The 220108-nt window shown below is 36.8% G+C and overlaps 3 protein-coding genes and 17 non-coding genes across 21 annotated transcripts; 19 read left to right on the top strand and 1 right to left on the bottom strand.

Moving 5' to 3' along the window:
- Nucleotides 1–7083: 7083 nt before the first annotated feature.
- Nucleotides 7084–44159, bottom strand: LOC140156768 (vesicle-associated membrane protein 3-like). 2 transcript variants are annotated; one of them, XM_072179729.1, is made up of 6 exons: nucleotides 44052–44159; nucleotides 25753–25861; nucleotides 20304–20382; nucleotides 16350–16481; nucleotides 13972–13998; nucleotides 7084–9183 (listed from the first exon to the last, which is right to left on the bottom strand). In XM_072179729.1, coding segments are annotated over exons 1-5 (339 nt in total). In that variant the 5' UTR covers nucleotides 44054–44159; the 3' UTR covers nucleotides 7084–9183; nucleotides 13972–13981. The 2 variants fall into 2 exon arrangements, with proteins under 2 accessions (XP_072035830.1, XP_072035829.1); XM_072179728.1 differs by lacking the exon at nucleotides 13972–13998.
- A 3242-nt stretch (nucleotides 44160–47401) lies between these two features.
- Trnad-guc (transfer RNA aspartic acid (anticodon GUC)) lies at nucleotides 47402–47473 on the top strand. Its single transcript has one exon. It is a non-coding gene; the product is annotated as a tRNA-Asp (tRNA).
- Nucleotides 47474–50988: 3515 nt separating this feature from the next.
- On the top strand, nucleotides 50989–51060 carry Trnad-guc (transfer RNA aspartic acid (anticodon GUC)). The gene has a single exon. It is a non-coding gene; the product is annotated as a tRNA-Asp (tRNA).
- Nucleotides 51061–52356: 1296 nt separating this feature from the next.
- Trnad-guc (transfer RNA aspartic acid (anticodon GUC)) lies at nucleotides 52357–52428 on the top strand. Its single transcript has one exon. It is a non-coding gene; the product is annotated as a tRNA-Asp (tRNA).
- A 17048-nt stretch (nucleotides 52429–69476) lies between these two features.
- Nucleotides 69477–69548, top strand: Trnad-guc (transfer RNA aspartic acid (anticodon GUC)). The gene has a single exon. It is a non-coding gene; the product is annotated as a tRNA-Asp (tRNA).
- Nucleotides 69549–70810: 1262 nt separating this feature from the next.
- On the top strand, nucleotides 70811–70882 carry Trnad-guc (transfer RNA aspartic acid (anticodon GUC)). The gene has a single exon. It is a non-coding gene; the product is annotated as a tRNA-Asp (tRNA).
- A 1068-nt stretch (nucleotides 70883–71950) lies between these two features.
- Nucleotides 71951–72022, top strand: Trnad-guc (transfer RNA aspartic acid (anticodon GUC)). Its single transcript has one exon. It is a non-coding gene; the product is annotated as a tRNA-Asp (tRNA).
- Nucleotides 72023–73326: 1304 nt separating this feature from the next.
- Nucleotides 73327–73398, top strand: Trnad-guc (transfer RNA aspartic acid (anticodon GUC)). The gene has a single exon. It is a non-coding gene; the product is annotated as a tRNA-Asp (tRNA).
- A 2237-nt stretch (nucleotides 73399–75635) lies between these two features.
- Nucleotides 75636–75707, top strand: Trnad-guc (transfer RNA aspartic acid (anticodon GUC)). The gene has a single exon. It is a non-coding gene; the product is annotated as a tRNA-Asp (tRNA).
- A 1306-nt stretch (nucleotides 75708–77013) lies between these two features.
- On the top strand, nucleotides 77014–77085 carry Trnad-guc (transfer RNA aspartic acid (anticodon GUC)). Its single transcript has one exon. It is a non-coding gene; the product is annotated as a tRNA-Asp (tRNA).
- Nucleotides 77086–78194: 1109 nt separating this feature from the next.
- Trnad-guc (transfer RNA aspartic acid (anticodon GUC)) lies at nucleotides 78195–78266 on the top strand. The gene has a single exon. It is a non-coding gene; the product is annotated as a tRNA-Asp (tRNA).
- A 2440-nt stretch (nucleotides 78267–80706) lies between these two features.
- Trnad-guc (transfer RNA aspartic acid (anticodon GUC)) lies at nucleotides 80707–80778 on the top strand. Its single transcript has one exon. It is a non-coding gene; the product is annotated as a tRNA-Asp (tRNA).
- Nucleotides 80779–81869: 1091 nt separating this feature from the next.
- On the top strand, nucleotides 81870–81941 carry Trnad-guc (transfer RNA aspartic acid (anticodon GUC)). Its single transcript has one exon. It is a non-coding gene; the product is annotated as a tRNA-Asp (tRNA).
- A 1111-nt stretch (nucleotides 81942–83052) lies between these two features.
- On the top strand, nucleotides 83053–83124 carry Trnad-guc (transfer RNA aspartic acid (anticodon GUC)). Its single transcript has one exon. It is a non-coding gene; the product is annotated as a tRNA-Asp (tRNA).
- A 1068-nt stretch (nucleotides 83125–84192) lies between these two features.
- Nucleotides 84193–84264, top strand: Trnad-guc (transfer RNA aspartic acid (anticodon GUC)). The gene has a single exon. It is a non-coding gene; the product is annotated as a tRNA-Asp (tRNA).
- Nucleotides 84265–103703: 19439 nt separating this feature from the next.
- On the top strand, nucleotides 103704–103775 carry Trnad-guc (transfer RNA aspartic acid (anticodon GUC)). Its single transcript has one exon. It is a non-coding gene; the product is annotated as a tRNA-Asp (tRNA).
- A 3428-nt stretch (nucleotides 103776–107203) lies between these two features.
- On the top strand, nucleotides 107204–107285 carry Trnad-guc (transfer RNA aspartic acid (anticodon GUC)). The gene has a single exon. It is a non-coding gene; the product is annotated as a tRNA-Asp (tRNA).
- Nucleotides 107286–108268: 983 nt separating this feature from the next.
- Nucleotides 108269–108340, top strand: Trnad-guc (transfer RNA aspartic acid (anticodon GUC)). Its single transcript has one exon. It is a non-coding gene; the product is annotated as a tRNA-Asp (tRNA).
- Nucleotides 108341–115365: 7025 nt separating this feature from the next.
- Nucleotides 115366–171437, top strand: LOC140157658 (uncharacterized). Its single transcript, XM_072180899.1, has 27 exons — nucleotides 115366–115467; nucleotides 126258–126534; nucleotides 126996–127113; nucleotides 133549–133651; nucleotides 135186–135421; nucleotides 136761–137008; nucleotides 137801–137882; nucleotides 138830–139404; nucleotides 147480–147606; nucleotides 147867–148033; nucleotides 148854–149215; nucleotides 150041–150207; nucleotides 152564–152755; nucleotides 153093–153148; nucleotides 154011–154207; nucleotides 155555–155617; nucleotides 156981–157086; nucleotides 157762–158015; nucleotides 158548–158641; nucleotides 159206–159349; nucleotides 160261–160355; nucleotides 160611–160716; nucleotides 161326–161501; nucleotides 162153–162294; nucleotides 162778–162874; nucleotides 163531–163694; nucleotides 170602–171437. The coding sequence occupies exons 2-27, from the start codon at nucleotides 126283–126285 to the stop codon at nucleotides 170809–170811; spliced, it is 4533 nt and encodes a 1510-aa protein (XP_072037000.1). The 5' UTR covers nucleotides 115366–115467; nucleotides 126258–126282; the 3' UTR covers nucleotides 170812–171437.
- A 9605-nt stretch (nucleotides 171438–181042) lies between these two features.
- Nucleotides 181043–214119, top strand: LOC140156766 (solute carrier family 12 member 9-like). Its single transcript, XM_072179727.1, has 13 exons — nucleotides 181043–181509; nucleotides 197736–197870; nucleotides 200433–200567; nucleotides 202235–202528; nucleotides 203680–203790; nucleotides 205364–205475; nucleotides 206403–206560; nucleotides 207327–207412; nucleotides 209789–209913; nucleotides 210994–211186; nucleotides 211715–211909; nucleotides 212401–212530; nucleotides 213230–214119. Exons 1-13 carry the CDS (start codon nucleotides 181254–181256, stop codon nucleotides 214057–214059), a joined length of 2760 nt encoding a protein of 919 aa, XP_072035828.1. The 5' UTR covers nucleotides 181043–181253; the 3' UTR covers nucleotides 214060–214119.
- Nucleotides 214120–220108: the final 5989 nt, after the last annotated feature.

The following is a 220108-nucleotide window of genomic DNA, read 5'->3' as shown; positions in this document are numbered from 1 at the left end:
ATTTCAAATGGGATTACCTGAATGGGAGTCTCCATTTGAAATCTACACCCTCTGTGTAAGATGTTAAGGTCATGTCTTCCATAGTGGGTGGATGAATTTCAACTGGAATGGCCCACTAAAGACTACTTTTCCAAAACATGTTTGGTCCACCAGAATTATCTCAGTTAAGTTTGTATCACAATGTTATACACATTTATGTACTGAATTATTGAAAAACTTGCACTCTACATCTATATGCGAGGACCTTTTCGCACTGCTTGATTTGGCACAGCTTACGGCGTAAACATGAAGTCAGGTTCTGATTGGCTAATTGAATGTCGTCATCACATCAAGCACCTCATTCGCCAAACAATCAGCGCAGCATCGCGTAACGCAGGTGTGACCTAGTTTTTTTACCTGATCGGTCGGCCAGTGCGAAAGGTCTTTGCAATTTTACCTGATCGGTCGGCCAGTGCGAAAGGTCTTTGCAACATAGTATACATCGATTTTTTTAAATATCTTCACTGACTAGTCCTCTTCCTGATAACTTGCACTTGGAATGTGTTCCTCTTTGTTATAAAATTCCAAAAACCTGTTCCACTCTTGTATTTCCTTGCAAGTACTTAGCATTGAATGGGCTATTCCATTTAAAATCCATCCACCCCCTATGGAAGACATTACCTTGATCTCCCACACAAGGGGTGTATATTTCAAATGGAGCCACCCATTCAAGTAACCCCATTAGAAATCCGCACTCCCTGTGTGGACGATTAAGGTCATGTGATGTCTTCCATAAAGGGTATATGGACTTCAACTGGAATAGCCCATTCGGGCCTTGGCTTGGAATATGATCCCAAACTTAAGTCAAATTCGTAATTACATATAACATAATTATTGCAATTTTTGCATACTGATAAATACCACATTCCCTATTGAACCTGAAGTGATTGATGTACTCCACTAAGTGCAGGTAGTGACCCTCTCAAAAATGCCTTTGCACTGCCAAAAAAATCAGTACAATACAAAGGGACAGTTTATATTTATGTGGTTATTTGTCAGTATAAAAGATTACAATATCAAGGATAAAGAACTGAAACCGTAAGATGATGACACCACTTCAACCACTTCTTTTAGATACTATCTATATATAGATTAATTTGCTAGAGACAAATTCTCTAGATATAACATGAATATATACAGATTATCTGGAATGAAGAGAATAATACACTCCAGACACTGCACATCCAGTCTCCTTGCTGGTTTCCTGTTAGCTCTACTGCAGTATGATTGCAAGATCAACCACCAGGAATCATCAAATGATATATCAGTTCCCTGTGTTTTATACTCGCATTCATACAACAAGACCTCACAAGGAAGCCATCAAGATCACTAGACGTACCTTGCCTGCAGTTCCATAAACATATTAACCATTTATCACAGCTTGGCTTCAACTAGGAAAGAAAAAATAACACTTGAGTCAATTCTTTGCTCATTTTGTTCACCAAGAGAAGGGTAGGGTAATCCATTTAAACAGTTCTTCAGCTTATTTGTGATCACATTGCTATGTGTGTGATCATTTGAGAAGTGATGTAGCACCTTTTATTTTCACACAGGGTATGAACCTTGCATAGAAGATGACTCCAAACAGGATTAATGCGCATCAATGTTTACTCCTGTGCTCCGCATCAAGTATGGCAACTGTCTACACAGGCACTATGATCTGCATCTGGGATATGACTGCGTAGTGAGCGCATTACTGGTTAGCGTGTTACAGAGCGTTGGCCTGTAGGGTGGTCATGGTTTAATTTCATTTGCATGCACAAAAGTAGTCCACTTTGATCCACATCGCGGAAGATGCGGATTGATGCGTATCTCGCCGTCCATGTGGAGTCAGTCGCCCAGTAAAGTTTCCTTGTAAATATTTCTCATTTTAGTGTCACGGCTATTACCCTTCTCAAGATGACCAACATTTGAATCAAAGAATTTGGCCATGCACCTATCCTATAACCACATGCCAAAAAGGAATACAATTCTTCCAATCATCCTGGGTTTCCGATCTAGTAATTTCTAACTTTGGGAAGATACATGTACGGTACACAAACCACAGTACCCATCTCGTCAACTTTTTTCCTCATTATTTATAACAATTTTATTTGCTAGCCGCAAAAACAACAACTAAAAAAGCAATTAAACAGAATCTTTAAAATGTCCATAAGATGACTTTGTTTCAACATGCTGAGTAAAATAAAAGCCAGAAATAAATAAACTTGGTTCGCGTCTGATAATCCTGTCAAGCAAACTCCCCATGGCCCGCGATTGGTTAGCATCGTGTTAACTAGGGAAGTACTGCTTTAACATCACACTAGTTACCTGATACCAACCAATACCAGGCTGTGCTGGAGTTTGATTGACAGAATCGTCCGATATGAACTAGTTTTGTATTTCCAACTTTTATCATAGCATAATTATGAAGATTAATTATTTTGTCCAGATTTAAAAAGACTTGGGCCTCGAGTGCCAAACTTCATCCACAACATAAATGAATACCGATGTTTCAGCCAATATACTTCCTTAAAGCCAGCTATATGAATTAGCTATGTGAAAATCCTTTACTACATTAAAAAAATAACAGCTCTATCCACACAGCAGCTTGTCACACCTTTTAACGACTAATTCACAGACGGTTTGATTGATCATCAAAGTTTGTCTGCGGACATGAGTCAAATAAAAAGTTTGTTAAACAAGCGCCAGGTGAATAGTGCTTTTGTGTGGAAACCCTTGTAACCTTAAAAAATATTTTATCCCTGCATCATATGCATCTGAATGAATGATTCTTTTTTGAAGTAGCTCTGTCATACACCCAAATAGTCAAAACCATGAATTCTACAGAGTTGCACTTACAAAATTACATGATGGTAATGACGAGAACTCATGCCAAAGACGTGGTTTAGTTGTATGATTTGAAGACTTATAAGACAAGAACATCTCACAGGGTTTGCAAACATCACCAGAATCACTAGGAGGCAAATATACCTTGTATATGGTGTACCAACGGTTTAGTCTTTTACTTGATATTACACAACCTTAGCTGACATCAATTGGTGATTTACTTTACCAAACCAGGCTGCCTACAATACACATTGAGCTTCCTGGCAGTAAATCACACAATCATATGCAGCTCAAGATGGCAATATCATGTAGCAGATATTTCAAATATATTGAAATTATACAACCAATGATTTTTGTTTCTTTGATATTACAAACTGAGCGGGAATCAATTGGTGATTTACTTTACCAAACCAAGCTGCCTACGATATAGAATAAGCTTCTTGGCAGTAAATCACACAATCATATGCAGCTCAAGATGGCAATATCAAACAGCAGATATTTCAAATATATTGAAATAATACAACCAATGATTTTCGTTTATTTGATTTTGCAACCTTAGCTGACGTCAATTGGTGATTTACTTTACCAAACCAGGCTGCCTACAATAACATAGTTTCCTGGCAGTAAATCACACAATCATATGCAGCTTAAGATGGCAATATCGTGCAGCAGATGTTTCAAACATATTGAAATATTACAAGCAATAATTGTCATTTACTTGATTTTGCAACCTTAGCTGACATCAATTGGTGATTTACTTTACCAAACCAAGCTGCCTTCAATACGCAGTTAGCTTCCTGGCAGTAAATCACACAATCATAATGCAGCTTAAGATGGCGATATCATACAGTGCATATTTCAAATACTGTGACCTTGAAATATGAAAACCAATGATTGTTGTTTACTTGATATTACAACCTGGGCTAGCATCAATTGTTGACAATATCAAATAGCAGACTTTTTTTACTTTTCTGCAAGTGGTCATGGTGGTGGTTGCAGGCAACATATGCTGTACGCAACAGATTCAAACCACCTTACATGCACCAATACATGATATAATCACTACCACTTGTTGATTTATAGTCCACAACTGGACACGGTTAGTAGGGGAATTTGAGTCTGCCAAACTGATAATTGATAATGTCGAAACAAAGTCAGTCTATATGGGAAGATTAAAACTTTGATGAGACCAAGTTGGAGTAAATAATCTAACCATTCTATTGTTTACAGAGCTGCATCACAGAAAAAAGGACAAAAATTAAACAAGATTCTAGGAATGCAAGTTAAATGATTGATTAACTTTTCAAGTATCGATCAGTAAAGTCCAAATTTATTACAATGTACTCCAATATTTAGTATATGCATGCAAAATGAACTTGAAAATGATCAAAATCTCAGCCATGCTTTGAAACTTTCATAGTTAGTTCACTGTACAATGACCTTTGACCTTTGCAAATGAAACAAATATCAGACATCAACATGATCCATCCAACAGAAAATTTGCTCATACGCATCTTGGAGATTCCAGTTTCAAATATTGTGAACATGCATGAATATGTGTTGATGAGTGTGAATTAGTATACTGTACAATTGATTTTATAAAATAAATAACACTAATACTATCTTTAATTGATTTTGGCATTCACATGGGGGAAATGAATAAAACATTGTTAGGATAAAATTTGCCTCCCAACTTGGCCTTTACACATGTATATTAATACACCAATACAAATTATACAGTTTTACAGGTATGGTTTTTCTTTTAAGAAACTACAGTCATTGTGGTATTCCAGTTGAAATCCATACACCCCCTATGGAAGACATGACCTTAATCTTCCACACATGGATTGTGATGGGGTTACCTGAATGGATGACTCCATAATCTACACCCCCTGTGTGGAGATTATGGTCATGTCTTCCATTGGCGATGCATGGATTTCAACTGGAATAGTCCATTAATGTACAACCCAAGTTGCATGTGCTATTTTAGAAATAGATTACATATATTCATTTGTCGTCAGTCTCTGACATGCAACTGATTTTGTCCTTTTGGAATCACTGAATTTTCCATTGAGTTGACAGGAAGGATTTTGTCCTCAATTTCACATCACCAAATTGGCTATTCTATTGGCGTATGAGCCACTGTGTAATTCAATTTGTCATCAACACACAGAAATTATTGCTAAAATTCATACTTCAAAAACAATCAAATTATTAAAATACGAACCTTCGCTAATTCTTCATACTTGATGATAGCAGAGGACAGCAAAATTGACCAATGTTACATCAACAAGATGTTGGGCTTTTTCAAACAAAATTGATTACAACAACCTCTATGTAATGACACCAAGCAAATCCAAAATTTGGGCAAAGACAACCGTTGACATAGGTACCATGATGCATGCTGTTATATCACACAATTACTGATACCCATGGGTAGGAAGGAACAACTGAACACACATCTCAAATCAGCTAGAAAGAGTGCCAGTTATCCATGACTTGATCCCAAGAACCACAACCCCACCTGTCAAACTCATGATACAAATTGAGGCAGTTAGTACAGGAAAGTCCCATTTGTAATAGCTGCCTTTGGTTATTTAGATTCTTATCATGTGCTCAACATGGTAAATCGGCACCTGGCGGCTATTGCTGATTGACCCTTCTTATACTAACCCCTTAAATTGCATCATTCATCATACTACTTCATCTAGAAGTGTATTTGTGTCTGTGTGTTTAAAAAATGATTGTTTTGTAGCCGACTTGAGTTCTAGGGGTTATAAAGCAAGGCTTGCCTGCCTCACATTTCACAGATACATTCATGTACACATAATTACTACGTAACTAACTTGCAAAAGGTTTGGCTGACTTAATATATATAGATATAATATGAGCAAAAAAACAAGGCAGCATGCATATTTAGGCATAGAATATGAAAGTAGTTTAAGAATTCACTATGTATACGCTGTCATTATTGGAATCTCTAAGGAAATCTGGGAAGCATTTGTAGCATGAATGTTTGTTTGTGCATTAAAAGTTATCCCAATATTACCCCATTATGGGCAAATCTTAAACAAATCTTAAGCATGGCATAACTTAACTTCAAAATCATTTCCCATGGCAAAGTTGGAAAATATTTGGGTCTCCTCTCTTTGGTACAAATACACCATTTTTCTTCAACATGTTCTGAAAATCATAATTGGTCAGATGGTAATATTTATCAATTGACGATGTTAATATACGTTTTACACCATGCATCTACTTTTAAGCTACTGCTCTATGAAAATATGAATTTATTGTCCTACCTGGAAGGCGAATATTACATCATTTTGTTTTCAACAATATAAATGAGTACCTAAATGTGCATGCTGTCTTGCTTAATTTTCAAACAACAGGGCCAAATATAATAAAAGGGATTTAAGACTAAGAATGCATTCACTGAAGTTTTACTATACAAGTTTGTAACTTCTAGATTTAAGTCCTTATTATTATTTTTTTCTTACAAATAAATAATCAATTTGAATAACAACTTTATTTTCTTGTGACTATTATAATACAGTGGTAGGTTGGTACTGAGGAGATAAACCTCCTCATAAAATATTATATCTATATCCCCTAGTATAACACCATACTTGTTAAATTGATTGTTTTTTGGTCGATAATAGATCACTCTTGCAAGACATGTAAGACCATGGTTTACTTCACACTTCCGTCATGGAAATCTAATTGATAGCAGGGCCTAAAGCAGACAATGTGGTAACTCTATAGATGTGAATTCCATGTACTGGATGTATTTGTGGGCAATTTTCCTGAGGTTTTTATGTCCACACTTTCCACGAGTGAAAGGTTAAAGCATGCATGTAAAAACCTATCAAAAATCACTTTTGAGTAACGATTTGGATATTTTTACAACTATTAGAAACACATCTCAATACTTCTCAACACACCAATAGGCCATTCCAGTTGAAATTCATACACATCCTATGGAGGACATGACTTTAATTTTCCTCACAGGGAGAGTGGATTTTAAATTGGGTTACCTGAATGGATGACTCCAATTGATATCTACACCATCTGTGTGGGAGATCAAGGTCCTATCTTGGGGGTATATGGATTACAACTGGAATAGCCTAAAATATATAATGTCATTCTGAATAGACCATCGCTGACTTAGTCAACCGAATGCAAATTTCATCGCATTTTGAACCTAAACACATTACATGTCCAAACACAATGCAAGCACAGATACTCAACCGCACCCTTAATTTGTACAAAGTTTACAAGGAGTTAAGAGCTTGCGATGGGTTCCGGGCATCTGAATTGGTTGTAAGGTGTTTATGAAACCTGTCCCTGAATTCTTATGATACTCTGTGTAATAATTATATATTCAAAATAATGGCACATTGTCTTCTTGAGGCCTCAATCAGACACAACCTGTCTACCAGTCAGTTGTTTTTTTGTTGAATCAATTACAGGTGCACAAAACAATAACCATTTATGGAATGTCTATAAATCAAGCCCACATAGTACAATGTAATGAGATAAAGTTCAGTCACATGCATTCCAATATGCAGTTAAAAAAGAAGCACCTCATGCTCTGGGTATGAGTTCTAAACTTTTCTGAAATGTGTCCTCTAAAGACTGTGTGAGCTTGTGACATGGATGGATACAATGCATTTGTTCTACTCAAGGGGGAACTACAACATTTTCTTCAGTAAAGACCTGAGATCAATTTTCCTAACAAACAATCCATTCCTTAAAAAGCAGCAACAACTACTGTACATTGTACATAACTTACTCGCCTATGACTCCATGTACCGAACAAAGCCAATTTGGAATATTCCAGTTAAAATCCATACACCCCTTGTAGAATATATCCTTAATATTCCACACAGGGAGTGCAAGTTTCAAATGGGGTTACCTGAATGGGTGACTCCAAGTAAAATCTACACCACTTGCGTGGGAGATAAAGGTCATGTCTTCCATAGGGGGTGTATGGATTTAAACTAGAATAGCCCAAGTAAGCAAACAGGGAAGTATAAAACTGCTATACAGGTTGTGCCCAACTCATGCTATCATAGGGAAAATAAATCTACTAAGAAACATTACATTCTACACAGTCAATTATTGTTTCAGGTTCTAATAGTGTCCAGAAATCTTGTGGCCACCCACATAGCATAGCTGGCAAGCTGAGGATTGCACATTTTGTTACATAATAGAAAGCAAGGGATGAAAGCAACAACGAATACTGCTTTTCGATAAAAAAAGAGGGCTTTAAAATACAGCAAGTTGCACGTATTGATAACATTCTTCGTCATTTTAAACCCCCCTAGATTGTATTTCATTACTACTTAAGAAACATGCAAGCGGACATCTTTATTATTTCTTTTTAAGTACTGTTTACAGCTAAGAAATGTTTCTGCAAAGTTCTTGGACATATTTACATTTGAACAGCAGAAACAATAGAACAAATTTAAACCCATGCCTTATTCTGTAAGAACAACGGCAGTCCTCTGTTACAAACATGGTGGCATGGCCACATAGATTTCTGGACACGTACAACAATTGCTAAAATAAATATAAAATAGTTACAAGTATTCTGTGTATGCTGGGTCCCGTATGGCATCTTGCACACAAGAATACAGATTTCATTTAAAATGCATATCCCTATTTATATATATATTTATACTTATGTATGCTTGGGGATAACTTTTTAAATATAGTGATTTCCCATGAGACAGACAGCCATTGTCATAAATATACATGCAGAGAATGGTTGCACCGTTTGCTATGACGACGACGATGTTTACCATGGAGATCTCAGCTTGCTACCATGGCGAGTAGGTTTTATGAGTTGATTCACAACAGGGCTTGCGCGTATGTACATGAAGAAAAAAAATACCTTGATACAAACGCACATGCTGCTGGCATACCAAATGCTGGTAAATATTATTATTATTATCATTATTATTAAAAAATATCACCATCCTGTTTTGCAGAATTCAATTTCATACACAAAATGAAAATCATTATACTGATCTTTGCCCTGTCCTTTCCTGTCCATAAAAAAATAAAACAGTCAAGAATACAGTCACGTGCAAAACAAGATGGTTTCATTTTGAATCCATTACATATATAGTGTACATATGCCAGCGGTACACATGCATCAGGTACATGTCGGTGGTATGGTACACACACGTCATCCCGGCTAGGTGGCAGGCTGGCAGCAGAAAGCGCGTTGTTTCCAAAGTAGAATATCCCCAAATACTATGTCTTCCCCTATTTCTCCTTAATCTTTTGTCTTTTGAACTATTACAACTGTAAAGAAAAAGAAACAAATATATGATTAAGTTTAAAATGAGACTGCAAGTATGAACATTTAACACATGCAAGAATATTTAATATATACTTCAAAAGTTGTTCATAGACTGTCATTGCTCAAAGGATGTCACTTTTGCGAGTTGAAATACTTTCGTCTTGAGTGATGTCACATGAGCTGCATTGACCAATCATTGCCTACCAACTAGATCTAAATATTTTTATTTACTCTTCTCAATCATCAACTTGCGAAAATAAATCAATCAACATTAGTGAATGCCCTAAATAAGTACTTTGTAGTACTTTCAATATTTTAATGAAATATATCCAAATAATTATCGCATAATTTCCCCACGTGTCCGGCAAACTTTGTTTTAAAGTGCATTGTTGTTTGCTCTCTGCATGTAACAAGTTGTGCTAAAAATGTGTGCCAAGTGCTGAATGCGCAAACGTTCCTAACGCTCAAGCTATACGCTGGTAGTTCACTATTTGGCCTCCATGAGCGACAAACCAAAAAAGGTGGATTTACCATATAGCGTTACACGCGAGGCAATTTTGAGTCGGCACTCTTAGGGGTATAATCTATTTGGTGTCAATGCAGCAATAAAGAGGACTAGGAGATATTGGTCTTGGCAATGTCCATCAGAAGAACACAAGATACAACTGACAAATACAGTTACCTTGAGAAAAACACATTCTATCAATGGCATCACTAATATATCACAAATGAAGATACACAATGAGCTACATGTAAAACAATTTACTGTCATTGTACACTCCTATTAGACACAACATAATACATTATAGATACTGTGTAGACCTTACTAGGTTTCATATTTTGCCTGGACTTGTACAGTACAGAAACTGAATACAACTAGTTTCTTCTATGTTCTACATATACATACATATATACTTTGATAAGCATCAAACAGTTTGGATGGAGCCTTTGTTGCTACCAAGTACTATATAACCAACTTGTACACTACATAACTACAGGATATGTGGTACTGTAACCTGTCAGTCTGGAAACCTGTTACTCAGAGACCCACTATTCAGAAAACCAGCCTACTCAACATTCTGAATAAATAAATAAATAAATAAATGTAGATATTTATATAGCGTTTTATGCCGTAAACAGCCTCAAAGCGCTTTACATTTATTCCGCCGTCATTAGAATATGTCAGAACCACGTTTGCAGCCTACAAGTGGCGCAGGGTCTATCAGTACAACGACTGTGACTACCCCTAACAGCTTCCCATTGCACCTGGGTGGGGTGAGGCAAGCGAGGCAAAGCGCCTTGCCAAAGGGCTTAACACGGTGGTGGGACGGGAATCGAACCCACGCATGTCGAGCAAGCTCTCAGATTATGAGTCCAAGGCCGTAACCACTGAGCCACCGTGCCCAGCCTGGGCTGTTTGAATTCTTTTTAATGATCTGTTTCTCAGAAGGCTTGCTAGTCAAAAAATCTTGTCAGTTACAGTGAAAGAAGATTATATCCCAATCCCATAAGGAAAATCTGGCTTAATTACAGAATCAAATCTGACTCAAGTTAGGGTTAGTGTGAGGCTTTAGGTTAGAGGGTTAGGGGTGGTCTATATTCTGCAATTACACTGAAAATTCAGACTAGTAGTAGAAGGCCTATAGAATATAATAAAACAGTCCTGCATTTCAGAAAGCCTGCTACTCAGAAGGTCCGCTAAATTCCGAAAAGCTGGTCTTCTGATTAGCGACCTTTCCTAGTGGCAGGTCTTCTGACTAACATGTTTATGAATAGAAGGTCTTCTAATAAATAAAAAGAGTCTTCCGAGTAGCAATTTGCACCTGTGACAGATAAGGTACCACATTGGCAACATTGGTTTGATACTACATAGGGATCACCAGGGAGAACACAATGGATTTGTTACAGGAACACGCTTACAAAGAGTCTACTTGTGTATACGAAGGGATATGTATGTGTATACATTTCAATGGTTTACAAGATACATTTACATCAACATGGACCTTTATAAACAATTATGTTGAACATGTCTTCGGAAAAAGATCTTGAAAAATAGATGGGTTTAAAATATGTACCAGCAACATGTCATTTAAATGCACATCTTAAACAAATATTTCAAGCATGTTTGTACTTGCATGCAACATATACCGCGCCAATAAAGTATCCTTACACTTGGAAAAATAATCAAAACTTCCAAACTGTACAATATTGGGGTAAATTTATTTTTTTAATAGATGCACTATCTAATCCTGCACCTTATGACACCACATTGAATCCCATGTGACTTCAAGAAGCAAAGTTACAAGCATTTGATTAGACGAAGGTCCAGTTTTAAAAGTGACAAACTGGCCTATTCAAAACTCAACAGACTAGACATCTGGTTTGAGAGTGGTGAATGGCTAATTTATGCGTTTGGCTTTAATTTAAAACAAAAGGAACAAAAGAAAAGAAAAAGAACTGACAAATAAAGCGAAAGTTATGAAAAGTACAATGAAGTAAAAACTGAAATAAAAACAGCTTTAAATAACGCTTCATTGAAGAAACTGTGCTGTCTCTTTGATGCGCTTGTTGGAATCTTTTTACGTCTTGTATATAGGCCAGTTTGTCACTTTTAAAACCGGAACTTCGTCTATTCAATTGCTTGAAACTTTACTTCTTGATGTCACATTGGATTCAATGTGGTGTCATATTGTGCAGGATTAGATAGTGCATCTATTAAAAAACCAAATTCACCCCAATATTGTCCAGTTTGGAAGTTTTGATTATATTTCCAACTGTAAGGATACTTTATTGGTGCAATATATTGATCAGGCAAGTTCATTCCCTGTTCTCAATCATGAACAACATTTTCATCTCAAACAACGTTGGCAATACTAACTGCAAGTGGCACTACTAAAATTATTCGAAGTTAAACATGCGACAAACTGCACTTTAAAAAGAATCGAGTAAGATGAGAAATTTTTTTAATCATTATCGGTTGCAAGAAATTAAAAATATTTTTGCATGCCATGCTTTCTGCAAAGGCTTAATATTAATGCTATTGTTTATGCTAAAATTTAATACAGAAAATATTTCTTATGCCAGACTCAAAAGTTACATGTAAACTCCTCAACAAAAGTTTGGAAAGTTTTTTCAAGCATCTGTGTCTCAAATTATTTGTGACATATTCATATCGTGTTGCATATCAATGAACAGCTACAATACTCCCCTTTACAATGCCACCCCATTTGAAACAATAACATTTTTCATGGCTGAGTAGATGCCTTGTGAATGTAGTGTGGTCTCAATGTTGAAAATGACAGGCACAAGTTTGTCAAATCGTTGCTAAGACCCTGCCTGGAAGTGCTCATATTCAAGTATGCAGTACTATAATTAATTTGTTAAAACTTAATTTTAATAAACAATTATTGTACAGCTACATGTTCGATGTACACTTCATCTGAGCTGTTGAAAATCTGAACATTTGAAAATATTTGCAAAAAACAAGAACTTTCAAGAGATTTTCAAATAACCTACATTACTCGCAAGATTTCTACTGAGTTCATAAAACCATGTCATGTAATTTCAAAGACAATTATAAAGGGGAAAATAACTCATATAAACAAAGGAAAGGAACACCTCACTAAGGGAATCATTATTACAATACTACAAACATTTTGTACACTATTTACTTGAAAATAAAAAGAACACTATTACAAAAGATGCATGCAATTTGAGCAAAATGAGACAAAAACGAACATGAATTTGGAATTTTATACATTGTTAATATAGCAATTGATTTGAACAATTTAAATTTATGTTTGAATTTAATAACCATTTAAATTCAATTCTGAATTTAATAAGTTGTTAATAAAATCAACATATTTAATTAATAAATTCTTTGAAAAATATTTGTTACAGTGTGTATCGTCTCAAGTAGAGAGTAATGCCGTGCTGGATTTCGCAGTGACAGGTTTGGTGCGTTTATGCGGTTGTGTTACCAGCGTACCGTCGAATTGCCCTTCTTCACATGTGTATACACCCACAAGATAATGGATTAGGTTAGCGTTCAATTTGAAATATGCCACTGCGAAATCCAACATGACATTCCAACTTGAGACAAGACAGACTATAATAAATATGAAATTTTGCTGGAATTGCTATCAAAATCATATCATTTGTTTCTGGATCAAATATCAACGTTCATAGTGTTGAAGAACAACAGAAAACAAACGAAAAGCAAGTATACTGTAATTGGCCGCATGTCTGATCATCCAACTTATTGCAGTACTGTCAAATGTATAATGAACTATCGGACAGAATATGCACATGTGAACGCAACATGTGCGTCCCTGCATGCATATGATGCTGTGATACACATGCTCAATCTGTATCATTGACCAACCACATGATGCAATGTTGTATCCAGGTTGCAGTATGCTTGAGCTTCCATGAAGCATGCATGCAAGTTCAATGCAGCAGTCGTACAACTATGTCCAAGAATCATTTATTCAACAGTAGACTACATCACATACAGATTTACAACACTTACCATTTTTTCATTTGTAAAATTTAGAAGTATCACAGTACATGTACATGAAGTCAATAAATTGAACCATAGACAATTTAGAGGGTCTATGATTGAACCATAGACAATTTAGAGGGTCTATGATTTAACTATAGAAACAAATTCACACACAAAAAAAGTTGCACTTATCACAATCTTATAGCTCATGCACTTAGTTTGTCAATCATGCAATTTTGCAGACAATATCCAAGTGATATAAGCCTAAAGCACTGTCAATACAAACCTTTACTCTTTTACTGCGTGGCCCATACTGCAGAATTATGCGTGAGATGAAATGAAAGCAAGAAAACCCGTGTGAGAAAGACACCACAACCAATTATTTGTGCTCTATTAATATACATATGGTAAACAAATGGAAGGCACTTGTACATACCGTAAAGTATACTGTGGGAGGGAAAATGATGAAAAGTTGATTTTCACTTATTTCATTCACAGAAATGGATTAAAATAAATTGGCCCCTCCCCCCAAAATTAACAAAATGAAAATCTGTTTAAATGATCTTTTTTTCTTTTAAAGCCTACATACATCAAAGAGGGATTGAATTAAGCGGGCTTCTGAGGTCAAAAATACTTAACCCTAACACAGACCATGTTTTTTTGCTATCGGAAGTTAAAGAAGGAACACCAAAAGGAGAGATGATGAACATGGGAGTCACTTGTCTCTTCAACCTCTCATTTCCCTGGCCCAGCCATCAATTCTGTGCTTCTACAGGGCTTTGCATCATGTCATCACATGGGATGCATGCATGCACAGTGGTTTTCCTTGTACATGTAAGATTTTGTGAGATTTATGGGTGTTAGGGTTAATTAATATAGATAAGATCTTATTCCAAGATATTTGGAAGGATTACTATTACTACAAGGTGCCACCTAACCAGATCATAATTCAATTCCTTACCAAAATTGAATATGGTAGCATGTTGTATTTATTATTGAGGAAATAAACAACAACTTGTAGTAAATGGAATCGATGTAATAGATGTGCAGCCATGGGGATGATAAGTTTTCAAAAATTTCTATGATGGTAAGTAGAAGCATTTGTGAAGTGAAGCATAATGGTTGATAAACTAGTCACCAACTCTAGACTTTCAATTTTATTTTATTTTCAGTGTGCGGTGCAAGCTATTTCATGCAAATCTAACTTAAATGTATTATCTACTTTTTTTAACTGAAATGTATTACACACATCAAAATTAGTCATTTTAAACAGCGGTAAATTAACATGGCACAGTAAAAATATTATAAGTTGTAAATCTCAATCAAATTCTTACTCTTGAACACAGTGAAACTATATTTGCATATTCCCGATTCCTTATTTCTGATTATTCCCTTTAATTTGTCTCATTATCATTTATACAAGTGCAAAGATTGGTGAATAAATATGTTGAAATGCATGCTTGAACCATATTTTGTACTTTGTTCTCAAATTTGCACACAAAAAATGACTTAGGCTGACGACATTATTCATAAACATACTGCATTTTTACTCAATAGAAGCAGCACTAGTCAAAATCCCGGGATCAAACTATTGAAATACCCCAGCATCATAACGCCACTAGCACTCTACGATGTTTATGAAAACCCAAGTCAGACTATTGATCCGTAAGTGTCATCGTCTTCTTCCTCCTAATTGTGCTTTTCCAGCTGAAATCTATACACCCCCTATGGAAGACATGACCTTAATCTTCCAAACAGGGAGTGTGAATTTCAAATGGAGTCACCCGTTCAGTGTCGTCTGCTTCAAAATGGGCTACTCCAGTAGAAATCCATACACTTCCTATGGAAGACATGACCTTAATTTTCCACACAGGGAGTGTGAAATTCAAATGGAGTTACCTGTATGGGTCACTCCATTTACAATATATAACCCTGTGTGAGAGATAAAGGTTACTTCTTCCATAGGGGGTGTAAGGATATCAATCAGAATAGCCCATTGTTCCTAAGTCTGCTCAAAACCAGGTTAACATGACACAAGACCCATTCATCGATAATGTATGCTATTCAAATACCGATACTAAAACCAGAAACCTACAACATAATTTGTATTTGGAATTGGCTCTACTCTTTTGATAGCACTGTTTATGATCATGTACGGTAAAACACTGGTTCACTTTCAAGGCAGTCGTGTTTGGAACATCAACATGTTTTTACTCCTGACATCCATTACAGTATGTGTATCACTTCAGTATAAGTGGATGTTTTTGTGCAATTAATTTGTGCACATCGCCAATTTTCAACTGTTTCTCTCGTTTAATTTTTGACTTTAAACTTAACTTGCATAGATCTATTGCTACACATGTATTTGCGCCTTATTTTCGCAGTAGCTGCTTGCAATGCAAAAAGTGAAAATAAATGTCGCTAAAATGTCACTGATCATATTTGTTCGAAGACGCATCTTATATAGATATCAGGTCAAATACTTTGGCAAAACATTTTTTGAAAAGGAAGACCGAAACAGAGAAAACCGAAAAAATTAACACCAAAAATCCGAATTGTGTTGCTTAATTGGGCAAATCAAGGCATCGGGAAACACCTGAAAAAGAACCTTACTTTCTAGATCAACTTTTGATATAACAATATTACAGATCAATTGATGCTTACCGATAATGATGATAAGTATGACAGCTATGATTACTCCTAGAATAATCATCATCTTACAGTTCTTCCACCAGTACTTCCTCTTCAGTTTGCCGGCATTTGTCTCAAATTGTGATGCTCCTTGTTGGAGTGCATCTGGAAGGGAAAATGAAAAGAAAATGGATCGCAGCCCACAAATGTTATCACAAAATCAAAGAATTCTTCCAACTGATAGATGTTCTCATTAATACTTATACAAAAGATGAGTGATATGCAGTATATTGACCTTTAAGCCGATTTATGAGGACAATACTTGTGTATTTTTGATGACAGTCCGGTCGGCTATTTGTTTTGGTATCAGGGGTATGGAGTAAATAAAATACTGCCCTCAATTTTTTTAGCTTCCCCCCGCCCAATTTTGGGGCATAAATCTCGCTTTTTCTCGCATTTTGAAGTTGCCATCTCGCATTTTTGGTCAAAAAATTGTGTTTTTTCTCTAAGCCTAGATATAATTGAAAGGTAAGCAACTCCCCTTGCATGCTATGAAGGAATTTAACATGAATCTATGGTTCAAGAAAAGATTTTGATCCCCTGGGGACAATATTCACCCTCAAACAGTCCCCTTAATTCTTGCAATCTGGTTATGGCACTGCAAATCATGCTGAGATTAATCAAAATTGCAAATAGCAACATAAGCCAGATTTGATTTTGCTGTGTAGTGTTCTGTCACGTGTGTACATTTTACACTTAAACTGGCCAGAAGGTTGACTCACATTAGCAATGCAAAGTACACTCATTGAAGTAAAGCTAAAAATAGCATTGAACATATATTTATATGCATGTCAAACCAGGAACTTTATTTAATGTGACAATAATTTTTAAAGTTTAATAAGTACACTCACTGAAGTAAAGCTAAAAATAGCATTGAACATCTATTTATATGCATGTCAAACCAGGAACTTAGTTAATGTGATAATAATTTTTAGAGTTTAATAAATACATTTAACTCAATGTAAATACAATTTGAAAAATAAAGCATGTTCACCAAATGAATGCTACCCAAGTTGTACTAAAAATAGCATTTTAGCAGTCTACATGTATGTCAAACCAGGAACTTCAGTCAATTTAATAACAATTTTTAGAATCTACAAAAATACATTTCCTCTTACCGTGGTGATGTCAAATATTATAGTACCTGTGCAGTCCAGGTGACCTTCAAGGCATTCTGCCACATTCATATCATGTTAAAATATTGATTATTTTTAATGTATATTGGCCATTGGGGGTTGCATGCACAGAATAAATGCACAACGACACAAGTGAGGAGGTATGTACCCTCCTCAGGTTTCCACACACACTTTCTCTCTCCTTTCCACCTCTCTCTCTCTTCCTATCTTCTTTCATTCAGCACATGAGCCTTGAGTTTACAAGTAACTGTCAGATCCCAGTCGAAATTTTAATCGTCTGGAGCTGCTATAGCAAATTGTAAATGCAAATTTCCCAGTCTTTTGGCACCTGAGCTTGAAGCATCTTAAAGCAGCATTACTAAGTATCGATACTGGTGTATCATTCTCTCATGCTTCACTATTACAAAATACATTTTTTTTGCAAAAACGTTTTATTTTATGAATGTCAATTCTCTTGAACCAAGTCTCATTTTTACTGTGCCAAAATTCCAATATAGGCCTCAGACTGAGCACTACAGCCTACGAACTGTCAAAATTAATTTGGGAATGGTGACATCTCCAATGGTGGTAAGCAACCACCATGACCACAGTATAGCTGCAACAACAGGAAAGGAGGGAAAGATCTCCCATATAAAAACCTAAGCGCTCATATTGAAATTCCCTTACACAGGAAGGTGTGCGCCATCCTGCAGCTTTCCTGTGCTAGCCTTCTTTTGTTGAAATCCTGGGCAGGGTGTATCACTGATGCATATAATCCATCCGTTTTATGACCAAGCTTTCCTGCCTTCTTTCTGTGTGAAAGCGTGGTAGGGTATTTCAATATGAGCCCTAATGTCTAAAGTGGCCACTGGTTGTATCAAATCGCTAAAGGTGCTTGACCTGCAATAATACAACTTCTATATGGTCATTTTCACGGTAAAGGGTGTAACTTTGGATTTTTAACATTTTGATCCGTAGTTTTCTAATAAAGCCACAGAATTCCATGATTTTTGGCCACATAAGTCATCTAGTTAGCAGCTACCTTGGGTAGCATAATCATCTTCGGGAGTTACTGCGTTCAGTTTTAGCAGGCTTAAATGTACCTAATATTGCCATTTTGAAAAACTGTAAAAAACAGTAACATTTTTGTAAAACCCTGTGTTTTCTTCAGTTAGTTCATGGATAATTTTTCTTTTTTTGAAAGTGCGGTCATATGTTCAGTAAACACTGCCACATTAGATTTAATTGTGAACAGCCCTGTATTTTTGAGAACCGGACTTCGATATTTGTCGTTTCGGAGGCTTCATTTTCCGTTAACAATTGTTAACAAACTTTGTGGGTATAGCTTTGGTTCATAATTCTTGGTTATTTCTTCACTTCTTCTTGATTCATAACAGTTGATATCTTAACTTGAAATGGGTAACAAAAATTAGTTGATTTGCAAGCTTTTAAAATTTTTATAAAATCTTGACTTCAAAGAGCCGATTTTCCGTTAACTTTTTGAAGCCTCGAAACAAACTGTTCAGCAAGCTTGGGCAAATATAAATAAAAGAGCTCATCCAATCTATTTATCAAAATGTAGCAAAGTAGATCCTCAAGTCACTTGTTTTTAAATCATGGAGATATATATCACCGTTTGAAAATGGGACCCAATACAAACTTTCCGTTAACAATTGAAGCCTCCGAAACAAATGAAGCCTCTGAAACAACAGTAAGCTTAATTATCATCTATGCATATCTAAATTGGTATGTTCCATATTGATATCTGCATTGTAATTGTTGCATGATATGTGCAGAATGTCATAAATTTAAAAAAAAATTGATATTATGGTTAATGCTTGAAAAATATACTGATATCCAAGAAAGCCCGTTTCGGAAGCTTCACATGCAAATAACACCATACTTAACAAATGGGTGAAAAAATTATCATGTTATAAATCTGCAATATCTGCCGCATAGAATCATTGATTCAATACACACAAGAAAATAACAGCTTAGATGATCCCAACAGTGTTGTTTTCAAAAAAACTACTTCTGCCATGTTTAACCATTGTAAACATGAAGCCTCATAAACAAAAAAAAATGACTTGCTGTGATAATTTAATTTTTGTCACAACTGAAATTCAATACTTAGAAGCAAAGCATGAAAATTAGTAATTGTGATATTTTTACCTATTTTTTCATGTCAACTTGTAGTAGTTAGCCAAATATTTTACTTTTATGATCACCTGTGTTGTTAACTGAAGCCTCCGAAACACAAATCGCTTGAATTGCCAATTCTAAAAATAACTCCAATTTCTGTGAAACTTGGCTGGGAGGTTCCTTTCATCAAGTAGTATTTGTACATGAAGTTAGACATTTAAATTATTTTAGGAACCCAATTAAAACTTAAAAAATATGTTTAAGGTTGGGAAATTTCCATTGCAAATGACCCTTGATGTTAAAAATTTTCAAAATTGCAATTACAAACATAGCAAAACATGGTATAAAATTTAACTTATATCTGTTGACTTACTTTGGAATGGGATTTCACATGTATTCCAGCTTTCATGTCATAATTTTCTGAGCTTATGTAAAATACATTTTTCTTAGATTTTAACCAAAATGTTATGGAAATGTCAAATTTTTATCAGAAATCAAAAGGTTTAAGCCTTGAAACACTATTTTACTGGAATTTAAGTTGCTTCTATGCATGATTACAGTAAACAGAAACATATTTAAGTGGTTTGAAATTTTGACCCTAAAAATCAAAAGTTACACCCTTTACCGTGAAAATGACCATATCTCACTTTCTGAAGATATTCAGTCTTACCTGCACGGTCATCCAATTCTGACAATTTCTGATCTCTTTCCAATACCTTGTCTACATTTACTCGCATAATATCCACAACCTGCAAGGAGAAAGTCAAAATAAAGAGACATTTTATATGCTTGTACATTATATATTGTACAAGGCTGGTGCTACAAGGGGTATAGGGAGCCCATGAACCCCAATATGTTGAGAGACCCCATTGTTTCAAAAATATGATTGATGATAGAGGTCCACAAAAATATGCCCTTTTATATGATGCCTCTAGAGTTAAAATGAAACATGAAATCTACACTACATTATAAATGTACAAACATGTACATGCACACCAAACCCACCAAACTACAGACACTAACCTCAAAGGAAGGATACTCCCAGTTCCCCAAATTTGAAAACCAAGGGGGTTATTGGGAGGTCAGTGGATCCCTTGAATATTTTCTTAGTAGTGATACAATGTATATCCCTGTTATAATATAAACATACGTAGCTCAACTTTGGATGCATGTTTTTTGCTACAGAGGTAGCATAATTTGAACACTATAAAATTGTTTAGATCCTTGCCTGGGTCATCCATCAGAAACTGACCACTTGAGTCTCAACTCCTTCTGAACCACATAAGGTATACCGCTACACACAGAGTGGTAGCGCATCCTACATCTATGTTCATGTATGTCACTGTGCAGTAAATTGCATTGCACTTGATGACTTGCATGCTGGTCCCAATATTGATTAATTAGTAATGTCTAGCTGGCACAAATGTACATCTATATGAGTATTATAAAATGTTTGCTTTGAGGATTTTTAAGACATTCACATTCTGAACCAGTTGGCAAGAATGACAACCGTTTTAATTGAAATCTTAATTTCAACATAATACCCAGGTAAATGAGAACCTACACATTAAGATGCCATGCACTTTCTCTACAATAATTTATTTGAATTTGTATTCTCTCCACTACCATGCATCTAGTCCCTGGAGCTAGACAAGTGTACTCATGCATGAAAATATCAATTTATTTTTAAATGAGGAGTATACATGAGGTTAATTATTAATTTGTTTTGCTTTGTGATTGCTTTTATTCATTATCCTTTTACAGAAATACCAGAATTATTTTTTTAATTAAAAAAGGCGCATTCCCTGGTAACATACATAATAAGTACGCATAGAGGAACAGAGATGTTATACAGTACTTAAATACCGTTACATAATCGCGCGATGTCACATGATGCCGCTGTAACCAATCGGCATCCATGGCTAAACTGACAACACATCACATGCTCATGTTTACGTTTGTTCACCTATTCTTGTCTATTGCAATGATGCTACCAGTACCAGCCTCCCTTTCAAGTTCATCATATCGATAACATTTGGCTCATCCGTTTTTGAGTAGATTTTCTTTTGAAATGCCAGTGGTAGAACACAGTGCATTATGGGACACCAAGTTCACAATTCTTCCTCTGGTCTGAAACTGTGTGGAGTGACTGCTTCATTGGTTGTATGAATAATGCATGATGTAGTGCAATGATATCTGGTTGGTGCATTGGTGGTATGGTATTGACTCGCAGCATCAACATTTAGTCTGATTGCCAATGTGGAGGACACAAGTGGGGGATGGTTGCAAAGAAGCAGCATCCTATGCATCTGGACTCTTTGTATTTTTTACTAAACTGATTGCAGTTATTAAGGAACATACATATTTACTGCCACAGATAGACCCACACCTTTACCACCAAGGTTATTAATCCACTTTTCATGTTGAACTTGAAATCACAACACATCAAACTTGGACATGTTTCCTTTGTAGAAAAAACAAATAAACAGCTGACACGATTACGGTAGCTAAATTTGGAAAAATATTAAAATGCCAGCAGATGCTGATGACATGTCATATAGTATGTTATTTTTATACCATAAACACGGTCGCCTAATGGCGCTATGGGCTCCCATGATATAACTGGAATTTCACTCAAAGTAAAAGTGCCCTCCCATAAAAATCCCACCAGCAAATAAGGGCATGTACCCTTAATTCTTGTTGGAATTTTTAGAGGAGGCAGCTCTCTATTTGTACATGAAATTTACCCCAAGGCAAAGGAGCCCAGGTGCGCCATTAGGCGAACGTTTACGATATTTGAAGTTACGCTCAGTTAGTACAATAAATTGTGACAATTACAAAATACATTAAAACACCGAGATTTATAGAGAAAATATTTCAATATTCAAAATATTTTTTATATAAATAGTAAAAATATACACACATAAACTGGCAAGGTACATGTAGCTTGCACTTTGTTGGAAGCAAAATATTGGCATTGAAGAGAAAATAAATTCCTGTTCAAATGAAATATTAAACAAGATATTCTCTGCTTACTACATTAATCAAAATACTGCAACAGTAGCCAAAATATTTGTCTACGGTAACGGGAAATTTAATTTGTGAGGATCTCTTTAAAAATAATATCAAACAAGTTATTTGCTGAACAAAATCAAATTTTGCACAAATCAATATTGCTAACAAATGAGTCATGAATTTGCTTGATCAAGTGAAGGAACAATAGGACAGAGGGGCATGTGATAATTGGGTTTTACCAACAACCTGAGTCATGTATAATATTGTGGTTTGGCTGTGTCACTCCTTAGTATCAAGAAAATCTCGGAGACTTCAATTCAAGCAACATTGTCACACTGATATAGTCTTCTTTGTTATCTAATTTATGTGCATACTTTTAAACATTATTCGTAACAAATTATTGATTCAATTTTTTTTTAATATACCATACCTACAACTTACAAGTTTACTGATTTATTTATTTATTGAATCATTAGGCCTATTTACTCAGTTTTTGTGATAACTTTTATTTGCAGAGTCAAGATTATTTATTGATAATATAATCTGTATTTTGTACCCAGTCTACTAACATTTGATCAACAGTGGCAGTGCACCATGGCTCTAACACCACCACATACATTCACATACAGAGTGGATAATGCAAATAGAATTAAATAGCACTTGCTACACTTTAAACCGATGATGATTATACAGCTCTCATTTAAGTTCAACCAGATTAAACATCCCATGTGTGTACCACACAGATATCATCCAAATTCTATGCATGCGAGTGTGTGTGTACCTGTGGTGTGTACATGTACATGTCACGTAATACGGTAAATAATATCATACTGACACATTAATGATTGCACCATCTGTTAATCGCATGGTTTAATCAAAAGAACAAAAGGTCTGTTTAACCATAGACCCTAGAAAGGTAGGGTCTATGGTTAAACAGACCTTTTGTTCTTTTGATTATGCGATGCGATTAAAAGTCTATGGTTTAACAGTATATTCCAAAAGTTATATTTACATTATCAAATTTATATATGGCTATTGCAAATGAAATCCAGAATACACCATCTATTGAAAACATGACCTTAATCTCCCAAACAGGGGGTGCAAATTTCAAATGGAATCACCCATTCAGGTAACCCCATTTGCAATCCACACTCCCTGTGTGGAATATGATTAAAGTCTTCCATAATAGGTGTATGGATTTCAACGGGAATAGCCAAATCCACCGAGGCACAAAACCACAAGCCTTCATTTTAGGACCAGTACTAGATACTTAAAACCATCTGCTTTATTTATGTACACAATTAATATTCATGACTGTATTGCTCTGGGATTGAAAACAGAGATATGTACTTCTTGCATGCATTTGAATGGGAACACAAGTTAATTACTAGCTATGACATTGCATAATCATTATTCATACCAATAAATCAATATTGAGTCAGTCCGGTTCAAATATGCATGCATTTGATCATGTGGTCTTTTGGTTATGCCTCAAGCCCAAGGAGATGTAAGATGGTATCTTGTGTGGAACTAAAAAATTATATGTTTTCAAGCAACATTAAAATTAATGGTCTTTCCTCTTTCTGTTATTTGAAGCTAAAATAAATCGAACATTTTTCAGTAATTGGTGTAGAAAAATGTAGGAAGCCTAACACAGCATTTGGCAAGTGATCATGTCTGTAAATGAGAACCAGAATTACGCTACCCCACAACAAGGATGGAAGTATTATTATAAGAGAGACCATGTGCATAAAACATATCAATTCAACAGCAGTGTGAATGCAGGAAGAGATCTGATTTTCTTTTTTTTTGGGGGGGGGGGGGGTCTTCAAATGTCGTATACATGTAAATATTTTTCTTTATTAATTTGTGCAAATTTATGGTACCAATGTATTTGATAAAGCTGTAATGTTATATGTTCTAAATATTCTTGAAAATATTAGCATGCTCTGCTAGTCTATCATGTCTACCCTTTGAAGGAGAGCCTCATAATGTGAAAACACTACATGTACTTCCGCATAAATTGTGCTGTCAAAGCGTTTCTAAACGTCTTTGATTTCTGGCAATGAAAAGAAATCTGATCAATGAAACTACTGAAGGCATGAGTCAAGTCAATTTAGTTGCAGCACAGGATTAGCACAGCGTATTGGTAAATACCTTGCCTTTACTCATGTACATGTTCCTAGCTCGGGAGATTTGTGATCATAGGGTCCTACACACATACATGTACAATGTACATTTCTTGTACACATACACCCCCACACACATATATATTTGGTATACCAAACATGTGTATACAGCAACCTACATGTACTTCATCAACTTGTGACTTCAGTTTGCGGTAACCTCTTATTAGTTGACATTTTTGTTTGTTTGTTTGTTTGTTTGTCTACAGCAACCTACCTCATCTATTTGTCCTTCAGTTTACCGTAACCTCTTATTAGATTTTGTTTGTTTATTTGTTTGTTTATTTACAGCAACCTACCTCATCTACTTGTGCTTCAGTTTGCTGCAACCTCTTATTAAGTTGATTTTGTTTTTTTGTTTACAGAAACCTGTCTCATCTACTTGTGCTTCAGTTTGCAGTAATTGAAGTTTATTGATTTTGTTTGTTTACAGCAACCAACCTCATCTACTTGTGCTTCAGTTGCTGTAATCTCTTGTTAGTTGAGTGCATTTGTTTGTGTTTACTGCAACCTACCTCATCTACCTGTACTTGAATTCGCTGTAACCTCTTTATTAGTTGAACATTTTGTTTTGTTTTTGATGTTTGTTTACAGCAACCTGTCTCATCTACTTGTGCTTCAGTTTGCAGGAATTGGAGTTTAGTGATTTTGTTTCTTTACAGCAACCTTATCTACTTGTGCTTCAGTTGCTGTAATCTCTTGTTAGTTGAGTGCATTTGTTTGTGTTTACTGCAACCTACCTCATCTACCTGTACTTGAATTCGCTGTAACCTCTTTATTAGTTGAACATTTTGTTTTGTTTTTGATGTTTGCTTACAGCAACCTACTTCATCTACTTGTGCTTCAGTTTGCTGTAACCTCTTATAAGTTGAATGTTTTTATTTGTTTGACAATGTATGTTTGTCTACAGCGACCTACCTCATCTACTTGTGCTTGAGTTTGCTGTAACCTCTTATTAGTTGGTGCTGGTGTTGGTCCACTGGGAGCTCCTGGTGCTCCTGGGCCGCCTGCTGGTGGAGGTGCTGCCCTGTGGTTTGAAGAAAGGAGAGACAAAAACACAAGAGGGCCGTCAAATTATGAACTATCAGAATCTTTAGCACTGCACAAAAAATATTGAAAGCAGCCTCTTAAAGCCATATTGTAACATTTGCTGATGAGGATGCGGTCAATATTTTTCAAAATTGTTTTTTACACGATTGTAATATAAAAACTAACATACCCTGCAAAAATCAAGACTTCAGTTGCTGTAGTTTTGTCAAAATCCAAGATTTTGAATATATAGAGCAGGGAACGTCGTTAAATGTTTACAATGGAAATATTAGTCGAACGTGTACACAATGTCGTAGCACGGCTTACATATATTATACACACATCAAAGTAAAGAAAAAGAAAATTTTAGAAATACTAATCTACCTTTTACGGAAATGTTACAATATAGCCTTAATTTAAAACCGACTTGATACATAATACACTTCATTTAGTTTTGAATTAAAACACAAGACATAAAGACTTAAAAAAGGGCATTTCGTGATCCACAGCCTCATCCCCCACTTTTTTCAAAAAAAGATTTTTATATCACTGAAAACCTCTGGCTACATAATGTACATGTAGTATGTACCCAAAATTTCTTGCAGATTCATTCGTTTAGCAAAAATATAGTCAAGCAGTGAAATACACATAAATAATCACGCACAACTCGCAAACGAAAAAATCAGAATCAACTGAAATTTGGGGAATAAGCTTTTTTCATGGATATCTACTGAAAAAATGTCATAAAAAGAAGATGCTATAGGATCACGAAATCCTCCTTTAATTCATATACATTGCATAGTTCTTTGACAATTACTGTGAGCATATAATTCTACCAATTTCAACCTACTAAACAATTCCCAAGATGATGTACACTCTTGAGAAAGTTTAAAGGATGATTTTCCACATTGTACTACTTGTAGGTTTATTTTGATAGGAAGTATTACATCGTGCTGCTCATCTGCTCTGCTTTACAGGTCAAAAAGCAAGAAAAACAGGAAATTACTTCTAAATTACAATCCCCAATGCCAGTGCTGACATTTTAATTTTTAATACCCATGTATAGCGCATAATATCTACAAAATTATATAATGATCAAGATGCGCATGATGAAGGCTTTTAATTTGTTTTCCTGGGCCAATACAAAAATTGCAAGTAAGCAACACGTTGCTGGCTCTATTGAAGATGTTTACTTTGCCAGGGGAGTAATAAGCAGGCCTTGTCTTTTGAGGCGAGTGAAAGTGATCACTCGCCATAATAATAATACAAGTGATTAAAATCACTCGCCTCCAGCTCACCTCAAATTTTGAGGAGAGTGATTTGTCACTCGCCAGCAATTTTCAAAAGACAAGGCCTGAATAAGCATGAACATCTTGGTATCAGGACGTTTAGGACAGTGGTTGTACATGTATGTACAAGTATTTTAATATTAACCATTTAAATTAATCCACATTTGTCATTTTGTTAAATATTAATACAAATATATTTGTAAATATTGTACAATATGTTATTACATGTACTTGCTTACATTCACACAGCATCAAGTGCTATTGTATACAACTATGTATATTCCTTTTTTTTATATGTCATTGTCAGTAGACAATAAACAAGAATATTGATGCTAAGTCTGCTGCAATCATCATACATGTAGTTGGGACTAACATCAAAGCACCTACATTGTACATGCAGCACACATTTTCACATATGCATGTGCATGAGGGCTATTTATAATTAAATACAGAGATAAAAAGAATTTATCGAGTCCGATGCCACTGTCAATTACGATCCTTGATTGGTTAATACAGGTTAATAGAGCGTAAAATTACGTACTTTTACAAGGCAAAAAGCAGCTTTTCTAGGCATTGTTGACATGGTGCCTTCTTGAAAGAAAGTTTCCTACTATAAAGACCTAACTTTTGAGATGTTTGCATGTTTGAAGGTGCAATATTAACAATTAGGCGCCCGGTTATACCGCCGCGTTCAGCAAGTCATCATCACGACACTTGTACATACAAACTGTGCTCGAGTTTGATTGACAGATGAAGTCAGACGTGATAAATTCTTTTTATCTTTGTCTTTCATTATAGTACCCTCTAGTCTATAGTGTTGTGCATTTTCATTGATCAAACTATAGACTGGTAATGGTTGTAACATTATGAATGTATCACGGTATTCCATCTAGTTAGCTAGCAAGGTGTCATGTAACTTATAATAATTCCATCTGGCTACACCTAGTATCATGTATGTGTAACTCTAACTGGTCAATTATGACAATGAACTCATTACTTCATGAATATCTCTTGACTGCTCAGCTATCTTATAAATGCAAATGGTGATTTAAAATACTTCAAAATAATATCAAAATTCAATGTTTTATACGTGTAGGTGAAATTTATAAGGCTTTAACAATGATGACAAAGAACACTTAGGATTTTCAAAAGACAAAGTTTTGAGTTTGAATTTCATACAACAATGTTAAGAACAAAGAATTTAATACTATAATCAAATGGAACTATTACACGTAGAGTGGATTTTTTATTTTACATTATATGTACATTGTACTACTTACACAAAATTTGAGCTTGGTTAGTATAATTCCCCCCATGTTAGTACATTTGTACATTGTGATACCAAAATTATTAATCACTGTTTTAAGTACAAACAGGTTTTTGGTTAAAACTGGAAAGATAATTTACCTCTGGTCAGGATTGGCTCCTTGCTCATTTGACCTTCCATTTAGGAACAATTGAAATAATTACAAGTCAGTAAATGAAAATTAAAAATTGAAAATACTTTCAATGTCTCTAAATACTCATTAAAATTGAATATCAATTAAATGTTCATGACTAGGATGATTTGAAAAGTCATAATATGGTGGCACGTGGGCTAGGGCACTGGTTGGAGCTCATAAAATGTGCCCATGGATCAGGTAAGCTTATATGGGGGGGGTAGAGTTAAGATTTCACCAATAGGCCATATAATTCAACACTTATAATTCAGGCATTGTGGATATGTTCTTCTTTGTTTCTGTGTGTCTGTCTGGCTTCTTGTCCCTCTTGACTGTAAATTGCTGAAAGCCTAAGTCTTGGTGAACTTTAACATGGTAATCACAATGCTATCTTCAGTAGATAGCAGATGTCAGAGACACAATGATTCTGCTTGAAATTTTTTTTAAACCAGCTTTCTTGCTCAAATTATGCTAAAAATAAGTTAATTAGATTAAAATAGTCTGAAATTAAGGACAATCAGAAACATGTTGGATCATTCAGATTTCACACCACCAAATAGAATTATATGGTTGTGCGCCTTAATTTCACTTCTTAGAAAAACCCATGGATTCTCAATTTAAGCATTAAAATGAGCAGAAATTTGCATAATTTTAGCCAAATTTGGATTGGTCATGATTAGTAATACTATTTCCTGCAAGTGTACCACAGATGGGCGAGATCAAATAACTCTTAATGATTTTAAGCAGCCTTTTCTTTACAGAAACACTGGCATGGTTTTGCCTGTAAAATAGGCAATTCCCAGACATCGTAGACTTCGAGGGCCAGTCGTAAAAAATAATGACAGTCAACCTATATTTTTTCCCAGCCAGAGGGATCAGGCAAGGGCTGATTTCAACCATCATAGCTGTCGCTTAAAACTGAGTCGCTCCTGTGAAGAAAAAAAATGACGCGTTTTCTTAAGGCAAATTTAGCACATATCTCTATGGGACTCTGATTTGGTGGTGTGAGATCTTATGGGTTATCATTATGAATTTACATGTATAGTGCATCTTGTCTCAAGTTGAGAGCCATGTGTGTATTTCACAGTGGTACATATAGTTTCAAATTGCACGCGGACACACGCTTATACAAACATGTAGAAGGGTGGGTTGTCTCCCGGGGGTGGGTACTCAGTACAAATGACCATACGGGGACGTGCCGCAAATATGGGTAGCATTTTCAGCCCCTTGGTATATCAATGACCCCTTTTTCAAAGCCTATTTTGGTATATGAATGGGTCCTTTTTTCAAAATTTTCTCAATTTTTTCGGAAAATAGCCCAATTTTTCCTTAATCAAGCCAAAATTTTCCCAAAATTTTGGGAAAATTTGTAAAAACTAAGACAATTTGGGTTAAATTCGGCCGAAAATTTTGACTTTTGGTATATCAATGGGTCCAAAATTCTTAAAAAAATGGTATATTTATGGGTCCACTTTCAAATTCTCAGAGGCACGTCCCTACCAAAACCAAACTTGAGTACCCCCCCCCCCCGGGGGTTGTCTGCACGCCGGCGACGTAACCACATAGGGTTGTTGATGCACTGATGGCACTATCAACTTGAGAGGAGACAAACTTAAAACTGGTTTAACCCCATGAGAACTACCTGCCGATTGGCCAAAAAGAAGTACGGGTACTCATTATCAATTGGACCAATCAGCAACATTGTTAGAATAATTTCACCACGCAAAAAATTGGGGTGAATTATATGCAAAGCTCCATTCTGATTGGTGATTAAAGTGAAGAGATCATGTAATTGACCAATTAGAGGCAATGTTAGATCGGCAGGTAGTGCTCAGGGCCAGGGGTTAACAGAGATACAAATTTGCATCTAAATGTATGTGTCAAAACATGAGCACACATGATGAATCTTTAATTTTCAATGCAATGACAAGTGCCAGCCAACTTGGTCTGGTTAAAATTATTCACAATGACATGTGGGAAATAGTAAACCTTTTCACTCTACAGCTAATGCATGCAGCAGGAAAATCACTCACAGAGGTTCTAGTTTCCGATGTACGCTCTCATCTCTATTAGCATTTATAGCTCACTTGATATGTGTACAGGTCCTAATATGTAGAGCTTTTTAAGTAAGCTTATAGAATTGATTTCAGATCTTTGAGTCAGCTGCTCTAGATGTCCAGGCATTTGTGAGCATTCAAACAATTTATAATTTGTTTATTATGTCAATTATTACATTTCTGTGTGTTCAAATGTGATTAGCTGGTTGACTGTTTTGCATTGTTTTTATTCCAGATAGCACAACCCATTAAAGACACACAATTATTTATTTTTTAAGTGATGCAAAAATGTACCGATGGTTTATTATTTGGAGGCGACTTTTATCATGGGCTTTTCCCCTACCCTGTCAAAGGTTACAGCATTTTGTGGCCATCATGAGGGAAAGACTAGTATTACAATATGTCCCATGCATTAATTATTCTGTTGGGCGAGACACTGCTTTTTTGGTTCTTCAACATGATATTCAGTCCTGGGACATGATTTACAAATGATCTCTGCATTATTTTTTATACAAGCAGGAAATGTGCGCCGGGGTTTTTTTTGTTTGTTTTTTTGCCACATCAAAACATTCAGCAACATTAGCACAAGATATTGAACTACATACTGGACTTTTGGGCACATAACAAATACAGTTGCTTAAAGAAAATCAATGAATATAGACATGTTTTTTTTCATCCAATATATTCTTGCCTAATAAAGTGAAAACAGCACTGAATATAAAAATAGATTGATGCTGAAAATATGAGCATCAATGAATTCAAAGGGGGAATATAACTTGAATAACCTCTGATATTTAACCTGAGGTAACTCATCAACCAGTCTATCTTCAGAAGATAAGATACTGAACTTAATGGTATTTGGATCTACTGCTAATGCCAAGTCCAAGACTCTAAAAATAAAATATAAGATAATTTGATGCTTAAAAAAATATATTTTCTTCTGGTGCAAAGATATTAAGAAATGTTCACTTCGATTCTTTTGTTTTTTCCTTCTTTTTTCTAGACTTTGAGATTGAGCTGTTAATGTTCCTCTGTTGCTGTTTCATGTAAAAAAAGCGTTAAGAAAAATTTGACTAAATTTGTTCTCCATGGACTGTATAATATAGAAACTATTCATGAAGTGGAATCCAGCCTCTTTACATATTTGATAATCAGTACCGAGAATTCATATCTGACATGCCGATGATTAGACTAATATTTGTCTAATATTCCATCTGCATGTACATGGCAATTCTGATCATAGTGCAGCGCCAAGACAAGGTAATAAACTGTCTTCACTCAAAAAGAGCTGCAGGGGAAAATGGATTAGTAATAACAAAATGGCTACGAGTTTATCTTCATGAATACTACTTAGCAGTGATAATTTGACATACCACATGTACCGTATTTGTCCCATTAACCGCCCATACCCTTATAAGTGCACACCCAGTGACTTTACAACAAGCAAACTGATTAATTTATTTTGCAAATATGAATCATGGTCTAAAACATATGACAGTATGACACACTAATGATGGTCGATTCATGAATATTTTGGGCCTTTTTATGTCTTGTTGGCCTAAACAATGTAAATTATAAGCGCCCACCTAAAATGATTTTATTAAGCGCTCTGGGCAGTTAATGGAACGAATACGGTAAATCAAGTGCAAGATGATATCATGAGATGGTAATGCCATTCTGAGCAATGATTAAACATGACTAGATGTTCATTTCTTGGTCAAGTATGCCAATTCATCATTCTCATTCATATCAACATTATGCCCCAGGCATTTTACAAAATCATTGAGGGCACTTATTAGGCCAAATAAATAAACTGTTTGGTTGCCCTTCTCAGACAGAAATTTGGAGAGTCTGTAGGACGATTTTTTCCCCATGGCCTCTTCTATTTTGATAGAAAGTGAAACCACGTCTTACAGCGTTAAAGCTAATCAGCTGCTATTGGTTTAAATACTTCTTGTTTTTATTCAAATATGTACTTTATGCATAACAAATACAACATGTCCTTGATACTGACAAAATTTAATGTTTCTTTAAAAATCGTGATGGGGGAAAAAAAAACCTATACCTTGATCAGCTCGTAATCGCCGGAATTTAGGCTTTTACCACTATGCCGAAAAGGAGACCCACAAGAAGAGTGATGTAGATTACCTGTCTGGTCTATATTGTGTGTGTTAAATAAAGTAGACAAAGTATTGGACTTTAATTAATAATTTATGGTGCTTCTGGCGAGATGTCACAAGGCAATTTTCAACATAAAATATATTGATATTAATCCACGATGTTATAAGTCCCGCCGATTATGAGCTGATCAAACTATTACCCAAGATTTCTCATTTTTCAGTCGGTCGCGGAGGGCAACCAAACATTTTTTTTGCCTTTAAATGAGTCAAGAGACATTTTCCATGTAAAATAATGTTGTACGTAAAATAAAGTTGCACAATACATTCCCTCATATAATAATCTAGGAACCATTTATAATTTTAAGAGTGTTTCTAGTATGAACAATTATTTCACCGATTACAAAGTAGAAAGTACAAAAGGGGGTACTTTGTGTCTTCGTCTGGTGTAAGGTACAGACATCAGAGGGGCACTAATTAGGAAAGGGGGGGGGGTACTAACTACACTAGCTACCAGAGAATAACACCACTCTCTCGCCTATTTTATTTTTAAGCGTAGACAGCACAAACACTCTAAGTGGGGTCTGATTGGTTGATTCAATCAGATGACTTGTATCATTTTAAAATATATATGTATGCAAAGTTCTAAATAATATAATAATAATTTTAAATAATATACGGATGACCAAAAATTTTGGTGGATGACCAGATTTCATAACCTGGTCATCCGCTGTATTTATACCTAATTTTTTTTTCTTAATTTGCACACTGCCTTGCCTGAATCCAGCCTGATCATGAAAAAAAGACCCTTTTCATGTGAATCTTTGGTCGCGCACGATATCCCATGGTCAATGACCTGTGACCTCAAACATATAGACCCAGTCCACAAGAGTATATTTTCGTCATCATGTCGTAATCACCCGATTATGATACGATTATGATAAATGAATGATGAGAGCGTCCATACGGTCAGCACCTCGTCATCGTGTCATAATAAATTCTGGTTATACACATGCCATGGCAATTACGAAGTCCATTGAGTAAACATAAATACATCGACAAAATGCGTACACACAGGTAATTTTCGTCAGCAATTACAACACGATCACGCTACAAACTGGCCCAATGATGGAAAACTCTCAGGTCGCGATCATGTCAAGTGGGGTTCTGATTGGCTAATTGAATCATGTCATCATCACATCGGCATCTCATTCACCGATCAAGCCAGACGTTCACTGTTTGTATCTCTGTGCTGATTGTGAAGATAGGACATCCGGGCCCTCCTCTGCCAAAAACAGCGAATCATGCACATGCTCAGCATGTTAATATACGATGGCGATTTAGTACACTGATCATGCGTGCGATTCAGTTTTCTGCAAAGCGATTGATCTATGAGTACGGTATCTGTAGAAATGACTGACGATTGTATACTCAAGTGGGTTTTATTAGCAACCTGACAGTCACACATGTATAAATTTGTATTGGTTCGATCAAGCATTGAAGTGCTTTCAATTTTTGTACTGGATCATTCAAGCATGCTCTACCAGCTTTCCAAATGACAATGTAAAGACGTGCCTCTGGCCCTAGTACTACAAACATGTATAATGGTTAGGGTCATGACGGTACTAAAATATTATGGCCAGCATGGCCAGATATGCTATAATTTGGAACTCGCAGCTCCGACCGTGAGTTCCAAGGAGCTACGTTTATGTGTCGCCGCGATTTAGCATGCATTTATCTGGGTTTTTTTCATCACCATATTCACGTGTACATAGTCTTGGAGTGGACTTTTTGCTGCTCATAAAATCACTCAAATCATCTTTTAAATATGGACAAAAGCTGATCATAAAATAAGTTGCTCAGCAATCACAGATGACATACAGTGACACTTGCTCGAGAAGTCTAACCAAGAATTTGCTCACCGATAGCTTCATATTCTCTAGGCAGGGCTAGAGACCATTGCATTCAAAATCTAGTCGGATTCGCTGAAGCATGACACCATGTAAAGCAATGGAAGTTCAGAAGTACAAATGTAAACACAGCCGATCATGACAGGTGATCTCATCAAAAATGTTGCTAAAATTACATTTCAATGTCAGGCCCATTCCATGTCAACTCCAGGGATGTGCACCGCAGCACCTCTTCAATTTTTTTCTTCTTTTTCTGTGTGGTGGTAGATATTGATGAGAAAGTAAAATCCTGAAAATTTGAGCTTCATACTCCATTTTAGTTTCCCGTGGCATCAATTTGAAATTTAGGGGGTCAGCGTAAAAATAATGTACATAGCTAAGCGATGTTGGAGGTCCATAAATGTATAAAGGAACCCTTTAAAACTTTGAAAAGTATGTATCCTGGGGTACCTTTTGGTGTAGAATTCAAATCTGCTATCAGAAAACTTGTAACTCCTTTACTTTCAAAAATATAGGGCCCTCAAAATGCAACTTCGTACAACCAGGACCAACTTTGGGGGGCACAGAAATCCAAAAGTAAAAATAATTTTAAGCGTAATTGTTTTTTTTGCCAGTCAGAGCCCTTTGGTAGGACATTACTCTTATCAATATTGAGCATATTAGAATACATTTAGCTGAGATATTACCCATGGAAAACCATTTTTTTACATTTTGGCCCCCTGAAAACCAATGTCAGACAATTTGCCCCACCATCAAGTTGCTGAAGGTATGTTCTTGGAAGATATTATGTTCTTGGCTTAACATTTTGAGGGCTCCATAGATATTGTACACATTTTTGATTTTGCAAAGCTTAAAGGAGTTACAAGTTTGCCTACTCTGATAGCAGATTTGAATTTTACACCAAAATGTACCCCAGGATACATACTTTTCAAAGTTTTAAAGGGTTCCTTTATACATTTATGGACCTCCAAACATCGTCTTTCGCGTTGCGACACATTTTTTACGCTGACCCCCTAAATTTCAAATTGATGCCACGGGAAAACGAAATGGAGTATGAAGCTTAAATTTTCAGGATTTTACTTTCACATCAATATCTACCACCACACAGAAAAAGAAAAAAATTGAAGAGGTGCTGCGGTGCACATCCCTGGAGTTGACATGGAATGGGCCAGCACAATTTTAGAATTCCAAAATAGGCAAGTCTTGCTCAAAAGATACATGTACACAGTTGTCTCATCTCATCAAAATAACTTTCATCCAAAAAGAATAAATAACCTCCATTGCAAATAACTGCACCGCTGTCCGACCAAAAAACGATAGCAACGCACTCTAGCATCGAATGTGAACTACCGTGTGCAAATTCGTAGCTAGAGTTTTCCAGAAAAGTGACACAGATAACAGGTTTCTAAAGTTAGTATTTTGGCGATCATGACTTTTAGACCACCTTCGCTATATAGGCCTACATGTAGGGACTAAATTTTTACTTTTACATCAAGGTTTAAGTTTTAAATCATGGTTAAAAAGTTGCCAAACACTTTGGAGTCAAGATTTAATTTATTGGAAGGAGGGCAGGTCTTCGATAAATGAGGGAAGTTATGGGGTAAAAAACAATGTCAAAACAACTTTTTGAAAACAAGTGAAAATGACCATTTTTATAGGGAGGTTTTGTCTCGAAAAATACTTTTAAAATAATCGTAAAAGCCAGAAACGTACCTTTATAATTAAATTCACATCATCATCATTTCTGTCACATGAAAAAATGATCAGCTGAGTGAAAAGTTGCAGAAATTTTGAGAAATATGGGAATTTTCTCTCAAAAATACATCACGTTTTTCACCATTTTGAATAAATGCAGAATTGCGTCACACAGTAAAAAGATGTCAAACGCGCTTGAAAATGCATGATTCGCTGGTGTAAATTACCGTCAAAACGTGTGAACATCGTGCGCCTGTGCTATGCAAAAGCTTCGGAGCTGGTGCCACCGGTTTTGCATCAAGCTGAGTGTACCAGTCATAGCAGGGTGTAAAATATACAACAATGTCAATGTTTATTCTCAAATACATTACATAAGCATTTGAATAATTTAACAATAATTTGAACCTGAAAAAATTGAACATGAAACTTCATGAGTGATTTTTCAACATATTTGACTGTTGGATGTAGGCCTGTTATCAACTGTTGTATGTGTCGTATTATCATCGATATAACCCTAAATCCGACATGTCAAAATAAATTGTCCTTTTTCGACACTTTACGACACATATCAAAAAGAAAAGAAATTAAATTTCCATGCTATTTTGTCCGAATAAGCTTATCGTACGATCATGTTTTCATCGGAAAGACAAAAATTCCCCCCCCTGAAGTTGACCTGACCCCGGAAGTAGAACGAACCAGGAAGTATGATTACACCGGAAGTCTGCAATCATAACTCAAATCCGCATGATTTTAAGCTATCTATCGACTTTTTTCAGCATTTCTAAATCTCATTATGAGTTTCGACATGTGTCGATTGTCGTATTTTTTTCCCCGACGAAGTGTTGAATTAGAAATCATGTGGTGATAACAAGCCTAGTTGGATGTGTGGTGCAGCTTTGAAGCTAAGGCAACATGGCGCATTACTTTGAAGTTGGTAATGGGTAAATTACACTGTGCCTTGTTGAGAAAGTTTAATTATAAACTAATGATTTTAACCTTATATAGCTCGGGTGGTCTAAAAGTCAGGATCGCCGTATTTTACTAGATACATGTATTATTTTAATGCAAACTTGCCAAAATAAAACCTTGGAGGCACCATACATGTACAGCTCAACTGATCATACTTTTCCTACATTCGACCTTGCATGATTTTTGAGTTGACACAGTCATGAAAATAACTATAGATACTTGACAGACCATTAGTACTATAGTAGCCCAGTTCTGAACCTTTTCATTGATCATTCATAACAATAGGTATCTGATGGATCAGTGAAGATAAGAAGGGATTATAATATATCCGTAACCTTGATATTATAGTACATCTCGAGGAAAAAGTGCAATGGACATGTTTTCATTTTATGTTTCAAATATCCGCATGAAAATTGAGTATTTAACCCAAAATGGAAAATGGAACAATTTATTGGAAATCTGTTTTAACAGATTTTTTTGACATCTTTTTCTGCACTGTTTTATACCTAAATTAAGAAATTTGATAAATATTCAAAGAAAATTTATATAGGTCATCCAAAAAATGTTGATTTTTACACATTTTGGGGCAAAAAAGGAAAAATAAGCAAAAATATCAAAATCTGTTTTAACAGCTTCATTCATCAAGTCATAACAAACGGCCTACATGCTTAATTTCTAATAAAATATTGAAATTGTGAGGTATTTATTGATTTTCATGTTTTTTCTTGCAAATATGCTAATAATACATATAATGTATGCAAATTATGAAATTGCAAAATAAAGTTTCTACATAGCATACATCTTTCAAGTGTGATGTTCAAAATGACAGACATCAAAAAGAGATTCGATGAAATGTAAAGGTGTAGTAACAATTTTGGCATGGACTGTCTGGTTAGGAAAAGTATGGTAAGTTGAGCTGTACCATGCGTAGGCTACAGGTATGTCCAGCGAGGTCATGTCACACTTCCGGTGTCACTGTGACATGTCCAGAACGTCAATATATTTTCGGAAGAGACGGATAAATTGCATGACAGCCTGCCAATTTAAGCTTCCTATAATATCAATTGCACATAACATACGAAGTCACAAACTTACAAACTTCAACATGCACTTCAAATAAAGCAGACCAGCTGTTAATTATTACCAATCCTGCAGAATAACTTACATAATCGTCAATTTCATGGAATCCTGTTGCTCAGAATTGCAAATTTCACTTTTATCTGTCAAATGCGCTGTGGATGTGCTCAGAGATTTTATGATGTGCTTCATAAATCACAGGTGTGAAACTGACTTTATACCACTCGCTTGCTTTCGCAGAAGAGCCAGCCTCCGCAGGGGTTCAAATTCGCAATCAATTGCGGGAACCAGTTTAGGTTCTCGCAAATGGCTTTTGCGAGAACCTTTGGTTCTCATCAGAACCAGGCTTTCGATTCCCGCAAAATATTGAGAAAAAAACCCTGTAAAATCATAATACCCTACAAATAGGTGGGAATTTGTATTGCAACTTACTATAACATTGTTAATAACAAAACCAAGTTGATTATCTTTTTTTTTGTTGTTAAAAGCAGTTGTTTCAACTTTGAATGCTGAAAGTAATTTTAGTTTACCGAACGTAAAATACTGACTGCACTGTACACAGCAAGCTCAGTAACTTTCTTTAAGCTTATTAAACTTCGACTATCGCTGTGACTTACCTATCATGCATAATGAGACCTCAACATAACATTCATGTATTAAATATAGTGCAGTTTAAAAGGTTTTACACCCGTATGAGTTCTATTTTTGGAGAATTTGAGGCCGCGGATGACCCAATCTCCTACTGCTAGCTCTGCGATGAAGAGATGTCAAAACATGAAAATATACCATATACCGCAATACCCCTAATTTCACTTGATTTATTACAAATTCCTTAAATGTTCGCCGAAAATTGCTTAAAATAGCTTTTGCATGTACTGTTATATGATTCGCAATTTTAAACCATATCTTTTCAAATGAAATGCAAATTAAATTAATTTTTTTTTTTTTTTTTGCAATTTCGGGTACCCGGTTATTTGCCCGAAAAATGCGGCGGGTACCCGGGTACAAAATTACCCGAAAATGCCAGGCCTAATACAAACCAATGAAGGAGACTTTCATTACTAGTGAGGTCATGGCTATTATTATGGGTCATGGATTTCATGCTCACTGTGCTTTCTGTTCGTGATCGTACAATAAATTGACAGCTAAAATGATGAAATCTTTGCCTTTTCCCCCAAACATTTCAGAATTATATATTTGTTTATGCACTAATGATTTTATTAAGGTGAGCACATGCCCCGGGGCACATGCGTGTAATAATTTAATATAATAAGCTTTAAATTGACGATGCCATTTGACGATTAATTATTCATGTCATGATTAATTATTCATATGACCCGAATCTTTGGTAAGAAAGAGTTGCCGTGATTGGTGGAAATACGCGAGATGAAGACCAATGACAGACGCTTTTATTACTAGCGAGGTCATATCTATTATTATGGGATGGTGGGTTGTAAACACAGGCCAGGGCGAAACTTTCACGCTCTATGCGTGATCGTACAATATAAAGTAATCGACAGCTAAAATGATGAAAACTTTGCCTTTTTTCCCCAACATTTCAGAATTATATTCATGGATTAATGAGATTATTAAATCACATTTCCGTTGCAGTAAAAAAAGGTAAAAATAACACAAAATGTGATCTTAGACTTCCAAGCTTGTGCGCGAACCAATTTTGGTTCGCCCAGTTGCAACCCGGCGAGAACCTTCACGCGAGCCGGTTCGCGTCGGATTTGAAACCCTGCTCCGGCACCTCGTGACACTGGGGCATGACGTCATCATGGATGTGTGCAAAATTTCCGACGGGCGCCATATAACCCGTATTGTGATTGGTTGCAAAAACCATTCATTGCAGTCGTAAGCCAATCAATGAACGCGACGGCCTTTTATGGTATAAATTAATGTGACCCCCCATGTGACTCGCCAGTAAAGTACGTCTTACAAAACTATTTTGCTAAGCCAGTCAGCATGCTCAATGCTTAACAACCTCGAAGAGATTATTGAGAGGCGAATTCATGTGGTGATCCAGCGATTGAGTATAAATTCAGCTTGACAACTGCTCTCACAGGTGCAATAACAATACATGGACACAATCACTGACATTTACACAATGAAATATTGGATTATTTATGACATGCATGGGCTGGATTTTACGATCGAGGTAAGGTTTTCGGCCTGTCCCTGCGTGAATATCCTTAGTTTTCAGCATCAAAGATACTTGCGATGACCAGTTTTTTGCGGACACTTTGGTAACTTTTATAGGTCATAGGGTAGAAAAGATAGTTGTACAATTGTACGAAATATACATTTTGTTAGGCCTGGCAAAGTCGATTTTGAGTTTCCCGTCGCCCGCCCGCACTTCATTTTTGGGCCCGCACTTGAATTCATTATTGCGATTTTCGAAAAATAAAAATAAAATCTTATCATTTTTGCCAAAAAACACGATGAAATCCGTGCATTTTTAGTGGAAAAATCAAATTCAAAACATCGATTTCGCTACCGGCAGTAAACTCATTGCGGCCGGTTGATTGGCATCTGATAGTGATAGCCTAGATCCTGTAGGCCCGGTTCGCAACGCTTTGTAAATATGTTGACGTCGCTGTCCTTTTCCACGTGCGTATCATATAATGGACTGACAGATTAATGCTGTCATGCAGATCAATGATTCTACAGTGCTGTTCGCGAAATCGCACAATGAATAGTGATGTTTGTGAAAATTAAAAAAAAATATATTGATTCTGTTATTTTTGGATTTCTTTTCATAAATATCAATCATATATTTTAAAATAGTACTTAGTATCGTTTTACATTAATTTGATTGTACAAAATGGCAAAATTTATATATTTCAACTCTGCTCTATTGTGACACTGTTGCACGAAATATGCGGTCGAACAAAATATTTTTTTCAAGAATGGCTGCTCGGCTCTGGCGAACCGAACACATCAAATGCCAATTGTTAAATTAATTTAAGTACATTTTCGATCTAATATTACATCTCCAGTCGCTCCGATATACGGTTTCATTTCTGTGTCAGTTTTGGTCCAAAACATGGTCAGAAACAGGTGCAAAAACATGCATAAACTCGGCCAATTTCTAGCAAATTTTTGTACTTCCGGGTCCGCGCTAAAACACGTGGTGCCACAATAATACAAAAAAATTATCATTTCGATTTTGCCTTTAAAATTGCTTTTACACAACGTAACAATAATATTAATAAAGGAAACGTGGATTATTTATGATGAAATAAAGTTAAAACATTAAAACTGGATATTTTCAGGTTGTGATAAATAAGTAAATAAACATTAACCTCATGTTGTCAGGCCGTCACGCCCACGCCTGTAATACACAAAACAAAGTGTGATTTCATCAACCGGGTCGCCGGCTGGGACTGGCTGGGATTTCCCCATCAAACCATCGTTCACGGAAAGCATACACAAAGTGCAAGATTTCCTGACGTTGTATTTACAAATATTGCAGAATTTACTTCAATTCTTAGCAGGTTGGTCAAAATTTTGGGGCTTTTATTATTAAAAAATATTGATAAGAATTAAGAATGGAAATTTCTAATTTTCATCTTCAACTAATGATTAAATTTCAAAGTTTTGTCTGCGTCCACATACAACAAATGCATGGGATATGGACGCTGATCGATCTGCCTTCATGTTCAATTGGGAGCACAAATTGAGCTCCTCGGTTCTACCAGGAGTGTAATTTTAAGTGCTCAAAGTTGCGCTCCTGAACAATTCCAGGAGAGCAATTAATTGAGCTCCAATGATTTCTTTAAAACGAAGGACTGAATTGGTATCAATTTTGACCTCAGTGCAGCCTCTTTGCAAGTTTATATCTTTGGTAAAAACATCCTTTGAGTGAGTGAGCAGTAAATAACAACAGCTAACAACGTGTTTTACACTCGCATTTTGTCATATAATGAAAGTCACGAAAATAATGAATAATGAATAATGAAAAAGTTACCTCACATGTTTTCAAAAATTATGTGACGGGAAACTCAAAATCGATTGTTCGGGGCCTTATAGGCCTAAAATGTTTACAAAAATATATTGGTCCTCACGTTGTGCATGTATTCAGTTGTTCAACATTCAGAATAAATAACCTCCGGTGTAAAAAATTACATCGCTGTCCGACCGAAAAACCCTAGTAAAGTACGGTACTCTATAATTAAATTAAGTATTTCTTGGCCAAACTGGAACACTGTGAACGCTAGTGGTTCAGAAGAAAGTATACACGCGCCGTACAAAAAAGTCACTGTGTACACGCTTAGTACACGACATGGACGCAACGCGCATGTTCCAGTTTGGCCAAGATATACTTGATTTGATTATACATGTAGCATCGAATGCGTACATGTCATTGATTGTAACTATCGTGTGCAAATTCGAACATACGAAGCTAGAGTTCTCGAGTTAGCTAACAATAATCAAGCTGTGCGCTGCGTAGCAACGCGTGTCCTAGTTCTTTTGGCGCGATAATCAGGAAGAGCAGCTGGACACCACTGAAGGACCTTGCCGATTAGGTCTGCTGAGTGAATATTCTTGGTAAAGTTGCATTGGTCATGTTGGTTGAATGAATTGAAATTGAAGATGATTAAAATTAAATCGTTTTCTAGTAAAAGTAGTATTTTGTCGAGTATTTCATGCATTTGGGATTCTCTGTTGCATGCAGGCATAGATATGCGTCTACGACTACGTAAATATACGTATCATGCTCTACCAATACTTCGCAAATTTAGCTAACATTCTGAGAAATACATGGTTCTGGTTCTGGTTCTGGTTGAGTCGGCATTGCCAGACATGCTGTACTTCACTAGACTCGCTGAGTCTCATGGACGCCGTTCCTATGTCCATCAGACTCGTATTTCCCATTTTGGATGTCAATGGGAAATACACACTTAACGATTTGCGCCAGTTAGAAACTTGAAAAAAAATCTTAAAAATTGTATCAATGTATATAAAAGTGGTACCAACCTTATTGTGCTTGCTAATTTAAGACTCGTTTGAAACAAAATTAAGGATCGAATGCATTTTAGTGTCAAAAAGGCAAAATTATCGTCAAAGTTCTGCGAAATCGGCACCCTTGTAAGGGTTCAGAATTGAATCGGAGCGAAAATATCCGATCTTTGCGATCAAAACCACAAAATTACAACTTTAAACATACTATTGGCAAAAGACATTATTACCAAACAATATAGAATAGAAAATTTGACATCATTTTCTCAAAATATTGAAGAAATTTGCTCACTAGACATCGAAAAATACGCAATCAATTCCCGTTCAAGCGCGTGGGAAACTGAAAGTGCGATAATCGTGACTAGTACTTCACCAACTTCGCGGTCAAAGGTCTAAGCGCATTTAATGGCGTCGCGTCGCGAAAAGAGCTAATTAATGAATTTACTCTACTTGCACTTGACTGCACAGATCTTCATTCAATCATGTCAATGGAAATTGTGTACATGCATAGGTTGGGCAATTCACGTACACTTGCACCGAATAAAAAGCTTAATTTTACCAAACCCACAGGACGAAATGCAGTCAAATTCCCTCATAAAGTACCTACACGTGTTGACATTGAGTATGATTATTATGAATTAAATTGCAATACGGAAAAATCGGTACTTACATTTTCTCTGTTTGGGTTCTTGTAATTCCCGATGACTTTTTCACTGGATATCGGATGAGAAAACTAAGATGGCGAACCTGGCTAATGACGTCAGTGTCATCCGGGATATTGTCATGATCGACCTTTCCACAAAAATCGCAAGCGGTCGCACTTCCAATCAGACGGTCAGGAAGTCTAATGTTTAATATTCAATGCATTCAAATTTGAAATGAATTTTTGGGTGATTTCCATTTCAATGCATTGGAATTGGAATAAAAATGAATTGGCTTGGGCATGAAACGAATTGGATTGAAATTGAAATAATTCTGAGATGAGCAATCTAGAATAGAATTGGATTGGATTTGAAATAATTCAGCTTTGTGAGCAATGAAGAATTGAATTGGATTGGAATGAAATAATTTTGAGTATTAATTCAATGCATTTGAATTTGAATTGAAATGTTAGGTTTCATTTCATGCATTTCAATGGATTGGAATTTAAATTGGAATAAAAATTATTTGGCCTGGGTATGAATCGAATTAGATTGGAACTGAAATAATTGTGGAAAAAATTCATTTAAAAAATGAACTTTTGGGTGATTTCAATTTCAATGCATTGGAATTGAATTGGAATAAAAATGAATTGTCTTGGGCATGAAACGAATTGGATTGAAATTGAAATAATTTTGAGCAATCTAGAATTGGATTGGAATTGAAATAATTCAGCTTAGTGAGCAATGAAGAATTGAATTGGATTGGAATTGAAATAATTTTGAGTAGGCCCTACATGTAGGCCTACTACGGTATTAATTCAATGCATGGAATTTGAATTTGAATTGAAATGTTGGGTTTAATTTCATGCATTTTAATGGATTGGAATTTAAATTGAAATAAACATTATTTGGCCTGGGTATGAATCGAATTAGATTGGAACTGAAATAATTGTGGAATTGAAATCGATTTTCTGGAGTGACAAAAATAGTCTGGAGCAGGGGCGACGCTAGTAGGGGAAAGTGGGGTAATCCCGGGCACCTTTCATTAAGGCTACACAGGTACAAGATTAAATAAAGTTCATCAGTGAAAATCATATCAATGCAAAGTAGGAGTAATTAATGTTCCAAGTATTACCAGTTTCATAACTCAACATCTATAGTTAATAAGTTATAATTAAAAAACAAAATCCTTTAGCATTTTGCCCCTATGTGGACCAATTTCCCCCACTTCCCCCTACATTTAAAGCCATAGCCTATTATATAACATTTCCATATAAAAAATAGATTAGTATTTCTTTTCCATAAAATGTTACCGTAGCTTTTAGGGCCTACCGGTAGCCTGTCAGACACGTGTGCCTGTCAGACGGTCCCATGATCCGCCGCGCCGATGTTGTCCGTGCGTCACTCCATTCAGTTGTGGTATGACATGATCCTTTATTACATGATGTGTCATGTGTTAATAATAATAATAATGGACACTTTAATCGCACAAAACAAAGGGTCTCTAGGCGCTGCACAAAAGGAAAAATACCGTTAACTACAAACATCTTAAAAACTACAGAAGCATAAAAACCCATCAAAAATAATGCGATGTACATGTAGGCCTACGTACTGTGTTGTGAGCATACGCGTTTGACTAATATTTCCATTGAACGACAGTTCGTTTTGATTCAAAATCTGGGATGACTCAAGAGCACCTAGAGTCTTGATTTTTGCAGGTATATGTTAGTTTAATAAAGTAGGCCTACATTTTATATTAGGCCTATATTTATTATTGAAAAATATCGAGGGCGTCTTCCTCCGCAAATGTTATAATATGGCTTTATTTTTGGGCGAAAATTTTGGGTCGAAATTTCTTGCAAAATTGGTATATTGTTAGGTCTATTTTTAAATTCTCAGCGACACAGCCCTGTCCAAACCGAACTTGATTAGGCCCCGGGGGGCACTCCAACTTTGGAGGTGACGCGTATGTAGGGCTGTTAAGACCCCCCTTTTCAGCATCGCTGTCACCCAAAGACCCCATATTTTTGTACGAACACATGTTCTGTCACCCAAAGACCCCTTATTTTTTTCATTTGATCTGTCACCCAAAGACCCTTACTTGTTCAATTTTAACAGCAACTTTCATTTATCACTGATTTTGTCACTTATTTGGATAAAACAAAGAAATTTGAAGCCATTTAGAACTAGAAATTCGATTTTCGAGGTTTCTGTTGCGCTGTTTCGGCTCTCACCCAAAGATTTCATTTAAAAAAAGGTCATGTTCTCACCTAATGACCCCATATTTTTTACATTTTGCTCTCACCGAATGCCAAAAATCATGCTCTCACCCAATGACCCCATATTTTTTACATTTTGCTCTCACCGAATGCCCCTTAGTGCGAAAGTGCCAGCCCTACACCTATATCCATTTCAAATTGAAGTGCCCCCCCGGGGATTAGGCCCAGTAGGCTGGCCTACAGGATGTGGTAACTTTATGTATCAATAACTTCCAATTACATCCTTATCAAATCATCAAGTGCTACACTAAAGTAGGCCTATACTTTTTTTTAATTTTATTTGTATCATCATTCACTGAACAGGCCTACAATAGGCCTACCCTACAAACTACATACACTGGCCGTATAAAATTAATGTTTTGGTTCAGTCTCGTCCAGAGGATTTCAGTCATGAATGAGGGAGGGAGGTTTATCAGTCTTTTTTTTTCAATCCAATGAAAATGAGCATTGTCAGTAGTTTTCGGTCTTTTCCCAACAGTGCTCGAGGAAACGATGAAGCCTTTTTTTTTTTTCAAATGTGAGATTCTGAGGGCTAACCCCCCCCAGAGTGACAAAAAGACTTGAAGTGATCCTTGTTCTAATAAAATTATGTATGAACATTTCATAAATCATTCCAAAGTCTAAAAAACTTGAAAAATCTATTTAAAAAAATCTGAAAAATCCCAGAAATTGAGGAGGGAGGGGACGAGAACCCCGGGACGAGAACCAAAACACTTTTGTACGCCCACTTCCTTTTTAAAGGAATTTTTATTTTGTCCTGGTAATGTCAATTTACACAGTGCTTAGTGTACACAGCACACAGCAAGGCACTGATGAACAGCAGCAGCAGGCACCTGATAACGAATGACCGTCCGCTATTCACACACACAAGAAAGGCGTGAATGAGATGGCACTATACGGTTTTATTTTAATTTTTTTTAGGGTGCCAGCGTTATAAAAAAATTTCTTCCCATAATATAATAATTCTAGGCATTTTTTATTCAATAAAGACAAAGAATTAATCTCTCTTATTTATTTTTAGAGCTTTTACTATGTGAAAATTTGTATAGGCCTACATTAAAATTTCTATACGTTAAAATTTCGCCTGTGTATTCGACAATTCCTAGATAGTATAGTGGTGAGTATCCCCGCCTGTCACGCGGGAGACCGGGGTTCAATTCCCCGTCTGGGAGAGTCATTTTTATGTTGTTGTTGTTTAAAGTATTATCATATCTTTAAATTGGGAGACAAATGTTAGAGAATTTTTTTCTCCTTTTTTGGCCATTATTTTTTCCAAAATAAGTTAATGCAACTTAATTACAATACTGTTTTCTTTATTTTCAAACTAGTTGTCACAACCAAGCTTTGAGGTCTGTAAAGGGGGGCTGATGCAAAAAAAAATTTCATCGTGAAAATTTTTCGGGGCCCCCCCTTTACAGACCTCAAATTAGTTCAGGGGGGCCCCCGTTGCAATAAAAAAAATAGGTCAACCCCATAGAAAAGCATATAAACTCAATTTTTCCAGGAAAGTTTGAGGTCATTTTTTCAGGCCCCCCCTTAGGAGGGTCAAAAGTTTCAGCCCCCCCTTTTGCATCAGGCCCTCCCTAACAAGTGTTTGTGAACGGTCCCCAAATATCAACAATACATTTTGGCCCTGCGGGTTATTATAATAACTATGGTTGATTTTATCTGAGACTAGAATGGGATAAAACGTTTAGTGACGTTTTCACGTGTTTTTTTTTGTGGGAGCTGAGAGTACACCAGACCTATATCGAATTGCATTCTGAATAATTATAAAGAATGTCCTTCTGATATCAAATAATTTTGATTTTTAGAAATTCGCGATAATTTGATATTTTAAAAATTTTTGATATTTAAACTTTATAAATCTAATGACATGTACTGAAAGTGTATGGCTGGGATGAAAAGCCGACGATCAATTGAAAATTTTGACCTTTCATATTATTGATATCCCCCAAAAGACCTAATTTATTTTGGTGTTTTGGGGAAAAAATTCCATATCTTAAATACGAGAGGTCTAAATTCTCAATTGATCGTCGGCTTTTCTTCCCAGCTTTATACACTTTAAGTACATATCATAAGATTTATTAAGTTTACTTCGAGGACTGTTAAATATCAAAAATATAATTTTTTAATCATTTGCCATAAAATGCGTATTATATATCGCGAATTTAAAAAAAAATCAAAATTATTTGATATCAGAAGGACATTCTTCGTATTCAGAATGCAATTCGATATGCCTGATGTGCTCTCATGTCCGGCCACAAAAATACTGTCCAAACGTCCATACCCCACCCCACGGTATTCTTGTCTCAGATTGTATAATTGATACCGGTACATGTAGGCTAATGCTGATGCAGGGGTGTTACTTGTTTCATTCAGCATCACAGTTAAGATGATCAAAGTAAGAAGGTACCGGTAGCAAATTAATGTAATTAAAATGTCATTGAACAGAGAAAATGTCAAATAATTAAATATTTTGCAATTCTCAATTTTGGATGCGGGAGGGAAACAGTAAACTCAAAATCAATTGAGAAGGTTTAAACCCTACGGTTCCACATAAAATCTTGGAAGTGATCCATGTTCTCTAACTTATTTATATGTATACAGTTTTTTTTTTTTTTGGGGGGGTCAAAGCAGGGGCGGCAAAATCGAAGGGGCGGTGGTAAGAAGAAGGGGCGGCAAAAATAAGGGCGGCGGAAGAAGAAGGGCGGCAAAAAGAATTAGTAAAGAAAAAAGGGCGGAAAATGTGAAAAAATTGTACTATACATTAAAATGTGTTGCTTTTTGTGGTGGTAGCGCATATAAATCATTATAAAATAATTTTTTTTTTTTTTTGTTCTTCACTTTTTCAAACGACCGTAAAAAATTGGGGCAACCTTTTCGGGCTGTTGAGGAAGGGGCGGCAAAATTGGCTTTTCTTCAGCCCCCGGGAAGGACGGCCACGGTACGCCACTGGGGGGCAGGTTGTTGGTATGTCTATGGTCCCCCCAACTGGAGTCTGATTAGGAGCAAATTTTGACGTTTTGAACATTTTCCCCCGAATCCCCGAATGACCAACAAAAGCGGGGGGCCTGCCCCCCCCCCTTTGCGCACGCCACTGGGAAAAAATGTACATCATCAATTGATGATGTGACAAAGGTCAACATTTTCACAAGATGGAGGCCTATGCATAATTAAGTAATGAAGTTTAGGCCTAAAAAATTGTTTGATTGGCGTAACCCGAGCGACCTTAAAAATAGGCCCGACCCTAGACTTTTTTCTTATTTTTTTTTGCAAAAAATGGATAAAAAAATTAAAAAAGATTAAAATTTAAAAAAAGAAGAAAAACTTGAAAGCGATTTTCAACTTAAAGGAAGGTGACCTGATATATTTGGAAAATCAAATTCTTTAAAACTTACGTATAACATAAAATGTCATCCCTTTCAAGCACTCATGCAAAAAGAACATGTAAATGTTTTTTGTAAATGTGGTATAAAATATGGTATACTACTAATGGCCCTATTCTATTCGGCAGTTTTTTGATGATTTCTTCGGAAATATACCGCTTTGGAACGCCAAATTTCAATATGTTTATGAGAAAAATATGAGCATTCACAGTGGCGTACCGTGGCCGCTCCAACCCCGGGGCCTGAAGAAAATTCAATTTTTTTTTCTTTTGACATACGGTAGTATGTCAGGCAAAATGCCTTTATTCACATTAAATACACTATAAATATTATAACAACAAAAGTTATTGCACTGCACATAATCCATATATAATAAGAAAATTCAATTTTGGCGCCCCTTCCCCAACAGCCCGAAAAGGTTGACCCAATTTTTTTTCCGGTGGTTTGAAAAGTGAAGAGCAAACAAAAAAAACCGCCCTAAAAGCAACCATTTCTTCCAAAATTTTTATACTTTTCAAATTTTCAGCCCTTTTTTCTTTACTAATTCTTTTTGCCGCCCCATCATTTTTGCCGCCCCTATTTTGGCCGCCCCTTCGTCTTCCGCCGCCCTTCGTCTTCCGCCGCCCCTTCGTTTTGGCCGCCCCCTTTTAAAAATCCGACCGACCTACCCTACTTTTTTTCATGTTACGCCAATCAAACAATTTTTTAGGCCTTTCGAGGACTGTTAGGCCGAACATTTTTTTTTTTTTTGAAAAATGGTGGAAAACCCCCATTTGGTCAGCTTTTGCACAATGATAGGCCTACCTGAAAAATGTATTTATTTTATTTATTTTATTCATATTTATCCAGGGTAGCCCAATTCAGCTAATAGCTGGTCTAACATGGGGCCCTGCAATACATCATTATCAACATGCAATTTATATAAAACTATTAGATACAAAATTAAAATACAGAAATGTATACAATTTTCAAAGTAATATAAAAACACATCATTAACAAGTACATGCTCAAATTTTAAGACTTGAATCTTAGCTTGAAAGTCTGCACATTTGTTGAACTTCTTACATCATTACTCAGCTTATTCCAAAACGGAGCAGGCCTGTTTTATTTTGTTTCTCTGGTAGGTTGGGCCCTATACCATAATTAAATATAATAATTCTGGGCATTTTATTCAAAAAAAAAAAAAGACAAAGAATTAATCTCTCTTATTTATTTTCGGAGCTTTTACCATGTGGAAATTTGCATAGGTCTACATTAAAATTTCTATACGTTAAAATTTCGACTGTGCCTCCGACAAATCCTAGATAGTATAGTGGTGAGTATCCCCGCCTGTCACGCGGGAGACCGGGGTTCAATTCCCCGTCTGGGAGAGTCATTTTTTTGGTTGTTGTTTAAAATAATTATTATCATATTGTTTTTGCAAAAAATGGATAAAAAAAAAAATTTAAATTTAAAAAAAAAGGAGAAAAATTAGCGATTTTCAACTTAAAATGTGTGTAAAAAAATAAAAAATAAATCTTTTTTTTATTTTTTATGATGCGCTCAATCAAACAATTTTTTAGTCCTTACTTCGAGGACTGTTAGGCCGAATGAAATTCCCGATATTTGTACAGTGTGATATTGGTAGTCTACGGTGTTTTTATTAATGATAATCATCATGGTCATGTAATATACTGATTTCAAGTGAAAGACCCTATTTTTCTCATAAACATATTGAAATTAGAAGTTCCAACTCAGTGTATTTCCGAAGATATCATCAAAAAACTGCCTAATTAGTCTCAAATATGGTATACCATATTTGAGACTAATTCGGCAGTTTTTTGATGATTTCTTCGGAAATATACCCCTTTGGAACGCCAAATTTCAATATGTTTATAAGAAAAATATGAGCTTTCATCTGATACCAAAATCAGCATTTTGATGAGATAAGGTGGGAGATGAGATTGTCAAGCAGGTTACCCACCTTTAAAATGTGTGTAAAATTTTGTTTTTAAATCCGACCGACCTACCCTACTTTTTTTCATGTTACGCCAATCAAACAATTTTTAGGCCTTTCGAGGACTGTTAGGCCGAATATTTTTTAAATTTTTTTTTGAAAAATGGTGGAAAACCCCTATTTGGTCAGCTTTCGCATATACAACGATACCTGAAAAAATGTATTTATTTTATTTATTTTATTCATATTTATCCAGGGTAGCCTAATTCAGGTAATAGCTGGTCTAACATTGGGCCCTACAATACATATACATAACATTAAAAGGCAACAATTATGAACATGCAATTTATATAAAATATACAACTATTAGATACAAAATTAAAATACAGAAATGTATACAATTTTCAAAGTAATATAAAAACACATCTTTAACAAGTACATGCTCAAATTTTAAGACTTGAATCTTAGCTTGAAAGTTTGCACATTTGTTGAACTTCTTACATCATTACTCAGCTTATTCCAAAACGGAGCAGGCCTGTTTAATTTTGTTTTTCTGGTAGGTAGGGCCCTATACCATAATTAAATATAATAATTCTAGGCAATTTCATTTTAAAAAAAGACACAGAATTAATCTTTCTTATTTATTTTTGTAGCTTTTACCATGTGGACATTTGCATAGGTCTACATTGAAATTTCTATACGTTAAAATTTCGCCTTTGACTCCGACATATCCTAGATAGTATAGTGGTGAGTATCCCCGCCTGTCACGCGGGAGACCGGGGTTCAATTCCCCGTCTGGGAGAGTCATTTTTTGGTTGTTGTTTAAAATATTATCATATTGTTTTTGCAAAAAATGGATATTGGTAGTCTACGGTGTTTTTATAAATGATACTCATCATGATCATGTAATATACTGATTTCAAGTGAAAGGCCCTATTTTTCTCATAAACATATTGAAATTAGAAGTTCCAACTCAGTGTATTTCTGAAGATATCATCGAAAAACTGCCTAATTAGTCTCAAATATAGTATACCATATATTCGGCAGTTTTTTGATGATTTCTTCGGAAATATATCTCTTTGGAACGCCAAATTTCAATATGTTTATGAGAACAATATGAGCTTTCATCTGATACCAAAATCAGCATGAGATAAAGTGGGGGATGAGATTGTCAATCAGGTTACCCACCTTGAAAATGTGTGTAAAATTTTTTTTTTTAATCTGACCGACCTACCCTACTTTTTTTCATGTTACGCCAATCAAACAATTGTTTTAGGCCTTTCGAGGACTGTTAGGCCGAATATTTTGTTTTATTTTTTTTGAAAAATGGTGGAAAACCCTTATTTGGTCAGCTTTTGCATACACAACGATACCTGAAAAAATGTATTTATTTTAATTATTTTATTCATATTTATCCAGGGTAGCCCAATTCAGCTAATAGCTGGTCTAACATGGGGCCCTGCAATATATCATTATCAACATGCAATTTATATAAAATATACAACTATTAGATACAAAATTAAAATACAGAAATGTATACAATTTTCAAAGTAATATAAAAACACATCTTTAACAAGTACATGCTCAAATTTTAAGACTTGAATCTTAGCTTGAAAGTTTGCACATTTGTTGAACTTCTTATACATCATTACTCAGCTTATTCCAAAACGGAGCAGGCCTGTTTTATTTTGTTTTTCTGGTAGGTAGGGCCCTATACCATAATTAAATATAATAATTCTAGGCAATTTCATTTTAAAAAAAGACACAGAATTAATCTTTCTTATTTATTTTTGTAGCTTTTACCATGTGAAAATTTGCATAGGTCTACATTGAAATTTCTATACGTTAAAATTTCGCCTTTGACTCCGACAAATCCTAGATAGTATAGTGGTGAGTATCCCCGCCTGTCACGCGGGAGACCGAGTTCAATTCCCCGTCTGGGAGAGTTATTTTTGGTTGTTTAAAATATTATCATATTGTTTTGCAAAAAATGGATTAAAAAATATTTAAAAATATTAAATTTAAAAAAAAAGGAGAAAAATTAGCGATTTTCAACTTAAAATGTGTGTAAAAAAATGTTTAAAAAAATCCGACCGACCTACCCTAATTTTTTTTATGTTGCGCCAATCAAACTATTTTTTTAGTCCTTACTTCGAGGACTGTTAGGCCGAATGGAATTCCCGATATTTATACAGTGTGTGAGTGTGATATTGGTAGTCTACGGTGTTTTTATTAATGATAATCATCATGATCATGTAATATACTGATTTCAAGTGAAAGGCCCTATTTTTTCTCATAAACATATTGAAATTAGAAGTTCAAACTCAGTGTATTTCCGAAGATATCATCGAAAAACTGCCTAATTAGTCTCAAATATGGTATACCATATATTCGGCAGTTTTTTGATGATTTCTTCGGAAATATATCGCTTTGGAACGCCAAATTTCAAAATGTTTATGAGAAAAATATGAGCTTTCATCTGATACCAAAATCAGCATGAGATAAAGTGGGGGATGAGATTGTCAATCAGGTTACCCACCTTTAAAATGTGTGTAAAATTTTTTTTTTAAATCTGACCAACCTACCCTACTTTTTTTTATGTTACCTCAATCAAACAATTGTTTTAGGCCTTTCGAGGACTGTCAGGCCGAATATTTTGTTTTATTTTTTTGAAAAATGGTGGAAATCCCCTATTTGGTCAGCTTTTGCATACACAACAATACCTGAAAAAATGTATTTATTTTATTCATATTTATCCAGGGTAGCCCAATTCAGCTAATAGCTGGTCTAACACGGGGCCCTGCAATACATCATTATCAACATGCAATTTATATAAAATATACAACTATTAGATACAAAATTAAAATACAGAAATGTATGCAATTTTCAAAGTAATGTGACGGGATTCGAAATATTAAATATTATAAAGTAGTATCCTTTAATTTTGCTATCCAAATCACGTAGTGCGCCTTTTTAAAGGCGAATTTTCGTTTGCATTACGTCATTATCAATCAATCAATTAACTGGTAATAAGCCTCGCTGATTGGCTGCTTACCATGCAGTCTCGCTGGAGTGGAAATTTCCCCACTCCGGTGATGATCGTTCTAGGTAATTATATTTCTCTTGTTCTTTCGTTATTCTTTTATTATTTTTATTATTATAAATGATACTAGGAATTCAATCATTCCAACTCATCTTAGATTATTATGTATAGAACACGTAGAGGTGATTTGGGAGTCATGAAATTAATTTTAGGATGTGTTTTGGAGCGATTTTGTGTGAGCAATTCGAGTGATGCTTCGTTGTTTTATTTTCCGTGTGCGTGTATACGGAAAGCATAGCATCTCTGCACATTTCTTATCGGGTTTGGCCACAAATTCACCCCCAAAATCATGCTTTATCGTGTTCGTATTTCAAAATCATATGTTCTAAACAATATGGTATTCTTTGCTGCTCATGTTGGTATATAACAGAACTTTCTAGGTGAAGCGGAAAGAGAGAAATTGCTGATTTAGTTCGTCTATCTTAGATTATTTTATAATTAAATTTATTTGGGTTCCATTATTGCTAGATGGCGGACGTGCCAGATTGTGCATATCAATGAGGTCAAAGGTATACGTACCGCACAGCGCATTACTAAGTAGCGCATATACATGTACATGCGCTAATTGCGTTACTCAGGTTTTCCCGAATAATATTTTGGATCTTGGATTTAATTAATTATTTGAGATGGCGAGTTGTGCATAATATTAATAGGGATTATTATATTTTCGCGTTATATTATTTTCGTTTGGAAAATAATATTCTCTCTTCCACACTCTTCACAATTTATTATGTGTTTATTTATATTGTCTGATTTTTGGCATTATTCATGATTATTATTAGTATGCAAACATTGTAGCCTCAGCTAAAAGCAATTGTTTAATAACGGAATTATATTTTGTCAAATTATGGAGGCTTTAACATTTGGATCAGAGTATTTATGTGAAACTCGCGCAAGTCACGCCCAGATACTATTTTAAATTAATTAGGTCTTTATTACAAAACATGTCGTGTGCAGGGCCTATGATCTCATATAAAGTGTGTGAAGTGTATTTAAATATTCATGTATTTTTATTTTTATAATATGTGGATGTTAAGTGCTCACGGAAAGTTATTGGTAAGATGATATGGTATATTTTTATCATTGTCATGTGTGATTTCAACAGACATTGTGTTGTGGTTACGTGCACGTGTATGTTTGCTTTTCAGTGCGGGAGAGAGAGAGGAGCACGGAGCAAGGAGCACGGATCCATAAAGGAGGAGAAGGTCCAAGGGGCCCATGCAGTAGCGTGGCGCAGCCCAGGACACATCATCGGGTAATGGTAGCAGAGAGGAGGTCTGGGGGCCTAATTACTGCGGAGGGTAATATTTGGCGAGTTAATGGTAGCAGGGAGGAGGTCTGGGGGCCTAATACTGCGGAGAGTGATATTTGGAGAGTTAAGGGTAGTAGAGAGGAGGAACCCGTCGGGTAGGACTGGTGTCCTGGTTCTACGTGGACTGGTGTCCTGGTTCTACGTGGACTGGTGTCCTGGTTCTGCGTGGACTGGTGTCCTGGTTCTACGTGGACTGGTGTCCTGGTTCTACGTGGACTGGTGTCCTGGTGCGACGTGGGCTGGTGTCCTGGTGCAACGTGGGCTGGTGCCCTGGTACTGCGGGTATTTGGAGGAGAGTTTGACTAGTCCGAGTTGGGTGATGGAGGAGTTTGACTGGTCCGAGTTTGGGTGATGGAGGAGTTAGTCGGTCCGAGTTTTGAGTGATGGAGGGCTTGAGTTTTGAGTGGTGGAGGTAGTAGACCAATCCAAATCCTGAGTGATGGAGGTAGTGACAAGGCCTAATGGTATAGTAGGGCCTAATGGTTTGTATGGAGCTATTGTTTATAACACATAGTCTGTTGAAATCTGTATTGTTGTTTACCATGTCGTAATTCTAAGAATGATGATGCATAGAGATATATACGTCATGTATCGGAAAGATACATACGTATGTCATCTTTTATGTATTGTTGAAAATCTGGTCTGCACCTAGAGAGGGGCCTCTATGTGCAAATTTTCAATTGCGTTCAAAAACTTAGAGGTATTTTTCAAAATATTAATATGTGCCAATGCATATTATATGTCATTTGCATGTATTATACCTATTGGCATGCGCCGCGTGGGGCCATGCTGCCCAATTTTTCGTATGCCAATAGGTAGTTGTGTTTTATATCATATTTGTCAAACTTTGTGATGATACCTTGCCACTACATGCTTGCATGTCGTACGCAAGTGTCGTCGATATTAGCATGGCGCTTCGCGGGACCACTATGCCCAAATTTTCATTTTGTACTAAATAACTTAGATTTTTGTAGGCCTAACATGTTATATAATTATATTAACACATTTTTCTTATTTACTCCGGTGATGATCGTTCTAGATTCTGGTGTGGCGTGTTTTAGGGTTTACAAATCAGACTGTTGCCGTTGTGTAGCGTGTTATTGGTGGTACGGCAACTTGTGTTTACTGTTACCTGCTGCCCGGTTATTGTGACGCGCGAGACAGCCTGCTGGCCAGATTAAAAGCTAGTGTTGATCGATATGTGAGATGGTATTGCTTTGTGGAGATAAAGTATGTTCTGGAAGCCGTAGTATGTAATACAGATAAGACAAGTGCCACGAATAAATCAGTATACATTGTTGAAGTAAAACGAGATATCACTGCAGTTTTCTTTGAGGTCCATCACAGACTCCTCCAGTGCATAGTCGGATTCTAGCTCCGGCAAGCCCACCTATAAAACCACTTGCTAAGTACCTAGCCGCTCGGTCCCGTCACAAGTGGTGGCAGCGGTGGGATTTGTTTTGAGATTAGGAGGAGTTGTGAGTTAGATGGACCCAGAAACTGCGGTGGTGTGAACGGAGAGTAGCAAGTCGAGGAAGTTGAGCAAGTGGTTAACCCGAAGTCTTGGAAGACCGTGAATTCAAAGAGAGGTGGAAGCGCAAGTGAAGTAACAATAGAGGATCAGTGTGTGTATTGAGCAATGTCGGGAAGTGAAGTAGGAAAAGATGGAGGTAGTCCTGGATGGAAGGCGAAGTGGGAAGGGCCTCGGCCCGGTGACAGTAATGCATTGGAGTTAAAGTCAACGGAGGGCAAGGTTGAACCAGAGCAACGGGAGGAGGCAGGCAGTAATGAAAGTGATATTGAGAGTGAGTCCGGAAGTGGTTCAGGCGCTGTCAGTGACCCTGATATGTGGGATGAACCTGATGATAGAGGGCGAAAGGCTGCACGTTCTAAGAATATGGCTCGGAAACGAAGGGATAGTACTTCTGAGGAAGAGAAACAGAGTCAGAAGAAGAGAGAAGTAGAGCGGTTGCAAAGGAGAGTTAAAAGAAGGACTCGAAATGTGTCTGAGGAAGAAGCACCCGCTACTGATGTGGAGATTGAGGGTGATGGCGCTAAACAGGAGCGCAGATGGGGACGGTACAACCTTAGATCTAGGGGATCTGAGAAAATGGCGCCAAGGTTGGAGGCAAGTGAGGATGTTGACTCTCGAGAGCAAGATGCCCTGATGAGAGCAGCGAGGAACAGGCTTGATGTGAGTAGTAGAGATGCGGACCAAGAGTTGATGGAGGAACATCAACGCTACCAGTCGAAAATGGCAGAGCTGGATAGGGTCAGGCGCGAGTACGAGAAGGAACTTGCAGATAGGGAATGGGGGTTGAAGGTGGAAGAAAGGAGTATTGATGATGCAAGAAGGGCTTTTGAGGAAGCAGCTCGGGATGCCCAAAACCTGGAGATGGCACGCAGGGAACGGGAAAGAGAACAAATGGAGGAAAATGCACGGGCAGAGCGTAAGATGCAGAAATTTGAGGCTGAAGCCCAAGTTAAGAGACAGGAAAGGCAAAAGAGGAAACAGGAAATGCAAGAGGAGGAAGAGGAAGGAAGCAGGAGTTACAGATGATGGATCAAAAATACGGTTGATGGAACAGGAAGCACGGGAGAAGCAGGAGAGAATAAACCAGTTCCAAGATAGTCGTAGAGAGCAGGAAGAGTGTGAGAGGGTGGGACGAGAAATGGCGAGAAAACGCGAAGAAACTACAATAACACAGCATGAAGAATGGGAGAGGAAAGAATCCCAAGAATGGGGAAAGAACACTGAGAGTCAGGCACTTCAAATGGAAATTGAGAGTCTGGACCGAGAGAAAGAACTCCGAGTGGCAAAATTGCGAGCATTGCAAGACAGAGAGCGTGAGCAAAAGTATGGGCCTGTGGATATGGCATGGCCATCCAGAGAAGGAGTGGAGGTAGGCTGTCAGACCGATGATTCCAATTCAGGAGAAGAAGTGAGACGGCAGTCGAAGAAACAAGGTCGGTTGAATAGAAGGAAAGGACTGCGCCGAGGGCACAAAGATAGTGACACTGCAGAGCAAAGCCAGCCACCCCCCTTAAGGCGTGATAAGAGGCTGAAGGGGAAAAGCCAATTTGAGGCCAAGTTTGGATCCCTTTCGGGAAAGACAAAAGGAAAGGACACTCTGTATGGCCGAGAGGCTAAGTCAGGTCAAGCGGTAGAGAAACAGTCTAAGAAGCAGAAGAATAGGGTACAAATAGGTTCGAAGAAGTCACAATTGGCTAGCGAGACTGAAACTAGCAGTGAAAGTGAATCGGAGTCTGACTTTAGGCCTAAATCGTCTTCCAAGAGAGCATCGGTGTCAAAGAAGAAGAAGGCGATAGAAGTAGAGAGTGAAACTGAGAGTAGCGATAGCAGTGGGAGTGACTCTGACACATTGTCAGAGAGTGAAGGCAAGCGTAATAAAGTCAGCAAAAAGGCTAAGAAGAGCACGTCAGCGGTAAAGCTTCTGAGAGAGTCCAAGGGGTCTAGTGACGATGAGACTAAAGCTTCCTCAGGAGTAAAGTCAAATAAAAAGAAGCCTTCAAAGGGGAAGAAGTCACGGGGAAGGAAGAAAAATAAGCCTGCATTGACATCCACGGATGAGTCCACGAGTGCAGACGACACAGTTAAGAAACGAGGAAGTATGAAGCCCCCAAAGTTCAATGGGAAAGGCTCATTCAAGGACTTTGCCGCCCAGTTCGATGCGTGTAGAGACTACAATGGCTGGTCGGATAGGGAGGCAGCCTTCCAGATGTTTTCTTGTTGCCAAGACGAGGCACTGGCCACGCTGAATGTGAATGATATTAATCCACGTGAGGTTCGTTATGCCAAAGTAGTGAAGGTACTTAAACGAGAGTTCGGCCCACGTGAGTGTCCCGAGAATTACTTCCTGTCTCTTTCTCGGCGTGAGCAAAAGCAAGGAGAGAGCCTCCGTGAACTGGGGAAGCAGATCAAAAGGCTAGTGGAGTTGGCGCACCCAAAGTCTGAGAAAGCGGAGAAAGATTACATCGCCAGAGAGCATTTCAAGAGGGCGATAGCTGATACAGAGTTGCGCAAGGAACTCTTCCGATCGACCCCTAAAACTCTGGTGGATGCTATAGGGCTTGCTGAGAATGTAGAGTCATTCTGCAAGACAGAACAAACCAGGGGTCGTGGGAAGCAGGTTGGCTATAGTAGAATAGCGACTGAAGAGAGAGACTACTCACCCAGATATTCTGAAGTGAGTGAGTTGATTGCGCGTGTGAGCGAGATGGAGCGTGACTTGAGGTCAGTTAAGCAAGCCAGACCCGAAGTTGCCTCTGGTAGAGGAGAGAGAAGTGATAGTCTTGGATACCAAAGTCAAGATGAAATGGTGAGGGTCTTGCTAGAGAAGGTGGAAGGAATGGAGAAGACGATGAGTGGCGTGGGCCAAGGTCCAGTTAATAAGGGTCCTCGGCCATCCCCTGCAGCAAAGTCACAGCAACCACCGCCAAATGGTAGAGTGAGTCCGCGTCCTCCAGCTCGTCAAGACTCCCCACGGAGATGCTTCAAATGTGGAGAGCCAGGGCATATGCAGAGGTCCTGTCCCCAGCAAGCTGGTGAAAGGGTAGACCAGTGGAGTGAGTGTCGCAATTGTGGAGGCCGTGATCATGCTTGGTGGCAATGTGAACGCCCGTTGGCATGTTTTGAGTGTCATCAGGAAGGACACATGTACCGGAATTGTCCTGCAAGATGGCAGGGAAACGAAATGAGGCCAAACCAATGGTCCTGGGGGAGGCCACCTATGAGGAGGGACCAAGGCTGGAGACCGAACCAATTTGCGAGACAGGGGAACAATCAGAGTCAGACACCTGGGAGACCGAACTTCTCACGGACATAAGAGAATTCGCCTTGGGGATAGGGGAGAATGAGCCTGGGGAAATAAAGGATCTATGGGTTTCAACTGTCATACAGGGAGAGAGAGTAATGCTTTGTGTTGATTCAGGGGCCTCTAAAGTAACATTAACACCAGAGCAGTACCGTCAGATCCCGCAGGCGAGACGACCACCATTGAAAGAAGAGAAGGTATACTTGCGACAGGCTGATGGGTCCAGAGTACAGATAATGGGATCAGCCTATATGGAAGTGCAAGTTGGTAGTCATGTTGAGAGTGTGCCAGTCTACGTTGCACAAGTCAGCGATAACTTGCTGGGAACGAATTTTCTGAGGAAGTGCGGAGCTAAAATAGATTTTGATAGTCTGCAGCTGATAATCCGTGGCGAGAAAGTGGATTGTCGCACAAAAGATGACAAACCGTTGTATTCAAAGCTGGTTACGTCATCCGAGATTCGTATACCTGCAGAACATGAAATGGTGGTCCCTGCATGCTTGGCTGGTAACAGGAGAGGTAGCATGATGTGCTTGGTGGAACCCATAGATCAGGGGATAGAAGATGATGACTTGATGGTAGCCCGAGCCGTAGTAGACGCTAGCTTGGAGATCATACCCGTGAGAATTATGAATTTGGGCTCAGAAGAAAAGGTGCTTAAGGCGGGAAAGGTAGTTGCCCGTTTGCTCCAGATTGAGGAGGAAGATGTTGAAGTTGAATGCGAACAGTCGGTACGCAGATGTGAAGAAGTGGGAGCAGAAGTGGAACTTCCAGAGCATCTAAAAGAGTTGTATGAGCGATGTGCCATTGACTTAGAGCCTGAGGGGAAGAGACAGATCTTCGAGTTGCTTGTCAAGTATCAGGACATATTCTCGAAGGGCGAGTATGACATAGGGCGTACCAAGTTAGTCCAGCATAGCATTGACACACAGGGTGCCCAGCCTATTAGACAGCCATTGAGACGCTCTTCACCTGAGCAGAGGACAGAAGTTGAGAGACAGGTGGCTGAGTTATTGGACAAGGGTCTGATACAACCTTCTGACAGTCCATGGGCAAGTCCCAGTGGCGGATTTAGAGGGGGCGCACGCGGCGCGCGCCCCCTCTATTTTGTGCAGATCGGCGCCTGACTCTGTGTATTTTTGCAGAGTGGCGCCTGACTTTGTGTGGGCGCCGAGCCGCGGCGGCGGTGGCGGTGGCTCGGCGCCCCCTCTATTGAAAATTCCTGGATCCGCCCCTGAGTCCAGTGGTTCTTGTGAAGAAGAAGGATGGGTCAAAGAGGCTGTGTTTAGATTATAGGAAATTGAACGAAGCTTCCGTCAAAAGCGCTTATCCGCTTCCGCGGATTGACGACTCGCTCGATGCGCTAGGAGAGGCGAAGTTCTTTTCTACTTTGGACCTTGCGTCAGGCTACTGGCAAGTAGAGCTGGACGAAGATGCCCGTGACAAGTCTGCATTCAGGACAACAAGTGGCCTGTATTCCTGGAATGTACTCCCCTTTGGGCTGTGCAACGCACCTGCCACGTTTGAGAGGTTGATGGACAATGTGCTGGCAGGCCTGCGTTGGGAAGCGTTGCTGGTCTACCTAGATGACGTCATTGTATTTGGCCGTACAATTGAAGAGTCCCTGACAAGGTTGTCCTCAGTGTTTGACAGATTTGGGAGTGCCGGGCTGAAGGTCAAGCCAAGCAAATGTTCCCTACTACAGAAAGAGGTCCGGTATTTGGGGCATATTGTGTCCGAGAAGGGGATACACACAGACCCGGACAAGATAGAAGCCGTGAAGGACTGGCCGACACCAGTTACACAGACACAGGTCCGTAGCTTCCTGGGACTGGCGTCGTATTATCGGCGATTCATACGTGATTTTGCTGATACGGCTGCACCATTGCACAGGTTGACGGAGAAGAGTGCAAAGTTCCAGTGGAATGAAGATTGTGAGAAAGCCTTTGGTACATTGAAGGAAGCATTGATAACGGCACCAGTTCTTGCTTACCCTAAATCAGCAGGACAGTACATCCTGGACACAGATGCAAGTAATTTTGCAATCGGTTGTGTACTGTCACAAGAGCAAGACGGAGAAGAGAGAGTGATTGCATATGGTAGCAAGTCACTGAAGAGAGCTGAGAGGAACTATTGTGTGACGAGGCGAGAGCTGCTAGCGATTGTGGAGTTCTTGAAGAAGTACAGACATTACTTGGGCGGGGGCCAAGTGAAGGTGAGGACAGATCACAGCTCCTTAAGGTGGCTGTCGAACTTCAAGAATCCGGAAGGCCAACTCGCCAGGTGGTTGGAAGTTGTGCAAAGCTTCGATCTCTGCCTTGAGTATCGCCCTGGTAGGCGTCACCAGAATGCAGATGGCTTGTCTAGGCGCCCATGTAAACAGTGTGGTCGATGGGAAGGGCAGATGGCCAAAGAGGCAGAAGAAAGCCAAAGACAGGAGGCAGAAGTTGAGGAGGCTGAGTTAGTGGAGACAAATGAGGTTCCTATGGCCACGAGTGAAATTGGGACCCAGACAGAGCCAGAACTCGAGCTGGAAAGTCGTGAGGGGGCTGAAATTGCCCAAGTCAGCACTGAAAACGAGTATAGTAGCGGTGAAGAGCACACTCCGGTGGTTGAAGGAGTTGGTGTTATGCTGGACACACCAGTGACAGAAGCAGCAGAGAACAGTGACACTGAAGTATGGCTAAGGCATATCACTACCATGCCTGAAGTTTCGCTGACTTCTATCCGAGAAGCTCAAATGGCTGATGAGACCATGTCACCCATTATAGTGTTGAAGGAATCTGGGGGTGAACGACCCAAATGGGAAGACGTTGCACATCAGTCAGCTGCACTAAAGACCTACTGGGGCCAGTGGGACATGTTGACGGTGAAAGAGGGCGTCCTTCTGAAGCGATGGGAAAGTGACGATGGCAAAGAATTCAAATGGTTACTAGTGCTTCCGAAGTCACTAAGGAGGAAGGCACTTGATGCACTGCATGCATCGAAGACTGCAGGCCATTTGGGTAGAGAGAAAACCTTGCCAAGGCTGCGAGAACGGTACTACTGGGTTGGTATGAGTGCTGATGTCAGAGTTTATGTGCGGCAGTGCGTAGACTGTGCCCGTAAGAAGAACCCTCCGTGCAAACGCCGAGCCCCGTTGCAGCAAACCCGTGTTGGAGCCCCCCCTGGAGCGAGTGGCAATCGATGTCTTAGGGCCCCTTACGGAAACTTACCAAGGAAATGCATATGTCCTTGTGGTGGGAGATTACTGGACTAAATGGATGGAGGCATACGCCATACCTGATCAGCGTGCTGAGACAGTAGCAAACAAATTAGTGCATGAATTTGTGTGCCGGTTTGGAGTCCCCCTAGAACTGCACTCAGACCAAGGGAGGAACTTCGAGTCAGAAGTTTTCAGCGAGATGTGCAAGATACTGGGCATCACCAAGACAAGGACTACCCCGTATAACCCGAAGTCTGATGGGTTAGTGGAGAGGTACAATCGTACGATAACCAATGCAGTGTCGCTGATGTTGTTACCACTACAAGACCAGAAGGAGTGGGACAAGTGTCTACCCTATGTGGGCTTTGCATATAGATCAAGTGTCCAAGCATCTACCGGTGAAAGCCCTAATATGATGATGTTAGGACGTGAAGTATCTGCCCCAGTTGACCTAGTGTTTGGTGCAGTGCCTGGAGAAGGAGAATGTGCAACTGACTATGCAGAAGAATTGAGGGAGAGAATGAGAGGTGTACACGAAAGGGCTAGGCATGCTCTTGAAGCGAGTAGTAGACGTCAGAAGCGGAACTATGACCGCCGAACACGAGATCCTATTTATAAGGAGGGTCAGTTTGTGTGGCTGTTTGATGTCAAGAGGAGACCTGGCTTGTCAAAGAAACTAACACTGCCGTGGGAAGGTCCCTATCTAGTGGTGACAGCACTATCGGATGTCACCTTCCGCATACAGAAAACGGCCAGAAGTAAACCAAAGGTTGTGCATGCGGACCGCCTCAAACCCTATGAAGGACCAGAGCTAGAACCATGGGTCTTCGAAGCTCCAGTCCCGGCAGAGAAACAGTCTGAGTTGGAGACTGATGTGTTGCCAGAGGTGGAAGGATTAGTGGAAGCACCTAAACCGGATGACCCTGTAGCAAATGGGGACAAACCTACAGAGAGTCAAGGAACTGAAGAGAAGAACTCAAGTACGAAACCGGACACAGAGAGACCAAGTATCTTGAGGAAATGTCCAGTAAGATCGGGGAGAGAAGAAGAGAGTCCAGTTCAATCCAGAGGTAGCAGTGCAAAACATCCCAAGATGGGGAAAAGGCAATAAAGTTCCAGGAAGTGGGCGTATGGTAAATCGGGTTGGAGACATAGGAGAACGTAAAGAAGCAGCTAATGCTAATGACACATATGGACCCCAGCTGTGGGTGGGACGTCGGAATCCAAGCCGAGTCAGACAGAGACCCATTAGGTACCGTTAGCCTAAGAGTAAACCAGGAGAGATTGCTGAAAGTATTAATCCCTTGTATTTTCTTTTATTACAGAAATCGACATGGCTTCTAATAGAGCAAGAGTGGATGAAGAATGGGAGAAGGAAAAGGAACGATGGCGAGAAGATTTCCGCCAGGAGTACCAAGTATGGGAGAGAGAATTAAGAGAAAGGGAGAGGAGAATGAGTCAGGCGGAAGGGTACTATCAGCACTGGATGGAAATGAGGAGACATGAACGTTGGCAGTGGGAGATGGAGTTAATGGAAAGAGAACGGAGGGTCAGTGCGCAGGAAAACGAGTTGGGTATGCTGGAGCGGAAATTAGAAAGAGCAGAAAGGAGGTTAAAGAAACAGCAAGAGCGGGTAGAAAGGAAGGAACATGAGAAGCGACAATTGGACAGAAAGATCGAGGACGCAGAGGAAGAGATACAGAGACTAGAAGAGCTCGAGCGGCAAATCATGGACCAAGAAAGGAGAGAGAAGGAGGAAGGAGAGTATCGACAGAGTCTAGAAGAATGGTCGCAGCTAGGAGCTGAAGAAGACTAGGGATCTGCTGTCATCAGGAGACCGACTCCGTGTTGGACAAAGGATATTTTGGCCTCGGGCATGTCAGATGATCAAGCTGACTACCATTGCCAGGAACTTGTTGGCTTCAGGCATGCCAGATGATTAAGCTGACTACCATTGCCATGACTGAGTCGGAAGGAGCATAGGACGCTATATATTTAAAAAATGTTGTAGAGTAAATTGTGTATATATATAGGTGTAGAGTAAGACAATTTCGAACCCCGTTAGTGTTTCAAAGATCACATTTTGACGGAGCGTCAATAATGTTGGGAGGGGGCTGTGTGACGGGATTCGAAATATTAAATATTATAAAGTAGTATCCTTTAATTTTGCTATCCAAATCACGTAGTGCGCCTTTTTAAAGGCGAATTTTCGTTTGCATTACGTCATTATCAATCAATCAATTAACTGGTAATAAGCCTCGCTGATTGGCTGCTTACCATGCGGTCTCGCTTGAGTGGAAATTTCCCCACTCCGGTGATGATCGTTCTAGGTAATGATATTTCTCTTGTTCTTTCGTTATTCTTTTATTATTTTTATTATTATAAATGATACTAGGAATTCAATCATTCCAACTCATCTTAGATTATTATGTATAGAACACGTAGAGGTGATTTGGGAGTCATGAAATTAATTTTAGGATGTGTTTTGGAGCGATTTTGTGTGAGCAATTCGAGTGATGCTTCGTTGTTTTATTTTCCGTGTGCGTGTATACGGAAAGCATAGCATCTCTGCACATTTCTTATCGGGTTTGGCCACAAATTCACCCCCAAAATCATGCTTTATCGTGTTCGTATTTCAAAATCATATGTTCTAAACAATATGGTATTCTTTGCTGCTCATGTTGGTATATAACAGAACTTTCTAGGTGAAGCGGAAAGAGAGAAATTGCTGATTTAGTTCGTCTATCTTAGATTATTTTATAATTAAATTTATTTGGGTTCCATTATTGCTAGATGGCGGACGTGCCAGATTGTGCATATCAATGAGGTCAAAGGTATACGTACCGCACAGCGCATTACTAAGTAGCGCATATACATGTACATGCGCTAATTGCGTTACTCGGGTTTTCCCCGAATAATATTTTGGATCTTGGATTTAATTAATTATTTGAGATGGCGAGTTGTGCATAATATTAATAGGGATTATTATATTTTCGCGTTATATTATTTTCGTTTGGAAAATAATATTCTCTCTTCCACACTCTTCACAATTTATTATGTGTTTATTTATATTGTCTGATTTTTGGCATTATTCATGATTATTATTAGTATGCAAACATTGTAGCCTCAGCTAAAAGCAATTGTTTAATAACGGAATTATATTTTGTCAAATTATGGAGGCTTTAACATTTGGATCAGAGTATTTATGTGAAACTCGCGCAAGTCACGCCCAGATACTATTTTAAATTAATTAGGTCTTTATTACAAAACATGTCGTGTGCAGGGCCTATGATCTCATATAAAGTGTGTGAAGTGTATTTAAATATTCATGTATTTTTATTTTTATAATATGTGGATGTTAAGTGCTCACGGAAAGTTATTGGTAAGATGATATGGTATATTTTTATCATTGTCATGTGTGATTTCAACAGACATTGTGTTGTGGTTACGTGCACGTGTATGTTTGCTTTTCAGTGGGAGAGAGAGAGGAGCACGGAGCAAGGAGCACGGATCCATAAAGGAGGAGAAGGTCGAAGGGGCCAATGCAGTAGCGTGGCGCAGCCCAGGACACATCAACGGGTAATGGTAGCAGAGAGGAGGTCTGGGGCCTAATTACTGCGGAGGGTAATATTTGGCGAGTTAATGGTAGCAGGGAGGAGGTCTGGGGGCCTAATACTGCGGAGAGTGATATTTGGAGAGTTAAGGGTAGTAGAGAGGAGGAACACGTCGGGTAGGACTGGTGTCCTGGTTCTACGTGGACTGGTGTCCTGGTTCTACGTGGACTGGTGTCCTGGTTCTGCGTGGACTGGTGTCCTGGTTCTACGTGGACTGGTGTCCTGGTTCTACGTGGACTGGTGTCCTGGTGCGACGTGGGCTGGTGTCCTGGTGCAACGTGGGCTGGTGCCCTGGTACTGCGGGTATTTGGAGGAGAGTTTGACTAGTCCGAGTTGGGTGATGGAGGAGTTTGACTGGTCCGAGTTTGGGTGATGGAGGAGTTAGTCGGTCCGAGTTTTGAGTGATGGAGGGCTTGAGTTTTGAGTGGTGGAGGTAGTAGACCAATCCAAATCCTGAGTGATGGAGGTAGTGACAAGGCCTAATGGTATAGTAGGGCCTAATGGTTTGTATGGAGCTATTGTTTATAACACATAGTCTGTTGAAATCTGTATTGTTGTTTACCATGTCGTAATTCTAAGAATGATGATGCATAGAGATATATACGTCATGTATCGGAAAGATACATACGTATGTCATCTTTTATGTATTGTTGAAAATCTGGTCTGCACCTAGAGAGGGGCCTCTATGTGCAAATTTTCAATTGCGTTCAAAAACTTAGAGGTATTTTTCAAAATATTAATATGTGCCAATGCATATTATATGTCATTTGCATGTATTATACCTATTGGCATGCGCCGCGTGGGGCCATGCTGCCCAATTTTTCGTATGCCAATAGGTAGTTGTGTTTTATATCATATTTTGTCAAACTTTGTGATGATACCTTGCCACTACATGCTTGCATGTCGTACGCAAGTGTCGTCGATATTAGCATGGCGCTTCGCTTGGGACCACTATGCCCAAATTTTCATTTTGTACTAAATAACTTAGATTTTTGTAGGCCTAACATGTTATATAATTATATTAACACATTTTCTTATTTACTCCGGTGATGATCGTTCTAGATTCTGGTGTGGCGTGTTTTAGGGTTTACAAATCAGACTGTTGCCGTTGTGTAGCGTGTTATTGGTGGTACGGCAACTTGTGTTTACTGTTACCTGCTGCCCGGTTATTGTGACGCGCGAGACAGCCTGCTGGCCAGATTAAAAGCTAGTGTTGATCGATATGTGAGATGGTATTGCTTTGTGGAGATAAAGTATGTTCTGGAAGCCGTAGTATGTAATACAGATAAGACAAGTGCCACGAATAAATCAGTATACATTGTTGAAGTAAAACGAGATATCACTGCAGTTTTCTTTGAGGTCCATCACAGACTCCTCCAGTGCATAGTCGGATTCTAGCTCCGGCAAGCCCACCTATAAAACCACTTGCTAAGTACCTAGCCGCTCGGTCCCGTCACAGTAATATAAAAACACATCATTAACAAGTACATGCTGAAATTTTAAGACTTGAATCTTAGCTTGAAAGTTTGCACATTTGTTGAACTTCTTACATCATTACTCAGCTTATTCCAAAACGGAGCAGGCCTGTTTAATTTTGTTTTTCTGGTAGGTAGGGCCCTATACCATAATTAAATATAATAATTCTAGGCAATTTCAATAAAAAAAAAAACACAAAGAATTAATCTCTCTTATTTATTTTCGGAGCTTTTACCATGTGGAAATTTGCATAGGTCTACATTGAAATTTCTATACGTTAAAATTTCGCCTTTGACTCCGACAAATCCTAGATAGTATAGTGGTGAGTATCCCCGCCTGTCACGCGGGAGACCGGGGTTCAATTCCCCGTCTGGGAGAGTTATTTTTTGGTTGTTTAAAATATTATCATATTGTTTTGCAAAAAATGGATTAAAAAAATATTTAAAATATTAAATTTAAAAAAAAAGGAGAAAAATTAGCGATTTTCAACTTAAAATGTGTGTAAAAAAATGTAAAAAAAAATCCGACCGACCTACCCTAATTTTTTTTATGTTGCGCCAATCAAACTATTTTTTTAGTCCTTACTTCGAGGACTGTTAGGCCGAATGGAATTCCCGATATTTATACAGTGTGATATTGGTAGTCTACGGTGTTTTTATTAATGATAATCATCATGATCATGTAATATACTGATTTCAAGTGAAAGGCCCTATTTTTTCTCATAAACATATTGAAATTAGAAGTTCAAACTCAGTGTATTTCCGAAGATGTCATCGAAAAACTGCCTAATTAGTCTCAAATATGGTATACCATATATTCGGCAGTTTTTTTGATGATTTCTTTGGAAATATACCGCTTTGGAACGCCAAATTTGAAAATGTTTATGAGAAAAATATGATCTTTCATCTGATACCAAAATCAGCATGAGATAAAGTGGGGGATGAGATTGTCAATCAGGTTACCCACCTTTAAAATGTGTGTAAAATTTTTTTTTTCATCTGACCAACCTACCCTACTTTTTTTCATGTTACCTCAATCAAACAATTGTTTTAGGCCTTTCGAGGACTGTTAGGCCGAATATTTTGTTTTATTTTTTTTGAAAAATGGTGGAAATCCCCTATTTGGTCAGCTTTTGCATACACAACAATACCTGAAAAAATGTATTTATTTTATTCATATTTATCCAGGGTAGCCCAATTCAGCTAATAGCTGGTCTAACACGGGGCCCTGCAATACATCATTATCAACATGCAATTTATATAAAATATACAACTATTAGATACAAAATTAAAATACAGAAATGTATGCAATTTTCAAAGTAATATAAAAACACATCATTAACAAGTACATGCTCAAATTTTAAGACTTGAATCTTAGCTTGAAAGTTTGCACATTTGTTGAACTTCTTACATCATTACTCAGCTTATTCCAAAACGGAGCAGGCCTGTTTAATTTTGTTTTTCTGGTAGGTAGGGCCCTATACCATAATTAAATATGATAATTCTAGGCAATTTCATTTAAAAAAAACACAAAGAATTAATCTTTCTTATTTATTTTTGTAGTTTTTACCATGTGAAAATTTGCATAGGTCTACATTGAAATTTCTATACGTTAAAATTTCGCCTTCGACTCCGACAAATCCTAGATAGTATAGTGGTGAGTATCCCCGCCTGTCACGCGGGAGACCGGGGTTCAATTCCCCGTCTGGGAGAGTCATTTTTGGTTGTTGTTTAAAATATTATCATATTGTTTTTGCAAAAAATGGATATTGGTAGTCTACGGTGTTTTTATAAATGATAATCATCATGATCATGTAATATACTGATTTCAAGTGAAAGGCCCTATTTTTCTCATAAACATATTGAAATTAGAAGTTCCAACTCAGTGTATTTCTGAAGATATCATCGAAAAACTGCCTAATTAGTCTCAAATATAGTATACCATATATTCGGCAGTTTTTTGATGATTTCTTCGGAAATATATCTCTTTGGAACGCCAAATTTCAATATGTTTATGAGAAAAATATGAGCTTTCATCTGATACCAAAATCAGCATGAGATAAAGTGGGGGATGAGATTGTCAATCAGGTTACCCACCTTTAAAATGTGTGTAAATTTTTTTTTTTTAATCTGACCGACCTACCCTACTTTTTTTCATGTTACGCCAATCAAACAATTGTTTTAGGCCTTTCGAGGACTGTTAGGCCGAATATTTTGTTTTATTTTTTTAAAAAAATGGTGGAAAACCCTTATTTGGTCAGCTTTTGCATACACAACGATACCTGAAAAAATGTATTTATTTTAATTATTTTATTCATATTTATCCAGGGTAGCCCAATTCAGCTAATAGCTGGTCTAACATGGGGCCCTGCAATACATCATTATCAACATGCAATTTATATAAAATATACAACTATTAGACACAAAATTAAAATACAGAAATGTATACAATTTTCAAAGTAATATAAAAACACATCATTAACAAGTACATGCTCAAATTTTAAGACTTGAACCTTAGCTTGAAAGCCTGCACATTTGTTGAACTTCTTACATCATTACTCAGCTTATTCCAAAACGGAGCAGGCCTGTTTTATTTTGTTTTTCTGGTAGGTTGGGCCCTATACCATAATTAAATATAATAATTCTAGGCAATTTCATTTAAAAAAAAGGCAAAGAATTAATCTCTCTTATTTATTTTCGGAGCTTTTACCATGTGGAAATTTGCATAGGTCTACATTAAAATTTCTATACGTTAAAATTTCGACTGTGCCTCCGACAAATCCTAGATAGTATAGTGGTGAGTATCCCCGCCTGTCACGCGGGAGACCGGGGTTCAATTCCCCGTCTGGGAGAGTCATTTTTTTGGTTGTTGTTTAAAATAATTATTATCATATTGTTTTTGCAAAAATGGATTAAAAAAATATTAAAATTTAAAAAAAGGAGAAAAATTAGCGATTTTCAACTTAAAATGTGTGTAAAAAAATAAAAAAATAAAAAAAATCCGACCGACCTACCCTAATTTTTTTTTATGATGCGCCAATCAAACAATTGTTTTAGTCCTTACTTCGAGGACTGTTAGGCCGAATGAAATTCCCGATATTTGTACAGATTTGTGTGATATTGGTAGTCTACGGTGTTTTTATTAATGATAATCATCATGGTCATGTAATATACTGATTTCAAGTGAAAGACCCTATTTTTCTCATAAACATATTGAAATTAGAAGTTCCAACTCAGTGTATTTCCGAAGATATCATCGAAAAACTGCCTAATTAGTCTCAAATATGGTATACCATAATTTGACCGTTTTTTGATGATTTCTTCGGAAATATACCCCTTTGGAACGCCAAATTTCAATATGTTTATAAGAAAAATATGAGCTTTCATCTGATACCAAAATCAGCATTTTGATGAGATAAAGTGGGGGATGAGATTGTCAAGCAGGTTACCCACCTTTAAAATGTGTGTAAAATGTTGTTTTTAAATCCGACCGACCTACCCTACTTTTTTTCATGTTACGCCAATCAAACAATTTTTTAGGCCTTTCGAGGACTGTTAGGCCGAATATTTTTTTAAATTTTTTTTTGAAAAATGGTGGAAAACCCCTATTTGGTCAGCTTTCGCATATACAACGATACCTGAAAAAATTTATTTATTTTATTTATTTTATTCATATTTATCCAGGGTAGCCTAATTCAGGTAATAGCTGGTCTAACATTGGGCCCTACAATACATAATTATACATAACATTAAAAGGCAACAATTATGAACATGCAATTTATATAAAATATACAACTATTAGATACAAAATTAAAATACAGAAATGTATACAATTTTCAAAGTAATATAAAAACACATCTTTAACAAGTACATGCTCAAATTTTAAGACTTGAATCTTAGCTTGAAAGTTTGCACATTTGTTGAACTTCTTACATCATTACTCAGCTTATTCCAAAACGGAGCAGGCCTGTTTTATTTTGTTTTTCTGGTAGGTAGGGCCCTATACCATAATTAAATATAATAATTCTAGGCAATTTCATTTTAAAAAAAGACAAAGAATTAATCTCTCTTATTTATTTTTGTAGCTTTTACCATGTGAAAATTTGCATAGGTCTACATTGAAATTTCTATACGTTAAAATTTCGCCTCCGACAAATCCTAGATAGTATAGTGGTGAGTATCCCCGCCTGTCACGCGGGAGACCGGGGTTCAATTCCCCGTCTGGGAGAGTCATTTTTTGGTTGTTGTTTAAAATATTATCATATTGTTTTTGCAAAAAATGGATATTGGTAGTCTACGGTGTTTTTATAAATGATAATCATCATGATCATGTAATATACTGATTTCAAGTGAACGGCCCTATTTTTCTCATAAACATATTGAAATTAGAAGTTCCAACTCAGTGTATTTCTGAAGATATCATCGAAAAACTGCCTAATTAGTCTCAAATATGGTATACCATATATTCGGCAGTTTTTTGATGATTTCTTCGGAAATATACCCCTTTGGAACGCCAAATTTCAATATGTTTATAAGAAAAATATGAGCTTTCATCTGATACCAAAATCAGCATTTTGATGAGATAAAGTGGGGGATGAGATTGTCAAGCAGGTTACCCACCTTTAAAATGTGTGTAAAATTTTGTTTTTAAATCCGACCGACCTACCCTCCTTTTTTTCATGTTACGCCAATCAAACAATTTTTTAGGCCTTTCGAGGACTGTTAGGCCGAATATTTAAAAACATTTTTTTTGAAAAATGGTGGAAAACCCCTATTTGGTCAGCTTTCGCATATACAACGATACCTGAAAAATTTTATTTATTTTATTTATTTTATTCATATTTATCCAGGGTAGCCTAATTCGGGTAATAGCTGGTCTAACATTGGGCCCTACAATACATATACATAACATTAAAAGGCAACAATTATGAACATGCAATTTATATAAAATATACAACTATTAGATACAAAATTAAAATACAGAAATGTATACAATTTTCAAAGTAATATAAAACACATCTTTAACAAGTACATGCTCAAATTTTAAGACTTGAATCTTAGCTTGAAAGTTTGCACATTTGTTGAACTTCTTACATCATTACTCAGCTTATTCCAAAACGGAGCAGGCCTGTTTTATTTTGTTTTTCTGGTAGGTAGGGCCCTATACCATAATTAAATATAATAATTCTAGGCAATTTCATTTTAAAAAAGACAAAGAATTAATCTTTCTTATTTATTTTTGTAGCTTTTACCATGTGAAAATTTGCATAGGTCTACATTGAAATTTCTATACGTTAAAATTTCGCCTTTGACTCCGACAAATCCTAGATAGTATAGTGGTGAGTATCCCCGCTGTCACGCGGGAGACCGGGGTTCAATTCCCCGTCTGGGAGAGTCATTTTTGGTTGTTGTTTAAAATATTATCATAAAAAAAAAAAAAAAAATGGATATTGGTAGTCTACGGTGTTTTTATAAATGATAATCATCATGATCATATAATATACTGATTTCAAGTGAAAGGCCCTATTTTTCTCATAAACATATTGAAATTAGAAGTTCCAACTCAGTGTATTTCTGAAGATATCATCGAAAAACTGCCTAATTAGTCTCAAATATAGTATACCATATATTCGGCAGTTTTTTGATGATTTCTTCGGAAATATATCTCTTTGGAACGCCAAATTTCAATATGTTTATGAGAAAAATATGAGCTTTCATCTGATACCAAAATCAGCATGAGATAAAGTGGGGGATGAGATTGTCAATCAGGTTACCCACCTTTAAAATGTGTGTAAAATTTTTTTTTTTTTTAATCTGACCGACCTACCCTACTTTTTTTTCATGTTACGCCAATCAAACAATTGTAAAAGGCCTTTCGAGGACTGTTAGCCGAATATTTTGTTTTATTTTTTTTGAAAAATGGTGGAAAACCCTTATTTGGTCAGCTTTTGCATACACAACGATACCTGAAAAAATGTATTTATTTTAATTATTTTATTCATATTTATCCAGGGTAGCCCAATTCAGCTAATAGCTGGTCTAACATGGGGCCCTGCAATACATCATTATCAACATGCAATTTATATAAAATATACAACTATTAGACACAAAATTAAAATACAGAAATGTATACAATTTTCAAAGTAATATAAAAACACATCATTAACAAGTACATGCTCAAATTTTAAGACTTGAACCTTAGCTTGAAAGCCTGCACATTTGTTGAACTTCTTACATCATTACTCAGCTTATTCCAAAACGGAGCAGGCCTGTTTTATTTTGTTTTTCTGGTAGGTTGGGCCCTATACCATAATTAAATATAATAATTCTAGGCAATTTCATTAAAAAAAAAAGGCAAAGAATTAATCTCTCTTATTTATTTTCGGAGCTTTTACCATGTGGAAATTTGCATAGGTCTACATTAAAATTTCTATACGTTAAAATTTCGACTGTGCCTCCGACAAATCCTAGATAGTATAGTGGTGAGTATCCCCGCCTGTCACGCGGGAGACCGGGGTTCAATTCCCCGTCTGGGAGAGTCATTTTTTTGGTTGTTGTTTAAAATAATTATTATCATATTGTTTTTGCAAAAAATGGATTAAAAAAAATATTAAAATTAAAAAAAAAGGAGAAAAATTAGCGATTTTCAACTTAAAATGTGTGTAAAAAAATAAAAAAATCAAAAAAATCCGACCGACCTACCCTAATTTTTTTTTATGATGCGCCAATCAAACAATTGTTTTAGTCCTTACTTCGAGGACTGTTAGGCCGAATGAAATTCCCGATATTTGTACAGATTTGTGTGATATTGGTAGTCTACGGTGTTTTTATTAATGATAATCATCATGGTCATGTAATATACTGATTTCAAGTGAAAGGCCCTATTTTTCTCATAAACATATTGAAATTAGAAGTTCCAACTCAGTGTATTTCTGAAGATATCATCAAAAAACTGCTTAATTAGTCTCAAATATGGTATACCATATATTCGGCAGTTTTTGATGATTTCTTCGAAATATACCCTTTGGAACGCCAAATTTCAATATGTTTATAAGAAAAATATGAGCTTTCATCTGATACCAAAATCAGCATTTTGATGAGATAAAGTGGGGGATGAGATTGTCAAGCAGGTTACCCACCTTTAAAATGTGTGTAAAATGTTGTTTTTAAATCCGACCGACCTACCCTACTTTTTTTTTCATGTTACGCCAATCAAACAATTTTTAGGCCTTTCGAGGACTGTTAGGCCGAATATTTTTTTAAATTTTTTTTTTGAAAAATGGTGGAAAACCCCTATTTGGTCAGCTTTCGCATATACAACGATACCTGAAAAAATGTATTTATTTTATTTATTTTATTCATATTTATCCAGGGTAGCCTAATTCAGGTAATAGCTGGTCTAACATTGGGCCCTACAATACATAATTATACATAACATTAAAAGGCAACAATTATGAACATGCAATTTATATAAAATATACAACTATTAGATACAAAATTAAAATACAGAAATGTATACAATTTTCAAAGTAATATAAAACACATCTTTAACAAGTACATGCTCAAATTTTAAGACTTGAATCTTAGCTTGAAAGTTTGCACATTTGTTGAACTTCTTACATCATTACTCAGCTTATTCCAAAACGGAGCAGGCCTGTTTTATTTTGTTTTTCTGGTAGGTAGGGCCCTATACCATAATTAAATATAATAATTCTAGGCAATTTCATTTAAAAAAAAGACAAAGAATTAATCTCTCTTATTTATTTTTGTAGCTTTTACCATGTGAAAATTTGCATAGGTCTACATTGAAATTTCTATACGTTAAAATTTCGCCTCCGACAAATCCTAGATAGTATAGTGGTGAGTATCCCCGCCTGTCACGCGGGAGACCGGGGTTCAATTCCCCGTCTGGGAGAGTCATTTTTTGGTTGTTGTTTAAAATATTAAAAAATATTAAAATTTAAAAAAAAGGAGAAAAATTAGCGATTTTCAACTTAAAATGTGTGTAAAAAAATGTAAAAAAAAAATCCGACCGACCTACCCTAATTTTTTTTATGTTGCGCCAATCAAACAATTTTTTTAGTCCTTACTTCGAGGACTGTTAGGCCGAATGGAATTCCCGATATTTATACAGTGTGATATTGGTAGTCTACGGTGTTTTTATTAATGATAATCATCATGATCATGTAAAATACTGATTTCAAGTGAAAGGCCCTATTTTTTCTCATAAACATATTGAAATTAGAAGTTCAAACTCAGTGTATTTCCGAAGATGTCATCGAAAAACTGCCTAATTAGTCTCAAATATGGTATACCATATATTCGGCAGTTTTTTGATGATTTCTTTGAAATATACCGCTTTAGAACGCCAAATTTCAAAATGTTTATGAGAAAAATATGATTTTTCATGTTACCTCAATCAAACAATTGTTTTAGGCCTTTCGAGGACTGTTAGGCCGAATATTTTGTTTTATTTTTTTTGAAAAATGGCGGAAATCCCCTATTTGGTCAGCTTTTGCATACACAACAATACCTGAAAAAATGTATTTATTTTATTCATATTTATCCAGGGTAGCCCAATTCAGCTAATAGCTGGTCTAACACGGGGCCCTGCAATACATCATTATCAACATGCAATTTATATAAAATATACAACTATTAGATACAAAATTAAAATACAGAAATGTATGCAATTTTCAAAGTAATATAAAAACACATCATTAACAAGTACATGCTCAAATTTTAAGACTTGAATCTTAGCTTGAAAGTTTGCACATTTGTTGAACTTCTTACATCATTACTCAGCTTATTCCAAAACGGAGCAGGCCTGTTTAATTTTGTTTTTCTGGTAGGTAGGGCCCTATACCATAATTAAATATAATAATTCTAGGCAATTTCATTAAAAAAAAAACCACAAAGAATTAATCTTTCTTATTTATTTTTGTAGCTTTTACCATGTGAAAATTTGCATAGGTCTACATTGAAATTTCTATACGTTAAAATTTCGCCTTTGACTCCGACAAATCCTAGATAGTATAGTGGTGAGTATCCCCGCCTGTCACGCGGGAGACCGGGGTTCAATTCCCCGTCTGGGAGAGTCATTTTTTGGTTGTTGTTTAAAATATTATCATATTGTTTTTGCAAAAAATGGATATTGGTAGTCTACGGTGTTTTTATAAATGATAATCATCATGATCATATAATATACTGATTTCAAGTGAAAGGCCCTATTTTTCTCATAAACATATTGAAATTAGAAGTTCCAACTCAGTGTATTTCTGAAGATATCATCGAAAAACTGCCTAATTAGTCTCAAATATAGTATACCATATATTCGGCAGTTTTTGATGATTTCTTCGAAATATATCTCTTTGGAACGCCAAATTTCAATATGTTTATGAGAAAAATATGAGCTTTCATCTGATACCAAAATCAGCATGAGATAAAGTGGGGGATGAGATTGTCAATCAGGTTACCCACCTTTAAAATGTGTGTAAAATTTTTTTTTTTTAATCTGACCGACCTACCCTACTTTTTTTCATGTTACGCCAATCAAACAATTGTTTTAGGCCTTTCGAGGACTGTTAGGCCGAATATTTTGTTTTATTTTTTTTGAAAAATGGTGGAAAACCCTTATTTGGTCAGCTTTTGCATACACAACGATAAAAAAAAAATGTATTTATTTTAATTATTTTATTCATATTTATCCAGGGTAGCCCAATTCAGCTAATAGCTGGTCTAACATGGGGCCCTGCAATACATCATTATCAACATGCAATTTATATAAAATATACAACTATTAGACACAAAATTAAAATACAGAAATGTATACAATTTTCAAAGTAATATAAAACACATCATTAACAAGTACATGCTCAAATTTTAAGACTTGAACCTTAGCTTGAAAGCCTGCACATTTGTTGAACTTCTTACATCATTACTCAGCTTATTCCAAAACGGAGCAGGCCTGTTTTATTTTGTTTTTCTGGTAGGTTGGGCCCTATACCATAATTAAATATAATAATTCTAGGCAATTTCATTAAAAAAAAAAGGCAAAGAATTAATCTCTCTTATTTATTTTCGGAGCTTTTACCATGTGGAAATTTGCATAGGTCTACATTAAAATTTCTATACGTTAAAATTTCGACTGTGCCTCCGACAAATCCTAGATAGTATAGTGGTGAGTATCCCCGCCTGTCACGCGGGAGACCGGGGTTCAATCCCCGTCTGGGAGAGTCATTTTTTGGTTGTTGTTTAAAATAATTATTATCATATTGTTTTTGCAAAAATGGATTAAAAAAATATTAAAATTTAAAAAAAGGAGAAAAATTAGCGATTTTCAACTTAAAATGTGTGTAAAAAAATCAAAAAATCAAAAAAATCCGACCGACCTACCCTAATTTTTTTTTATGATGCGCCAATCAAACAATTGTTTTAGTCCTTACTTCGAGGACTGTTAGGCCGAATGAAATTCCCGATATTTGTACAGATTTGTGTGATATTGGTAGTCTACGGTGTTTTTATTAATGATAATCATCATGGTCATGTAATATACTGATTTCAAGTGAAAGACCCTATTTGTCTCATAAACATATTGAAATTAGAAGTTCCAACTCAGTGTATTTCCGAAGATATCATCGAAAAACTACCTAATTAGTCTCAAATATGGTATACCATAATTCGGCAGTTTTTTGATGATTTCTTCGGAAATATACCCCTTTGGAACGCCAAATTTCAATATGTTTATAAGAAAAATATGAGCTTTCATCTGATACCAAAATCAGCATTTTGATGAGATAAAGTGGGGGATGAGATTGTCAAGCAGGTTACCCACCTTTAAAATGTGTGTAAAATGTTGTTTTTAAATCCGACCGACCTACCCTACTTTTTTTCATGTTACGCCAATCAAACAATTTTTTAGGCCTTTCGAGGACTGTTAGGCCGAATATTTTTTTTTTTTTTTTTTGAAAAATGGTGGAAAACCCCTATTTGGTCAGCTTTCGCATATACAACGATACCTGAAAAAATGTATTTATTTTATTTATTTTATTCATATTTATCCAGGGTAGCCTAATTCAGGTAATAGCTGGTCTAACATTGGGCCCTACAATACATAATTATACATAACATTAAAAGGCAACAATTATGAACATGCAATTTATATAAAATATACAACTATTAGATACAAAATTAAAATACAGAAATGTATACAATTTTCAAAGTAATATAAAAACACATCTTTAACAAGTACATGCTCAAATTTTAAGACTTGAATCTTAGCTTGAAAGTTTGCACATTTGTTGAACTTCTTACATCATTACTCAGCTTATTCCAAAACGGAGCAGGCCTGTTTTATTTTGTTTTTCTGGTAGGTAGGGCCCTATACCATAATTAAATATAATAATTCTAGGCAATTTCATTTAAAAAAAAGACAAAGAATTAATCTCTCTTATTTATTTTTGTAGCTTTTACCATGTGAAAATTTGCATAGGTCTACATTGAAATTTCTATACGTTAAAATTTCGCCTCCGACAAATCCTAGATAGTATAGTGGTGAGTATCCCCGCCTGTCACGCGGGAGACCGGGGTTCAATTCCCCGTCTGGGAGAGTCATTTTTGGTTGTTTAAAATATTATCATATTGTTTTTGCAAAAAAATGGATATTGGTAGTCTACGGTGTTTTTATAAATGATAATCATCATGATCATGTAATATACTGATTTCAAGTGAAAGGCCCTATTTTTCTCATAAACATATTGAAATTAGAAGTTCCAACTCAGTGTATTTCTGAAGATATCATCGAAAAACTGCCTAATTAGTCTCAAATATGGTATACCATATATTCGGCAGTTTTTGATGATTTCTTCGAAATATACCCCTTTGGAACGCCAAATTTCAATATGTTTATAAAAAAATATGAGCTTTCATCTGATACCAAAATCAGCATTTTGATGAGATAAAGTGGGGGGATGAGATTGTCAAGCAGGTTACCCACCTTTTAAATGTGTGTAAAATGTTGTTTTTAAATCCGACCGACCTACCCTACTTTTTTTCATGTTACGCCAATCAAACAATTTTTTAGGCCTTTCGAGGACTGTTAGGCCGAATATTTTTTTAATTATTTTTTTTGAAAAATGGTGGAAAACCCCTATTTGGTCAGCTTTCGCATATACAACGATACCTGAAAAAATGTATTTATTTTATTTATTTTATTCATATTTATCCAGGGTAGCCTAATTCAGGTAATAGCTGGTCTAACATTGGGCCCTACAATACATAATTATACATAACATTAAAAGGCAACAATTATGAACATGCAATTTATATAAAATATACAACTATTAGATACAAAATTAAAATACAGAAATGTATACAATTTTCAAAGTAATATAAAAACACATCTTTAACAAGTACATGCTCAAATTTTAAGACTTGAATCTTAGCTTGAAAGTTTGCACATTTGTTGGACTTCTTACATCATTACTCAGCTTATTCCAAAACGGAGCAGGCCTGTTTTATTTTGTTTTTCTGGTAGGTAGGGCCCTATACCATAATTAAATATAATAATTCTAGGCAATTTCATTTAAAAAAAAGACAAAGAATTAATCTCTCTTATTTATTTTTGTAGCTTTTACCATGTGAAAATTTGCATAGGTCTACATTGAAATTTCTATACGTTAAAATTTCGCCTCCGACAAATCCTAGATAGTATAGTGGTGAGTATCCCCGCCTGTCACGCGGGAGACCGGGGTTCAATTCCCCGTCTGGGAGAGTCATTTTTTGGTTGTTGTTTAAAATATTAAAAAATATTAAAATTTAAAAAAAAGGAGAAAAATTAGCGATTTTCAACTTAAAATGTGTGTAAAAAAATGTAAAAAAAAAAATCCGACCGACCTACCCTAATTTTTTTTATGTTGCGCCAATCAAACAATTTTTTTAGTCCTTACTTCGAGGACTGTTAGGCCGAATGGAATTCCCGATATTTATACAGTGTGATATTGGTAGTCTACGGTGTTTTTATTAATGATAATCATCATGATCATGTAAAATACTGATTTCAAGTGAAAGGCCCTATTTTTTCTCATAAACATATTGAAATTAGAAGTTCAAACTCAGTGTATTTCCGAAGATGTCATCGAAAAACTGCCTAATTAGTCTCAAATATGGTATACCATATATTCGGCAGTTTTTTTGATGATTTCTTTGGAAATATACCGCTTTGGAACGCCAAATTTCAAAATGTTTATGAGAAAAATATGATTTTTCATGTTACCTCAATCAAACAATTGTTTTAGGCCTTTCGAGGACTGTTAGGCCGAATATTTTGTTTTATTTTTTTGAAAAATGGCGGAAATCCCCTATTTGGTCAGCTTTTGCATACACAACAATACCTGAAAAAATGTATTTATTTTATTCATATTTATCCAGGGTAGCCCAATTCAGCTAATAGCTGGTCTAACACGGGGCCCTGCAATACATCATTATCAACATGCAATTTATATAAAATATACAACTATTAGATACAAAATTAAAATACAGAAATGTATGCAATTTTCAAAGTAATATAAAAACACATCATTAACAAGTACATGCTCAAATTTTAAGACTTGAATCTTAGCTTGAAAGTTTGCACATTTGTTGAACTTCTTACATCATTACTCAGCTTATTCCAAAACGGAGCAGGCCTGTTTAATTTTGTTTTTCTGGTAGGTAGGGCCCTATACCATAATTAAATATAATAATTCTAGGCAATTTCATTAAAAAAAAAACCACAAAGAATTAATCTTTCTTATTTATTTTTGTAGCTTTTACCATGTGAAAATTTGCATAGGTCTACATTGAAATTTCTATACGTTAAAATTTCGCCTTTTACTCCGACAAATCCTAGATAGTATAGTGGTGAGTATCCCCGCCTGTCACGCGGGAGACCGGGGTTCAATTCCCCGTCTGGGAGAGTCATTTTTGGTTGTTGTTTAAAATATTATCATATTGTTTTTGCAAAAAATGGATATTGGTAGTCTACGGTGTTTTTATAAATGATAATCATCATGATCATGTAATATACTGATTTCAAGTGAAAGGCCCTATTTTTCTCATAAACATATTGAAATTAGAAGTTCCAACTCAGTGTATTTCTGAAGATATCATCGAAAAACTGCCTAATTAGTCTCAAATATAGTATACCATATATTCGGCAGTTTTTGATGATTTCTTCGAAATATATCTCTTTGGAACGCCAAATTTCAATATGTTTATGAGAAAAATATGAGCTTTCATCTGATACCAAAATCAGCATGAGATAAAGTGGGGGATGAGATTGTCAATCAGGTTACCCACCTTTAAAATGTGTGTGTAAAATTTTTTTTTTTAATCTGACCGACCTACCCTACTTTTTTTCATGTTACGCCAATCAAACAATTGTTTTAGGCCTTTCGAGGACTGTTAGACCGAATATTTTGTTTGATTTTTTTTGAAAAATGGTGGAATACCCTTATTTGGTCAGCTTTTGCATACACAACGATACCTGAAAAAATGTATTTATTTTAATTATTTTATTCATATTTATCCAGGGTAGCCCAATTCAGCTAATTGCTGGTCTAACATGGGGCCCTGCAATACATCATTATCAACATGCAATTTATATAAAATATACAACTATTAGATACAAAATTAAAATACAGAAATGTATACAATTTTCAAAGTAATATAAAAACACATCATTAACAAGTACATGCTCAAATTTTAAGACTTGAATCTTAGCTTGAAAGTCTGCACATTTGTTGAACTTCTTACATCATTACTCAGCTTATTCCAAAACGGAGCAGGCCTGTTTTATTTTGTTTTTCTGGTAGGTTGGGCCCTATACCATAATTAAATATAATAATTCTAGGCAATTTCTTTTAAAAAAAAGGCAAAGAATTAATCTCTCTTATTTATTTTCGGAGCTTTTACCATGTGGAAATTTGCATAGGTCTACATTAAAATTTCTATACGTTAAAATTTCGACTGTGCCTCCGACAAATCCTAGATAGTATAGTGGTGAGTATCCCCGCCTGTCACGCGGGAGACCGGGGTTCAATTCCCCGTCTGGGAGAGTCATTTTTTTGGTTGTTGTTTAAAATAATTATTATCATATTGTTTTTGCAAAAAATGGATTAAAAAAAATATTAAAATTAAAAAAAAGGAGAAAAATTAGCGATTTTCAACTTAAAATGTGTGTAAAAAAATAAAAAAATAAAAAAAATCCGACCGACCTACCCTAATTTTTTTTTTTTTATGATGCGCCAATCAAACAATTTTTTTAGTCCTTACTTCGAGGACTGTTAGGCCGAATGAAATTCCCGATATGTGTACAGTGTGATATTGGTAGTCTACGGTGTTTTTATTAATGATAATCATCATGGTCATGTAATATACTGATTTCAAGTGAAAGACCCTATTTTTCTCATAAACATATTGAAATTAGAAGTTCCAACTCAGTGTATTTCCGAAGATATCATCGAAAAACTGCCTAATTAGTCTCAAATATTTTTATTTTTTTATTTTTTATTTATTTATTTATTTATTTATTTATTTTTTTATTATTTTTTTTTTTCTCCGGCAAATCAAATTTTCATTCCTTAAACATATTACATATCTTACTCTACCGGGTTTTTAATACAACACAAAACAACAACAATACAAAACAAATAGACAGAACAATTTATCACAGCACAATTCTCAAATATAATAGTGTAGATAAAAATCATCGCATGCATTAATTAAATAGGCCCCTCCAAACCTGCCATTTACGTTGATATATTTGGTAATTTAAGTCTTTTAAATAAATAAATCTTTCCAGAATGTGATAATTTTCAATTTCTTTTTGAAGAGGTAAAAAGGAGAGTGACGAATTTTGACATCTTCTTCTATAAATATAAAATTTGGTTAAGATAATAATCAAATTTACAGCATGATTACTCATTTTTATGTCTGTTCCAAAAAGAATATGGTTTTGATTTAAGGTAACAGGAATACCAACTTTTGTAAAAACCAGGTTTGTAGCTGAACCCAAATTGGTTTCACCTTTTTACATTCTGTGAAGATATGCTTAATTGTTTCAGATTCCTCATTACAAAATGTGCACAAATTGTTATTTCTTTGGTTGATTTTATACATGAAGGTATTGGTGGTTAAGATTCTATTTAGAATTCTATACTGAAACCACCGCAATTTTACGTCTATTGTGCATTTAAAAGGTATCAAACAGTGCATCTTCCATTCATCATCTTGAAAAGGGAAGCCCAATTTTTCGCTCCAATTTTGTTTTGCTTTTGGAACCTTTATATTCATTAGTTGATTACAAAGTGATTTGCAACCTTTTTTATCCTGAAGGATCAGACTCAAATGAAAAGGAATAAAAGGTTTTGGGATCGGGTACATTTGAATATTTGCCTGGAATATATATGCTTAAAATTGCTTTTAATTGCACGAAGTACACCATTATATTCTAAAGGATTCATTTTCAAATCATATTTAGCTTCAATTTCATTCAAGAAAAGAAAACGACTACTATCGGCATGAACCAGATCCGAAATGAAACAAATCCCCGATGTGCGCCATTTCTTGTAATTAATTTCTTTTCCACCAATTTTGAAAAGCTCGTTGTCCCACAAACATGATTTTAAAACGTCATCAAGTTTTTGAGGAGTATGATTCTTTTTTATATGAGACCACGATAAAAGAACCTCTTTCCAGAAAATATTTTGTATCCTTTTCGCAACTGTTAAAGTATGATTTGCTCCTTTTTCCAGATCATCAATGTTCATGCCGGTAAGCTTATTAAAAAACATCAATCCTTTTTCATCAATATTACCATTTGCAATTCGTCTGATCCAAGTACTTTTAAGTGCTTCAAAAACAAATCTACTTTTACCAATCTTAAACCACCATCAGAGTAATCATTTGACAATTGATCTCTACTTATTTTATCTCTCTTTCCCCTCCAAATAAAATCATAAAATTGCTTTTGCAGGGCCTTGATAAATTCTTTAGATGGATTTGGAATAGAAAGAACAAGGTGGTTAAACTTTGGCATCAAAATAGATTTAACAACAGTTATTCTTCCCAATACAGTTATATTTCTTTTAGACCAGTGTTTTATTAAACCTGTCACCGACTCCATAATTTTTTCGTAGTTAAAGGAGGATTTCGTGATCCTAGCATCCTCTTTTTATGACATTTTTCAGTACATATCCACGAAAAAAGCTTATTCCCAAAATTTCAGTTGATTCCGATTTTGCGTTTGCGAGTTATGCATGATTATGTGTATTACACTGCTCCATAGACAATGCGTTGTAATTTCGTTCTGGTGCACCAGAACGAAATTCAAATTTCACGATATCTTTGCAAAACGAATTAATCTGCAAGAAATATTTTGTACATAAACATTATGTAGCCAGAGGTTTCCAGTGATATAAAAATCTCAACTTTTTTTTGAGAAAAGTGGGGGATGAGGCTGTGGATCACGAAATGCCCTTTAATCTCTGGCATGTCCATTAAATTTGTTGAAAAATCAACACCCAGAACAGAAAATTTACCATTTTTCACCCAATTCAATTTTTTTTGTTTGTTAGTTCGGGGTTTGGATTTTTACCTCGAAGTGAACCGATGTAAACAACATTGGTTTTGTCTTCATTTATTTTCAAACCGGATAATCTCTCAAACAAATCCAAAGTATTCAATGTTTGTACCAAACTCTCATCGCTTCCATTTAAAATAACTGTGGAATCATCAGCATATTGAGAAATTTTACAATGAACATTTTCGACTTCAATACCAGTAATATAATTATTTTTTCTAATAAGACCGCCCAAAATCTCCGCACAGATTAAAAAGATGTACGGGGATAAAGGGTCACCCTGTCTACAGCCTCGACCCAAATTAAATTGTTTTGAAGCGTTGCCATTTACCAGAACTGAAGATTGACTATTGTTGTAGAAGAGTTTAATCCATTTTTTAAAAGAAGTTCCAAAATTGAGAAAATCTAATGTTTTAAATATAAATTTGTGAGAAACAGAATCAAAAGCCTTTTCAAAATCTATTAAGAGTAACATACCTGGCTTGTCGTGTAACTCGGTATACAGAATTAAATCATACAGTAACCTTATATTTTCCCCAATATACCGCCCTTCATAAAGCCTTTTTGGTCATCATTTATTAAATTCGGTAGGATATGTTTCAATCTTTCAGCAATACATGAAGAAGCTAATTTATAAGTTATATTTAAGAGACTAATTGGCCGCCAATTTTTTAAAAACTGTTTTGGCTTATTTCCTTTTGGAAGGAGTGTAATAATTCCCAATCTCTGTGTCACTGACAGCTCCCCTGATTCATAAGCGTAATTAAGAGAACGTAATAGAAACTCACCTAAATAAATGAAAAAAGAACTTCCAAAATTCAGAAGTGAATCCATCGGAACCAGGACTTTTGTTATTTGGCATTTTTTAATAGCAAATAATAGCTCTTGATAAGTCAGACGCCCTCAAGTTTTTGGAGCTGATCATCAGTTAACAGCGGAAAATCTGATCTAGATAAATGTTGTTCAAATTCCTCCAAATTTAAATCATTATCTTTAGATGCATATAATGTTGAATAAAACTTCAGAATTTCTTCCATTATTTGTTCTTGATTATTTATATTATCACCGTTTGGGTTTTGTAAGTGGGCAATTGCCTTATTAACATGATTTCTTTTTTCTAAGTTCAGAAAATACTTTGACGGTTTTTCTCCGTGTTCTACCCATCTTGCTTTTGATCTCATCATAACTCCCTCCATTTTTTTTTTTTTTTTTTCTTCTAACTCCAACTTTTTGATATCAATATTTTCAAGAACAACAGGATCATTTGACCTAGCGAGCTCTTCTTCTAACTTATTTATATCATTTTCTAGTGACTTTTCCTTGCTTTTTTCCTTTTATTCCTTTCTGAAGCATATTTAATTGTTTCCCCCCTAATTTCCATAAGTAATACTTCCATAAATAATTGATCATTTATAGTCAGCTCAAGTTCACTTGGGGAATTTGACTTATACTATTTAAGTTATACGGTGAAGCAGCATATTGAATTTTAACTTCCTTAATTTTTTTTCTTTTACCCTAGCCGAAAACTCGAGATCTCTTAACAGTAAATTGTTAAATTTCCAAAATCCTTTTCCATATTTGATAGATGACATGTCAAGCGAAAGACTAGTAAGAGAGTGATCTGTTCGATATCCAGGTTCAATCTCTGAATTTAAATAATAAGTTGTAAGCTCTTCTGATATAAGAAAAAAGTCCAGTCTGTATTGTTTTAAAGGGGTTGGCTGACGCCAGGTGTATCTACGAATATTTTGATTGTGAAGTCTCCATGGATCTATCAGTCCAAAATGATCTTTCATATCCAAAACTACTTTTCTCGCTTTTGGGTTATTTATTCGAATATAATTTGAGGTATCCAGTTTTGGATCCTGAACCAAATTCAATCTCCACACAAAATGCAGTGTGCATTATTTATTTCTTCTACATGTCTTTTAATTTCATTATAAAAATCCGGTTTATCTTCATTTGGACCATAAATCGAAAAGAGTGTCACACGAATATCATTAATAGATATATCTACAGCTAACCAATTTCCTTCTTCGTCTGCACGAGTCGAGTGTTGTGGACTTTATAATCTAATTTATTGCTAAGAAAAATGGCTACTCCTCTTGCATTGGAGGTAAAAGAGCTAAAAAAAGCTTCACCACCCCATTCTGCTTTTACCATACATTCAATATTTTTATCAAAGTGAACGTCTTGCAAACAAACAATTGAAGCGGATTTACTACGTATATAATGTAAAACATCCCTCCTTTTTTGTTTACCATTTAAACCCCGACAATTCATTGATATAATCTTGACATCATTAACCGTACCCATACTTACTAATTATCAATGGTATTAATATTGTTTGCAGACTACGAATATAATGTAAAACATCCTACTTCTTTTGTTTACCATTTAAACCCCGACAGTTCATTGACAAAATCTTAACATCATTAACCGTATACCCATAATTACAAATTATCATATTCAAACTCGTATTTAATACTATTTGTACAGTCTTATCTCTAAGCATGCAAAGATATATCATGAAAAGTTGACACCTATCAAAACAGAATATGCAAAAATATACACTGTGATAAATAAAACAAAACACACATACACACAAAAACCTGCACTCAATGCACGAGTGCATGAAAGGAAATAAAATAATAATCTGAAATAATTTTTTCACCCACGACCAGCACAAAATAGTTAAAACCAACATGTTTAACCGAAAATGATATTTATCTCCAAAAACAGTTTTCCAGTTTCACTTTAGATAATTTTAAATTTCAATTTATTTTATAGTCTTCAACTTGAAGGTTGCATATATTCGTTTACTTTTTGAATCAATATAATTTGTGAACAGAAACATAATAAGCAAGTATATTTCTCAATATTTTCTAGACGGGGAAAAACTTTTTTCCATATCATTCAAAAACACTTCATCAGGGAAAATCAGTCTGTGAATTCTTGAAATGAAAGATATGTGTAGCACAGATACAGAAATATCAGTATTTTTTCCAAAAATGCATGTTACGTTTATAGGCCTACTCAGAAAGTGGCTTAAATCTGATACTGATCGATTTCCAATGTAGGCACACTGCTATCAAAAGTGAAGACAAACCAAAAAGCTACATGTCCACCCGGCACATCTAAATAACATTGATCAAAGATTGTTATCAATTTGTCGCTTTTGTTTGTTTGCCGTTACTTTTTGTTTACATAGAGCACTTAAATTACACTCCCCAAAAACCTTCAACTTTCACTTTTCACTTCCAATACCATAAATTTTAAACCTAACATGAAAAGTCTTTAAAAAGTCTGATTTCTCATTTTATATAACATAAAATATAAGGTCCTTTGGTTTAAATCAAAAGGCACTCTGGGTCCATTTGCCTGGTGCATCTCCCTTGTTTGTCGGTTTTGCTCGAAATTCCAAAACTATGCTTGTCCCAACACATCGGATTCTTGTTTGCCTCTGTCCACCTTTTCTTATGTCTTTAGCCGCCTGCGCCGCTTTCCCCCTCTGCCTTTTCAGATGTTGCGGTAGATCTGTGTATACCATTACTGGCTTTTTCTCCTTGTTGAAGGGACGTTTCTTAGCTTGAGTCAAGAACCAGTCTCTGTCCATCATATGGACAAAGCGAACGATAACTGGGTCTGGTCCTTGGTTTTGTCCTGCATATTGTCGAGGTAACCGATGTGCATTTGGGTCACTCCATATGAAATCAAGGAGTCGCCCCACCTGACCCCCTCAGATTTGCTTTATATTTTAGTCATATGTTGTACATGTAAAAATATTAAAAACCTGCAAATTTGAGGTCTGTAGCTCTTACGGATTTTCTGTAGCAGCCATTTAAAGTGGCAGTAGGGGGGTCTAAATTTGGACCCAAAAGTTGCCCTTTAAATAAATTTCATCTTTGGGAGTCTGTGCCTTCTTTATAAAGAGAGAGAGAGGTCTGAAACTTTGTATACACACTAACTACATGCCCAATTTGTCAAAAAATAAAAAAATAAAAAATTTCTGTAATTGCGGGTTGTGTCACGGGGTCATTAAATATGCAAGAAAAAATTTAATGTTTTGTAAACTGGCAAGTTTAGCCCCCCTAAATTCACATTTTTTTTCAGATTAATTATTTTTTGTTATCACTGATGCTATATATAGGATAAATACAATGCATATCCAAAAAATTGAGGTCACAACTCATTTACATTTCGAACAGCGCCCTCACAAAGATGAAATTTATTGCAAATTCAACATTTTCAAGGGGCCCAAAGTCGATGTGGTCCACCTTCAAAATTTATAAAACATCACTTTTATATAACTACTAGTCTTAAATTACAACTTTGCTAAGTCCCAGTAATTGTATAGGTTGACTTCATACAAAACGACAAGCCCAAAGTTGACCATTTTCTTATGATTGCATGTACTGCAAATGTGCCGAATTTGGGCTAATTTGGAAGGCTTAAAAGTCAAACTGGCCCCAATATTGAAAATAAAATGGAAATAAAAGTAAGGGATGAAATCAAAACTCGACCGCCGGTTGCCGCCGGTTCCGGGCAGTTCCGTCCGGTTCTAAAATATACACAGTAATGAGGTCAGTCGTCACACCCTGGTTCATATGGCCGGTTGGTATCATCGAGTGAGTGAGTGGAGTGGTTTCAAGTGGTTTCTTTTCAAATTTAGTACAATAGGAATAATGGCTTTTGTCTAACACACGCGTCACGTCACGTCACGTCACGTCACGTCACGTCACGTCGCGTCACGTTGAAATGTTATCAAAAGTTCATAATAAATTATTAACTCCACAATTACCCTTATCTCCCTACGTGATAAATAGTCCGTGAAATAGTCCATGGAATTCCAGCTTTTCATCAATGCCGCAAAGCACAGCAAAGCTTCAATGAATAAAATAATCGGGATTGCTGGAACTACTTTTTAAACCACAGCCCGTATCCTAGTTTAGTGTAGCCTCTTTTGCAGGCGGTGCGTTTTCGCTTTTCTCAAACTATGAGTGTGATAAAAACACGAGTAGCCTGCGACGGAGGCTACGTACAGTGCGCACACAACTAAATAATGCTCCCACTGAAACACACGTGAAAATGGCCTATCAAAACAAAATAAGCTACCTTATTCGCGTGTTTCAGACTTATAAAACACGTTAGCCATTTTGCAGAATCTGTGAGGTATATGATGCGGTATTATTTGGTCTTCTTTGATGGCGGTGTAAATAGCTGGTCATATAATTCGCAGTAGGGGATATTTGCTCTCGTCTCGGTTGTCTTTTGCTCCTTTTTGCATTTGGCAACAAATGTTGCCAAATGCTTTCTTTCACCCGCATTTCTTTCTTCTGGCAACATTTCAAATCGCTATAACATCCACATACTAAGTTGGATTTTAACCAAACTTGGTCAGAATGACCACTGACCACTCCCATTTATGGTTTGTACCCCAATTTGACCTTTGACCTTGATTATATAGTTGAAAATGTGATTAAAAACACACAAAAATACTAAGGCTTCTAGACGATTAAGCCGATTTCCACCAAAATATTTTAGAAGAATCCCCTACCCATGCTTCATATAGGATGTACACAAATAAGGGGTCAAAGGTCATTTTTTCTTCTTTCTGGCAACATTTCAAAATGAGTCTAGCACCCGTATACTACATCGGATTTTGACCAGGCTTGGTCACAATAATCACTGACCACCCCATTAATGTTGTGTGACCATGACCCTAATTTGACCTTTGACCTACTTGATATGGCCAAAATGTGATTTCACGACATTTTTTTTTTTTGCCACAAACCTTGTGGGAAGCACAAGTGGGTAAGTGGCTACTAAGTTTCCTATATGGCTTCAAGGTCAAAGGTCATTGAGGGGTCATTTGTGTTAAAAGTTTGATCTCACTCCAGACTCAATGGATTTGATCCAAACCTAGTCCGAATTAATTAACCTTGACCTTGACCTGACATGTTGAATGAATGACCTTGACCCACGTATGACTTTTGACCTGAAAACAGAGGTCAACAATAAATGTTACCAAAAACGTTTCCACAGTGACCCGATGTGCAATCTACCGTTGAGGGGCCAAAGGTCAAATAAAGGTCAAGGCCAATTCGTTGCCAAATGCACATGTGCTCACTTGTGAGCACAATGAACCCTAGTTCTTTTCTTCTTTCTATTCCGTTTCGCAAGTCCGAATTTAAATATCAAAGCTTGCTAGTCCGAATAATAAATAAGGTTTGCTACTTGAAGTTGGAAAAAAGGAGGCGGGTCCGTGGTTCTTAGCTTTAGGATAGTAGGCCCTTTGGTTATGGTTTGGGATGCTCTTCCTGGTTAGAATTTTAGTGTTACGCCAAAGGGTGACTTATGTTAGGTTAGAGCTAAGTGTTTACGGCTACAATACAGATTCAAACTAGCGAAGCTTATTTAATATTTTTTTTAAATATCAGACTAGTGATTAGGCTCTATAGCTTAGTCATAGTGTTTAGAGCGAGATGACAGATTAGCCTATTTCAGATTTGGATTAGCAACTGAACTTTTATAGCTATCGGACTAGCGAATGGAATAGGCCCTACGTGTTCTGACTAGCGAACTAGCGAACTGTATGGAGCTGTCACCAAGAACTCACCCATTCGCAAACTTAGGGTAGCCAATAGGCCTATGTCCAGTGGCGGCGCCAGCACCAAAATTTTAGGGGGAAGTGGGGGGGGGGAGCAAAGTTTTTAGGGGGAAATTTTGGGGTTCAGGAGGTGACCCTCTCAAAAAATCCTCGAATTTGACCTATTTGTCTAGCAAATTGAAAAAAAAAATCGTCATTTTTTCTCATTTTGGATTTTTTGGCGTTTGTTATTTTCTTCTGGGGGCGGGAGGGGAAGAAAAATTTCGGGGGTAGGCCTAGAGGGGGGCGGTGGCAAATGCCGCCCTGTAGCGCCACCACTGAATATGTCTAATCATAAAGTATCCATGGTCTAATACAACATTTAAGATTTTCAGGCTTTCACTGAAGTAGGCCTAAGCTCATTTTTTAGGTGCCAAAATAAACCCGATTAAAGAAACTAGCTACTACTTTGATCGACCCGCAGTTAAACATTGTTCTGACAAAAATCAATAATGGTGATGAACTTTTAATTGCGGGTGGACCAAAGTAGTGGCTAGTTTTTACATTGGTTAAGTTTACTTCAGTAGGCCCCTATTCAATGAGTGGGTCTTATGGAAAGCATTTTGGGAAAGTGATTTTCAATTGTTTCCTTGTTTGAGGGTTTTCTTAATACTAATGCACACCATCCAAGACAGGGGTTTCCGATGAGGAGTGGATACATTACGCACAAACAGGAGCGAACACTATTATGCACTCTGTAACAAGACACAATGCATCCCCACATGGAGTTGTTTTCTTTCTTTTTTTCTTTAAGCACAGTGACAAAATTATATCGTAGTTGTTAACATAATGTAAAGTAACAAAATATATGGTAGTTATTAACATATGTAAAGTAACAAAATATATGGTAGTTATTAACATAATTATGTAAAGTAACAAGTTATTAACATACACTTTAAGTAGGTTAGCAAAGACAAATAATCAAATCTACATTACCTAGAGAGATTTGTGAAAAAATACTTCCATTTGGTATACATTCTTTAAATTTTTCACATGTACTGAAACAATGTAGAAGAAAAAAATAGATGAGGCAATTTCGCACATCAATAGATTTGACATAATGAGCCCCCAAATTGACACAGGGAAAAGTTCTCGTCTTTACTCAAGAATTACAAAAATATAAAATATAGTTAAGTTATTAATATGACATGTAGTTCTGAAGTTCCTAACATTTGACGGTCAAGGGCAAATCCTGAAAGGGGGAGGGGGGATCGGATATACAAAAATAACTAGAGCTAATTGCGCATACACATATACGCGACCTTAGCAATAGCTAATTAACTAGGCCTATGGCTTATTAGCCCAGCTATCTAGCATGCATGCATGTATTAAGGCATATAAACAGCCAGCAGTAGTATAATATGCTGATTTTACTGAGAGGTCTTTTTTGAAATGCACTGTAATTTGAAATTGACCATAGGGACAATGGGAGCAAGGTTAATTTGTAAGCTCACCTAGGCTATAGCATATGTGAGTTCAAAAGGTCCAGCAGTTTGGTGTAATTCATTGGAATATACATGAATAACTACAACAGAAGTTTGTAGTATCATATAATTAGACCAAGTAAAATAAAAACATGTTTCAAGTCCGGGTTTTTGTAAAAAAAGGAGGAAGAGGGGCTTTTTATTTTATATTTTCATGGCAAAATCGGTGTGATTACCCATCATTTGAGCTGTTTTAGCATACACAATAATGCCTGGAAAAAGGAGGAGGCCTCTTTTATTTTTGTTCTGAGGATATAGGCCGGCCCTCTCATTTTCATAAATCCTTCCAAAAGTGTTTCTTGTATATTAGCAAGGCTTAAGAAATATTTCTGCTTCCAAGATATATTTTTTGAAAAGTTATAACTGAATAAATATATAATTGAAGAAACCTCAAAAAGGAAGCGGGTGGGTACGTGAAACATGTTTATTTTTTTATTTGGCCTTATAATTATTAATTATATTACATAATTATTTTCCATAGTTGTGAAATCATTTTGTTAACCAAAAATTATTCAATATTCATGTAAATATTTCTGTGCAACTTTGGTCATGCGCTATTAGAGTACGACTTCCTAAGGTATTTTTCTACATACCGGAAGTAATATCTGCATGACCTTTGACCCCAATGACCTTTGACCCCAATGGATGAATACAATGTGTAATGTTATCATGCTATATTATAATTTGTGGAATGACTTGGCATTTTTAGTAACAGAACAGAAAATCAGCATCAGCCATAATGACCTTCGTATGACCTTTGACCTCAAGGCTAATGCATGCGTCAAGTGACATCATCTTGCTGTGTAATTTGTGTAAGGAGTAGCAGTTTTAGGAAAAAATAACAGGAAATAACATTTTCGGCCATAATGACCTTTCCATAACATTTGACCTTGAGTTGGTCACGTGACATTTGTGCCACCAGCTATTGGTCCTGATGACCAAGTAACATTGTTGTACCATATATATTTGCGACAGCAGCAGCATTTTAGGGTATTTTGTCATATACCGGAAGTATCCCCTTAATGACCTTTGACCCTAATTCTGAACATTAACTTTTAGACACTGGGTATAGCTGATGCATGTACCCAAGTGCCATCATCGTGCTGTATAATTTGTGGAAGAAGTAGCATTTTAGTGAAATCACGTTTTTGGCCATTGACAGGAAGTGGATGACCTTTGACCTGAAGTTGATCATGTTTCATTTGTCCCCCACCCAATGGTCCTAATGACCAACTATGGTCAACATGGCTCAAAGCATATGGCTACGGTGGCTCATTATAAGATTGACAGAAAGAAAGAAAGAAAGAAAGAAACAAAGAACTTGACAGAAACAGACCTTAGCAATTTTGCAAATTGCTAAGGAACAATTTGCAAATTGCTAAGGAAAAATGGTCCATTGAACGGTCAAATGTAACTTGACCTGAAGTTAAAGGGACGGTAGCTTGAGAACTATGGGTAAAACTGTTAAATCAACTATATTTTTGAAACCTGTGAGTAAAGACAAGTATAGGCCAAGTAAAATTAATAAGGAATATTTTTTCATACAAATACAAGTAAATATTTTGCCATAGAAAAAAGTCATTTTTTAAATAAATGATCGTGTCTGGAAATTCATGGAAGGTAAAATCGCGAATCTGTTTGCCCTTTTACGTGCATTTCGATGGGGCTTATTTGGTGGTGTGCGGCCGTCAGCAATCGCCACGCAGATAACCATTTCACTGTGGGCCTGGGATAATGACGGGTTCGATGCGGAAACACCCCGGGAAAAACTAAACGAAATCGTGAACTGATCCGTATGACTTGTTTGTAACTTTTAAGAAGATATCAACGTGACGTGACGTGACGCGACGCGACGTGACGTGACGTGACGTGACGCGTGTGTTAGACAAAAGCCGGAATAATCGATTTTCCTTCCCGGAGTTCTTCTCAATCAATGTAGCTACTTTTAGAATTTTATTTTGAAAAAATATAATTATTTTACATCGTGACAGGTTAGACAATGCCTATTTTAAAGTTTCATTTCCGAAGGAATAATCGCGATCTCGGAATTCTGCATGTTTTAAAACGCAAGGGTAATACATTTCTCATAAACTTAGTTTATAATCGAAAGAAAGAAAGAAAAAAGAATCAAAAGAAAGAAAGAAAGGGGAAGAGAAAAAAAAGAAGAGAGAGTGGGAGAGGAAGAGGGAGGATGGGGAGAGGTGGAAAAGGGGTGAGAGTATGAGATGTGTCTCTTACATCGCATGAGAGAGAGGGGGATACCAAACTACACTATTCGTAATATAGGCCAAATTAGGCCGGTATATTGAGCCTATAATGATGTTGGCCAGGCTCGTTGAGGTGATGTGCAAGAAGAACTAATGATTTTGCAAGATGTATATTAAATATATGCCAATCCCATCACCCTTCGGCACCGCGCCCTTCATCAGCACCAATGGAGATTAGCCATGGGGCAGGGTGGGAAGTCAGTCCCCTCCCCTGTCGACAGAAATGTTGTGACAAAATCTTCCTTTTGGTCTATTTTAGACCCAAAATCAACCCCATTTTGGGCTATCATTTTCTTGGGAAGAGGGGGATGTGTCCCAAATATACAGGGGGGTATATTCGTGGAAAGAAAAATGGGGGGGTCATAAAACTTTGATAACCAAAATGTAGGGAGTCATAAGATGACCACATAGTGTGTTTGTTTTATTCAAAAAGACTGATTTTAGCCTGTTTAGAGGTGTGTCGGTGGTGGGATCATAAAATTGTTGTTGCCGAGATAGGGGGAATCTCAATTTAAGTACAAAGAAAAATAGCAAATGAGTCAATCAATATCACTTCAACTGGGGATTTCTTTTGTGATTTATGCAGCATCATGTCTTCTGGAGGAAGATTTGAACTAATGACCTTTCGTGAAATCGCCCTATAGTAATTTATAAGTGATAATTGTCCATCACCAACACAGGCCTATGTGATTCACAAAATAATAATTCACAACTTTTAAATTACTTAACCTATAGAAATCATTGAAACACTGATCTGAACTGAAATTAAATGATCTAAACAATGGTACTATATTCAAGCAATTTTAACCATAAACAAGAAATCAGTTCCAAAATTAATTTGCTTTGGTGACAAGCCAATAGATACACGACTAAGAACAATCGATCATCGTGTAGTACTTTCAAGTATGGGCTATTGTGACCGTGAAATTTCAAGTATGCGCTATTGTGGTCGCGGAATAAACATAGCGACATTTTTGTGATAATCGCTCCGGTTATGTGCTTAAACCAACCGGCGGTTGCTACTCATGCATTCTTGAATATTCATATACCAATGACCTCTGCCAACCGGACGGAACCGCCCGGAACCGGCGGGCAACCGGCGGTCGAGTTTTGATTTGATCCCTAACTAGGGCCAATAACTAAACATCTAGTCATTTATTTTCAAAATTGTGGCCATTTTGACGTTTAAACCTTCCGAATTCGACACCTTTGCAGAACATGCAATCATAAGAAAATGGTCAACTTTGTGCTTGTCGTTTTATATGAAGTCAACCTATAAAATTACTGGGATTGAGCAAAGGTGTAATTTAAGACTAGTAGTCATATAAAAGTGATGTTTTATAAATTTTGATGGTTGACCACATCGACTTTGGGCCCCCTGAAAATGTTGAATTTGCATTAATTTTCATCTTCGCGAGGGCGCTGTTCGAAATGTAAATGAGTTGTGACCTCAAGTTTTTGGATATATATGCATTGTATTTGTCCTATATATCGCATCAGTGACAACAAAAAGCAATTAATCTGACAAAAAATGTGAATTTAGGGGGGCTAAACTGGCCAGTATACAAAACATTACACATTTTTTTGCATATTTAATGACCCCGTGACACAACGGGCAATTACAGATATTTTTTTTTTTACTTGTTGACAAATTGGGCATGCAATTAGTGTGTATACAAGGTTTCAGACCTCTCTCTCTTTTTATTAGGAAGGTACAGGCTCCCAAAGATGAAATTTATTCAAAGGGCATTGGGTCCAAATTTAGATCCCCTACTCTAACTTAAAATGGCTACCATAGAAAATCTGTATATATTAAAAATAAAATGGAAATAAAAGTAAATAGGGCCAACAACTACTCATCTAGCTAATCATTTATTTTCAATATTGTGGCCAATTTGACTTTCAAGCCTTCCGAATTCGGCACATTTGCACTACATGCAATCATAAGAAAATGGTCAACTTTGGGCTTGTCATTTTATATGAAGTCAACCTATACAATTACTGGGACTTAGCAAAGTTGTAATTTAAGACTAGTAGTTATATAAAAGTGATGTTTTATCAATTTTGAAGGTGGACCACATCGACTTTGGGCCCCCTGAAAATGTTGAATTTGCAATAAATTTCATCTTCGTGAGGGCGCTGTTCAAAATGTAAATGAGTTGTGACCTCAATTTTTTGGATATGCATTGTATTTATCCTATATATAGCGTCAGTGACAACAAAAAATAATTAATCTGACAAAAAATGTGAGTTTAGGGGGGCTTAACTTGCCAGTTTACAAAACATTACATTTTTTCTTGCATATTTAATGACCCCGTGACACAACCCGCAATTACAGAAATTTTTTATTTTTTATTTTTTGACAAATTGGACATGCAGTTAGTGTGTATACAAAGTTTCAGACCTCTCTCTCTTTTTATAAAGAAGGCACAGACTCCCAAAGATGAAATTTATTTGAAGGGCAACTTTTGGGTCCAAATTTAGACCCCCATACTCCAACTTTAAATGGCTGCCACAGAAAATCCGTAAGAGCTACAGACCTCAAATTTGCAGGTTTTTAATATTTTTACAGGTACAACATATGACTAAAATATAAAGCAAATCCGAGGGGGTCAGGTGGGGCGCCTCCTTGATTTCATATGGAATGACCCATTTACGACTGCAATATCACCCACTTCCTCTGGAGGAATGTTAAAATCTGCCACCCAACACTTTCTCATCACTTCGAACAAATCTTCATTTGGTTTTTGTTCTACGCCATAGAATAACAGGTTTTGCTTCCTGTTATGAATTTCCATCATTGTTATTCTGTCATTTGCACGTATTAAGTTATGCTCCGTATCCCCTTTAATAGACGGAATTACGCTATCGTCCAGAACCTTCATTCTATCTTTTATATTTGAAACATCATGTTCCATACCTTCAATCTTCTCTTCATTTTTCTTCTGCCCACTTTTCATTGCTTTTAGTTCGTTCTCCATCCTATCCAACCTTGTTGTTAGGCCTTGCTCCATACGGAGTATCAATTTCTTCAGTTCAGCTGTGCTTATCGGCTCATCGATTTGTTTTGTTAACACACTCGCTGTAGCATTGTTCGTAATGCCCGCGGTATCTGGTGATGCTGATGTGGACAGGTTTTGCGATACAACGCTCTGTAGGCTGCCCTTGCTTTGAAGTATTTCTCTGTGTATTGTCTCTCAAAAAGTATCCCGTAATCTGTCCTCGGTTTTGAATACTCATGACAAAATAATACTCGGTAAAATGATGAATATTAGGCTGGTCGTGAGAGAAAACACTTTAGGCACGTCTAATCATGGCGACGGCGTTTCTAGATAGTCTCAAATATGGTATACCATAATTCGGCAGTTTTTTGATGATTTCTTCGGAAATATACCCCTTTGGAACGCCAAATTTCAATATGTTTATAAGAAAAATATGAGCTTTCATCTGATACCAAAATCAGCATTTTGATGAGATAAAGTGGGGGATGAGATTGTCAAGCAGGTTACCCACCTTTAAAATGTGTGTAAAATTTTGTTTTTAAATCCGACCGACCTACCCTACTTTTTTTCATGTTACGCCAATCAAACAATTTTTTAGGCCTTTCGAGGACTGTTAGGCCGAATATTTTTTTAAATTTTTTTTTTGAAAAATGGTGGAAAACCCCTATTTGGTCAGCTTTCGCATATACAACGATACCTGAAAAAATTTATTTATTTTATTTATTTTATTCATATTTATCCAGGGTAGCCTAATTCAGGTAATAGCTGGTCTAACATTGGGCCCTACAATACATATACATAACATTAAAAGGCAACAATTATGAACATGCAATTTATATAAAATATACAACTATTAGATACAAAATTAAAATACAGAAATGTATACAATTTTCAAAGTAATATAAAAACACATCTTTAACAAGTACATGCTCAAATTTTAAGACTTGAATCTTAGCTTGAAAGTTTGCACATTTGTTGAACTTCTTACATCATTACTCAGCTTATTCCAAAACGGAGCAGGCCTGTTTTATTTTGTTTTTCTGGTAGGTAGGGCCCTATACCATAATTAAATATAATAATTCTAGGCAATTTCATTTAAAAAAAAGACAAAGAATTAATCTCTCTTATTTATTTTTGTAGCTTTTACCATGTGAAAATTTGCATAGGTCTACATTGAAATTTCTATACGTTAAAATTTCGCATTTGACTCCGACAAATCCTAGATAGTATAGTGGTGAGTATCCCCGCCTGTCAGGAGACCGGGGTTCAATTCCCCGTCTGGGAGAGTCATTTTTGGTTGTTGTTTAAAATATTATCATATTGTTTTTGCAAAAAATGGATATTGGTAGTCTACGGTGTTTTTATAAATGATAATCATCATGATCATGTAATATACTGATTTCAAGTGAAAAGCCCTATTTTTCTCATAAACATATTGAAATTAGAAGTTCCAACTCAGTGTATTTCTGAAGATATCATCGAAAAACTGCCTAATTAGTCTCAAATATGGTATACCATATATTCGGCAGATTTTTGATGAGTTCTGCGGAAATATACCCCGGTGGAACGCCAAATTTCAATATGTTTATAAGAAAAAATATGAGCTTTCATCTGATACCAAAATCAGCATTTTGATGAGATAAAGTGGGGGATGAGATTGTCAAGCAGGTTACCCACCTTTAAAATGTGTGTAAAATTTTGTTTTTAAATCCGACCGACCTACCCTACTTTTTTTCATGTTACGCCAATCAAACAATTTTTTAGGCCTTTCGAGGACTGTTAGGCCGAATATTTTTTTAAATTTTTTTTTTGAAAAATGGTGGAAAACCCCTATTTGGTCAGCTTTCGCATATACAACGATACCTGAAAAAATTTATTTATTTTATTTATTTTATTCATATTTATCCAGGGTAGCCTAATTCGGGTAATAGCTGGTCTAACATTGGGCCCTACAATACATATACATAACATTAAAAGGCAACAATTATGAACATGCAATTTATATAAAATATACAACTATTAGATACAAAATTAAAATACGGAAATGTATACAATTTTCAAAGTAATATAAAAACACATCTTTAACAAGTACATGCTCAAATTTTAAGACTTGAATCTTAGCTTGAAAGTTTGCACATTTGTTGAACTTCTTACATCATTACTCAGCTTATTCCAAAACGGAGCAGGCCTGTTTTATTTTGTTTTTCCCGCGGGAGACCGGGGTTCAATTCCCCGTCTGGGAGAGTTATTTTTTGGTTGTTGTTTAAAATATTATCATATTGTTTTGCAAAAATTGGATAAAAAAAATATTAAAAAATATTAAAATTTAAAAAAAAGGAGAAAAATTAGCGATTTTCAACTTAAAATGTGTGTAAAAAATGTTAAAAAAAAATCCGACCGACCTACCTATTTTTTTTTTATGTTGCGCCAATCAAACAATTTTTTTAGTCCTTACTTCGAGGACTGTTAGGCCGAATGGAATTCCCGATATTTATACAGTGTGATATTGGTAGTCTACGGTGTTTTTATTAATGATAATCATCATGATCATGTAATATACTGATTTCAAGTGAAAGGCCCTATTTTTTCTCATAAACATATTGAAATTAGAAGTTCAAACTCAGTGTATTTCCGAAGATGTCATCGAAAAACTGCCTAATTAGTCTCAAATATGGTATACCATATATTCGGCAGTTTTTTTGATGATTTCTTTGGAAATATACCGCTTTGGAACGCCAAATTTCAAAATGTTTATGAGAAAAATATGAGCTTTCATCTGATACCAAAATCAGCATGAGATAAAGTGGGGGATGAGATTGTCAATCAGGTTACCCACCTTTAAAATGTGTGTAAAATTTTTTTTTTTAATCTGACCAACCTACCCTACTTTTTTTCATGTTACCTCAATCAAACAATTGTTTTAGGCCTTTCGAGGACTGTTAGGCCGAATATTTTGTTTTATTTTTTTTGAAAAATGGTGGAAATCCCCTATTTGGTCAGCTTTTGCATACACAACAATACCTGAAAAATTGTATTTATTTTATTCATATTTATCCAGGGTAGCCCAATTCAGCTAATAGCTGGTCTAACACGGGGCCCTGCAATACATCATTATCAACATGCAATTTATATAAAATATACAACTATTAGATACAAAATTAAAATACAGAAATGTATGCAATTTTCAAAGTAATATAAAAACACATCATTAACAAGTACATGCTCAAATGTTAAGACTTGAATCTTAGCTTGAAAGTTTGCACATTTGTTGAACTTCTTACATCATTACTCAGCTTATTCCAAAACGGAGCAGGCCTGTTTAATTTTGTTTTTCTGGTAGGTAGGGCCCTATACCATAATTAAATATAATAATTCTAGGCAATTTCATTTTAAAAAAAAGACAAAGAATTAATCTCTCTTATTTATTTTTGTAGCTTTTACCATGTGAAAATTTGCATAGGTCTACATTGAAATTTCTATACGTTAAAATTTCGCATTTGACTCCGACAAATCCTAGATAGTATAGTGGTGAGTATCCCCGCCTGTCACGCGGGAGACCGGGGTTCAATTCCCCGTCTGGGAGAGTCATTTTTTGGTTGTTGTTTAAAATATTATCATATTGTTTTTGCAAAAAATGGATATTGGTAGTCTACGGTGTTTTTATAAATGATAATCATCATGATCATGTAATATACTGATTTCAAGTGAAAGGCCCTATTTTTCTCATAAACATATTGAAATTAGAAGTTCCAACTCAGTGTATTTCTGAAGATATCATCGAAAAACTGCCTAATTAGTCTCAAATATGGTATACCATATATTCGGCAGTTTTTTGATGATTTCTTTGGAAATATACCGCTTTGGAACGCCAAATTTCAAAATGTTTATGAGAAAAATATGAGCTTTCATCTGATACCAAAATCAGCATGAGATAAAGTGGGGGATGAGATTGTCAATCAGGTTACCCACCTTTAAAATGTGTGTAAAATTTTTTTTTTTAATCTGACCAACCTACCCTACTTTTTTTCATGTTACCTCAATCAAACAATTGTTTTAGGCCTTTCGAGGACTGTTAGGCCGAATATTTTGTTTTTTTTTTTTGAAAAATGGTGGAAATCCCCTATTTGGTCAGCTTTTGCATACACAACAATACCTGAAAAATTGTATTTATTTTATTCATATTTATCCAGGGTAGCCCAATTCAGCTAATAGCTGGTCTAACACGGGGCCCTGCAATACATCATTATCAACATGCAATTTATATAAAATATACAACTATTAGATACAAAATTAAAATACAGAAATGTATGCAATTTTCAAAGTAATATAAAAACACATCATTAACAAGTACATGCTCAAATGTTAAGACTTGAATCTTAGCTTGAAAGTTTGCACATTTGTTGAACTTCTTACATCATTACTCAGCTTATTCCAAAACGGAGCAGGCCTGTTTAATTTTGTTTTTCTGGTAGGTAGGGCCCTATACCATAATTAAATATAATAATTCTAGGCAATTTCATTTAAAAAAACCCACAAAGAATTAATCTTTCTTATTTATTTTTGTAGCTTTTACCATGTGAAAATTTGCATAGGTCTACAATGTATACGTAGCCCCCTAATTTTCAAAAATGTAAGCATTGAACTTCTACCTACCCCTATAGTGTTCCACTTCCTAAAAGAACCCCTCATGTGAAATTTGGTTGAAATCGATCATTGTCTAGGGGTCCCACGGGCCGTTCAAAAGTATTTTGCTACTGTAGCACTAAATGCAAAAGGCAGCTATTTGGAATGCAATATATTTATGTAGAAAATGATAGCTGCTTTATGATTCATTCTGCATAACTACCTTGTCCATAGTTTCTGAGAGTTTTTCAGAGTCCTAATTCACAAAATTAAATGCGGAGCAGCTTTGGGCACTATAAAGTACATAGTTACCAATAGCTGCCTTATGCTATATTTCACTGGAGCTTCATGTACACAGTAATCATGGTAATATATGGCAAAACGGCTACATGAATTTATGCTGAAGTCACAGAACTTTACGCCCAAAGGCAGAACAATGTCAGAAATGGTACTAACTATCCTGCTGAACACTAACTTAAAAAGGAAGCTTTAAATACCTGGTTGACTGCTTGCTTTTGCATGTTTGATATTTTAATGTCACACATGTATTTCTCTTCAGATTTCCGCTTCCGAAGGTTTGACATAAGTCTTGTTTATCACATTCAAAGTATCAACAACATTATGCGCAGATGCTTGGTATGCAGCAGAGTTAGGCCAGCTTTTAACATTCTCTGTGAGAAACTCATGGTCTATTTTGGGAACCATGAATCTTAGTTGACTAGATCAGCAAGGGTAGTACACTGGTCTATTCATTTGGGAAATTTGGGCTTCCCAAACCCAGTACCATAATAATCACTTGGTGCATGCATTACTTCCTGGGGCCTAACAGCCAAGAGTCTGTCAGCTAGTGCTTGTTTCTCCTCTTTCGGTACAACACTACTGAAGAGTGCATGTGGTACCATCTCTGCATTGAGGTGCAGAGGTGCCTTTGGAAAGCTCTGATTTCACTTCTTGAAACCACAGGATCTACGGCCTCGTACATTAACAGACAGTGCAGTGGTACAGTTTCAAGTCATTCCATGGTGCATTCAGGGGCGGATTTAGGGGGGGGGGCGCAGCCGGCGCGCGCCCCCTCTATTTTTTGACTAGCAAAGGGCGCCGGTAACTTAAAAATACACAAATTGTAAGAAATTATAAAAAAAAGAACCAATTCGGCCATGAACAGCAAACAATGGGCCAAAACCGTTGAGTTTTCGAGGGGGTAACCCCGGGGGTAACCCCCTTTAACACATTTTTTTCATCGTCGACCAAAAGGCGCCCCCTTTATCAAAAATTCCTGGATCCGACCCTGGCATTGACAGCAGACTTGCATGTAAACCACCACAAGCTGCTATAGATAAGGGTAGCAAATATCACTAAGTCCCTCACTCTTGGCAATGTTGTCTTGTTGTAATTATTCCTTGGGGAAGTTGGAGATTCCAGCAGACGGATCTTTATGGCATCATAGAAGCTTGGCCATCAAACATGCTTTGTGCAGTGTTCGGGGCGGGGCTCTGGGTTGCCTCACAAACTCTTGATGATCATCTTTTGAAGGCCTAATTTGGGGGTTCAGGTTTCCTGAGCACTAGCTCTCCAAAGTCTCAAAGCATGCCAGGCTTCTATCTTCTTCCGAGTGCTTTCTGTATGGGGAAAGGTTCAACTAAGTAAAGACGCCGATCACTCTTTTATGGCAGTAATTCAAAGTACTTGCGAAATCGCAATAAAAGAGAAACATATCAGGCAACTTTGAGACCTCAATCTTTAAGTCATTGAACATATGAGTATAATTTCACCAATGTGATGCCTACACAACCTGACCACAGGAGTGCACGCCTACATGTAGGTGTTGCTGAATGGTCACACAGGCTGCTGTCACATGCTAGACTCTGTTGCTTCCAGTGGTGTCAAATACCATGCTAACTTTCAGAGAAATGAACAGGAAATCAAAACTTCATGAACAGCACTTATGTGTGAAAAATACAAATTATAGGCCTAAAATCACACACTTTTCCCATGAAACATATTAAAATACATGTGGCAGCTATTATTTTGTACATATTAATAGCCCCAAAAAGCTGCTTTATGTATTTTCCTTTTATTCTATTTCAACAAGTGGTAACTAATGAACTCACAGCATCAATACAAATAACACAGAGAAGGCAGCTATTGCATTTGCAATACATTAATGAAGCATTTACAAATAGCTGCCTTATGAACATAGGTAAGGAAGAAGATTCGAACTTTGGGCTCCCGTGGGACCCTAAACGACTTTCAATTTCGTTTAAATTTCATAGGGGGGATTTCTTTAACCAATGGAACATTTTAAGACTAGGTAGAAGTTAATTGGTAACTATGAGGGCTACGTATGCACCCTAAATTTCTATACGTTAAAATTTCGCCTCCGACAAATCCTAGATAGTATAGTGGTGATGACTGGTGAGTATCCCCGCCTGTCACGCGGGAGACCGGGGTTCAATTCCCCGTCTGGGAGAGTCATTTTTTGGTTGTTGTTTAAAATATTATCATATTGTTTTTGCAAAAAATGGATATTGGTATTCTACGGTGTTTTTATAAATGATAATCATCATGATCATGTAATATACTGATTTCAAGTGAAAGGCCCTATTTTTCTCATAAACATATTGAAATTAGAAGTTCCAACTCAGTGTATTTCTGAAGATATCATCGAAAAACTGCCTAATTAGTCTCAAATATAGTATACCATATATTCGGCAGTTTTTTGATGATTTCTTCGGAAATATATCTCTTTGGAACGCCAAATTTCAATATGTTTATGAGAAAAATATGAGCTTTCATCTGATACCAAAATCAGACCGACCTACCCTACTTTTTTTCATGTTACGCCAATCAAACAATTGTTTTAGGCCTTTCGAGGACTGTTAGGCCGAATATTTTTTTAAATTTTTTTTGAAAAATGGTGGAAAACCCTTATTTGGTCAGCTTTTGCATACACAACGATACCTGTGTATTTATTTTAATTATTTTATTCATATTCATCCAGGGTAGCCCAATTCAGCTAATAGCTGGTCTAACATGGGGCCCTGCAATACATCATTATCAACATGCAATTTATATAAAATATACAACTATTAGATACAAAATTAAAATACAGAAATGTATACAATTTTCAAAGTAATATAAAAACACATCATTAACAAGTACATGCTCAAATTTTAAGACTTGAATCTTAGCTTGAAAGTCTGCACATTTGTTGAACTTCTTACATCATTACTCAGCTTATTCCAAAACGGAGCAGGCCTGTTTTATTTTGTTTTTCTGGTAGGTAGGGCCCTATACCATAATTAAATATAATAATTCTAGGCAATTTCATTTTAAAAAAAGACAAAGAATTAATCTTTCTTATTTATTTTTGTAGCTTTTACCATGTGAAAATTTGCATAGGTCTACATTGAAATTTCTATACGTTAAAATTTCGCCTTTGACTCCGACGAATCCTAGATAGTATAGTGGTGAGTATCCCCGCCTGTCACGCGGGAGACCGGGGTTCAATTCCCCTTCTGGGAGAGTCATTTTTTGGTTGTTGTTTAAAATATTATCATATTGTTTTTGCAAAAAATAGATTAAAAAAAAATAATAAAAATATTAAAATTTAAAAAAGGAGAAAAATTAGCGATTTTCAACTTAAATGTGTGTAAAAATTTGGAACGCCAAATTTCAATATGTTTATGAGAAAAATATCTGATACCAAAATCAGCATGAGATAAAGTGGGGGATGAGATTGTCAATCAGGTTACCCACCTTTAAAATGTGTGTAAAATTTTTTTTGTTAAATCCTACCCTACTTTTTTTCATGAATTAATCTCTCTTATTTATTTTCGGAGCTTTTACCATGTGAAAATTTGCATAGGTCTACATTAAAATTTCTATACGTTAAAATTTCGCCTGGTTGGGCCCTATACCATAATTAAATATAATAATTCTAGACATTTATTCAAAAAAAGACAAAGAATTAATCTCTCTGATTTATTTTCGGAGCTTTTACTATGTGAAAATTTGTAGGCCTACATTAAAATTTCTATACGTTAAAACTTTGCCTGTGACACCGACAAATCCTAGATAGGATAGTATACAAATATTTACTGCTCATGAGGGATCTGGTGGAATCTATTGTCCCCGAGGTGAACTGGAGATCGTGAGCCTACTATTTTCCGAGACCGCCAGGTCGAGGAAAATAGTAGGCTCACGGTCTCCAGTTCACCGAGGGGACCAATAGATTCCACCAGATCCCGAATTTAGAGCAGTAAATATTTGTTTTATATCCTTCATTAATATATATTTTGTTCATTGATTGGTTAAAATAAATGTAGGCTGGGCCTAGTCAAAGCTAGGCTGGCCTTACTTTGTTTTGATTGAATGCACGTAGGCCTACATGCATGCATGCACAAAGCACGCACACGGTGGCTAAAGCTTACCGTGAAAGTTGTAAACCTCTACAATACCGCAGTGAAACGATCGAGTAACCATGTTCTCTGTTATTTTACCATCAAAATTAAGATACTGATCCTGATGTAACTCAGATTTATGCCATGAAACTGCCGTATTTTAGCTGCACTTCTGTGCTGCTTGTATGCTTCGCAGGACAACATGACTTGCTACACATTAATACCCCGGAACCGGTACTGATATCCCGCGTATGTGGCGAGTTGCACTGACCACTAGGAACTGCGACGCGGCTATGCGGTCATACGCGCTCAGAGGGAGATAGTAAAACTATTTCCCGGGGAGATAGTACTTTGAATAGTACCCCGTTCCCTCATCGATCGGCTTTTTGATTGCTTTGCAAAATAGCAAAACTATTTTTGGTCACATGATACTCGTTTAACCAATTAATGAACGAGAATATATTAATGAAGGATATAATGTCGAGTATCCCCGCCTGTCACGCGGGAGACCGGTGCTGCGTGCAAAACCACATACCTTTGCAAAATATGATATTTTGCATATGCAAAATTACATACTTTCCAAAAGTATGTACTAGTAGTTTTGCATATGCAAAATTACATACTTTCCAAAAGTATGTAGTTTTGCATATGCAAAACTACATACTTCGGCAAAATATGTAGTTTTGCATATGCAAAATATCATACTTTACGGTCACTATGAAAAAATACAAGTTTTGCTGGGAAACCCCGTGCAGTTCGTGTTTGTGAATAAGGGCGCATGTCACAATGATTGGTAACTTATATTTTAAATGGCAAAATATAGCGGACTGTGTATGTAACAAATGAATTAGCAATATCTGTATCTGTCTCCACAATCCTTAAGTATTAGGCTACATATAATATAACTTATTCTTTGAAAGTAGAGAATATTAGAACAGTGACCGTATGGATCCATTCTGCCCCTAAAGCGGCCGATACCGAACAACACATAGGGCCTACACGGCCTTGACCTGCGGTTGTCTAAATTCTGAGGGATTTGCATGCTGGTCAGGTAGAAGATAAATAACAGGGCAGAGTGACCTTCAGCTTCTCCGTGTTTGGTCAGACCTACCGTATAGGCGTAGGCTGCATGGGGTGTATCCTGCATAAATTAGTGTTCTTGGTCAAACCTGGGAGTAGTATCATAGGGCCTACCTCAGGTTCAAACATGTTTCACATTGGGGTGTAGGTCTACGCTGCATGACTGTATGTTTCTGTTTTCAGGGATGATTATCCTAATGTCTAATAAATGATGAGGGACATTAATTTGGTGGTATGCACCCTTACAACACACATCGCGCGGTGTTTCTTTATGCAAAATAAAAGTTATGCAAAACATCATACTTTGTTAGTATGTAGATATGAATGCTATACCTGGGTTCAATTCACCGTCTGGGAGAGCCATTTCTCTGTTGTTTAAAATATTATCATATCTTTAAATTGGAGACAAATGTTTAAAAAAAAAATTATCCTTTTTTGGCCATTCTATTTTCCAAAACTTAATGCAATACTATTTTCTTTATTTTAAAACGAGTTGTCACAACAAAATATTAACAATACATTTAATTTTGGCACTTCAGGTTATTATATTGCAACAGGGATGTGCCACATCCCTGATTGCAACTATGGTTGGTTTCTGAGACTAGAATGCCTAAAGGTATTCTTGTCTCAGATTGTATAATCATAATAATACAGGGGTGTTATATACTTGTTTCATTCATGATAGTTAAAATGATCAAAGTATAAAGAACAAATTAATGTAATTGAACAGAGAAAATGTCAAATAATGAAATATTTTGCAATTCTCAATTTTGGATGCGGGAGGGAAACAGTAGGCCCCCTAAACTCAAAATCAATTGAGAAGGGTCTAAACTCTAAACCCTACGGTTCCACATAAAGTCTTGGAAGTGATCCATGTTCTCTAAATAAACTTATTTGTTTAAAGTTTTTCTAAACTTTTTAGGGAAAAAATGTACATCATCAATTGATGATGTGACAAAGGTCAGAATTTTCACAAGATGGATGACCTAGCCTAGGCCTATGCATACTTTAAGTAATGAAGTTTAGACCTAATAAAATTGTTTGATTGGCGTAACCCGACCGACCTTAAAAATAGGCCCAACCCTAGACTTTTTTTCTTATTTTTTATTATCAAAATCAATTGAGAAGGGTCTAAACCCTACGGTTCCACATAAAGTCTTGAAAGTGCTGATCCATGTTCTCTAAATAAATGTATAAAGTTTTTCTAAACTTTTTAGGGAAAAAAATCATCAATTGATGATGTGACAAAGGTCAAAATTTTCACAAGATGGAAAAAATGTTTGCAAAAAATAAAAAAAGATTAAAATTAAAAAAAAGAAGAAAATTGAGCGATTTTCAACTTAAAATGTGCATGCGAAAAAAAAAAAAAAAAATTCCGACCGACCTACCCTAATTTATTCAAAAAAAGACAAAGAATTAATCTCTCTTATTTATTTCTGAGCTTTTACTATGTGAAAACTTGTATAGGCCTACATTAAAATTTCTATACGTTAAAATTTCGCCTGTGCCATCGACAAATCCTAGATAGAACAGTGGTGAGTATCCCCGCCTGTCACGCGGCGGGAGACCGGGGTTCAATTCCAAGAAGGAATTGAGAAGGGTCTAAACCCTACGGTTCCACATAAAAACTTAGTTATATGTATAAAGTTTTTCTAAACGTTTTAGGGAAAAAATGTACCGTACATCATCAATTGATGATGTGACAAAGGTTAGAATTTTCACAAGATGGATGACCTAGCCTAAGCCTATAGACTTTTTTTTCTTATTTTTTTAGCGATTTTCAACTTAAAATGTGTGTAAAACTAGAGCGATAACCGCACCATAGCTGAACCATGTGGCTTTGGCAGTATATTGTGGTAGGCCAATACCACTGTCACCCGGAGTCTGTAATGGACATAATCTCGAAATGCTACAAAGGTATGGACCACCCGAGTGGTGATAATGAAAGAGGAAAAGTAAAGAATATAAAATAAACTAGAGCAACTGTGCCCTTTGCAAGGGCACGAGGTAAGTTAGGCGGATGAATGTGACGATCTGATCAAGCAGCAATACTGTGCAGGATAGTATTAATTTTAATAAGACTGTTTCATTAATTGCCGTTTTAATATACCTTGATCGTGAGAAGCTGGCGTCTTGAAAATTTGAATTTTGACCACTGTATGACCCCCTTAATGACATTAAATGAATTTTAAAATATTTAAAACATGTTAAGAATGTCATAAGGATCGTTGCATTTAGATTTCAGGTCAATTGAAGCATTTTGAAAACTTGACCTTTGACCCCTTAATTGCCCCTTAATGACCTTAAATGAATTTTAAAATATTTTCAACATGTTTAGAATGTCATAAGGATCATTGCGTTTAAATTTCAGCTCAATCGGAGCATTTTGTAAAACTTGACCTTTGACCCCTTTATGACCCCTTAATGACCTTGAATGAATCTTAAAATATTTTTTAAATGTTTAGAATGTCATAAGGATCATTGCATTTAAATTTCAGCTCAATTGGAGCATTTTGAGAACCTTGACCTTTGACCCCTTTATGACCCCTTAATGACCTTAAATACATTTTTAAATGTTTAAAACATGTTTAGAATGTCACAAGGATCATTGCATTTAAATTTAAGCTCAATCGGAGCATTTTCAGTTAAAATGACCTTTTTTGACCCCTGTGACCCCTGGATGACCTCCAACGTTTGGAAATATTTTTATTATATTCTTTATGTTTTTCTCTTTCATATGACACCACTCATGGGGTCATACCTTCGTGGCATTTAGAGATATGTCCATTTCAGACCAAATGGTTAGTCAGTAAGCTAGTAACTTAGTAAGTAAGCTAGTAAGTAAGCTAGTAAGTAAGCTAGTAACATTCACTCTTATAGGCTGATACCATTTCATGGTTCAGCAAAAATTAAAAATTAAAAAAAAAATTCCGACCGACCTACCCTAATTTTTTTTTTTCATGTTACGCCAATTAAACAATTTTTTTAGTCCTTACTTCGAGGACTGTTAGGCCGAATATTTTTTATTTTTATTTTTTTGAAAAATGGTAGAAAACCCCTACGCCCAAGAGCCTACTGTTCACAAAACTTTCCTGTAGTGCTTCTTATAAGGCTATAGAACAGTGGCGGATCCAGAGCAGTCAGAGGGGGGGGCCCAATTGTTGGGAAAAAAATGTAAGTAATGGCCGCGAAGCGGCCATCCCGGAGCGCTTGCGCGACGCAGGGGGGTGTCTGAGGGGGGATGTGCCCCCCTCCGAAGTTAGAAACTTTTGGAAAATGTAGACCCATTTGAAGCCATTTTGTGGACCATTTTGTCACTATTATTGTGTAAAATTTTAGTTTGAAAAAGCCTAAAATTTGAGAAAAACAGCCCCGTTTGTGGACAAGTTTTGACTTTTATTGTGTGAATTATTGCTTTATAATTATGTACCAATAAAGTTGCGCAGGCAGGGGGTGTCTGAGGGGGATGTTCCCCCTCAGAAGTGAGAAAATTTTGTAAAATGAAGGCCTAATTGAAGCCATTTGGTGGACTATTTTGCACTATTTATTGTGTAAAATTTTCTGTTTCAAAAGGCCGAAAATTTGCGAAATGAAGGCCCAATTGAAGCCATTCGTGGACAAGTTTTAACCTTTATAAATAAATTACCCGATATTGCTTTAGATGTAAACATAAAGTTGCGCACACAGGGGGTGTCTGAGGGGGATATGCCCCCCTCAGAAGTGAGAAACTTTTGCAAAATGAAGACCTAATTGAAGCCATTTGGTGGACCATTTTTACACTATCATTGCTTTTTTTAAAAAAAAGGGCCCGAACTCGATTTGTAAAATTTTAAATGTAACACTGACACTTTATAGGCCTAAGACTTGAGATTCGCAATTAAAGCATGTATGGTGTTGAATTGAAGTCGGCTCGGAGTCCGTCTTAATAGGCCTACTGACTTTGGTGACAAAATGTGACGGGCCCTACATATCGGTGGGCCCGCCGTAATTTTCACATGCTTTTAGGCAGAGGACCCGCCTTCAAGCAAAATAATCACATAGGCCTACCTATATAGACTGACCCGACTGCGATTTAGGCATGGGCCTACTATACGTGCAATTTAACCTTTTCCCTTCTCCTTTTCTCCCTTTTTTCTTCTTTTTTTCTCCTTTTCTCCTCTTTCTCTTCTCTTCTCTCCTTTCCTCTTTTTTTTTTTTTGGGAGGAGGGGGGGCCAGGCCCGCCGGCCCCCCTGAATCCGCGCCTGCTATAGAAGGCTATAGAACTTCTCAAACATCTCCATTAAAAAGTTATAAGTGAAATTTAAAAAAATTTAAAGAAAATTTAAGAATCTTCAAAAAAGGAAGCTGGAGGGGACTCTAAACATATTCGTTTTTTCTTTTCTTTTTTTTTTTACTCGGCCTTAGGCCTAAATGTCAAAAATATCGTGTTTAAAAAAAAAATCAAATAGGCCTAGAGTGAAAGTGAAAATGAGCAGGGAAGGGGACTTGAAACGAATTAATTTTTTTCATGCATTTGGCATTGCCTAAAAAAGAGGTTTTTGTCCTAGGGTTATTAGGCCCGTTTTAGGCAAAAATACAACGATAGGTCGTAGCCACAAACTATTCTTTTTTTTTTTTCATTCTTGGGATCAGACGAGTAACTATAGGGGCAAGGACAGTCAGAACAGGGGATCAGAGAAGATGTTCTGAGCCCAGGGGTTCTGAGGAAAGATGCATACATTTTCCCCGAATATTTTTCAATCAAAATGAGTGCATTTTCTGTTTTAGCTTGATTGATGCAGTTGATTGACTGTGTGATTGAATTCACAGCTGATGTTTTCCAAGTCAAAGTTCAAGGTTTAATTTAAAGAGATAGGTACAGGAAACAAATCTTGCAATTATCAGTCTCTGCTTTAAAATACTCGATTGTAATGGGATAATAATGAAATTTAATATATTTTACAGTAGGTAACATAATTAGTGATAATTTATCGATTTTAATTGATATCATAATTTCCCTCAGACCGTTATATTTTAGATAATCATCCGGGAAGCCAAAATAGGTCACGTGGTACAAAGCAGAAATACAGCCATCTTGAAAATAAGCACACGTATCGGATAGGGTTTGTGAACCTGCGTTGACAATTCTCGGCTTTTTTGGCACCCTTCGAGTGGAAGTAACACACCAGGTAGAGACCAGTAGATAGCTTTGAATCTTTTCTTCTGTAACATACTGTTTTATATTTCGTTTAATCATGTAATATTGGAATATAGCTCTATTACATTAGCAACTAAAGTGCGATGTTTTTCTCATGTCATGCATGTCTGTGCATGTGTTGCAGTACCTGATGAGGTCGATTGGTAAAAATAACCGGAAACTCCAGATAACTTTGGCTGGCCTCGGGTTATTTCATAGTATTTTGTCTAATGAATTGGTGCATGCCATTGCGGCATTGTAGGAAAACGCAATGTTGCCGTAATTGCAAAATGATCGTACGAAAATAATTATTTAAATCTCGTCATGCATGCTGTCATTACTGCATGGACTGCGATGGCAAATTGCAATTTGTCAACTTGTAACTTTGTAGTTGCAATCATTTGCAATTAATTGCATGCATGTTTAGGTTTAGGCTTATTTGTTATTCATGTATTACTATTTTGAGGCAAGTGTATTTTGGTAACATTTTGTGAAAGTTTAGAAAGTTGAGTGTGACTCTGCAGTCTGCATGCACTGTCGAATCAGGGACTTGTTTTCACTTGACCATGAGTCGCATCATCAACCGGAAATTACGTGGCACGGACCGACATAATAGTAAAAATAACAAATTCTCGATCATGAGAGGATGTACCTTCTGCTGCGTCAGCATACTTGACATTCTCTTGGTCGGGCTGACGTCACAAAGGGGAAATAGCCTTGTAAAACCAGTGTGCGCGCAGCCGCGCACTTGTGCAAAGGGGACGAAGGGGACAAAGTCAATGTTCCCGGATGTCCGACCGAGTGAATAGAATAACACGATCGTGCGACCTGCATGACCGAACCTTGACCTTGCCTAGCAACTACCGTGGGATTGGTCAATTCTCAAAAGCTGTGTTTACGCCGTAAGCGTCGGTCTTTGCGTAGTACGCTCTTGACGCAAATAACTGTGCGTACCGTACCTAAGTTGGCTCTCATGATCGAGAATTTAATATATTTTGACTATAGTACAGGTACATGTATTAAATATTTATTTTAAAGTTAATTTTTTTATTACTTCCGCGGACGTATTCCGTGCTGTGGCTGATCAGCGCACTTGACAACAAGCAGTGTTCGCTTTTCATCTATTTTTTGTGTAGCAAAAATTGCTACTCACTTTCAGATTTGAGTAGCAATTCCAAAATTTTGAGTAGCAGTTTGTTTTCACCATATTTTATCGATTTTTTTGTATTTTATTGTCTTCTCACAGATTACTCAATCCCGGTACCGGGTACTCAATGCTTAAAAAAATATACAAAAATCAAACACTGCATGGATGAATACCATCTTTAGGCCCCTTGGAAAAGAGAAAGGCCTCACCTTCTGGGAATATCCACCTTATTCTAGTTATTCTGATAAATGTTACAGTTTTCCATGCATGGGTGGGGTATGTGTTAATTATTGTTGCAGTAGTTGTAGTCTTTGCCCCTATATCTTACTGTCACCAATGCGCTATAATTTTTAAGAAAAATGCAATAATACAATGTAGGCGCAAAATTGGGCAGGGGAGGGGTGTAGTAAGCCTACCCCCTTAAAAGAAATGACTCATGGCTCCTGGTTCACTAGAAAATGAGAGGACCAGGAGGGCCCGCTTTTCCAAATGTTTGGCTGCCGGTCCAGACCTACTTATTTCAAGGCCTGCACATGCCTTACATTGCGTACCGTACACATAAAGAGTGCAGAATGTTGATGGGGGATCCATACTTTTTTGTAGGATATTCTTGTTGGGAAATACACAATTTCGGATTCTGATTCCTTTCACAAATGGCTATATTGCCAAATTCTGAGTCATTCATCGGGAACAATAGAAATGTGAAAAGATGCAATCTCAACCAATCACAGCTCGGAATTTGTGTGGGCTGATACTTGGGAACTTCCGATAAAACCTGTAGCGCATGCTCGGGGAGTTCACTCTATCTCTCACCACAGACGCATCAACATGGGGTTGTAACACGAGCTTTTGCTCTGGTTGTTTATCATTTTTTTTCTCCAGAGGTTTACATTATTTTATGTATCTGCACCAGTATGAAGAAATAAATAATACTACCAGTACCAAACTAAGTTCCTGTTTGTCAAGAACTTTTATTATTACAGTGGCCTACCGTTTCAACCACGTTATACACGCTTAGTTAGTCCTGTCAGCAAAACTTCAATCTTTAAAGGGGTACTACACCCCTGTCCAATTTTGTGCCTATTTTTGCATTTTTCTCAAAAATTATAGCGCATTGCTGACAAGTAAGACATATATTATAGGGGCAAGGAACACAACTACTGCACTGGATATTTTATTTCGGCACAGACAGCAGTTGTGGAGTTGCAGTCAAAAATGAGGGAAAACCAGTATTTGATCAATAAATCAATAACAAGGCTTATATTAACCAGGCACCCAGGCTTTTTTTACCCCATGGTTGCCCAGTTTTGGCTCCTGGTGTGTCCAATATTTTACACTGTAAACTATAGAACCAGGAGCCATGTTTGGGACCAGGAGCTCTTTTTAGCTCCTGGTCCAGGCATACTTAATATAAGGCCTGATCAATAACTACTTGCCTTGAGTTGCTGAATTTTCAGACCAATATTTGTAGTCCTTGCCCCTATAACATGCATATCTTAAGTTAAGGCCGTATAAAATTAATGTTTTTGTTCTCGTCCAGAGGATTTTCATGAATTGATGTGGGAGGTAGGTGTTTTTTTTTTTTTTTTTTTTTTTCAATGTAAAATTAGCATTGTCAGTAGTTTTCGGTCTTCTCCAACAGTGCTCGAGGAAACGATGAGGCCTTTTTTTTTTTTTTTTTTAAATGTGAGATTCTGAGGGATAAACACCCCTAGAGTACCACAAAAAGACTTGGAAGTGATGCTTGTTCTCTAATAAACTTATTTATATGTATGAAGATTTCATAAATCATTCCAAAGTCTAAAAAATTGAAAAATCTAAAAAAAAAAAAAAAAAATCTGACAAATCCCAGAAATTGAGGAGGGAGGGGACGAGAACCAAAATATTAATTTTACACGGCCTAATTGTCACCAATGCACTATAATTTTTGAGAAAAATTGCAAAAAATAGGCACAAAATTGGCCAAGGGTGTAGTACCCCCTTAAACATAATGACAATACATCTACGGACCTGAAGTATCAAAAAATTTCCAAATTATAAATGAAGATACTGAGTTATAGTTAACTGGAACTACACGCTTACGCTACAATCGATGCAATGGGTATGTTCGAGCTTACGTGGCCAAGAATTAATTACTGGTACCGGTACTTAATTTACCTGTAGTACTGATATGGTAGACCTCTGTCCAAAATTACAGTGAAAGTAATTTTGTAATTTGTAGTTGTACAATGTACATGATAAACAGACTTGCGTAATATCATAAAAACATGTCATGACATTATTGAATCTGTCATTAAACCTGAATTTGCTTTTGCAGAAAAGCGATTCTCATGCATGCTCAGTGTTTAGTTTCCGTTTTCAGAGCGTCAAGCCGATTAATCGATACAAATCTCCGAGGCAAAAACAGAGTCGCTTTTGAAAGTTGAAGAAATCTCAACTTTCAAGCGATATCGCTTGACACATTAATGCATCAACAAATATCATTTTAAACCAACTGGATCTACATGTTAAGCTGATAGCGATCGATATTCAAATGTGATACATGTTGGGATTGGGAATGAAAAGGGCTCAAAAGCTATCAAATTTGTCTCCCGTATCAATGTGAGCTCTCATTGTTCCCAGCATGCATCACGTTCACCAGGTCTCAAAGTAATCGACCGCATTGGCTGCAGGCTAGTTGCCGTCAATGCGCGGTTGCTGTGCTGCCCCTAAAATTTGTCCTATTAAAAGGCACCCAAGTGACCCAATGCCATGCCCATCCCCCTCTGATCCAATTGCCGCTGTGCCCTTTTATTTGCTTGCAAGTTTGAATCGGAGAAATTTAGGTTTTAGAAATTAAAATTGGGCTCACTGAGGTGAAGTGTTCAAGCCACAATCAAGTGTAAATAATCATTATCGGTGAATCTTGTTGGGACCCTGATCACATCACAACTTGATTGTGGCTTGAACACTTCACCTCAGTGAGTTCCGGATGAACACATCCCGGGATTCACTTGTTGTACGGCCAGCCTGCCATATAATTTGCATAATTACGGTAATTATGTGTAATTTTCTGTGCAACTTTAGTACAGCAGTGACAGTCAACGCTTTGGGACTAAAATCGTTGCCTGGTTCCAAGTTTTTTATCCCTCAATGGTCACATTATTGAACACCTGCTAAATTGCAACCTTGTCTATAACACAGTCTTATCTTGTTGACATTTTTGCAATGCATGTTAAATTAAAATGATTTCTCTTCAACAGCAAAATGTGCACTAAATTTTATGAGTCTTAACACTGGTTTGTATCATCTTGAGTGAATGAAGTGCTAGCTTGTCAGGATTGTCAGTGAGAGTTTCTTGTTTACTTTGGAACTTCCATTTCTTTATACATTGTATGGTGTTATGCATCACTGAAGTCAACAATTTTTCATATCCATTGCATTGTCAGCTAAATGCAACTGTATTGAATTTTACCACCTTTTACCCACAAAATGGCCTCTATATGCATTGGACAAAACCAGTTACGCAGTATAGAGTGATTTTGACAGGTAATTGACACTGAGAGTAAACGGTAACTGTAAATAAGAGATGCTACTTTTCAAGAAATATCTTGATTTCAGGAAATTCTTAAAGTTTACAGATGTGCCGGCCCAAAACTTTCTTTTACTTACGGGGGTACTACACCCCTGGCCAATTTTTTGCCTATTTTTGCATTTTTCTCAAAAATTATAGCACATTGGTGACAAGTAAGATATGGATATTATAGGGGCAAGGACTACAACTACTGTACTGAAAAATCAGCAACTCAAAGCAACCCCCGGTAGTTATTGATTTATTGATCAAATATTGGTTTTCCCTCATTTTTGACTGTAACTCCACAACTGTTGTCTGTGCTGAAATAAAATTTCCAGTGCAGTAGTTGTAGTCCTTGCCCCAATACTTACTTGTCCCCAATGCGCTATAGTTTTTGAGAAAAATGCAAAAATAGGCACAAAATTGGGCAGGGGTGTAGTACCCCCTTAAAAAGGGTGGGTTTCTAATTTTAGAGCGTGGGAGCAATTTATTAAGCGTGTGGGTAAAGTAAAGCTACCAATTGAAAAAATTTTTATATGTAATTTGATGATCTCTACAAAAACATTCATATTTTATTCGTAAATTTTGAATGAAAGTGGCACCTAGTAAAATGATGCATGTCAAGGCAGAGGCATTGCAGCGGATGGCCGACACACCGCGAAATTTCTAGTAGTGACTAATTTGATAGTGGTTGATATGGGTCAACGCATGGGTGGATATAAAAAGTGCAATGCATCACCATTTAAGTTTTACTAAGAATTCCAAAGTGCCAGGAACTGTGGTGCAGGATTCTGCATAAGTTTACGTGATACATATTGGTACATGTACGAGTGAATGCCCAAAAATTCGTATCAATTAGTACACATTTAGGCCCATGCTTACCATAATGATGTAAAACTAAAAAAAATTGTAAATGTCTAACATGTCTAATTTATTGGCCATTTTGAGCATTTTGAGGAATGTATTGATACCCTTTAGCGGAGAGTACACTGCACTGTAAAAATTAGGAAGGTTTAATAAAGCCTGTATAATTGATGAGGAAGTCCCATGTTCAACTTTTCATGTGAAATATTTTAGACCAACCATATGGGTAATAATCTCTCTCTCACTACTGATCTGTAGTCATTCATAAGGCCGGGTTTGTGTTGACATAAAAACTAATTGATTAAGTTTTGTAACAAATAGCATGGACATACTTCATTTATGATGCACAATTTAAAAGCCCCCCAAAAAAAAAAAAAACCCAACTGTTGTGATTGTCCTCAGCCCACCGACCATAATCTTGAAGTTTTGCTTTTACTGTTTAAAAGAATATATATATATATGTACATACCATAATTTTGAAAATTCCAGGAAAAGTTTTTATTTTATTTCAAATATTTTTGACATGAAAAGTTTTATCTCCACACTTCTGTTTTAAAACATACAGTAGAGAAATGTCCCAATTTACACCTGGGCTATTGTACAAATTTACTCAAATGGACAAATCTGTAACCATGCCCATTTAATATCACTTATTTATTTGGTATTTATTTAGTTATTTACTGAATTGTTATTGTTTACTTGTTTATTTAATATATTTTAGTGCACAAGTTGTAAATATTTCAGCCTCTCCACATTCCTATAAATTGCAGTAAATATTTCATCTCATTCCTTCAGATTTCAGCATATTGATATATGTATGCCAATACAGGCCCTCCTGTTATGGCTAGATTGTTGATCTAGCTGAAATGCCTGCATACATTTTAGTAAGGCTATATTCAGGCATGAGAATTTTCAGTTTAAAAACTGAATTCAGTTTTTTTTATAGTCAAAATTTCCGCAACTTTATTTAATTTCAGCCTGTTTTTGGTACTTTTTGCCCAATTTCACACGCATTTTCAGTTTTTTCAGTTTTTTTTATGAAAGTGCAGTCTCATGCCTGTATATTGATTTGAATAAATTGCAACCTGTACCTGTGCTATATTTTGATTGCTTAGTAAGCAAGTGATTTGTTATACCTATTATTACATCTCTGTTGCTCAAAAAACATTTAATTCACTTGGCTGATCAACAGTGAGATTTTAATAGAAACAATTATATCTAGTAGCCAGCAGTTTCTCTCTGTCTCTCTCTCTCCCAGGATATGGTATGGAAAAGGGGACGCTAGGTCATATTGGTCATGGTTGGGCACATTAGCTTAATTGGATTGCAACACATTATGTTCACACTTTCTTTCTGTAACTTAACATTAGCTGTAGTTGTGATGACACTGATTAGTTCTTATGCACAGATTTTTTTAATTCTGTAGAGCAATCAAGCAAAATAAGTTATTAAGCATTTTTCAATTTTAATTTTCTAATATGTGACTCCTCGCCACAACTGAGCCCGGATGTCGCCAGTGCCACTATTGAGATATGCTCCATCGAACTTAACAATAAACAATAGGAAAGAAAGGATTTATTGACTGTTTTATTGATTTTTCACTACTTAAATGTCAAGTACTATAGACATGATATACATCATTTTAAAGCTAATTTCAAGCAGAATATTTTGGTTGAATATCTCAAAATGATGATTGGCGACATCCGGGCTCAGTTGTGGCGAGGAGTCACATATGTGCATGCATGTCTATCATGCTGTTCTTGTACATCAGGGACTGCCTTTTGAGGAGAGCGAGAACAATTACTCTCTACTGCTCTCCTTAAATCTGATATAGGAGAGTGATTTTTAGCTCTCCTTAGTTGACCATTCTCTCCTTATAATCTATTGTAAATGCTCTAAACAGCTCTCCTTGAAGGTTCCAGAAGAGCTATTTAATGCTCTCTTGCAAATTCTAAAAGACAGTGCCTGGTACATTGAACACACATCAAAATTAAATTTCAGGTTTCGGGTTTGTTGGATTAGTCTTGTTGCAGAATTCATGAAACAAAAGTACACAAGAAATTGAACATATAGACAGCCCTCGAATTAACCCACGGCACCCATGGCATATTGCCGTGGGTGCCCATCCCCACTGCCGTAATGCCCTCAAAATATGTCCTTTACCCAAGGCAGTCAATTGTCGTGCCCTCTAATGAAGTTGCGTCGGTGCCCCACCCAGCCCTGCCCCTTCATTATAAAATCATCTATCTATATTTGTGTGTGTCTTCTTCACTTTTGAGAAATTGCCTTGGTGCCCTTCTCATATATGGTCATTTTCACGGTAAAGGGTGTAACTTTGGATTTTTAACATTTTGATCCGTAGTGTTCTAATAAAGCCACAGAATTCCATGATTTTTGGCCATATAAGTCATCTAGTTAGCAGCTACCTTGGGTAGCATAATCATCTTCGGAGTTATTATGCTCAGTTTTAGCAGGCTTAAATGTACCTAATATTGCCATTTTGAAAAACTATAAAAAACAGTAACATTTTTGTAAAACCCTGTGTTTTCTTCAGTTAGTTCATGGATAATTTTTCTTATCCTGAAAGTACGGTCATATGTTCAGTAAACACTGCCACATTAGATTTAATTGTGAACAGCCCTGTATTTTTGAGAACCGGACTTGAGATTTGTCGTTTCGAGGCTTCATTTTCCGTTAACAATTGTTAACAAACTTTGTGGGTGTAGCTTTGGTTCATAATTCTTGGTTATTTCTTCACTTCCTCTTGATTCATAACAGTTGATATCTTAACTTGAAATGGGTAACAAAAATTAGTCGATTCGCAAGCTTTTAAAATTTTTATAAAATCTTGACTTCAAAGAGCCATTTTTCCGTTAACTTTTTTGAAGCCTCCGAAACAAACTGTTCACCAATCTTGGGCAAATATAAATAAAAGAGCTCATCCAATCTATTTATCAAAATGTAGCAAAGTAGATCCTCAAGTCACTTGTTTTTAAATCATGGAGATATATATCACCGTTTGAAAATGGGACCCAATACAAACTTTCCGTTAACAATTGAAGCCTCCGAAACAAATGAGGCCTCCGAAACAACAGTTAGGTTAATTATCATCTATGCATATCTAAATTGGTGTGTTCCATATTGATATCTGCATTGTAATTGTTACATGATATGTGCAGAATGTCATAAATTAAAAAAAAATTTGATATTATGGTTAATGTTTGAAAAATATACTGATACCCAAGAAAGTCCGTTTCGGAGGCTTCACATGCAAATAACACCATACTTAACGAATGGGTGAAAAAATTACCATGTTATAAATCTACAATATCTGCCGCATAGAAGCATTGATTCAATACACACAAGAAAATAACAGCTTAGATGATCCCAACAGTGTTGTTTTCAAAAAAACTACTTCTGCAATGTTTAACCATTGTTAACATGAAGCCTCCGAAACAAAAAAAATGACTTGCTGTGATAATTTAAGTTTTGTCACAACTGAAATTCAATACTTAGAAGCAATGCATGAAAATTGGTAATTGCGATATTTTTTACCTATTTTTTCATGTCAACTTGTAGTAGTTAGCCAAATATTTTACTTTTATGATCACCTGAGTTGTTAATTGAAGCCTCCGAAACACAGATCGCTTGAATTGCCAATTCTAGAAAATAACTCCAATTTCTGTGAAACTTGGCTGGTAGGTTCCTTTCATCAAGTAGTATTTGTACATGAAGTTAGACATTCAAATTATTTTAGGAACCCAATTAAAACTTAAAAAATATGTTTAAGGTTGGGAAATTTCCATTGCAAATGACCCTTGATGTTAAAAATTTTCAAAATTGCAATTACAAACATAGCAAAACATGGTATAAAATTTAACTTATATCTGTTGACTTACTTTGGAATGGGATTTCACATGTATTCCAGCTTTCATGTCATAATTTTCTGAGCTTATGTAAAATACATTTTTTCTTAGATTTTAACCAAAATGTTATGGAAATGTCAATTTTTTATCCCGAAATCAAAAGGTTTAAGCCTTGAAACATTATTTTACTGGAATTTAAGTTGCTTCTATGCATGATTACAGTAAACAGAAACATATTTAAGTGGTTTGAAATTTTGACCCTAAAAATCAAAAGTTACACCCTTTACTGTGAAAATGACCATATTCAACAGTTGCCATGTTGCCCTCTTGAAATATTACAAACTGCCCTGCTGCCTTGCCTTTTCAGTGAAAATCCAAGGCAATTTTCAACTTGCCCTAAAAAAGTTGCCGTGCCCCTTCAGATCCTTAATTCGAGGGCTGCATATAGAACAGGCCTAATAGAAGTCTATTTTTCCCTCATTCATAGGCATAGATCCATGGCGTACGGGAGGGATAAATCTCCCCAATATTTTGCTAGGGGGGATGGTCCACACAATCACCCCCCCCCCCCAATGTTGATGCCTGTATGTGGGTTTCTGACCAAATTAACCTCATTTTTGGCAATTTTAGCCCCAAAAGTGCAAATTTATTCTACTTTTGCACCATATTTCACCAATCACCACTTTAACTTTTTAGCTTTAATATGGCAATTGTTTTTGTGCGTTTGTACCGTAAACTTATTCTGTCGCCAAAAGGTGCTGGATTCACTATACTTCAAGAAATTTTTCCAACCTCATCCCCCAATGTCAAAAAGAAATCTATGCTACTGCCCTCATTACATACATTCTAACATGTTGCATTGTGGCACAGATGAGATGTAATGAACAATTTGCTTAATAGTTAAACACATCATCAGAAGTACATTTGTAAATGTTATTCGGCTTATAATAGGTGAATAAATGAGACTACATCGGTATTGATATAGAATGGCATGCACACAGTTAGGCAGAACTTACACTTGTTGCGCATTGCATTTTACATGACTGGAAATTCAAAGATTGCTTAATGTCTTGTGGTTTTATCTTGAGATATGTTGTCGTTTTATGAAGATGTTTTGGTTTGCCACTTATTACATCATCATAACTCAAGAACCACAATACCTACAGAAGTGTAACTGTGATTTGAATTCTTTGTCAAGCCTGCTTCAAAATACCTCAACAAATTTTGCTGGAGGTCATGTGCTATTCATGTGATACCATGATTCGACCATTTCACAATGTACTCTCAACATGCCTGTATTGCAAGCTGTATAATTTGTGTAATAATATTTCATATCGTGTTGTCATTTGCAGAACACACACACACACATATAACAGCATGTCTGAAACACTGAACTTCGGTCCCGAGTGGCTGCGTGCCCTCTCCAGCGGAACAGGCGTGACATCACCACCACCCTCACCTGGCATGGTGCAATTCAAACTTGCAGAGCACCGCTACGGCAGAGAGGAGATGCTGGCCCTGTATAAGAAGCCAGAGAAGGCGCCCAGCGAGGTGGAGGAGTTTCAGTCTATCGGGCGGAAGGAGTGTCTCACACCTATGGCGCTTACGCCACTCAACGATGAAGAACAGGTGAGTTGGACTTGATGGTTTGATGAGAGATCTGATATAATACAAACATGTCAGGGATGCAAGTTTGTAGGATTAATCCTGAATGCTTTTTAGCCCAAATTCACACGCTTTTTCAGGATTTTTTCCAGATTTGTAGGATTTTTTCTAAAGTCCTACTTACATCACTGACATGTGTAGTTTGAAATGTGACATGGAAGCAATCCCTTGATATGATTGATGCCCGAATGATTCAAGTTATATCTATTGTGATATTTTAGTATTAATATCATGCTTTCTGATGAATTTCTTTACATGAACCTTGACCCTCCTCCAAATTGATTGGAAGCTAAATATAGGAAGGTGTCACGGGCTTGAGCAATTGGGAGAGTGTGTGGTCAAAATTTCAGCTAACTTGATAGAAAAAACAAACATATAAAACCTGTGTAATATGATAATGATAAAAGTGTGTTTTTCTTTTGCAGCGGTGTTTATCTCAGTGTGTTAATAGTTCTGTGGTGCTACGCCTAATGGGGCGGGGTGGAGGTGGTGCTGGTCCGCCATCGTTAAGAGGAGGAGCTAGAGGCACAGGTCGAGGAAGAGGTCAGTCATATTTCTTGTGTTCAGTCATGTCGGTCTGTGTTTGCCCCAACAATATTATGACATCTTCTGTTTTGTTATGTTGGCAAAAAGCTGCTTAGACTTGAGGCAAATCATACAAACTGCGTCTCGCATCCATGATCCTGGATGCTTTTTTGGAAAAATAGACGCATATAAAAGTGGACATACCGTAAAACCTCGTCTACAAGCATATAGAGTACTTCTAATGAAAGCTAAATTAATCCAGGTGCCATTATGGAGTTTGAGCAAATAAATTACAGATCCAAGCATATATACAAACAAGACTTATTGTAAGACCAATCTGTTGTATTGGCACATTCACGCTTGTTTCATATTAATTGAGCTTTCATCCAAAATGCTGTATATGCTTGTAGACAGGGTTTTACGGTATATAACTTTAACTAAATAGGTCCATTCAAAATTTCAAAATGGTCATGGACAGAAATTGGCCATCGATGTAAGTTATGCAACGAACAAGGGTTCTAAGAAAAAACTTGTTTGGCGCATTTGATTTGTTACATGGACAACATTATACATCAATGTGCAAAAATGTTTTTCTGTACCATTTACATGTAGCATCTTTAGACCTCAAATATGTGCACTTTCTTGATCTTGTCTGTAAAAGTGATTTATTTTGTGCTATAAGTATGAGCATGATTATGACATAGTTAAATTTGTCTTTTCAAATAGTAGTACCCAATTGGTCCAACAAAAATAATAGGAATTCAAATATTTTTAGACCAGTACTATACTATCCTTAAAATTACCCGACTGTCTTTGATATACAGAGCTAAAATCAGGTAGATAAAACAGTCTGGGTAAACACCGCACAACACACCCCAGCGCATGATATCAAGATTATTCCATGTGCAACTGTAGTTAAAACTGTCATCTGTATTGGATTTCGGATAAAATAGGATTTATCTCAGGATATGATGAATTGAGGCATGATCCAAGTCAAACAGGCACCACTTGCCTCCTTGAGTCTTCACATCTCAAATATCTGTCAATGTAAATATGTTGAAAGATTTTTGCTATTTAACCCGATATCTGTCACCTCATGAATATTTGCATATATCAAATAAGGTCTAAGTAACACAGTGGATGCTGGTATGTAACATGGCCATGGTGAGGTAGCTTTGAAGATGAATGATAAATCATCACATTTATTTTATTACGAGAGGTGGAGAGACTCAGACAAAAAATAATGAATAATGAAAATTGGAAAAGTAATGAATGATCTAAAAGCCCACATGAAAAATAAAATATTTTATAGCAATATTTCTGAACATTTTATGAAAATTAGTAGTTTTCCATTTAAGGCCAATATAATGATATCAAGAAACGTTTTGGTTATTTACCCCCTTCTCCAGTGGTGATCATGTATCTACCTTTAAAATTGAATTTCCTTTAAATTAAATTTATGTCATTACAATTTTTTTTTAAATGAAATGCACTTTTCTGTCTGGCTGCTTTTGTAGTATCAATTTTACCTGCAGAAGTGCATGTCTTGTAATTTAATCCTTTATAAAGAGAGAGGAAGTCACATGCCGCATTAAATATAGTAATGCATTAAAACTAACCCAAGTATTTGATATACTTGAATTATTAAAAGTGAAAAGAATAAATAGATTGATTGACTAAAGCACTCACCTGATACTTACAATGACTTTCAGAGATCAAGTGAGAACCAAATTAATTGTACAATTTTTGAAGTTGCTTAAAATGGTTGGTAAATCTTGGAAATGGCCTTTGACCATTTTTTTTCGTCAGAAATATGAACAAGATATGAAGAAAAATGAAAGTTTAAGTCCATCTTTGAGCTCACACATCTTCTATGGATTTGCAAGAATCTTGTGTGCATGAGATATGGTATGAAGTTTTGAACTTGTAACTGCAATACCAATCAGTAAGGCAACACTCTGCATTACCTTATAAAATGAACAAGGAAGTGGTGTCTCATATGCCAGTCCTTTCAACTTTGCTGAGCTGCTGCATTAACTAAAGTGGTTAAAACTAAATGATAGATGGCAAAATCAACTTCTCGTTTTAGTTTTTAAGTGTTTAAGAAATATAGGGCCATCTTATCTATCATCCCAATTTGAATTTGTTCATGATAGTCATATGCATATTACCAGGAATCATACATCAAACACTTTGGTTGTACCAAAATGTAATTCAAATTCAGGCAAGCGTACATTCTAGGGCTCTCAACTAACGGGTAGTTATGTACCCGGGTACCGATTGAATTTTCGGCGGGAACTGGTACCGAAATTTTTTTTTTTTTTTTTTTTTTTTTTTTTGTTTTCGGCGACTTTGGAGAACCACTGGACCTATTCTGAAATGCTAAGATCATTAGGATCATTCACAATTAATTTGAAAAAAAAAATTGAAAAGAATTACGAAAAAATTACAGTTTGTTAGTCTTAATATGTAAACCACAAACTTCTGTTTACCTCTTCATCTATCACATATTATAAATGCATTGGTTTTCCATGCATTTATAATATGTAATATATGAAGAGGTAAATATTAGTTTGTGGTTTGTATAGCAAGGTTAACAAACTGTAATTTTTTCGTAATTTTTTTTCAAATTTTTTCAAATTACCTGTAAGTGATCCTAGCACTTCAGAATAGGTCAAGTGGTTCTCTAAAGTCGCCAAAACTTTGAAAAAAAAAAAAACTTATTAAAAAATAATTTCGGTACTTTGACCCGTGAATTCGGACCCGGGTAGGCCAAGAACGGGCGGGAACTCGGGTACCCGGGAATTGGTGAGAGCCTTAGTACATTCCATGTCAGAGCTGCTAATACTTGGAATGGAATTGCACCTCAAATCCGCAAAGAATTAAATAATATGTCTTTGTATCAATTTAAAGTGCAAACAAATATTTCTGCTAAATAACTTGTATTTCTATTCCCTTATAAATTGTACTTTTATACTGAACATCTTAACTTTAGTTTGTATTTTGTATAATCTTTGTCATATGTAACCAATATTATGCTTTTGATTTATCATGTGTATTTACCGTTTATCAATTTATGTACTTTACATTATTTATAATTGTATGAGGGCCTGCTTGGAAAGCAGTGCTTGACACTGAAGTGGAATTACCCTCAATAAAGAAAGATTATTATTATGGATGTGAAAATCTCCTTCTGACTGAACTTGGTTTTTATATGATGACAATTCAAAAAGCCACTTCAAATTTATAACCCATGTAATTGAAACACTCAAGATAGTTCAGGTGTACACCTAATATGAGTTATGGGAATCAAGTTTCATTTATTTACAAAATTGATCCGCCATCATTTTTGCATCAGTTTCCATTGGCCAATAAGGAATTACACTTAGATATTTTTAGTCTTTTGTATACCAGTGTATGAAGGAATTGCATTGCAATCAGTGAGCGTTGTATTCATTTATACAGTGGAACCGCATAATACAAAATTGTCAGAGCTTCAGATTTTTCAGATTTTAGTTTGTCAGGATTTTGTGTTATCAGGTGTTTTTAATGTATGCTTGGGATTCGGGAAAAACATTTTGTGCTATCAGGAATTTTGTGTTAACAGATTTTGTGTTAATGAGCAGTGCACTGAAAATGTTTTATGTGATGCGATCAAGCAAAATCAGTCGGAACTCGGAAATATTAAATTTTCAGTTTCTTATGGATTATTAAAAGGCATTTACAAAGATGCATTTTGCAGAAAACCCCACTGAAATTGAACAGCCCGTTCCAAAGATATGAGCAATTAAAGAGTTTCCAAAACAAAGAAAACAAAAGGAAATATTTCCTTTGTATGGCTATATCTCAAAATCAATATTTCCGAGTTCCGACTGATTTTGCTTGATCGCATCACATATTTAAAAAACAAAAAGGTTGTTATTGTTCATGTTCCCTGGTTGCTATGCCCGAGTATTCTGTTTTCTTCTTTAAAAAGTGTGGTCTTCATTTCTTGTAGTCTACTTGAACTTGTGACAAAATTGTTTTTTCAATGCAGATCCATTCAAATCAAACAAGTCACACTTCCCAAGTGTATGTATACATACACGTACATGCAATATTTGTCACAGTCTACATAGTTACTCCCTTTAAAATCAAAAGTCAGGAAAATTATGTTTTTATGAAAAGTCTTGCTTTCTGTGAATAATTAATGACCCGTCATAGGCCTACTGTTACCGTACTAAATATCAATCATATTATGTTTCTTTAAATGTGGGCGAGCAGATGGTGTTGTGTGATAAATCTTGACAAATGGAGTTGATTTATATGAAAAAGTGTTGATTACATGGATTTTGGTCAGATTGAGCCAATCATGTCAACTATCAATTAGTGGAAAAGGAGGCTAGATAATTTTAAAAGGAAAAAAATGTCTTGAGTTATTGTGTTTCTTTGTTCGTTTTTTATTCGGCAAGATCATTAGAGGCACTATGAGTGGTTGGCTAAATTCAAATATCATAAAAAAATTAGATGTTGCATTTGGCCATGTGCTTTGAACTCGCCACCTTTGGGTTGCACAGCCCTTTGAGTTTGAAATTGACATAAAATTTCAAATACGTATCCCTCCCCCCATACAAAGTATGCATTTTCTGAATGAAATTGAATGAGGAATCCAAATATACCATTACATATGTGTAGGGGATAGTGCAAAGTTGACCGAAACAATTTGTCCCAGCACATTATAAATGATAGGTTGAAAACTCACTGTTGGTAACCTACGCTTTTATAGAAAGGGTGGGTTTGAAGGGTCCACAAAATGCTTAAAAGGGTGGGTTTGAAAAATTTCTGGTTAAAATGTGTGTCCAAATATAAAGCGTGGTCACTGATAAAAAAAGGGTGGGTTTAGAAGTCAACAATTGTAATCTCAAAGCTTAAATTTCTGATTGAATGATAAATGAAACACACAAAAAAAATATTGAAATCCTATTCTGTTTGGTCATCTAAAACTTCAATATGTAGGCCTGATTATCTTTGGATGCAAATCTGCACCTCTTGGACCACCATAACCATTAGCCACTTATCTATAATCAGTAACCATACTTAGAAAGGGTGGGTTTCGGGATTTTGGTATAAAGGGTATAAAATAAAAAGGGTGGGTTTGAAATAAAAAAAGGGTGGGTTTGTATCACCACTGCCAACTACATGTATGATAACTTGTTTCTTGGTGTTGTCAGATAAAGTTATGTTGGCAATTTTATACAGATCATAGACCTTGTGTTGGTTGGAACCTGTATCTGTAATTAATCAATATGCAGGAAATAAACACTTTTGTTATTTTGTTTTATGTATGAAGGCAGGGTTTTTGACCATTTGCCATCTTTATAACTCTCAAGCTACATTGCATGAAATGATGAGGAAAGGCAGACAATCAAAGCGAGTTACACTAATATCATGAAATGATGAGGAAAGGCAGACAATCAAAGCGAGATACACTAATATCCTGACAGCAATTGTAAAGATTGGTTTGATTGTCAGCAAATTTCATTGAAGAGATGAAATGTTGATTAGAGGTTTTAACTGCACATCGGTTATTTTGAGGGCATTGTGAAAAATCTAAACATTTTGCCTTTGGAACAATTTGTATGTTTTGCCTTTCCAAAAATCGATCAGGCTAAAACAGGACGCCCAATAACAGAAGTGCGAATCACAATCTGTGCAAATATGGTAGCACGCAATCCAAATACGGCGGCCAGCGCTCTTGCAATTTATTCGACGTACAACACGGCACGCGGGGAGGTTACTAATATTTACGCTGACGTCGCGGAGGTCCACTGTCGAATATTAGTAACCACATTCAGCGTTTGCGTTTTGGCAAATAAATAAAAATGATTGGATCGCATGTATCACATTTATTCATGAGGTTATGAATGTGTGTCATTACCCTGTCATTAATACATGTCATGTTCAATATTGGATCAGGAATAGGTGGATTACGTCTACTAAAAACTGTACGCTGTTTGGATTAAAATTACTAAAAACATTGGCTTTGTGTGGCTTTCATTAAAAGTGTTGTTTTTTTAAATTCAGTAGACTGGTCTTGTGGAACAGGGCATACATGGCCTTTACATGGCCTATACACGGCCTTTACATGGCATATTCATGGCCTATACATTGCCTTTACATGGCCTATACATGGCCTATACATGGCCTATACATGGCCTCCACTCTGAGGTAGACTGGAATCAAGAGATGAAAGTCTTACAGACATTTCCTGATTTCAGGAAATGTTGCATTGAAAGATACAGGCAAAGTACATTCTTGGAAACTGTTATACCATTTTTTAACAACCTTGACTAACATCACTAAATCAACAAAGCATGGGAACTGAAGCAGCTCAAATCACAATGTGCTATACATGTAGATGTAGATGGCCTAAAATTATGCATACATGTGTAATTCTTTTGTTTTTTTGTACAGGAAGAGGCCGAGGTGATTATCAACGTAGTGTGTCAACTTACGATGACGGAGAGACTGGTTTTGTTAGAAGGGAGTTTAACAGAACACTGAGCTGGGACGAAGGGTAGGTTCTCTCGTTAACATATAATGGCCTGGTTGAAATCTTTCAAATTACATAACAGTATTTTTTGTAACAGATTTGTATTGTTATGTTCCAGACTTGCTAGACAGGACCCATTTTAAGTGTTTTGATGGATGAAACTTTTCAATTATGAAAAACTGAATATGCTTAGGCTTAATAAATGTTACTCCTACATGTAGGCTTATTTTGCTTGTTTTAAATTTTGAATTTGATTGATAACTCTTGTCATCTTAGATTTGCTTGATAATCCTTCTGTGAAAAACAGGGATTACAAGAATGTACACAGTGTCAATCTTTTTTTTTTGGGGGGGTAGGTACTCCATTGATTAATTATGCAAATGTCCTCATAAGAGGACACTGCGTAACCAGGACGTCAATATTTACAAATATTTACATGCTACATCTACATCAAAAGCATCGTTGTCATTGTCTTTTTTGTTGTTTTACATCAAGGATTTAGAAAACATATCTACTGCCTCATGTTTGTTTCAGTGATTTGTTAATTGGTTGTGCACATGTCCTCATATGAGGACATTGTGCAACCACAGAGATGTCACTTGGCTCCATTATAAAAACCTGAAATAACAGAGAAATTGGGATAAAATGTTAAAAACTTGGGCTAAAAATGATGTAGAAATATTATTGGACTTTACAAGGCAAAAACAGAAACAACTGACATGTCTGCAACCATGTTCATGTACACAAATGAATTAGAGTTCATGAATTACAACTCATGAATTAGATTTCATGAATTACAACTTGTAAATTAGAATTCAAATTCAACCAGATGTTATTAAGTGTGTAGAGATCATGAATTAACCTAATTAGAGTTCAACAACTGAAGTTGAAATACAGTCATTATTACATCCACTCTATAGTAGGCCTACTTCATTCTTGTATGTACTTTCCTGTACCGACATGGTAAATGTTACATTTTTAAATGCACAGTGTCCTCTTATGAAGACGGGAGGGTGGCAGGACGCTATTGTAAGACACCTCAATGGCGCAACATCCTCATTTGAGGACCCTTATTTTTCACTAATATTTTCAAGTATTCTAAAATAATTGTCACAATATAATTGTTTCCATTATCTTCTATAACATGTATAAATTATTTTAAAAAAATGTAGTCACATAACTACGCCCTAAAACAGGTTAGCAATTAGGCTGAATCCATTTAGATAAAGTTGGCAACTTGGCATATACATGTAGAATCGCACTTGTAGAAATGTGCTTGGGGTCAATAGAGCCTGTAGGCATTTATAAAAGCTCAGTGTATGCTGCTCTCTCTTCTTATTTCTCTGCTATTGCATACTGATGACGGGGTGATATTACATTTTTCACGGTGCATTTTATATCTGTCCTCATCAGGACGTGAAAGGGTTAAATTGTCTTCACTCATGCTGCCTGTATTTTTTTAAATTTTGTTAATCGGTGTCAAATTTGACAAAATAAAATATAGCTAATGATGTTTGTAAGCACCTAATTAAAAATATCTCTTGCTCTTTTACAACAGCAATGACCATAGGTTGTATGATAAAAGCCACCGAACCGATTCTAGGAATTACGATGACACGGGGCCACCTTCGCCGCGTAAACATCTGGAGCGAGGGAGCCTAAGCGACAACTGGCGCATCCCACGTGAGAGGCAGCTGAGTAGAACGGAAGAAGAAGAAGACGGTGGTTGGAGACATGCTAGTAGAACAGGGCGGTCTCCTAGAGATAATGAAGATAACTGGAGGACGACAGCAGGTATGTTGCGGTTAAAGAGATTAGACCCAAAGAGTATCAACTCCAAATGCTTTCTAAATCCACCATGTTATAGTTTTCAGCACAGTACTTCAGTGGTCTGCCAATTTGGCACAGTTTATGGCATATACGGAAGTTGGGTTGCTGCGTAACAACGCATGATCTTGTTCTTTTTAAGCGGTAATCAGACAGAGCAGACAGACTCTGCTGAAGTAATTTTAGTATAGTATGTTGTCTCATGGAGTGCAAATCGTGTACCTCCAACATTTATTGGCTCAAGCGTCAAATGGTATACAAATATTAACTGTCTATGAGTGTGATGGTGAAATATAATCACGAGGTGAAAGATGGATTGTTCCATTCCACGAGCCGAACGGCGAGTGGAATGGAACAATACATCTTTCACCGAAAGTGATTATATTTCACCATTACACTAATTTTAAGACAGTTAATATTTGTTTTATATCACTCATGCATAAATTCTATTACTAAAATACTATTTAAGGTAGGAAATACATTTTTTTCATCAACATAACGACGTGTTTTGCCGTGGTATACTTCACATTTTGGGGTCCACCCCATAACTAAATCGGCGAAGTCGAAGAGTCAGCGCATGGCTTGCGCCATGGCGCACTCTGCAGAGCACATGATGGTAAAGACTATCACACGGAGAGGGTGATAGTAAAAATGATAAATGGTAATCAACCAATGAACTGTCTAGAATTTATGTATGAGTGATATAAAACAATATGGCATATTGAGCGTTGTAAATATTTGTGCATGCAGCACTTGGCGTTTAACACACAGAATGCAAACAACAGCGCACATTAAATCAAAAGTTTACTGGTTGCATAGCAAAATAATCCCAGAGGTTCACTATTTTGCCTCCATGAGTGACATGCAAACATCACAAAGTCGGTGCTCTGGTTGTATTTCTATGGTTATGGTACAACTAGTTCCAATTTTGTTTTACATGATTTTCATGAGGAACCAAGTAGCGGATCCAAGTACCAGCAAATTTCTAATTTGTTTGCATTTTGATTAGTTTGTAAATAGTGTAGAATTTCTGGATTCGCAAAATTAAGTTTCTGCAACAGGTCTGGTCATGTGAATAAAGTACAGGTTTTCATTATTTAGTGATCAATAAGGTTGTCAGATCAGCAAGTGTGAACTTTTTTACTTTGTTTCTGTGAGTTATCTTTCCCTCAAATACTGTGTGAATTAACCAGTATCATATGCAAATGATGTCGCTCGTAGGCCACCACAGCTAAATATTATGTTGTAACAAATTGGTTAAAACTGTTTTTCATTATGTGGAAATGCTCTTTTTTTTGATTGGCAGGCTCAACAAGAACAAATTGGCACCATCCACGAGAGCGAGAAAGACCACCGTTTGACGATCGCGACAGGGGTCGGGAGTTCACTCGGCCGGGTGAAACCCGCGAGCGGAGGTTTAGTGGTCGAAATCGACAGGACAGCTGGCATGAGGAGTCAAATGAAGAGATGCCGGAGTGGACTATGGATGATGACGCATTTGATACGGATACCATCGGCACTTTTGATGCTTCAGGGGCTTTCTGTTCCATCAAAGTAAGATGTGTATCAATGTTTAGCACAGTTTAGCACAGCAGCTAAAGGGAGTATCCCATCATGCATTGCACTCTATCTGCTTGCTCCATAGCAAATACATACAAAACATAAGTATGAGCAGCTTAAATATTGAGAGCTATGGATAGTTTCACAATACTTAAAAGAGATCATATTTTTTCAAACAAAAGTCTTAACTCCCCTGATATAAGCGAGTAATTGAAAGTTGAAGTGAATAAGTTTGTATACACTTTCAATGGCATGTGCAGTTCTAGTATGGTACCACAGAGAATGATGGGATACACCTATCAGCTGCTGTGCAGTTTAGGCTGGCAAATGAGCTATGAGGCCATTATATAACTCACCCAGTGATTTTTCAACTTGTAGAATATGATATAATTAATATCCCACCCAATAATGTTAAGTTTTATGCTTATAGATACAGAGTTTATGATATCCAAACTGGTGGCTAAAATGGACTTCTGAATGTTAGTTTCTGTTGGATATTCCATGTATAAATATTATTGTAATTGATTACATTTTTTTAATATAATTTCATGTCCAAATACACCTAAAAGAAGATCTGCAACATGTTGTTATAATGGTGTGTATGTACTGGCCATTTTGTTTCACCAATTTCAACACCAATATAAATTAAGGGCACATTACACTAAAATGGGTGACTAATTTTGGGGCATTCTTACATAAATTATGAAAAAAAAATATAATACAAAACCACCCATGTAAAGTGACTTAGTTAAAACGGTACATGTAACCCGATTTGTTTTTAAACAGCCTGAAGATTTCAAGAAGTCAGATGAAAAGTCATCCAAAGAAGATAAGGATAAAAATGAAGAGGAATTGGCATTTCAATCAGGCAAGTTTTTAATAAATGATAATCTAAGCTAATTTAACTCATGATAGGCCATACTTTGCATAACGCACCATCTTAAGGAAGGACTGGCCATCAAACATCAAGGTTAGAGGTGGTTGGTGAAGCCCACTGTTGTATAGAGGGTATGCAATACGACGTCACTCATAACAAAGTCATCCTCATTTATTTCCGGTTGGTTTATTGCATACACTCAGATACAGGTTTCTAGAGTAAAATCTGTGATTTTTATTTTCCTCTTGTGAAATTGTTTTTAAGAGATTTGGACTTTAAACTTTATAGTTAAAAGACAAATTGTTTCCTTTCATATCGTCAGTCGCAACACATAGTGAAAATTACACGTTTCTGAGAAAAACATGTTTGAAGTATATGTTACAAATAACAGAGTCGATACTCCACTGCTATCTCTCAGTGGCCCAATTCCATTTGAAATTGAAGTTTACGGTTCAAATTATTAAATTATCAAATTATCTTTAATAGTTAAAAAGGAATTTAACTATTATAGGATATGGCTAGCCAAACTTCTATGTTACTATGTGAAATGGAAAATTTGGAAAAATCACTCTGCGCCACTACGTGTTTGCGACCGAAGATATTTAGCAGAATATTTGTTGAATTTCGCATGTTCACAGGATTTTTGGCCAAAAAGCAATTTTGCCTATACTTTTGTACATAATCAGAATTTCCAAATTTTATGAGGGTGCGCTCACATTATTTCCTCATCTATATTGGCATTACATGGAGAATGTTTGTACCTTATTTGTTATCACTCTATAGAAGACATCGTTGTATCAAATATCAGTATCAAATATTGCAGTATGTGAGGTTTAATACAAAAATATATAGGAGGGTTGCAACAACCCTCCCCCTTGTATTGTCTCAATTATATGAGAGTTAAATTAAAATGAAAATTTGCTTTGCTCCCATGACAGAAAAAGGAGAGAAGCCTAGCGCTAAAGAGGAGAACCACAAGCCGGTGTCAACGACAGCTGAATCTTCGTCCAAACCCACAAGTAAAAACACTTCTTCCAGTGATTCTAGTATCTCAGACAATAAAATGCCACCACTCAGTGCCGTTAGCAATGCTGCTCTAAAAACTCCTAGTAGTAATAAAAATCTCACCACAGAGATGAGTATAGAAGGAAGGACTTCTAGCACTGCTCCGTCTGCTGTCGCGGCGGAGAAGCAAAATGAGGGCGCCATTCAGGCACAAAGCTTGCAAGACATTGAGGCGCAAATGTTGAAATCCTCAGGGAAGGTTAATAATAGGCCTACTGAAGCAACGGATAGTGCAAAGACTCCAATGACTGCCGCATCAGAGGCAGTCGCTAGTAAGACAGATGTGTCTATCTTGGAGCAGAAATTGCCAGAATCAAACATTGTTTCGGCAGGAGTGTTATCGGCTGAAGAGGAGAAAAAGATAGTAGACAGTTTAGAGGATGATGATGATGGATTAGAACATCTAGAAAAAGCAGCAGAGAGTTTAATGGCTGAACTAATAGAGGAGGTAAGTACAGGTGTAAAAAATGCATTTTACTATTTTTCACCTTGAGTGACGTTAGTACTTTTTTTTTTTACGACATGGCATAACTGGGCATTAACAGCAGAGACAAAAAAATCATTTAGAAGCTGCTGACGAGGAAACACCCAGAAAGTGATTAACCTCCCTGCTGAAGCTGTCCCTTGATCTATTGGCTGGAATTTGGGCAGGAAGAGAATTCCATAATTGGGCTGTAGATGGTAGAAATGATCTTTCATGGCTGATGTCACTTACCAAACTTGAGGTGAAACAGAATATATACTCTGATCAGCTTGTAATAGGCAGGACTCATAACATCTTGGATTGATTACAGATTAATAAATGCCTATCACTTGTTCGTTGGGAGTGAAATTGTACAAAATAATGCACGCTTACTGAGATGTTGATGCGTCTAATACATGAGCCCTGCAGGCGGAGTGCATTAGACGTAAAAACATCTTGTTACGTGTGATTTTTGCTGTTTTTAAAACCAAATTATCACTAAAATGTTGGAAAATGAACCAAATATAAATGCATAAACCCGCCCATAAAATGAATCAATCCTACGTGACACGGACGCGTGCGAAAGCACTGCGCGTAGTACACGGAGTGCCATTATTCACAATCAATGCACTCTGCATATTTTCTAACTGGCTGCTTCGATATGGCCATGTGTTTTGAACTCGCCACCCGTAGCGTTACATCACAAATATATGAATTTTTTCACCAATCGAGTTTCAAATTAAAATATCTCCACAATTATCAACCCTAAACTAGCAAAAGTATACATTTTTGGAAAGCTGAAAGCATTTAGGAATGTAACAATACATATTTCAACTCATTATACAGGGTGACCTTGAAATTATACAGGGTGGAATAAAAAAATTCCGGATACAAAAAGGGTTACTTAACACATTGCTTATTACTAACTTGCCGTAATAAACTGAAAGAAAACAACATCTATTTAGTTAGAGAATAGGGGGAGCCTACAGACTTTGGAAGAAAAAAAATCACAGCTGTTTGGTAATCTCAGAATACAGGGTGTCCAAAAGTATGTTAGAATTTTTTACAATTTATCATATTTTGAACTGCAACATTTTACCCCTAACCCATACAGAAAAAGTAAGTCCATATTTAGATTCCTCATCAAATTTCCTATCAGAAAATGTATACTTTGACTATGATAGGATAAGTAATAAAAATTTTACAGCAACTTTTAGATTTTGAAGACATCCGCATTACTTACTACAGTGTTTAATATGAAAACGGGTGGTTTTGTACGTAAAAGTTTGAATTTTATAGAATAAACCAATCATAAAGAGTTTAAAATGATTAAAAACAATTAGCAGAATTGTTTAGCTGTAAATTAAGACCAAAACCAAGTTTATAGCCCCCGTAGCAGTGAATTTATTCAAGTTACACACGTGAAACGTCGCGTTCCCATAGAGTTTGTGTGTACCGCTTCCCCCTCCTCCGCTTCCCCCTCCTCCACCACCCTGACTGCTCGCAATTCAATCAACCACAGCTTCGTTAGTTGAAAAGCTATATCCTTCATATTTACAGGTTATTTAGTGGTATTATTTAGCTTTCAAATGAGACCAAAACCATGACATAATCTTTTTGTTTAGCCGAGGTATGATGAATTGAACAGATCTTAATTTGAAAATACGTAACACCACCACCATTTTTGGGTGGCGAGTTCAAAACGTGTGGCCATATAGGAGTGTATGATTATAGAATAGCGTACACACAGCTTGATGCAGCACCTACATGAATTGCATATTGCATGAGTGATGCACGCTTTTGTGAATTTACATGGGCATAAGTTGGGACTTTATTGACTCACGCAGTAGGGCCATTCTTCAGAAAATGAAACTAATTTGAAAAAAATCAAATTGTAGGTATCATTTATTTTTTAACTTTTTTGTGACAAGTACAGTTCAAAGTTTTAAGAACTATAATTTTTATGAAAAATTAATCGCCGAACACCCTAATTTGCATAAATTAACATAATTGTTAGTTTTGGGTCTAAAAGTATGGTTTTTGGGCCATTTTAACACTTACTGCAGTTTTAACTTTTTATAATTGTGTTTTTTTAATTTCCTTAAAAATATACTGTTATGACGCCACTAAAACAAATCAGAACTGTTGAAAAAATTTTCAAACCACGACTATCCCGTAATTAACGAAACAAATTAATTGGTTTTGTATGTCACACACGTGACCAAAAACATGCAATTGTTTTTACCATCAGAAAAGATTTTATTAACTGAACTTCATATTTTATGTCAAAAGGTAGACTGATTATACCCTCCATTCCAGCTTCCTAAATGGAAATTATTATTCTTAGTTTTTATGTAATTCATGATAATTAACAAGTCACACACGTGGCCGGGGTCACGTGTGTGACAAGTTTGGTAACGTGTGTGACGTACAAACTCCGACATGGAATTCCATTAAGAACACCTTATGATGTTGAATTTTGGTATCAATGTATAGCTATGGGTCTCCTCTATGCACTGACACCAAAATAAATAACAACATTCTTGATACCTTGCTGCTATGGTATCATTTTGTGGTTGTGTCGTCACAAATGTGATAAAACCTTGATTGTACACACAAATAGGCTAAAAATGGACTTTATGGAAGAAAAAAATCTGAACATGAAATTTTTACCTGATTTGTAGTTGCCATATAAAAGTAAATCACAAAATGAACCTAAACACAAAGTTTTAGCTCAACATCACCTGAAATATTCTTAAAAGAGCAAAAACTGACCCATGTTTTACCCCTACCCCTAAGAATATGGATTTCTGTGTCACCATCCGGATATTTCAGTTTTAATGGAAGGTTTGTATGAAGTGATTGTTGACATCACACCACTGTTTTTCCCTAAACATACATTCAGTTGGTTATAGGGCATATAATAAATAAATTTGGAAACAAATTAGCTTTTATAAAATACTTTAATTGTTCACCCAAAAGTTTGGTAGCGTGTGTGACATTCAGGCGAACAAAACCAAATGTCACACACGTTACCAAGCGTTTAGTATCAAACCCTCAATTACCACAGCTAGGCATGAATGTTTCTTGTCAATGTTGGTGTCATTGTAATTGCAAGATATCAATGCTTTACTACATTTGGTATGAATATGTAGGTCCTTTAACATTCACAGAAATTTAGAAATGAATTTTAAAATCCAAAAACTTGCATCCGTCTGATGTCACACACGTGACCGACCCTTTGTTGACCCCTGACACGAAAATAACACAACATAAAAAAAATATCAAAATATTTCTGAAAAGTATAGACATTGGTGCAACTATCATGCAAAAGATATGGTGTTAGCTGTTTTATTTATAAAGCAGGCACAAGAGCATTAGTGTGAAATAGCCCTAGTTATGTCACACACGTGACCGAAGAATGGCCCAGTAACAAAAACTGAATAATTCTGGCCTATTACAAGCTGATCATATTATAGTTATGAGGGCATGGTCTTCCATAGCAATCAAGAGAAATTAATCAAAATTATGTTGAACAAATTCAATGTTGATGTTACTCAAATTACAAATACCAAGTGCTTCCTTTAGGTAATATCAAATTTGATTTGTTTTTGCAATGTGAGTACAGGAAACAGGAAAGAATGAAAATATGAAGCTAATTCATCTAGTAACTAGAGCGGTTCTCGGCTTTCGCGGTTCTCGGCATTCGCGGTTCTCGGTAGTGTGGGTTGGTCCGTATGTGACGTTTCTGTTCAGAACCTTGTGTGACCCTTCCCCCAGAAAAAAATCATCCGCCACCACTGGTTATAACAAGGGCCTTGTAAATGCAACTGGTGAGACAGAGCCTCGAATGACGTTTGTGTTTTCAGTCTGATTTCAGTTCCCTAACAGGTACAAAGTTTACGCATTATGATTAGGCCTACCAAGTATTGTATGTCCTATAATCTCTTATGTATGACATGGATCTTTACCATGATTGTGCAAGCCAAAAAAATATCATTTCAATACCCCAAACATGCGTTAAAAAAGACCATGTTTTACACATGCAACCTCAAGTTTAGACATATAATTTAATTTTCCCTAAACCCTCATGCACGGAAAAATCATGCCGCCACCATTGGTTATGACAAGGGCCTTTTAGGGTGCACACCAGTAAATAACCCTCACTGACTTTCTGTACAGACAGGGGCCGGAAAACAACTCAGTTCTTCAAAACTTCCCCTTTCTGCAAGCAGGCGGTCAGATGGCGACATCCATTGTAAAAATTAATATATGGATTTCAGGATTTTTTTTTCCAGAAATATTGTAAAAAGTTCAACCTATAACCCATACAGCTAACGCCACCTCACAAACAGCTTGGTGTTTCTGAAATGTAACACATTTTGAAAGTCGTCATAAAAAGTCGGATCCTGCTAAATTTACACAGACAATCTAATTTACAGGCCTAAATGATGATTAAATATGAATCAGGGCCTAATAGTTGCCTTTTAAGCCTTTTCTAATGTATTACATTAAGTCATATTGCACATTTCCTCGTTTCAAATACTGTTTTTTTTCCTTCCAGGGTGTAGCTAGACTTCTCCGTACTCCACTTGCCAATTGTGCTTCTGGCTATTGCATTTAAGCTTAAAACTCTGATTATTATTTGTGCACAAATGATAGATTTTCACATCTAATCTTTTCAGTCACCGTACGCCCTCTGTTTGTTAGCTTCCCAAGTGGACTACTGACTTTGGATTGCGGATAACTTTTTAACACGGGATTCTATGGAGAGTAAAATTGGTCATGATGTAATGCATCTTTAAATGAATCTGGCTTGTGATTGGTCCCCCAGATATCGTTATTGATTGAACAAATTCATCAGGACCGGTAGAGTAAACTAGTAAACCAGAGTTCGTAGTATCTGATCCAAGAAAATGCACTTACTGTGTACGTTTCAACAACCACTGTTGTCTCACTTGATGAGGAGTGACTGCAATCTACTGACAACCAACGCTAGAGGGATATGTAAAATCAGGCGGTTTTTGGCGATTTTAGCCATTAAGCCCCCCCCACCGCATAAATCTGAAAGCCCCTCTGAGCCCCCCTCCTGGAGACGCTATTGCAAAATCAATGGAGAGCAACTATACTACCTTGTTTCTTAATCAAATGTAACGGGTACATCAGGCAACTATGAGAGCCAAAAAGGCCTCAAATTGAGCAAAGAAAGACATTAATTTTCACGTGCATTTCAACCAAGCCGCTTCATTAGTGGTGTTCGCCCTTAATGTCATATTATCATGACCGTTTTATTTTGTTTTATGTTAAGGGCTGGGGTATGAACGTTTGGACAGTATTTATTGTGGGACATTAGAGCACATCAGACATATCGAATTGCATTCTGAATACTAAGAATGTCCTGATATCAAAAATATTTGAAATTCGCAATGTAATACACATTTTATGACAAATCCTTAAAAATTGATATTTTTGATATATAACAGTCCTCGAAGTAAATTTTATAAATTTAATGATACATTCTTTAAGTATATGTAGCTGGGAGGAAAGGCCGACGATCAATTGAAAATTTTGAGCTTTGTATTGAAGATATGGATTTCCCCCAAAAATAGGTCTTTTGGGAAATAAAATCCATATCGTCAATATGAAAGGTCAAAATATTCAATTGATCGTCGGCTTTTCCTCCCAGCTACATACACTTTAAGAATATGTCATTAGATTTATAAAATTTACTTGAAGACTGTTATATATCAAAAATTTGAAAAATATCAAATTTTAATAATTTGTCATAAAATTTGCATTATATCGTGAATTTCAAAAAATGAAAATTATTTGATATGAGGAAGACATTCTTCGTATTCAGAATGCAATTCGATATGTCTGATGTGCTCTCATTTCCCACAAAAAATACTGTCGAAACGCTCAAAACGCTCATTCCAGATCCCTTAAGTATATATGTCATATTACATGTTTCACATTTGTACGATTTTAAATAATTCTTTATCATGTTTATAGGACATGCTCTGTTATATTTTTATATCCTCTTTTCATTCTTGAAAAGATAGATCATCTTTTATTTCACCCATTGGGTATTTCTTTATTAATTTGTGTTTATATGGCGATTTCAAGTGGGATAATAACTCCTGGATGACGTAAGCATAATGTTGATAGATTTAAATATCATTATAAATAGGCACTTAATAATAATGATATTGAAATAAATTGATAAATAGATAAATTAATAGATAAATAAATAAAAGATATATAAGCCTAGATAAATAATAAATAAATGATAAACTAGGAGTAAATTGCAAACATTAAATATCTTAGAGCAAATGAGCATTTAATAAGTTTTTGCGACAAATATTTTGCCCCTTCTTGTACGTTTTATCATTATTTTATCTTGTACTAATTTTTTTTTGGACATGCTCGCTTATTTATTTTTTATGTGTTCCTCTTATCATTTGTGAAGTATTTCTTTATTTTTGTTTTAGTACAAGTGATCACTGAGTATGTTTAACTGTGGAAATATCGGTAGATAAGGTGTTTTTTATTTCACCCTTGAGTATTATTTATAAGTGTATCAACATACATTTCACATGTCATGATTTTTCATTGTTTTATTTTAAAGCAATTCTTTATTGGGGTGCATGCTCTCATATATTAGGTGGTTTTTTTTCATGTTCCTCTTGTCATTCTTGATAGATGGCTGTTTATTAATGTCGCGTGTTAAGTATTTTTTTAATTTTTGGTCGAAGTGTATAATTATCATCACATGCTGTACGCTGTTTATTTATTTCGCCCTCATTTTCTTTACTTTTGTTTTTAGATCTTTAGTTCTTTATTTTTGTTTCTGTGAATATCATCCGAAAAGTAGGCCTTCTGCACATTATGATTTTTCCTTGCTTTATTTAACTCTTTACTGGGGTGCATGCTCTCTGCTGGTTTTTTCATGTTCCTCTTATCATTATTGACAAGATAGCACCTGCTGTACGCTGTTTATTTATTTCGCACTAAATTATTTCTTTACTTTTGTTTTTAGATTTTGAAGTTGATATCATGATATCACACGCTATGTTTTATACCAACCGCATTGTCTGGTTAAAGACAGTTCTTGTTTTAAATCCTGAATACAATGTCAACATTCAGTTCGTTCACCTCACAATGCGGTGCGATGTTATATAACTGTATATATTGCAGGGTTGCCAAACCAGCGATGTAATAGGCCTAGGAAAATAGGATGAGTTTTGAAGAATTTCCTCGCGACAATTTCCTGTCCTATAGACACCAATTGATGGTTAAGAAAAATATTGCATGACTTCTCAACATTGGCTTACGCGACTTCTGGTAGTTTTTTATCTCATAGAAACCAACGGTTGATAAAAAAAATATTGGGCGACTTTTCAATGATTTGACCCGCGGTTTGCCCTCGTTTGTTTGGCAACCGTGGTCTGTGTTAAGTGAATATATTTCGGTAAGAAAATAATTATCATAGACCATGTAGACAGAACGGACAATAGTCATAGGCGCTCTCCTCCATTTTGAGAAATATACTTTTACACACACACTACATTTATAATTAAAATGATCAGCCTTAAAGTTTTACCTTTTAGTGGGTTAAGCCAAACCTAAGTGGATGAAATATAAATCAACACTTCTGGCACTGATTGGTTTCCGTAGTTGTTATATGGAATACTGAGCTGTCTGTAGCTACAAAATTGTCTGCAAATCGGCTTTTGCCGGGCCTCTCTTTTTTTTCGTTTTTCTCATTAAATTAGGGTCCCGTTCAAATAAAAAATAAACTGGTGTCTAGATGTAATCACAGTTAACACACCAGGAAAATTATAGAATATACAACAACCTAGTTACACCTGTAGACTGCGAACAAACATGCACCTGGCCAGACCTGGCCGTAAAACAAAGTGTTCTCCCTACGGATACCCTTAAGGGTCACACAATCATGGTAAAGGAAGTTGCTTCTCCCCATGCAAAAATTTAAATCAAACCCTCTTTATCCAGCTATAATCACAATAATATATTTTGCTGATTTCATATACCACTAGGATGATGATAAAGTGCCTGATGATGATGATGTACAAACAGCAGATCTATCGTCTAACAAGGCACTGCCACTGACTCATGAACATGCCCAGAAATGGTTGTATAAAGATCCACAGGGCCAGGTCCAAGGTAAGCAACAACACTATCTAATTATGTATATAACAAAACCACAGATTACTTGCCAAGTTTGATGGTTTCACTTTCTCAGAGGGTGTATGAAATTCAAATGGAGCTGCTAATGTACTCATTCCATTTGAAATTCATACTCCCCCTGTGGAAGATATTTCCAAAATCTTCCACAGGGGTAGTGTGGATTTTAAATGCAATAACCCATTATAAACCAAACCAATGAACATTGTTTGTAATGTTTCTCTCCTTGTGATATGCAGGTCCTTTCCAGTCCAGCGAGATGGCAGAGTGGTTCAGTGCAGGCTATTTCACTATGAATCTTTTAGTAAAGCGTGGCTGTGATGAGGAGTTTATGTGCCTAGGTGATGTCATCAAAAGATGGGGCAGAGTGCCTTTTGTACAAGGACCAGAACCCCCACCACTAGCTGTGAGTAGCAACACTCTTATTCCCCGATCGCACGGACATCTCAAAACGAGGTTGTACCTGCAAAGTGTGTGCTGTGAGTGTGTACGCCTGTCAAACGCATGCTTTGATTACCGCGTACGCATTGCAAAAGCCTTCTGGCGCGTTGCTAGAAAAGTATGAGAAACAAAAATGTACATTTTGGGCATGGGTTTACAGGGAGAACCTCGTTTTGGTAGCAAGATGGCGGATCTATGCAAATGGCGAATTCCCTTCTTAAAATTCATAAAATATGACTTGGGTCATCAAGGATAAATATGTCAGCAGGTTTGAAAATCCCTAAAAGTCCTGAATTTGACAATCTTTTCAGGACTTTGGAAAGTGCTTGAATTTAATGGTTGTCCTTGAAAGTCTGAAATTCATGAAAAGGAAATGTTTTCATCCTAGGCAATGTGTAACTTACACAGTAAGGTTGCAAAATGTTGTTTTTCAGCAAAAATCTCTGATATAAATTGCAATTAATGTTGGTCATTAAAAATGAATCTTTTAGTTATTGAAAGTCATTCAATTTTAGCTGCTAGGTGTGTGAACCCTGTATCAAACATTTGTGAACCCTATATCTAAAAAAAATTCAAATTTGTATAATAACCTGCAGTTTATACACAGAACAACTTTAGTTTTGTCATAGCTATACACACAAAAATCAAACATGTAGTTTTGCTCATGGTCTTGTTGGAAATTTGTATAAGGCAAACATGGTCAAAATACCATACAGATACAATTTTGGGAGTTTTCCTAAATATTACTTATATTGTATGTTTTGTTTAATATGATTTGATGACAGAAAGCTGCAGTGAGTGCTGCACCTGTATCATCTGTTCCGCCATCAATTTCCCCTCCGGTGATCGTCCAGGCAGCCTTGGCAGCTGCTCAACAGCCACCACAGTCTCAACCCCAAACACAGCCACAACAACAACAACAACAACAACAATCCCTACAACAGGCCCTACAGGTACTTCAACCCAATCCTCAGATAGCACAGTTGCTGTCACAGGTACAGGCGGCAGCGGCAGCAGCGATGGCATCACAGCAGCAGCAGCAACAGCAGCAGCAACAACAGCAGCAACAACAGCAGCAGCAACAGCAGGCAATGCATCAACAACAAGTCTTCCAACAAGTACTACAGCAACAGCAGGCCCTGATAAGGTAAATAAAAGAATCCCAGTGCAGGTACAAAGCAGTATATGGATGAAAATAATGGAAGTACCTATTTAATATCCACACAAAAAGCCTCACAGATCTGAATGAATATGAAGTTTGCCTAGTCTTTTGCCCTCTTCACTATTGTTGCATTTTCAGCAATACTTACATATATACAAAATTTTTATTCAATAATGAACAAATACATTTGGGCCACCGAAGCAGCATTAATCAATAACCTGTAGATCATAGATGGCTACCTTACACTATAGTGTACTTTCTGTCAGTGAATCCAAACAGCATAATACCGACCAAACCTATTTGAAAGGTCCATCCGCCCGCCCGCCCGTGACCCTACTTGAAAGGTCCATCCACCTGTATACGTTTTTTGTCCAAGTGAACTATGATTAAATCTAATATGTTGAAAATTAATTTGAAATCATGGTGAATAGTATTTGTTTTGTTGTGGTTGATGCATCTTGATTATTAAAATTATATGCTTTTGCCAAGCATATAATAAATGGGAGTATGGACTGACATTCTAATGGGGTCATGCTTCAGTGGATATCAGGAGGAATGTCCCTTAATACCTCACACGGTTACTGGCAGGTAAGTTTGCTGTTGGGCAGGTTAAATGTCAGTCTGTTGGTTATTAGCAGTTACATTAGTGCTAGTAAACCAATTGTCAGACTTTTTAAAAGTAAAGGCCAGACCGACCAGTGTCAAAAAGTACCAGGTATATCCTCAAACAAAACAAAAATTTTTCCTGTTGGAAAATAACCTGTTATACAGGAATAAAAAATGGCATTGTTGATTCTTTTTTATTCACAGGGTCCATGCAGGTCGAATCTATACAGAGTTAGTCCAGCGTGGTCAAACCTTGACTCCGACCCAGCAGCAGATACTGAGACAGCAATTAATCACATTGCAACAGCAACATCAACTCTTGCTTAAACAGCAACAGCAGTATCAAAGTCTACAGCAATTATCAATGGCAGGTTAGTAGAGCAATGATGTAATTTTTTTTCAGATTTGCAATGCCATGCTATGTAATAGAGATGGAGTCATGTTATTCTGATAATAGGGTTGTAGCTACGTTTGACAGGCGGTTGGCGGTGTAGCTCACCCCTAACCTATAGAGCCCGCTGGTGAAGTTGTTTAGTTATTGATGAACCTGAGTTTGCTTTACCGATACAAATTTGTTATTGATGAACCTGAGTTTGCTTTACGGGTGCAAATTTGTTCGTTATTGATGAACCCGAGTTTGCGTGAACCTGAGTTTGCTTTGCCGATACAAATTTGTTCTTTATTGATGAACCTGAGTTTGCTTTACCGATACAAATTTGTTATTGATGAACCTGAGTTTGCTTAACGGGTACAAATTTTTTCGTTATTGATGAACCCGAGTTTGATATAAAATTGGATGGTTTGAACCCAATACTACAAATTAATTGGTCGAGCTATGAGTTTTAAAATATTGGACGAGGCGTAGTCGAGTCCAATATTTTAAAACTCATAGCGAGACCAATTAATTTGTAGTATTGGGTGAAACTCATCAATTTTATCATTATTATGTTTTCAGAATCTTTATTTGTCTTGAATTTCTTTATGGAAAATTAGTTTGTGTTTATCGTAGAACTCTACTAGGTTTGAAATTGAAGGCATGCAGCTTCCAAGTTCATGGCCAGCAAAATACAGTGCTGGTAACATTCCGTGCAGTTGCAATATTTGAAAGATTTACCAATGCTAGCAGTAGAGTCTAAAGAGACTGACACCTGTGCAAACTATGCTGGTTTCATACTTTCCTGCCGCTTTGTTGCTCTTACAATGATTTTACTGCACTGTGCAGTCGCACCAGCTATGGTTACCAGCAAGCCGAGATATCAATCACTCTACCAGTTTGCCCAAAGCGACAGATCGCGAAGTCTAGGAGTTGAATTCAATTTCAAGTCAACTCGGGAGCTGCGTCGCACTCGCTCTGACATACCGTATGAGAAGTTGAGAACATTAAATGATTTCTGTATGTCAGTGCTGAGCAGCAACATTGGCTTTATTCATGTTGCTGCCGTTCAGGGGGGGCCGCTCCGCTTGCAGTTGCACTGTTGCAAAAAAGTACAAGCGGCATGATGAAACGGCAAGCGGTAGAAGGTATGAAATCAGCATCTAGGCCTAAGACTAGGCTTGGACTTAAATTCAGGCCTAGCTGATTTATATGCATGAGTTTTATATTCAATTGCTCCCACCCGTACATATTTATAGACCTGGTCCTGGCGGCTGCATATAGGCCAGCCCTAGCAGTTAGAACTAACACTAACAGAGACATTGCCATTGGGCTGATGAAGGCCTAGCCTAGACTAAGCCTTGAGGCTAAACTTTGTGATTTGTGTTGTCTAATCATCTCTAGAAATAAATAGAATAAAGCTACCTTTCTAGCTTCACACAATGCCAATTGCAAGCACATAATAAGCATGCATGTCCCATTTCCAAAATAAGCTTAAATTGAAATGTAAGCTTACTTACCTTGGCCTTGACTCCCTGCTCATGCATTCTACGCAACTCTAAAAACATGAACAATCTTGAAATATTACAGCTCAAAACACTGGCTGTCATCTTTTTCTACTTTAATTTCTAAAACAAATGATTTTTGAGTTAGAAATCCACTGGGATTTATGTCCCTGCTGCACTGCAGTTCACACACACAGCCAAATCAGTTTTTAGTTTGGTTGTTGCCAGTGTTGCCAGATCTTGGTGAGTATGGTGCCCAATTGGGTGTAGATTGTAGTTAGTAATGATATAGCAATATTAAATCTCACAAAGAGTATTGCACCCAATTGGGCTGATATGATTGAATACAGTCCAAGTTTTGTATTTTGAGTCCAAGTGTGTGAAAAAATCGGACTCTTCAGCTCTGTACAAAGTATAGGGACTAAGATTCTGAAAACATAATAATGCATGAACCTGAGTTTGCGTGAACCTGAGTTTGCTTTGCCGATACAAATTTGTTCGTTATTGAAGAACCGGAGTTTGCTTTACGGATACAAATTTGTTTGTTATTGATGAACCTGAGGTTGCATGAAACTGAGTTTGCTTTACTGATACAAATTTGTTCGTTATTGATGAACCTGAGGTTGTGTGAACCTGAGTTTGCTTTACCGATACAAATTTGTTTGTTATTGATGAATCTGAGTTTGCGTGAATTTGAGTTTGCTTTACCGATACAAATTTGTTCCGTTATTGATGAACCTGAGTTTGTGAACCCGAGTTTACTTTGCCATATGGTGTTCATAAGCATATTTTTATACTAGCATTATAACACTTGTAACAATTTGCATGTTGATTTTGTTTCCCTTACAGGTGAAGGGCCTCCAGGCTCAGGTGATCACCCACCCAGCATTCCTAGTCACTCCCAGGCAGCACTTGCGGCTGCAGCAGCTGCAGCAGCCTCAATAACACAGGGTGCTAATCAACCAGGAGTGGTCGGTAAAGATGTTAGTAGTTCAGTCATGGAAAATATCTCCATGTGGGGTGTACCACAAAAGGATAGAAGTGAGTGTATGACTGTACAATGGTCACTTGTTTGTCAAGTTAGACAATTTGAAATGAAGAAGAAAAATAACATAATTTTATTTTAAGATTCTTATAGGTAAACATTTCATTAATAAGTTTGTAGCCTAAGTTTATTATTTGATAAGATGAAGTAAGTGTGAATGTACATCTAGTTTTGGGGCAGTTTTACTAAGTATTCTGGGCCTCATGGAAGAACAGAGGATTACTTGTTTTATCCACTGAATGATTTTCCAAACATAGTTAAAGAAGAATTAAAACAAAAAAAGGAAGCATAATTATTATTCTTACATGTATAAATTTAAATGTCTATTTACAGGTGAATGGGACATTGGCTTTTGGGATCCGTCCATGGCAAAAGAAATCATTGAAGAGGTATGTCTCTAACAGTGCCAGGGATGGAATTTTTTTTGCAAGAGTGCAAGAATTAATCTTGATTCCTGTAAAGGAATTTTTTTTGGATTCATTTTGATTCTTGCGATGTTATGTACTTTTGATTCACACAAAGTTTGTAACAAGAATCTCTCTGAAAATTAATTTGTGGATTCTCTCTAAAATTTTATCCCTGACTCTAGTAGTATTGTAGATGAAATTTGAATATGGCTAAGAATAATTAGGTTTCCAAGACAAAATCCACAAGAAATTTGATATGGTATGATTTGGAGATGTAACTTAATGGTTACAGAAACTGCATGTTCATACAGTGGTTTAGTCATAACCCAAAGGGGACAAGACAAATCAATATTTTGCAAGTGTATACCCATTTTGCCCAAAAAAATATGTTCCTTGGAATTTTAAAAGTTAAAAGTGAGATGTTGGAAACTGCTTATCCACAAAAATAGCATGTTTAGTAAAATTCCAAGTTTTGGGGGGCCTGAGCTTTTGATCCTAGCAGGATCTTTATCAAAGGCAACGTCACTTGGAATTTTAAGCGGAAAATGGAGAGATTATTTTGCACAATACCAGTCACTCCAGAAGAAGTAAGATCTTGATATTGGGCTATTCCAGTTGAAATCCATACACCCTATATGGAAGACATGACCTTAATTTTCACACAGGTAGTGTGAATTTCAAATGGGCTTACCTGAATGGGTGACTCAATTTGAAATCTTCACCCTCTGTGTGGGAGATTAAGGTCATGTCTTCCACAGGGGGTGTATGGATTTCAACTGGAATATCCCATTGCCATTGTTCATTGCCAATAGTTGCTAAACTTAGTGATCTTTTGTTGATACAGGAGAGAAAGTTTCGTGAGTTGGAGCGTCTGCGCAAGGCAGAGGAGCATAGAAAACAGGTTGAACAGGCAGCTGAAGAAGAACGTCAAAGGTTGGAAGAGATGCGAAGGCAGCAGGAGGTCTTAAGAAAAGAAGAGCAAAAGAGGAGAGAAGAGGATTCTAAAAGACAAGAAGATATGAAGAAAATGGAAGATGAAAGGTAAAGCCAAAGTAAACCCTGGAATCTTTCTCCTTTTGTTTTTCTTTTTGTATCAACAAAGACTAGCAACAAAATCATCCTTATATGCATAGTAAATGTAGTGTCCAAATGGACAGTATGCCAGATGGAAGAATTTAAAAAAAAAATCTGATTGCGTTGCCAGAGGATGTTTTTCTTTAATGTTGAATTTCTACTACAGGTCTCTTTCTGATCTGGGCTAGCTGTGCATAGCAATAATTACTGTATTTCCTCTATTAAATGATGTGGGGGAAGGGGGTTACATTTCCCAGGGGGGCATTTATTAGACACCAAATCAATATGTAACCATTGGGGTGAAATATACAATTTCTGGGTCAAAGGGCGGGCCACCGTTCATTCGCTGTGACTTATCAGAACATTATCACTACTAAATTGCAAAAATAGTTCTTTAAATTAAAATTCTTTTATAATTTGGCAATGAACTGGATGGAAGTATAAGTTAACAATTGGTTTTGTTCATGCAATTTTGTGATTGACGTCCAGCAAACATGCAGTTTTAAGCTTACTCACATGATACGGCATGGACATTGATGCTTTTTTCATGGAAAATGGGGCATTTAATATAGGAAATACAGTATATGAATTCAAGTTGCTTATATTATATTGAATTTGATAGGCAAAGTGTTGACTTCGTTCTACATTTTATTTCATAGATTTTTGGAATCAAAGGTAATGCATCACATGGCTATGCAAAGTTTAGATTGGTTTGATCTCTTAAGGCTGGTATATAGTTCAACGTTTTGCTCTTTCGAACCAATCAGCAAATTTGTCGCGAGACATGTTGCCATAGTGACATAACTTTGAGAAGAACAAAGCTCCAAATAAGGGAATCATTGTGCTATTCCTGTTTAAGTCCATACACCCCTATGGAAGACATGACCTTTATCTCCCATACAGGGGGTGTAGATTTCAAATGGAGTCCCCCATTTAGGTAACCTCATGAAATTTACACTCCTTGTGTGAGAAATTAAGGTTAAGTCTTCCATAGGGGGTGTATGAATTTCAACTGGAATATTGGAGCAGAAAATTGTAGTGGAAAACCCAAAGTGTAACCTTGTTTATTGCAATGGGAAACACACACAAAAATGTTGGACTAAATCCTGGCCTTAAAGATAGTTTGGGAAAGTCTGTGAATGCTTGCTACTTCGCAGGTCTGTCATTATGAGAAATGTACCAACATTAGATAGAAGTAGTCTGATGATTGATAAAAAGTTTATAAACTCAACAACAAAATGCATGTATCCCCACCTCTTGATTTATTGGGTGAGAAAAAGTTGTATATGTAACTCCATCCTTATCATTGTGCAGTGGGAGTAAATTGGAAGTAACGGATCACGCAACATATCGCTCACTAGGTGATAATGAGCCCACGTAAGTCCACCATTCCTTATACAGATGGTTTAGAGTGGGGTGATTTCTTTTCTCAAAGAAAGCACAGTTTGGAATGTATAGTATATAGTTCACTACTTGTTTGTCCCTTGTTTTGAATTAATAATTAACACAAACTGGGGATCTTTTTGAGAACCTAGTGTACAAGGGATCTATTAGCACTGATTAATGCGAGTCAATTTAGATTCCCGTTTAATTCTGCACATTCCTCTATACTGCAAGATGATATTGTTTGACTTGTAAGCATCTGATTGCAGCTCAAATTGATGAAATGAATCCCCAGTAAGGCGTAACGTGCAGTACGTCCTACACTTAGAAATCTCATTGTTATCGTGATCTTCTACTGTACTGAGAAATACCATGGGAATTGTTGATAGAGTACTATTTTGTGCCACAATTCATTTCTCAAGAGGTGTTTAAAGGTATCTTTATAGTGGTGATACAAAGGTTGAACTCAAGTTATCAAATGTAGCTGGTTCACACACAATTAGATATAAATGTTCAAGGTACAGTACTGTACACCAATGTCAACTAGAGGTGTTGTTAAAGTGGCACTGCTGCATGTTAACTCTGTCTTTGGTACATTGTTGATAACCAGGATAAACTGCTCAGACCAATTCTTGAATTCTGAAACATTTTTTCAAATTCATACTATCTCATTCATTCTTGATGATTGTATTTTCAGTGATGTGTAATCATTAGGCCTTATTCTGTTATAAGCATATTAAGTTTGAAGTTTTAAAGATTTAATTGTACTAACTGTACCTTTTGAGGCATAATCCTTCTTGATCAGTGAAGTTACTTAACCTTAGACTGTTCACATTATATTTTGCTGTAATATGAGAAAAACAACCTGTAGATTTACTGATAGTCTCCAGTGTGCAAAGTGTTACTATACTGTTAGAAGAACGATAACTATAGAAGAATTATGTAATTTGTGTACCTCGTGGAGCTTACTACGCACAGCCACGCAAAGAGTATGTTCCACGATGTACACAAATTATATAATTTTTCTATAGTAGCAATAACTCAATTTGCATGCAGAGGATTGACCATTTCGGTAAATCCAATAATTCGTTTGGCGAACATCGTTACTGCACATTTGAAAGCTGTGATGTGTGTGGTAACGATGTGCACATCTGCATGATGACATCTCGGGTCTAACCGCAAAGAATTATGGGATTTACCGAAAAGGTCAGTTGGACTACCTACCACCATGCAAGTTAGTGTTCCAGGTGCACTTAGTTTAAAACTAACATAGTGTTTTCCATATCATGTAGCCGCAAGTCTTATCACCTTACTTGCTTGGTGTACAATTGAAATTTGTCTTTCTTTACCAAATTAGGAGGCAAGATGATCTGAAGAGGCAGGAAGAAATTAGACGACTTGAAGACCTACAACGGGCTGATGAAGAACGACGACAAGAAGAGCAGAGACGGATGGAACAACAGGTAAATTCTATAAGATTATTATCGTCACTGGGCGGGAAAAAACTCGTATGCACTTTTTGCCCTTGAACATGGATGAAGCAAACCATTCAATAAGGCTTTATCCATGTTCAAGGGCCAAAAGTAAATATGAGGTGTTTCCTGCATGTACTTTTGGCCCTTAAACATGGATGAAGCAACCTCTTCAATATAAAGTCTACACCTTCAAGGCTTTATCCATGTTCAAGGGCCAAAAGTACATATGAGGTTTTTCCCGTCCAGTGATGTCATGATACTTGTTTGTTTGTTATCAGGAAAGGTAAAGCTTGTGAATGAAGTGCAATTTGCATATGGGTGTGTGCATTTCAAATAAGGACACAAATGTTGATACACTCGGGATAACTGTGGACACCACCAACCGTGGATATCCTTGATTATTTTTCTACACTATCATATTGTAAACGTAAAATGCGTATAATATGCTTATTAATGAGTGATTGCTTCTGAAGCATACATTGTAATTTATGAATTAAGCAAAATATTATAGTGGCCTCATTTAATAGCCAATCAATGCTCACTCTTCTGGTGTCTTACTCACATTAAGGAAGGGTAATCTCAAAGTCTCATATAGATCTAGTCCCACAATCATTTTACAGAACATCCATAAATTCAGTTTTAAATTTTCAATTTGAATCACAGAGGCAAGAAGAGCTCCGTCGTCAACAAGAGGAATCATCAAGAAAGGCACAGGAAGAAGCCAGCAGACGAGCTCAAGAAGAAGCCAATCGTAGGGCACAAGACGAGGCTGCTGCTGCAAGGAGATCGCTAGAGGAGGATGTTGCAAGAAGGGCACAAGAAGAAGCTGCACAGAGAAGGGCTAGAGAGGAGCAGGAGAAGCTGAGACAGGAACAAGAGAGGAAAGATAGCGAGAGAAGACAACAAGAAATAATAAGGTAGGCATTGGTCATGCAGTATTAGGCTATAACAGTTGAAATCCATACACCCACTATAGAAGACATCACCTTAATTTTCCACACAGGGGGTGCAGATTTCAAATGGAGTCCCCCATTCTGGTACTTTGGTTTGAAATTCATACTCCCAGTGTGGGAGATTAAGGTCATGTCTTCCATAGAGGTGTATGGATTTCAACAGGAATAGCCCATTGGTCATGTAGCTTTATATTGTTGTTATAACAAATATAAGCTGGTGTTGACAACCATCTTGTCTGTAAATTGTCATGGATTTATTAACTGACCTAACATGATTGAGACCGAAAAGACAAAGATAATTATCACAACTATTTTTATTTACAACGCTACACACCGAAGTATGTAAATTCATCTAGAATAAAATGTTCTTATGTAGTAAAATGTAGAAAATGGCTGTCAGCAATATTTAACTTTTGGAATGTTGCCAAATATTAAATTTCATGTTTGATAACTTAATCCTGTATTTACATGTATTGAAATAAACTTTATTACTTAGGCAACAAGAATTACAACGCCAGCAAGACTTACAGCGTCAGCAACAGCAAGAAGCCCTTAGAAGACTACAGCAGCAGCAACAGCAGCAGTCAAAGGTACTTAATTAATATGTTGTGTCGAATATCAATTATTTCAAACATCATCAATCTAGTTTTAGTGTTGCAATACATTCTCTTATGGGAAATGAGAAAGACATTTGAACTGTCAAATTATCTTGCAAATTTTGGACTGAAACAGGCGAACAGGAAGAAGCATCTCACAGATTTTGGCCTGAAACAGGCGTAAGGGAAGAAGCACATCGCAGATTTTGGCCAAATTTGTTAATCTGTAGTTTGGTTATTCCCCTGGAATATTGTACCTACTGCCCCGTGGACCGTTGTGTACTGATAATCTGTGATGTGCTGACAGTCCATGATGATTTTGGGGTGGGTGGGGGCTGACTTGGCCTGACTATGCCAATGGTCTTGTGTCGAGTTATTGCTCTACACAACTACTCCTTGCACCTGTATTTCAGAAAAAATCTCAGTTAAACAATCACTAGCGGGTCATTACATCTTGCTTAGGATTTTTTGCAGGAAATTGTTAACTTTTTTGTGAATCGATTGACGGATTCCTGCTGATATTCTAACCCTTTCTGCTTTAATTTGTCTTCCATACAGCTTCCTAGTACAGCCATGTGGGGTCAAAGTACAGTTACCACAAGCACAACTCCAACCACCAGTAGTAGTGGTGGTGGTGGTTCACCAACACTAGCACAAATCCAACAACTACAAGCGCAGCAAGAGGAAAGAGAACGAGATGAGGTAAGCCATATATGCCCATTCATAGCAAATAATTTTAGATAAATATCACCTTACTTGGAAGTGATGCTTACTCTTAAAGAAAGAATATAAAGACAGAATCATTATATGTGGTGTGATCAAGCAAAATCAGTCTGAAGTTGGGCATAAACAAAAAGCAAAACAATAGGCAACAAAAGAAAGTATTTCCTTTGTTTGGCTATATCTGAAAATCAGTATTTCCAATTTCCGTCTGATTTTGCTTGATCACATCACATATATTCAACTGATAATGGGGAAGAAAGTGATGGGTCATTGGCAAGAGATTTTGTTGGTATGACCCTTTTCAGTGGAGAGCTTACAACATGCATTAAATTAATTGCAAATGCAGAATGGTTGCATATACTTAACGAAAATGGTAATGATCTATGCCATAATGTCCAATCCTATGAATATGTTACAGATTGAACATTACTTATAAATTTATTATTAAAAGGGCATTTTGTGATCCACAGCATCATTCCCCCCCCCCCCACTTTTCTCAAAAAAAGTTGAGATTGTTATACCACTAGAAACCTCTGGCTACATAATGTTTATGTACAGAAATTTCTTGCAGATTTATTCGTTTAGCAATTTGAATTACATTCTGGTACACCAGAACGAAATTACAACACATTACCTATGGAGCAGTGTAATACACATAATCATGCATAACTCGCAAATACAAAATTGGAATCAACTGAAATTTTGGGAATAAGCTATTTTTCGTGGATATCTACTGAGATATGACATAAAAAGAAGATGCTTGGATCATGAAATACTCCTTTACTTTCTAATTTGAACATTAATATACTAAGGTACACTTTGCAAGACCACAGAAATACAAACTGCAACACTCTTTTATCCACCATTGTTTTGGTGCATTTGTTTCTCAGCAACGTCAGCGGCAGTTAGCTCAGTTACAGCAGCAACAGCAACAACAGCAGCAGCAAACGCAAAGTAGACCTGGATGGGGAAGTCCTAACCAGGGGTAAGTAGTAAACAAATCAAATAAATATTGTCAGATGCAATGACTGAGAATCGGTGATCAAAATGTTGCGACTGATTGTGAGCACTAGTATGGCAGGCCCGAGGTATTTTTTGCTGTAACGAACAGGTCATTTATGAGCATTGGAATACATAATGGCCAGCAAATTATAGTGCGATGAGACATGATACAAGGGAGAGTTGTGTATGGAGTGGCAAGTTCTTATTTTAAACCCCAACTTTTTTAAAATCTTTTCAGAATACCTGTGAGTGTAAGCGGTCCCACCAAATCACTTAGAGAAATTCAAGAGGAGCAGGCTAGACAACAGATGGAAAGGAATAAACAACAGGTCAAAGCACAACCTGTAAGTATTGGGCTATTCCCCTTGAAATACATACACCCCCTATGAAAGACATGACCTTAATCTCACATTTGAAATTCACACTCCCTGTGGGGGAGATAAAGATCATGTCTCCCATTGGGGGTGTATGGTTTTCAACTATAATAGCCCAATTATGAATGGCTACAAATCCATTTTATGGGCAGCATTAGAATGAAAGAATTCTTGTGCATCTTTTTCACTTTTTCAGACTGCCCACAGTGATCTGGTAAATTTCCTAAATTGACCATTTCGATATATCTGAAAAACCTTTGCAATTGGACCCCTACATACATGCCGATGCGCACACCATTAACGAACAATGTTACTGCGTAGTTCAGCGTAGTCAGCTGTAACAATGTGCACATCAGCATGGCTTATGTTGTGGTCCAATAGCAAAGGCTTTCTGGATTTACCGAAATTGGTCAATTGGACAACTCGGTATGGCTGCATTTCCATGCACACTAACGAATACCCAACATTGGATTATCATTTTAGTCATGTCACTTCCTTTTGTTGAAGCTGAAAAATAGTTCATCTATGATTTTACCTTTTTTGTAAACATTTAATTTTGTCTTATTCCATTATGTACAGAGTCTATCAATGGCATCAGCTGCATCAGGAGTATGGGGCAGTGGGAACTCCAACGCTGCCATGAGCTGGGGCAATGAAGGCCCTAGCACCTGGAGTAACCCACAGACCACTAAGGCTCCCATGGGATTCTGGGACGAATGCGCAAGGGATAGCACCAATCCAGTATTAAAAACAAAGTAAGTTTCATTGTGCAAACCACTTGCCCTATAATACTGGCATCTTATATTGGCACAAAATTCAGTTTACAATATCACTTTTGACTGTTGTTGGTTTGTGTATCAACATTTTTCTCTATTCAACATGTAAATGTTTTATTATTTATACCTTAAGTTTGCCCACTCCGAAGAATATTCATATGCATGTGGGTGCATATAACTATAGTATTCAGCAAGGTCCTTCAGCGGTGTTCAACTGTCCTTCCTGATTATCACATACATAGAACTAGGTCATGTGTTGCTACGCAGCTTGATTGGCGAATGAGGTGCCGATGTGATGATGATGTGATGTGATGCAATTAGCCAATCAGAACCCAACTTCCGTGTTTTCGCAATAAACAGTGCCAAATTGGCAGACCGCTATTTAAAGAATGTTGCCATATAAATGCGGTAGTGGGACTTGAATCTAGGACTTTTGTTGAAGGGGCAAGTTTTATATCAACAATCTGCTATGATCAATAGATGCTATTTATAATATACATGCAATAATCAAGAGTATGAGCTACACCAATTGTTTGCATGTTCAGTTACAATATGGGTTTAAAAAAGGGCTGTATCCAGTTTACTACATATCATTGATGCCGACTTCTTTGTGCATTGCATTCTTTCTAGTAGTAATAATGCTAATTTTCCGGCTCTACGAGGCACAGCTCCGTCCGCCATTCAACAGCAACAACAGAGACAACAACAGCAGCAACAACAGCAGCAGCAGCAGCAAACCAATGCCAACAAGTCAAGATCAGCAAAAGAGGAGGTATGTTATGATACCCAGGCATGGGGTGGGGGATGCTATTCCATTTGAAATTCAAATTTTTTTCCTGGAATGAGCTTCCTACATTGAACATTGGGCTATTCCAGTTGAAATCCATACACCCCCTATGGAAGACATGGCCTTAATCTTCTACACGCATGGATTTCAAATGGCGTTACTTGAATGGGTGACTCCATTTGAAATCTACACCCTGGGAGATTAAGGTCATGTCTTCCATAGAGGGTGTATGGATTTCAAATGGAATAGCCCAATGTTCAATCTAGGAAGCTCATTCCAGGATGATTTTGAGATTTGGAGGGCACAATTTGCTTCCCAATGAAAAGAAAAGGGTTTACCAAATATTAGCCAATTAGTCCAATACGGAGTGCATAAAAGAACAGAATACTATAGTAAGGGAGAGTTGTTTGGTATATTATTTGAATCCAATTTGGTTTTGTTAATTGTGCGTCTTGTCCTTTCATACAGGAAACTGTTCGCAAGTTGTTTCAAAGTAACATGCCGTCAGACGAGTTTACCCAATGGTGCGAGTACATGCTTCAAGGAATGGCCTCTTCAGTAGACAGTGAGTGTTCTACATTACACAATCAATGGTTTGCCCGTAGCCCGTTATGTATTAATTTAAGATTGAAATTCATCATAATGTACATATGATAATAGCTCAGCAGATGAAAATAATTATAATGGAAGTTTTAATCCTATCGCTATGCATTGTGGGTAATGGGTAGATGGTCAAAACTCTCATTACAAAATTCATATGGACTAGTGAGATGTTTTCAGCACAGAGGCTAATCTAGGAGAGTCCAGGTGCTGCTATGTTTGCAAGGGGGCATATTAATATTTTTCGTGAAATCCATGTGGAATGCTTTGTGCTAGTTATACAGGCCAAGTATAATCGGTACCACACAAGTTCAGTTGTGCCGTCAAAGGTGCCAACAACAACAACATTATGCGCGATAAACTTTACGCATACTTTTCGATATTAACACCAGCAAAATACACACATGTATCACTCACTACCTTGTGAAGTGAACCAACACTCATACCAGATGCCAATAATCATTTAATTTTGGAACTTGCCTGAAAAATGCCAGAGTTAGGCTATTCTTGATGTATTATGCAAAGAATAAGAGTACTATGCACAGTGCTAAACAGAGTCTATATGCTCTGTGGTCTGGTGTGCAACATAAAACAGTTAACCTGTAATTTTTACCTCAACAGTCCCAACATTCATATCATTCCTGCAAGACGTCGAATCACCTTACGAGGTCCACGACTACGTAAAGATGTACCTTGGAGAATCACGCGATACAGCAGAGTTTGCCCGACAATTCTTAGAGAGACGCAATAGGCAAAGGGAGCAGCAACGCAAACAGAGAGAGATGGTGAGAACAAGTTTAACACAAATTTTGGGTTTTCCATTGGTGAACTAACTCCTTATTTTAAATTAAACAAAGAAACTGCAAGAGCAAATTGCCTGAAACCCAATTCCCTATTCCCATTAACTACTAATATAATTGTCTTGTCTCTTTACTGTTGGTCATTCATTATTAATGTTTTAAGCTAACTGGATCAACTTGAATTTGTTTTATCAGAATTTTGTTTCATGTTTACATCACAATGTTTTCCCATTACAAGCCCAGTTGGACTTTTTATTGTTGTTTTATCATTACAAGTTCACAAATTGAATTGCTTTAAATTCTGTATGGTCTACTCTTAGTAGACTGACTATCTTTGTTGCTTAGTAACTTAATCCTAGAGTAAACTTCATCAAGTCCCTTATCCTATACATTTTGGAGACCAGGTTTTTGAAGTAACCTATATCCCCTTCAATGTGATTTTTAATGAAGTATTATTATCTTAAATATGTACCAGTTCATAAAAAATAGTTAAATGCTCTTTATTGTTTTCAAAATATCTTCAGTTAAGCAAAATGTATGATTCCGTATTGTACTCTATGTAAAAAAACAGTTAGGAGGGAACTTTGTAAATAGGCTTGCCTTATACACAGTTGTAGTGGTGAATTTTATTATAATTATTATTCTGAATTGTTCTGGTCCATTGATGAAAAAGAATGCAAAACTTGTGTTGCATTTTCTTTCTGTCGTGATATTTGCAAAACGTTTGCTTTGTTGTTCTTTTACTTGGGATAAATGTATTTCAATTCTTATTTCATGAAACAAGTCCAAATTTTCTCTTGTTACAATTGTTTCTTGTTTCAGTATTTTTACGCTTCAGTCATGAATTTAAGTTGATTTATTGACCAAAGTTATTTTTTTTAAACTTTTTTTTCACTAATCCAGTATTTGAAGAGTGCACACTGTTATAATTAATTTCTTGCCAATTTATATATTTTTTCTGGAAATATGGATGTGTTTATTAATCAAGATTAAATCTAAACTGGGATTCTAAGCACATTTAAAAAAAAAGTCCCTACGTGTTAGAGTGGTCTAACTTTAATCACAATAATTGAAAGCAATAAACATGATGCGAACAATGTTGGTAGAAAAAGTATGATATCACATGTGTGTAAATTCATATCGGAATGAGGAAGAAGTCAATGCATGAACAGAGCTTGGTGCAATTCGAAAAGTTGGTAATTCAAGCAGATTATGCAGTGTGAAATTGCATAGCATAAGATGTTCCTACATACCTAAAGTGAGAGGCAGTCAGTGTATGTCATCGATCAATACGCGGATTTAGGGGCTTCTCTACCAGAAGTCAATTTGTGCTGAAATTCCTTCCCACAATGCAATAAGCGCTTTGCATAACAATAGATACATTTCGGAGGTTAATCAATATTCTTTGTTATGCAATACGCATATTGCATTGTGGGAAGGAATTTCGGCACAAATTGACTTCCGGTATAGAACCCTAAATCCGTGTATAAGAATCTTTCATTCTATGCGCACTTGTTAATTTCTTGATCATTCTGATTGTGTTTGACACAAGTGTGGTATCATACTGTATAGCAGCTGACAAATTGCTCCGAACGTTCATATCAAATTCATTGCTTTGTATTAATTGTACTCAAAGTTATGAGCACTCCAACAAATAGGAACTCTCTTTTTCCCATGTGTTTATATTAATTTTCAAAATCATCCAAAAAGGTATCCTTCATTCTTTCTGTAAGATGTCCAATTACATACAGAGTTCTTCCCCAAGTAATTTCTTACCAGAAAATTGTTGTTTTTTCCCTTGTTTGCAGTGTAATGTACCCAGATTTGTGAACTTTATTTACTTATATGATTCAGTTTAGGAATATCTTTGAAACACCTAAAGCAAGACTTACGTGGGCTCAGAAAAAGCAAGATTTACATGGGCTCAGAAAAAGCAAGATTTACATGGGCTCAGAAATAAGCGTTATACAGCTGCCATTTATTGTTGCGTATCCAGAACATGAGAACTCAAACTTTCCTTTTTTTTCTTCTTTTTTTTGATTACGTTACCAGTGATATTTCTAATACCTAATGAGGAGCAAGACTTATATGCGCCCATAAATTGTATCTTTATACAGAATACATTTACAGCAGCGAATGAGTCAAGACGTGTCTATTCCAACCAGTTATTCAGCTAATATCTGCCTAATACAAAAGGTGATGATTACACTCCCCGATCCCTGCTGATTATATTTTATCCTTACCAGGGATTAGTCAACTCAATCCAGTTTCTTCTTCAGAATTTATTTTTGACTTGGAAGGGGTCAGTGATTCCTATCTAACACATCCAAATTCACATCAAATTTGGCATAATTCTGATTACTACAGGCTTTTAAAATAGAAACACCGGAACCAGTGAACATCAGGAATGTTTTATAGCCTACAGGAATATCTATTCTAAATCATCAGGGTTATCCATTTTAATGTCAAACAGGATTAATTGAATAATCCCCGTTAGGATGTAGGTCCAAATTATCTTTTTTTTTTCTTTCTGTTTTTCTTTTCTTTTTTGATTTTGATACATATTTTTCATCAGTATCTTGCAGAAATATATAGAAATGTACTGCTGGGTGATTTAATAACAAGTTGCATCAGCGTGTCATTAATAATGCATTTAGTTGAACCAACTGTTTTTAAATTGCACTTGCCTAATTAGGTGAAATGTTGTTATCCCAATATGTTTGCTGGATGCTACCTGTCGTATATGCTGTACTAGTCAACAAATGATATTGAAACTCTGTAAGGAATCATCTCAAAAGATTGAAGTCATATAAACACAACTAGTTTTATCTTGGTGTAGATTAGGCAAAAAGAAAAGGTTTGACTCAAAGCTTGCGCGCGCATTTGTAAAATCACGAGATTTTTTCTCTAAATACCATAAAAATACCAAGTCGGGAATAAAAAAAAAATCGCATTTCGCATTTGTTTTCAAACCACTTGTGAGCTTTGAGACAAACCTTTTTTTTTTTTGTCTTAGTAACTAGTTTTGTTTCAGATACTTCCCCTATGTAAAAAAACTGGAAGTAAGTCCAAAGAAATTTTTTAGAGCATAGGATAAATATTGACATTTTTAACCCCCCTAATGAAACTAGTTTTGTTCATTTATAAGACTAATCGATCCTTTGGTTTGGTCCCTTACATTGGGTCATTCCATTTCCATGTTCATGTATACCTTGTGGGCTTCAGTTCAAACTGGTAGTCTTTCCTCCTATGAAGTTGTTTAACATGCATTGTATGTTTACATGGTAGCTTCTAGTTCATATCTCCATCAAGTGCATGGCATAATATATTAGTGTCTTAGCTAGCCAGCACCAGTTCACTGTTGTCAGATACTATTAAATTACCATTATAGTTTGAAAAGATCTGTGAATTCCAAAAGTCATACCAAGGAAATTTCCTGATTTGAGGGGATTTTAGTCAGGATATCCTATGCAAAAGTACATGAATGTTTTTCAACCATATCAGGATTTGTTTGAGAATTTAATTTGTTGACTAGTACATAAATTGCATTATTTGCACTTCCTAGTTGATGTCCCAAACCCGGGGAAGGCTGGGACTTGCACTTGAGCGCATTTTTGGAATGTTAACATGCAGAAATTTCCCGACTATATCTTGGAGTACCAGCAGCTGGGACATCAACTGACAAATGCATATAGCATTGATAGTGATATTTTGTGTGTGTGTGTTGGCATGTCAAAGTTGATTATAGTTCAGGTTTGTTTCTCCTTAATATAATTGCATTATATGAATTTGTCAGTTCATATCCCAACCCCTGGGTTCCTAGGATCGCCGGGTCTGGCACTTGGAATATTAAACTTACAGGGCAAGATATATGTGTCAAATTCCGGCCAAGTCCCAACCCTCTGCTAGCCGGGCAATGGGCTACAAACTGACCTTCCTCTGCACAATGCCCAACCTTATGCATTACACGGCCAACAGATAGGATACCTCGTTAGCAAGCCCAGGCAATCCAGCACTAGTTGCCCTGGCCCCTGTTCTTAGCAGGTGAAATGCCATCTCCTTAGCAAAACCCGGCCCAATAACTGCCAAACTCCCGTCCAAGATCTTTGACCAGTGTGAACTCACAACAAATCCAGGCATTCGCCTGACCCACCCGGGCAAAAAATTGTCAAATCCATGGCTAACATACCGAAAAGTCCCTGACATCCATAGGTACCCAGGGACAGGGATATCAACTGACAGTGCATAAACAGTGCTTTAATAGTGTGTGGTGGCATGTCAGCACCCTGTAGTCTCTACAGGCAACACATTTGGCTGTAGTGATACGCAAAAATAATATAAAAAAAAAAGAAGGTCTATGTGTCCGTACGTATTCTCTTTGCTTTGTTGTCTGTGCTGTTTTGTGTAGGGTGTGTGTACGTATATATGTCATTCCTTGTGGAGACTTTTAAATCCTGCCAGTATATTTTCCTAATCAGGACTGGAAAAAAAATGTTTCTTTCCTGGTAAGATAAACCAAATTTCACTTGAAGTACAGCAAATTTTTCCATAATCTAAAATATATTTCTTACATGGGGTAGACAAATTTCCCTCCAAATTCCAACATCTCCCTCCAAATTACAGTACAAAGTGTATCTGGGAATGAACTTACTGGATTACGCATTTTTTCCAGGAATGTTCCTAATTTATATATTTGTATGCAAATAATTACAGAATAAAGCTAAACTCCCCACTCAACCTGATATACTGCCAAGATATTTTAAAAGTTCTTGGGTTTTAAATCTAAAAGTCAACACAAGGTACATATTCCTACTTGTGGGGTCAATGCGTGCAGGGTGTGCATGCATACATGTGTAATGAGGGTATACAAGTATATGTTGAATGTATAGAGGTTTAATTGTATTATTTTGGCAATGAAATGGTGAATATCAGTGTCGGATTTTTTATGTGTGTGGGTGGGAGTTTGTAAACACCAGCAAATGAGGACACAGGAGAGATCTATGTACAACATTGGACGCACAGGAACCATGGACATCCACAACTACCATGGACATCCAAGGTTCCTAGTGTTTTTATGTAAAAGCCATAAAAAAGCATTAACTTGTGTAGCTAGTGAACGCTGATTGCCTGTGTATGGTGAGTCCGCCCTTAACCACATTCACTCTAAGAGAAACAAAAAACAAACAAAAAACATCAAATGTGTGTACACAGTTGGGTAGTAAAAAAAATTTCACATCCTCATTTGCCGATGGTTACACATACGCACCTGTTGTATGGTTTTTTTCTTAATTTGCTTTACTCATATGGACCTTAATTCACACCAGGTTCTACATGTCGACTTCTTATAAGTCATACATATATGTTCAATGTTGTTATAAGTAGCTGATGATTATGAATTTATCTGAATTATGGAGTGGGAATTTCAGTGCACTTGTGCAGGCTTCAAAGGGAGTATTGAGCCTTCCCTCCTCAATATTGGTTCACTCTTCAAAAATTACTTTTAGGCAAAGATTCACCTTCTGTCCAAAATATTCATCACAAGAAAAAATTATTGGGTCAAAATTCACCTGATTTGTGAGTGCTGAATCTATGTAAAACGTATAACAATTTACATGAAGGTAAAGATTAGTCAAAGAGTCACTTTTGCGATTATTTGTTTGGTTGAAGATTCACAGCATCTCATTGGGTAAAGATATAGACAAATCCAACGAGCCAAGTCATGGTTAGGATTTGGTCGGCCATTACTGGGTCCCGCAGCACCAAACTGGTGTTGTGACTGCTCAATTGGGTGGATTAAAGCCGCTTAAAATTTGATGTTAGATTCTTTGTGTTTTAAACTGTCATCATTCTTTTGTCTACCTGTAACACAGGTGATAGAATGCAGTTTAAAATACCCTCCCAAGGCGGCATCATTTCACATTTTAGATGAGATGGAGCCGATGGGGACCCAGCTATGGCTGCCATTGAGGTGTAGGAATGCGTGAAATTGGATTTGTCTATACCCTGTGGTTTTGTTCAGCAAGCTAAATATTAGACTCATTTTCACCAACTAAATGGTAAAGTCTTGAGGAGGGTAGGGTCCAGATTCCTTTTGATTCCTGCATTGGTGTCATGTCGGCCCTTTGTCGGGGTTGTCGGCATTAGATTTACCTTTCAAATGAAAGTTCACAGCTACTGGTTTTTTCACTATTTTCTTTTCTGCAACTTTCTCTGAAAAAGATGATAAAATTTGTACCTGTTGCATATCATGTATAAATCTCAACAAATACCGCTGATGTCCAGCATGCATGCATCTAAAATAAATGATGCCAACTCATTAACAATAAAAAGAGGATGATAGTATTATTACTCCAGTCATATGTGATTTAATATCTTTTTGGTCACAAGGTCAGAGGTTACGGCCAAATAAAAAAGGTTTGTCTCAGAAGACGGCATGTTTAGCTTTTAGAATTCACAAATAGCACATTAGTATTTCGTCCATGTTTTGGTGTTTTTTTCTTTGTATTACTTTAACATACAGAAAAATATAAAAAGAATTGGCTGTCTGCTTCAGAAAAAACAGTAGCCCAAAAATAACAAACAATTTAGGGAGTAAGCATAGCCTACAAAAAAGTAAATTGATTTGCCTTTTCCATGAGACAAATTTTTATTTGACCTATTCATTATTTTTCACCATCCTGCTGTACAGAGTATGCATTCATAATGACATTGAAATCCAGTATGCTTTATGTATGATGCTGATAGCCCTATGAGATGTCTGCCGCCTGATTTTTCCCTGATAATTTGCATGGCTGATTTGTTATTAGAGCAAGATTGGTTTTCATGGCCGCCCGTTACTTTTCTGATGTACATACTTAATGACTAGTGGTGATCTCTTTTTTCCCCACTACAGGATTCCAATTGGATTGGTCAGCCAAGTAAAGGCCAAGGAGCTCTGACAGGCATGGGTGACTGGGAAGAGGTTAATCGCGGCAATGGCAGTGGTGGTAACAAAATGAAAAAGAAGAAAGTCAAGCAGCTTGTGGATCCAAGCATCCTAGGTTTCAGTGTGAATGCCGCTGAGAGACCAAATATTGGTGAAATTCAAAGCGTCGATGATTGATTGATTTCTTGATTTGATTGATTGATCTAGCGAGTGGATGCTGATTCGAAGTTGAGCCCGGTCAGTATTGATTATATAATCAATATTGCTACTGTGATTGAAAACCTTGTTGCCTTGATACTTGATGGAAAAATAATAAACTGAGCTTTCATTGAACATGTTTGAAGTTTGTTGGTCACGCTGACGCTTAATGGTACAGAACATCATAAATCGTAAAAGTTTGAAATTACGATGATGATGATGATGATGAAACTCGGAGAAAGAGACTCTGAAATTAAACAAACTGAACTAGTTTATATTTTCTAAAAAAAATATTATATTGTTGCAGATTTATGAAGATGGGATCATCACTATTATCATACTCATTATTTTTTTGTTGTGTTATTTTTTTTTACAACACATAAGCCCTTCACAGTTGAAGAGGGGAATGAATGAGGGTACGATTGCTACATAGTAATTGTGGGTTATATTATGGATTGTAATTGAACAATTATGAACAGCCCTTGCAAGATACAAATTCAAAAGCTTTAGATATTGCATAAGAGCGCACTAGCATAGTGCACACATTAGGGATTGCTTACATCAATTGCTTATTTGGTAAGAACTTATGTACCAAATTCCAAAAATTAAAAAAAACAAAAACACTAAATCACTTATTTAATAGCCATTTTCATTTGGACAATTGTGTTTCCTATCTTCGATATGGGTAATTTATATTGTTGATTGATATTGTAAAAAAGAAGACCCTTATTATATGGAAGATGCATAAAAGGTTATATTTCAAAAATCAATGCAATTAGATCTCAAGTATTGTTCAACCATAAAAGGCAAAATATTTTTGTGGCATGTAAGTTTCACTTTCTGGAAAATTTTTTTGTGGCATGAAAATGTTACTTTGTTATGATTTTCAAGTTGACCTGCTTTAGCAGTGTTGCCAGTCTTCAGGAAATTTCCTGATTTCAGGAAATTTTACTGGGATGATCCTGTAAAGCACATTTTTCAGGAAATTTTTTTGCTATTTCAGGTTTTTTTGACAATACTGACTGGCATCTCTGCTTTAGGATGTTGCCAAAAGTGATATTATGTGTTGGGTAACTGTATAAACAAATCAACATTTTGATGACTTGATTGTAGTTACAGTTTCAAGTTCATTAAAAAAATGTCACCAAAATATGGATTTGCTGATATGAATCCACAAATTGAACTGCTATACAACAGTTTCCTACAACTGTGAAGTATTTGCTGAGAAGTGTCACTGATAACACAAATGTACACTTTTGTTCACTTCAAGTTCGGTAGTGAGGTGAATTTTTTTTTCTTCGCCATTGCACTGCAATAGTGCGCCTTTTTACCCGTACATATACGACCAGGGAAATGCATACCTACATCACTACTGAAATTGAGGTGAACCAAAGTTTTGAGATTCTTATGTGTTGGCATTAGACAAGGAAAGAAGTTTAAAATTGTTCAAAAACTTTATGCAAAGAATTTCAGAGAAACGGCTGCATCTCATCAGCAGTTACTGATAATTGTCTATCCTTCATTCCTTCCGGATGTTAACAATGACCTTTTTGTTCTTTTGGATGGTATTTTTAATACAGATTCTGCTATGGGAAAATTTGCTTCTCTGGAATTATTTGAATGAGAGGTTTGTTGACCAGTTTTAAATTTACCGATGTCAGTGATTACTGGAGAGACCTCCAAAGGTGCAAGTGTTGACTTTTGTATTGAGTATGATCTTTCAAGCATTCACTTTCAAGCCACCAGAGTATTGAATATACAGTTGTAATTGGGTCCTTTCACATTATACCATTTGGGCTAACAAGTGTCCACCAGTTCATTGTGTTGTTTCATTCTGTTTGAAAATATATTTATGTTGACTGTTTATTGAACAATAAGTCCATTACAAAAATGAAGGAATGTCGGAAGTAAAACTGAATTATTTGACCCAATCATACTGTCTAAAATTGAGGTTCGGAAAGACAGGAAGAATATGGCATCAATTGCAATCTGTTAACCCCCTGGACACTACCGGTCATCTAACAGCATTTCTGATTGGTTGATAACTTGAAATGCTCATTTCAATTGCCAATTATGACTTGGCTTTAAACTATTTATGGTCAAACTTGCATTTGCAGATGATCTTATTAATACCCTCCTTGATTGGTTCAATATTGGACACAATATTCATTTTGGCCAATCGGCAGGTAGTTCTCTTAGGGTTAAGGAGCGTGCAATATGGTTGAATGGGTTGTCTGACAAGGTAGTGTTACACATTGATCAGTCAAAGTGTGGTGCTATTTGTGTCATGGGAATTTTTCAATCCTGCTTTTAGTGTGTGAATGTAGTGCATATTCTGTCGGTAGGAGTGTTGTCATAACTTGGCTATTCTGTGGTTATTCCTCAACCTCTCCATCTGACACTGGAGTAAAAGATTACTGTTGCAGTCAACGGGAAAGTTAAGTCTCATCGTTTCATAAAAAAGTTGGAACTTGTAACATACTGTCCAGTGTGATATTCTCACAATTTCTGCTCAAGAAAATGTTACTCCTTGTGTCAAACTGAAGCTTTCACTCCAATGCAGAGTTTCTCTCCAGTGGCACTCCAGATCCGAGAGCAAGCACTATAGATGGAGCATATGTAAAAGCCCGGATGTCCGACCGACAGAATAGGGGTAGGACCGGTTGCAAGAGGTAGTGACATTTGTATTCCCCATGTGCAGAGTCTCGCATGCACATGTGACCTGCAGCCAGGTTTGAAAAGAGTAGGGTGAACCTCCCACAATATGTTCCAGTGCTATTTGGCAAGCTATTCTCAAGCTTAAGTCCATATCTGAGCCTCGATGGATGCTATCATGGAAAAGGAAAGTTGGTTGTTATCCCCACTAAATAATCAGCACTGTATAAAACACTGGAATTTACTTTCAAATTCAAAGCCTTTTAGGCCATGTGCATGCTTTCATTAATATAATACACAGAATGATTGACCATTCCTGTGACACGGTTTAACAAAAAGGTACAGGTTTAGTGGTAAGCTAGGACAATTCCCAAACCAACTAAATAGATTGGTCTTTTAAGAAAAAAAACTGACAAATTTGTATAAATTTCAAGTCAAATCAAGAAATAAAGCTGACAAGTTGTTATAAATTTCAAGTCAAAACGTAAATGGAAAAAATAAATAAATGGCTTTAAAAATGTACATTTCTGAAATACACTTATTTGGAATAAAGTGTAAAAATTAGTGTAATATTATGCAGATAAAAACATGTACTTACCTAGAACATCATAGTACTGGCTGGGTAAAAAAACAACTCATTCTTTGAATTTTGGCTCAATTTAAGGGCAATCAATCGTTTGTACATTGGGTGATAATTGGTTTTCAGTACGCTGAGTTTTGAGTGAGAAAACCTTTGTTTTAAGCAAAGAAAGCAATGGCATATCTTGCCTGACCGTCACAGTATGGTCTATAGATATTCAGGTATAAAAGGTGTTGTGCACTATACAGTTTTATCTCAGATTTGCCTTGACGATATCAAAAAACTTATGCCAAAAATGTTGATAAAAATGTTTATCCTCTTGTATTGTTAAATAGATTTTTTTTTGTCAGAATATTTAGGAAAAGTCCAGTTTCTGTAAAATTTATTTTATTTTATTTTACTACTTTATGTGCCATTAAAAAGAGGGAAAATAACTATATCTTCAGTTTTTCACAGGTCAACTGTGCTGGTACTTCAATAATGTTCTTTAGAACTTTGCATTCTGGTATCTGTGCTATTTGTAAATATGAATGCCCAGCAGGCAAAGTTCCATGGAATAGTTGAAGTGTCAGTGCAAGGACTGGAAAGAGACTGGTGATGTTATGGCATAGTAGGTGCAGCTATGACAAATTTTAAATATTGCAGTTGATTTATAAAAACAAAATGTATAGGCTACTCAGTTGGAAGGCTTATCTATATGGTTGAAAACACAAAAACAATTTACATCCAAACTGTAACATCTTTGTTTTCAAGAAGGGTTATAACACCAAATTATGCAAACTATTCTAACTTTGATAAATTTGTGTACTAAACATGTTTATTGGTGACTTTTAAGGTTTAATACTAATATGCATTAAGGACCGATAATTAAGTATACAAAGATAATGCAAGTCTTTCTTGATTTACGTACAAATCACAATGTGTTGCATGTTTTCTGCTGACATTTTGCTAATGTAAGCAATTGGAATCCGGTGACATTTGGCTTCTGTTGAAATTGAACTATCCTAGCATTCTTCCCAAAGCCAGAAAGGGTGTGATCGATAGCTCTTATAGGCAAAATATCTAATTCTGAGAGAACTAACTTGGGTACGCACAGGTATTTGCGGCGAGCGTACTACGCAAAGACCGGTGCTTACGGCGCAAACACAGCTTTTGAGAATTGACCAATCACACGGTCGTTGCTAGGCAAGGTCAAGGTTCTGTCATGTAGTTTGCGCGATTTTGTTCTACTATGAAAAGTACACTGACGCAGAGGTACATCCTCTCATGATCAAGATTTAGTTATTTTGCCTATAGGAGTTGTTATTAGCTCTCCTTTTGGTTTTCAAAATTAGTGAGTCTTAAAGATCCTGTTGAGCAGGTTTTATTTTCTCTAAAGGAGAGTATTTGATCACACTGCTGAAAATAACTTTCAGAAGAGCTGTAGGAGAGCACACATTCACTTCAAAAATGAATCGGTACTTTGGTTTCCATCAACATTTAATGGGATTACTGGCACACTCCCATATGTATTGTAGAACATCAATTATGTGGAGCTTGTACAGCATCTCGCATCCCCAATCCAATATACTGGTGAACTTGATTCGGGATTATGAGAGGAGCTGCAAACATGTTCATTTACAAAGTTGACCAACAAAATGTGGGATAATTATATTCGTAAAAACATGGGCTTTTTGCAAAATCTAACAAGAAGGTTACTGTGACATGTTTTACCAAAAAGTCCCAATTCTTTTTATTTTCATAATTCACAGCAGTTTTCTGAAGTAACAAAGTGCATCTTTTAGAATACCATGCATTTAATATTTTGTACGTTTCAAGAAAGTTGTGTTGTGTTATCCAAGGAGTTCATAAAAATCATTAATTTTGGGTATAAAATATAAAAACTTTGTTTTTGTTGCCACAAAGTTGTTGCTGCACTTTGTGGCTTGTCATGGTGACAAACAAAATTTATTGTTCACTTCATTTGCTCACATCTCATGAGATCTGGAAATCAGTCCACAAGTTTTAGAATTTTATTTGGGGGGGGGGGGGTAATGATTGGACCAGTCTGAATTACAGTAAAAGTTCTACACAACGACATGATTGTGCTTTGCTACTGGTATAGTGTTACTGCTATAACCACCACATGGGAGGTGTGCATGTTGGGACAATACATAGTGAACAAAAAGAAAGGGTTGTCACCATGGTTACTGTGGATTCGTACTAGATGGACTTGATCTGAAACATGAGTCAATGTCTGCTATTCTGGTACAAAAATGTGGGCTGATTTCATGAAGATGTGATATACTCATAAGCATGTTCCCAAATCAACCATGTTTCAGTGGCTTGGTACATTTCATGGCAGTTTCAGAGTTTTGTGAAATCAACCTTTTAGTAAATGGGCAGCCATGAAATCTAGACAGGGGAGTGCCCAGAAATGTTAAACCCTGAGGAGGCTGAGAGCATACCCTTGTGGCTAAGTGGCTGAAATTTGCTCAAAATCGGCTGATTGTCCATGTTTTGGGTGTAAACCTGTCAACCCGAGCCTTCAAAGCCCCTCCCTGGGCACACACCTGCTAGATGTTATCCAGATGACATAATTGTGCTCATCTGTCGTGTACAAGATGTGAAAAATAACACCTTTGGTCGCATAATATGGGTTCATCTGACATGAGTACAATGTCAAATTTGAAGTAATCTTTGTTCCTAAATAAGAAATGATTCTTTGTTTTTTATTTGATAGTCACATCCGAACCGACTAGTTGTCGAAGGGTAAATATGTAACATGAATAGTTACAAAAAACTGTTGTTTTCAAATGAAAACACAAACCTTGGGACTTAAATAAACAGTCCTGATATGTACTCTATGTACCAAATTTAACAGAGATTAAAAAGCACATTGCTTTATGTAAAAAAAAAAGTTAATTTTGTCTTGTGTTAGTAATTTGTGTTGGTTTCAAATATTGCAGCTGGGGATGGTATTAAAGCTTGTCAAACTGCATCTTGGGATGATAAAAGTGGTTTTCCAAGTAAAGTGTTGGATGCGTGCCGTTAGACCAATAGGCCTATACAATAAATGCTGTGCCAGACAAAAGTCTTTAAACATGGCAAAAGTTCCAAGTCGGCAAAAAGATCTAAATCCAGCGATGCTGAGGTCTGCAGACGTGTTTTTCTAACCCAAGCATTTTTTGCTTGGGTTAGAAAAACACGTTTGTGCTAATGTTTTCTTATCAGAAACAAGTCTCCGAGTATTTCTATTTTATAGTACTGGGGCCCGAGCACTGATGAAGACCTCAGCATCGCTGGATTTGAGATCTTTTTGCTGACTTGGAACTTTTGCCATGTTTAAAGACTTGTCTGACACCGCGTTTATTTTATAGGCCTATTGGTCTAACGGCACACATCCAACACTTTACTTGGAAAACCACTTTTATCGCCTACTTTGTGTGCCGACGTAGCAACCTTGTCTTCTGCATCTTGGGATGCTTTTGAAGTTGATATTAATACAAATATACAAGTGGGGGGAAATGGCTCTACTTTGTCATCAGAATTCATACTCCTATATTTGAGTGTTGGCCCAGTCGCAGACGAGAATTAAGTGCATCAAGTCTTGATTCTTGACTATAGGACACAGGGGGTTATTGTTGACCCCATAGGTTAAATATTTTATTTGGCATCTTTTATATAGGTTGTAGATCCCGTCTGGGTTGTCGATGGTGAAAGTGTCATGTTGCAGGTGTATCCCTAGTTAAACACTTAATATGAAAAGAAAACAGTGGCGTGCACAAGGGGGGCACGTTCCCCCCACTTGTTGGTAATTTGGGGGAAAACGCTAAAACCGCACCTTACACACCTAAATCAGACTCCATTCAGGGAATTGAACAACCTGCCCCCCTTTCAATGTGCTGCGCACGCCACTGAAAGAACACACACCCTAGCCCCTTGGGACCAGTTTTTTGAAGCATGGCTAGTGTTCAGGCTTCCTAAGGGGTTGTGCAATAATTATGTGTACCCCCGGGTGGTGAATTCTCAAAATGGTCTGCCAAAAATTGTTTGCCCCTCCCTTTGACTGTACCAAAAATCTTTGCCCCCCCTTTGACGTGCCAAAAATCTTTGCCCCCCCTTACACATGCAAGATTTGGAGAACCCGAATCTAAAACCTTAAATTGTCTTATCATATAGTGCTGGAAAGCAGCTGAGCAGGAAATTTTGCATATTTAAACGTTTTCCGAGCAGGAAATTTTGCATATTTAAACGTGTTCCTAACGTTTTCCTACACCTTTTATGGTGTAATATAGAAAGCGGTGCCCAAAATATCTGTGCCAAAAATTGCTTGCCCCCCTTTCGACCTGCCAAAAATCGCTTGACCCCCCTTTCAACCTGCCAAAAATGCTTCCCCCCGCCCATTTTGGTCTGGCGAAAAATCTTTGCCCCCTCCCCTATAATTCACCACCCCGGGGTACACATAATTATTGCACCACCCCTAAGCCATCAGGCTTAAACCCAACTAGTCGTTATTAAGGAGCCAGCTCCCGTATTTTGGAAGCAAGTGATATGTTGAGTTATAAAAAGTTCGCTATGTGCTTTCTGTGGGTCATGGGCAATAACTTCTGGATGGTCAACTAAATCAGTCCTCTACAGGGGGTCCCAGCATGGGTCAAAGGTTACATCTGGTCAAATTTCACAATTGCTCTAATCTTGTTTTTAACCCCACTAAAGTATTCCTCTGGTCATGTGGATTCAGAAAAAGTATAGTTTGACCTACCTGTGACATGGCTCTGTGGAGTTATTAGCAAAAAGGTTGAAGTTTGACCTCCATAGTAAAAATGCTCCCATATAAACCAAGGATGTCTCAAATAGTACCTCTTTAAAACCATTATCCTGCGTCGTATCCCAAAAGATGGTTTCAAAACACTTCCTTCACTTAGAAGATTCAATTAGGTCTTAAATTGAGGCTAATTTATTCTATATTACATGTAATTTTTTGTTTTAAAATAATTTTTAATTATTTTTTATGATGATTGAAATGAAATATGCCAAGGGTGGTTGTGGATTAGGTTTAGGGGGAGGGACTCTTCATGAAGTTGATCTCAAACCCCCATCAAAATTTGAATCTAGTAAAAAACTCCCAGACCTCAAACCCAAGTAAATATACGCAAGGTCATTTAAAAGACTAATACTTGCTTAGAATGATTGTAAATGTGGAAAAATACTTTGTGATTGTTTTTTCCCATAGCCTCATTTTTGAACAGATTTTCATAAAAAGGTGTCAAAATGCTCAGGAGGATGAACCACTTCAAATGAGACCTGTAGGTAAAATGTTTGAAACATTTCACTTTTCACATGTAACACAAAGGTACCCCAGTTTTATTGACACAGGACCCATTTCAAAATAAAGACAAGTTTGAGAGGTTAATCCCCTTATGAGCTCTATTACCTTGACATATTTTCCTACATAACCAGTATGAACATACTAGGTGGTGCAAACTTCTTTATTTTAAATGGTTTTGCAAGATGAACAATTTGAGACATTTTTGGTTACAATCGGAGCATTTTTACGATGTTGACCCCTGTTAAGGTTGAACTTTGACCTTTTTGCTAATAACTCAAGAACCGTACATCACAGGTAGGTCAAACTATACTTCTGAATCTTTATGACCAGAGGAATACCTTTGAGTGGGTATTAAAACAAAATTCTAGCAGTTTTCGCCATCTGCCAGGAAAACGATGAGGCCTTTTTTAGTTATGATTATTAGGGGTTATACCCCTCAAAAGCAAACTCATTTCCATATCACCCTCAAGCATCCACTATACACCCTCCTCACACATCATTCTTTGCCTCAAGTTCACATCCCACTACCACATACACATCCAAAACTAATACACCCCTCATGTACAACTCACACCCTGTACACACACATCTCCACCCCAAACACCCCCCCCCACACACACACACACACTATATGATAAAAATGAATAGGCCTATACTCTTTTATCTTGATGTTTTGTGTGCATCAATCATGATGAAATCAACAATATAACTAAAAATAAGATAAAAGATTGCATTAGCGTTAACAAGTTTACATGAATCACTTGCAAGTGTTTTTGTGGAACTATAAGGGGTCTAATCCCTCATAATCTTAACTAAAAAAAGGCTTCATCGTTTTCCTGTCAGATGTTGAAAATTGATACTATGATAGCTATGTCAATTTAAAGCAAAAACTGCTGTATTTTGTCAAATTAAGGCAAAAAAACAAACAAAAACCTTCCTCGCTCCTCACTTTTCAAAGTGGCCCAAGTTATCTGTAATATCCGAATAGCTGAAATATTAATAAGTACCAATGCATAATTATCCATATCCATTCCAAATATCTGAAATATCGAAAAGCGGAACATGTGAAGCAAATTCAAGATATTGCTATAGGATAATTTAGATAATTAACCCGGATAATTACAATCCTGCACTTATGATTATTTTGCTGTTTGCCCATCCAAATTGAATTGCCAGAGTTGTTTTCCAACTCACTCTCGGTTTCAAATTTATATTATCAGAAAACATTCAAAACAGTTTACATGCATAGCTTGTATAAAATTACAGCGACGCGACGCATCATCACATGATAGGCCTAATAAATTATGAAACCATAAATAAACTTAAAGCCAGCCAGAAGCTACATTTACAAAATTATGGACTCCAGGCTGCGACTCTTAGCTACTCTTGGTCGTTCCAGCTAGATAGAACTCTAGATGGTGGATCCTTTATATTCTAGGAATAAATCAGAATCTTTTAATTTCCGTGTTCGATAATTACCCTGATTTTACATTTTGAAGAAAAATATAAATGTTTTGTACAGATATGGGTTTGTTTATTTTCATGTCTAGACTTTTCTCATGCACTAACTTCGAATCACCATTTTGCACGGTGCAGAATAGCCTTCTGGTATGTGCAGCAGTCTACTGATTGACCCAAAAGTTCGGGTCAAGGTCGTGTCAAGCAGAGTCAGACAGGAAAAGCACGGATCCCATCTGTCACACGAAATATAAGGTCCAATCACCCCGAACAAAAGGCTTGATTGTTATCGGAAATCAGCTGATTTGGCTGCCGTAGTGCAATATTTTCTCAGGTGGTTAGGACAGGGTCCAGCTAGAACCAACCACGGCTGCGATAGACAGAGAAAGCCCATGCAGAAGTCACGGGGCATTGAGTATGGCGGAGATACCGAAAGGGATGCAGCAGCCGATGGTTCATCCTGGACATGGATCGGCTGTCCAACATCAAGATCATCGGCCTGATGATAAATCTCCTTTGCTAAGATACAGGCTTGATCGGAGCCTAAGTAGGCCAGATATTATTTTAGGAGGAGGTGGAAACAATGGAAGTTCCAGAAATCTGTCAACATTTTTTGGGGTGTTTGTGCCCTGTGTTTTATCAATGTTTAGTGTTATTTTATTTCTACGTGTTGGTAAGTTAACATAAATTATTATTTATGATGTAATTTATCAATTATATTTACAATAATTTTAAATATTTTTTGTGGATTTGCAATCAGACATGCAGACCAGCCAGAGTCTTGGACTCAAGTTTAAGGGGTGGGGTATGAAGAATGTTTGTTGGACAGTATTTATTGTGGGACGTCATTTAGAGAGCACATCGCCATCGGACATATCGAATTGCATTCTGAATCGAAGAATGTCCTTCTGATATCAAATAATTTTGATTTTTGAAATTGCAATGTAATACACATTTTATGGCAAATGATTAAAATTGATATTTTTGATATACATGTAACTACAGTACTCGAAGTAAACTTTATAAATCTGATGATTTATACTTAAAGTGTATGTACTATGATTATGTAGGGGGTGAGATGTAAAGCCGACGATCAATTGAAAATTTTGACCTTTCGTATTGAAGATATTGATTTTTTTCCCAAAACACACAAAAAAATTAGGTCTTAAATTGGGAAAAAAATCCATATCTTCAATATGAAAGGTAAAATTTTTCAATTGATCGTCGGCTTTTCCTCAGCTATACACTTTAAGAATATGTCATTAGATTTACATTTGTACTTCGAGGACTGTCATACGGTCATGCAATTTGACGGTATATCAAAAATGTGAAAAATATCAAATTTTAATAATTAGTCATAAAATTTGTATTACATATCGTGAATTTCAAAAAATGAAAATTATTTGATTTCAGAAAGACATTCTTTGTATTCAGAATGCAATTCGATATGTCTGATGTGCTCTCATGTCCCACAAAAAATACTGTCAAAACGCTCATTCCAGATCCCTTACGTGATCATGATTCATGATCAGCAGCCAAAAGCAAATGACACAGCCATATGGTCATGGAGGTATATTATAAATACCTCCATGATATGATGTTTTAACATTTTCATAAAAAATAGATAGTATCATGGTATTTCTTTTCCATAAAATGTTTCCTTTTTAGCCTTTTAGCGTCAGATATGTCCCCTTTTAATTTTGAACCGAACAACGGAGGCAAAGCAAAGAAAATTGGAATTTACTCTCAGCGCAGATGACGCCAATATGTGTCGCTCTGTCGGTCCTGCTACGGTACGATTCTTTGATGTGTGTATCACCAGGCTGGGAAATAAGAAGCGCCGGACCAGTGGCTACATTGTGAAAAAAATATAGCCCCTGGTTCACGGGGTTTTACAGGGAACCAGGGGCTATTTTCAATAAACCAAGGGCTATTCAATGGATGGGGAAATTTGTTGTGTACATTTTGATACCTCACTCAATTAGGCTGGGACCAGGGGCTACATACTTAAAGAAAATAGCCCCTGGTTCACAGGGTTTTACATGGAACCAGGGGCTATTTTCAATGAACAGATTTGCTGCTCTCTTCTGAAACAATATCTCTTACCAGAATTATTCTTATTGATATGAGGAACAACAAGTGAATTGGAGGAAGTACCTCTTGTGTCATGATCATGATTGGATTTGGTAAATGAAAATTTGGAACAAAGATATTATTAATAATCAGGAGCTCTACCAGTACCAGTACTTAAGGCATAAATTTATATAAAAACGTAATAAGAATATCATTATTCCACCTATAATCTAGTTTGAGCCACTTGAGAGAAGATATCACTGAATCAATATTAGTTCTGATATCAGCAGAAAGAATAATTCTGGCAAGGTTAATTGTTCAAGAGAATTTGTGACTTGCTTGACAAAGTATTAAAGCGAACAGTTGGACCAAACATGACAATGATCAAAATGTGGCATGACAAGAGAATCAGCAAGTTTTTTGAGAATTGGAAGATAATATTTAACACCCGATTTACAAAAAATGTAACATGACAAATGTTTTATTCAAAATCTCGAATTTTGACAAAACTACAGCATCTAGAGTCTTGATTTTTGCTGGGTATGTTAGTGTAATAAAGAACGGTACCGTACATTACTATCGTGTAAAAAAACAGAATTTTGAAAAATATTGAGGGCGTCCTTTTCAGCAAATGTTACAATATGGCTTTAAATATTACCGTATTAAATTTTTATAAATGGACATGATGACTCATGATGATGTGCATTTCAAGATATATGTCCATTTCAAACCATAAGGTTAGTAAGTAAGTACCCCCGGTAAGTAATTAAGTAAGTAAGTATACCGTAAGTAACATGTATACACTGATATAGGCTGATAGTATTGCACAAAATTTGAAACAAACCCCAATTGTCAGGAGTTGTTTTCCAACTCCCTCTCGGTCTCGAATTTATATTATCAGAAAACAGTTTTGTTTTTCATGTGGTATTTTTACATGCATTTTAAGTTGGAAGTTTAAAATTTCAGAGTCACATCACATGAAAATTATTTTGTTGCTCAGCAACTGGTGAAGTAACACTACAAACCAAAAACGACCTAACAAGGAAAAATCGTCCTAAGATTATCAACATCAATGAATGAGGAATTAGCCTAAGTTGACAAAAGAATTTAGGGAGAATTTAGGGAGATTTTAGGGACATGAAAGGTCGATAGACCGCCCAAAACTGCCACCCAAAGCAAAATCAATACCAATGTCTCCATGCCCATCAAGTATCGAGTAAACCAATAAAGCCAACGTGAACCACTTTATATCCGGGCACTTACCATTGAAATGTCAATCTCAATTAGCGTATAATACAAACTCTGTTAGGGCTACCACGATGACAAAGCAGCCTTTGTTAAGAAGTGGAAATGTATAGCACTTATCATGTTTTATTTTTATGGTGATCGATCGAATAGTTGACCGTTAGTTTTATTACATCACAGAAAGGAACCGTCAGCGTGGAGAAAAATAAGTTAAAAAAGTTTTTTTAATCAAGTTCCAATTTATATGAAAGTTAGTTCAGCCGAAAAAAAAATCCCACAACAGTCATACCGCGTATGGTTATCTCTGGAACGTGGTTCAATATCATGCACATCGCGCACATGATTTGATGTAGGCCTAAACAATAATTATGATTAAGAAAGCCTACTCCCAATATTTTTTGTTATGTCGTGATATTCACCCATTTACCATTTTCAGCTGGATAATCAATGCTGCGATCTAAACAAGTTGTAAAATAGTATTGTTGAAGGGCAAATAATTCGCGAAATCGCTAAAAAAGGGGTCTTTTTCCCCTAAAAACTGCGCGAAAGGAGGTGCAAAAGGGGGTGTTTTTAAAGTTCACCGACAAGCATGAATACCCGCGGATGCACGGAGTGCAGGGACCGGGGATTTTGTCGACGTTCATGCCTACTCTTCCCGCTACTCTTAGTATTTTCAATTTAAAAAAATCAATGAAACCCGATTATATTGACGGTTCATGAAACGAAACAGCTTAATTATCTTTTAAATCAAGCAAACAGATCTGCAGGAAGAATCGACAAAGTAAAATGTACCGCAAACTCTCCGTATCATTTATTATGTTTTAATTTGTTTATGTTTGTTTACAAAGATTTGAGCGAGGGAGAGAGAGAGAGAGAGAGTCGAGAAAGAGTGTTTGTAAGAAACATCTCAAGACATAATTATAATATATTATAATATAAGTTCCTACCTCAAAAATTCTTGAGTAAACGCAGGAAAAATCGGGGAAGTTTTGTTGTCCATTGACCGGGCCGTTGAGATGCACTATCGCATCGCGGGATTTTTCGCCTGCGATATGTATGCTCATGACATCAGGTTTTCAATTTCATTTCGTTTTACTTCAGACCTTTTGTGGCCTAGAACTTACAAGCAAATGTCCCAAAATAATGTTTTTCTCGTAAAGTATTCTACGCAATGCAAGTATATTGGATCAGGATCAGCACATCACAATTTACAGATAGATGATGGCCTGAGGATGCCGGATCAATTGGATACCTACACTACAGTACTGGTTAAACATTGTTGTTAACTACTTCATCCGGATCCGGTGCGGTTCAAACAAAAACAAAAAGCCAACATTTATTGGTAGATATATTCCATGATCAAATGCTATAAATTGTCGGCACGGCATTTAATTCTCCCGGGTTATTTCTCCATTTTGATACAATTTCCAGCAAATACCGTCATCAATTAACTTTCTGCCGCCGCTCCATGTAACTATATCCATCATTCTCGTGCCTCGAACTTCGAAGGTTGGCCTAACAAAGTAACTTAGGCCTACCGGCAAGGCCGGGTACCAATGTCAGGAAAGACCGGTCGCGTTGTCAGTGGTCTGGCGAGTTCGTCGTCCAACCCAAGCATGAAGTTCAAAGAAATATAATTTTCTTCAATCTGATATAAACGTCTAGGATATGGATAGTCCAGTAGTCCACATTAAAATATTATTTTAAAACATCATGCTGCTTCCTGTTCATCTCCAAATGAAATCATGGAAGTACCGTGAGAAAGTCTTGAGTAGCGTCAACGTACCCACTTGACCCGATGATGAGCATGTGTAATTATGTGCATGTACCGTCCGTTTAACGTGTTTACAAACAATTTACACTTGGCTTTATAAATAGTTGCTGTATAATAATTGCAATTAATAAAAACTGAGGGTTTTTTTCTACTTGGCAAAAACAATGTTGCCAACAAAAATGGAAAAAACTAAAAAAACTGATGAATGTTTCACTTTTTTCATCTCAAAACAAAATTATTAATTGACAAATAATAATAGTAATAATAATTCGATCATTACAATATATTATTTCCTTCTGTCATTTTTGATCAGCAAGATTCTAAATTGTCCACGATTTCGTATTTCCTTGATGATAATCCATCGCTGTATTTTTGCCGATTTTATTCCTTTCTGATTTATTCCAGGTACGTATCTTCCAAGTTCAAAAGACCCAAGCTTCTATTTCCCATCATGTTCAAGATTTACTCATGCATGGATCAAGACATCTAATTATAATAAACATATGTTGCCCCATTCATAAAATGATCATCAGGTGTCCTTCCCACATCATTTGTGATTGGTTGGTTGTTTTGAACGTGCCAGAAGTCGACCACAAAGGGACCACAAAGGACACACCGCTCAGTTAAATCTACGTGGTCACCATGGTTACAACTCGATGCATATGGTATGTTGTCAACGTTCCAAAAATAACATCATTCAACCGTTGCCATGGGTTGGAAGCAAGACTTTTGTTTTTATCTTTGCATTGGAAGCAATATAGACTTTGGTTTAGACCAGAGGAGATGCTCATCTTCTCTGGTTTAGATGGAGGGGGGGGAAGGGGCTCATGAACATCACCCGTTGCCATGGGATTGGAAACAAGATAGTTGGTTTTAGACCGAGGGAGTTTTACTCTTCCAAAAAAAATCCCTAAATATGGGTCCCAATTTGAGAAAATGTGGTCAAAAATATATGGAGCCCCCAAAGTAACATGAAGGAAAAAAAACTATCTGGGGGTGCGGACAGCTCGACGTCCGAGATGGTAGCTCGGGGTGCGACTGAGTTGATTGCTCGGGGTGCGAGGTGGTAGCTCAGGGTGCGAGGTGGTAGGTCAGGGTGCGGGATGGTAGCTTGGGGTGCGAGGTGGTGGTAGCTCGGGGTGTGGGGTGGTAGCAGGATGGTAGCTCGGGGTGAGGGGTGATAGCTCAGGATGCGAGATGGCAGCTCGAAGTCCGAGATGGAAGCTCGGGGTCCAAGATGGTAGCTCGGGGTCCATGATGGTAGCTTGGGTGCGGGGTGATAGCTCGGGGTGCCAGCCCGAAGTCCGAGATGGTAGCTCGGGGTGCGAGGTGGTTGCTCGGGGAGGTGGTTGCTCGGGGGTGCAAGGTGGTAGCTCGAAATCCGAGATGGCAGCTCTGGGTCCAAGATCATAGCTCGGGGTCCGAGATGGTAGCTCGGGGTGCGGGGTGATAGCTCGGGGTGCGGGACGGTAGCTCGGGGTGAGGGGTGATAGCTCAGGGTGCGAGATGGCAGCTCGAAGTCCGAGATGGAAGCTCGGGGTCCAATATGGTAGCTCGGGGTCCAAGATGGTAGCTCAGGGTGCAGGGTGATAGCTCGGGGTGCCAGGGGTGCTCGAAGTCCGAGATGGTAGCTCGGGGTGCGAGGTGGTTGCTCGGGGGTGCGAGGTGATAGCTCGAAATCCGAGATGGCAGCTCTGGGTCCAAGATGGTAGCTCGGGGTCCAATATGGTAGCTCGGGGTCCAAGATGGTAGCTCGGGGTGCAGGGTGATAGCTCGGGGTGCGGGGTGGCAGCTCGAAGTCCGAGATGGAAGCTCGGGGTCCAATATGGTAGCTCGGGGTCCAAGATGGTAGCTCGGGGTGCAGGGTGATAGCTCGGGGTGCGGGGTGGCAGCTCGAAGTCCGAGATGGTAGCTTGGGGTGCGAGGTGGTTGCTCGGGGGTGCGAGATGATAGCTCGAAATCAGAGATGGCAGCTCTGGGTCCAAGATGGTAGCTCGGGGTCCAATATGGTAGCTCGGGGCTAGGGGTGCGGGGTGATAGCTCGGGGTGCGGGGTGGCAGCTCGAAGTCCGAGATGGAAGCTCGGGATGCGAGGTGGTTGCTCGGGGTGCGAGGTGGTTGCTCGGGGGTGCGAGGTGATAGCTCGAAATCCGAGATGGCAGCTCTGGGTCCAAGATGGTAGCTCGGGGTGCGGGGTGATAGCTCAGGGGTGCGGGATGGTAGCTCGGGGTGAGGAGTGATAGCTCGGGGTGCGAGATGGCAGCTCGAAGTCCGAGATGGAAGCTCGGGGTCCAATATGGTAGCTCGGGGTCCAAGATGGTAGCTCGGGATGCGGGGTGATAGCTCGGGGTGCGGGGTGGCAGCTCGAAGTCCGAGATGGTAGCTCGGGGTGCGAGGTGGTTGCTCGGGGGTGCGAGGTGGTAGCTCGAAATCCGAGATGGCAGCTCAGGGTCCGAGATGGTAGCTCAGGGTCCAATATGGTAGCTCTGTATCCAAGATGGTAGCTCGGGGTGCAGGGTGATAGCTCGGGGAGCGGCATGGTAGATCAGGGTGTGGGTGGTAGCTTGGGATGCGAGGCGGTAGCTCAGGGTCCAAGGTGGTACCTCGGACCAACAGGTACAATCTCAGCCCCTGAGTTATTAAAATCAAACATGGATCCCGATTTGAGAAAAAAAATGTGTCCAGATTTTAGAAAAATTTGTCAAAACAACCATTTAGGAAAAAAAAAAAAGGGATAGGGGTTTCAGAGTTCCAGCGGCACACCCCTGTCAAAACACCGTAATTCGAGTATTCTCCCCCCCCCCCCCGAGTTCCCGTGACATTCGAGTATGGAAGATTTCATGAAACACAAATTCGGATTTATGTGCGCTATAACATTTTCCATTTCTTTCATCAGCGAGTATGTTCTTGAATGTGTGTGTTATAGGGATGGGTGGATATAGAGAGAACAAATAAAGGAAATTTGTGCAAGGAAACACTGAAAATTGTGACGACAATTATCGAGGCTGTTTTATTTATTGTCGTCGTCGTCATCACCTTTGTCACTCCCCTCCCCTTCTTTTTACCACAATTGTTAGACCCAATCAAACCATTTGGTGTAACCCTAAGCTCATCCCTAACGCTAACTTAAAATGCCCTAAACCATAAAACCATAAACCATTGAGCGCAAAATCTAGATTTTTAACTTTAGCGCTCATGCACGTGAAACTGAGTCGATGTGGATGGGTTGGGGTGTGTACACGAGTCTGGTGTAGGATATAGTCTGTGCCGGCACCAGGAATTGTTTTCGGGGGGGCGGCATTGGGTCAAAGTGCATAGGGGGGGTGGGGTGGGGGATTAACTAATTTTACACACAATTACGGCAAAAAGTGGAACATTTCGTAAACTGGGGCGGTTTTACGGAGGGGGTTCTAGGGGTCATGGGCCATCATTGTACCAAGTATGGCCCCGAGGCTACTTTAGTTCTTAAGCTAGAGGAGTGCAAAGGACTGGTCTTGAAGGAGGAGGAGGAGAAGGAGAAGCCAAGACTAAACACAACAAATACAATATCTATGCCCGTTGCACGGGCATAGATAAAAATAATGAATTCTACACTTTCAATTTATGACAAACACTCCCCCCACACTCCTACTTACAAGGTATAAGCCCAGGTAAAAGCACCATAGCTCAATCTTATACCGGTGCTCCTTTTAACACACGGGAAATCCCAGCATGGACAGCTCCGATTTAAGCTATGGATTCATCACTGTTTGGACTCATCATATTGATCAAAATTTTATTACATACTCTCCACTTTAAGGATTAATCTTAATCTCAAATTATAGTATTTGAGATTTTTTTGGGGGGGGGTGGGGCTTGTACGCATATACACAAACAACAATGATTAAAAGTTATTTCCAAACAGGAATTGACATTTTAATTATACCCCACCCCACCACACCCCTACACTCAAATTTTATTTCAAATTCGAGTATCAACTCCTTTGTCCATAGTGCACTACCCCCCACCCCCACCACATCCCCTACACTCAAATTTTATTTCAAATTCGAGTATCAACTCTAAAGACCATAGTGACCTACACCCCACCCCCACCACACCCCTACACTCAAATTTTATTTCAAATTCGAGTATCAACTCCAAAGATCATAGTGACCTACACCCCACCCCCACCACACCCCTATACTCAAATTTTATTTCAAATTCGAACATCGGACTCAAAGACCATAATGATCTACACCCCACCCCACCCCACCCCCTACACTCAAATTTTATTTCAAATTCGAAAATCGAAATCAAAGACCATAGTGACCTACATCCCACCCCACCCCCCAAGCACTCCAAATTTATTTCAAATACGAACATCGGAATCAAAGACCATAGTGAATTAAATTTACAAACTTTAATTAACTTGAAGACTTGATTGACTTTGAATTTAAAAGCTGAACAAATCTACACTGCACGAAACGACCCCTTCCAAACTTCAAATGCACAGGTGTTTGGCCAATTGCCAAAGATTTTTTTCCCATTGTTATTGTCCGTACTTCCAAAGATCTATTTTAGTTTGGTATACGTCTCTTGAGAAATTGGACCTGTGATTGGATGATCATGATACACGCCCCGAACACACCCAAAAATCGATAGTATAAACATCTAGCTGGCGCTAGGATCCACAACATGCTCATCTAATCAGGGCACAGTTCTTTAACCCCAATAAATTTGTACTAGGCGGTTACCCGTATTTGGCGGTTCTCAGCTGTCGCGATTACCTGGCTGATGGTGACTGTACCCACCAAGTTTTATGCCCACAGGACAGTTTTTACTAATTTGACCTCAGATGACCCCTTGTGACCTCGAAATGACCTTCCAAAATTTGACTCTAAAAGTTGACTGTACCCACCAAGTTTCATGCCCATACGATATTTTTTTAGTTATTTGACCTCAGATGACCCTGGGTGACCCCGGATGACCCCAAAATGACCGTCCAAAAATTTGACTCTAAAAGTTGACTGTACCCAGACTACCCACCAAGTTTCATGCCCATACGACAGTTTTTACTAATTTGACCTTATATGACCCCTGGATGACCTCGGGTGATTTTGGCCCACTTACCGAAACAAACTTGTTTTGTCTGAGGTCCAGATGCACCCACCCACCATTGTTTGAGGAACGTGCTACCCCTAGTCTCTGAGAAAATAGGCGGAAAACAGTTTTACAAATCTGACCTCAGATGACCCCTGGGTGACCTTGACCCACTAACCAATACAAACTTGTTCCGTCTTAGGTCAAGATGCACCTACCCACCAAGTTGCATGCCCATATGACAGTTTTTACTAATTTGACCCCTAGATGACCTCTGGTGACCTTGACCCACTAACCAATTATACAAACTTGTTCTGTCCCGGGTCAAGACGCACCCACCCGTCAAGTTTGAGGAACGTGCGACCCCCAGTCTCCGAGGAAAAACAGTTTTTACTAATTTGACCCCTGGATGACCTTGGGTGACCTTGACACACTAACCAATACAAACTTGTTCTGTGTGGGGTCCAGCTGCACCCACCCACCAAGTTTGAGGAACGTGCGACCCCTAGTCTCCGAGAAAATAGGCGGACAGACAGAGTCACAGACAGAGTCACAGACAGACAGACAGAGGCACAGACTACCAGTATTATTGTATAGATATTCATTGAATGACCTCTGAAAACTTGGGTACAAAAACTAATACCTTGCAACTTGAGGTCAAATTTTGCACTATGATTGTAAAATATAGTTTATTGAACTACGCCATTGGGATGAGGACATCGTAGGCATCATCAGGTCAAGTGGGTATGTTGACACTCCTTTCTCACGGCCGCGCCCGAACAAGAGACATCAGACGTGACATGGGCAGGGCTTCAATCTGGAAATCATGGTGTTTACATTTTTAGAACAAATATTTTATGCGGACTATCCATCGGACCAAAGATCAGATTGAAGAATATTTATTTTCCTGGAACTTGGACGATGTTTGCGTTGGAACTTGGAGTTGGAGGACAACTCGCAAGACCACCGCGGACGACGGGGAGCTGACGGGATCTTTTAAACTGCATACATCCAGGCACGCTTGAAAGATGATCATAATAATTCATGATTGGAGAGGATTGATTGAGTTGATGACTATGTTAAAATGTTTGCTGGAATCTGTATTAAAATTGGAAATAAAATATGACAACAATAGAAATTATTTGATCATGGAAGGATTATATAAAAACTATTATCATCGATATAAATATGTGAACCGCCGCCCTGGGTGATGCTCCAGAATCTATGACTGAATTCTGAACTTTGATGTTCTGATCACCTATTCAGATGCATGCTTTTGTGGAACTACCTTCGAGTTATATCCTACGTTATTATGTGGGTCTTCTAGGCCACAAAAGGCCAAACGTAAATGAAATAAAAACTCGGGAAAATATCGAAATGAGCATACGAACGACAAATCAACCTAGGATTATTAATGCGGTCAACAATATTGAGCATGGTGAGTTCGATATCAAGATTTATTGCAAACAGCGCAAGCTAATAATTGACTAGTTTATTTATTTGAAATTCATCATATCATAAAAAAAAATCGTGATTTCGAATTTGATGAATTTTAAACGTACATTTATAATATTGTTTAAATAATTGCAGACCTATATAATTATAGGCCTACATATTTGACTGGTCACTTCCCCAGGATCACTCCTGAATCTGCATTTTTGTTTTTGTTTTAATATATTTTTCTCATGCTACATTTTTTGTCATCTTCGTTCGGTCATTTCTAAAAAACAAATGGTCCATTTTTTAACCACATGGTTTAACCTACAATTTTTTTTAAGCAAGTTAATTATTACTAGTTTTAATACACGCATGGAAAAATTAAGCAAACAGAAGAAACTTATATTCACGGTTCATATATTATTTTTAATGCTGGGATAACCGACTCCACGGCAGAAATACTATGCCTGATTTGGAACAAACAGTGTAGTGGAGCTTCGGCGATCATGATCAACAACAAAATCGATTTTATAGCACGCACTTGAGCTGGCTCGGAAGTGGTTCCTATCGATCGATTGTAGGAGTTGTGTTTGGCTGATACCCGTGGCTTTCTAGTGCTGACATGCTACCAAGCTGATGTTTTGCAAAACGCAGCGGTTTTGCACCCAAAAAAAAATTGGGTGCCATCCTAACTCGCGACGTAAGATTGGGTAAAACAGCTTTGTATACCGCCCTAAATTGAAGTGGGTCGTCCTAACACTGCCTAATAATGCCTAAAAACATAAAAGATTGCAGAGATAATTCCTCATTGTTGTGGGGGATTTAAGTTACGTCGATTTTTTTTTGTTAGGTCGATTATGGTTTGTAGTGTAATCCGGACAGGAATGTGAGTGTGCATACAAATTTGTTATTCTCTTTTTAGCAATCATGTGTGAAGGATGTCTGTTATAGTCGTAGACAAGCCTGGCACCCCGACGCTGGACTTTGTCAAGCTGATTGGTGTGGTCTTGTGTGTACGGATCCCAAACAGTTGAACTGTATTCGAACTGAGGTCTTACAAGGGTGTTGACACCCTAACTTTGGTGTCTCTAGAACAAGAAGAAATATTCCTCAGGAAACCTAAACTGCGGTTGGCAGAAGCTTTCACCGTTTGAGATCGTTGGAGTAGGAATACATCAGAAAAATCTTTGAAATATTTTTGTTTCGTGCTCAGAACTTTGATTTCTGTGTTCTATTTATTCAGATTTTACCCACATTTTACATTTACAATGAAATAATGTTTTGTATCGTGTCTGTACATGGGTTTGTTTCATGGTTTGTTTATTTTCATGTTAAGACTTTTCTCATGCACCTACTTCAAATCACCATTTTATACAGTGCAGAATAGCCTACTGGTCTTAGAACTAGAGAAAGCCCATGCAGAAGTCACGGGGCATTGAGTATGGCGGAGATACCGAAAGGGATGCAGCAGCCGATGGTTCATACTGGACGTGGATCGGCTGTCCAACATCACATCGGCCTAACGACAAATCTCCTTTGCTTAGATACAGGCTTGATCTGAGCTTTAAAATACATTGTAGGCCAGATGGAAGTTCCGGAAATCTGTCGACATTTTTTGGGGTGTTTGTGCCCTGTGTTTTATCAATGTTTAGTGTTGTTTTATTTTTATGTGTTGGTAAGTTAAATTATTATTTATGATGGAATTTATCAATTATATTTACAATAATTGTAAAATAATTTTTGTGGATTTGCAATCAGACCAGATTTTCAGACTCACAATGTTCAGCTTTAAGTTTAAGTGATGAATCATGAGCAGCCAATAGTTAAAGCCATGTTGTAACATTTTCATAAAAATAGATTGATATATTTTTTCATAAAATGTCAGCTTTTACTGTCAGTATCAGATATGTCCCCTTTTAATTTTGAGCCGAACAAATGCTCAAGGAAATGCAAAGATATTGGAATTTACTACCAGCGCAGATGACTCCTTGATATGTGTCACTCTGTTGGTCCTGCTATGGTACAATTCTTTTATCATGTTGATGTGTAGGCCCCTACTGTGTATCACTGTCCCGCATGCCATGTACATTGTAGGGCCTACATACTGTGTTTATGAACATGGCGTATATCCATCGTAATAATTAAAAGACAGTTCCTGTGTTTTATTCAAAATCTCGGATTTTGACAAAATTACAGCACCTAGAATAGAGTCATGATTTTTGCAGGGTATGTTAGTATAATATTAAACTTAAAGTACCGGTACATTACTATCGTGTAAAAAACAGAATTTTGAAAGATATTGAAGGCGTCCTCCTCAGCAAATGTTACAATGAATTTTTATATGGACATGATGACTCATTGAATGATGATGATGTGCATTTCGAAATATGTCCATTTCAGACCAAAAGGTTAGTCAGTCAGTAAGTAAGTATGGTAAGTAAATAATTCAGTAAGTAAGTACATGTAACAAACATTGATCACTATAGGCTGATACCATTTCATGGTTCAGCAAAAACATTATACATGTACTAGTAATAGTAGTATTGCACAATTGAAACAAACCCCAGTTGTCAGGAGTTGTTTTAACCATGGCTTTCTTCCATGTTTTATGTTTAAAACTCACTCTTGGTCTCAATTGATATTATCAGAAAACAGTTTTGTTTTTCTTGCGATATTTTTACATGCATTATAAGTTGTAGTACAAAATTTCAGTGTCACATCACATAACAATCATAAAGCCAGAAGTAGAGCTACAAAATGCAAGCTCTACTCTTTGTTCCAACTGGATGGTGGCTCTTGTTAATTAGTCTGATTCTGATTCTTATTCTGATTCTAGTACTCTCCAACACTCCTTTCGTTGCTCAACAACTATCGAAGTAATCCAGACAGGAATGTGAGTACGCAAACTGCGCATAAAAAATTGTTATTCTCTTAGGTGTTTTTGTAACTTTGCCTTGAAAGATGTTGGTTTCTCAGTAGAAATGATGTCATACTTCAAATTGTTCCAATCAAACACTGCGCGTGGGAAGAACAAGTATTTGTAACAATCCTTCCTGGTATTCTTTGGAATGTGCGGTCGTTGGTGTAAAGGCTCATATTGAAATTCCCTTACACAGGAAGGTGTGCGCCATCCTGCAGCTTTCCTGTGCTAGCCTTCTTTTGTTAAAATCCTGGGCAGGGTGTATCACTGATGCATATAATCTATCCGTTTTATGACCGAGCTTTCCTGAGGCGAGCGCTTAGCGAGGGGAATCCTGCCTTCTTTCTGTGTGAAAGCGTGGTAGGGTATTTCAATATGAGCCCTAACGGGACGGACATGTAGTATTGTTGGATGCAGGATTCCGTTAGCTGGGATGGACAGGTGACCATGTAAAACATTGTGGAGCACCAGGAGTCTTTTCGCTCTTTCCTTTGTAGTGACAGAGGCTCCCATTTCAGTTTAGCAATCATGTCTGAAGGATGGCTGTTATAGTCGTAGTCATTGTAGACAAGCCTGGCACCCCAACGCTGGACTTTGTCAAGCTGATGATGTGGTCTTGTGTGTACAGATCCGAAACAGTTGAACTGTATTCGAGCTGAAGTCTTACAAGGGTGTTGAATGCCCTAACTTTGGGTCTCTAGAACAAGAAGTATTCCTCCTGAGGAAACCTAAACTGCGGTTGGCAGAAACTTTCACCTTGTTAACTTGATGGCCATCGTTGGACAAATCCACCTCAAGATAAGTGTGATTGGTGGTCTCTTGCAAAGTTGTTCCTCCTAGATTCTTGTGGCGTAGATTTGTTTATGACATGGGGGATTCTTGACGTATGGTGTATCCAGCACCTTTTGGCGACAGAATAAGTTTATGGTACAAATACGCGCAAAGCCCCTCAGATATATCAGATATACATTCTCTGGCTATACCTGTAAAAAGTTTAAGGAAGCTAAAACTAGAGATTGGCATATCAGTTTGAGATCTATATAAAGGCATGAAATGGACTCTAGCCTCAAGTGTGAAGCTACAAAATGTACATGTATATCAGTGAGCAAATTTAAAGCTAGACTTCTTGAGTAAAAGACTACATCATCAATGATCATCATCATTCATTGAGTCATGTTCATTACGAAACCTGCAGTAATTTTGTTTACTTTCCACTTGGTTGATACTTGAAGTCAACAAACAAACAAACAAACAAACATACTAAGTCATTCCAATGTCATTCATATCTCATTTCCAAATTTGCACATTAGGGAGACCTTCATGTATGTATTGTATGTAGAATCAGTTCAATATGAATTTGCCTTGAAATTGTTTGATCGACCCAAATCAGGGACCTTGTGCTGTACCAAAAACAAATAAATGTAACATCCATGTCAAATATGATAGAACTTAAACACACATTTCATGCCCTGATATCTCAAATTGAATTGCCAAATAATCTCTAGTTTTAGCTTCCTTGAACTTTTTACAGGTATGGCCCGAGAAGATATCTTAGGGGCTGTTCATTAATTATGAGTCCGGGGGTAAAATTTCCAAATTGTGTGCCAAATATTGCTTGCCCCCTCCTGGCGTGCCAAAAATTGCTTGCTAAGGGTGAAAATAAGTGGTAGAGGGGAGTTATTTGGCCACCAGAAATTCTGAAACTCTGAAATGGCCCCTGGTTCCATCTCAATTTTAGTTAACCAGGGGACACTTTTCTCTTGAAACTGGCCCCTAGCAGGATAGTGAACCAACAATATCAAATTCTAAGCGACCAGTGCTTTATTTAACCCATTCAGCACATCTTTATTTTTATTGGCCCCTATGGTGATTGGAAATGTCCCCTGGTTCCTAGTTAAATTGGTTGAACCAGGTGCAATTTTTATGTAAAAGTAGCCATCAGACTTCATCAGGCAATTGACCCGCTGGGCTGGTCATGTGACACTTGATGGTGACGTCTGAGGTTTTTTCTTACGAAGCTATCAGCTGGATCGAGAGGACAAAGAAGTTGTTGAGCGATTGTATAATAACAATATCGCATTGATTGATTGGTTATTCAAGCGTTTCATGAGGATGAAAGCTTCACGTTTGCTTATCAGCTAGGGCGGAGGAGCTGCTGCGGCAAGGCGTCATATCCCATAGATGAATGTTGTTTTTGTGTGTACTTAATATGTTTAGGGAAACGGCGGCAGCACGTATGAAAATATTTTATTCGCGTTAAAGTGAATCACATTTAGCGAATAAATGGTTGTAGACACAACATAGCAAGTTGCAAAAAAAGGAAGTTCCATCTTTTAAGTTTAATCTTATGGTTTGTTCCTTGATACATACAGGTTTTGCCATTGGCCATGCTGGCGAGCTGGAGACTCTTGGGATGTTTTTACTGGCATACTTCATTGTCCTTCTCACAGTGCTGTCAATCAGTGCAATCTCAACTAATGGCGCCATCGAAGGAGGCGGAGCTTACTGTATCCTTTGAAATATTATATCAAGAAATTTCTCAAGTATGAAGTTTCTTGTCAGTAACCAAATATGTAACCACAGACTACTACAGACCATAGTATAAGAAAGTTACAGACCATTCGCAACCAGTCAAAGTCTTTGTGTTTTGTATGCTGTGAATTCTTGCATATTCATGAGGGCCAATTGTTCCATCATGCTGTGTCTAACAATCACGCCAGCGTCGTGTGCATTCGCGTTTATGCGAAAGACCGCAAAACTACACGGTATGTGCATAGCAGTTTCGCCTGGCGCATTTCATGGAACAATAGGCCCTATTTATCGGGTGATGCTGAGACTTTGACTGATTGCGAATGGTCTGTAGTGGTCTGTGTGTGTAACACTATATGACCTCATACTGGAGACAAATAATAGTGTACGTCTATACATTGTAGCACCTGTGGCATATAGGCCAACAGAATTAAGTTGGAATTTAACTTTTTAAAACATTTAAGTTGAGTTTAATTCTTTATAGGTTCAAATTGGCTGATTGAATTGGATCTTGAAATACATCTACCCATATCATTGCAGGGCTGTACAAAAATGTGAAGCAAATAAAAGTTGATTTCCACCTGCCCTAATTTTCCTTTTTTGCCAAAACTACCATTGTTTTGCCAAAGGCATTCTTCTCAATATTGACTGATTATTTAGCAATGGGAGATTGGGAGTAGAGTAAATATGGTTAATGGTGAAAATTTATGCGCTCCCTCACCATGCTCCTCATGCTCCCAGATCTTGTAATGTTTCCAAGTTTTACAATTTGAACGAAACTTTTGTTTTTGTCTAATCAAACTTATTCGAATAGGTATGTCATGGCTCACTAATAAAAGGAGACATTCACACATAACTCAATTGCAATCACTCATAACTCAATGTTACCAATATAATTGGTTAATTAATTAAAAATTAACATTCTTTTTTCACCATTCCTTTAATAAAGGAATGGTGAAAAAAGAATGTTGATTTTTAATTTTCAATTTTCCTTGTGTAGTTACATACTTAGTAGTAATTAATTGAACTCAGAAGTAATGATTTAAATGTATGGCATGCTATTATTATTTGACTATGAAGTTTCAGTTTCTGTTAAGGATGCAGAGTTAATACATTATTATGTATATTTCTTGTATAAACAATGTCTAGTCATATGATGTAGGGTAATGAAAATATGGATGTCAGCAACTTCCTTTTTGAGATACTTGGTTCCATAGTGATTGTGGTTTGTTTTAAGGCAATGATAACAGAGAATGGTTTTGCATGATCACCACAAATTATCACAAGACATCCACATGCCATGGTGTCATATAATGGTGTCATCTGTGTTATGAGATGATAGATGTACAGATTATTTTGTTAAGTTCTATTTGTTTTTCTTCTTTTCCAATACCCTCCCTCAAATAATATTATATCCCTCATTAATATATTCTCGTTCATTAATTGGTTAAACGAGTATCATGTGACCAAAAATAGTTTTGCTATTTTGCAAACTTGTTAAAAAGCCGATTGAGGAGGGAACGGGGTACTATTCAAAGTACTATCTCTCGGGAAATAGTTTTACTATCTCCCTCTGAGCGCGTCCCGGAGCGCGTATGACCTCATAACAGCGTCGCAGTTCCTAGTGGTCAGTGCAACTCGCCACATACACGGGATATCAGTACCGGTTCCGGGGTATTAATGTGTAGCAATTCGTTTTGTCTTGCGAAGCACACAAGCAGCACAGAAGTGCAGCTTAAATACGGCGGTTTAATGGCATAAATCTGAGTTACATCAGGATTGATCAATATCTTATATTGATGGTGAAATAACAAACAACTGTGTGCGTGCTTTGTGCATTAAATCAAATCAAAGCAGGGCCAGCGTAGCCTTGACTAGGCCTAGCCTACATTTATGCCTAGGCCTATGCCTTGTGTTTAATGAACAAAGAATATATTAATGAAGGATATAAAACAAATATTTACTGCTCTAAATTCGGGATCTGGTGGAATCTATTGGTCCCCTCGGTGAACTGGAGATTGTGAACCTACTATTTTCCCTCGACCTGACGGTCTCGGGAAAATAGTAGGCTCACGGTCTCCAGTTCACCTCGGGGACAAATAGATTCCACCAGATCCCTCATGAGCAGTAAATATTTGTATAATATGGCTGGTAAAATGATATAACTTTGTCCTCAAGCTGCAATATTATTACTTACACCAATATCAATTTAGCTGGCTCTTTTGTTTTCTTACCAGCCTGTGTTTCTTTGTCAAATGCAAGCTTCTAAATAAGCAGGCACCCAGGAGCCATTTGCCCAGTGGTCATAACATTTTGGCTCCAGGTTCACAACAAAATCAAATGAAGCAGGCTTTACATTTTTTTCCAAATAGAGCCTGGTAGTTAAAGCAGGTTTTGTATTTAATGTGTACAATTGAAATTTAAATGATTCTTAGCTCTTTATATGGGCTAATATGGCTCCTGGTTCACTAGATAATCACAGGACCAGGAGCCACTTTTTCCAAATGTGTGGCATTTTCCTTAACTGTTTATATCATCAGTCATGATTAGTCGTGCTCTAGGGCCAGAGTTTGGTGGTAGCATAGGTGTAATGTTTTATATAGCCAATGTCTTCTCATGTGCATTGTATTGTATTGGTTTGACAGAAGCCATTGAGGACAATTTTGGACCATCAGGTGAGTAGGGGGGAAGGGTTAGGGGCAGGCCCATAACCAGGGGAGGGGCAAGGGGGCAGACCTCCCCAAAACTAAAGGCCCAAAAAGTCCCCTTTTTTGATGCAGAAAGTCCCATTTTTAGCTATTTTAATGCAAAAAGTCCCATTTGTGAGCATAGTACAAAAAAAAGGTTCTTTATGCCTTTTTGGTCAAAAAAAGTCCACATTTTGAAAAAAAGGTCCACTTTTTCAAGATCTGCCCTCCCCCCAATAAATCCTGGTTCCGGGCCTGGTTAGGGGTACAGGAACAATACAGATCAGGTAGACCATCAGGCAAATAACGGCTGTCTTATGTGCACTTACGACTCTCATCCAAGTGCCAAAAGTAAAGATGGATACATGGCTTTAATAGCCTAATCACAACAGTTTCATAGTAGGCCTACTTCTTAAATTTTGAATAACCAATATTTTTAACACAGAAGCATCTAATGTTTAATGCAGAATCATCTAATATTATTGTTTATATTTCTGTCTTGCTGGACTAATGGAGTGTGGGTGTGTAACTAGATTTAGGTTTATTATCAAGTGAGAGAGAGAGAGAGAGAGTGTGTTATGTTTTTTATACCTTAAGGATTTAGCAAATGGCGCACATGTGCTCCTTTGCCTTGAGGTAAATTTCACGTTCAAATAGAGAGCTCCCTCTAAAAAATCTAACCAGAAATAAGTGTCCCTGCCCTTATTTGCTGGTGAGATTTTTGCAGGAGGGCACTTTGAGTTTCTGGCTAAAATTCCAGTTATGTCGAGGGAACCCATATGCACCATTATACATGTAATATTTTGCTGTAAACCTTTGACGAGTGCGTACTACCGTGATGTTGTAAAGAACTAACAAGACGTATGGTACAAAGTTCATTAATAAATTTCCACTTGGCAACAGCAGATCGCCTCAGTAGCAAATCAGGGATAAGTGTATTTCAACACAGTACATATGTGATGTACGCTTAATATAAGCTCTCATTAAGATAATAATATTGGTGTAAAATTTTAACCGATTCACACAAGCAAATTGATTTCACACTTACGTGTAATTTTCGTGACTTATCCAAGCTCACTTCTTCAGCACTCTGATGGATTGCTGGTACTAGACGTGGTACCATTAAGAGTTTACATAAAAAGATTATAGGCGAATCTTTATTGTATGCCACTATAGTTTGATCAATTCGTAATTGGCAGGCCTTATAACATCGCGGATAATATCAATTTATTTTATTTGGAGAATTTCCGTGTGACATCTTGCAAGAAGCATCACAAATTATTAATTGAAGTTCTATACTTTGTCTACTTCTTTAACACGCAAAATATAGACCAGACAGATGAACTATATCACTCTTAACATAGGTCTAATTTTTGGCATAGTGGTAAAAGCCTAATAATTCCTGCTGATTACTAGCTGATCAAATTAGAGGAAGAGATCAACAATTCTGTTCCTTATTTCTGATAGTACAGTGGTACCAGAGATCCAATGCCCTGATTATTGCCCTCTATAACCTTTTTCAAAACTATGAATGTAAGATCTTAATGCCCATTCATCATGTTTTCCATTTCTCAATTTTGGCAGCAACATGATATGAAACACTACCTTATATGTCTAATCCTCTTTTGTCTTCTATTTCACTCTTTTCTATTCAGGTGCTCTTATCAACGATCACGTACCGCCACTCCCCAGCGGCCAGTGGTGGACTCTACTCTACTCATCGTGTGTACTCTTGTTCTGTCTTGGAGTATGCATGATCGGTGCTAAGATGTTTGCGCGCACATCCTTCATCATATTCTGCATTGTGAACATCTCTTTGTTTTCAGTCTTCCTGAGCTTCTTCATTCAGGGCCCAATGGATATAAAGATTAGGGCTGAGAACAAGGAGAATGACACAAAGGCAAACTACACAGGGTTTAAAGCAGAGACATTTGAGGAGAATCTAGAAAGTAAGTTGCAATGGACTTTTCCCTGAACTTAACCCCATGAGAACTACCTGCCTATTGGTAAAAAAAAACGTACATTATCAATTGGACCAATCAGGAACATTGTTAGAATAATTTCACCATCCAAAAAAATTGGGTTGAATTATTTGCAAAGCTCCATTCTGATTGGTGATTAAAGTGAAGATATCGCATAATTGACCAATCAGATGCAATGTTAGATCGGCAGGTAGTACTTCAACTAGGGGTTAACTGAATGTGTTTGATACTTTTATGCTTGAACTAGGGGTGTTTATGTAAATTTCACTATAAGATTCCTATTGGAGCCACCTGCATAGGTACATCTCACCAAGGTACTTGCCTGGTACTGTGCAGTACCAGAGGAGTACCAATGTAGTACCAGTGCAGTATCCCTGCTGGTGGGTCCTGAGCAACAGCATTGGTACTGGGTAGGTGTTTTGAATAGACCAGTCAAGTACCATGGCGACTGTGTACCTGTGCAGGCTGCCACAATAGGATTCTTGTAGTGTATGTATAAACATAATACAAAAGGGGAGTAATTCTGGAATGCCCCACATACCCCGGTACTACCCTAATTATACAGGGGTGTGAAATCGACGCTCACATTAATGCAATGAAATACAAGCTTATAATCTTCAAATATTTGTGATGAAATATGCATGAATAGCATGACAGTCCGGAATAGCCATTGCATTTAATTGGTAGGTAAGCTCGCTCTGCGTGCTTTGAATGCATGTATGGATACTTTTATATGGATACTTTATATAGAACACATATATGGATACTTTTTTTCAGCGTTTTTTCTTGTGTTTTTTGGAAAGCTTCATTCACACCCCTGATTATAACAGAATTATGCCCAAAATCTTTTGATAATTACTTTGTCAAGCATACTCAGATTCATAACAAATACAGCTCAATACAAGTAGGGATTTTGCACAGTTACTATTCAGTTGTTTCAGTATTCTTCTGTGTTTACATCTTTCAATACACACATTGCTTTTCCATTTAGAAAATGATGGTGTGGCCATATGTAGTGTATAGTGGGTCACCCTCTTGTATTTATTTTATTTGCCAAGGCTTTGACTTTGTTTGAAGAACACCAGCAAATGACTTTCTTTATTTTGTTCACCCATTAGGTAGATACGATGTTCCTGATTACACCACAGGTGTCAAGCTTAGTTTTGCTGCTGTATTTGCCATCATCTTCAATGGTTGCACAGGCATCATGGCTGGTGCTAATATGTCAGGTAAGATGGTATTATTTTATTTATTATTTTATTATTTGACTTTATTTATTACATGTAACTAGGACAGATTGTGAGAGTTGGAAGTTTTCATCCTACTCTGTTTGAAACTGACTGCGATATAAACATGTAGGTGTGACTCTCTGTACATACATGGGACTGACCGCTTAACAATTTAACATCCCCTTCAAAGGACGGAGTACTTGCAATGTACTCTCATGGTTTCTTTACCTGTTTACCCACCTCTAAATGTACCTTGGGGAAAGAGGAAGTCTGAATTTAATATACAGATGTTTGCCAATTAAATTCAGGTTTTTTCCTCAGCAAGTTGCCACCACCAGAAATTGTTGAGAGGGTATGTGGCTGCAAAATTGCACTCCTCAAAGAAAGGAAAGATGCAATGCCATCTTAGTATGCAATCAAACATATGTCTGAACTTTAGTGCTCTGTGTCTTGGTATATAAAATCATACCATTGGTCATTCATCACACCTGGAGGAGGCATATTTAATGCAACTATACACTTGGTAATCATATGTTTACCAAATATGCAACTCTTTATCAGTGTTTTATGTGTGTATGTATCTAGCATCAATGTTGAGCACAGCGTAGAGGCTTAATGTCAATGTCTCTTCTGTAGATACACTGTAGCTCAAAAATGTGAAATGACTTTTTAAATTTTAATTTCATTTTATTATTTGGGATAGGGTAGGAGTTATCATGATTTATGGACAAAATGCCACATTTGATAAATATTGATTTATCATGTTTATGGTCAAATCAGTTTCAAAGATTAAAAAACAGGAAAGTGAAAATGTTTTGAAAACTGTGGACTGACTTTCATTGCTATAAGTGATTGAAATGAAATATATTTTGACATTTTCTTAGGCAATATTTTGAATGAAAATGTCAAAGAACAAATGGTTGCTTTGAATATTATGGATCCAATTGTTATTTAGTTTGCTACATTTCAATTTTTTTGTCTTTGTTTAGGTTCATGTAGTATTGAGATCAAATGAAGTTGTTCCCATTTTTCCACCAAGTTGCCATATAATATTAATTAGATTTGAAAATGGCTACCATTTTCATCATATTTTGCCCTATACCGTAGAATTCCGTCTAGAAGCATATATGCCTCTAAACGAGGTTTTTTTTAACAAAAGATATGAAAGGCTAATACCCTTCTCATAAACATTGCAATAGATTGGTCTTACAAATATACATGTTTGTACAACCGCCTTTATCAGTAATATAGTTGTTCAAACTCCAAATAACGTTTTTGTTGAGAGTGTCTGCCTCTTGTCTCTTGTGTCAAAAAAACCTCGTTTAGAGGCATATATATGCTTGTAGACGGAATTTTACTGTATCTTGACTTGTGAGCAACATCCAAGAATCAAAATGGTGTCAATACAAATGTTTGTGTTTATGATTCCATAAAAATCATTACCAGAATGTAACTAATTTGGTTTGGTGGTCATCTTGAGTTTCAAAATGCCTGGCAAGTTTAATGTACTCTTGGTTATATTATGTTCTAGATGATCCCACGTTTTTGTATCCATTGTATATTGTGTTTGTAGGTGAGCTTAAAAATCCTAGCAGAGCCATTCCGTTGGGAACTATGGCTGCGTGCATATTTACTGGGATAATCTATGCTGTATTGTCTGTGCTGATTAGCTACACATGTTCAAAGTAAGTGTACTGTTCTTCTCATTAGCTATGTTGTATCCCTTATCATGTATAGTGTTACTAGGGTGATCTTTGTTGGGTGGAAGTCAGCTATTTTAATCTAGAAAGTTAAAGATAGATATTTTGGTAGACATGTTACAGGTCCAATATTTTGAGTGTATATTGAGCATGTCTTCTACTGGAAGGATGTACAGTCCAGCTTGGCCATGATGGGACCAAGTGGTGGCCAGATAAGTGAAAATTACAGTTATATGTTTTATTTGTATTTCTAAATACATTGAATTGTTACAACATCATATGGGGGGGGGGGGTAACAATACTACAAAGGTTGGTATTTGAAAAAGCAATTGCTTCCCTAAATGAGCACAACACACATACTGTGTCTGGCTAAGGTGCAATAGTGAGATCACATTGTGTGGCATAAGTGCCGTTGGGATTATTCTTCAATCAAGTTAGCTCAATCGATAAGACGTTCGACTATGGTGCGAGAGGTTGCGGGTTCGAACCCTGGCGGTGCCTAATAGTACGCTCTCATGGAAAAATTGAGTTAGCTTCAAATTCCCCTGGACAAGGAACTTACTGCTAATTTGTCTCGTTGTAACCCGTACAACGCTCTGGGAGCTGATCCTGGTTGCGATGGTTATTTGTGGAATGTCTAGGGTGTGCGCTCTTGAAGCAGCAAAGTCCCTGATTTGTTGTTTAATGGTTTATGGAATGATGTGGTCCGTAGTGGTCAGCGACAACCTGTAAAGTGTGCTGAGGCTCGTAGATCAACGTCTAGGCGTTGTGCCTGTGTGTAGCGCACTATAAATCACTGCGCTTTTTTTTTCAAAGGCATGAATACAGATGCTAGCAATAGTGAATAGCAATGAGCCAATGTACAGTTTAGACATGAGTGGTAATAAATGTCAATATTCCATCTCTCCACAGAGATTTGCTGTTGTATGATTATGGATTTCTTCAAGACATCAATGTTGTACCACCCTTAGTTGCTGTTGGTGTACTTGCTGCTACTCTGTCAGCATCTCTTAGCACTCTCATCGGGGCATCCCGTGTGCTCATAGCACTAGCTAGAGACCAGCTATTTGGTAAGCATTTTACAATTAAAGCAGGTGTTCCCAATTAGTGGGTTATTTGAGATCAAAATTTGGGGTCACCAGGCTACCCAGGAATATTAAAGATGTAAAGCAATCTTGACTTGGTCATGAATTATCCGACTTTCGTAAATGGGGTCGCATTGTAAATAAGGTTGGGAGCCCATGTATTTAGACTTTGTGTTACATTAAATGTCCATATATAAAGAAAACAATTAGCATAGATTCTGCTTATCTGTCCATAAGATGTTTAATATATATCCTAAAAATGCATGAAATTTTGGGGTGCAAAAAAAAACATTTTAAGCCAGAAAATCTGTACAACCTAAAAAGGTCCACTTTTTTATGTTGAGCATATCTAGGCATTAACAGCTGAAATCTAGGAGATAATGCTGACAAAACTTCGGCCAGGCACAAGTGACCTGGTGAAGGGGGTTGCCGTAGATAGCTGGTCGGGGTATTTTTACAGGACAGGCAAGTGTAGCCGACAACCGGGCATTACCCTGATAGGAACCGACTGTAACAAGGTCTTTTTTTTTATCATGGATCATCTGCCCCGCCATTAGCAGATGAACCATGGGAGAGCGGAGATTGTTTTTTTTGGTCCAGCGGGGAATTGAACCTGGGACCTCTCACATCAAAGCCTCGGGCAAAGACCTTAACCAGTGTGCCACACTGCTCCTGGGATTGATCAGAAAATGGTGCTGGTACCGATGTATGCCTACTTTTTAAAGTTTTTATATGTTTCTTGATTTTCCAGGTATACTACTGTATCCAGTTGAATGGGGTGTAACCAGGAGTGGCAATCCATGGGTGGCAGTACTCATATCATGGTTCCTTGTTCAGGTAAATTGACTGATCTATGGTCTTGGTTAGAGAATAGATTCTTCTGAAGAAGTTTGTAGTTTAACTATAGATGGAATGAATGCAATGTTAAAACAAAGGATCAACCTAATACTCAAGTGTTTTACTTGTTGAAATTGTTATATTTAGTTTTTGAAGCAGCGCCCCCGGGTGATGCTTCCCTATTTAATTTCACCGAAATGGCTTACATACGATTTTGGCAATATCCCGCAACTTTTTGATACACCATTGACAATGCACAGCGGCAAGCTTTTAGCACGATCTGGTACCTTATGCAGCGTAGGCGCATGCCCACTCTCTATTTGTCATGGGTTTGTTATACATGTCGGTAACTGACTGAGAAAGAGATTACATGAGAGTGAAACCCCCATAATGCATTACGAGTCAAGCATACTAGCGACTGGAGCAACAGCTGTTACGTCATCATTTTGATGTTGGTTATCAGCATGGTCAGTTGATATAAACAGTCTTTCACAACTCCCGTATTTTGCGTGTGAGTAGGCCTATAGGCCTGTTGTAGTTCACCGCAGGTATTCAGTGGAGTGGAATAAACGAATTGGAGTCAACAATAATATGTGACGTGTCATGTCAAAAGGAGACACTTTTGGGCAGGTTATGAATTTTGAGTTTTTTACATATCTTAAATAAAGAGATATTTTGCTCCACAACGCCGTTTTCCCCAATGAAATCGGACATTCCTAAGCGAAGATATTGAGTTGAAAGTTATGGTATTATAAAATTGGAAATTGAGATATCGGCCTTTAAAAATATTATTGACAATGTTGAGAGTAGGAATTAACTTGAAAAATGTCTCAAAAACTTCAAGATACCAGTTATATTCCGGTCTGAAAGTATCAGACAATATTTTTAGCATTAATAACATCACAAATTTGCAACAAACCCAAATTGTGAAAAAATCACCCACCGGCAGATTTTTGGCTATTTCTCCATTGATGATCCTGCCCAAAAGTGTCTCCTTTTGACATGACACGTCACATATGGTCATGCATGTTAGCCAGATTGAGCACCAAATAAACTTGTTCTGCATAAAATGTTGTCAAGTAGGCCTAGGAAACGAATGCCTTGGTTATCAATTGGCAAAGCATTCTTCAATCTTCGGATGATGATTGATGTATAGGGGTGCTCATGAGGGCTCATGATTGTAGTTTGATGGAGACGATGGGGTCAAAAACTAGGTTAAATGTTATTTTAACGTGCCGCCAGTTCATGTCATGTCATGATTGTATTTTGATAGAGGACGGGAGTAAAAGACTTTGATTAAAAAGTGTTATAAACACAAGGAAAAGCAAGGTCATCTGAAACATTCAATTATTCTCATGATCATACACGATACAAAATATCGTGGGGAGGGGTCTCCTGGTTGGAGGTATACTGGGATGTGCCACGGTTTAGGGTACCTTTTCAGCGATTTTGGTATATGGAAGGGTTTTGCATTGGACCAATATTTAAATGATAAATCTTTGGCGCTGCTTAACCCTTTTAAAGGGTTTTTTATCTGGGATAGGATGAACAAATGTTTAATTTTTTCCCTAGAGCGGCCGGCGCACATAAAAATCCCAGTGTATCTGCCTGAATTTGCATCTGCCTGAATTTGAATTGGCAACCTTGGTATAGCTGGCAAAATTAAAATCTATAGTTTAAAATCTATAGTTTGAATCTGAGGATGGTTTAAGGAAGCCCCATCATGCATTACAAAAGTGTTATCACTAGAGTTTCAACTGCCACTTTGCATTTCAAATCCCATTGAATACTATGCAAAAGATGTTGTTTTAAAATTATGTGTGTGTCATTATTATTTGGTCGATTTCAGAACAAAAGTGATGTGTGTTTAAAGGATAATTCACACCATCTGTAGATAACATAAAATGTGAAATTGACCAGCATGTTCACAGTGTTTTTAATGTAAATATAACTGTACAAATTCAAATTTAACCATGTACTTCTATGCAGTATAGCAGAGCAGTGGTGTCATGTTACTCACACTGCTCACCTACTGCACAGTTAAGCCAGTGGGGTGTTGGGTAGTACTTAAATCATCCTCTGAGTTTGAATGATGTTCATCACTTTTCTGGTGAAGGCATCATAACTGCTCATTTTAACAAATACACATTACCGAAAACATCCTGAAGGATCAATTTTGCACCACACAATATGTCAGTTTTCCCATGGATTAAACACAAATTCATGATGAGTTTAAGTACTCCTGAAATTTTAAGCATATAACACATTGCAATCTCTTGTAAATTTGACCTTTGTTTTGCATCAATTATCATTAGATACATATTTATTATGTTGAAAAGTGTCAAATAATATTACACCTTTATTTAATCATTGCAGTGTGTGCTTTTGCTAGGCCAGTTGAACACAATTGCTCCATTGGTCACCATATTTTTCCTGCTGTCATATGCAGCTACCAACCTGGCTTGTATGGCCTTAGACATTGCATCTGCTCCTAACTTCAGGTATGTACATCTCTGTGAAGCACTGTTATAGTCTGTCTTATCTCAAGTTGAGAGTAATGCCATGTTGGATTTCTCAGTGGCAGATTCAAATTCGAAGAATGATTTTGCCCATACGGTGGCGACGCAACTGCGTAAACGCACTGATTCAAATCTGCAACTGTGAAATCTAACATGGTGTTACTCTGAACTTGACACAAGACACCCTGCAGCATCTGTGTGAAGCAACAAGAATTTTGATCAAAACAGCAATGTGCACCTTCCAATACTGCACTTGTAGATTGTATGTCTTGTGGATCTTGAGTTGAGACTACATAACTAAAACCAAAGAACCAGAACTCCTTATACCACCACGTGCAATAGAGTGGTCAGTTATGGGAAAAAATTGGGGATATTTCAGTCCTTGCCGCTATGAAACGTGGATACTAACAAAAAATAATTAGAGAACCATAGAAATGATTGAATACCAGAATCATGGATGAAAGAGATAACAGACCAGCTCCAAACAGTCAAAGTCTCAGCATGAGGGCTGATCGTTCCATGAATGCGACAGGCGAAACTGCTATACGCGTACCGCATATTTTTCCACATATATGCGAAGACACTCAAGCTCTATTTCAAGGCATGCAACACTGGCGTGATTGTTAGACATGGGATGGAACAATCGGCCCTCATGAATATGCAAGAATTCACAGCATACAATTCACAGGGACTTAGACTGTTGAAAATAGTCTGTATTAGTCTATGACCAGAACACTCTTCTAACTAAAGTTGTGATATTGCTATGCAAGTTAGAATAATAATAAGGTGCATTTTTGGTTACAAGCTTAAAACTGATGGAAAACTGAGGTTATAGAGCCCTCAACATCCACTCTTGCACATCAAAACACCATTTTACACCAAAAAAGTCCTGGACCGACACAAGCACCTTAATTATTGTATAAAATTTGCATATGCTGTACAGGTTATATCATTGAATAATTTGCTAATCGGTGTCTGTTCTTTGAAAGATAAAATGTCCGATCAGTAACACAGGTGTACAAAACTGATATTGTTATTGTGGTATATTTGACTCCTGTACAGACCATCATTTCACTTCTTCTCCTGGCATTCAGCATTACTTGGCATCCTTGGTTGTCTTACAATGATGTTCCTTACCAATGCTATCTTTGCATCTATTAGTTTGGTTGTATTCCTAGCATTGTTTATTTATATCTATCTGCGTGTACCGGAATCAGAGTGGGGTTATGTCACACAAGCTTTAATATTTCATCAGGTAAGTAATATATGTTACATATGTGACATGATCAAAGGTAACAGTAATTTAGTTTTTATATATATTTTCTATATCATTTATATATGCCATTTTTCTTTTATTATATGATGTATGTATGTGTGAGTATATTGCGATTAGGTGGTTTATATTTGTGTGAGCATGGGTGATGTGAGCATGGTGAGTGGGGTGTGTGTTGGGTATGGATAATGATTGGTTGGGTACTTAAATCAGTATTTAATCTGTACCTCGTCTTTAGCGTGATATGCATGATCGCCTGGTAGCCTAATGAATTTGTTTGAAAAACGTTCTGCGATGGGCTGAATCTGCTATAGTATGGCACACATTTTTGTGAATTGACACAAGCTTGTGTAACTTTGTACTTCAATTGATGCCAAGTTATGCAACCAAACTCAGTTAAATATTGAAATTTAGTAGTGGATTATTCTCATGTGGCAAATTTTATGCCTGATAATGTTACTATTGACCCAATTTAACCAATGAATCAAAATCATCTTTTTATCTTCTCAGGTGCGTAAATATCTCCTCAAGTTGGACACACGTAAAGATCATGTCAAGTTCTGGCGCCCTCAGATGTTGTTACTGATATCTAATCCACGCTCAGGATGTCAGCTGATACGATTTGTCAATGACATGAAGAAGAGTGGATTGTTTGTCCTTGGACATGTGAAGACTGGGACACTGGATGAGTTTCCAACGGACCCTGTAAGTCATTTATTCTAAACTACCCATAAAAGAGGCAATTTCTTGATGATATCAACACCCAATAAGATAAATTAAGAGTTACAAGGATAATTCTCGATGCACAGTTTGATACCTTACTTGTCATAGTGCCACTTCAATTTGCATCCCATTTGTTGACAAAAAGTCAAATTTTAAAAATGGTAATATATCCATTGATTTTTCCATTCACAAGCCTATAAATGAGCACAGAGCAAGCCTCTTAAATCGTTACACCTCAGTAAACCAGTTTCAGATTGGGAAGGAAACACTTAGCGAATAGCTTATTGGTCATTTTAAAGTTTTACAGTATTTCATTAAAATATTGCTGTGTCTTGCTCCAATCATGTCATATGGAATTGAATGTGTTATCAAAATGATCTATGTTGGTATTATCTTTATTTGCTACTTTTCCCAGCTTGCTCTCCTAGGTTGTTATAACATTCAAATTCAATTGATTTGCATATTTTTTGCAGGTGCAAGAAGAAATACCTGCATGGCTGAAGCTGGTTGACACACTACATGTGAAGGCATTCACTGAACTAACTCTAGCAACAACAGTAAGGGAGGGAGTGCAACATTTAATGAGATTAGCTGGCCTAGGAGGTAGGTGCATGATTGGCCTAAAATCAACGAAATTAATGTTGGCACACTCTGGCATACTAAATGTAAATCGCCACCCCTCTCCCCCAGTTCAATGTTGATGAAAGCACTTTTTCCATTGGGCTCTCCAGTCTCCCCAACATTGATTGAGGGGGAATGGGGGAGGGAAGGGGAAAGGAGAAGGTTTGTACTTCTCATCAAACATAGTTATACTAATTTCACTGAATTATCAGAGCGGCAATGAAGAGTTGCAACATATTGTCAAGGTGTACCAACTATTAAATTCGTTGATTGTAGCTATATAGTAATCACACCCACTATACTCACTCTCCCTCCCCCACATACCCCTCCCCCTACACACACACCCCACACATTTTGGTGTACTTCCAGTTTCCTAAGAGTCAAAATTAGGGGTTACCGTAACTTTGACAAGCAGTCAATTTTCTCATTTTTTGACATTGCCAGGAAACTTAATTATACATACTTTTAATTAGATGGGCATCCAAGTCTTTACATCATCATATACTTATTTGATCAATTTTCATCTTGTGGCACATCAGTTCAAAGAAGTCAATAGGTCACAACTACTATTGACATCATTCACTTGAAATACCATTGAATATCATATACAAATATGAAATATTCAGCTACTTTATCAAATTATTTTCCAAAACATTGACACATATTGTTTGTCTTACACAGGTATGAAACCCAACACAGTGGTCCTAGGTTTCTATGATGATGATCCTCCAGAAGACACATTTATCAAATGTGGCGTCAACCGCCCTCAGTCACCAACAGATGACGAAGATGTAGACATCTTCAACCAATTTCCTCCACTTCGGGAACCAGGATATGATAAACTTGTGTCCCCAATTGAGTATGTTAAGATCATGACAGATTGCATCAGGTTACAGAAGAATATCTGCCTAACGCGGTATTTTTACGAGCTAGATCGCGACAAGATCACACGCAACGGAGAGCCTTCTTACATCGATGTATGGCCAGTGAATTTCTTCAAACCAGAAACGGTTGGATACTTGGACACAGCGTGTATATTCTTGTTGCAAGTAGCCTGCGTTCTGCATATGGTACCAGCTTGGAAGAAGCAGACGAAGTTACGTGTATTTTTATGTAGCGAGCTGGATGAAGTAGCTAACACCAATAGAAAGGAGAAGCTAGGAAGATTCCTAAAGGAGCTTCGCATAAAAGCGGAAATCATCTCTGTCCCGTGGCAGAATGTTATCACTTTGAACACTCAAAACATGGTTGAATCGGGGATCGATGAAGACTTGCCAACCTCCCCAACGTCTTTGATCACAAATGTATCGGAAAACTACATCCATGCTCTGAATCGATTAGTCAAAAGTTACACCCAAAAGACGGCTGTATTATTCTGCTACTTGCCCCTACCGTCTGCTGATGAGAGGGAGCATGAACAATACCTTCAATTGCTGGATATGCTAACTGCTGCCTTCCCTCCCACTGTTTTAGTCCATGGTATACAAGAAGTCACAACCTTGGCTTTGTAGATGTGCCAAGTAACCAGAACTGTAAAAGTGGACATTTTCAAGACACTTTAATTTTCATGCTTTTCATGTTCAACACAACTACCATGAAAATAAAAACACACAAATATGTCCTTTGTCTATGTTAGAAAACTCATAATCATAAATTCTTAAAAAGTAGTTCAAAGTCAGCAAAGCGCAAAAATATACATGCAAAATTTTACCACTTTTACAGTCTGATATTGATCGGCCAGTGAGAAGGTATTTTATCCAAGTGGACTATGTGTGCTAAAATAATCATTTTTATTGCATTATATTGTTTTTAATAAATTTGCTTAGTCTTATTTGTCTTTTGTACTATATGCGGCTATTTTACTATGTGCAGGAATTTGCAGATATATTCAGAGTAGTTTAGGCCTCATATCGTGGACAGAATGCAAGACCATTATAAGTGCAGTAGAATGTAATAGCTGCCATTGGCAATATTTTAATCAGTGTACTTTTGATTGATAACACATTAAGAACCACAACTATAGGTCACCACGGTCATCCGGGTAAGTTCCGGGTTATATGCCGTTGACAACAAACAAAACGTAAATGCCGATGTTGTATTGTTGTTTGGGTTTTGCGCCGCCCTGTGGTTTGGCTCCTGACCGGAAGTGACGTAGCTCCGGGGTCACCTACATGTATATGTAAAGCCAGGAAAGTAATGCAGAACATCAACAATTTACAATAAGGATGTTGTGTTGCAAACATAAGGTGTTTTACATAAGGCAGCTATTACATTCTTTCCGTGATTCTACTGCACTTATGATGGCCTTGCACTCTGCTCATGATATGATTTTGTCCATTCTGTATTATGACAGTTACAGCGAATCAAATAACAGTATAAATTAAGGGGTTAGTGCAAGAAGGCCCCATCTGCAATAGCTGCCAGGTGTCATATTTTAGATTCATGTGAACAATATAGAATGCAGAAATTGTCACTTTAGGCCAGCTATTTCAAATAAATAATGTATGCTGTAGTGACTTTGTGTTATATTGCCAAGAAGTTTTTCGAAGTTGAATCAATTATCTCTGGTAGACCAAGTAGTCTTTTAGCATACAGCAAAATGATATGGCCCAAAATAAGTGAAACACTTGTGTACTGCTCAAAGTTCACTTAAACTTCACTCAATTTTCAGGCAACTTCACTCAAACGTCACTTCAAATGCACACACATTTAGTCGCTCAATCACATAGCGCTCAAACCCACTCAAACTTCACTCAAAAGCCACTAATGAACATGAGTGGGGATTGGCCACTTCATTTTTTCCTTAAGACCAGTACTGTTATAGGAATATGTATTGCTGTTATCAGCAGCTCCATGATAATACAGACTCTTCACTTGTATTGTAGGTGTGTGCATTTTGTTCAATACATGTATTATATGTTTATCATTTAACAGACATGAAACACTTTTTGAGAGCCAATTAATATATTGCCATATTGCATTGTACGGATTTGACGAATTAGTAATACAAAGCGACATGTACGTCCTATTTTGCGTCGCTCACATCGTGCCCTGGTGATGACGTGCACACTTTGCCCTGGGCAATGGGTGGCTGAGAAGGGTCCACCGCAGGTGAAAAATTAAGAAGCACCTGTAGATTTTGTGGGTATAACATAATTATTTTTGGATTGTGTTGATACAGCATTGCTAGGCTATTAAATTCATGTCTACAAAATGATAAAATTGTTATCCCTGTTTGTTTTCATGCAATATGTAAAGGTATTACTGGGCTGAGGTCGTATTACGTTTGACCCGAATGTCATATGACCTCAAATAAGTAATATTTGTTAGTATTGCATTGACAAACGGGAAACAACTAATAGGTATAGTACTATATATGTCATTAAAGATCAATTAATAGATTTCAAGAATCCTGAGATACTATAGGTAAATTATTTAATTCTTGGCAGTACCTACCTGTTACATCCATGTAGCGTACTAAGCCTGTACGAAATGTAAGGCATGTGCATGTAATCTTCTGGACTGTGTTATACATGTTATCGCAGGGCTGCAAGCATGCCAAATATTCCAAATTGGCCTAGAATTACCTAATATATCTATTAACATTAAGACTAATCCCCTAAAAATAATGCTTTACATATTCGGTATTGATTGTGTTAAGTTGTAATAAGGCCTTTACAACACAAACCTTTGTTTTTGACAAATTCACTACATTAAGACCTTTCTGCCCTTATTTAATTTCAGGATGAATTGACAGTTTGTCAATTGAATATCTAGACCTTTTTGTGTAAGGACTTCTTTTCAGTACAATTATTTTTGTAGCATGTACATTTTCCAGTTTTATACTTTTTTTTTGCTAACATGTGCATGTAATTATTCAGAGCAGCATTATAGTTGCAAGGACATGCAAGGTTTAAAGTAATGCCAACGTTACGAAAAATATGTATTGGTGTTTTGTTTGTTTGTTTTTTAAAATATAAATTTAAAAGTAGATAAGTTCACAAACATAAGTTCATGTAAACAGTACATTTTGTTAACTGCAACTCTTAAGATGAAAGTGGTAAGAGAATAGCCAATCTGTATTTCCTGAAATGCATACAAAATGCTGGGTTTGATGTCAATGAAGTTGCTTTCATGATAAAATGAGTAATACAAATATTAAGAGGGTATTATCAATAAACAATGAGATACGGACCAATCACCAACGGGTTAAGTCCTACTCCCTATTCCAGAAAAATACAGCACTAATTTTTTTGGATTCAAAAATATCCTGTTTTGCCAAATGAACATAGCTAAATCCTAATAATTTAGTTAGTTCTAACTGGCAGTGAAAGTCAAATTCTAATACTTGGGTCAATTTTTTGAAATAGGGCCAAAAACATGCATTTTTAGGGCGTTTTTCGACCTTTTTTGTGTTCTGTTACAATCAAGCCCAAAGACTTGATCAAAGACTAATTTCATGTTATGCACTCTAATTTTGGAAAACACATTTTCCAATCTTTTTCATAACCAATTAGCAAATTTTGTGACTACAAATAAAAATTGTAAGGAAACATGCAAAATTGCATGTTTTGGACCATTTTCATTCAAATTGCAAAAATATTAAAATTTGACTTTTATTCTCAATTAGATCTAACTAAAGGATTAGGAATTAGATATGTTTCATTTGGCAAAATAGGATATTTTTTTAATTCCAAAAAATTAGTCCTGTATTTTTCTGGAATAAGGAGTAGCTATCATCACCCATTTCATTTTGTTTAGCTTATAATTGGCAAAAAGGAAATAAAAATCGTAATGTTGTGTGTATAGATGAAGAATGGCGCAGCACCTACTCTTGTTGTGCATTGCGCTATTGGTGCATGCTTATGTAAATTTAAACGAGCTTTTGGAACTTGATTGAACTGCACAATGATAAAATCTGAATACTTTTCATTAATTATAAGCCGAACAAACTATAATGAGAGCCAATTGTTCCAGGAAGTGTGAGAAACACTAATACATACATTTTTGTGGTCTTTTGTGGAAACATGAAGACACTCAACATGCTATCGCGTAACGTGAAGGCACACAATGCTTGCATAATTTGTTAGACACATATGATCGAAAGATCTACCTACTTCGAAACTCGGACACTCTTGTCTAAACCCATACATTTATTTCTGACTGTATTTCAGGAAATGAGTAGGTCTATTCCTAGAATTGGATATGGTTTGAAAAACCAGTCTATCGAAGAGAACTACACACATGTACAGGGTAACACCACTTATCAAATTGATAGTAGATTGTCAGAAATTAATTATCTACATGTAACATAGTCAACACATTTAGCTAATTATGGATTTATAGAGGCATTTTTTTTTACAATGAAATATACTAATATTATGACCTGTAATACTTTTTGTTATATTTATCTTCCATATAAAAAGAAGTCACATATTATTCCGTCTGATTTTCAGAATTGGACGGTGTCATGTTTATGCGTGTCAATAATGATATGTCAGGCTGTTCTCTGTATATTGTAAAATGAATGTTTTCTATTTATTTGATTTTGCCAAAAATTGTATAAGGACTGTAATATTTTATTCAGTATTGTGCAATTTGTGATGCTCAATTCAATTTGAAATACAGCAAAAAATGAAATCATAGAGCTGCATTGATTTTCAGATTAGATTATCAGGTAGCAGGTCATAAATGTGACATATGTTCTGAATGAATAATTATGTATTACACTTAATGAAATACTGTATTTCCTCGAATAGTCGCCGCCTTCAAATAAACGCCCCCACCACTTTTTTCAACCAAGATGTTTCAAAAAATCTGATATTTCCATGCCATCTTGTGTAGTAAGCTTACCAAGGTGCACATGGTATCAGTAGTTGGCGAAAATCATATCGTAAACCCGAAAGTGAACCGGAAGTCATCGTTCCTAAGTTCATAGTTCATCATTTCACCGTGAGTTTTAAGCTTTTGATAGAGTAAAATAGAATACTACATTCGCAAATAGTTGTCCTGATGATTATATTATAAATATGTATGTAGTGCTGTATGACAATTACTGAGATCTGACCTGTAAGATTATGTAATAAATGTTACTTTTTATTTTATTTTTATTTATATAATGCACCTGACGTGACCTTAAAGCAGTCTTGCACAAATAAGTCTTTCTTAATTGTAGAAAGTAAATGTGTAATAAGTTGTGTCCAGGACCATTTGCTGCACATTTGCTGTGCACTTGATCAACCAAATTGGGGTCTTATAGTTGATATTCATCCCTATGGAAGACATGAACTTCATCTCCCACACAGAGGTTGTAGATGCAACCTCAGATTCCCTGTGTGGGTGATTAAGGTCATGTCTTCCATAACGGGTGTATGGTTTTCAACTGGAATCACCCATTGAAGACAGAGTAAAGTAACATCAATTTTGAAATAATGATTCGGTCTGTCAATTTTTGGTTGAATTCAAATCAAATGATGACCTGACTGTGGGCTAGTTAGTTCTAGGCTAAGGTGTGTATTATGTCTACATTTTTGTAGTTTAATCAGGTTTGATGTTTGTAAATCTTAAAATATTGTTCATGTTGAGAAAATTATGTAGACGTATTTTCTAATCACCCCTGGGCTATTCCAGTTGAAATCCACACTACCCCTATGGAAGAGTTTGGAAATATCTTCCACAGGGGGAGTATGTTTTTCAAATATAATTGGTCAGGGTTAATTTTGAAACCCACAATCCCCCTGTAAGGGGCTTTACCTATATCTTCCACAACTGGAGTGAGTATTTCATATGGAAGCTACCAATTGTCTACAGGCATGTAGAGCTACGGTGGGTGGTGGCGGGCGGTGGAGCTCAAGAGTTAGAGCCCACCACTGATAAACAATTTAAGCTCTAGCACCCAGCACTCAAGTGTCAAAAAATGCAAAATCACATAGAATTTTGCCAAATTTAGGCAATTTTCAATAAAATTGTCAATTTCGCAAAAAAACCCTCAAATACCACCTGGCACTCAAAATTCTCTAGCTACAAGTACAACCCTGATTGTCTATTTTATTCAAAACTCATACACCCTCTGTGGAAGACTTAAGCTAGTGTGGATTTTAAATGGGATAGCCCAATGAGAGTACTTCTTCTTTCAGCAGGTGCTTCCTTAGTAATGCAATGATCCAATTGTTTCCTTGGAGAATTCACATTCCTTGCCATTGTACTAAAGAAACAGCAGTAACATGTGACTGGGGTTTCATAATGCACCAAAATAGGTTTTAAAGCCAAGTTCATGAACTTGGTGTCTGCCACCAATTCCCCAAATTCAATTGTTGCAAACCTGCAGACCAAATTTGTAGGAAAGGACAAGTTTATTGCCACAATAGAAATCTGGCTCCCATGTGGCAATGCATTGATTTGATATTATTTAATTTTGTTTTGTGCAGCTTTTTTCTTCAGGGATTTGGCAAGAGGAAACTGGTTTCAACAGGTTTCGTACCTCGCAACAGAAAGGTAATAAGATAAGGTTAGACACCCGGGCTGGGAGTGCAAATGTGAGAATGTTGCACAAGTCTAAAT

The sequence above is a fragment of the Amphiura filiformis genome, chromosome 7 (assembly GCF_039555335.1).
Source record: "Amphiura filiformis chromosome 7, Afil_fr2py, whole genome shotgun sequence".
NCBI lineage: Eukaryota > Metazoa > Echinodermata > Ophiuroidea > Amphilepidida > Amphiuridae > Amphiura > Amphiura filiformis.
The sequence above is the reverse complement of the archived record's forward strand: the minus strand, read 5'-3'. Positions and strand labels throughout refer to the sequence as shown.

Coding starts and splice junctions, on each gene's coding strand:
- LOC140156766 (XM_072179727.1), top strand. CDS start 181,254: ATGGCGGAGATACCGAAAGGGATGCAGCAGCCGATGGTTCATCCTGGA. Junction 202,529..203,679: donor ATTTGAGGAGAATCTAGAAA/GTAAGTTGCAAT, acceptor TTCACCCATTAG/GTAGATACGATGTTCCTGAT. Junction 211,910..212,400: donor ATGAGTTTCCAACGGACCCT/GTAAGTCATTTA, acceptor TATTTTTTGCAG/GTGCAAGAAGAAATACCTGC.
- LOC140157658 (XM_072180899.1), top strand. CDS start 126,283: ATGTCTGAAACACTGAACTTCGGTCCCGAGTGGCTGCGTGCCCTCTCC. Junction 127,114..133,548: donor AGGCACAGGTCGAGGAAGAG/GTCAGTCATATT, acceptor TTTTTTGTACAG/GAAGAGGCCGAGGTGATTAT. Junction 163,695..170,601: donor AACGCAAACAGAGAGAGATG/GTGAGAACAAGT, acceptor TCCCCACTACAG/GATTCCAATTGGATTGGTCA.
- LOC140156768 (XM_072179728.1), bottom strand. Junction 20,383..25,752: donor CTCAAGCACAAGTAGATGAG/GTAGGTCGCTGT, acceptor TTCTCCTTGCAG/GTTGTGGATATTATGCGAGT. Junction 9,184..16,349: donor CATACTTATCATCATTATCG/GTAAGCATCAAT, acceptor TTTTCTTTACAG/TTGTAATAGTTCAAAAGACA.